This window comes from Saccopteryx bilineata, chromosome 1, assembly GCF_036850765.1.
Source record: "Saccopteryx bilineata isolate mSacBil1 chromosome 1, mSacBil1_pri_phased_curated, whole genome shotgun sequence".
Lineage (NCBI taxonomy): Eukaryota > Metazoa > Chordata > Mammalia > Chiroptera > Emballonuridae > Saccopteryx > Saccopteryx bilineata.
The window spans coordinates 396591810-396880167 of NC_089490.1; the positions used below are offsets into that span (position 1 = coordinate 396591810).

At 42.1% G+C, this 288358-nt stretch overlaps 1 protein-coding gene, 1 long non-coding RNA gene, 1 other non-coding gene and 1 pseudogene across 5 annotated transcripts; 2 read left to right on the top strand and 2 right to left on the bottom strand.

The window, feature by feature from the left end:
* Nucleotides 1-764: 764 nt before the first annotated feature.
* LOC136320894 (secretoglobin family 1D member 2-like) lies at nucleotides 765-237374 on the top strand. 3 transcript variants are annotated; one of them, XM_066254038.1, is made up of 3 exons: nucleotides 765-825; nucleotides 235514-235701; nucleotides 236832-237374. In XM_066254038.1, exons 1-3 carry the CDS (start codon nucleotides 771-773, stop codon nucleotides 236865-236867), a joined length of 279 nt encoding a protein of 92 aa, XP_066110135.1. In that variant the 5' UTR covers nucleotides 765-770; the 3' UTR covers nucleotides 236868-237374. The 3 variants fall into 3 exon arrangements, with proteins under 3 accessions (XP_066110135.1, XP_066110136.1, XP_066110134.1); XM_066254039.1 differs by lacking the exon at nucleotides 765-825 and adding an exon at nucleotides 158747-158811; XM_066254037.1 differs by lacking the exon at nucleotides 765-825 and adding an exon at nucleotides 234123-234258.
* Nucleotides 70818-75218, top strand: LOC136320893 (uncharacterized). The gene is made up of 2 exons (XR_010728383.1): nucleotides 70818-70947; nucleotides 75083-75218. It is a non-coding gene; the product is annotated as an uncharacterized lncRNA (long non-coding RNA).
* Nucleotides 145689-145793, bottom strand: LOC136321440 (U2 spliceosomal RNA; annotated as a pseudogene).
* Nucleotides 198165-198240, bottom strand: TRNAA-UGC (transfer RNA alanine (anticodon UGC)). The gene has a single exon. It is a non-coding gene; the product is annotated as a tRNA-Ala (tRNA).
* Nucleotides 237375-288358: the final 50984 nt, after the last annotated feature.

The window sequence follows — 288358 nt, forward strand, 5'->3', positions numbered from 1 at the left end:
AGAAGGTGCGATCCCCCTGACAAGTGAATCCGTCAACTAGAACAGTATAGCATGTGATTTGATTTGGGAACTGTTTTGATATTTTTTGAAACAGTATATTAGAGTGAGATGCTGTTCTGGTTTGATTTGAAATGTCATGTGATAGTTTTGATAGGTTAGATTAAGTAGAAGTCAGGAGTTGGGAGGTAGTCTTCCTCTTGTCACAGGTTTCTCTCGGGAACTCAACACCTCTGATTTCTTCACAATTTTCTCCAGCCCACTGACCTTTCTCCCTCCACTGCCAAAGGAGCCCTGGCACAGCAGGCATCATCTCACACTAAAGATGCTCCCTCACCCACCTGAGTAGTTAGTTACTTCATAGTTCTGCACACCCAGGGGTACTTGCTGACCCTCGTCTCTGTGCCCGGCACCAGGCTGACAGAGATCAGCCAACCAGAAACAGCCTGGAATTAAGGAGCCAAATCCCAGGGGCCTCCTGTCAATCACTGAGTATACATTTCTAATCCCACCATCGCTGTTGCTGTAAAGGAGATGTCAGGGTGCTAGCAATGCCTAGCGTTTTAAGTCATTTGATTCTGTTACCCAGAAGCATGGCATCATTCCTCAGGGAGGAGGTTAGTACTGGAAGCCAGGCCTGGTGACCTGCCACATCTTTTGTGGAGAGGACCAGCGAGGCTCACTGGGTGCAAATAACCTCAGGCTCCGTAGGCTGCTGAGTCCAGTCTTAGTTGCTCATTCTTGTTAAACCTGAACTCAATGCAAAGTCCACCATGAAGCCAGTGTTGTGTGTCCTGCTGGTCACTCTGGCGTTTTTCTGTTATGAGGGTGAGTATCATGTCTAATGTGAGTACCATCTGCCTGGTTAAATAATCTTATTTATTCGAGATCACTTATAATGTGTGAAAGGTGATCAAATCAGAATACAAACCCTTCCTGCTTCTTATGGACTAGCTCTCTACAGCCAGGGCTCATTGTTTCAATTCCTAGTGATCTGGAAATTTCACAGACATCACTGCAGGATCGTTTTAAGGGTTCTCCATTGGAATCCTCATCCCTCTCTGTGATCTACCTGTCAGAAAGCATAATGTAATGGAACTTGGTTGTGAGTCATGGCTTTGTCACTCAGCAGCTCTGTGACCTTGAACAAATGCTTAATCTCTCCAAGTCCCCTCTTATCCTTGCTTTTCACAGCTGCCGCCCAGAGTGGCTCTGACAGAGCAGTGAGATGCCGTGTGTCAGAGGGCAGCTCCAGGTCTCATCAGGCATTCTGTTTCCTTGGGTCTTTTAGGTGCTGGTTGAGTTCACGGCCTGTGAACTCCCGGATTCAGATTCATATGATGTGCAGGCTGGAAGGGCTTTAGCAGAGTTCTCAGTTCAGGAAGAGCCAGTGTTATCTGAATATTTGAATGATCAATCTTCCCGTGGGCTCTGAGAACCGGCAGCCCTCAGCCACTTGACATGTGCTGCTTGTTCTCTAGGCATCCAGCCAGGATTTGGAGATCTTGTGCCATCGATTGGGTGGAAACTGCTACTTTTCTGGGCTCATTCTGGCCATTCATCAAAAAAAATACTTTAGGAATGATTTGGCAATCCTTCATGCCCTCAATACTGACTCAAGCCTTTGTTTCTTTTCTTTTCTTTCTGTATTTTTTTGAAGTGAAATGTGAGGGGAGGGGCAGAGAGACAGACTCCCACATGTGCCCGACCGGGTTCCACCTGGCATGTCCACCAGGGGGTGATGCTCAGGCCCGGTGGTGCGTTGCCCTCATTACAACTGGAGCCATTCTAGTGCCTGAGGCAGAGGCCATGGAGCTGTCCTCAGCACCTGGGCCAACATTGCTCAAATGGAGCCTTGGCTGTGGGAGGAGAAGAGAGAGATAGAATGGAAAGAAGAAGGGTTGAGTAGATGGGAACATCTGATTGCCTGTGCCCGGGATGAAACCTGGGACTTCTGCATGCCTGGCCGATGCTCTACCACTGAACCAAATGACCTCAAGTCCTTTTGAGTCGTTCTCTTTCATCTGACTTTCTGAACCTCCTCTTGTTTCCCCGTGTGGCCTCTGATCTGACCCTCTCACCATCATTGCGTAGCTGCGGTCTGATTCGTTCTGATCAGAGCCTGGTAGGGCACATTCTGGACAGCAGGTGGTTGCAAAGACTTGGGGGATTGGTGAAGAATCCAGATCAGCGAAAGTGGTTACTTCAGGTCTCAGCACAATCCCAGTGGGGTTGATAGTAAGCCATAGTCCCCACCTCCCACCTTCTTTAAGGAATTCTGTACATCAGTGCAGAACACAAGAGTCATCATGACATGTGCATAATTCCAGATGTGTGAAACTCAAACAGTCTTTTTTTTCGGAACCATTTCAGCGGTTTTCATCCAATGACATAATCCTATAGCCTAATTTAGTCTCAAAGGAATGTCTTCTAAGATTAATAGATTTCCTCACTCCTCTAGTAATTTAGTCTCCTTTTCGTGACGTCTAGTAAGTTCTTACTGCCATTCAGTTGAAAGACTGACTGATAACTTTTCCTTTCTCTCCATATCAAGACTAAAGAAGGTGTCACTGTACAAACAGGCAAACCTTAAGTTTTGAAATCAAGAAAGTGTGAATTACAACAAAGCAGGAATTCTGGAAAGTCATAGGTCTGCTTTAAAAAGGATAAACCTGAACTAGGGATCAGCCAACCAGCTTTCCAGACTGAGCTCTGCGAAGCACTCTGTGATCTTGACAAAGTTACAAAGTCCAAGATTTTGCACTGTCATTGCCAGTTAGGAGGTGTGCCCATAAACTTTGCGAGGCTCTTGTACACTGGAAGGTACGGAGCCATAGGAAAAAGTGACTTTTCTTTTTCTACTCTAGCAAATGTAATAGTTAGCCCAGCAGTTCTTTCTCAAGTGAGGAGCTTACTATTGGATTCTGTCAGCACTTACCGTGAGCAACTTCAGAGATATGATGCACCTTGGGAAGCAGTCGAAGCCAAGGTGGAAGTGAAGAAGTGCTTGGATGAGATTTCTTCTGAAGACACAGTGAAAATTCTCAGATATGTGGTAATTTATTCTCCATTACATAGAGGCTGCTGCTCAGCAGCACAGCCAGGGCTGCAGTCAGGGTGCTGCTCTGGGGACACAGGGTGTGAAGGCAGCTGCCCCTCGGCTCACCTCTGATTGAGTGGCCCGTGTACACCAGCTCCATGATAACGTGACACCTGCTGAGCTGAACTAAGGCTGCACACAGCACTGGGCATGTTCCTCGTGCTCAGGTCACCTCACTGGGCACCAGGTTCCCCACAGTGTCCTGAGGAGAGGGACAACCAGGCCCACAGGGTGTGATGGGGCAGGACGGGACCCTCACCCAGTGGCACAGTCCCTGGGACTCTCACGGGAGGACTGGGAGGGAGAAGGGGACACAGCGAGAGGGAGAGAGCTGGCCCCGCGCGCTGTCAGGATGGAGGGGCAGCTGCTGGGGGCTCTGCCAGCTCTCACAGAGCCGAGGCCACCCTTGTACCTCACCCCATGTTGTCCAGCCAGGAGGCCGCGACCCTCCCTGTGTCCGCTGCAGCCCCGTGTGGAGCTGAAACTCTTCAATCATGTCCTCATGGAGAGATCACACAGATGTAAAGGTGTCTCTCAGCACGTCCACCCTGAAATTAAGTCAGGTTTCACACAAATGTCCTCACTAGCTGGATTCTCAGTGTGGGGAAGGTCGTGTACCATGTGGGGAATGTCCACTCCTGGAAGAGGGACATCTGCGAGGAGAATGGCCCATGTCCCCTCTAGTCCTGTCCCGGTCCCTCAGCCCTGTTTCCCCATTTAGTGACAAGTAAAGTCCTCATCCTGGGACTCAGAGAAAGGACACCGGGCTGCTCTGTCCAACTACTGAGCCTCCTCCTCGCTCCACTACAGACCTGCGCCCTTCTCTGGGGAGACACAGGGTTTATCTGCGGGGTGTGGACATGGTTCTCTCCTGACTCGCACGGTCTGTGCAGACTGGACCAGGACTATTGAATTCCCCACACGCACGGCTACCTGTCTGGTGCCTCCATTTCCCTTTGCTGGTTGCAGTTCCTTCCACATCTGGGTTGTGAACAACAGTCTGTGTTAACATAGCTTCTGCAGGAGCTTCATGACTGATGTTTCTTTTCTTTCTTTTGCTATTTCAGATCTGCACGGAAGATGCATGTAACAGACAGATGTAACAATCTTCCATGCCAGTTCTTTGTCGGTCAATGACGACTTGATCTTTCCTGAACAATGTGAAGGTTTCAACATCTTGCTTCAATACGTTTTTTTCCTGCACTTTGCTGCCTGTCTGTTTTATCCAACAGTGTCTGACCTTGAGTTGGGGTGGTTTTCATCGCGCAGGGGCCTGGGGGCGGCGTCAGGAGTAATTTAGGGAAACCCTGTGTCCAGGTGTCATGGTGGCCTGAGTGCCAGGGACAAAAGTGTAAAATCTGTAACCTCTGCTGAAACCACAGTGTCAGGAGGCCATGCTGGCTCTGGAACATCGAGGGGAACTTCTATCCCTGGTGCCCCCAGCTGAAGGCTGGTGACTGTCCTCGTCTGGTACCAACATCCCTCCTTTCTCTGCCCCATGAGGGGACATTGCTGTATTTTTTCTCTGTGTATGAAAATCTCCTGGTCTCTTTCCTTTACAATGTGTGAGATGACATTTAGAGGTCACCAGAAAATTCAGTATCATCTCCTTAATTCAAAATCTGTAACTTTATCACATCTACAGAGTCCTTTTTCCCACGGCACAGACATGACAGTCCCAGTCTCAGGTGTGGATCTGTTTGGGGACGGAATGAGCCTACTTGAGCTTCCCTGCCTGCTGACCCTAAGAGTCCACTGAGTGTGCCCCCTCCACAGTCTAGCCTCTCTTCGAACATCCTTTTGTACTCTGAAACACTAGAGCTCATGTGTTTCTAAATGTTTGAAGGAAGAGGATTTGTTATTAGACGTACACACGTTCTTAAATATAATTGTTATATTGTAGATACTATTCTTTCCTTTACACCCTTGCCTGGCTTGGCTTCTATAAACATTCTTGAGAAAATAGAAAATAAAAAGTAAGTGGTACCTACAATTATCAACTGTGTCCAAAACCTTTTGAATAAATGTGGTCACAGGGGGAACATGACTATGTAAATTAGTCTATATTTTTGGAATGTGTTCTTGTTCATCCACATCTGTGCTCTGTGGACACAGGGTCAGGAGCTCTTGCCACAGCCTGAGAAACGCAGCCTGGAATCGTGCGGGGAGACAAGGCCAACATCGGCGGGTCATACAGGCCTGGCCTGACCCCGTCCTGGGTCCCCTCTGTCTCCATGTCCCTGCTCACCCATATGCTGTGCTCAGCCATCCTGTCTACGTGCCACTCACTCGTCATGACATTGGGTCACAGCAATGCCTGTGGGCTCGTCCTGGTCCCTTTCCCTCTATGTTGTCCCAGCACAGGACAGCGAACAGCCTAGTCTGCAAAGCCTGTGTCCTGTCTGCTGCTCAGTGAAGCCTTCTCTGCCTCTCAGACCCTAAAATAAACCTTCATACACAGTCACAGTGTGTGCATTAAACCACACGCACTCATATACACATATTTACGCACATCGGACACATGCCCAATTAGTGATGCACAGACACACGCAGAGACACGCACAAGGAGACACACACACACACACAGACACACACACAAGCAGGCAACTATTCCTCTGTTGTCACATTATTCTTTTGTTATATAAGCATCCTGTCATTGAACGGTTTGAGTGTACATTTGGAAAAAGAAACAATATAAATAACAAATACTATCAATCAATGTTAGTGTTGCTAAAATTCTTAAGTTTTTACAAACATGGAGACCCGAATGGGCAGCCATTGTCCCGGAGGTTACAGGTTCTGTCTCACTTTGTCCTGACGAGTCTTCATGAAGGGGATATACTGTTACCACCATCGGACATGGGATAAAGAATGTCCCTCTACTGTCCTCCAGCCTGGCTCTGTGTCTTCTCAGCACCAACGAGGAAGATTTCAAAAGCTAGTGATGTGCAGGCCCCAGTCCAGGACCAACGTGAGTACCTCTGCGGGTGGAACCGTGCGGTCCCCATCCCCACCTCCCCTGCTGCGGGTGCAGCACCACGTGACTGTGGAGGCCATGACAGCCCCTGAACTGGGGAGGACAGCAAGACTGTGCATGAGCCAGAGACTCCCAGCATCCCCAGGGGGTCACCTGGAGACCTTTCCTTGGTCACTTCTCTAGCTCTGCAAAGTAGGCATGGCAGAGCCTTTATCACTATTACTGTGATAACCGTGAGAGACTAGGGTCTCAGGCAGGAAAGTGAATTCCCTGAGCTGCTGACAGGGCGGCTGGTGAGATATCTCATGATCACAAAGGCAGGGCCAGAGAGGACGTGGGAGTGAGGTTAAGGGCTACGCCCTCAGTCTGGATAATTCTAGACATGGATGGTGGTAAAATGGAGATTGAATATAACACATGCCAGTGAATTCTGCACATAATATGATTAAAAATATAAACTTTATGTTTATAATTTACTTTCTTCTTTTCCACGCAAGAGGAGGATAGTTAGAGAGAAGGACTCCAGCATGTGCCCCGACCAGGATACACACAGCACCCCAAAAGGGACTGATGCTCTGTTCACTTTGGCCATGCTCAGAACTGAGCTACTTTTAGTGCCTGAGGTAGAAGCTGCATGGAACCATCCTCAGAACCCAGGGCCAGTGCACTCAGACCAATCAAGCCATGGCTGTGAGATAGGAAGGGAGAGAGAGAAAGAGAAAGAGGGAGAGGGGTGGTGAAGCAGATGGTTGCTTCTCCTGTGTGTCCTAAGAATCAAACCTGAGACATCCACACACCAAGTTTATGCTCTACCACTGAGAAAAACCAGCAAGGGCCTATGTTTGTATATTTTAGCAAAACACAGAAGAAGATTCCACAGAATCTCGCTCTCTGTGAAGCAGCCAAAAGAGACCTGCCCATGGGAACAGGTTCTGTGTTTCAATCCCCTTGACACTCTTTCTGCATTGCAAACACCTTCTGTCAGATCACATCTCGTGTCATCTCTCTGTTTGATTTGCCACTTGGGACTTTCTTTCTTGAGGACCTCACCTATGTTTAGAAACTCTGCTTCAAACTCACAAACTGAGTTTACCAGCTACAAAGGATTGATCTGCAGAGTCTCTTGACTTTATCATTGCACCTCGAATCCTCCCTGGGACACGTGTTATCACTCTCTGCCTAGACTCTGCCCCTCAAATGTCTTTTCTCTGCACCCTCCTACTCTCTGTGACAAGTTCAATAAATCAAGCCTAAGGCACTGGTTTGTCATATGTTTACTTAGAGCAACCTTTCAGTGGCTCTCCACTCCTATAATATGGAGGACAAAGTCTCCAATCAGTATAGAGTGTATTCTTGGATGTAGGACAACAAAAACTTCACCTTAAGTGAAAATTAACGCTCTTCATTCCTCCCTTCCTTTTAATTCTACTATGTGTCTCTCAGACGGTAATGATCAATTTTCACAGATTGAGGGCATGAAAATGGAGAGAGACAGAGAGGTAACAAGTTCTTAAGAGACACATCATCTTATGAAGAGGTCAAAGTTCACTGGGCCAGACAGGGCTCTCTCACGTGGGTCATGTCATGGGTCTTTAGGAAGTGAACATTACTACAATATGTTCTTCTTTGTGGGTAACAGACATTTAAACTAAAACAAGAGCTTTGGGGAAATAATAAAAATGACAGCTAGAAAACACCATAAAGGATTTAGAAGACAAACTCTGTGCTTGTGTGTGTGTGTGTGTGTGTGTGTGTGTGTGTGAGAGAGAGAGAGAGAGAGAGAGAGAGAGAGAGAGAGAGAAAGATGAGCATGTACAAACATCAATCCAAGACTTATAATAACTAATGAAAAATTTAAATGAGAGAGACCGTGCTGGAAGTAAACTACCAAGAAATACATGAAGAAAATGCCCCCACAGCGAAGACTATGAACTGGACCAGCTCACTCATTCCCCACATCAGAACACATTTGGTGATATTTGGAAACATCACCTTAAAGGAAGGAGGTTCTTTCAAAAAGAAACACGAGGCCACCTGCCAGGATGGGGAATAAAAGTAGAATCAGCACCGACTGGAGGGCCCAGAGGAACACTGAAAGTTCAGAGGTCTGGCCTGTACCTGTGCACAGACAGAATTCTGAGGCAGTCAGCTAGCATTTCAGTATGAACATAAACACATCTCAGAAGAGCAGCAGATCTGCTGAAGTTTTATCTCCCATGAGGTATTTCTCAGAAGGTAGGGGAGAATTTGCTCTACAGAAAGGCAGCACAGTACACATAGGATATTACACAAGTGTTTATAGATGAGCTGCACAGAGGGTAAAATGATATAATTTCACACATCAACACTATGAGATGCAGTGATCCCATTTGTGGGGAGGTGGAGATGAGGTGTGTATAAGACTGGGGAATCATCTAATGCTTCTCATTGGAAGTTGTTTTTCCATTTTTTACCAATATTTTGACATCATTATTTTAAAATAAAATTTTGAAAATACAGGAATCTTTTAGACAAAAATGACAATGAAGGATGACTGAAATTTGCAAGAGTAAAATAGTATAAAAATGAGTTAAGATATGGCACATCATTGAAGGCCACATAGGGATCTATATGGCACCAAACTTAGGAGATTCTTGATGTATATTTTTGAAAGAACTAGTGAATTTTCTTAAGGAATTGATTGTCATATTAAATGACAAGAGATAAGGCAGATAAGTGAAGAATAATATGTTATATCAAGAATGAGATTCTAAAAAGACAAGATGGCTCTGGAGTAGGCAGACATACCAACACCCACCTCCCAGATCAAAAGTGCATTACAAACAAATTTTAAAAACTATCATCTGGAAAAACCAACTTTGGACTAAACTATGAGGACTATTCAAGCAGGGAACACTGAAGAAGCCACACTGAGACTGGTAGGAAAAGTGGAAACGCAGAGAGGGCTGCCCAGCTCCCCAGAGCGAACAGCAACCAGGAGAGACTCGTGTGGCAGGAAGTGAGTTTAGCAGTGAGGGGAGGGTCCAGAATCCCAGGAACAAAGCCCTAGCCTGCAGCCCCAGAGCCTAGAAGAGGTGTATGGACAGTATTTAGCTGGAATCAAGTCAGGATACTGTTTGTGAGAAAGAGACTGAATTCTCAGACCCAGGATTCTTTTTAAAGGGACCGTGCAGAAAACATCTCTCAAAACTACTCACATGGGGATCTGCGGGTAAGGGAGAGACTAGAGGACTGTAGTAGTAGGAAGAGTGTGTAATCTAAAAGTGAGTTAGAGGACACAATAAATAAAGGCATGGAAGCAGAGCAGAAAAAAGAAAAGAAACTCAAAAAGTCTGAGAAAACTCTAAGAGAGCTCTGTGACAACATGAAGAGAAATAACATCCGCATCATAGGGGTTCCTGAAGAAGAAGAGAAAGAACAAGGGATAGAGACTTTGTTCAAACATATTATAGTGGAAAACTTCCCCCAATTAAGGCAGGAATACATTTCACATGTTCAGGAAGCACAGAGAACTCCATTAAGGAGAAACCCAAAGAAATCAACACCAAGACACATCATAATTAAATTACCAAAGCTAAATGATAAAGAGAAAATATTAAAAGCTGCTAGAGAAAAAAAGACTATCACCTACAAAGGAGCCCCCATAAGGATGACTTCTGACTTCTCAACAGAAACACTTGAGGCCAGAAGGGAATGGCAAGAAATATTCAAAGTAATGCAGAACAAGAACCACTATAAAGACTGCTGTCTTAGGGACAAATGCTGATAAACTATTTCAGCAGTTCCTCCTTCTTCAAAGACTTATATGTCAACATAGAGCTCCATGTTTCATAGGACACACTCAAGCTCTCTCCATGCTCCCTGGAGCTTTAGCACAAGGAATGCCCTCCCCCCCCTTTTTTTTTAGTATTTTTTCTTTTATTTATTTATTTTTTGTGTTTTTCTGAGGATGGGGATGGGGAGGCAGTCAGACAGACTTCTGCATGCACCTGACTGAGATCCACCTGGCATGCCTACCAGGGGGGAATGCTCTGCCCATCTGGGGTGTTGGTCTGTTACAACCAGAGCCATTCTGGTGAATGGGGCAGAGGCCATGGGGCCATCCTTAGTGCCCAGGGTGGCTTTGCTCCGGTGGAGCCTTGGCTGCGGGCGGGAGGAGAGAGACGAAGAGGAAGGAGAGGGGGAGGGATGGAGAGGTAAATGGGCGCTTTTCCTGTGTGCTCTGGCCAGGAATCGAACCCGGGAATCCTGCACACCAGACCAATGACTCCGACGGGTCTACCATATCATGCTTTTTACTTAAAAAAAAAAAAATTTACATTTCTTTTGAATGCTGATGAACAGGAGACACCAAATCTTTTTTGCCTGCAAACTACTACCTTCTTTATTAGATCTAGCTAATAACACTGTTCTTTTTTCCAAACAGCTCCAGATATATGGAAAAGATTTATATAGGTGATGGGGATCCTCAAACCCCTCAGCGAGATCTTCTGAGAATGGCTTTTAAGATACCTAGAGGCAGAAAAAGCCCAATAGAGATCAGGGGAACTACCAGCTTTTAGGATACACCCTTAAAGGCTCCAATGCCCCAAAGGGGTCTCATAGGATACCATCTGGGTCCTGCTTCAATAGTGGAAAGGAAGGTCATTGAGCTAAAGCCTGCCAGGCTTACACGCCTCTGCTGTGAGGAAACAGGGACACTGGAAGGTGGGCTTCCCCCTCGCTCCTCTAAGGGAGGGTTCAGTCTCTTCCAGCCCTGCTCCAGCCACCTATGACCTAACCTTGCCCAGAAAGCTGGGGTTTGCCACTGACGGCTGAAGGTGCCCAGGGCCATCAGCCCCATCTACGACACTGTGGACGAGCCTAGGGTATTTCTTCCAAGAAGCAGGTAAACTGATCTCATTCGCACAAGGGCCACTTAACTATGTTTTGCCTGAATAGTCAGGTTTTTTATTCTTCCCTCAAAGATCTCTGTTGTGGGTGTTGATAGTCCTATTTTCTGCTGCTTTGCTTAATATATAGTGTTTCCTTTATCCCTCCTACCTCAATGCCCCACTCATATTTCAGGCTGGGACCTACTCCTAATTTAGAGCTCTCTTTCCCACTTTTGCCAGCTTATATTATGAATTTACCTTTGCCACCCAGTTTAGTGTATCCCAAGGTTCTCTTTACCAGGCCACAGTCACAGAGCTCCAGGGAAAAGCAACCTGGTCTCAACTCTCCAGGCAGAAGAGAACAGAAGCTCCATATCCACACATGCTGCAAATGGCTTTTTCCAGTCTACCTGAATCATTACCAGCTAGAAGCAGCGGTCATTGGGACTTGGACATGAGCTGCAGAGTATAGAATGGTGACAACAATTCCAGTGCCATGGGGAATTTTCCTGTTATCCTGCTCCCTGTGACAGCTCCTAACAGACTGAACTGTGGTTGGGTTGCATTTTTCGAGGATTTGGCGTGATGATGGGGCCAACTTGGACTTGGTGAACATGTTGAGGACACTGCTCTTTTGGGGATTCTTGCTGTATTGGCCAAGTGTTTGCTTAAAGGCTTTTAATCACTGTAAAAAAAATAGAGGACTGGATGAAGAAGATGGGGCACATATACACCATGGTATACTGTTCAGCTAGGAGAAATGATGACATCGGATCACTTGCAGTGGAATGGTGGAGTCTTGGTAGCATTGTGTAGGGTGAAATGGGCGAATCAGAAAAAAACAGGAACTGCAGGATTCCATACATTGGTGGGACATAGAAGCGAGAATAAGAGGCATGGACGGGAGTGTGGTGGTTATGGGGGGTGGGGGAGGGAAGGAGGGAGAGGGAAAGGGGGAGGGGTATAGAGAGAACTGGATGGAGCATGGCGGAGGACAATCTCTCTTCGGGTGATGAGTATGCAACAGAACTAAATGACAAGATAACCTGGAAATGTTTTCTTTGAATGTATGTACCCTGATTTATTGATGTCACCCCATTAAAATAAAAATTTATTCAAAAAAAAGAAAGAAATAAAAAATAATAATAAAAGGCACAGAAAGAAACATTTTGGGATACAGCCACCCTAACCCCTGGGACGAGTCATTCCCCAAATCTGAAATAAATATTTCCCTTGGAAACAGCAATACCAGCCAAAGGAAGCAGGACACCAGCCAAACAAGCTCTCCTGCGGCACTCAGAGCAGAGTCGCTTAGAAGGAGGGAGCTTTCGGGACTACAGTAGTGAGTGTTAGGGTCTGAGCTGCAGCACCCGCACCCCACGGCTTAGGGCTTGCAGAAGGGTGGTTGGCGGTGGGAGGTGGAAGAGCGGTTCTGTCAGCAAGAGCAGAAGCTGGCTGGCCACCACTGGGCCCAGATGTGAGCTTAGTCTTGCCCGGGTGGGGAGGAAGGGGCATGCAAAAGCAGTCAAGCCTAGCTGCAGGCAGCCTGCAATCCAGCCTGTGGGAGAAGGGCAGAAGCCCCGAAAGGGGTGGAGACCAGCCTTTGAGCAAGGGCGCAGGAGCACAGCCTTGCCCCGCCCCTTGAACTAAGGCTTGTGGCCTGACTTGGGAGCTGACTCCTCCCATGGGGGTGGAGCCAAAAACCCAGAACAGGCAGAGTCCCGATACTGAGTGTGGGCATGGAGCCCTGCCTGGCCTGTGGAGCCAAGGCTTACAGCTGACCCATGAGTGGGCTCTTCCTGCAAGGGCAGGGCAAAAGCCTGGAATCAGGTGGAGATCCGTAGCTGAGCAAAGGTGCTCACCACTGCACTCAGGTCTGAGCATAACGCCACCCATGGGGCCAGGGTAAATGCCAAGGCTACCAAGGCTTGTACAGCTGAGCACGTGATCACAGCCACTCCTGTGAAGGAAAGGCAGAAATCACAGCAACAACCACAGTGGGCAGGCACCGGCAATGCCCATACCCAAATGCCTTAGGCTGCAACAGTAGAGGGGGTGGTGGGCCTGCAGACAGACCATATCTAAGAAACAGAGGCCACACCCAGTGGACTCCAGTGGCCAAAACTTTTCTTTACACTGAGAAAATGAGAAGGCAAAGAAATGCAACACAAATTAATCAAGAGAAATCCCCAGAAAAGAACCTGAATGAATCAGATATAAGCAAATTACCAGATGCAGAGTTTAAAATAACAATTGTTAGGATGCTCAAGGATAATAAAACAACAAAAGATGGTCATTACAAACCCCTAAATAAAGAGATAGCAAATATAAAAAGGACATTGAAATAATAAAAAAGAATCAGTCAGAAATAACAAATACAATATCAGAAATGAAGAACACAATGGAAGGAATTAAAAGCAAGATGGATGAATCTGAGAATCAAATAAGCAAGTTAGAGGACAGTATAAATAAAGGCATGGAAGTAGAGCAGAAAAAATAAAAGAGACTCAAAAAGTCTGAGGAAACTCTAAGAGAGCTCTATGACAACATGAAGAGAAATAACATCCGCATCATAGGGGTTCCTGAAGAAGAAAAGAAAAAACAAGGGATAGAGACTTTGTTCAAGCATATCATAGCTAAAAACTTCCCTCAATCAAGGAAGAAAAACAACTCACATGTTCAAGAAACACAGAGAACTCCATTAAAGAGAAACCCAAAGAAATCCACATCAAGACACATCATAATTAAAATACCAAAGCTAAGTGATAAAGAGAAAATATTAAAAGCTGCTATATAAAAAAGACTATCACCTACAAAGGAGCCCCCATAAGGATGACTTTGACTTCTCAACAGAAACACTTGAGGCCAGAAGGGAATGGCAAGAAATATTCAAAATAATGCATAACAAGAGCCTACACCCAAGACTACTTTATCCAGCAAGGCTATCATTTAAAATTGAAGGAGAAATAAAAAGCTTTCCATACAAAAATAAACTCGAGGAATTCACTACAACCAAACCAAGGCTGCAAGAAATACTAAGGTGCCTGTTGTAAACATATCAAAGGAGAAAAAGAATTTAGCAAAAGAGGAATACAATTTTAAAGAATAAAATGGCAATAAACAATTACATATCAATAATAACCTCAAATGTAAATGGGTGAAATGATCCAATCAAAAGACATAGGGTAGCTGTGTAGATAAGAAAACAGGACCTGAGAGTGACGTCACGGAAATGGCGCCGTGAGCAGCGCGTCTGACAGCTCTCCCCTAAATCACAACAAATTTATCAACTAGAAACAGAAAAATTTATCCTCGGAGCATTCCGGAGTTCCACACAAACTGATAGCGAAAGGACTGTTATCACTTGAATCTGAGAGAAGAGGGTGTGGAGGAATCTACCACAGGGACGTTCTTTCAAACTGCAAGGAAGTGCGCCTGTGGTGAGTCAGCCCATATACTTGGGAACCGCGAGCCGCCGCGAGCGGCTGACGCGAGCCACCACCGCGAGCCGCCGCCGCGAGCAGCCGCGCACGCGCCCGGTCCGGTTGAGCACTGCTGACGTTCCCAGCGGCCCGCACACTGCGAGTGGGGGTCGCCGGCCACCGGTGCCCGGAGCGCCCCATTCGCACACGTGCCTTGGGCATTCCATGCACCCAGGGCGCCCTGCTGGCCCGCACACCCAGGGGGTTCCATTATCATGCGCCTGGTGCGGTCCAGCCGCCAGCGGCGGGGCGAGCGGGAGAGGCTTGGGAGATTCTCTTCATGGGCGGGGCACCTCACCCAGCCATTCAAGCTAACAATCAAGCGTTGGGGGAGGGGCGCGTGCAGGCAGCCTAAAATACCTTCGGAAGCACAGCTGCGACCCAATCACTGAAATTAGCTTAACCCATAAAATCTGCGCACCCTCGGTTCTAATTGATAAGATCTCTCTCAGTTCAGCGATCCAAGACAAGAGGCGTGATATTTTTTAGTGCCTCTCGCTAAAGGGGCAGGGGCAACTTCTGATTGATAGAGCCTCCATATTCAGGGATAAACGCTAACAAGAAGGACTTGGCAGATAATAAGGTCTATACTACACTAGTCGTAAGCAGAGACTAGTGCCTCTTCTTCCTGCAAAAACAGGCTACAAAGTGTGGAAAGCCTGGGTTGAGAGGTCCAACTAAATGATAGGCGCTGAACAGTCACCTTGACAACAATTGACTCCCACCCCCGCTTGATTACACTGGAGGCCCTGACTGTCAGAGCCTTTCCCAAAGCCTTGCACTGAGTGGGGATAGAGTGGGGATTTCCCAGCTCTTTGAGCCTCTTACTCCCCAGGCAGAAGCAGTTGCAGCCTTATAGCTGGATCACCAGGCTGCTAATTCAGAAAGGGGGGACTAGGAGAGAGACTCCAGGAAAGCAAACTCTCTCATCGTTGGACCCTGCAAACGCCAACAAGCCTTGACTTCCAGCAAGACTAAAGCCAATTATATGACATTGCCATAGAATCCCATCAACTGCAAATCCCTACCTAAGAGTGACACAGGGGCAGAGCCTGGGGTACAGAGTCACCGACCAGGAAGAGGGAGAGAAAAGAAAAAGGAAGAAGTTAACCTCTCAAAATCAAGAAAAACCCACAGACTTTACAACTTGATCCACTAATTTCTTTTGTTGTTGTTGTTGTTTGTTTCTTCTATATTATTGCCTTTATTTCCTCCACCTCGGTCCTTCTATTCTCTGCCCATCTTATGCTTCCCCTTTCTTGAACTACACTACCCATGAGTGTTGCATTTTATTTTTCTTCTTCATCCTCACCCTCCTTTAAGGTTATACTCCAAAACACTTAACTCTCACTCTCCTCATTTTTTTTTTGTCTTGCTTTATTTTGTTTTTTTCTCTTCCCATTTTATTTCTTCCTTCGTTTTTCTTTTTTTCTTATTTTGTCCTTTCTATTCGTTTTTTCTTTTCTCATTTTATTTTCCTCCCATATAATCCTCAATCACGAACAAATTAGTTAATTTGGGACTCAAGGCTTTTTTTTGGCTTTATTTCTCTTTTTTGCTTTTGTTTTTATTTTTTTTCTTGTTTGTTTATTTTTGTGGCATTTTGGGTCCTCCCAACCCAAGGTCTCCATTGTATTTAGTCTTCGCTCCACTTAATACAACAGATTTTTACTTATTATTTTTATTTTTTCTTCTTTATTATTCTTTTTTGGTCCATTTTTCTGGTTCCCTCTTATCCCTCTCATTATATCTCTTAGTTGACCATCACTTACAAGCAAATCATCTTATGCTTGTCTAAGATTTTCTTCCTTTTTTTTTTTTTTGCATTTAGTAGGTCCCTACTCCCTTTTTTTGCCCCTTGAACTCTTCACCCCAAATCAGGCCCTCCATTATAGGCACAATATTTCCCTGAGGAGGGGAGAGGAGGGAAAGAGAAGAGAGAAAAAAAAGGGGTAAATAATAAATTATTACTGTTTTTTTTGTGGGGTGTTTTACCTTTTTTTTTTTTTTTACTTTTTAATCTTTATTAATTCTAATTAGTGCTATCAATAAGACCACCCTCAGATGCCGAAAAGAAAGAGGAAATCGAATATTATGGATACAAAAGAAAGAGATGTAACACAAATAGATGTGGAAAAATCTATGGAGAAAAGACTTAACATATTGGAAGCCTTGGAGCTAAATGACAGAGAATTTAAAATAGAAATCTTAAAAATACTCAGAGATATACAAGAAAACACAGAAAGGCAATATAGGGAGATCAGAAAACAACTCAATGAACACAAAGAATATATTACCAAGGAAATTGAAACTATAAAAACAAATCAAACAGAAATGAAAAACTCAATTCACGAGCTGAAAAACGAGGTAACAAGCTTAGCTAACAGAACAGCCCAGATTGAAGATAGGATTAGTGAAATAGAAGACAAACAACTTGAGGCACAACAGAGAGAAGAAGAAAGAGACTCAAAAATAATAAAAAACGAGAAAGCCCTACAGGAATTGTCTGACTCCATCAGAAAGAATAACATAAGAATAATAGGTATATCAGAGGGAGAAGAGAAAGAAAATGGAATGGAGAATATACTCAAAAAAATAACAGACGAGAACTTCCCAAGCCTGTGGAAGGAACTAAAGCCTCAAATTCAAGAAGCAAACAGAACACCAAGTTTTCTTAACCCCAACAAACCCACTCCAAGGCACATCATAATAAAGATGACACAAACCAATGACAAAGAAAAAATTCTCAAGGCAGCCAGGGAAAAGAAGAGTACAACATATAAAGGAAGGCCTATTAGATTATCATCAGATTTCTCAGCAGAAACTCTACAAGCTAGAAGAGAGTGGACCCCAATATTTAAAGCCCTGAAAGAGAGGAACTTTCAGCCAAGAATACTATACCCATCAAAGCTATCCTTCAAGTATGAAGGAGATATAAAAACATTCACAAATACAGAAAAGATGAGAGAATTTATCAACAGAAAGCCCCCACTCCAGGAAATACTAAAGGGGGTTTTCCAACCAGATTCAAAGAACAAAAGGAAACAACACCACAAGTAACAGCTCCACCAAGAACACAATAAAACCAAACTTAAACTGTGACAACAAAGGAAAAAAAGGGGGGAGAGGATGGAGATTAACAGTAGCAAAGGATGATGAAGTGCAGAAATACTCATAAGATAGGGTACGACAATGAATATGGTAGGTACCCTTTTCATTACTTAATGGTAACCACCCTTAAAAAAACCACCACAAAAACACTTGACTTAAAAAAGGTAGCAACAGAGGAAAGAAGTATGGAACACAAACAAACAAAAACAAATGATAGAAAAACAAAAGAGAAGAATCAAACTAGATACAAAACTAACAGAAAGCAATTTATAAAATGGCAGTAGGGAACCCACAAGTGTCAATAATTACACTAAATGTAAATGGATTCAACTTACCAATAAAAAGACACAGAGTAGCAGAATGGATTAAAAAAGAAAATCCAACTATATGCTGCCTACAAGAAACACATCTAAGCAACAAGGATAAAAACAAATTCAAAGTGAAAGGCTGGAAAACAGTACTCCAAGCAAACAACACCCAAAAAAAAAGCAGGCGTAGCAATACTCATATCTAATAATGCTGACTACAAGACAGAAAAAGTACTCAGAGACAAAAATGGTCATTTCATAATGATTAAGGGGAAGTTGAATCAAGAAGACATAACAATCCTTAATATATATGCACCAAACCAAGGAGCACCAAAATATATAAGACAGCTACTTATTGACCTTAAAACAAAAACTAACAAAAATACAATCATACTTGGAGACCTCAATACACCGCTGACGGCTCTAGATCGGTCATCCAAACAAAGAATTAATAAAGATATAGTGGCCTTAAACGAAATACTAGAACACCTGGATATGATAGACATCTACAGGACACTTCATCCCAAAGCAACAGAGTATACATTATTCTCTAGTGTACATGGAACATTCTCAAGAATTGACCATATGTTGGGCCACAAAGACAATATCAGCAAATTTAAAAAAATTGAAATTGTACCAAGCATATTTTCTGATCATAAAGCCTTGAAACTAGAATTCAACTGCAAAAAAGAGGGGGAAAAACCCACAAAAATGTGGAAACTAAACAAAATACTTCTAAAAAATGAATGGGTCAAAGAAGAAATAAGCGCAGAAATCAAAAGATATATACAGACAAATGAAAATGAAAATACGACATATCAGAATCTCTGGGATGCAGCAAAAGCAGTAATAAGAGGAAAGTTCATATCACTTCAGGCCTATATGAACAAACAAGAGAGAGCCGAAGTAAACCACTTAACTTCACACCTTAAGGAACTAGAAAAAGAAGAACAAAGACAACCCAAAACCAGCCGAAGAAAGGAGATAATAAAAATCAGAGCAGAAATAAATGAAATAGAGAACAGAAAAACTATAGAAAAAAATCAATAAAACAAGAAGCTGGTTCTTTGAAAAGATCAACAAAATTGACAAACCCTTGGCAAGACTCACCAAGGAAAAAAGACACAGGACTCAAATAAATAAAATCCAAAATGAAAGAGGAGAGATCACCACAGACTTCATAGATATACAAAGAATTATTGTAGAATACTATGAAAAATTATATGCCACCAAATACAACAATCTAGAAGAAATGGATAAATTCCTAGAACAATACAACCTTCCTAGACTGAGTCATGAAGAAGCAGAAAGCCTAAACAGACCAATCAGCAGGGAGGAAATAGAAAAAACTATTAAAAATCTCCCCAAAAATAAAAGTCCAGGCCCAGACGGTTATACTAGTGAATTCTATCAAACATTCAAAGAAGACTTGGTTCCTATTCTAGTCAAAGTCTTCCAAAAAATTGAAGAAGAAGCAATACTTCCAAACACATTTTATGAGGCCAACATAACCCTCATACCAAAACCTGGCAAGGATGGCACAAAGAAAGAAAACTACAGACCAATATCTCTAATGAATACAGATGCTAAAATACTAAACAAAATACTGGCAAACCGAATACAACAACATATTAAAAAAATAATACATCATGATCAAGTGGGATTCATCCCAGAATCTCAAGAATGGTTCAACATACGCAAAACGGTTAACGTAATACACTATATCAACAAAACAAAGAACAAAAACCACATGATCTTATCAATAGATGCAGAAAAGGCTTTTGATAAAATACAACACAATTTTATGTTTAAGACTCTCAACAAAATGGGTATAGAAGGAAAATATCTCAACATGATAAAGGCCATATATGATAAACCATCAGCCAACATCCTATTAAACGGCATAAAACTGAGGACTTTCTACCTTAAATCAGGAACAAGACAGGGTTGTCCACTCTCTCCACTCTTATTTAACGTGGTGCTAGAAGTTCTGGCCAGAGCAATCAGACAAGACAAAGAAATAAAAGGCATCCATATCGGAAAAGAAGAAGTAAAGGTATCACTTTTTGCTGATGATATGATCCTGTACATCGAAAACCCGAAGGACTCCACAAAAAGATTATTAGAAACAATAAACCAATACAGTAAGGTCGCAGGATACAAAATTAACATACAAAAGTCCATAGCCTTTCTATATGCCAACAATGAAATATTAGAAAACGAACTCAAAAAAATAATCCCCTTCATGATTGCAACAAAAAAAATAAAATACCTAGGAATAAACATAACAAAGAATGTAAAGGACCTATATAATGAAAATTACAAAGCATTGTTAAGGGAAATCGAAAAAGATACAATGAGATGAAAAAATATTCCTTGTTCTTGGATAGGAAGAATAAATGTAATCAAAATGGCCATATTACCCAATGCAATATACAAATTTAATGCAATTCCCATCAAAATCCCTATGAGATTTTTTAAAGAAATGGAACAAAAAATCATCAGATTTATATGGAACTATAAAAAACCCCGAATAGCCAAAACAATCCTAAGGAAAAAGAATGAAGCTGGGGGCATTACAATACCTGACTTTAAACTATATTATAGGGCCACGATAATCAAAACAGCATGGTATTGGCAGAAAAATAGACACTCAGACCAATGGAACAGAATAGAAAGCCCAGAAATAAAACCACATATATATGGTCAAATAATCTTTGATAAAGGGGCCAACAACACACAATGGAGAAAAGAAAGCTTCTTCAACAAATGGTGTTGGGAAAACTGGAAAGCCACATGCAAAAGAATGAAACTCGACTACAGCCTGTCCCCGTGTACTAAAATTAATTCAAAATGGATCAAAGACCTAAATATAAGACCTGAAACAATAAAGTACATAGAAGAAGATATAGGTACTAAAATCATGGACCTGGGTTTTAAAGAACATTTTATGAACTTGACTCCAATGGCAAGAGAAGTGAAGGCAAAGATAAATGAATGGGACTACATCAGAATAAAAAGTTTTTGCTCAGCAAGAGAAACTGATATCAAAATAAACAGACAGCCAACTATATGGGAACTGATATTTTCAAACGACAGCTCAGATAAGGGCCTAATATCCAAAATTTACAAAGAACTCATAAAACTCAACAACAAACAAACAAACAATCCAATAAAAAAATGGGAAGAGGACATGAACAGACACTTCTCCCAGGAAGAGATACAAATGGCCAACAGATATATAAAAAGATGCTCAGCTTCATTAGTTATTAGAGAAATGCAAATCAAAACTACAATGAGATACCACCTCACTCCTGTTAGATTAGCTATTATCAACAAGACGGGTAATAGCAAATGTTTGAGAGGCTGTGGAGAAAAAGGAACCCTCATTCACTGTTGGTGGGACTGTAAAGTAGTACAACCATTATGGAGGAAAGTATGGTGGTTCCTCAAAAAACTGCAAATAGAACTACCTTATGACCCAGCAATCCCTCTACTGGGTATATACCCCAAAACCTCAGAAACATTGATATGTGAAGACACATGTAGCCCCATGTTCATTGCAGCACTGTTCACAGTGGCCAAGACATGGAAACAACCAAAAAGCCCTTCAATAGAAGACTGGATAAAGAAGATGTGGCACATATACACTATGGAATACTACTCAGCCATAAGAAATGATGACATCAGATCATTTACAGCAAAATGGTGGGATCTTGATAACATTTTAAGGAGTGAAATGGGTAAATCAGAAAAAAACAAGAACTACATGATTCCATACATTGGTGGAACATAAAAATGAGACTAAGAGACATGAACAAGTGTGCGGTGGTTTCCAAGGGTGGGGCGGGAGGGAGGACATGGGAGGGAGGGAGGGAGAGAGTTAGGGGGAGTGGGAGGGGCACAGAGAACTAGATGGAGGGTGACGGAGGACAATCTGACTTTGGGCGAGGGGTTTGCAACATAATTTGATGACAAAATAACCTAGACATGTTTTCTTTGAATATATGTACCCTGATTTATTAATGTCATCCCATTACCATTAATAAAAATTTATTAAAAAAAAAAAAAAAAAGAAAACAGGACCTGGGGGTCAACTTCTGATTAGCAGAGCTTTCATACTCTGGAATATACGCTAAAAAGAGGGACTTGACAGATGTTAACACCTCCTGTACTGCAGGCAATGACTAGGGCATCTTCTTCCCAGCCAAAACAGGTTACAAAGTTTGGAAAGGCTGGGGAGATTGGTCTCACAGAGGGCTAGGCATACTGAACAGGCTTGGAGGCTCATAGAAAGTCACCTTGAGAGCAATTGGCTCCCAACCCTGACTGATTTTGCTGGCAAATCTGACTGCCGAGCCTTACCCAGAGCCCTGCATTGAGTGGGGATAGAGTGGGGATTTGCCAGCTCTTTGAGCTTCTTACTCCCCAGGCAGAGGCAGCGGCAGTCTCATAGCAGGATCATCAGGCTATTAATTCAGAAATGTGAGACTGGGGAGAGGCTCCAGGTAAAGGGACTCTCTCATTGTTGGAGCCTGCAAATGCTAACAAGCCTTGACTACCAACGAGACTGAAGCCTAATATATGACATCGCCATAGAGTCTCATCAACTGCAAATCTCTACCTAAGCATGCAACAGGGGCAGAACCTGGGGTACAGAGTCACCGACCAGGAAGAGGGAGAGGAAAGAAAAAGAAAGAAGTTAACCTCTAAAAATCAAGAAAAATCCAGACTTTATAACTTGTTCCACTATTTTTTTCTTTCATCTTCTTGCCTTCATTATTATTATTTCTATTTCCTCCACCTTGATCCTTTTATTATCTGCCCATCTTATTCTGTCCTCTTCTTGAACTACATTACCCATAAGTGTTACATTTTATTTCTTTTTTTCTTTCTTACTCTTAATGAGGGTTACACTCCAAAACTCTTAACTCTCTCTTACTCCCTCTTTTTGTTTTTTTCTTTTTTCTTCTTTTCCTTTTCCCTTTTTTCTTATTTCTCCCTCTCTATTAGTTTCTTCTTTTCTCCTTTTACTTTTCCTCTCATTCAATCCTCAATCACAAACAAATTATTTAATTTGGGACTCAAGTTTTTTTTGTGTGTGGCATTTCGAGTGCTTTTTACCTTGCTTTTTAACTAATTAGCATTCCTCCCAACCCAAGCTCTCCATTTTATTTAGTTTTTCTCCACTTAATACAATACTTATTTTTTTCCTGTTTCCCTCTTATCCCTGTCATTATATCTCTTAGTCGACCACCACTTGCAAGCAAATCATTTTATACTTGACCTAAATTTTTTCTTTTTTTGCATTTTGTGGGTCCCTACTTCCTTTTTTGCCCCTTCAAAACTTCCCCCCAACACAGGCCCTTTGTTATAGGTAGTTTTTGTTCCATTTAGCATAATATAATTCACAATACATCATGATATTTTCCTAAGAAGGAGGAGAGAGGAGGGGAAGAGAGGGAAAAAAGGGGAGAAATAATAAATTATTATTATTTTTTATGTATTTTTTAATTTTTTCCATTTTTTTTACTTTTTATTTTTTATGAATTTTCATTAATGCTATTAACAAGACCACCCTTACATGCCATTAAGAAAAAGGAAATCAAATATCATGGATACAAAAGATAGAGAAGTAGCACAGATAGATGTGAAAAAATTTATGGAGAAAAAATTTAATATATTGGAAACCTTGGAGCTAAATGACAGAGAATTTAAAATAAAAATCCTAAAGATACTCAAAGATATACAAGAAAACACAGAAATAAAATTTAGAGAGCTCAGAAAACAATTCAATGAACACAAAGAATATATTACCAAGGAAATTGAAACTATAAAAACAAATCAAACAAAAATTAAAAACTCAATTCATGAACTGAAAAATGAGGTAACAAGCTTAGCTAATAGAACAGGCCAGATAGAAGGAAGGATTAGTGACATAAAGACAAGCAACTTTAGGCACAAAAGAGAAGAAGAGAGAGACTCAAAAATTTTAAAAAATGAGATAGCCCTACAGGAATTGTCTGACTCCATCAAAAAGAATAACATAAGAAAAATAGGTATATCAGAGAAAGAAGAGAGAGAAAATGGAATGGAGAATATATTCAAACAAATAATAGATGAGAACTTTCCAAGCCTGTGGAGAGAACTAAAGCCTCAAATTCTAGAAGCAAACAGAACAAGTTTTCTGAATCACAACAAACCTACTCCAAGGCACATCATAATGAAAATGGCACAAACCAATGCCAAAGAAAAAATTCTCAAGGCAGCCAAGGAAAGAAGAATACAACATATAAAGGAAGGCCCATTAGATTATTATCGGATTTCCCAACAGAAACTCTACAAGCTAGAAGAGATTGGAACCCAATATTTAAAGCCCTGAAAGAGAGGAACATTCAGCCAAGAATACTATACCCATCAAAGCTATCCTTCAAATATGAAGGAGACATAAAAACATTCACAAATACAGAGAAGATGAGGAAATTTATCATCAGAAAATGCCCACTCCAGAAAATACTAAAGTGTGTTTTCCAACCAGATTCAAAGAACAAAACAAAACAAAACCACAAGTAAAAGAACACACCAAGAACACAATAAAACCAAATTTAACTGTGACAGCAAAAGCAAAAAAACGGGAGAGGATGAAGATTAACAGTAGCAAAGGACAATGAAGTGCAGAAACACTCAAAAGATAAGGAACTACAATGAATATGGTAGGTACCCTTTTCATTACTTAATGGAAACCACCATTGGAAAAACCACCACAGAAGCACATGACTTAAAAAAGTTAGCAACAGAGGAAAGAAGTATGGAATTCAAACTAACAAAAACAAATGATAGAAAAACAAAAAAGAAGAATCAAACAAGACACAAAACTAACAGAAAGCAATTTATAAAATGGCAATAGGGAACTCACAAGTGTCAATAATTACACTAAATGTAAATCGATTCAACTTACCAATAAAGAGTCACAGAGTAGCAGAATGGATTAAAAAAGAAAATCCAACAGTATGCTGCATACAAGAAGTACATCTAAGCAACAAGGAAAAAAACAAATTCAAAGTGAAAGGCTGAAAAACAATACTCCAAGCAAATAACATCCAAAACAGAGCAGGTGTAGCAATACTCATATCTAGTAATGCTGACTACAAGATAGAAAAAGTACTCAGAGACAAAAATGGTCATTTCATAATGACTAAGGGGATACTGAATCAAGAAGACATAAGTATCCTTAATATATATCCACCAAACCAAGGAGCACCAAAATATATAAGACAGCTACTTATTGACCTAAAAACAAAAACTCACAAAAATACAATCATACTTGGAGACCTCAATACATTGCTGATGGCTTTAGATCATTCATCCAAACAGAAAATCAATGAAGATATATTGGCCTTAAACAAAACACTAGAGCACCTGGATATGATAGACATCTACAGGACACTCATCCCAAAGCGACAGAGTATACATTTTTCTCTAATGTACATGGAATATTCTCAATAATTAACCATATGTTGGGCCACAAAAACAACATCAGAAAATTCAGAAAAATAGAAGTTGTACCAAGCATATTTTCTGATCATAAAACCTTGAAACCAGAATTCAACTGTAAAAAAGGGAAAAAACCCACAAAAATGTGGAAACTAAACAACATACTTTAAAAAAATGAATGGGTCAAAGAAGAAATAAGCACAGAGATCAAAAGATATATACAGACAAATGAAAATGACAATATGACATATCAGAATCTATGGGATGCAGCAAAAGCAGTAATAAGAGGGAAGTTCATGTCACTTCAGGCCTATATGAACAAAGAAGAAAGAGCCCAAGTGAACCACTTAACTTCACACATTAAGGAACTAGAAAAAGAAGAACAAAGACAACCCAAAACCAGCCAAAGAAAGGAAATAATAAAAATCAGAGCAAAATAAATGACATAGAGAACAAAAAAACTATAGAAAAAAATAATAAAACAAGGAGCTGGTTCTTTGAAAAGATCAACAAAATTGACAAACCCTTGGCAAGGCTCACCAAGGAAAAAAGAGAATTGACTCATATGAACAAAATCCAAAATGAAAGAGGAGAAATCACCACAGACATTATAGATATACAAAGAATTATATGCCATCAAATTCAACAATCTAGAAGAAATGGATAAATTCCTAGAACAATACAATCTTCCTAGACTGAATCATGAAGAAACAAAAGCCTAAACAGACCAATTAGCAGGGAGGAAATAGAGAAAACTATTAAAAACCTCCCCAAAAACAAAAGTCCAGGCCCAGAGGGTTATACTAGTGAAGTCTATCAAACATTCAAAGAAGACTTGGTTCATATTCTACTCAAAGTCTTCCAAAAAATTGAAGAAGCAATACTTCCAAACACATTTTATGAGGCCAACATAACTTTCATACCGAAAACTGGCAAGGATGGCACAAAAACAACAATTACAGACCAATATCTCTAATGAATACAGATGCTAAAATACTGAAAAAAATACTGGCAAATCGAATACAACAACATATTAAAAAAATAATACATCATGATCAAGTGGGATTCATCCCAGAATCTCAAGAATGGTTCAAGATATATAAAACGGTTAACATAATACACCATATCAACAAAACAAGGAACAAAACACACATGATCTTATCAATAGATGCAGAAAAGGCATTCGATAAAATACAACATAACTTTATGTTTAAAATACTTAACAAAATGGGTATAGAAGGAAAATATCTCAACATGATAAAGGTCATATATAATAAACCATCAGCCAACATCATATTAAATGGCATAAAACTGAGGACTTTCCACCTTACAATAGGAACAAGACAGGGTTGTTCTCTATCTCCACTCTTATTTAACATGGTGCTAGAAGTTCTGTCCAGAGCAATCTGAAAATAGAAAGAAATAAAGGCATCCATATTAATATAGAAGTAAAGTTATCACTTTTTGCAGGTGATATGATCCTATGCATCGAAAACCCCAAAGACTCCACAGAAAGATTACTAGAAACAATAAATCAATACAGTAAGGTCACAGGATACAAAATTAACATACAAAAGTTCATAGTCTTTCTATATGCCAACTATAAAATATTAGAAAATAAACTCAAAAAAATAATTCCCTTCACGATTGCAACAACAACAACAAAATACCTAGGAATAAACATAACGAAGAATGTAAAGGACATATATAATGAAAACTACAAAGAATTGTTAAAGGAAATTGAAAAAGATACAATGAGATAAAAAATATTCCTTGTAGTTGGATAGGAAGAATAAATATAATCAAAATGGCCATATTACCCAAAGCAATTTATAAATTTAATGCAATTCCCATCCAAACTCCAATGACAACTTTTAAAGAAATGAAACAAAAAATCATCAGATTATATAGAGGTATAAAAAACCCCGAATAGCCAAAGCAATCCTAATGAAAAAGAATGAAGCTGGGGGCATTACAATACCTGACTTCAAACTATATTATAGGGCCACGACAATCAAAACAGCATGGCCCTGGCTGGTAGACTCAGTGGTAGAGCATTGGCTTGGCGTGCAGGAGTCCTGGGTTCGATTCCCAGCCAGGGCACACAGGAGAAGCGCCCATCTGCTTCTCCACCCCTCCCCTCTCCTTCCTCTCTGTCTCTCTCTTCCCCTCCCGCAGCCAAGGCTCCATTGGAACAAAGTTTGCCCGGGCACTGGGGATGGCTCTATGGCCTCTGCCTCAGGTGCTAGAATGGCTCTGGTCGCAACAGAGCAATGCCCCAGATGGGCATGCCAGGTGGATCCCAGTCAGGCGCAAGCGGGAGTCTGTCTGACTGCCTCCCCATTTCCACCTTCAGAAAAATACAAAAATACAAAAAAATAAAATAAAAATAAAATAAAACAGCATGGTATTGGCAGAAAAATAAACACTCAGACCAATGGAACAGAATAGAAAGTTCAGAAATAAAGCACATATATAAATATATGATCAAATAATTTTTGATAAAGGGACCAACAACACACAATGGAGAAAAGAAAGCCTCTTCAACAAATGGTGCTGGGAAAACTGGAAAGCCACATGCAAAAGAATGAAACTTGACTACAGCTTGTTCTCTTATATGAAAATTAATTCAAAATGGATCAAAGAACTAAATATAAGACCTGAAAAAAAAAGTACATAGAAGACATAGGTACTAAACTCATGGACCTGGGTTTTATTTATTTATTTTAATTTATTCATTTTTTAGAGAGGAGAGAGAGAGGGAGAGAAAGACTTAGAGGGAGAGAGAGGAGAGAGAGACAAGAGGGGAGGAGCTGGAAGCATCAACTCCCATATGTGCCTTGACCAGGCAAGCCCAGGGTTTTAAACTGGCGACATCAGCATTTACAGGTTGATGCTTTATCCACTGCACCACCACAGGTCAGGCTGGACATGGGTTTTAAAGAGCATTTTATGAATTTGACTCCAAAGGCAAGAGAAGTGAAGGCAAAGATAAATGAATGGGACTACATCCAGACTAAAAAGTTTTTGCTCAGCAAGAGAAACTCACAACAAAATACACAGCCAATTAAATGGGAAATGATATTTTTGAACAACAACTCAGATAAGGGCATAATATCCAAAGTATCCAGGGAACTCTTAAAACTCGACAACAAACAAACAAACAATCCAATAAAAAAATGGGAAGAGGACATGAACAGACACTTCTCCCAGGAAGAAGTACAAATGGCCAACAGATATATGAAAAGATGCTCATCTTTATTAGTTATTAGAGAAATGCAAATAAAAACTACAATGAGATACCACCTCACACCTGTTAGATTAGTTATTATCAACAAGACAGGTAATAGCAAAAGTTGGAGAGGCTGTGAAGAAAAAGGAACTCTCATTCACTATTGGTAGGAATGTAAAGTAGTACAACCATTATGGAAGAAAGAATGGTGGTTCCTCAAAAAAACTGAAAATAGGACTACCTTATGACCCAGCAATCCCTCTACTGGGTATATACCCCCAAAACTGAGAAATATTGATACATAAAGACACATGCAGCCCCATGTTCATTGCAGCATTGTTCACTTTGGCCAAGACATGGAAACAACCAAAAAACCTTTCAATATAAGACTGGATAAAGAGGATGTGGCACATATACACTATGGAATACTACTCAGCCATAAGAAATGATGACATCGGATCATTTACAAAAAAAAGGTGGGATATTAATAACATTATACGGAGTGAAATAAGTAAACCAGAAAAAAGCAAGAACTACATGATTCCATGCATTGGTGGGACAAAAATGAGACTAAGAGACATGGACAAGAGTGTGGCGGTTACCGGGGGTGGGGAAGATGATGAGGACCAGGAGTGAAAGAGAGAGAGGGGAAGGGGGAGGGGGAGGGGCACAAAGAAAACTAGATAGAGGGTGATGGAGGACAATCTGATTTTGGGTGATGGGTATGCAATATAATTGAATGGCAAGATAACCTGGACATGTTTCCTTTGAATATATGTACCCTGATTTGTAAATGTCACCCCATTAACATTAAGAAAAAATTTTTATAAATAAAAACAAAAAAGAAAACATGACCCATACATATGCTGTCTACAAGAGACATATCTTAAAACAAAAGATGCAGATAGACTGAAGATAAAAAAAATGGAAAAAAATATTGCACGCAAATGGAAATGAAAAAAAAAAAAGCTGTGGTAGCAATACTTATATCAGACAAAATGGACTTTAAAACAAAGACTATAGTTAGAGATAAAGAAGGTCACTACATAATAATAAACAGAGCAATCCAACAAGGCAGATATAACCGTTATAAATATCTATGCACCTAATATAGGAGTACCTAAATATGTAAATCAGACTTTGATGGATTTAAAGGGTGAGATCAACATCAATACTATAATAGTAGGGGATTTCAATACCACACTAACATCACTAGATACATCCTCAAGAAAGAAAATTAACAAAGAAACAGCAGACTTAAAGGACATACTAGATCAACTCGATTTAATAGATATCTTCAGAACCTTTCAACCTAAAACAGCAGAATATACATTCTTTTCTAGTGCTCATGGTACATTCTCTAGAATAGACCACATGATAGGAAACAAAAGCGGCCTCAACAAATTTAAGAAGATTGAAATCATATCGAGCACTTTCTCTGATCACAATGGCATGAAACTAGAAATCAACCACAACAGAAAAACTGAAAAATACTCAAACACTTGGAAACTAAATAGCATGTTATTAAATAATGAATGGGTAAACAATGAGATCAAAGAAGAAATTTTAAAAATTCCTACAAACAAAAAATAATGAGCATACATCAACTCAAAATTTATGGGACACAGCAAAAGCAGTTCTGAGAGGTAAGTTTATAGCATCACAGGCATACTTCAAGAAGCTAGAAAAAGCTCAAATAAACAACTTGACCCTACATCTAAAAAAAAACTAGAAAAAGAACAGCAAATAAAACCTAGAGCTAGTAAAAGAAGGAAATAATAATGATCAGAGCAGAAATAAATGACAGAGAGGCTAAAGAAAAAATACAGAGGATCAATGAAATCAGAAGCTGGTTCTTTGAAAAGTTAAACAAAATCAATGTACCTTTAACCAGACTCATCAAGAAAAAAAGAGAGAGGACTCAAATAAATAAAATTAGAAACGAGAGTGGAAAAATAACAACTGACACAACAGAAATACAAAATATTGTAAGAAAATACTATGAAGAACTGTACGCCAAAAAAAACTAGACAATCTAGATAAAATGGACAAATTTCTTGAAACTTATAATCTTCCAAAAATTAATCTGCAATAATCAGAAAACCTAAATAGACCAGTTACAACACATGTGATTGAAATCGTTATCAAAAAACTTCCAAAAAACAAAAGTCCTGGGCCTAATGGCTTCACAAGTGAATTCTAACAATTATTCAAAGTAGAACTAACTCCTATCCTTCTCAAGCTATTTCAAAAAATTCAAGAGGAAGGAAGACTTCCAAGCTCCTTTTATGAGGCAAACATAATTCTGATTCCAAAACCAGGCAAAGACAACACAAAAAAAAGACAATTATAGGTCAATATCCCTGATGAATTTACATACTAAATTCCTCAACAAAATATTAGCAAACTGGATCCAGCAATATATAAAAAAAATTATACAGTATGATCAAGTGGCATTTATTCTTGGGAGGCAAGGCTGGTACAATATTCGCAAATCAATCAATGTGATTCATCACATTAAAAAAAAGGAAGGAGAAAACCACATGATAATTTCAATACATGCAGAAAAAGCATTTGATAAAATCCAGCACCCATTGATGATCAAAACTCTCAGCAAAGTGGGAATACAGGGAACATACCTCAACATGATAAAGGCCATCTATTACAGGCCCACAGCCAGCATTATACTCAATGGGCAAAAATTAAAAGCCATCTTCTTAAGATCAGGAACAAGGAAGGGGATCCCCTTTCACCACTCTTATTCAACATAGTCCTAGCCACAGTAATCAGACAAGAAAAAGAAATAAAAGGCATTCAAATTGGAAAAGAAGTAAAACTATCATTATTTACAGATGATATGATATTGTATATAGAAAACCCTAAAGTCTCAGTCAAAACATTACTAGACCTGATAAATGAATTCAGCAAGGTGGCAAGATATAAAGTCAATACTCAGAAATCAAAGGCATTTTTATACACTACAAATGAACTGTCAGAAAGAGAAATTAAGGAATCAATTTATTTTTCCTCTGCAACCAAAAAAAGTAAAGTACCTAGGAATAAATTTAACCAGGGCGATTACAGACTTGTACTCAGAAAATTATAAAACATTGATAAAAGAAATCAGGGAAGATACAAACAAGTGGAAGCATATACCATGCTTATGGGTAGGAAGAATAAACATCATTTAAATATCTGTATTACCCAAAGCAATTTATAAATTCAATGCAATACTGATTAAAATACCAATGACTTACTTCAAAGATATAAAACACATATTCCAAAAATTTTTATAGAACCAAAAGAGAACATGAATAGCCTCAGCAATCTTTAAAAAAAAGAATAAACTGGGAGGTATCACACTTCCAGATATCAAGTTATATTATAAGGCCATTGTACTCAAAACAGCCTGGTACTGGCATAAGAACAGGCATATAGATCAATGGAACAGAACTGAGATCCCAGGAATAAACCCACACTTTTATGGACAAGTGATATTTGACAAAGGAGGTAAGAACATACATTGGAGCAGGGGTCCCCAAACTTTTTACACAGGGGGCCAGTTCACTGTCCCTCAGACCGTTGGAGGGCCGCCACATACAGGGCTCCTCTCACTGACCACCAATGAAAGAGGTGCCCCTTCCGGAAGTGGGGTGGGGGGCTGGATAAATGGCCTCAGGGGGCTGCATGCGGCCCATGGGTCGTAGTTTGAGTATGCCTGCGACAGCGTCTTCAACAAATGGTGTTGGAAAAATTGGACAGCTAATTGCAAAAAAATTGAAACTAGACCACCATCTTACCCCATCGACAAAAATAAACTCAAAATGGATAAAAGACTTAAATGTAAGCTGTAAAACCATAAGCATCTTAGAAAAAAACATAGGCAGTAAGCTCTGTGACAATTCTCGCAGCAATATACTTGCCGATTTGTCTCCAAAGGCAAGTGAAATAAAAGACGGGATAAACAAATAGGACTTTATCAAACTAAAAAGCTTCTGCACAGCTAAAGACAATAAGAACAGAATAAAAAGACAAACTACACAATGAGAGAATATATTTGACAATGCATCTGATAAGGATTTAATAACCAAAATTTATAAAGAACTTGTAAAATTCAATACCAGGAAGACAAACAATCCAATCCAAAAATGAGCAAAAGAAATGAATAGACACTTCTCCAAAGAAGACAAACTGATGGCCAATAGGCATATGAAAAAATGCTCAACATCACTAATCATTAGAGAAATGCAAATTAAAACCACAATAAGATATCACCTCACAACAGTCAGGATGGCGCTCATCAACAAAACAACACAGAATAAGTGCTGGCTAGGATGTGGAGAAATGGGAACCTGCCTGCACTGCTGGTGGGAATGCAGACTGGTGCAACCACTGTGGAAAACATCATGGAGATTCCTCAAGAAATTAAAAATCGAACTGCCTTTTGACCCAGCTATACCACTGTTAGGAATATACCCCAAGAACATCATAGCACTGTTTGAAAAGAAGAAATGCACCCCCATGTTTATGGCAGCATTGTTCACAATAGCAAAGATCTGGAAACAGCCCAAGTGTTCATCAGTGGACGAATGCATTAAAAAGCTTTGGTACATATATACTATGGAATACTACTCAGTCATAAGAAATGATGACATCAGATCATTTAAAACAACATGGATGGACCTTGATAACATTATACTGAGCGAAATAAGTAAATCAGAAAAAACAAAGAACTGTATGATTCCATATATAGGTGGGACATAAAAATGAGACTCAGAGACATGGACAAGAGTGTGGGGGTTGCAGGGTGGAGGGAGGAGAGGGAGGGGTTGGGGGAGGGTAGGGGTACGAAGAAAATCTGTTAGAAGGTGACAGAAGACAATTTGACTTTTGGCGATGGGAATGCAGCATAATCAAATGTCAAAATAACCTAGAGATGTTTTCTCTGAACATATGCACCCTGATTTACCAATGTCAGCCCATTAAAATTAATTTAAAAAAAAGAATTTGTCTCACAGCTAATTCAGGCAGTTAGAAAAATAGTATAAAGATGCTAATTCTGCTTCTCAGGCCACATTCTGCAAAAGAGGCCCCAAGCAAATTGGTGATTTGGCTCCTCTGATTTTGCCAATTGGATTTAAAAAAATAGGTCAGGAACGCCCTGAAATGGAACTAACTATACATGGGCATAAATTTAAAGGACTTTTAGATACTGGAGCTGATGTATCTGTTATTGCTAAGCTACATTGGCCTCCTTCCTGGCCCACTCCTTAGCAGCCACAGAATTACAAGGTATAGGGCAGAGTAAATCCCCTCAACAAAGTTCTAGTTTTCTACATTGGGAAGATTAAGAAGGTCATTCTGGATTTTTAAAGCCTTTTGTGCTCCCTGGATGGCCAGTTAATTTGTGGGGTAGAGATGTTTTGAAAAATAGGGGAACATTTCTTGTCAGTCCTAATGGTTTAGTCAGTACTCAGTTGCTTGATCGGGGATTTTTGCCCACTAAGGGACTATGGAAAGAACAGCAAGGAATTCTCACCCCATAGAAGTGGCACCCAATACCAGAGGTGTGGATTAGGATATCAAAATTTGGCATAGGGGTCTTGGTAGCTCCTGCTAACCCAATAATGCATTGTGCAGACCAAATTACTTGGAAATCAGATAATCTCGTATAGGTAGACCAATGCCCCTTTCTCAGGAGAAATTTAGGGCAGCTGTTCATTTGGTACAAGAGCAGCTACAGCTTGGGCACATTGAGCCATCTAATAGCCCATGGAATACACTTCCATATTTTGATCTTGTTGCCTTCTGGATAATCAAGGGGCATAGGTGAGCCTTACAGCTTATAGGTTTTGAGCTTCAAAATTATTGTTGTTCCTTTTTTCAAAGGATCAACAACAATGGCTCTGGGAAACTTCCACTAAAGGACAAATCGCTCTTGCAAATCAATGGACAACTTTATACTGAAACTCTCGACTTAAAATCAGCTCAAAGACTAGAATTATATGCCATTATCATGGCTTTTCATCATTTGCCATATTTCTCATTTAATCTTTATATAGACAGCAAATATTTACTTATGGTTGTTTCCACTATAAAGACTGCTGTCTTAGGGACAACTGCTGATGAACTATTTCAGGAGTTTTTCCTTCTTCAAAGACTTGTATGTCAACATAGAGCTCCATGTTTTATAGAACATACTCGAGCTCACTCTATGCTCCCTGGAGCTTTAGCACAAGGGAATGCCCTTGTTGATCAAGCTACCCAAAAGAAAATTATTTGGAGCAACCATGACAGATTTCTTTTATCAATGTTTTATAATTTTCCGAGTACAAGTCTGTAATCACCCTGGTTAAATTTATTCCTAGGTACTTTATTTTTTTGGTTTTCTTATGGCTTTAGGCGACCCCTGTGTTTTGGTTGTTCGACCCCTGCAGGAGTTGTGACCCACAGGTTGAGAACTGCTGAATTATACAATATCATATCATCTGCAAATAATGATAGTTTTACTTCTTCTTTTCCAATTTGGATGCCTTTTATTTTTTTTTATTGTCTGATTGCTGTGGCTAGGACTTCCAGAACTATGTTGAATAAGAGTGGTGAAAGGGGAACCCCTTCCTTGTTCCTGATCTTAAGGGGATTGCTTTTAATTTTTGCCCATTGAGTATGATGTTGGCTGTGGGACTGTCATAGATGGCCTTTGTCATGTTGAGGTATGTTCCCTGTATTCCCACTTTGCTGAGAGTTTTGATCATGAATGGGTGCTGGATTTTATCAAATGCCTTTTCTGTATCTATTGAAATTATCATGTAGTTTTTCTCCTTCCTTTTGTTTAGTGATGAAGCACATTGATTGATTTGCGAATACTGTACCAGGCTTGCCTCCCAACAATAAATTCCACTTGATCATGGTGTATAATTTTTTTTATATATTGCTGGATCCAGTTTGCTAATATTTTGTTGAGGAATTTAGTATGTAAATTCATCAGGGATATTGACCTATAATTTTCTTTCTTTGTGTTGCCTTTGCCTGGTTTTAGAATCAGAATTATGTTTGCCTCATAAAAGGAGCTTGGAAGTCTTCCTTCCTCTTGAATTTTTTGAAATAGCTTGAGAAGGACAGGAGTTAGTTCTTCTTTGAATATTTGGTAGAATTCACTTGTGAAGCCATTAGGCCCAGGACTTTTGTTTTTTGGAAGTTTTTTCATAACGGTTTCAATCACATGTGTTGTAAGTGGTCTGTTTAGGTTTTCTGATTATTCCAGATTAATTTTTGGAAGATTATACATTTCAAGAAATTTGTCCTTTTCATCTAGGTTGTCTATTTTTTTGGCGTACAGTTCTTCATAGTATTTTCTAAAAATATTTTTTATTTCTGTTGTCAGTTGTTATTTCTCCACTCTCATTTCTAATTTTATTTATTTGAGTCCTCTCTTTTTGTTTCTTGATGAGTCTGCTTAAAGGTTCATTGATCTTTTTTACCTTTTCAAGGAACCAGCTTTTGATTTCATTGATCCTCTGTATTATTTTTTTTAGCCTCTATGTCAGTTATTTCTGCTCTTATCTTTATTATTTCCTTCCTTCTACTAGCTCTGAACTTTTCTTGCTATTTTTTTTTCTAGTTTTTTTTTAGATGTTGGATCAAGTTGTTTATTTGAGCTTTTTCTAGCTTCTTGAAGTATGCCTGTAATACTATGAACTTCCCTATCAGGACTGCTTTTGATGTTTCTCATAAATATTGAGTTGATGTTTTCTCGTTATTGTCTGTTTCTAGGATATTTTAAATTTCTTCTTTGATCTCATTGTTAACCCTTGCATTATTTAATAACATGCTATTTAGTTTTCAAGTGTTTGAGTATTTTTCAGTTTTTCTGTTGTGGTTTATTTCTATTTTCATGCCATTGTGATCAGAGAGAGTGCTCGATATGATTTCAATTCCTTAAATTTATTGAGGCTGCTTTTGTGCCCTAACATGTGGTCTATTCTAGAGAATATCCCTTGAATACTTGAAAAGAATGTATATTCTGCTGCTTTAGGGTGAAAAGCTCTGAAGATATCTATTAAATCGAGTTGATCTAGTATGTCCTTTAAGTCTGCTGTTTCTTTGTTAATTTTCTTTCTTGAGGATGTATCTAGTGATGTTAGTGGGGTATTGAAATCCCCTACTTTTATAGTATTGCTGTTGATCTTGCCCTTCAAATCCATCAAAATCTGCTTTATATATATATATATAGCTGCTCATATATTAGGTGTGTAGATATTTATAATGGTTATATCTTCCTGTTGGATTGCTCTGTTTATCATTATGTAGTGACCTTCTTTATCTCTTACTATCGTCTTTGTTTTAAAGTCCGTTTTGTCTGATATAAGTATTGCTACCCCAGCTTTTTTTTATTTCCATTTGTGTGAAATATTTTTTTCCATCATTTTATTTTCATTCTATGTGCATCTTTTGTTTTAACATGTATCTCTTATAGACAGCATATGTATGGATCTTGTTTTCTTATCCACGCAGCTACCCTGTTCTTTTGATTGGATCATTTAACCCATTTACATTTGAGGTTATTATTGATATGTAATTGTTTATTGCCATTTTATTCTTTAAAACTGTATTCCTCTTTTGCTAAATTCTTTTTCTCCTTTGATATATTTACAACAGGCCCCTTAATATTTCTTGCAGCCTTGGTTTGGTTGTAGTGAATTCCTCGAGTTTATTTTTGTCTGGAAAGCTTTTTATTTCTCCTTCAATTTTAAATGATAGCCTTGCTGGATAAAGTAGTCTTGGGTGTAGGCTCTTGTTATGCATTACTTTGAATATTTCTTGCCATTTCCTTCTGGCCTCAAGTGTTTCTGTTGAGAATTCAGAAGTCATCCTTATAGGAGCTCCTTTGTAGGTGATAGTCTTTTTTTGTCTAGCAGCTTTTAATAATTTCTCTTTATCACTTGGCATTTGTATTTTAATTATGATGTGTTTTCGTGTAGATTTTTTTGGGTTTCTCTTTAATGGAATTCTCTGTGCTTCTTGAAATTGTGAGATGTTTTTCTGCCTTAATTGAGGGAAGTTTTCAGCTATGATATGTTTGAACAAAGTCTCTATCCCTTGTTATTTCTCTTCTTCTTCAGGAACCCCTATTTTGTAAATGTTATTTCTCTTTATGTTGTCACAGAGCTCTCTTAGAATTTCCTCAGACATTTTGAGTCTCTTTTCTTTTTTCTTCTCTGCTTTTGTGCCTTCATTTATCTAGTCCTCTAACTCACTGATTCGATTCTCAGCTTCATCCATCCTGCTTTTAATTTCTTCCATTGTGTTCTTCATTTCTGATATTGTATTTGTCATATATGACTGGTTCTTTTTTATTATTTCAATGTCCTTTTTTATATTTGCTATTTCTTTATTTAGGTGTTCATAATGACCATGTATTGTTGTTCTATTATCTTTAAGCATCCTAACAATTGTTATTTTAAACTCTTCATTTGGTAATTTGGTTATATCTGACTCATTCAGGTCTTTTTCTGGGGATTTCTCTTGATTCGTTTGTGTTGCATTTCTCTGCTTTCTCATTTTGTCTGTTTAAAAGAAGGTTTTGGCCACTGGAGTCCACTGGGTGTGTGCCCTGTGTTCCCTAGATATGGTCTGTCTGCAGGCCCACCACCCCCTCTGCTGTGGCTGCCTAGGGCATTTGGGTATGGGCATTGCCAGTTCCTGCCCACTGGGGCTGCTGCACTGGTTTCCGCCTCTCCTTCATGGGAGTGGCTATGATCATGTGCTCGGGTATACAAGCCTCGGTGGACTTGTCCTTTTGTCCACCTCCACGGGTGGCATTATGCTCATCCCTGAGTGCGGTTCTCCACCTGACTCCGGGCTTTCTCCCTGCTCTTGCAGGAGGATACCGCTCATGGGATGGTTGCAAGCCTTGGCTCCACAGTCAGGGTGGAACTGCATGCCCACACTCAGTAGCAGGACTTTGCCTGTTCTGGGCTTTTGGCTCCACCCCTGCAGTAGGAGCCAGCTCCCAAGCCAGCTGCCACAAGCCTCAGTTCCGTGGGTGGGGCAGGGCTGTGCTCCTGTGCCCTTGCTCAAGGGCAGGTCTATGCCTCTTCCAGGTCTTCTGACCTTCTCCTGCAGGCTGGATTGCAGGCGGCCTGCAGTTGGGCTTGACCACTTTTGCACTTCCCCTTTTTCCAGTCGGGCAAGACTGAGCTCACACCTGGACATTAGTAGTGGCCAGCTGGCTTTCGTCCTTGCCGACAGAACCATGCTTCCACGTCCCGCTGCTGCCTGCCCTCGGGGGAGCTCTCAGCTGTGTGGGTGGGGGACCTGCAGCTCAGACCCTAACACTCACTATTGTAGTCCCAAAAGCTCCCTCCTTCTAAGCAACTCTGCTCTGCATGCTGCGGGAGAGCTTGTTTGGCTGGTGTCCTGCTTGCCTTTGTTGGCATTGCTGTTTCCAGGGGAAATATTCACTTCAGATTTGGGAAGTGACTCAGCCCAGGGGTTAGGGTTGCTGTCTTCCAAAATGTTTCTTTCTGTGTCTCCTAGATTACACTCTCTTCCTTCTGCTTTGGTCCTCTCCTCTCTCCCCATCCCCTGGAGCCCCAGGTGAGTGGTTGTGAGAGAAGTTTTCTGCGCAGTCCCTTTATAAAGAATCCTGGGTCTGAATACTCAATCTCTTTCTCAGAAACAGTATCCTGATTTGTTTCCAGCTAAATTCTGTCCATATGCTTCCTCTAGGCTCTGGGACTGCAGGCTGGGGCTTTGTTCCTGGGACTGAGGACCATCCCCTCTCTGCTAAACTCACTTCCTGGCAAGCGAGTCTCTCTTGGCTGCCATTCGCTCCGGGGAGCTGGGCAGCTCTCTTTGCATTTCTGCTTTTCCTACCAGTTTCAGTGTGTTTTCTTCAGTGGTCCTTGGTTGAAGAGTCCTCTTAGTTTAGTCCAAAGTTGGTTTTTCCAGATAATGGTTTTTAAAATTAGTTTGTAATCCACTTTGGTTCTGGGAGATGGAAGTTGGTATGTCCACCTACTCCATCGCCATCTTATCTTTCCCTGAAGGACAGTACTCTTTTATGGATTCTTGCCGTATTGGCCAAGTGTCTGCTTAAAGACTTTAATCACTGTAAGAAAAAATAGAAGACTGGATAAAGAAGATGTGGCACATATATACTATGGTAAACTACTCAGCCATAAGAAATGATGCCATAGTATCATTTACAACAAAATGGTGGGATCTTGATAACATTATACAGAGTGAAATAAGTAAATCAGAAAAAACAAAGAACTGCATGATTCCATACATTGGTAGGACATAAAAATGAAACTAAGAGACATGAATAAGATTGTGGTGGTTACAGGGGCGGGGGTGGAGAGGAATGGAGGGAGTGGGGGAGGGGAGAAGGAGGGGCACAAAGAAAACTAGATAGAGGGTGACGGAGGACAATCTGTCTTTGGGTGATGGGTATACAACATAATTGAATGAAAGATAACCTGGACATGTTTTCTTTGAATATATGTACCCTGATTTATTGATGTCACCCTTTTAAAATTAATAAAAATTTGTTTATAAAAAGAAAAAATGAGATTTTACCTTAGAAATTAAAGTCCTATATACATTCAACAGAGAACAAAACCCTTGTGAGCTTGCATTCTCCTAGATTAGACTGTGAACAGGGTAGAATGAATGGATTCTGAAGGACAAAGTCAATTAGGGTGACAGAGAAGAGAAGGTGGGACCTGCAGGTGGGAGGAAAAGCCTGGCAAAGTCCTGACCTTGGAGATGAGCTCCATGAACTAGAGGTCACATGTGACCTCTCTACTGCTGTCATCGGTCAGCACAGTGGCTCCTCAATGTCCTCTTGGTGTCAAGGCACAGGGCGGTCCTTATCTTTTGCTACAAGGACAAATGCAGTCACGGATGTCTTTATGACTGGGTGTCTTGGCCGTGGCTTTAGTGCCATTTGAGATTGAGGAGTCTTTCTGAGTGGGTGTCCTGAGCAGCACAGGTTGTTTAGCAGCAAACATGGTCTTATTCATTTGAAGCCAATGGCCAGCACCCACCCCAGGGGACAGCCAAATATATCTGGGCATGAACCAATGCCCACAATGGTGGGTGCAAGGAGGGAGAACATCAGCCACAGTTAAGAATTGTGGTTCTAGCACTGGAAATATGTATTAGATCTCCATTATTCCCCTTGTAACACCCCTATGACCACAGATTCAAGCTCTGGAGTCCAATGGTTAATAAAAAAACATGGGCATTAGATGGAGGGAAATTAGTAACTGAATAGTGAAGATTTGGTGTATTAATCTAACAAGCCATATGGACTGTCACATGTATGTGTGGGTTAAATATTTAACCACACATTTTGTGGAAATATCAAGCTGTGTAAGTTTTGGTGAATGAGCCAAAGAGAAATACCAGGAGGTGACAAGTGATATTGACTCAGCTTTCAAATCCGTCTCCCTGTCCCAAGTCATTAGATGGATCCGGGTGAGATTGAATTAAGCTAATATTTATTTCCAGGTACTAGAGGGCTGAGGTGGCCCTGTGTCTGGATGTCAAGGCTCCCACTTCTTGTTTTCCTACCCTGGCCCTGCTGATGGGTGATTCCCCAATTATCTCTAAAAAAATTAAGTACGTGGAGTTAGCACCATGATTTCAGCTTGAAGTCTGGTTTTAGAGTTATGGATGAGCCTTGCCTTTTAGAGTACCTATTTTAAATGACTTAACTCCTCTTAAATAAACCCACTAATAAAACATGTTATATGCTGAGAATTCTTTGTAGAATCGCAAACTGTCTCCAAAAACAGTAATAAAACAACTAATTAGACATCCACTGTATCACAATTGCCCCCACAGTCCAGAAGAGCGCAGGTCATGCTCTCTAAAGATGAACAGGGAGGAAAGAGCCAACTGGTCAGTTTCTCATCACCAGGACACAGGTGAACACTGGAGGCATTGGGTCCCGGGAAGATGAACCCAAAGATTCGAAGCTATGATCTGACACCAGCAGTGGGTTCTCTCTTTGGTTTGTTTTTGGGAGTTAATAGTTTCAACTAAAAGGCACCCAGGCAAGGACAGTGGAGAAGACTTCACATGGAGCAAAGGCCTTGAGTAGAACACCATGGGGCCTGCACAGAAATCTACCTGGAATTCACATAGAGCTGCTGGGCAGAACTGGAATCCACTTGAGTCATAAAGTAACGGTCCATAAGGGTTAAACTAAGGAGATCAGTAGAGGTGAGATCTCTCTGATCCCACAACACCTACCTCCCCACCCATCTTTGTTACCCACTAGCTGTGTGGCTATGATCAAGTCACTTGAGTTCTTCTGTCGCATTGCCTATAGCTGGACAGAGATGATATGTCTACCTCATGGGGAGGGAGACCATACATCAGTTTGCTCAGGGGAATCAGTCTGTGCTGGTGCCGTGGCATTCCGTCCATTTAGTGACGGACCTTCTACATCAATTTCACCTACTGACATGGCCATAGCCACAGATAGATAAAATTTGAGGGTTTCTAAACCCTCTCCTTAGTTTTTACACACAGAGCACAGACTGGCTGGGTTCTGGTGGTTTTCCACGGTCTTTCCTGACCCAGTGCCAGGTGAGTCCGATGACTCGTTCCTTCATCCATGGGAGGGGTCAAGGTGGCCTCCTGGAGAATAAAAGGAGGAGTTCTGGGCACTCACCTCCAAAGTGAGATCCTTCTTTCCTGCCGCACCGCAGTGACCAGCCAGAGCCGCTGCCGGGACCATGAAGCTGCTCCCAGTCCTCGTGCTCGCTGCCCTCCCCTTTTACTGCTACGCAGGTGAGTCCGCACGGGGCGGGGCTCGGGTGGCTTGTTGTCAGGGTCGCTGTGGGAGATCTCTGCTCCCCACACCCCAGGACATCTCACTTCTCTGGGTTGTAGTTGTGTGAGTGTGTGTCTGTGTAACAAGGAAGCAGTGTGTGAGGGCTTAAAGAATACCCAGATCCTGAGTTACTGTCCGAGGACTTAGACCATTCCCCGTCATCTTTCTGAATGGATGTGCAGCTGGGATGTGGGAGAAGGACAAGCATCACGGCTGCCCAACAAGGAGTCCATGCCTCTGGGACTGAGCAGTTTTTGCATGCTTTCATCCCAGGTTCTGGCTGCACACTTGTGAGCCAGGTGATCAATCAGGCAATTGACCCTCAAGTGAGCAAGGAACAATACATAGAAAATTTCAGAGAGTTCATACCGGATGCAGAAGCAGAAAAGGCCATAGGAGAAGCGAAGCAGTGCTTTCTCAAGCAGAGTAAAGAAACTCTGACAAATGCCCAAGTGATGGTGGTAAGTTTGGTTTCTTCTTAACTGCTTTTAACCACTGGACAGAAATAGACAATGTCAAAGGTGGTTACTAATTTCTTCAAAGCTAGAGTGGTTAACTGGTGTTTTTTTTCAGTAAATTTAATTGTTAGCGAGTTTTAGTACTTTGACACCTGGAAAGCCATCCAAGCTGGTGTTGGGGAGCCTGTGCACTCTGTGGAGTCTCCAGTGAGTGATTACTAGAAATATGAGAGGGAAAAGTGTGTTTGAGCAAAGGCTTCCCTTCCCTCAGTACAGCGGTGTGCAGGGAGGGCGGTGAGGAAATGGGAGATGTTAGGTGTGGAGAGTTGCACATTAGCTGATAACAAGATCTAGGAGATTGGTTGCTCTGCTGGGTGAATATTCTTACCACAACTAGTCTGTATATTTAAAGTGCAGAGATGGGTGTGATGTGTATTTATCATGATTAAAACTTAAAAAAAAATTAACAACCTCTTCAATCGAAGATGAGGGGAACTATTTAAAAAGAAAACACTAAATCAGCCAAATCTGTAAGAGTGAACATCTGGAAAGTTTAGTAGCCTAAAAAAGGATAGGGTGCGGGCATCTGCCCATTTGCCCTAGTTCTTAACATGCAGACCATGCAGGAGTTCAAATGCATGCTGCCTTGTATTGGGGCTGAGGTACTGAAAACTGACAACACAGTGTATTTATTGGGTAAGTTCTTGAGGAAGAGGAAACATGCAGGGAAAATCAGCAAGGGATCCCCGCTGGGGAAGTGCTGGAAGCACAGGCCCCTCTGGCATCAGCAGAGGTCTCCTGAGCGGGAGGACACAGCACAGAATTCCGATGGTATGTCCACCACCAGCTCTCTGCCGCTGAGTGTGGACCAATCTGGGGATAAGATAGAGGAAATGTTTGTTTTTTAGGATTGTCCTTTGTTAGAAGAACTGACATGTAAGCGATGACTGTTTTTGTTTTCCAGGATGCAATATACAATAGTGTTTGGTGTAAGGCATATTAACTTTGCCCCAGACCTTTGGCTCAGACTACAGGGAATGATCAGAAACCGACCGACGATGAGTAGAAACCACGACTTAGCACCCTCTTCTGTCCTTTGATCTACAGACTGCAAGACAATTGTTGAAACCTCACATACATTTTCCCTTCAATAAAGCATCTACAAAGCTAACATTCTTTCTTGGTTATTGACTAACATGGGGGTTTTAGAGACACAATCACACACATGTTGCTCATGTGCGCACATGCCTGTATACAGTTCTCATCACAGAACTCATGAATGGAGGGTTGAGAATCAGAAAGGCACTCTGTCCCTCAGCATCTGCTGCCTGTCATGGACCCGGAGCATTGAAAAGCGATGCACTCTCCTCATCATCCCACCTTCCTGGTCCATCTGAGCACTGTGGGCTCCCAGGTCTTGTGGCTGTGATTGCTCAGCTTCCTGTCCAAGATCCACTGCTGTCCCCATGTCCACACCGTGCCCTACTGTCCACTCAGACTCCTCTCTGGGCACTCTCTGTCCCTTACCAGAGGTGCAGGGAGGGGACAGAGCTAGTGACAGAGGTGACTCAGGCAAAGCAGGGCTGAAACCTGTCTTGATCGGAAAATTAATGTGTGATCTCAATTTTGAATTTTACAAATATTTCATTACAATTTATTTACCCTATTATGGATATCTTTGGTCCCTCCTTCAACTGTGTGACTGTCCCTGGTCATGGCCTGCAGGGGGCAGTGTGGCCCACCCTTTCATACCCACAGTGACCAACCAGCAATGAGGTTGGAATTTCGTGGGAAAGAAGCATGGTGTGTGATTTTAAATCGGACTCAGCTTTCCTCACTGTGGCCCGTCCCCACTATCCTGACATCAGGGATGGGTGACGAACGCCCTCTGCTCACACCAACACGGGTCCCTGTCACCCAGAATGAGCCCTGACCCCTTATCAGGACAACTCAGCTCCACCAGCGCTGACTTCCACCAGCCATATCCCAAACAGGGAACAAGGCATACAATACCTTTTGCTTCCACAAAAGTGTTACAATGTTTTAAAATGATAACCAAAAGCAAATATAGTAATAGTGAATATGCACTAATGAACCTCTGAGGGTATATGCATCTTTATATTAATATCATTATAAGATAAGTCATATGAGGAAGTTCCTCCCATTTCTTCAAAACTCCTCCAGCCCATGACTCCATTAGGTCCCGGCAAAAGGACCCTTTACCGGGACCTACCCTTTACATCTTATTTGTTATATACATATGTGCATACATGTGCACACACACACAACACACTTATTAAGAATTTATGGGTCATGCTCAGTTCTGGTTCCCTGAGGCATTTACAGAAGTTTGCATTTGCTCAGATGAGCCCTGGGCCATCTGGGAGGAGCCTGTCCTCTTCAGGATGCAGTGGGCGAGTCCACAAAGAAGAAGAAGGTCCTGTTGGGGAGTCCCAAGGGGAGATAGGGCTGTAGTTGCTGGATCCCTGTTGCCTAGTCAGATCGACCAGGAGCTTGCAAGGGAGGAAAGGCCTACGGATTCTGAGCAATGGCAGCTCCGAGGAGGGATGGGACCAGCAGGCAGGGACACAGGTGAAGCCTGATTGGGTGGCCGGGATGCCCCTGCCTCCTTTCACTCTTCACTTTGCTCCCTTTGGACTCATCCAGCCTCAGCACAGTACTGATCTGCCTTGGGGGAGGGAGGGTTCATTTACATGCTCCTTTCTGTCCCAGGTGCACTTCTCATCTGATGACACAGGTAGAGGTGTCAGTCAGAGGACATTTGTCTGTGTTCCTAAGAAGAGTTGGTATGAACGATGTGGATTGTGCCAAGAACACCAGTGAGTGCCAGCAGTCCAGGCCCAGTAGAGTGCGGGCTGGGATGCTGGTGACCGGGCGGGGCAGTGCTGGCTCCAGAGAGCCCATGCCAAGGGATAGGGTGAGATCCCCAGCAGCATGTGTGTGTGAGTCACGCGTGTGTCATTGCATCTCTCTAAAACCCCCGTGTTAATCAATCACCAAGGAAGAATGTTAGATTGCAGATGGTTTATTGAAGGAACTGAAATATTTCTTTTTTCATGGTTGTTTTTATTTTGTTTCCCTCTTTCTTAATTGAGAAGCTGTTAATTAAAAGAAAATTTAATCATAGTAAATGCACATATCATAAATGTTACCCTTCTCTGCACTTTAAATGTACCTTTTAGTTGAGTTAGGAACATTCACTCGGCAGAGCAACCAATCTGGACCTTCTCGTCACCTAATGTGCAAGTCTATACCCTTAGCATCTCCCATTTTCTTACCACCCACCACCACAAGCTACATTTCTACCTTCTGTTCTTAGAGATGTTTTACTCCACAAAATGCAACAATTGTCTTTTTATGACTGGCTTATTTCTTTTATCATACTTCCTCAAGGTTTATCCATGTGGTCAGAAACCCCAGGTCTGAAGAATTTAGTGATGGACACTTATCTTTGTGCTGTGGCAATATTGCCAAATAGTTACCCGGGGACGTTGTGAATGGAACATTAGGGTAGGGAATGCCTGCTGATAAACTAAACAGTCTCTGTTATAAACAGCAGGAATAGCTCATTGTTTAACTACTGATGTGGTTTTCATCAATGACATCACCTGTGGCAGAGTCACAGCCATGGTTTCCAATTCCCACTCACGGACAGTAATTAGTTAATGGTCATGAAGTTCAGGAACTACAGGTTCTACAAATATTAGAAACAACTTATGGTACTAAATTTGAAAATGACCACAAATTTCTTGGGAGACATAAAATATCTTAGATTTACTTAAGAAGAAGAAGAAAACCTGCAAGCTTTAGATATATAAACATATGGATTTGTAATCTAAAACCTCACAAAGCATATTGTAGGCTACTTTAAAAGAATTTTGATAAGAAGTAAATATTAAAAATAAAAAACTTTTAGGATATTCAAAACTTTGATGGCTTGCTCTAACACCTGCTATAAAACATGTGCTATAATTATTTGGGCCTCTCTGTTCATATTTTTCAAGTTTAGACAGATGTCCCAAAATCCTGGAATCATTTTTCAATAATAAAATATCTGAGATATTAATGTATTTTGTAAATAATCAAGCATCTGTTTTTCACTAAATGACTCAAAAGATTGAAGATGAACACATTTCATCTATGGAAGTTAGTCTTATTGTGAATGACTCTATCCTTCAATATAAATTTTGTTTATCAAAGAAGTGCAGAATTTTTACCAGAAATATTTTCAATATATCGAACAATGGTCTGAAACAAACATCAAAGGAAATAACAGTTTTCAATGGTGTTTTTTAACTTCATTGCAAGTATATTAGACAGATATTGAATCTTGTCTGGAGTTTTTATTTAAAAAAATGCAAACATCAAAATAGGTGACAATTGCCTCTTTGAAGAAATTAGAAGACTGAATGTATATTTAAGTTCTGAAAAATTAATACAATGGGAAAATGAACACATCAAAATTGATAAAAGATGGGTGGAAATATCCAGCAATTTCAAAAATGAACATATTCCATGTGCGAATTTATTTATTCTTGTTCAATTGACATTGTGCTGCCCCGGAACTAATGCAGTAGTTTAAACAGTGTTTTCAGTTGCTAATGCCTTTTGGAGAAGTAAGAAATCGATATTGAATGTTGATACTCTAGCTGCAGCACTTGCCATAAAATTGAGTATGAAGGATATTTCTTGTTCAGATATTTCCAATATATTGATACAGGATGATACATTGACAAAAAATATTCAGTGGGAAAGTACTCATGTAGATAATATTATTTTTTCTTACAATTATTATTAAAAATCAATAGCATAATTACATATAAAATATTATATTGTAAGCATTATATTGTAAGCATAATTACAATATAAAGTATTACAAATGTTTTTATTATGCATTTGTCATATTATAGTGTATTATCGTTGCAATGAATAAAATGTTTCCTTTATTTATCATAATGTTTTCTTCAATTTATGTTTGTCCTCCTTTTCATTGTAAAAAGGTTGGTCACCTTACCAAAGGGTATGGTGGCTCCCAGCCCTGCGCTCAATTCTCTGTAGCCGCCCTTCTCCTAGAACCGGCCCCTCGCATTCACACTGCTTTGGTTGCTCAGCAACACTGGCTGACACCTGGTTTTCATACTTCAGCTTAGATTTTCCACCTGCTCTTGGAGGCAGTGTGGGTCTCATTTAAGCTGTGCAGTCGTCGGCCGGAGGGGGCGTTTGCACGCTTTCTTTACCTGGTGCTTGATGTTTTTCATAACTTTGGAATTTTCTCATGAATTATTTCTTCAAATATTTATTAACCGCTAAGTTATTTCATTTGGGCTTTCTATTATAATTATTCATACGACCTTTTAAACTGATCATGGGGTAGGTGTGGCACAATCAGGTCCACCGTGGGACTGGCACACAGGAGGAAACATCCAGGGAGATTTTCTCAGACTGAACACCCTGTAAGGTCTGCACCCCCAGGTGGCACCATTTCCAGTAGAATCTGGGGTCTCCCTGAACGCGTGCGGTCTACACTTTGTCGCTAGGGAGCACCTTAAGCTTTGTTTTGGATGCAGTGGTCAAAGTGACCCAAAACGACAGGTTCACTGGCATTGGTCCTAGTTCAGAAGAACTGACCAGCTCTGCTCTTCTTGACAAAAAGGGCTCTTCACAGTCACACCAGGTGCGTTTAATGGCTGTCTCTTCCGACTTCACACCCACGGAGCAGCAGAGGAGATTTAGGGCAACACAGGCAGATGAAGCGAAACAGAAATGACTTTGAGCCCACGGTACAGTGTGTCCATGGAGGGCACAGGTAACAGAGTGGCGGATAGAGGGAGCATTGGTGCTGGGGAAGGACGAGGGAGGAAAATGTGGAGCACGGAGCTGGGAGGAGTGAGGATGACCCCAAAGTGCCTTCTTTGCAGAGGAATGCCGCCCCTGGATTTAGCGTTCCTGCTCAGGGGAGAATCTGATAGGACACGTTGCTCAGTGTCTCACAGACATGCAATCAGTTAATTCCTGTTATTCTCTTGTAAAGATAGAAGAGTTTCCATTTACTGGCACTTAGAAAAACTCAATGACTCTCTTAAGCAGACCTAGTCCATAGACCCCCAGTTGGAAAATTGGATCCAAATTCCAAACCCAGATGTTCCTGAACAGTCCGCCTGCCTCTTCCCTGTCTGTCTTGGGAAGGCGTCAGGAAACCAGCCGTGGTGTGCTATCCACAGACCGAGTCCAACCTGGTTTTCTCCCTTAAATGGTATTGAAACCATTTCCCTGCTACAGAGATCTTTATCTCTGTCATTATATCCAATATAGGAAATTCAGATTTCTCAGTAAAGAAACAAATTTTGAAAGATGTATTAGCTTAAAAAGTAACCCATAATGAACTTCCGTTTGCCACCACAAGGTCATGACCAGACAAAGCCCCTGACCACAGTGACAATCAGCACACTGCCGAAGATGGAATTGGCAGAGCAGACTGACCATGAGTGTAATCTCTGCCCATCCTCCTTTGAAGTCCCCACTGCCACCAAAAACACCCCACACAACGATGTTCATACAACAAAAGAACAAAGCGCTGAACTCAGCAGTGTGGGGGGAAAAGAAAGAGATGAGGAGTGTGTGATGAGAAGTGTTTTCCCACAGAGAGCGGGCTGATGGGATAAAACCTACTGAGAAATGAATCCAGAGGAAGTGAGGTACAAGTGCGGGCTGGAACAAAGCCCTTCAGAGAGGGCAGATTTCTGGGCAAAGGGGGAATCGGGGTTAGGGGAGGACTTGAATAATTGTTGGAGAAACGAGTGGTATGGGCTGTGAGTAGAATTATTCCAGCAGCACCAGGCAGCTACGTCACCCTGATTCTCTGTTCCCTTAACAGGGGTCGGCAAACTCACTAGTCAACAGAGCCAAATATCAACAAAACAATGACTGAAATTTCTTTTGAGAGCCAAATTTTTTAAACTTAAACTATTTAGGTAGGTATATTCCTTATCGAGGTAGTGCCTGCATTGTGGTATTTTGTGGAAAAGCCACACTCAAGGGGCCAAAGAGACCGATGTGGTTCACGAGCTGCGGTTTGCCGACCAGAGCTTTAAGACGTGGTGTTGCACCACAGAAGACAGAAGTAAAAGGTTGAACAACCGACTTCTTTTAGGTACAATAAGTTACAGGTCAGCTGGTGACAGCAAAATTACACCACATCTGAAAATATTATTTAATGTCAATTATCAAATGAGTTGCTCTTTGGCAATGTTTCTGAAGTCTGGGTCATAGTGTCGATCACGTGCGTATTTGAAGATCCAGCGTATTTGTTCAGAGAATGTAAAACACTGGACCGTGTGTTGATATTAAACTTTTTCTCTAACTGACCTTCAGTGTGTCCCATAGTCCTGACCGTGATGGGGCCTCTCTATTCCCTTTGTGATTCTGCAAGTTATGTGTTTTCATGCATGCAATCAAGTTAGCTGTACATAGCCTTTCTAGTGTTTATCAGTTTGTGTCCAGTAAGGAAAGAGAAAACTGCCTAGGTCTGTTGAGCAGGTAGAATTTCATCCAGGAATTGGTGATAAAGGTGTTTGCAGGGCTGGAGAAGCAAGAAAGAGAATCCAAAGGCTGTCCATTGATTGCAGATGCCGGCAGTCTGTTCCCAGAAGTGGAAGAGAAAAACGACGGCTGGAGTTGCTGAGCGCACACAATTGCAGGCGAAGCTTAGGCTGCGCTGTTGGGAATGAACTGCTTGAGCAAGAACCCAGGAGCCCATACATGGCAGCCACCCCTGTGGACACAGCCTTCCTGGGCTGTGGTGAGTGTCATACACACTGCTCCTGCAACCACTGCAAGAGGTGAGGACAAGGCTGAGAATCGTCGCAGCTGTCTCTTCCCACCTTTCATTTCCATCAGGGCCTTCCACTAGAGAAGCTAACACAGAGCAGCTGAAAGGGAGTCTGAATGTGTAACTTGCAGGCCTTCAGCTGTAATGACAGAGAGATGAGTATGACAAACAGCTCTGAAATTCAGACAGTAAAGACCCAGCCTGGCCCTGTCATTGTAATTCTTTTTTTTTTTTTTTTTTTGTATTTTTATGAAGTGAGAAGCAGGGAGGCAGAAAGACAGACTACCACATGTTCCCGACTGGGATCCACCCGGCATGCCCACTAGGGCTTGATGCTCTGCCCATCTGGGGTGTTGTGCTACAACTGGAGCCATTCTAGCACCTGAGGCGGAGGCCATAGAGGCATCCTCAGTGCCCGGGCCAACTTTGCTTCAATGAAGCCTTGGCTGTTGGAAAGGAATAGAGAGATAGAAAGAAAAGAGTAGGGGAAGGGGTGGAGAAGCAGATGGGTGCTTCTACTGTGTGCCCTGACCGGGAATTGAACCCAGGACTTCCACATGCCGGGCAAATGCTCTACTGCTGAGTCAGCTGGCCACGGCTTTTATTTTTTTAATTAAATGAGAAGCAGGGAGGCAGATACAGACTCCTATATGTGCCCTGACTGGGACCTACCTGGCAAGCTTACTAGGGGGCAAAGCTCTGTCCATCTGTGCTGCTGCTTCATTGCTAGGCAACCAAACTAGTTCAGTGCCTAAAACAAAGCCATGGAGCCATCCTCAGCACCTGGAGCTAACATTGCTCGAACCATTCAAGTCATGGATGCAGGAAGGGAAGAGAGAGAGAGATGGAGGGAGAGCAGTGGAAAAGCAGATGGTTGCTTCTCCTGTGTGCCCCGACTGAGAATCAAACCCGGGACTTCCACACGACAGGCTGATGCTGTACCACTGAGCAAACTGGCCAGGGCAGGTAATTGTATTTTAGTCTTCTTATTCTCTCTCTTTCTTCCTCTTCTTTCTCCTTTTTCTTCTTCTCCTCCTTCCCCTCTTCTTCTCCTCCTTCTCTTTTTTCTTTTTCTTCTTAACTTTTGTGAGGTTGAGTCAAAATAACAACATTTGCCTGCAAGCAGGATCTTAAATGCTTCCTATAAAGACTATTCTTGTTCGTGGCCAGTTGGAGGCCATTTATCGGATCCTTACAAGAGTTATAGCAGGTGGTTTGTGGCCCACAACCTGATAAACAAATTACATTAACTTGAAAATAAATAGTCTTGAGGATGCTACACTATTAGCTCACCTTCATCCCGGTCAATCTCAGAAATCCTGAGGTTATTTGAGCTCTTTTGCTAGGGAGTTCTTCCAAAATTTATAAAATAACTCTCTTCAACCCGGTGTGAATGCCACAGGGTGACTGCTTCCAACCCCAGGCTAACAATGAGAAGAATCCTCTTGGTTTCATTCGTCATCAGTGGCACATAAATGCCACTTACCTAGGTGTTTGCAGTGGACTCAACTCCCTTGTCTGGGAGGTTCCTTAGATTAGTTGTGACTTGTTGGCCTCAGGTTTCTTGTTCACTTGCCGGGCTGACTTACAATGAGGATCACGTGCCTCAAGGATTAAACCAGTGCAGCTACTGACTGTGGGGAGGATCTGGAAGGGTTGTTAGTGCCTGGCCGTCACAGCTGTGAGGCAGTTCTCTCTGGGGATTAATGTAACGTCAGTTCCTTAGTAAAAACAGATGTGTTGAAAAGAGCCTCACCTTGATCTGGTGCTTGACTCCTGCTGAAACAGAACTTAGGATGCAGAGAATCAGTGACCCTCAAGTGTCTTCTCTCTATGGATGACAATCCCTGGGGTACCACCTGGAAATCTCATGGGCTCATGACAATGTCATCCATGCTGAGAGCCCCACAGTTATGCGAATGCAGCCGGCATGTTCACTGGGACAGTGAGAAGGCTTTCGCGAACACTAGTCCTGCTCATTGTAGTTTTCTTAGTTTTGTTTTTGTGCTGCATTTATTCATGACTCTGCCAGAGCTCTGGACTTGGGCAGGGACATAAACTTGTAATTTGATGACTAAGGCTTTGCATACTAATTAGAAATTTTGTCCCATGGTTGAAACTATTAGCCAGTTATTCTTGAGCAGAATTCCCCAGAAGAGACTGCATAACAAAGCAAATGGAGGATCTGGACAAGGTTTACAGCTGTTCTTTTAGTGCATACATTATTGCAACATTTATATAAGTTTGAAGTTATTTCTATGCACAAAGTTATAAACTGTGTTCTCAAGGCCAAATGTATGGTCATGAACAGAGCTCCTGTCTTCTTGGGAGAAGAAGGCTTGAGGACTCCCAGAGGTCATGAGCATATTTATGGGAGGTGGGATATAAAGTCCATATACAGGTGGATGAAGGGGCATGAAACTCCAGGTTGTATCTCGAATGGCCCCTGGAGTGGGTCGCCAGCATTATGAAGGTGCCGCACATGAGGAGAAATGTTATGGGATATTCAGGAGCAAAGGAAGCATCTCTGACATTATCCTGCCTTCTCCCTCCCAGGCTGTGACACAGAAAGGAGGAGTAGCCACCACAGTGCCATCGCTTCATGGCAAGAGCTGGTGAAGGAGAGGAAGCAGACACTTTGCTGCCCAATGGCCTTTCCCCGCTGTGGGCTTCCCTTTGCAGCTCACAGCCCGCAGGAGGAGGTCAGAGCCCCATCAGGGGTTCGAAGGCAGCTGGCATGTGTCCAGGGGAGCAGGAAGGTGTGGTACAGCCGCTCACACGTTTCCTTCATCAGCCTCAGGGCACAAATCGTGCAGGCTGAACCATTCACCAGGCAAGGGAAGTAGTAAGAAAACGGTGTTGAGAAGTTCATTACACAGAGTACATTGCTGTCATGGTACAGACAGGGATGCTTAGGGCTTTGGATAAAGACCTGACACTTATATTTTTGATACATCTTAAATACATGATGTAAAGTGTTATTGATAAAGCATCTCTTAATGAGCAGAAGGAGGCCCTGTTTTAGTTTTATATACCTGTGCATAATATCATCTTTGGACAGAATGTGGTAACTTTATGTTTTTTATACTTATAGGTGTAATTCTGAAAAGATTTGTCACATGAATATGCAGATGCAAAAGAATGAGTTTGTGGTAGGGATGTCACCTTAATCTTTGAATTGTTTGGGCTTTTGACTAAATACTTTGAAACTAATTTCTCACTCAAAACTTTTCAATTATTTATCAGCCATGGCTAAAGGAGTGTCTCCTTTGATTTATGAAAGCAAGGGATTAGAAACCACTTCCTATAAAAAGCATTTTAGTATCTCAAAACATTTTAATACCTTTTTTTTTGAAACCTGGTCTTTCACATGTGAGAGTCAGTGCTGAGTACGTAGTTCGGATGGGGTATGGTCAGTGTGTGTCCTGGGAATGTTGGAGCTAAAGTGATTGGGAAAATGGAGGCTGAGACGGCCGTGGGCATGGCCACACGGTGTAAATGGTAAAGTAGAGTGGATGCTACAGTCTAGAACTGATCCCTTAAAAGTTTCCATCCCCCTGGTGTGTTTACCAGTCTGAAGACCAAAGCCCCAGGGATTCCTGGGATTTTGCTTTGAGTCACTAGAGACCTTGCGTGTCCAGTATTCTCCCTGAGGAAGGAGCCCAGAGACCCCATGTGTCTGCAGTAGGTGATACCTATCTCCACCTGCCACTCACCTCTAGCTTAACTTCCATATCTGAAATCCAGGATTTTAAAGTCACAGTAACATTGATTCAGATGTGATCATAAAACAGAAAATTGAGTGATTGGGAAGCAATGATCTTATTTTACCTAAGAAGCCCTGATGAAACCAGAGCCAATTCAGAAGCATGCAGTGTTAGCTCCCAGGATAGCAAACATTCCTTGTTGGCAGAGTCTGTCTCTTTAATGTGATGTTTGACTTTGCGAATCAGGTGATTTATTCTGTTTGTCTTAGTATTTTTATTTGTCTTTTTTTAAATGACATTTATCACCAGACACTGCATTGAGCATAATCCATTCTCCTCACACAAACCCTCGAGGGTGGCACTATGATATCACCCTTGTTGTACAGATGAGGAAGTCGAGACTGAGAGGTCAGCACTGTGCTAAAGACCCCACAGGTAGAAAGTTTAGAGCCGACCTGGGACCCATTTTCTGGGCCCAAATCAGGCTCTTCCTCAGAAGAACTTGAACAACCAACTGAATAGAGTAACCCCTTGCTCCTGTGTCTCAGCAGCGTGTTTTCAAAAATATGCAGAGCAACAGCTGAATAGCATATTTTAAGTAGTTATTTTGGAGGGGGATGGGAAGGAAGGTTCAGGGGATAGATGGTGATTAATGACGATTTGACTTGGGGTGGTGAATGAAACAATATGGTGTACTGGATGATATGTTGTAGAATTGTGTCCTTGAATCCTGTACAATTTTGTTAATTAGTGTCAGCTCAATAGATTCAATAAAAAAGTACCAATTTTTAATTACATGTTTAAAACATGTAGGAATATGCAGTTGCAATAATTCCTCAATAATGTTTTACTTTTTCTTCCATTTCTCTTACTTCTTTGGTCTTGACTTGAATGTCTGTTCTTAATGGGTAAAATATCAGTGTTTAGATTTTCCTAAGTCTCTTAATGTCTGGCTCAGTAGAACTCGCATAGAACACATACTTGCTTCCATCTTAACTCCTTTGCAACATCACATGCCATGTAGTCTTCAGGGAATTCCACTGCACACTTGTGAGAGCATGAGAGTGACCTGGGAAAATAAACCTTCACATTATTATTAATGTAGTTTTGTCCTAGACTCCCTGAGTCATAGCGTCCATCACTAGTTCCTGGAATAGCTGTTGCAGGTCCATTGTTTGTGTGTGTACTGAAATCTCTCCTCTGTGTACCTATTAGATGAAGGCCAGAGAGGAGGCTTGCCTTAAAAACTTAAACAGAAGTAGTGGATTCCAGAAGCAAGTCACCACCTCAAATACAAGACACTATAATCAACATTATTACTTCAACAAATGTATGTAGTACAATCTGATGAACTTTCTTAGTAAAAATTATAAGTAAAGTAAGGATAGAAGAAAACTAATCATAACCAATAAAATCAAATTTCAAAGTCAACAGCTTATATCACTCTCAAACAATGAGTGCTGAAGGGGCTTCTATTAAAACAGGTGGAGAGTCCTGATATATCCATTAGTCAGTATGGATCTGTGAGTTTTGTCACACTAAAATCAGAAAATGAGGACGTCACGGAAATGGCGCCGTGAGAAGCGCGTCCGACAGCTCTCCCCTAAATCACAACAAATTTATCAACTAGAAACAGAAAAATTTATCCTCGGAGCATTCCGGAGTTCCACACAAACTGAAAGCAAAAGGACTGTTATCACTTGAATCTGAGAGACGAGGGTGTGGAGGAAGCTACCGCAGCGACGCTCATTCAAGCCGCCAGGGAGTGCGCCCGCAGTGAGTCAGCCCATATACTTGGGAACCGCAAGCCGCCGCAAGCGGCCGACCGCGAACCCCTGCGAACCGCCACCGCGAGCGGCCGCCACAAGCGGCCGCGCGCGCGCCCGGTCAGGTTGAGCACTGCTGATGTTCCCAGCGGCCCGCACACTGCGAGTGGGGGTCGCCGGCCACCGGTGCCCTGAGCGCCCCATTCGCGCGCGTGCCTTGGGCATTCCACGCGCCCAGGGCACCCTACTGGCCCGCACACCCAGGGGGCTCCATTATCCTGCGCCTGGTGCGGTCCAGCCGCCAGCGGCGGGGCGAGCGGGAGAGGCTTGGGAGATTCTCTTCGTGGGCGGGGCACCTCACCCAGCCATTCAAGCTAACAATCAAGCGTTGGGGGAGGGGTGCGCACAGGCAGCCTAAAATACCTTCGGAAACACAGCTGCGACCCAATCACTGAAATTAGCTTAACCCATAAAATCTGCGCACCCTCGGTTCTAATTGATAAGATCTCTCTCAGTTCAGCGATCCAAGACAAGAGGCGTGATATTTTTTAGTGCCTCTCGCTAAAGGGGCGGGGGCAACTTCTGATTGATAGAGCCTCCATATTCAGGGATAAACGCTAACAAGAAGGACTTGGCAGATAATAAGGTCTATACTACACTAGTCGTAAGCAGAGACTAGTGCCTCTTCTTCCCTGCAAAAACAGGCTGCGAAGTGTGGAAAGCCTGGGTTGAGAGGTCCAACTAAATGATAGGCGCTGAACAGTCACCTTGACAACAATTGACTCCCACCCCCGCCTGATTACACTGGAGGCCCTGACTGCCAGAGCCTTTCCCAAAGCCTTGCACTGAGTGGGGATAGAGTGGGGATTTCCCAGCTCTTTGTGCCTCTTACTCCCCAGGCAGAAGCAGTTGCAGCCTTATAGCTGGATCACCAGGCTGCTAATTCAGAAAGGGGGGACTAGGAGAGAGAATCCAGGAAAGCAAACTCTCTCATCGTTGGACCCTGCAAACGCCAACAAGCCTTTACTTCCAGCAAGACTAAAGCCAATTATATGACATTGCCATAGAATCCCATCAACTGCAAATCCCTAACTAAGAGTGACACAGGGGCAGAGCCTGGGGTACAGAGTCACCGACTAGGAAGAGAGAGAGAAAAGAAAAAGGAAGAAGTTAACCTCTCAAAATCAAGAAAAACCCACAGACTTTACAACTTGATCCACTAATTTTTTTTTGTTGTTGTTGTTGTTGTTGCTTGTTTCTTCTATCTTTTTGCCTTTATTTCCTCCACCTCGGTCCTTCTATTCTCTGCCCATCTTATGCTTCCCCTTTCTTGAACTACACTATCCATGAGTGTTGCATTTTATTTTTCTTCTTCATCCTCACCCTCCTTTAAGGTTATACTCCAAAACACTTAACTCTCACTCTCTCCTCTTTTGTTTTTTTTTTGTCTTGCTTTATTTTGTTTTTTTCTCCTCCTATTTTATTTCTTCCTTCGTTTTTCTCTTTTTCTTATTTTTTCCTTTCTATTCATTTTTTCTTTTCTCATTTTACTTTCCTCCCATATAATCCTCAATCACGAACAAATTAGTTAATTTGGGACTCAAGGCTTTTTTTTGGTTTTATTTCTCTTTTTTGCTTTTGTTTTTATTTTTTTTTCTCTTGTTTGTTTATTTTTGTGGCATTTTGGGTCCTCCCAACCCAAGGTCTCCATTGTATTTAGTCTTCGCTCCACTTAATACAACAGATTTTTACTTATTATTTTTATTTTTTCTTCTTTATTATTCTTTTTTGGTCCTTTTTTCTGATTCCCTCTTATCCCTCTCATTATATCTCTTAGTTGACCATCACTTACAAGCAAATCATCTTATGCTTGTCTAAGATTTTCTTCCTTTTTTTTTTTTTTTTTTTTTTTTGCATTTAGTAGGTCCCTACTCCCTTTTTTTGCCCCTTGAACTCTTCACCCCAAATCAGGCCCTCCATTATAGGCACGATATTTCCCTGAGGAGGGGAGAGGAGGGAAAGAGAAGAGAGAAAAAAGGGGGAAATAATAAATTATTACTGTTTTTTTTTGTGGGGTGTTTTATCCTTTTTTTTTTTTTTTTTTTCTTTTTACTCTTTATTAATTCTAATTAGTGCTATCAATAAGACCACCCTCAGATGCCGATAAGAAAGAGGAAATCGAATATTATGGATACAAAAGAAAGAGAGGTAACACAAATAGATGTGGAAAAATCTATGGAGAAAAGACTTAACATATTGGAAGCCTTGGAGCTAAATGACAGAGAATTTAAACTAGAAATCTTAAAAATACTCAGAGATATACAAGAAAACACAGAAAGGCAATATAGGGAGATCAGAAAACAACTCAATGAACACAAAGAATATATTACCAAGGAAATTGAAACTATAAAAACAAATCAAACAGAAATGAAAAACTCAATTCACGAGCTGAAAAACAAGGTAACAAGCTTAGCTAACAGAACAGCCCAGATTGAAGATAGGATAAGTGAAATAGAAGACAAACAACTTGAGGCACAACAGAGAGAAGAAGAAAGAGACTCAAGAATAATAAAAAATGAGAAAGCCCTACAGGAATTGTCTGACTCCATCAGAAAGAATAACATAAGAATAATAGGTATATCAGAGGGAGAAGAGAAAGAAAATGGAATGGAGAATATACTCAAACAAATAATAGACGAGAACTTCCCAAGCCTGTGGAAGGAACTAAAGCCTCAAATTCAAGAAGCAAACAGAACACCAAGTTTCTTAACCCCAACAAACCCACTCCAAGGCACATCATAATAAAGATGACACAAACCAATGACAAAGAAAAAATTCTCAAGGCAGCCAGGGAAAAGAAGAGTACAACATATAAAGGAAGGCCTATTAGATTATCATCAGATTTCTCAGCAGAAACTCTACAAGCTAGAAGAGAGTGGACCCCAATATTTAAAGCCCTGAAAGAGAGGAACTTTCAGCCAAGAATACTATACCCATCAAAGCTATCCTTCAAGTATGAAGGAGATATAAAAACATTCACAAATACAGAAAAGATGAGAGAATTTATCAACAGAAAGCCCCCACTCCAGGAAATACTAAGGGGGGTTTTCCAACCAGATTCAAAGAACAAAAGAAAACAACACCACAAGTAACAGCTCCACCAAGAACACAATAAAACCAAACTTAAACTGTGACAACAAAGGAAAAAAAGGGGGGAGAGGATGGAGATTAACAGTAGCAAAGGATGATGAAGTGCAGAAATACTTATAAGATAGGGTACTACAATGAATATGGTAGGTACCCTTTTCATTACTTAATGGTAACCACCCTTAAAAAAACCACCACAAAAACACTTGACTTAAAAAAGGTAGCAACAGAGGAAAGAAGTATGGAACACAAACAAACAAAAACAAATGATAGAAAAACAAAAGAGAAGAATCAAACTAGATACAAAACTAACAGAAAGCAATTTATAAAATGGCAGTAGGGAACCCACAAGTGTCAATAATTACACTAAATGTAAATAGATTTAACTTACCAATAAAAAGACACAGAGTAGCAGAATGGATTAAAAAAGAAAATCCAACTATATGCTGCCTACAAGAAACACATCTAAGCAACAAGGATAAAAACAAATTCAAAGTGAAAGGCTGGAAAACAATACTCCAAGCAAACAACACCCAAAAAAAAGCAGGCGTAGCAATACTCATATCTAATATTGCTGACTACAAGACAGAAAAAGTACTCAGAGACAAAAATGGTCATTTCATAATGATTAAGGGGAAGTTGAATCAAGAAGACATAACAATCCTTAATATATATGCACCAAACCAAGGAGCACCAAAATATATAATACAGCTACTTATTGACCTTAAAACAAAAACTAACAAAAATACAATCATACTTGGAGACCTCAATACACCGCTGACGGCTCTAGATCGGTCATCCAAACAGAGAATCAATAAAGATATAGTGGCCTTAAACGAAATACTAGAACACCTGGATATGATAGACATCTACAGGACACTTCATCCCAAAGCGACAGAGTATACATTTTTCTCTAGTGTACATGGAACATTCTCAAGAATTGACCATATGTTGGGCCACAAAGACAATATCAGCAAATTTAGAAAAATTGAAATTGTACCAAGCATATTTTCTGATCATAAAGCCTTGAAACTAGAATTCAACTGCAAAAAAGAGGGGGAAAAACCCACAAAAATGTGGAAACTAAACAACATACTTCTAAAAAATGAATGGGTCAAAGAAGAAATAAGTGCAGAAATCAAAAGATATATACAGACAAATGAAAATGAAAATACGACATATCAGAATCTCTGGGATGCAGCAAAAGCAGTAATAAGAGGAAAGTTCATATCACTTCAGGCCTATATGAACAAACAAGAGAGAGCCCAAGTAAACCACTTAACTTCACACCTTAAGGAACTAGAAAAAGAAGAACAAAGACAACCCAAAACCAGCCGAGGAAAGGAGATAATAAAAATCAGAGCAGAAATAAATGAAATAGAGAACAGAAAAACTATAGAAAAAAATCAATAAAACAAGGAGCTGGTTCTTTGAAAAGATCAACAAAATTGACAAACCCTTGGCAAGACTCACCAAGGAAAAAAGACACAGGACTCAAATAAATAAAATCCAAAATGAAAGAGGAGAGATCACCACAGACATCATAGAAATACAAAGAATTATTGTAGAATACTATGAAAAATTATATGCCACCAAATACAACAACCTAGAAGAAATGGATAAATTCCTAGAACAATACATCCTTCCTAGACTGAGTCATGAAGAAGCAGAAAGCCTAAACAGACCAATCAGCAGGGAGGAAATAGAAAAAACTATTAAAAATCTCCCCAAAAATAAAAGTCCAGGCCCAGACGGTTATACTAGTGAATTCTATCAAACATTCAAAGAAGACTTGGTTCCTATTCTACTCAAAGTCTTCCAAAAAATTGAAGAAGAAGCAATACTTCCAAACACATTTTATGAGGCCAACATAACCCTCATACCAAAACCTGGCAAGGATGGCACAAAGAAAGAAAACTACAGACCAATATCTCTAATGAATACAGATGCTAAAATACTAAACAAAATACTGGCAAACCGAATACAACAACATATTAAAAAAATAATACATCATGATCAAGTGGGATTCATCCCAGAATCTCAAGGATGGTTCAACATACGCAAAACGGTTAACGTAATACACCATATCAACAAAACAAAGAACAAAAACCACATGATCTTATCAATAGATGCAGAAAAGGCTTTTGATAAAATACAACACAATTTTATGTTTAAGACTCTCAACAAAATGGGTATAGAAGGAAAATATCTCAACATGATAAAGGCCATATATGATAAACCATCAGCCAACATCCTATTAAACGGCATAAAACTGAGGACTTTCTACCTTAAATCAGGAACAAGACAGGGTTGTCCACTCTCTCCACTCTTATTCAACGTGGTGCTAGAAGTTCTGGCCAGAGCAATCAGACAAGACAAATAAATAAAAGGCATCCATATCGGAAAAGAAGAAGTAAAGCTATCACTTTTTGCTGATGATATGATCCTATACATCGAAATCCCGAAGGACTCCACAAAAAGATTATTAGAAACAATAAACCAATACAGTAAGGTCGCAGGATACAAAATTAATATACAAAAGTCCATAGCCTTTCTATATGCCAACAATGAAATATTAGAAAACGAACTCAAAAAAATAATCCCCTTCACGATTGCAACAAAAAAAATAAAATACCTAGGAATAAACATAACAAAGAATGTAAAGGACCTATATAATGAAAATTACAAAGCATTGTTAAGGGAAATCGAAAAAGATACAATGAGATGGAAAAATATTCCTTGTTCTTGGATAGGAAGAATAAATATAATCAAAATGGCCATATTACCCAAAGCAATATACAAATTTAATGCAATTCCCATCAAAATCCCTATGAGATTTTTTAAAGAAAAGGAACAAAAAATCATCAGATTTATATGGAACTATAAAAAACCCCGAATAGCCAAAACAATCCTAAGGAAAAAGAATGAAGCTGGGGGCATTACAATACCTGACTTTAAACTATATTATAGGGCCACGATAATCAAAACAGCATGGTATTGGCAGAAAAATAGACACTTAGACCAATGGAACAGAATAGAAAGCCCAGAAATAAAACCACATATATATGGTCAAATAATCTTTGATAAAGGGGCCAACAACACACAATGGAGAAAAGAAAGCCTCTACAACAAATGGTGTTGGGAAAACTGGAAAGCCACATGCAAAAGAATGAAACTCGACTACAGCCTGTCCCCGTGTACTAAAATTAATTCAAAATGGATCAAAGACCTAAATATAAGACCTGAAACAATAAAGTACATAGAAGAAGACATAGGTACTAAAATCATGGACCTGGGTTTTAAAGAACATTTTATGAACTTGACTCCAATGGCAAGAGAAGTGAAGGCAAAGATAAATGAATGGGACTACATCAGAATTAAAAGTTTTTGCTCAGCAAGAGAAACTGATATCAAAATAAACAGACAGCCAACTATATGGGAACTGATATTTTCAAACGACAGCTCAGATAAGGGCCTAATATCCAAAATTTACAAAGAACTCATAAAACTCAACAACAAACAAACAAGCAATCCAATAAAAAAATGGGAAGAGGACATGAACAGACACTTCTCCCTGGAAGAGATACAAATGGCCAACAGATATATGAAAAGATGCTCAGCTTCATTAGTTATTAGAGAAATGCAAATCAAAACTACAATGAGATACCACCTCACCCCTGTTAGATTAGCTATTATCAACAAGACGGGTAATAGCAAATGTTGGAGAGGCTGTGGAGAAAAAGGAACCCTCATTCACTGTTGGTGGGACTGTAAAGTAGTACAACCATTATGGAGGAAAGTATGGTGGTTCCTCAAAAAACTGCAAATAGAACTACCTTATGACCCAGCAATCCCTCTACTGGGTATATACCCCAAAACCTCAGAAACATTGATACGTGAAGACACATGTAGCCCCATGTTCATTGCAGCACTGTTCACAGTGGCCAAGACATGGAAACAACCAAAAAGCCCTTCAATAGAAGACTGGATAAAGAAGATGTGGCACATATACACTATGGAATACTACTCAGCCATAAGAAATGATGACATCAGATCATTTACAGCAAAATGGTGGGATCTTGATAACATTATAAGGAGTGAAATAAGCAAATCAGAAAAAAACAAGAACTACATGATTCCATACATTGGTGGAACATAAAAATGAGACTAAGAGACATGGACAAGAGTGTGGTGGTTACCAAGGGTGGGGGGGGGAGGGAGGACATGGGATGGAGGGAGGGAGAGAGTTAGGGGGAGGGGGAGTGGCACAGAGAACTAGATAGAGGGTGACGGAGGACAATCTGACTTTGGGCGAGGGGTTTGCAACATAATTTGATGACAAAATAACCTAGACATGTTTTCTTTGAATATATGTACCCTGATTTATTAATGTCATCCCATTACCATTAATAAAAATTTATTAAAAAAAAAAAAAAAAAAAAGAAAATGAAAAGGTATAATTATTTCCAAAATGAAAAGAAGAATCTTCCATTTGTGACAATATGATTCTTTCATCAGGAGACATGAGACACGTCCACATAGCAGCACTAAGATTATTAAAATAATAAGATGTGGTTCTGACCGGTGGCTCAGCACATAGAGCATCCACCTGGCTTATGGACGTCCTCAAATTGATTCCATGTCAGAGCACATAGTGGCAGCAGTCATCTGCCTCTCTCTCTCTCCTTCTCCCCCGTCTCCCCCTCTTCCCCTCCAGCAGCCAGTGGCTGGATTGGCTCCTGCAGGCTCTGGGCACTGAGGATAGCTCTGTCAGAGTACAGTAGCCTCAGGTGCTAAAGGTTGCTCAGTACTAGCATCAACCCAAGATACGGTTGCTGGGTAGATCCTGTTCGGGGTGCATGCAGGAGTCTGTCTCACTATCTCCCCTCCTCTCACCTATAAAATAAAACAAAATAAGATAAAATAAACTAAAATAAATTTAAAAAAACATTGTAAGTGGCTGGATACATACTAAATATATAAAACAGAACAGCGTGATTATGCTCTAGGCAAATTAAAAATGGAAAAAAAGATATCTTATTTGCAAATGTGACAAATTATAAAACACTTAAGAACAAATGTAATGAGTGAAATAGTATATACAATGTCATTGGAAGACTAATAAAAAATGTCAATATTTCCAAAATTTATGTACTAATTCAATGCACTTTCAGCTTGAATCCCAGTGGAGCTTTAACGAGAACTAGATAAAGTTATTTCAAATTCATATGGAACAAAATCTATGTCTGAAAATGGCCAAGAACAGTAGGAAGAACACTGAGTGGTTACTGGCCATATCAGATATTGTGTCCTACTATATATATAAAATGCTCCTTGATCCAGTTTAGAGTTAAATTAAAAGTAGACAACTTTACTAAAGATCAAAATGCGAAGTTCCAGAATATATCCATATATATCAGAGATCTAATCTATAGCCTCATTGATGTTACAACTCAGTAGTTAAAAGAATATTTAACATTTGGTCAGACATCGCCAATAACAAACAAGAACGAAAAGAAACAAGACTTTATCTCTTATAATATACAAACTTAAAGTGTCTTCAAGATCAATATATAAGAAGTCAGGACTTTCAGTGCAATAGTTGGGGTGGAAGCCAGATTGCATGGAGATGAGAGGTGAAAGGAAGGGGACTTGTGGGACCAGTGACTGGGATGCTGTGAAGTAAACCCTCCAGGGGCTTGTGAAGCGGCCTGGCTGAGACCCTGCGGACCCATGTGGCACACCCTGGTTTCATCCTCAGAGGCCTGGATTTCTTTCTCAGCCTCATGGAGGCCATTTTTCTCACATATAGAAAAGTTAATAGCAGGTAAAAGATAATAGCGTACAACATGAGAAAGATGACGTAGTTAACACGATAAACACGTTGGCTAATGAACACACAACCTGCATTGGTCAGTACCTGTGTACTAGGCAGTGCTGGGTAAGAATATTCCTGTAAGATCTTATGTCTTACACCCAAAGAGCAGCAGGTCCACAGTGAGAGAGAGCTGGAGAAGATGCCAAAGCTACGTGTATATACACCTTACATGGTTAGCGATTAGTGAAGCCCATGTCTGCGCAGAACAGAAGACTGTAATTGTCCCCTTCACCACAATGGTTTGTTCAAGAAGCAAGTTCTTTCTGGTGAGCAAGAAATTAAGTTAAGAACAGTAAATAATCTTGAGGATCCTGAAGTGAAAATTATCTCATCAGTTTCAAGCGCCATCTCACAAGTCCTGAGGGATTTTGGCCTCTATTTCCAGGGTGTTCCTCCAGAATACACAGGCTTCCTTCAGCCTGTCCTGGGAGCCACAGTGTGATGCCTTTGTGCCCTAGGGTCAACATGTAGAATATCTGCTTATTTTCATCATTGGAAATGCCTGCTGTGTATACACTGGACTCAGACTTCCTTGTTGGGGAGGTCATTAGTGGCATTGTGACTTGCTGTCCTCAGTTTCTTGCTCACATGAAGGGCTGATGTACAAGGAGGAGCATGTGCCTCAAGCAGGGACCAGCGCACCTACCGACTGTGTGTGGGTCAGGGGGAGCTGTGAGGACGGAGCCTCAGTGCTAGAGACAGTTCTTCCACAGGATTCTTTATGGAGCTTCCTCCCCCGTAGAACACATGCACTGTAACAGAGCCTCCCCTGGGCCTGCTGACCTCGATCCCGCTGCAAAGGGGCTTAGGCTGGAAGAAGAGTCCCTGAGCTCAGTGTCTTCTACTACTGGGGGAAGAAAGTCACTGGGCACCCTCTGGAAATCTCATGGGCCCAGGACAGTGTCATGTCTGCAGAGCCCCAAGCTCCTTCGAATGCAGCCTGCAAGATCACTGTGACTTTGAGAGGGCCTTAAGCCACTTTTGGGTTGTATTTTTGTAACTTACTCAGCCTCGAATTTGCACAGAACTTGTGTCTGAACTTTCCAGAGCTCTGGGATGGGGTGGGATCATGGCTGTAATTTGATGAGTAAGACTTCGCATATCTGCTGGATTATTTGTCTCACAAGCTGAGGTTCTCAGGTTTTCTGTTTCTTTGGTTTTTTTCCTCTACAATACTCCTAGGAGACCTCAGACCAGAGCAAAAAGTAACATGTCAACAGTTGGTGGTTGAGGTAATGTGCACAGGTTTTTTTCTAATACAGGTCATTGCAACATTTCTGTCACTTTGATGGTATTTTCAAGTTTGAAGTTAAAAGTTGTGTTTCTGAGGCAAAATGCATTGTGATGAACAGGCTCCTGGGCTTCCTGGGAAGAAGGGTCAGCCATGTCGGGAGAGCACGTGATACAGCAGGTCATGGGAGTGCCCCCGATGGGGGACGGTGCAGGAGTCCATGTGCACTTGAAAGAAGGGTCCTCCATATCCAGGTCGTGTCTGCAGTGGCTCCTGCACTGATTTCAGTATTACGAAATGCACAAGTTAGGCAGTGCACACAATCAGAATCTAGTAAGAAATCTGGGCAAAAACCCAGCATTACTGATTTTATCCCATTATTAATTATTATTATAATTATTATTTTACCTATTTACCACACAAACGAAAGATTTACATCTTATAGAACAGTTAATTATGGCAAGAGTTAGTGCATAAGAAGAAGGAAACACTCTCTGCTGCCCCATGTCCCTTCCCCCCCAGGGCTTCCCTTTGCAGCTCACAACCCACAGGAGGAGGTCAGAGCCCCGTCAGGGGTCCAGGGGAGGCAGGCAGGTGTTTGTGGGAGCGGGAAGGAGCAGTGCAGCAGCTCAGACATGTCCCTGAACCCTCAGGGCATAAATTTCATGACTCACCAGTGCACAATGGTGAGGGAAGAGGTACTAACATGGCTCATGGAGTTTGTAAGGTGAGGAACATGGTGACTCGGGTACCATCAGAGATCTTGCAGCTCTGGATAAAGAGCAAACACATACTTTGAAATCAGATACTTCGTAAATGCATGAAGTATAAATATTATCGATAAATTCTTCTCTTAATGAACTAAATGAGGCTTTTTAAAAATTTAATCCATTCATAGATAATACTATTTTTCTTGTGTGTGTGTGTGTAAAAATGAGGATGTCTAGTCACAGATTTTATCCTTTGAGGGCTTAATTCTGAAAACATTTGTCACATGAATGTGCAGATGCAGAAAGGATAAGATCATGGTCTCGATGTCAATTGATCAATCATATTTCTTGGTCTATGGTCCAAAAATGTCATTGTGATCTATCACTCCAAATTATTATTATACTTAATATTAGACCTAAAGTGAAGAAGGGATCAAAATTACTTTTACAGACTTACAGCCATGGCTGAATTAGGTCCTTTTTATTTTATTTAGAGGAAGAACACAGAAACCGCTCCCTGTAAGGAAAATGGGAGTGCCGCAAAATATTGCTTATGTTTTTTATTTTGGACACTAAAGTTGTCCATGCAGAGTCAATGTTATATAGGGTCTGAGAGATGTTGTGTACCCACCAGTCTTTATCAAATGGCACCAAGATGTTTATGATGAGGAGGTGGGACGTCACAACCAGTGTCCCCAGATGACATATATACTGTAAAAGTATATGAGGTTATCACGATCCAGAGGTGAGGTCTGAAATGTGTCCATCCCCCTGCTGACCAGTTAGAGACTGAGCTAGAGGAGCCCTGGGATTTCAACAGCAGCCAAAGGACACGGGTCACCAGCGCATCCTGCTAGAGACAGGAGTTCAGAGACCCTGTGTCTTTTGATGGAGAACACCTGTCCCCACCCAACACCCTCCCATACCCTTAGCTCCAATATCCAGTAGTTAGGATAATAAAGTCCCGAGAACAGTCATGTCAATGTAATCATAAAACTACATTAAGTTATTGGAAAGCAATGATCTTATTTTACCTAAGAGAAGCCCTAATGGAACCAGAGCCAATTCAGAAGCAGGCGGTGTTGGCTCCCAGGTACACAGTTCACTCCCTGGCAGAGTCGGTGAGATTCAGTCTCATATTTGCCTTTAAGGATATGGTGATTTATTCTGTTGGACTTACTATTTATAGTTTCATAGTGTTGCATAACTGTAATAGCTGACATTTACTGCCAGATACGGGCTGAGCATTTCCCTGAATTAATATATTTATCCTAACATGGACTCTATGATATCACCCTTGTTTATAGATGGTGAATTTCAGGCAGATAGGGTCAGCAGCTTACTGATGGCAATACAGGTAGAAAGTTCTAGAGGTCAGCTTGAATCAGGTAGTCTGGTCCTAAAATTGGACTATTGCTCACAACTCAATAAATGAACACATTCTAAATTTGAAAGAACCAAACAGCACCTCAGATTCAAAACAAAGTGTGTAAGTACCCGGTTGGGATTCTGATGGGGGAGGGATTGAAACTGCAGAGAGTCTGAGAACACAGGACTTCTTTCCCTTTTCTACTGTTTCTTCAGGAACGAGGTTGGGCCATGGTGATTTTAGATCCCTTATTATATCTGTGAGTAATTTTTATAATTTTATCCTTCAAGGTGCACACGTTTCAAGTAAGTGTGAGACCTTCGTATATTTCTGTTGTTGCTAGAGTTCCGGTTGCCATGGTTTCATGGTTTCTGTTTGGTCACTCCCCTTGTGACCACCATTCTATTTTCTGTTTCTATGAATTTGACTGCTCTGATCCCACATCTATAAGAATCACACATTAATGTCTTCTTGTGACTGGCTTATGTCATGTAGTGTACTGTCCCCCACATTCAGCCATGCTGCAGCATGTGAAGAATTTCCTGCCTTACCGTGGGGATAAGGGCAATATCCCATTATCTGTGTGCTCTGACTGTTTAGCCACTCATCTGTCCATGGACATTTGGGCTGCTTTCAGCTCTTGGCCATTGTGAATTGTGCTGCGATAAAATAGGTGTGCAAGTAAGAGTTTGAGACCCTGCACGTGTACGCAGAGCTGAACTTGACACATCACACTGTAATTCTAGTTTTAATTTTTTGAGAAAACTCCAGACCTTTTCTTTAGTGGCTGTATTAATTTACATCCACGCCCAAAATGCATCCTTGACAACACTATTAATTTTATCTGTTTTATTATTCCTTATTACTATTTTTTTGGAAAGTAGCCATGTTAATTAATGGGTGTGAAAACCCCATATGACCTTGACCTGAGATGGGAAACAGAGCAGGAAAGCCTGGGGGGCACAGTGTCTAGCTGGGTCTCACCCACTCACCACCCTGCCCCCAGGGCTCCCAGAGAAGAATAGGGACCTTCCTGACTCAGCCCTTCCTGCCTCCCCAGTCACAAAGCTCCCCTCCTCCACCAGGCACTCCTGTGTTTCAAGGTAACATGGGCTCCGGTCCCTACAGGCCACCTGGCTGATGGTGTCTTCTATTCCCCTAGGCTTCTCTCAGGACTCCTCCTCCTAACTTTTCCTACTGTCACTATTGTCCCCTTCCTGAGTGGCTCTCCAGAATGCTTTTCTGTGACCCACTGCATCCTAATGCCTTCTTTAGAACGGGCCATGCCTCCCCCATGTTTCCATGGAGCATCTGGTCATGGCTGGGGACAGGCAGAGGACAGGCCCAGTGGGCACTTTTGCTGCTGTGGCTCTTATGACTGAGAAGGTGCTATTCCTCCTGACATGTGAATTTGTCAATTAGGGCAGTATAGTGTTGGATTTCATTTGAAATCTCTCTTGATATTTTATGAAACATTAGATTAGAGGAAGAAGATGGCTTGAGTTTTTTTCCCTTCCTCATTTTTCAGAAAGGGAGAGAGAGAGAGAGACAGAGAGAGAGAGTGAGAAGGGGGAGGAACAGAAAACTTCAACTCCCATATATGCTTTGACCAACTAAGCCCAGGGTTTCAAACTGGTGACCTCAGCATTCTAAATTGATGCTTTATCCACTGCGCCACCAGAGGTCAGGCAGCTTGAGTTGATTGAAAATGTCACTTGAGAGTTTTCAGTACGTTATATAAAGTAGGAAGTTAGGAGTTGGGAGGTAGTCTTCCCTTTTTCTGTGCTTTCTCTCGGGAACAGAACACCTCTGATTTCTTCACAATTGTCTCCAGCCCACTGACCTTTCTCTCTCCACTGCCAAAGGAGCCCTGGCACAGCAGGCATCATCTCACACTAAAGATGCTCCCTAACCCACCTGAGTAGTTTGTTAATTCATAGTCCTGCACACCCAGGGGTACTTGCTGACCCTCGTCTCTGTGCCCGGCACCAGGCTGACAGAGATCAGCAAACCAGACATGGCCTGGAATTAAGGAGCCACATACTGGGGGCCTCCTGTCAATCACTGAGTATACATTTCTAACCCCAACCTCAGTGTTGATACAAAGGAGATGTTGGAGTGCCAGCAATGTCTATCACTGACCAAGTCACATGGTTCTGTCACATCAAAGGATGGCATCTTCTATCAATTAGGACAGAGGGCTTGAAGCCAGGTCTCGTGACCTGCCACATCCTTTGTGGGCAAGACCAACAGGGCTCACTGGGTAAAAATAATCCCGGGCTCTGCAGGCTGCTGAGTCCAGCTCCTAATTGCTCAGTGTTCTAGAGCTGAACTGGAAGCAAAGTCCACCATGAAGCCAGTGTTGTGTGTCCTGCTCCTCACTCTGGCCTTTTGCTGCTATAAGGGTGAGTATCATCTCTAATGTGAGTACCATCAGCCGGGGTAAGTACTTTCTCTCAACTAGGTGACTTATTAGGGGAGGGGGTGAGCAGATCAGAATCCAAACCTTTCCCACTACGTATGGACTAGCGCCCAACAGCCGGGCTCATTGTATCAATCCCAATGCTCTGGAACTTTCTCAGACATCATGGCAGGGTCGTTTTACAGTTTCTTCATCAGAAGCCTCATCCCTCTCTGTGATCTACGTGTCAGAGCAGCATGATGTAATGGAACTTGGTTGTGGGTCATGACTCAGCCACTCAGCAGCGCTGTGACCTTGAAAAAATGCTTAATCTCTCCCTGTCCCCTCTTGTCCTTGCTTTTCACAGCTGCCGCCCAGAGTGGCTCTGACAGAGCAGTGAGATGCCGTGTGTCACGGGGCAGCTCCAGGTCCCATCACATGTTCTGGTCCCAGGCGTTTTTTTTTTTCCTCTTTAAGTGAGTGGAGGGGAGATAGTGAGACAGACTCCTGCAAGTGCCCCAACAGGGATCTACATGGCAATTCGAGTCTGGGGCTGATGCTCAAATCAGCCACGCTAATTTTAGCACTCTAGTCTAACTCTCAGACTAACAAGCTATCATCAGCCCTTTGGCTGACCACGAACTAATCAAGCCACTGGCAGCAGGATTGGAGGTAAAGAGAAGGGGGAGAGAAGTGGTGGAGAAAGTGATGGTCACTTCTCCTGTGTGCCCTGACCATGAATTGAATCTGGGACAGGCATATGCCAGGCCAGCGCTCTATCACGGAGACAACTGTCCAAGGATGCCAGGGTCATTTAGGTGCCACTTGAGTCCATGGATTGTGAACCCCTTGATTCAGAGTCACAGAGTGTTCCACTTGAAAGGGCTTTAGCAGAGTTCTCAGTTCAGGAAGAGCTGGTGTTGTCTGAATCTCTGATTGATCAATCTTCCCGTGGGCTCTGAGAACCGGCAGCCTTCAGCCAATTGACACGTGCTGCTCATTCTCTAGGCATCCAGCCAGGATTTGGAGACCCAGTGACATTGTTAGGTCGGCAACTGCTGCTTTTCTGGGTTTGTTCTAGGCATTTGTCGAAGAATACTTTAGTGTGTCTTCACCTCTCTACACGGACCCAAGTCCTTTTGAGTCATTCTCTTTCACCTGCCTTTCTGAACCTCCTCCTGTTTTTCCCTGTAGCCTCTAATCTGACTCTCAGCATATCTGCTTAGCTACTACTGTCTTATCCGGTCAGATCAGAGCCTGGTAGGTCACATTCTGGGCTGCAGATGGTTGCAAAGACTTGGGGGATGTGTAGAGAATCTAGACCAGAGAATGTGGTCACTTCGGGTCTCAGCACAATCCCAGTGGGGTTGGTAGTAAGCCCCAGTTCCCACCTCCCACCTTCTCTAAGGAATTCTGTACAACAGTGCAAGACACAAGAGCCATCATGACATGTGCATAATTCCAGATGTGTGAAACTCAGAGAGTACTTTTTTCAGAAGGTTTTTAGCACTCTTCATTCAATTATATAATCCTATAGTTTAACTTAGTTGCAAAGGAACATCTTTTAATGATACATTTCCTCACTCCTCTCCAGATTTAGTCGTTTTTCTCTGACCGAGGCATGGCCAACATACAGCACACAGGCTGGATTCTGCCCGCCTAATAAGTTTATGCGGCCCACAATTAAATTTTTAATATTCTTCACTACTTTAAAATCTCAGCTACTCAGAAGCAGAATCATCTTTGATTATTGGAAATTGAGATATTTAAGAAGATAGTAATATCGCAAAAAAGAATTGCGCGTGTGACTAATCTATAGTTAACTTCCAAAAATTGGTCGAATTAATTCGCGATACATCTATATTTAAAAAAAAATTCCATTATAAAGATTTACAACTTTTGTACTCATCTGTACTCGATATGAACTGTTTGACGTTTAGCGGTAATGTGAAACCCACATTCTTTTAGGCGGAGTTTGCCAGTGTGCACCGAAGGTCAAACAATTCGTTATTTTTGTGGTCAGTGTGCTGAATCAAGTGGCATTGTAGCATAGACAATAGCTGCAGTTGATGACTGAACACATGTCCAGGCTGTTTGTAAAACGAAATAATTTTTATTTGTGATATAACCCCTTGAAGCTCATTCTGTTAATTAAATACTGTTTTGATTGATTGTGATACAGATTGGATATTTATACGGTATGTAATTATATTTTTAATAAAATAGATTTTTATTAAAATAATATTGTATATTAAAATTTTTTCACTTATATTTATTCATAAACAAATTATATTGTAAAATTTTGTTTACTTAAATGATTTCTTTTTATATTTAACATTTTTTAATTTTAATATTTTGTACGGCCCAGGAAAAAAGTTTTCTTTCTAATCTAGCCCGGGAGCAAAAACTGTTGGCCATGCCTGTCTGACCTCTAGTAGCTCTGACTCTGCCACTCATTGACAGACTGATTACTAACATCTGCTTTCCCCCATATCAGGACTAAAGAAGGTGTCACTGTACTGGCAGGGAAACATTAACTTTTAATCTAGAGTGCAAATTTCAGAAAAGAAGGAGAGTCTTGGAAAGTGACGGGTGTACTTTACAGAGAATAAATCTGAACTAGGGATCAGTCAGCCTGCCTTCCAGACAGAGCTCTGCGGCCAGCTCTGGGATCTGGAGCGAGTCATTACTTCCAGGATATTGCATTGTCCTTGGCACAGTTATGAGATGAGACCATATTCCCCAGGGGTTCCAGTTTAGCTCTAAGGTCAGGAGCCATGGGAGAAAACGACTTTCCTTAATTAATTGTATTCTTTTTTCTTTTGCTCCAGCAAATGCAGTAGTGTGTTCACCACTTGTTTCAGACCTGGGGCGCTTCTTTTGGGAAACTCCCAGCAACTAACGTGCCTATCTTGAGAAATATAATGCACCTATGAAAGCATTTCAGGCTGCATTAAAATTAAAGGGCTGTATTGATCAAATGCCCGATGACAAAAGAAAGTTTATCAAGTCTTTGGTAATTTCTTTCTCCCTCTGCATAGAGGCTGCTTCTCAGCTTCACAGCCAGGGAGAAGGTCAGGGTGCTGCTCAGGGTTGGCCAAAGGTGGGTAGGCAGCAACCCCTCTGTGCACATCATACTGAGAGGCTCTGGACACAAGTCAATGATAACATGGCACCTGCTGAGCTAGACTAACACTGCACACAGTGCTGGGCATGTTCGTCCTTCTCAGGTCACCTCTCTGGGCAACAAGTTCCACACAGTGTCCTGAGGAGAAGGACAGGTGTGATGGCGCAGAGCCAGAGACGGTTGCCCCCAGCCGGACGGGCCCCTCACCCAGTGGCACAGTCCCTGGGACTCTCAAGAAAAAACTGGGAGGAACAAGGGGACACAGCGAGAGGGAGAGAGCTGGCCACCCACTCTGTAAGAACGAAGGGGACGCTGCTGGGGGCTCTGCCAGCTCTCACAGAACCAAGACTACTCCTGTACCTCACCCCACGTTTCCCGGCCACAGGGCCGCGACCCTCCCTGTGTCCTCTGCAGCCCCGTGTGGAGCTGAAACACATCAATCATGTCCTCATGGAGAGATCACACAGATGTAAAGGTGTCTCTCAGTACACCCACCCTGGAATTAACTCAGTTTTCACACAAATGTCCTCACTAGCTGGATTCTCAGTGTGGGCAAGTCCTTGTGCCATGTGGGGAATGTCCATTCCTGGAGGTGGGACATCTGCAAGGAGAACGGCCCATGTCCCCTCTAGTCCTGTCCCGGTCCCTCAGCCCTGTGTCCCCATTTAGTGACAAGTGGAGTCCTGTCCTAGGACTCAGAAAGGACACTGGGCTGCTCCGCCCAACTCATGAGCCTCCTCCTTGCTCCACTGGAGACCTGCGCCCTTCTCTGGGGACACGCAGGGTTTATCTGCGGGGTGTGGACATGGTTCTCTCCTGACTCGCACGGTCTGTGCAGACTGGACCAGGACTATTGAATTCCCCACACGCACGGCTACCTGCCTGGTGCCTCCATTTCCCTTTGCTGGTTGCAGTTTCTTCCACATCTGGGTTGTAAACTACAGTCAGTGTTAACATGGCTTCTGTGGGGGCTTCATGACTGATGTTTCTTTTCTTTGTTTTTCTATTTCAGCACATTGTATTGAAAGAATGTAACAGATAGATGTAACAAAGCTTTCATGCGAGTTCCCTGATTTTCAACCATGATCTGACCTTTCCTGGACAATATGAACGTTTTACGTCTTCCTTCAATAAATTTCTTTCCTGCACTTCGCTGCCTGTCTTGTTTTATCCGACAGTCTCTGGCTTGAGCTGGGTGGTTTCATCAGGAAGTGGCCTGTGGGCGGTGTCAGGAGTAAAGTAGGGTGACCAGCCTCCAGGGACCATGGCGACCTGAGTGCAGGGGTCCCGGCGGGAACATGGGCTCAGGGGTCATCCTGCATGACCCCACAGACTGCCCGGTCACCTGGCCCTGAGGGCGGGGCGGTTGAGGGTTAAAGCACGAGAACGTCCTGCTCCGGGTCGCGGACTGCGGAGCCTGATGACGGTCATAGGGTTCCCACTCAGCAGTATCGCTGCTACTGCGCCCTCATCGTCAGCACAAACCCTGCTCGGTCCTCACCTATCCTGGGGTCAATGCCCGGATGGCCCTCTGTGACATGATCTCTGTCCACTTCTCCACTTGTAGTGAATCTGCAGGGTTCAACCTTCACTTACTGCCGGCACTCTGCACATGCGCATTGCTCACCTCCACCCCGATACCGGTACCTCTTTCAGGGACTCCCTATAGACCCGGACACTGGCGTCCATCTCCCATGGAGACAGCTCCATTCATACCATCCACACTTACTGCAGGGGGAACATGTCAGATGAGCACAGTGTCTCCCCACCTACTCCTCTTCCATGAGGCCATTCAGGCTAATTGGCCCCCATCCAATGAGGCAGCTGACTCAGATGATGGATACATCACAGGTCATATTTGGTTTCCTGTGGCTGCCGTGACACACAGCCGCATACTTGGTGGCTTCAGTTAAATTGTTTTCTCCAGGTACAGAGCACTAAAGTCTAAAATCTGTAACCTCTGCTGAAATCACAGTGTCAGGAGGTCATGCTGGCTCTGGAACATAGCGGGAACATTTATCCCTGGTTCCTCCAGCTGAGCGCTGATAGCTCTCCTCTGGTACCCACATCCCTCCTATCTCTGCCCCATGAGGGGATATTGTCAATTTTTTTTGTCTGTTTGAAAATCTCCTTGTCCCCTTCATATAGAATATGTGGGATGGCATTTAGAGGTCCCCAGAAAATTCAGGATCATCTCCCTAGCTGAAAATCTCTGACTTTCACACATATACAAACTCCTAATTGCCATGGAGGGCACATGATATGTCCCTGTTTAGGGTGTGGGTCTGTTTGGGGCTCTTATAAGCCTACTTCAGCTCCTTTGCCTGCTGACACCTAAGAGTCCACTGAGTTCATTCCCCTCCATGGCCAGGTCGCCCTCAGACACCCTTTTCAACTTGGAAATATTAGAGGTCATGTGTTTCCGTTTCAAGTAAAAGGACTTATTAGTAGACCTACACCATTTTACCAATTATAAAGGATATAGTTATACAAACTAAGGTTCAGAAAATAGAAAAGAAGTGTTAGCTACTATTATATATTGTGTCCAAAGCTTTCCATCCAAAATGTGATCACAGGGGTAACATGTCCACTTAAATTAGTCTCTATTTTCTGGAACGCCTGCTGTGTTCATTCACATCCTGTGCCCAGCAGAAACAGGGTCACAGAGCTGTTGCCACAGCCTGAGAAACACAGCCTGGAATAACGTGGGGAGGACAAGGCCCCCCACTGGTGGGGCACACAGGCCTTGTCTGACCTGGTCCCAGTCTCCCCTCTGTCCCCATGTCACCCAGACGCTGTGTTCAGTTATCCTGTCTACATGTCATTCAGCATGTATTTCAAGTCCCTGGACACTCTCCCTGCATTGCTGACAACTCATGTCAAATCATGTGTGGTGTCAACTTTCTGTTAGATGAGCCACCTGAGATTTTCTATGTTGAAGATATCATAAATCTTTAGAAACTCATGTTCAAATGCATAAATTAGTATAACTCGGTAGAAAGAATTGATTCTGCAGAGTCTTTTGCCTTTATCTTTGAGGTTCCAGTTCTCCTTGGGACAAGTGTCATCATTCTCTGCCTAGACTCTGCCCCTCAAATGACTTTTCCCTGCATCACTCTTACTCTCATTGACAACTTCGAAATGGAAGCCCAAGGTACTGGTTTGCCAAATGGTCACTTAGAGAAAACTTTCAAGGGCTCTTCACTCCTATAAAATAAGACTCAATGTCTTCATTTTGTAATGAGTGTATTCTTGAATGGAGGATAATCAAAACTTTACCAACCTCAAAATTAACACTGTTTTCTTCTCCTTTTATTTTAATTCTATGTGTGTCATAGTTGCTAACTATCATTTCTGACATATTGAGGGCATGAAAATGGAAAGAGACAAGAATTCATTCAAGTTCTTCAGAGACACATAGTCTTATGAAGACATCAAAGTCCTTTGGGCCAGGCAGAACACTCTCTCATGGGACACGACATGGGTCTTTAGAAAGAGCAGATTACTATGATATGTTTTTCCTCAGGGTAAATAAACATTCAACATAAATCAAAACCTCTAGGAAATAATTAATATGACACCTAGATAAAGACATAAAAAATTTGGAATATAGTGTGAAAATTCTGTGTGTGTGTGTGTGAGAGAGAGAGAGATAGAGAGAGAGGGAGAGAGAGAGAGTGTGTGTAATATAAAGAACAGAAATGAGAGAGACAATAAGCATGTTAAGTCATCAATCCAAGATTTCCAAGTAATAAAAATTTAAATGAGAGGGATCATGCTGGAAGAAAATCACCAAAGAAATACATCAAAAAAATGTCCCCACAGTGGAGACTATGAACTAGAACAGCTCACTCATTCCCCACATCAGAATACATTTTGTGATGTTTGGAAACATCACTTTAAAGGAAGGAGGTTCTTTCAAAAAGAAACACTAGGTCACCTGCCAGGATGGGGAATAAAAGTAGCATCAGAACAGACTGAAGGGCATAGAGAAAAGTTCAGAGGTCTAGCCTGTACCTGTGTACAAATGGAATTCTGAGGCAGTCAACTAGCATTTCAGCATGAAAATAAACAAATCCAAGAGGAACAGCAGATCTGCTGAAGTTTTATCTCCCATGAGGTTTTTCTCAGAAGGTAGGGGAGAATTTGCTCTACAGAAAGGGCTGGATGAAGAAAGACAAGTCATGCATCCCAGTGCATGCAAGATATAACACAGGTGTATGTAAATGAGCTGCAGAGAAGGGTAAATGATATAATTTTACACATCAACATCATGAGATGCAGTGATCCCATTTGTGGGAAAGTGGAGATGGCATGGTGTGTATAAGATTGGGGATTTGAGGGGCAGAAAGATGGCGGTGGAGTAGACAGACATACCAACTTACACTTCCCAGAACCAAAGTGGATTACAACTTAATTTTAAGAACCATTATGTGGAAAAACCAACTTTGGAGTCAAATAAGAGGACTCTTTAACCAAGGATCACTGAAGAATCCACATTGAGACTGGTAGGAAAAGTGGAAATGCAGAGAGGGCTGCCCAGCTCCATGGAGCAAATGGTAGCCCGGAGAGACTCGCATGGCAGAAAGAGAGTTTAGCAGAGAAGGGAGGGTCCTGGGCCTCAGGAACAAAGCCCCAGCAAGCAGCCCCAAAGACTAGAAGACATGTATGGACAGTATTTTGTTGCAAAACAAGCCAGGATACTGTTTGTGAAAAAAGATTTTTCAGACCCAGGATTCTTCTTAAAGGGACTGCGTAGAAAACCTCTTTCACAACCATTCACCTGGGACTCTGGGGGATGGGGAGAGATGAGAGGACCAGAGTAGCAGGAAGAGAGTGTGATCTAGGAGGTACAGGAAGAAACACTTTGAGGGACAGCCATATACACCCTGGGCTGAGTCATTCCCCAAATCTAAAGTGAATATTTTCCCTGGATCCAGCAATACCAGCAAAGGGAAGTAGGACACCAGCCAAATAACCTCCCTGCAGCACTCAGAGCAGAGTTGCTTAGAAGAAGGGAGCCATCAGGAATACAGTATTGAGTGCTAGGGTCTTAGCTGCAGCGCCCCCACCCACACTGCTGAGTGCACGCCAGAGGGTGGGCTGCAGGGGATGTGGAAGCGTGGTGCTGTTGGCAGTGGCGTAAGCTTGGCTGGCCACAAATGAGGCCTGGTGTAAGCTCAGTCCCCCCAGCAGGGGCAGAATCAGTGCATGAAAGTGGACGAATCTTGCTGTGGGCTGGATGAGCAAGCGCGGTCCCACCTGCAAGCCTGTCCGCAGGGGAAAGGTGAAGGCTGGATAACTCAGAGACCTGTGGCTGATCACCAGCATTCATCCCTGTATGGCTTGTGGAGCCAGGGCTTGTGGCCTGAAATGCGAGCACAGCTCTCCCAGCAGGGGCATGGTGAAAGTTTCAGATCAAGCAGAGAACTGCAGCTGAGCATAATTATGCAGCCCTGCCCAGGGTGCTGAGATGTGCACCCATGGTGCAGTGCATAGCCCCACCTGCAGGGGCTGGGTGAAAACTAGGGCTGGCTGAGGCTTGTAGACCTGGGCATGTGAACACAGCACCTCCTATGGAGGAGAGGCAGAAACTTCAGTAACAGCAGCAGCAGGTTGGCACTGGAAATGGCCATACTTGAACACCTGAGGCAGTGGCAGAGGGAGTGGCCAGTCTGCAGACAGACCACACATAAGGGAACATAAAATTCGGTGGTCACACCCTTCTTATACACAGACAAAATAGGAAGGCAGAGAAATGCAACCCAAATGAATTAAGAGAAATTCCCAGAAGGACTTGAATGAGTCAGATATAGCCAAATTACCAGATGCAGAATTTAAAACAATGATTTTTAGGATGCTCAAAGATCTTAGAACAACAAGAGATGGACATAAGGAACACCTAAATAAAGAGATAGCAAGTACAAAAAATGACTTTAAAATAATAAAAAAGAATCAGTCAGAAATGACAAATACCATATCAGAAATGAATTCATTACAACCAAATCAATGCTGCAAGAAATATTGAGGGGCCTATTGTAAACAGATTAAAGGGGGAAAAGAATATAGCAAAAGAGGAATATATCTTTAAAGAATAAAATGGCAATAAACAACTACATATCTACAATATAATAACCTTAAATTTAAGTGGATTAACTGATCCAATCAAAAGACATAGGCTAGCTGCGTGGATAAGAAAAAAGGACCCACACATATGCTGTCTACTAGAAACACACCTTAAAACAAAAGATGCACATAGACTGAAGGTAAAAGTATAGAAAAAAATATTTCATGCAAATGAATATAAAGAAAAGCTGGGGTAGCAAAACTTATATCAGACAAAATGAACTTTAAAACGAAGGGTATAGTCAGAGATAAAGAAGGATACTACACATTGATAAAGGGAGCAATTCAACAGGAAGATATAACTATTATAATAATCTACGCACTTAATATAGGAGCACCTAAATATATAAAGTTGACTTTGATGCATATAAAGGGTGAGATCAACAGCAATACTATAATAGTAGAAAATTTCAATACCCCACTAACATCACTAGATAGAGCCTTAAGAAAAAATATTAAGAAAGAAACAGCAGATATTGAGAACACACTAGATCTAATGGATTTAATAGATATCTTCAGGACCTTTCACCCCAAAGCAGCAGAATATACATTCTTTTTATGTGCTCATGGTATATTCTCTAGCATAGACTGCATGTTACGGAGCAAAAGCAGTCTCAAGAAATTTAAGAAGATTGAAATCATATTAAGCACTTGCTCTGACCACAATGGCATGAAACTAGAAATCAACCACAACAGAGAAACTGAAAAATACTCAAACACTTGGAAACTAAATAGAAAATTATTATATAACAAATAACTTAACAATGAGATCAAAGAAGAAATTAAAAACTTTCTAGAAAAGAATGATAATGAGCATACAACAACTCAAAATTAATGGGACACAGCAAAACAGTATTGAGAGGGAAATTCATAGCTTTACAGGCATACCTTAGAAGCTACAAAAAGCTCAAATAAACAACCCTGCACCTAAATGAAATAGAAAAAGAACAGCAAGTAAAGCCCAGATGTAGTAGAAGGAAGGAAACAATAAAAATCAGAGTGGAAATAAATGACATAGAGGCTACAGAAACAATATAGAGGATCAATGAAACCAGAAGCTGGTTCTTTGAAAAGGTAAACAAGATTGATGACCTTTAACCAGACTCACCAGGCAAAAAAGAGAGAGGACTCAAATAAATAAAATTAGAAATGAGTGGAGAAATAACAACTGACACAACAGAAATACAAAGAAGTGTAAGAAAATTCTATGAAGAACATTTGCCAAAATATTAGACAACCTAGATGAAATAAACAAATTTTTTGAAACATACAATCTTTTAAAAATCAATCTGGAAGAATCAGAAAACGTAAACAGACCAATTACAACAAATGAGATTGAAACAGATATAAAAAAAATCCCAACAAACAAAAGATTTGAGCCTAATGGCTTCACAAGTGAATTCTACCAAATATTCAAAGACCTAATTCCTATTTTTCTTAAGCTATTTCAAAAAAAAAATTCAAGAGGAAGGAAGACTTCCAAGCTCCTTTTATGAGGTGAGCATAATTCTGATTCAAAAATCAGTCAAAGACAACACAAAGAAAGAAAATTATAGGCAATACCCCTGATGAATTTAGATGCTAAAATTCTAAACGAAATATTACCAAACCGAATCCAGCAATATTTGAAAAAAATTATGCACCATGATCAAGTGGGATTTATTCTGGGGAGGCAAGGCTGGTACAATATTCACAAATCAATCAATGCGATTCATCACATAAACAATAGGAAGGAGAAAAACCACATGATAATTTCAATAGATGCAGAAAAAGCATTTGATAAAATTTAGCACCAATTCATGATCAAAACTCTCAGCAAAGTGGGAATACAGGGATCATACTTCAACATGATAAAGGCCATCTATGACAAACCAACAGTCAACATCATATTCAATGGGATAAAATTAAACGCAATCTCCTTAAAATCAGGAACAAGGCATGGGTGCCCCCTTTCTCCACTCTTATTCTACACAGTCATAGAAGTTTTAGCCACAGCAATCAGACTAGAGAAAAAATAAAAGGCTTCCAATTTGGAAGAAAAGAAGTAAAACTATCATTATTTGCAGATGATATAATATTATATATAGAAAACCCTAAAATCAGTCAAAAAAGTACTGGACCTGATAAATGAAGTCAGCAAGGTGGCAGGATAAAATATTAGTACTCACAAATCAGAGGTATTTTTATATATCCAACAATGAACTGTCAGAAAGAGAAATTAAAGGCCCTGGTCGGTTGGCTCAGTGGTAGATTGTCGGCCTGGTGTGCAGGGGTTCTGGGTTCGATTCCCTGCCAGGGCACACAGGAAAAGCGCCCATCTGCTTCTCCACTCCTCCCCCTATCCTTTCTCTCCGTCTCTCTCTTCCCTTCCCACAGCAAGGCTCCATTGGATCGAGGATGACCCGGGCGCTGGGGATGGCTCCTCGGCCTCTGACCCAGCGCTGGAGTGGCTCTGGTCGCAGCAGAACAGCGCCCAGAGGGGCAGAGCATCGCCCCCTGGTGAGCAGAGCATACCCTGGTGGGCGTGCCGGGTGGGTCCCGATCGGGCACATGCGGGAGTCTGTCGGGCTGTCTCTCCCCGTTTCCGGCTTCGGAAAAATTTAAAAAAAAAAAAAAAAGAAAGAGAAATTAAGGAAACAATCCTCTTCACTACTGCAAATAAAAAAAATAAAGTACCTAGGAGTAAATTTAACCAAGGAGATTAAAGACCTGTACTCCGAAAATTATAAAACATTGATAAAAGCAATCAAGGAAAATACAAACAAGGGGAAGCATAATCCATGCTCATGGTTAGGAAGAATAAACATCACTAATATGTCTATATTACCTAAAGCAATCTATAAATTCAATGCAATACCAATTAAAATACCAATGAGATACTTCAAAGATACAGAACACATATTCCAAAAATTTATATAAAACCAAGAAAGAACACGAATAGCCTCAGCAATCTTGAAAAGGAAGAATAAAGGGGGAGATATCACACTTCTTGATATCAAGTTATACTACAAGTCCTCTGTATTCAAAACAGCTTAGTACTGGCATAAGAACAGGTATATAGATCAATGGAACCGAGCAGAGAATCCAGAAATAAACCCACACCTTTATGGACAACTGATATTAGACAAAGGAGGTAAGAGCATACAATGGAGTAAAGACAGCCTCTTTAAAAAACGGTGTTGGGAAAATTGGACAGCTACATGCAAAAAAATGAAACTAGACCACCAATTTACACCATTCACAAAAATAAACTCAAAATGGAGAAATGACTTAAATGTAAGCCGAGAAACCATAAACAACTTAGAAGCAAACATAGGCAGTAAGCTCTCAGACTTCTCTCGCAGCAATATATTTGCTAAATTATCTCCACGGGCAAGTGAAATAAAAGACAAGGTAAACAAATGGAACTATATCAAAATAAAAAGCTTTTGCATAGCTAAAGAAAATAAGAACAGAATAAAAAGACAAACTGCACAATGAGAGAACATATTTGACAATACATCTGATAAGGGGTTAATAACCAAAATTTATAAAGAAGTGCTAAAACTCAACAGCAGGGAGATAAACAATTCAATCAAAATATGGGTGAAAGAAATGAATAGACACTTCTCCAAAGAGGAAATACAGATGGCCAATAGACAGGTGAAAAAATGTTCAACATCACTAATCATTAGAGAAACGCAAATTAAAACCACAATGAGATGTCACTTCACACCATTCAGAATGGTGCTTATTAACAAAACATCACAGAATAAGTGCTGGCGAGATGTGGAGAAAAGAAATCCTCTTGCACTGCTGGTGGGAATGTAGACTGGTACAGTCATTGTATAAAACAGTATGGAGATTCCTCAAGAAATTAGAAATGGAAGTGCCTTTTGACCCAGCTATTCCACTTTTAGGAATATACCCCAAGAACATCAAAGCACTGTTTGAAAAGGAGAAATGCACCCCCATGTTTATGGCAGCATTGTTCACAATAGCGAAGATCTGGAAATATTCCAAGTGTCCCTCAGCGAACAAGTGAATTAAAAAGCAGTGGTACACATATACAATGAAGTACCATGGGGCCACAAAAAAGAAGGAAATTTTACCTTTTGCGAAAACATGGAAGGACCTGGAAACTATTTTGTTAAGTGAAATAAGCCAAGGAAAAAAGAAATATATTATGTGACCTCACTCATTTGAGGAATCCAATGAACAATGTGAAGTGAGGGACGGAATTGAGACAGAGAAGGGATGAAAGGGAGGAGAAGAAAAGAGGACAGAGGGAAAGGGGATGATAGGATGGGATAAAGCTAAAGGGAAGTGGGGAGGGCGCTATTAGAAGAAGAACAAGGGAGATGTTGACAGGAATACGGGGGATGGAGGTTGCATTAGGGGCAACACTAGAATCTATGTAAACACAATAAATTAAAATCAATAAAAAAATGATTGAGGAGTCATCTAGTGCTACTCATTGGAAGTTGTTTTTCCATTTTGAATAATTTTCTGACATGATTATTTTAAAATAAAATATTTGAAAATATAGGAAACTGTCAGACAGAAACGACAAGGAATGACAGGACTAAAATTCACAAGGACAAAATATGGCAAAAAATGAGTTAAGACATGGCACAGCATTGAAGGCCATGTAGGGATCTATGTGGCACCAAACTTACGAGATTCTTCATGTATTTTCTTGAAAGAATTAATGAATTTTCTTAGGGAATTGATTATCATATTAAATGACAAGAGATAAGATAGGAAAGTGAAGAACAGTATGTTATATCACAGGATGGGTTTCTATCGTAGAAATTAGAGACCTATCGACATTCAACAGAGAACAAAGCTCATGTGAGCTTGCATTTTCCTAGATTAGACTGTGAGCAGGGGAGGACTGAGTGGATCCTGAAGGACAAAGTCAATGAGGGTGACAGAGAGGAGAGGGTGGGGACCTCTAAAAGGGAGGACAAGCCTGGCAAGGTCCCAAACGTGGAGATGAGTTTCATGCACTAGAGGTCACATGTGACCACTCTACTGCCACCATCAGTCAACACAGCAGCTCCTCACTGTCCTCAATTTAAGGCTTCTGTGCTGCCCTCATCTTTTGTTACAAGGACGAATGCTGTCAGGGATCGCTCCATGACTGGGTGTCTCAACTGTGACTTTAGTGCCATGGAAGTTGAAGAGTTTTTTTTCTCTGAGTGGGTGCTCTAAGCACCGCAGGTTATTTAGCTTCAAAACTGGTCTCATACATGTGATGCCAATGGCCACCACCCACACCAGGGGACAGAAAAATATCTCTGGACTTGAGAAATTATTATAGAACAACTGGTGCAAAAAAAGGAGAAAATCAGCCCCAGTAGAGAATCACAGTTTTAATATTGGAAATAAGTATTATTATATCTCTCCTATTCTCATTGTAACACTCTTATGATCACAGATTCAAACTCTAGAGGACAATGGTTAGCAAGAAAACATGGGCACTAGCTGGAGGGAAAATTACGAACCGAATAGAGATTTGGTTTCGAAATCTGATGAACCATATAAACCGTCACATGTGTGTGTCAGTTAAATATTCAACCACACATTATGTAGAAGTATCAAGTTGTGTAAGTTCAAGGTTTTGATGAATGAGGCAAAAGGAATTAATTGGAGGTGACACTTGAATCTGACTCAACTTCCAAATCTAGTTCTCGGTCCCAAGTCATTAGATGGATCTGGGTGAGATTAAATCAAGCTAATGTTTATCTCCAGGGAGCAGAGAACTGAGGTGTTTCTGTCCCTGGATGTCAAGGTTCCAACTCTCACCAGGTTCATAAAGAAAGTGGTGGTGGTGTCATATTGGCAGTCTGATGTCTGGGTTTACTGTTGGGGGTGAACCTTGACTTTCTGGAGTTTCCATTTTAAATGAGGTCCTCCTTCTAAATAGACCCACTAATAAAACATGTTATATAATCAGAGAATTCTTTGTAGAATATTAAACTTTTCCAAAAAAGCAGTTATACAACAGGTAATTAGATACCCACTCTTTTACTATTGTCACACTCAGACCAGAAGAGCTCAGGTCATGCTTTCTAAGACCTGAAGAGGGAGATAAAGACATGGAGTCAGGTCCTGGTCACCAGAAGAATAGTACTCACAAGAGCCATGCAGTCTTGAGAAGTTGACCCCAAAGATTCAAGGACACAATCTGACACCAGCATGGGCTGTCTTTGGTGTGGCATTGGGAATAAATGAAGAGTTTCCAACTAAAGGCAACCAGGCATAGACAGTGGAGAAGAAGGTTTCACATGGAGCAAAGGCCTTGAGCAGAACATCGTGGGCGGTGCACAGAAATCTACCTGGAGGCCAAATAGCGCAGTTGTGCATGTCAAGGGCACAGGCATTTATCTGAGTTATGAAGTGGAGGTCCACAGGGTCAAACTAAGGAGAGCAGTAGTATTGAGAGCTCTGATCCTAGACACTGGGCTTCTTATTTGGCTCTGCCTCCCACTAGCTGTATGCCTTGGTCAAGTTACTGAAATGCACATTCATCGATTTGAAGAATCAACAATTAAAATGGCCTTATTACCCAAAGCAATATAAAACAAACTTAATGTAATCCCTATCAAAATTCCAATGTTGTTTTCTAAAGAAAAAGAAGAAAAAATCATCAGGTTTGTATGGAGTCAGAAAACAACATGAATAGCCAAACCAATCCTGAGAAAAAGGAATGAAGGCAGAGTTATGACACTGTCTATTTCAAATTTTTTAAAGAGCCATGATCATCAAAACAGCATGGTATTGGAAGAAAAACAGACAAGCAGACCCAGGAAATGGGATCCAGAGTCCAGAAATAAAACCACATATATATGGACAAATAATCTTTTACCAAAGAGCCAAAGCACACAATGGAGAAAAGAAAGCCTCTTCAATAAATGGTGCTGGGAAAATTGGATAGCCTCCTGCAAAAGAATTAAACTTGACTCGTTTTTCTCTTCACACAAAAATTAATTCAAAATGTAACAAAGACTTAACTTTAAGATCTGAAACAATAAACTACATAGAAGAAAACATAGGTACTAAACTTATGGGCCTTGGCTATAGAGAATAATTTATTAATTTGACTCCAAAAGCAAGGAAAATAAAGGCAACAATTACTGAATGTGACTATATCAAACTAAAAAGCTTCTACACAGCAAAAGAATCTGACAACAAAGGGAAAAGGCAGCCAATCAAATGGAAGATAATATTTACAAACAACAGTTCTGATAAAAAGTTAATATCCGAAATATATAAGGGACTTACATTTGTCAGCAACATATAAGCAAATAAGCCAATTAATAATGGGGAGAGGTGCTGAATAGACACTTCTCCCAAGAAGACATTCAAATGGCCAGCTGATATGTGAAAAATTGCTCATTTTTACTAGCTATTAGTGAAATGCAAATCAGAACTACAATAAAAAACCACTTCACACCTGTTACATTGGCTATTATCGAAAAGACAGATAATAACAAATGTTAGAGAGGCTATGGAGAAAAAGAGACCCTCAATCACTGATGCTAAAAATGCAAATTTGTGCAACCATTATGGAAGTAAGTACAGTATTTCCACAAAATATTAAGACTAGAACTACCAGAGGACTAAAGATGGCAGCGGAGTAGGCGGACTCACAGACGCCCAGCTCTCACCACCAAACTGGAATACAGATCAATTTAGAAAAAATCAGTATGAAAAACCAACTCTGAACTGCAAGAACAGCTCTCAAAAACCAAGGAGCAAAGAAGAAGCCACAAAAAAACCTGGTAGGGAGTGCCTGAATCTCCCCTGCTTACAGGAACGGAGGGGGGGGTGAGGCTCAGAGCCCAGAGGGGATCTCACACAGGGAAAAGAGCAGAAACTACTGCTCATAGCCACTTGCCTGGCGACCAAGGAGCGAGGTGTGTTGAAAAGACCATTTTATCTCCCAAGTGGAAAGGACAGGGAGAGGAACAGACTGTGAGGCACTAAGGAATGCAGGAAATGACCTAAAAAAGCTGACTCATCCATGCTGGAGGCGACCATAGCTGGGGGAGGGACTGAACCTTTCACAAAACAGAGCTGAATTGCTTCTGGATCAGAGATCTCCGGACATCTATCCAGCTCCAATCACTGCAAAAAGACACAGCTGAAAACAAGAAGTGGGGAGGAGGCACAGTAACTCAGGTCTCCATGGAGATCTGAGATACACCTCCCCCTACTGAAGCTGAGAAAACACCCTGCCCCCAGTGAGATTAGCTGGCTAAAGAGGCCTTCAGAGTCTCAGGTTACATCCATCACATTCCTGGATACAGTTTCAAGGAAGCCCCCTGCTGAGATCAGTAAACAAGACTATCACCTGTTAAGAAAACAAACAAATCAAGACTTCAAAGCTGCCCAAATCCAAAAGTGGATTACAGATAACAGCTGATACCAACCCAAGAAGACCTAGAAATAACACAACTGAAAACTGGAGGCAGACAACACCAAGCCTAGACTCAACCAACTCTACAAATAAAACACCCAAAACATAATGAGAAGACAAAGAAGTGCAATCCAAATGAAACCATAAGAGACACCTTCAGGAGATGAACTGAGTGATATGGATAATCAAACTTCCAGATGCAGAGTTCAAACTAATGATTGTAAGGATGCTTAGGGATCTTAGAAGAACAATGGATGTTCATTATGAACACCTAAATAAAGAAATAGTAAGTATAAAAAAGAATCAGTCGGAGATGACAAATACAATATCAGAAATAAAGACCACAATGGAAGAAATTAAAAACAGGATAGATAGAGCTGAGGATCATATCAGCGAGTTAAAGGACAACTGAATTGACGGCATGAAAGCAGAGAAGAAAAGAGAAAAGAGACTCAAAAAGTCAGAAGAAACTCTTAGAGAGCTCTGTGACAACATGAAGAGAAATAACATCCGCATCATAGGGGTTCCTGAAGAAGAAGAAAAAGAACAAGGGATAGAGACTTTGTTTAATCATATCATAGCTGAAAACTTCCCTATATTAATGCAAGAGAAACTCTCACAAGTCCAAGAAGCACAGAGAACTCCATAAAAGAGAAACCCAAAGAAACCTATACCAAGACACATCATAATTAAAATAACAAAGCTAAGTGATAAAGAGAAAATATTAAAAGCTGCAAGAGAAAAAAAGTAATCACCTACTAAGGAGCCCCCATAAGGATTACATCCGACTTCTCAACAGAAACACCTGAGGCCAGAAGGGAATGGCAAGAAATATTCAAAGTAATGCAGAACAAGAACCTACAACCAAGACTACATTATCCAGCAAGCCTACTGTTTAAAATCGCAGGAGAAATAAAAAACTTCCCAGACAAAAAACAACTTAAAGAATTCATTACAACCAAACCAATGCTGCAGGAAATGTTAAGGGGCCTGTTGTAAACAGATCAAAGTGGGAAAAGAATATAGCAAAAAAGGAATACAACTTTAAAGTAGAAAATGGCAATAAACAACTATATATCAATAATAACCTTAAATGTAAATGGATTAAATGATCCAATCAAAAGACATAGGGTAGCTGCGTGGATAAGAAAACAGGACCCATACATATTCTGTCTACAAGAGACACACCTTAGAACAAAAGACACACATAGATTGAAGGTAAAAGGATGCAAAAAAACATTTCATGCAAACGGAAATGAAAAAAAAGCTGGGTTTGCAATATTATATCAGACTAATTGGACTTTAAAACAAAGGATATAGTAAGAGATAAAGAAGGCCACTACATAATGATAAAGGGAGTAATCCAACAGGAAGATATAACTATTATAAATATCTATGCACCTAATATAGGAGCACCCAAATTTATAAAGAAGACTTTGATGGATTTAAAGGGCGAGATCAACAGCAATACTATAATAGTAGGGGATTTCAATACCCCACTAACATCACTAGATAGATCGTCAAGAAAGAAAATTAACAAAGAAACACAGACTTATTGGAAACACTAGATCAACTCGATTCAATAGATATCTTCAGAACCTTTCACCCTAAAGCAGCAGAATATACATTCTTTTCAAGTGCTCATGGTACATTCTCTAGGAGAGACCACATGTTAGGGCACAAAAGTGCTCTCAACAAATTTAAGAAGACTGAAATCATATCAAGCACTTTCTCCAATGACAACGGCATAAAACTAGAAATGAACCACAACAGAAAAGCTCAAAAATTCTCAAACACATGGAAACTAAATAGCAGGTTGTTAAATAATGAATGGATTAAGAATGAGATCAAAGAAGAAATAAAAAAATTCCTAGAAACGAATGACAATGAGCATACAACAACTCAAAATTTATGGGACACAGAGAAAGCAGTGTTGAAATGGAAGTTCATAGCACTACAGGCACACTTTCAGAAGCTAGAAAAAGCTCAAATAAACAACTTAACCCTGCATCTAAAAGAATTAGAAAAAGAACAGCAAGTAGAGCCCAAATGTAGTAGAAGGAAGGAAATAATAAAGGTCAGACCAGAAATAAATGACAAAGAAGCTAAAGAAACAATATAGAGGATCAATGAAACTAGGAGCTGGTTCTTTGAAAAGATAAACAAGATTGATGAACCTTTAACCAAGAAAAAGAGAGAGAGGACTCAAATAAATAAAATTAGAAATGAGAGAGGAGAAATAACCCCTGACACAACAGAAATACAAAATATTGTAAGAAAATACAATGAAGAATTGTATGCCAAAAAACTAGAAAACCTAGAAGAAATGGACAAATTCCTTGAAACATACAATCTTCCAAAAATCAATCTAGAAGAATCAGAAAACCTAAACAGACCAATTAAAATAGATGAGATCGAAGCAGTTATCAAAAAACTCCCAACAAAGAAAAGCCCGGGGCTCGATGGCTTCACAATGGAATTCTACCAAATATTCAAAGAAGAACTAACTCCTATCCTTCTCAAACTATTTCAAAAAATTCAAGAGGAAGGAAGACTTCCAAGCTCCTTTTATGAGGTGAGCATAATTCTGATTCCAAAACCAGGCAAAGACAACACAAAGAAAGAAAATTATAGGCCAATATCACTGATGAATATAGATGCTAAAATCCTCAACAAAATATTAGCAAACCGGATCCAACAATATATGGAAAAAATCATACACCATGATCAACTGGGATTTATTCTGGGGAGGCAAGGCTGGTACAATATTCTCAAACCAATCAATGTGATACATCACATAAACAAAAAGAAGGAGAAAAACCATATGATAATTTCAATAGATGCAGAAAAAGCATTTGATAAAATCCAGCACCCATTCATGATCAAAACTCTCAGCAAAGTGGGAATACAGGGAACACACCTCAACATGATAAAAGCCATCTATGAGAAACCCACAGCCAACATCATACTCAATAGGCAAAAATTAAAAGCAATCCTCTTAAGATCAGGAACAAGGCAGGGGTGCCCCCTTTCACCACTCTTATTTAACACGGTCCTGGAAGTCCTAGCCACAGCAATCAGACAAGAAGAAGAAATAAAAGGCATTCAAGTTGGAAAAAAAGAAGTAAAACTATCATTATTTGCAGATGATATGATATTGTATATAGAGAACCCTAAAGTCTCAGTCAAAAAACTACTAAACCTGATAAATGAATTCAGCAAAGTGGCAGGATATAAAATCAATACTCAGAAATCAGAGGCATTTTTATACACCAACAATGAACAGTCAGAAAAAGAAATTAAGGAAACAATCCCCTTCACAATTACAACCAAAAAAATAAAGTACCTAGGAGTAAACTTAACCAAGGAGACTAAAGACTTGTACTCAGAAAATTACAAAGCATTGATAAAAGAAATCACGGAAGATACAAACAAGTGAAAGCATATACCGTGCTCATGGTTAGGAAGAATAAACATCTTTAAAATGTCTATATTACCAAAAGCAATCTATAAATTCAATGCAATACCAATTAAAATACCAATGACATACTTCAAAGATATAGACCACATATTCCAAAAATTTATATGGAACCAAAAGAGAACATGAATAGCCTCAGCAATCTGAAAAAAGAAGAATAAAGTGGGAGGTATCACACTTCCTGATATCAAGTTATAGTACAAGGCCGTTATACTCAAAACAGCCTGGTACTGGCATAAGAACAGGCATAGAGATCAATGGAACAGAACAGAGAACCCAGAAATAAACCCACAGTTTTATGGACAGCTGATATTTGACAAAGGAGGTAAGGAAATACAAAGGAGTAAAGACAGCCTCTTTAACAAATGGTGTTGGGAAAATTGGACAGCTACCTGCAAAAAAATGAAACTAGAACACCAGCTTACACTATTCACAAAAATAAACTCAAAATAGATAAAAGACTTAAATGTAGGCCATGAAACCATAAGCATCTTAGAAGAAAACATAGGCAGTAAGCTCCCGAACATCTCTCAGAGCAATATATTTGCTGATTTATCTCCACAGGGAAATAAAATAAAAGACAGGATAAACAAATGGGACTATATCAAACTAAAAAGCTTTTGCACAGCTAAAAACAACAAGAACAGAATAAAAAGACAAACTACACAATGGGAGAACATATTTGACAATACGTCTGATAAGGGGTTAATAAGCAAAATTTATAAAGAACTTGTAAATCTCAACACCAGGAAGACAAAAAATCCAATCCAAAAATGGGCAAAAGAGATGAATAGACACTTCTCCAAAGAGGATATACAGATGACCAATAGGCATATGAAAAAATGCTCAACATCACTAATCATTAGAGAAATGCAAATTAAAACCACATTGAGATATCACCTCACACCAGCCAGAATGGCGCTCATCAACAAAACAACACAGAATAAGTGCTGGCGAGGATATGGAGAAAAGGGAACCCTCCTGCACTGCTGGTGGGAATGCAGACTGGTGCAGCCTCTGTGGAAAACAGTATGGAAATTCCTCAAAAAATTAAAAATCAAACTGCCTTTTGACCCAGCTATACCACTTTTAGGAATGTACCCCAAGGACACCATAGAACGGCTCCAAAAGGAGAAATGCACCCCCATGTTTGTGGCAGCATTGTTCACAATAGCAAAGATCTGGAAACAGCCCAAGTGTCCATTAGAGGATGAGTGGATTAAAAAGCTTTGGTACATATATACTATGGAATACTACTCAGCCATAAGAAATGATGACATTGGATCATTTGCAATAACATGGATGGACCTTGATAACATTATACGGAGTGAAATAAGTAAATCAGAAAAAAACTAAGAACTATATGAATCCATACATAGAAGGGACATAAAAATGAGACTCAGAGACATGAACAAGAATGTGATGGAGATAGGGGTGGGGGGGTCAGGAGAGAGGGGTTGGGGGAGGGGAGGGGCACAAAGAAAACCAGATAGAAGGTGACAGAAGACAATTTGACTTTGGGAGAGGGGTATACAGCACAATCAAATGTCAAAATAATCTAGAGATGTTTCCTCTCAACACATGTACCCTGATTTATCAATGTTACTGCGTTAAATTTAATAAATAAATTTAAAAAAATAAATCAAGAAAAAAAATAAATAAATGAAGAAAAAAAAAGACTAGAACTACCATATGATTCAGCAATCACTTTACAGGGTATCTACAAAAACAATTTTGAAAACATAGATACGAAAAGACATGTGCACCCCCATGTTCATCGCAGCATTATTCACGGTTGCCAAGACATGGACGCAACCAAAGTGTCCCTCAATAGAGGATTGAATAAAGATGTGGGACATACATACAATGAAATACTACTCAGCCATAGAAAATGATGACATAGTGACATTTACAACAACATGAGTGGACCTTGAGAACGTTATACTGAGTGAAATAAATAAATCATCAAAGCTAAGAGCTATATGACTTCACCCATAGGTGGAGTATAAAACTGAATTTCATAGACATAGATAAAAGTGAAGTGGCTAACAGGCTGAAAGAGTTGTGGAGGAGGGGACTAAAGAGATAAATCTACAATGACAAAATGATTTGACTTTGAATAATGGGTATACAACATAATCAACAGAAAATGCTGTAGAAATGTTTACCTGAAACCTAGGTAGTCTTATTAATTAGTGTCACCCCATTAAATTTATTTGAAAAAACTCAATGATTAGCTGAACTTACAGGCTCATTTTTATAGACTTTCTTTCAATACATGAATCACTAAGAATAAAAATAGCTCTCACTGAATGTTATTACTTTGTTCAGTATGGCAGTGCTCAAATAACCAACATAACAGCGTGAGTGTATCCCAGGACTTGTGAGAGCCCGAGGACAGGCCAGCTAGAACTCTCTCTCACCCTCGTGTTTCCCTCAGTGAGGACACAGGAGGTCAGGGAGGAACCTGAGTCATTCTCCTCCACAGCAGGTTGGCCTTAAAAAGGGCACACACACTGAGACCAAAGGCCATTTTTCTTTGCTGAAGATTAAGATGTGAGTCAAAGTCCATATTGGGGAGAAAAAACCTGCGACCAGTAATACAGGCATTCAAATCTCTGGATTCCTCAATTTCTGCTTGGGAAATGTAACGTTTAAATGAGTCAATACCTGACTTCAAACTCTATTATAGGGCCACGACAATCAAAACAGCATGGTATTGGCAGAAAAATAGACACTCAGACCAATGGAACAGAATAGAAAGTCCAGAAATAAAACCACATATATATAGTCAAATAATTTTTGATAAAGGGGCCAACAACACACAATGGAGAAAAGAAAGCCTGTTCAATAAATGGTGCTGGGAAAACTGGAAAGCCACATGCAAAAGAATGAAACTGGACTACAGTCTCTCTCCCTGTACAAAAATTAACTCAAAATGGATCAAAGATCTAAACATAAGACCTGAAACAATTAAGTACATAGAAGAAGACATAGGTACTCAACTCATGGACCTGGGTTTTAAAGAGCATTTTATAAATTTGACTCCAATGGCAAGAGAAGTGAAGGCAAAAATTAATGAATGGGACTACATCAGACTAAGAAGTTTTTGCTCAGCAAGAGAAACTGATAACAAAATAAACAGAAAGCCAACTAAATGGGAAATGATATTTTCAAACAACAGCTCAGATAAGGGCCTAATATCCAAAATATACAAAGAACTCATAAAACTCAACAACAAACAAACAAACAATCCAATAAAAAAATGGGAAGAGGATATGAATAGACACTTCTCCCAGGAAGAAATACAAATGGCCAACAGATATATGAAAAGATGCTCATCTTCTTTAGCTATTAGAGAAATGCAAATCAAAACGGCAATGAGATACCACCTCACACCTGTTCGATTAGCTGTTATTAGCAAGTCAGGTAATAGCAAATGTTGGAGAGGCTGTGGAGAAAAAGGAACCCTCATACACTGTTGGTGGGAATGTAAAGTAGTACAACCATTATGGAAGAAAGTATGGTGGTTCCTCAAAAAACTGCAAATAGAACTACCTTATGACCCAGCAATCCCTCTACTGGGTATATATCCCCAAAACTCAGAAACATTGATACGTAAAGACACATGCAGCCCCATGTTTATTGCAGCATTGTTCACAGTGGCCAGGACATGGAAACAACCAAAAAGCCCATCAATAGATGACTGGATAAAGAAGATGTGGCACATATACACTATGGAATACTACTCAGCCATAAGAAATGATGACATCGGAACATTTACAGCAAAATGGTGGGATCTTGATAACATGATACGAAGCGAAATAAGTAAATCAGAAAAAACCAGGAACTGTATTATTCCATATGTAGGTGGGACATAATACTGAAACTAAGAGACATTGACAAGAGTGTGGTGGTTACGGGGGGGAGGGGGGAATGGGAGAGGGATAGGGGGTGGGGAGGGGCACAAAGAAAACAAGATAGAAGGTGACAGAGGACAATCTGACTTTGGGTGGTGGGTATGCAACATAATTGAACGACAAGATAACCTGGACTTGTTATCTTTGAATATATGTATCCTGATTTATTGATGTCACCCCATTAAAAAAATAAAATTATAAAAAAAAAAAATAAAAAAAAAAAATAATAAAATAAATGAGTCTTTTGTGAGGGGAGGTATATAGTTCTTTGATACCTGAGAAAGGTCACTGTGGGCTCCGGAGAAAACATGGGGGTAAAGAAGCACACACTTGTTGCACTTGACATGGGGGCGTTTTAGCTGAGGAAGAACCTATGAAGGGTCCCGTGTCCCAGCAGACAGCAGGGCAGGCAGGGCCATACTCTGGGATCCAGGCAGGTCCTCACTAAGTACTGTTCAATGAGACAGTCTTCCCTTCCATTATTCCCTTCGCACTCGCCTTAGGATTGAAGACTCCCAAAAGTGGTCACCTGGGAGAGGGCACACACATGAGATCACAGACTTTTCTGCATTTCTGGCCTCTTCCCAAATCAATATTGTTCTTGGCATCTTAGGATCCAGCATCCAACCCAGGTGTGTGGTGGATCAGGGGAACAGAAACAGATTTTAAGCTTTTTGTACCTTGATAAGAAGCAGAAGAGAAAAAGAGGAGAAGCAGGGTTAGGGAGGAGGGAGGAAGACAGGAATGAAGAGGGAGAAAGAGTTAACTGTGATGGAGGAGGTGGAGGGATGAAAAAGATGACAGTAAAAACAGCAGCATGACACACAGGTCACTGTGTTGTCATTTCTTTATTGTTCAGCAAGCACTTCTACATCCATTTCATCTACTGATATGGCCATTGCTACAATTCCAAAAATTTTCAGTGTTTTTATTGTCCTTTGTTTCTACACACAGAGTACAGGCTGGTGTGTTCCTTCCTGGCCCAGTGCCAGGTGTATCCGGTGACTTGTTCCTTCATCCATGGGAGGAGTCAAGGTGGCCTCCTAGAAAATAAAAGGAAGAGTTCTGGGCACTCACCTCCAAAGTGAGATCCTTCTTTCCTGCCACACCGCAGTGACCAGCCAGAGCCGCTGCCGGGACCATGAAGCTGCTCCCAGTCCTCGTGCTCGCTGCCCTCCCCTTTTACTGCTACGCAGGTGAGTCCGCACGGGGCGGGGCTCGGGTGGCTTGTTGTCAGGGTCGCTGTGGGAGATCTCTGCTCCCCTCACCCCAGGACAGGGCGTCTCACTTCTCTAGTTTGTAGTTGTGTGTGTGTGTGTGTGTGTGTGTGTGTGTGTGTGTGTGTGTGTGTGTGTAACAAGGAAGCAGTGTGTGAGGGCTTAAAAAATACCCAGATCCTGAGTTACTGTCCGAGGACTCAGACCATTCCCCATTATTTTTCTGAATGGACGTGCAGCTGGGATGTGGGAGAAGGACAAGCATCACGGCTGCCCAACAAGGAGTTCATGCCTCTGTGACCAAGCAGCTTTTGCACGCTTTCATCCCAGGTTCTGGCTGCACACGTGTGAGCCAGGTGATCAATCAGGCAACTGACCCTCAAGTGAGCAAATAATAATACATAGAAAATTTTAGAGAGGTCATACCGGATGCAGAAGCAGAAAGTCCATAAGGCAAGCAAAGCAGTGCTTTCTCCAGCAGAGTGAAGGAAGTCTGACAAATGCCCAAGTGATGGTGGTAAGTTTGGTTTCTTCTTAACTGCTCTAAACGACTAGACAATAACAGGCAGACTGAAAGATGGTCGTTAATTTTTTCAAAGAAAGTGCTGCTCATGCTTTACTTTATTCCAGTGAATTTAATTGTTGGTGAGTGTAAATACTTCGACACCAAGTAAGCCAGCCTAGCTGGTGTTGGGGAGCCTGTGCACTTTGTGGAATCTCTAGTGAGTGATTACTGGAAAGGGCGGGAGGGAAAAGTGTGTTTGGGCAAAGGATTACCTACCCCCTCAGCTGAAGAGACCCCTGAGTCTCAAGAGGACCCTCACTCATGAGAGTGATGAGCAAAAGAATTCCTCTTGTTCATCAAAACAAATAGAACATGTTAAAGAACTTTCAAAAGATTCTGGAAAAGTACAATAGAGCATGATTTCTTACATCTTATTAGCACAATCTTCAATGCACTGTAAGGAACGGAAGGTTGCGAGTATAAGGGATTGATTTTCTTGAGCATTAATTACAGTTCAGTGAGTGAGAAGTGGAAACCATGGCTGTGACTCGGCTACGGGTGATGTCATTGATGAAAACCACATCAGTAGTTAAACAATGAGCTGTTCCTGCTGTTTATAGCAGAGACTGTGTAGTTATTTCCAGCAGTCATTCCCTACCCTAATGTTCCATTCACAATGTCCCCGGGTAACTATTTGGCAATATTGCCACAGCGAAAAGATAAGTGTCCCTCACTCAGGGGTTTCTGACAACATAGATGAAACGTAAAGAACTATGATTAAAAAAAAGCCAGTCACAAAGGACAGGTATTGCATTTCGTAGACCAAAGAATCTCTAGGAAACGAGGATGAAAATGGATTGCAGTGGAGGGTGTGAGGAAAGGGGAGATGTTAAGGGTCTAGAGTTGCACGTTAGCAGATGACAAGGTCCTAGAGATTGGTTGCTCTGGAGAGTGAATGCTCTTAACACGACTAAAGTATACACTCAAATACAGACAAGGATGATATTATGTCATGCATATTTACCATGATTAAAATTTTTAAAAAGTAAGAACCTCTCAAGTAAAGATGAGGGAACTTTAATAAAACCTCTAGACCAGACAAGTCCATAAGAGTGAGCATGTCCAAAGTCTTGTAGTCTCAAAAGGATAGGGTGCCGTCATCTGTCCGTTAGCCCAAGTTCTAACATGCAGGCCATGCAGAAACTCAAATTGTACATTGCCTGAATTTGGGCTGAGGAACTGAAAACTGACAACACAGAGTATTGATTAAGTTCTTGAAGAGAAAAAAACATGCAGGGAAAATCAGCAAAGGGATCCCTGCTCAAGAAAATTCTGGAAGCACAGGACCCTCTTGCGTCAGCAGAGGTCTCCTGAACGGTAGGACACAGCACAGAATTCCAATGGTACTTCCAGCACCAGCTCTCTGCCGCTGGTGTGGACCAATCCAGGGAAACAATAGAGAACATGTTTGTTTTTCAGGATAGTCCTTTGTAAGAACAATAAAATATAAGTGATGACTCTGTCTTTGTTTTCCAGGATGCAATGTACAAGAGTGTTTGGTGTAAGCCATATTAGCTTTGCACCAGACCTTTGGCTCAGACTACAGGGAATGATCAGAAACCGACTGACGATGAGTAGAAACCACGACTTAGCACCCTTTTCTGTCTTTTGATCTACAGACTGCAAGACAATTGTTGAAACCTCACATACATTTTCCCTTCAATAAAGCATCTGCAAACCTAACGTTCTTCCTTGGTAACTGACTAACACAGGGGTTTTAGAGAGACGCAATGACACACGTGTTGCTCTCTCGCACACAAGCTGCTGGGGACCTCTTCCTAACATGCTGGCAGTCTTGTATTGTTGGCATAATTCACATCATTCATACCAGCTCTTCTTAGGAACACAGACAAATGTCCTCTGACTGACTCCTCCAACCGTGTCATCAGATGAGAGGTGCACCTGGGACACTCAGGAGCACGTAAATGGTGCCCTCCCTCCCCCGAGGAAGCTCAGGGCTGTGCTAAGGCCACTGGGGCCAAAGTGGGTAAAGTGCAGACTCTGAAAAGGCAGGGGTATCCTAGCCGCCCAATCAGGACCCTGCACTCCTGTTCCTGTCCCTCCTCGGAGCTGCCATTGCTCATCATCCTTACGCTTTTCCTCCCTTGCAAGCTGGTGGCCAGTCTGACTGGGCAATGGGGATCCAGCGACTACAGCCCTATCTCCCCGTGGGACTCCACAACAGGACCTTCTCCTGCTCTGTGGACACGCCCACTGCAGCCTGAGGGGACAGGCTCCTCCCAGATGGCCCAGTGCCCATCTGAGCAAATGCAAACTTTTCCACATGCAACAGAGAACCAAAACTGAGCATGGCTCATGAGTTCTTAATAAGTGTGTGTGTGTGTGTGTGTGTGTGTGTGTGTGTGTGAAACTAATATAATATAATATAATATAAGGAGTGGGTCTGGGAAAGTGTCCTTTTGCCTGGACTTAATGGTGTCACTGGCTGAAAGTGTTTTGAAGAAGTGGGAGGGAGCTTCTCATATGATTTATTGAGTCTTTGGTATTTATAGCCATTTCTCCATAAAAACATGTTAAATAATATATCTTATAAAGGCATTGATATAAAGATGCATGTACCCACTGAGGTTCATTGGAGCATATTCATTATTACTATAGTCACTTTTGGTTAATATTTATAAAGACTTTGTAACACTTTAATGGAAACCACGGTATTGTCTGCTTGTTCCTAGATTGGGTTATGGCTGGTGGAAGTCAGCCTTGGTGGGATCTGAATTGTCCTGAGAAGGGGTCAGGGCTCATGCTGGGTGAGAGGGACCCGTGCTGGTGTGATCAGAGGGAACTCGTCACCCACCCCTGGTGTCAGGATAGTGGGGATGGGCCACAGTGAGGAGAGCTGAGTCTGAGTTAAAATCACTCACTTTGCTTCTTTCCCAGGGAATTCCAACCTCACTGCTAGTTGGTCACTGTGGGAATGAAGGGGTGGACCACACTGCCCCCTGCAGGCCATGATTAGGGACAGTCACAGAGTTGAAGGAGGGACCAAAGATATCTGTAATTAGGGTAAAAATTAGGAAATGAAATCTTTTTAAAAGTAAAAACTTGGGCCACACCTCAATGTTTAAACTAGACAGGATTCAGCCCTGCTTTGCCTGAGTCACCTCTGTCACTGGCTCTGTCCCGTCCCTGCCCCTTTGGTCAGGAATGGAGAGCTCCAGGTGAGCAGCACACGGTGTGGACATGGGGACAGCAGTGGATCTGGGAACCTGAGTAGCCACTGTCCTCGGACCTGAGAGCCCACAGAGCAGGTGGCTGTAGCCAGTGCATTAGGTGAAAAAGAAGAAGGCACCAAAAGAAAGAATTGAAACTGTATTCAGAGATGGTTGTAGAAAATCTGATAGGTGGACAAAGGGTCCTCAAACTCTACGTTGCATCTGCAATTACTTCTGGACTGGGTCCCCAGTGTTATGAAGGCACTGGGCACAGGGAGAAATGTTATGGGATATTCAGGAGCAAAAGAAGCATTTCTGCCATTTTTCTGCCTTCTCCCTCCCAGGCTGTGTCACAGAAAGGAGAAGTAGCCACCACAGTGCCACCGCTTCATGACAAGAGCTGGTGAAGGAGAGGAAGGAGACACTCTCCGCTGCCCCATGGCCTGTCCCTGCCGTGGGCTTCCCTTTGCAGCTCACAGCCCGCAGGAGGAGGTCAGAGCCCTGTCAGGGGTCCGGGGGCTGCAGGCAGGTGTCCGTGGGAGCAGGAAGGAGCGGTGCAGCCGCTCACACATTTCCTTCATCAATCTCAGGGCATGAATCTCGCAGGTTCAACCACGCACCAGGCAAGGGAAGAAGTGAGAAAACGGTGTTGAGTGTTCATAACACAGAGTACATTGCTGTCATAGTACCGATAGGGATGCTTACGGCATTAGAGAAATCTGACAGGAACATTTTTGTTTTGTTTTATATAATTTTATTAATTTTAGTTCATTGTGTGAACATGGATCCCTGTGTCTCAGTCAATATAGCACCTCCTCTTTAACCACATGGCCCCCATTGCATTCCATTGTCTCCCTTCTCCTAACTCCCTCGCTCCCTTCCCTCTGGGACATGCTGTCCTGTTATCTGTACCCATGTGTTTTGTATATATAATTTCACTAATGCCTTCACCTTCTCTGATCCCATCCCCTTATTCTCCTTCCCTCTGACAGCTCTCCCTCTGCTCTTCATGACCCCGCCTCTGCCTCTATTCCGTTCCTCAGTTCACCTTGTTCATTAGATTCCACATATAAGAAAGATCATATGATTTTTTTTCTCTCTGCCTGGCTTATTTCGCTTAGCGTAATAATCTCCAGGTCCACCCATGCCCTCACAAATGCTAAGATCTCCTTTTTTTTCAGAGCCATGTAGAATTCCATTGTGTATAAATACCACTGCTTTTTTATCCATTTGTCCACTGACGGACACTTGGGCTGTTTCCAGATCTTGGCTATTGTGAACAATGCCGCAATAAACATGGGGGCACATGTCTTCTTCTGAATCAGTGTTTTGGAATTCCTAGGATATATTCCTAGAAGTGGGATAGCTGAGTCAAAAGGAAGTTCCACCTTTAATTTCTTAAGGAAATTCCATACCATTTTCCACAGTGGCTGCACATGTCTGCATTCCCACTAGCTGTGTAGGAGGGTTCCCTTTTCTCCACACCCTCGCAAGCACTTACTGTGTGTTTATTTGTTAATGAGCACCATTTGACAGGTGTGAGTTGGTATTTCATGTGGTTTTAATTTGCACTTTTTCTGATGATTAATGATGTACATTTTTTATACCTGTATTCCTATTGGCCATATGTATGCCAATATATCTCCATGGGCAAGTGAAATAAAGGACAAAATAAACAAATGCGTTTATGTCAAACTAAAAAGATTTTTCACAGCAAAAGACATCCCACACGATGGAAGAACATATTCGCCAGTACGTCTAATAATGGGTTAATAACCAAAATATATAAAGAACTTCAAAAACTCGACACTAGGATGGTAAGCAATTTAATTTAAAAATGTGCAGCCTGACCAGGCGGTGGCGCAGTGGATAGAGCGTTGGACTGGGATGCGGAGGACGCAGGTTCGAGACCCCGAGGTCGCCAGCTTCAGCGTGGGCTCAGCTGGCTTAAGTAAAAAGCTCACCAGCTTGGACCCACGGTCGCTGTCTTGAGCAAGGGGTTATTCGGTCTTTTGTAGCCCCATGGTAAAGGCACATATGAGAAAGCAATCAATGAACAAATAAGGTGGCACAACTATGAGTTGATGCTTCTCATCTCTCCCTTTCTGTCCATCTGTCCCTGTCTGTGTCTCACTCTCTCTCCCTCCCTCTCTAACTAAAAAAAATAAATAATCAGCTATACTGTGAACCATTAATGGGAACTCCAAAATGGATCCCTTTATAAAGGAGACTTAATATATAGCATCAACAATGTACAACTCAGTCATTAAAGGATTAGTTGTCAGAGAAATATACTGCTCACAAAAATTAGGGAATATTTCAAAATGAATATGAAGTGATAAAATATCCCCAAGTTTTTGTGAGCAGTATAGTAAAATATGGTCAGACATTGCCAACAACCATCAGGAGAAAAAGAAACAAGGCTTCTAATTCTTACAATATATCAAATTTAAAGTGTCTTTAAGATTACTATGGAAGAAATCAGGACTTTCAGTGTAATATTTGGGGTGGAGCCAGATTGCATGGGGATGAGAGGTGAAAGGAAGGGGACTCGTGGGACCAGTGACTGGGATGCTGTGAAGTAAACACTCCAGGGGCTTGGGAAGCGGCCTGGCTGAGACTCTGCGGACCCATGTGGCTCCCCCTGGTTTCATCCACAGAGGCCTGGATTTCTTTCTCAGCCTCATGGAAGCCATTTTTCTGACATATAGAGAAGTTAGCAGCAAGTAAAAGATAATAGCCTACAACATGACAAAGATGACATAGTTAACATAATAAACACACCCACCAGTGAACGTATAACTTTCATTGGTCAGTACCTGTGTACCAGGCAGTATTGGGTAAGAAACATTCCTGAAAGGCCTTCGCCTATAGGTTTAATTGATTAGAACATCATCCTAAAGGACAGAGATGGCTGGTGAGGGCCATCAGGATCCACAGTGAGGGCACATACAGGAACAGATCGATGTCTTCTCTCTGTCCCTTCTTTCTCTCTCTCAAAAATCAATAAAATAAACATTTTTTTAAAAATACAAGGGGTGACATCACGGAAATGGCGCCATGAGCAGCGTGTCCGACAGATCTCCCCAAAATCACAACAAATTTATCAACTAGAAACAGAAAAATTTATCCTCGGAGCATTTCGGAGTTCCACACAAACTGAAAGTGAAAGGACTGTTATCACTCGAATCTGAGAAACGAGGGTGTAGAGGAAGCTACCGCAGGGACGTTCATTCAAGCCGCGGAGGGAGTGCACCTGAGGTGAGTCAGCCCACACTCGGGAGCAGCGAGCAGCTGCTGGCACGAGCCCAGTCCGGTTGCAGAGCGAGTACCGCCCACACTCGGGAGCCGCGGAGGGAGTGCGCCTGCGGTGAGTCGGCCCACACTCGGGAGCCGCGAGCAGCCGCCGGCGTGCTCCCAGTCCGGTTGCAGAGCGAGTACCGCCCACACTCGGGAGCGGTGAGCAGCCGCCGGCACGCGCCCGGTCCGGTTGCAGAGCGAGCACCGCTAACGTTCCCAGCGGCCCGCGCACTGCGAGTGAGAGACCCCAGCCACCGGTGCCCAGAGCACCCTATTCACGCGCGTGCCCTGGGCAATCCATGCTCCCAGAGCGCCCTACTGGCCCGCACACCCAGGGTGCCCCATTATCCTGCGCCCGGTGCGCCCCAGCCGCCAGCAGCGGGGCGAGCGGGAGAGGTGCCAAGGCAGTCTTCCCTACTTGGGAGATTCTCTCCGTGGGCGGGGCACCTCACCCACCCATTCAAGCTAACAGTCAAGCGTTGGGGGAGGGGCGCTCAGGCAGCCTGAAATACCTTCGGGAGCACAGCTGCGAACCCAATCACTGAAATTAGCTTAACCCATGAAATCTGCGCACCCACGGGTTCTAATTGATAAGATCTCTCTCAGTTCAGCGATCCAAGACAAGAGGCATGATATTTTTTAGTGCCTCTCACTAAAGGGGCGGGGGCAACTTCTGATTGATAGAGCCTCCATATTCAGGGATAAACGCTAACAAGAGGGACTTGGCAGATAATAATATCTATACTACACTAGTCGCAAGCAGAGACTAGTGCCTCTTCTTCCCAGCCAAAACAGGCTACAAAGTGTGGAAAGCCTGGGTTGAGTGGTCCAACTGAATGCTAGGCGCTGAACAGTCACCTTGACAACAATTGACTCCCACCCCTGCCTGATTACACTGGAGGCTCTGACTGCCAGAGCCTTTCCCAAAGCCTTGCGCTGAGTGGGGATAGAGTGGGAATTTCCCAGCTCTTTGAGCCTCTTACTCCCCAGGCAGAAGCAGTTGCAGCCTTACAGCTGGATCACCAGGCTGCTAATTCAGAAAGGGGGGACTAGGAGAGAGACTCCAGGAAAGCAAACTCTCTCATCGTTGGACCCTGCAAACGCCAACAAGCCTTGACTACCAGCAAGACTAAAGCCAATTATATGACATTGCCATAGAATCCCATCAACTGCAAATCCCTACCTAAGTGTGACACAGGGGCAGAGCCTGGGGTACAGAGTCACCGACCAGGAAGAGGGAGAGAAAAGAAAAAGGAAGAAGTTAACCTCTCTAAATCAAGAAAAATCCACAGACTTTACAACTTGTTCCACTAATTTTTTTTTGTTGTTGTTTGTTTCTTCTATCTTATTGCCTTTATTATTATTATTTCTATTTCCTCCACCTCAGTCCTTCTATTCTCTGCCCATCTTATGCTTCCCTTTTCTTGAACTACACTACCCATGAGTGTTACATTTTATTTCTCTTCTTCATCCTCACCCACCTTTAAGGTTATACTCCAAAACACTTAACTCTCACTCTCTCCTCTTTTGTTTTTTTTTTTTGTTTTGCTTTATTTTGTTTTTTTCTCTTCCTTTTTTTTTCTTCCTTCGTTTTTCTCTTTTTCTTATTTTTTCCTTTCTATTTGTTTTTTCTTTTCTCGTTTTACTTTCCTCCCATTTAATCCTCAATCATGAACAAATTAGTTAATTTGGGACTCAAGGGTTTTTTTTGGCTTTATTTTTCTTTTTCGCTTTTGTTTTTGTTTTTTTCTCATTTGTTTGTTTATTTTTGTGGCATTTTGGGTACTTTTTACGTTGCTTTTTAACTCACTAGCATTCCTCCCAACCCAAGGTCTCCATTGTATTTAGTCTTCGCTCCACTTAATACAACAGATTTTTTTACTTATTATTTTTATTTTTTTTTCTTCTTTATTATTCTTTTTTTTTCCTCCTTTTTTCTGGTTCCCTCTTATCCCTCTCATTATATCTCTTAGTCGACCATCACTTACAAGCAAATCATCTTATGTTTGTCTAAGATTTTCTTCCTTTTTTTTTTTTGCATTTAGTAGGTCCCTACTCCCTTTTTTTGCCCCTTGAACTCTTCACCCCAAATCAAGCCCTCCATTATAAGCAGTTTTTGTTCCATTTAGCATAATATAATTCACAGGTCATCACAATATTTCCCTGAGGAGGGAAGAGGAGGGAAAGAGAAGAAAGAAAAAAGGGGGAAATAATAAATTATTACTGTTTTTTTTTTTTGTGGGGTGTTTTACTTTTTTTTTTTTTTACTTTTTACTCTTTATTAATTCTAATTAGTGCTATCAACAAGACCACCCGAAGATGCCAATAAGAAAGAGGAAATCGAATATTATGGATACAAAAGAAAGAGAGGTAACACAAATAGATGTGGAAAAATCTATAGAGAAAAGACTTAACATATTGGAAGCCTTGGAGCTAAATGACAGAGAATTTAAAATAGAAATCTTAAAAATACTCAGAGATATACAAGAAAACACAGAAAGGCAATTTAGGGAGATCAGAAAACAACTCAATGAACCCAAAGAATATTTTACTAAGGAAATTGAAACTATAAAAACAAATCAAACAGAAATGAAAAACTCAATTCACGAGCTGAAAAACGAGGTAACAAACTTAGCTAACAGAACAGCCCAGATTGAAGATAGGATTAGTGAAATAGAAGACAAACAACTTGAGGCACAACAGAGAGAAGAAGAAAGAGACTGAAAAATAATAAAAAATGAGAAAGCCCTACAGGAATTGTCTGACTCCATCAGAAAGAATAACATAAGAATAATAGGTATATCAGAGGGAGAAGAGAAAGAAAATGGAATGGAGAATATACTCAAACAAATAATAGACGAGAACTTCCCAAGCCTGTGGAAAGAACTAAAGACTCAAATTCAAGAAGCAAAGAGAACACCGAGTTCTCTTAACCCCAACAAACCCACTCCAAGGCACATCATAATAAAGATGACACAAACCAATGACAAAGAAAAAATTCTCAAGGCAGCCAGGGAAAAGAAGAGTACAACATATAAAGGAAGGCCTATTAGATTATCATCAGAATTCTCAGCAGAAACTCTACAAGCTAGAAGAGAGTGGACCCCAATATTTAAAGCCCTGAAAGAGAGGAACTTTCAGCCAAGAATACTATACCCATCAAAGCTATCCTTCAAGTACGAAGGAGATATAAAAACATTCACAAATACAGAAAAGATGAGAGAATTTATCAGCAGAAAGCCCCCACTCCAGGAAATACTAAAGGGGGTTTTCCAACCAGATTCAAAGAACAAAAGGAAACAACACCACAAGTAACAGCTCCACCAAGAACACAATAAAACCAAACTTAAACTGTGACAACAAAGGAAAAAAAGGGGGGAGAGGATGGAGATTAACAGTAGCAAAGGATGATGAAGTGCAGAAACACTCATAAGATAGGGTACTACAATGAATATGGTAGGTACCCTTTTCATTACTCAATGGTAACCACCCTTGAAAAAACCACCACAAAAACACTTGACTTAAAAAAGGTAGCAACAGAGGAAAGAAGTATGGAACACAAACAAACAAAAACAAAAGATAGAAAAACAAAAGAGAAGAATCAAACAAGATACAAAACTAACAGAAAGCAATTTATAAAATGGCAGTAGGGAACCCACAAGTGTCAATAATTACACTAAATGTAAATGGATTAAACTTACCAATAAAAAGACACAGAGTAGCAGAATGGATTAAAAAAGAAAATCCAACTATATGCTGCCTACAAGAAACACATCTAAGCAACAAGGATAAAAACAAATTCAAAGTGAAAGGCTGGAAAACAATACTCCAAGCAAACAACACCCAAAAAAAAAAGCAGGTGTAGCAATACTCATATCTAATAATGCTGACTACAAGACAGAAAAAGTACTCAGAGACAAAAATGGTCATTTCATAATGATTAAGGGGAAGTTGAATCAAGAAGACATAACAATCCTTAATATATATGCACCAAACCAAGGAGCACCAAAATATATAAGACAGCTACTTATTGACCTTAAAACAAAAACTAACAAAAATACAATCATACTTGGAGACCTCAATACACTACTGACGGCTCTAGATCGGTCATCCAAACAGAGAATCAATAAAGATATAGTGGCCATAAATGAAATACTAGAACACCTGGATATGATAGACATCTACAGGACACTTCATCCCAAAGCAACAGAGTATACATTTTTCTCTAGTGTACATGGAACATTCTCAAGAATTGACCATATGTTGGGCCACAAAGACAATATCAGCAAATTTAGAAAAATTGAAATTGTACCAAGCATATTTTCTGATCATAAAGCCTTGAAACTAGAATTCAACTGCAAAAAAGAGGGGGAAAAACCCACAAAAATGTGGAAACTAAACAACATACTTCTAAAAAATGAATGGGTCAAAGAAGAAATATGCGCAGAGATCAAAAGATATATACAGACAAATGAAAATGAAAATACGACATATCAGAATCTCTGGGATGCAGCAAAAGCAGTAATAAGAGGAAAGTTCATATCACTTCAGGCCTATATGAACAAACAAGAGAGAGCCGAAGTAAACCACTTAACTTCACACCTTAAGGAACTAGAAAAAGAAGAACAAAGACAACCCAAAACCAGCCGAAGAAAGGAGATAATAAAAATCAGAGCAGAAATAAATGAAATAGAGAACAGAAAAACTATAGAAAAAATCAATAAAACAAGGAGCTGGTTTTTTGAAAAGATCAACAAAATTGACAAACCCTTGGCAAGACTCACCAAGGAAAAAAGGCACAGGACTCAAATAAATAAAATCCAAAATGAAAGAGGAGAGATCACCACAGACTTCATAGATATACAAAGAATTATTGTAGAATACTATGAAAAATTATATGCCACCAAATACAACAATCTAGAAGAAATGGATAAATTCCTAGAACAATACAACCTTCCTAGACTGAGTCATGAAGAAGCAGAAAGCCTAAACAGACCAATCAGCAGGGAGGAAATAGAAAAAACTATTAAAAACCTCCCCAAAAATAAAAGTCCAGGCCCTGACGGCTATACCAGCGAATTTTATCAAACATTCAAAGAAGACTTGGTTCCTATTCTACTCAAAGTCTTCCAAAAAATTGAAGAAGAAGCAATACTTCCAAACACATTTTATGAGGCCAACATAACCCTCATACCAAAACCTGGCAAGGATGGCACAAAGAAAGAAAACTACAGACCAAGATCTCTAATGAACACAGATGCTAAAATACTAAACAAAATACTGGCAAACCGAATACAACAACATATTAAAAAAATAATACATCATGATCAAGTGGGATTCATCCCAGAATCTCAAGGATGGTTCATCATACGCAAAACGGTTAACGTAATACACCATATCAACAAAACAAAGAACAAAAACCACACGATCTTATCAATAGATGCAGAAAAGGCTTTTGATAAAATACAACACAATTTTATGTTTAAGACTCTCAACAAAATGGGTATAGAAGGAAAATATCTCAACATGATAAAGGCCATATATGATAAACCATCAGCCAACATCATATTAAACGGCATAAAACTGAGGATTTTCTACCTTAAATCAGGAACAAGACAGGGTTGTCCACTCTCTCCACTCTTATTTAACGTGGTGCTAGAAGTTCTGGCCAGAGCAATCCGACAAGACAAAGAAATAAAAGGCATCCATATCAGAAAAGAAGAAGTAAAGCTATCACTTTTTGCTGATGATATGATCCTATACACCGAAAACCCGAAGGACTCCACAAAAAGATTATTAGAAACAAGAAACCAATACAGTAAGGTCCAGGATACAAAATTAACATACAAAAGTCCATAGCCTTTCTATATGCCAACAATGAAATATTAGAAAACGAACTCAAAAAAATAATCCCCTTCACGATTGCAACAAAAAAAATAAAATACCTAGGAATAAACATAACGAAGAACGTAAAGGACCTTTATAATGAAAATTACAAAGCATTGTTAAGGGAAATCAAAAAAGATACAATGAGATGGAAAAATATTCCTTGTTCTTGGATAGGAAGAATAAATATAATCAAAATGGCCACATTACCCAAAGCAATATACAAATTTAATGCAATTCCCATCAAAATTCCTATTAGATTTTTTAAAGAAATGGAAGAAAAAATCATCAGATTTATATGGAACTATAAAAAACCCCGAATAGCCAAAACAATCCTAAGGAAAAAGAATGAAGCTGGGGGCATTACAATACCTGACTTTAAACTATATTATAGGGCCATGATAATCAAAACAGCATGGTATTGGCAGAAAAATAGACACTTAGACCAATGGAACAGAATAGAAAGCCCAGAAATAAAACCACATATATATGGTCAAATAATCTTTGATAAAGGGGCCAACAACACACAATGGAGAAAAGAAAGCCTCTTCAACAAATGGTGTTGGGAAAACTGGAAAGCCACATGCAAAAGAATGAAACTCGAATACAGCCTGTCCCCGTGTACTAAAATTAATTCAAAATGGATCAAAGACCTAAATATAAGACCTGAAACAATAAAGTACATAGAAGAAGACATAGGTACTAAAATCATGGACCTGGGTTTTAAAGAACATTTTATGCACTTGACTCCAATGGCAAGAGAAGTGAAGGCTAAGATAAATGAATGGGACTACATCAGAATAAAAAGTTTTTGCTCAGCAAGAGAAACTGATATCAAAATAAACAGAAAGCCAACTAAATGGGAAATGATATTTTCAAACAACAGCTCAGATAAGGGCCTAATATCCAAAATTTACAAAGAACTCATAAAACTCAACAACAAACAAACAATCCAATAAAAAAATGGGAAGAGGACATGAACAGACACTTCTCCCAGGAAGAGATAAAAATGGCCAACAGATATATGAAAAGATGCTCAGATTCATTAGTTATTAGAGAAATGCAAATCAAAACTACAATGAGATACCACCTCACCCCTGTTAGATTAGCTATTATCAATAAGACGGGTAATAGCAAATGTTGGACAGGCTGTGGAGAAAAAGGAACCCTCATTCACTGTTGGTGGGACTGTAAAGTAGTACAACCATTATGGAGGAAAGTATGGTCGTTCCTCAAAAAACTGCAAATAGAACTACCTTATGACCCAGCAATCCCTCTACTGGGTATATACCCCAAAACCTCAGAAATATTGATACGTGAAGACACATGTAGCCCCATGTTCATTGCAGCACTGTTCACAGTGGCCAAGACATGGAAACAACCAAAAAGCCCTTCAATAGAAGACTGGATAAAGAAGATGTGGCACATATACACTATGGAATACTACTCAGCCATAAGAAATGATGACATCAGATCATTTACAGCAAAATGGTGGGAACTTGATAACATTATACGGAGTGAAATAAATAAATCAGAAAAAAACAAGAACTATATGATTTCATACATTGGTGGAACATAAAAACGAGACTAAGAGACATGGACAAGAGTGTGGTGGTTACCAAGGGGTGGGGGGAGGGAGGACATGGGAGGGAGGGAGGGAGAGTGTTAGGTAGAGGGGGAGGGGCACAGAGAACTAGATGGAGGGTGGCGGAGGACAATCTGACTTTGGGTGAGGGGTATGCAACATAATTTAATGACAAAATAACCTAGACATGTTTTCTTTGAATATATGTACCCTGATTTATTAATGTCATCCCATTACCATTAATAAAATTTATTTAAAAAAAAAAAAACAGAGAAATATTACCATAAGGTTTTCTCTCTTATGTCTTATGCCTAAAAGTCAGCATGTCCACCGTATAGAGAGTTGGAGAAAATGCTAAGGCTATATGTATGTACACCTTTCATGGTTAGTGATTAATGAGAATTAATATTAACAAGAAACACAAGATTTTAATTGTCCCCTTCACTACAAAGGTCTGTTCAAGAAGAAAAGTCTTTCTGGTGAGCAAGGAATCAAGTTAAAAACAGTAAATAACCTTGAGGATCCTGAAGTGAGAATTAGCTGGTCAGATTCCTGGGCCATCTCACAAGCCCTGAGACCTTTTGGCCTCTTTTTCCAGGGTGTTCCTCCAGAATACACAGGCTTCCTTCAGCCTGTCCTGGGAGCCACAGAATGATGCCTTTGTGCCCTAGGGTCAACGTGTAGAAAATCTGCTTATTTTCATGGTCGTAAATGCCAGCTCTGTATACAAAGGACTCAGACTTCCCTGTGGGTGAGTTCATTAGTGGCACTGTGACTTGCTGTTCTCAGTTTCTTGCTCACAGGAGGGGCTGATGTACAAGGAGGAACATGTGCCTCAAGCAGGGACCAGTGCACCTACTGACTGTGGGCAGGTCAGGAGGAGCTGTGAGGACGGGGCCTCACTGCTAGAGGCAGTTCTTCCTCAGGATTCTTTATGAAACTTCCTCCCCCGTAGAACACATGCACTGTAACAGAGCCTCCCTGGGCCTGCTGACCTCGATCCCGCTGCCAAGGGGCTTAGGCTGGAAGGAGAGTTCCTGAGCTCAGTGTCTTCTACTACTGGGGGAGGAGGTCACTGGGCGCCCCCTGGAAATGTCATGGGCCCAGGACAGTGTCATGTTTGCAGAGCCACAAGATCCTTTGAATACAGCCAGCAAGATCAGTGTGACTTTGAGAGGGCCTTAAGCCACTTTTGGGTTGTATTTTTGTAACTTTGTCCTGAATTTGCCACAGGATTTGTGTCTGAACTTTCCAGAGCTCTGGGATGGTGAGAAACCAGTATCCACGGTAACTATCACAGCCACCTGGCCCATGCAGGTTCTCATTGGATTCGGACAGTTGGTAAAGAAACAACGGAGCCAAAAACTGGTGGGCCACCATCTTTAATCCTAGCTTGCACCCAGCAGGCATGTAAAAACACACACTGGGCTCCAAAACCCCCTCATTCAGTGCTCCCAAAGCTACTGCCTTATTCGAGTTTCCTAGAATCAAGGGTTTCTAGGTCACCAGACTTATTCACCTCTGTTCCCCATCTCCTTCCTTCTCCCTGCACAAACTCTGCACTAACTGGCTTCTCAATCATCACTTCACCATCTTGGCTGCTTCTCCTGGCCTCCTCCATGTGGCCTTTCTCCACATTCCTCTCAAATGCTAATCTCAGGAACCAAGAGAGCAAGATCCCGGTCTGCCCCACTTTATAGTGTAGAAATGAAAACCTTTAATCCAATATACAAACAAGGAAGTCTCTAATACAAATTCATTTTTCTGAGGCATGATGGGATTGTACCACCCCACATCAAAAAGCGTGGGAAAGGCTTAGTCTTAAAACCAATTCCCAGGCTACAAGGATCCTGCCTGTCCACAACCCGCCCCCAACACACATTAATAACACCTGGGCGATGGGCTTTCACATGGGCAGCACCATCTTTAACAAAGTGAGCATAATATATTTTATCTGCCCAACAGTCCACTCCTATGCTCACTTTACTACTTACAATCTACATCACCAGCATCCCTGTGCAAGGAAATTAAGCACATTACACAAATTACAACATGGCAAATCATATACTTTCACAATTACAATGGTACATTTCACCAGTCTCTGAGCACTTTGCCTAAAGTGCAAAATGTCCTTGGCCTTCTTTCTAGCCATAGGAAAAGCTTCCCAGGGCAGGGGAAGGGCCTCCAGCAAAGTTGCCCTCATCCCCATTAGGGTATTTCACATTGTCTAAAATCCGTAAGTCCATCCAACAAAGGAGTCATTGCCCACTCCAGTCATAGTCTAGGAAATCAGTCTATGTACATGGGGCCTCGGCCACCCCTCTCATCCCTACCATCCTGGCAGATCTTACACTGTTCCAAAGAGGAGCACGTGGCAATGGCAGTCAGCATTTCCATCTCTGCTCCGGAGAGCATGATGGCACCCACCCCTATGTCCCAAAATCGCAGACCTACCAGGGGTATAATAGATACTCCTTGCTGCTGGGCTCTCACCTTCTGGAAAATGGAGATCGCAACTCCAACTCGATTCTCCTCATCCTCCAAAGAGGAACTGAAAACACCAGCTCCTGCCCCATGGTCTTTCCTTGCTGTGGGTTTCCCTTTGCAGCTCTCAGCCCGCAGGAGGAGGTCAGAGCCCCATCAGGGGCCCAGGGGCTGCGGGCAGGTGTCCCTGGGAGCAGGAAGGAGCGCTGCAGCCGCTCACACCTGTCCCCGAACCCTCAGGGCATAAATTTCATGACTCATCAGTACACAGTGTTGAGGGAAGAGGTACTAATATGGATAATGAAGTTTGTAAGGTGAGGGACATGGTGACTCGGGTACCATCAGAGATCTCACAGCTTTGGATAACGAGCAAAGATATACTGTGAAGTCAGATACTTCTTAAATGTATATAGTTAGATGTTACTGGTAAATACAACTGTTAATGAGCTGAGTGAGGCCTGTTTTTAATTCATCTATCCATGGATACTATTATTTTTTGGTAAAAATGAGGTCATTTTAGTCACAGATTTCATCCTTGGAGCTTTTAATTCTGAAAATACTTGTCACATGACTGCACATGTGAAAAGGATAAGTACATGGTAGTGATGTCAATTGATTAAACATAATCATTTAAAATATTGACCACAAATGTCATTGTGATCTATGACTCTAAATTATTTTCACACCTGATCTTAAGCCTATGGGTGAGAAGTGATCAAAATAAATTTTTTTTGTATTTTTCTGAAGTGAGAAGCGGGGTGGCAGACAGACTCCCACATGTGCCTGACTGAGATCTACCTGGCATACCCACCAGGGGGCAATGCTCAGCCCCTATGTGGCATTGCGTCCGTTGAAACTGGAGACATTCTAGCGCCTGAGGCAGAGGCCATAGAGCCATCGTCAGCACTGGGGCCAACTTTGCTCCAATGGAGCCTTGGCTGTAGGAGAGGAAGAGAGAGAGAAAGAAGAGGAAGGAATGGTGGAGAAGCAGATGGGCACTTCTCCTATGTGCCCTGGCCAAGAATCAAACCTGGGACTTCTACACACCAGGTCAACCCTCTACCACTGAGCAAACTGGCCAGGGCCTCAAAATAATTTTTAAGGACTAATCAGTCATGGCTGAATTAAGTCCTTCCTTATGTAATTCAAAACAAGGACACAGAACCAACTCCCTAGGAAAAATTTGGGTGCTAAAAAATATTGATTAGTTATTTATTTGGAGTGTAGAGTTTTACATGCAGTCAGGGTTACGTAGGATCTGAGAAATGATGGGCAGCTGTCTGTCTTTCTCAAATGGAACAAGGATGTTAATGACAGGGAAGGTGGGACGTGAGAACCAGTGTCACCAAATGATACATTCCTGTAAATCTATATGAGGTCATCAAGACCCAGGGGTTAGCTCTGAAATGTGTCCATCGCCACGTAGCTGCAGACCAGTTAGAGACTTGGCTAGAGGAGCCCTGGGATCTCAACAGCAGCCAGAGGACACGTGTCAGCAGCACATCCTGCTGAGGACAGGAGTTCAGAGACCCTGTGTCTTGGGATGGAGAACATCTATCCCCACCCACTAACTTCATGGACCCTTAGCTCCAATATCCAGTAGTGAGGATAATAAAGTCCCGAGAACAGTCACATCAATGCAATAAAACAGTAAATTAAGTGATTGGAAAGCAATGATTTTATTTTTCCTAGAGAAGCACCGATGGAACCAGAGCCAACTCAGAAGCAGGCGGTGTTAGATCCCAGGTAAACTGTTCTCGCCCTGGCAGAGTCTTTGAAATTAAATATGATATTTGCCCTTAAGAATAAGGTGATCTATCTGTTTGACTTACTACTTATATTTTTCATGTTATTGCATATTTGTAATAACTGAAATTTACTGCCTGATACTGTGCTGAACATTTTCCTGAATTAATATACTTAACCTAAGACAGACTCCTTGATGTCAACCTTGTGTACAGATGATAAAATTGAGGCAGAGAAGGCCGGCACATTGCAGAAGACATTACAGGTAGAAAGTTCTAGAGCTCAGCTTGAATCCAGGTTATCTGGTCCTAATATTGGACTGTCCCTCACAACAAAATAAATGAACACGTTCTTAATCTGAAAGAACCAAACAGCACCTCAGATTAAATACAAAGTGTAAAACTGCCCCATTGGGATTCTGAAGGGGGGGGGATTGAAACTGCAGAATATCTGAGAACACATGAATTCCTCACCTTTTCTACTGTTTCTTCAGAAACGAGGTTGGGCCATGGTGATTTTAGATCCCTTCTTCTATTTGTAACTTTTATGATTTTGTCCTTCAAGTTGTGCATGTTTCAAATAAGTGTGTGACCTTCAGTATATTTCTGTTGTTGCTAGAGTTCCGGTTGCCATGGTGTCATGGTTTCTGTCCCCCGTGCAGTGGTGCAGGGTTACAGGCAAGGACGGGTGGGTGTTCCCTGCCGATCCTGTGTTCAGCTTCATCGTGAACTTTAATATGATCTGACAATTTTTCTCAGTAGATTTTCTAAGATTTCTCTGACAGTATATGTAATTCATGACCAATTCATTGATTGATTTTATACAGTGTGTCCGTAAAGTCATGGTGTACTTTTGACCTGTCACAGGAAAACAACAAAACACTATAGAAATGTGAAATCTACACCAAATAAAAGAAAAACTCTCCCAGTGTCATACCTATTCAGTGCAGTTTGATGTGGGTCCATGCACAGATTTTTTAGGGCTCCTTAGGTAGCTATCCCGAATAGCCTCTACAGACCCGTCACTGACTGATGGCCTACCAGAATGGGGTTTCTCCACCAAACTGCTGGTTTCCTTCAACTGCTTATTTCACTGAGTAATGTTATTCCTGTGTGATGGCGCTTCGTTATAAACGTGCCGATATTCACGTTGCACTTTGGTCATGGACTCGAATTTAGCGAGCCACAGAACACACTGAACTTTCCTCTGTACCGTCCACATCTTTACTGGCATGGCCGTGGGCTGCTTTGCTGTATACACGGTGTTACATCATCATCTGTGCATGCACACGTGCTGCCACATCATGCTATATAACTAGTAGGTATTTCCTTTTATTTGGTGCAGATTTCACATTTCTATCATCCTTTGTTGCTCTCCTGTGACCGGTCAAAAGGGTACCATGCTTTACGGACACACTGTATTTGATGTTTTTTATTGTTTGAAGAGAATGTTTTCAACAAAAAGTTTTCCCTCTTTTTCTTTACTAATCATTATTTTCAGAGTTTTAAGTTCACAGCAAGATCAGCCAGAAAGTCCCCAGAGACACCCTGCTTCCTAAATTCCAGACACGCACAGCCTTCCCCAACTCAGCCTCACACGCTGGGTGGGACCTTTGTTCTCAGAAAGTGCAGTTGCTGCCCCTGTGGTAAGAGGATGTTTGGTTCACAGGAAACGGCCAAGCCACCCCCTAAAGTGGCTGCACCCTCTGCACTCCACCAGCAGTGAAGAAGAGTCTGTGCTCCCGTCCTGGGCAGCGCTCACTGCTGTCAGTCAGTGATCTAATTGAAAAGGAGAAGAAGATAAAAGAGTTGAACAGACAGATGAAGGAAGTAGAATGAGCATCAGATAGAGAGTTCAACTAAGGCAGAATCTGAGCTGCGAGCAGCTGAGCTGGGACTTCACTGTCACCACCTCGTCTGCATGTGACCCGTCCCCACTAGCAGACACCCCGACTGGGTAGCACTGGGTACTTTATCCTGCACATCAGTGCCTGAGCGCGACCTAGCGGCCTCCCCACTCTGCCAGTTTGAGCAAGTCTCCTACTTTCTGAAAGTTACCTGACTCAACTGTTAAGATGGGAAATGTAATAGCTTATTGATTTGTAGCAATGCTTAAATATGCTAAATTATGTTTGCACAATGACTTTAGGTAGAAATAAAAATCATTACTATTCTTTTAATTACTGCTGTTATTATCTACAGAGCTTTGCCTCCCAAAGCACCCGTATGCAGGGTGATGATGGTTGTTTGTAACTCTAATCAGTTCACAGTTACCTTGATGACTTTATTTTATTGAAAATTGTTCCCTCAGCACCAGGCCCCTTGGAACCACCTCCTATGTTCTGTTTCCATGAATCTGACTGTTCTAGAAACCTCATGTGTAAGAATCACACATTATTGTCTTGTGAATAGCTTGTCATGCAGTGTACTGTCCCCCACGTTCACCCCGGATGCAGCATGTGACAGATTTCCTGCCTTACCGTGGGGATAAGGACAATATCCCATCATCTGTGTGCTCTGACTCTGTTTACCCACTCATGCGTCCATGGACACCTGGGCTGCTTCCAGCTCTTGGCTATTGTGAATTGTGCTGCGATAAATGGGTGTGCAAGTAAGTGTTTGAGTCCCTGCACATGGACTCAGAGTTGAACTTGACCCATCACACTGTAATTCTAGTTGTAATTTTTTAGGGAACTACGGTCCTCTTTATTTCTGGCTGCACCAATTACATCTGCACAAAAATGCATCCTTGCCAACACTTGTAATTTTTTCTTATTTGTTTAATCCTTTTTATTATTTTTTGGAAATAAATAATTTAAAAAACCCCTGTGACGTTGACCTGAGATCTGAAACAGAGCAGGAAAGCCCGGGGGGCACAGTGTCCAGCTGGGTCTCTCCCACCCACCACCCGCCCCCAGGGCTCCCAGAGAAGAATAGAGACCTTCCTGACTCAGCCCTTCCTGCCTCCCCAGTCACAAACCTCCCCTCCTCCACCAGGCACTCCTGTGTTTCAGGGTAACAGGAGCCCTGTCCCTACAGGCCACCTGGCTGATGGTGTCTTGTCTTCCTCCAGGCTGTTCCCTCAGGCCCCTCCTCCTAACATTTCCTACTGTCACAATTGTCCCCTTCCTGAGTGACTCCCCAGAATGATCCTCTGTGACCACATTGCCTCCTAATGTCTTCCTCAGAACTGGCCATGCCTCCCCAGTGTTTCCATGGAGCATCTGGTCATGGCTGGAGACACGCAGAGGACAGGCCCTGTGGGCACTTGTTTGTACTGCTGGGACCCTGAGGACTCAGAAGGGGTGATCCTCCTGACAAGTGAATCCATCAATCAGGACAGTTTAGTGTTGGATGTGATTTGAAATAGCGCCATATTATTTAAACAATAGACAAAGAGTAGGAACTTGCTTTGATTTGATATAAAATGTCACTTGATAGTTTGGATATGTTACATTAAGTAGAAAGTTAGGAGTTGGGATGTAATTTTTCTCTTGTCACAGGTTTCTCTCGGGAACCCAACACCTCTGATTTCTTCTCAATTGTCTCCAGCCCACTGACCTTTCTCCTTCCACTGCCAAAGGAGCCCTGACACAGCAGGCATCATCTCACACTAAAGGTGCTCCCTAACTCACCTGAGTAGTTTGTTAATTCATAGTCCTGCACACCCAGGGGTACTTGCTGACCCTCTTTTTTGTGCCCGGTACCAGGCTGACAGAGATCAGCAAACCAGACACGGCCTGGAATTAAGGAGTCAAATCCCAGGGGCTTCCTGTCAATCACTGAATATACATTTCTAACCCCAACCTCCGTGTTGCTGTAAAGGATTTGTCAGCAATACAGTTCATTGACCAAGTCACCTGAGTCTGTGACATTCAAGCTTGGCATCATTCCTCAGAGGAACAGTGGGCTATAACCAGGTCTGGTGACCTGCCACATTCTTTGTGGGAAGAAATCTCAAAGCTTATAACCCAGGGCTCTGCAGGCTGCTGTGTCCAGCTCCTAATCCCTCAGTGTTTCTATAGCTGAACGCAAAGCAAAGTCCAGGAGAAAGCCAGTCCTGTGTTGCTGCTGGTCACTGGCCTTTTGCTGCTATGAGAGTATCATTTGTAATTGGAGTACAATTAGCTTGGGTAAGTAACCTTCTCTAAACTGGGTGATGTATTAGGAACTGGGAATGAGCAGAGTAGAATCCACACCTTTCCTGGCACTTGTGGACTAGCCCCCAGCAGTCAGGGCTCATTGTACCAATTCCTAAATACCAGCTGCCACCCAGAGTGGCTCTGACAGAGCAGTGAGATTCCGTGCGTCAGAGGGAAGCTCCAGGTCCCATCAGATGTTCTGCTTCCCAGCAGGTGCCAGTTAAGTCCACAGCCTGTGAACTCCTGGATTCAGACACATACGATGTGCAGGCGGGAAGGGCTCTAGCAGAGTTCTCAGTTCAGGAAGAGTCGGTGTTGTCTGAACCTCCGAATGATCAGTCTTCCTGTGGGCTCTGAGAAAGGGCAGCTCTAAGCCAGTCAACACATGCTGCTCATTCTCTAGGCGTCTGGCCAGGACTTGGAGACCCAGTGCCATCGCTTGGGTGACAGCTGCTACTTTTCTTGGTTTGTTCTAAGCATTTGTTGAAGAATATTTTGGTTTGACTTCATACCCTTGATATGGACCCAAGTTCTTTTGAGTCGATATCTTTCATCTGCCTTTCTGATCCTCCTCCTGTTTCTCTGTGTGGCCTCCAATCTGACCCTCTCACCATCTCTGCATAGCTGCTGTCTGATCTGGTCAGTGCAGAGCCTGGTAGGGCACGTTCTGGGCTGCAGGTGGTTGCAAAGACTTGGAGGAGGGGTAGGGAATCTAGACCAGAGAACGTGGTTACTTCGGGTCTCAGCACAATCCCAGTGGGGTCGGTAGTAAGCCCCAGTTCCCACCTCCCACCTTCTCTAAGGCATTCTGTACATCAGTGCAGAACACAAGAGCCATCATGACATGTGCATAATTCCAGATGTGTGAAACTCAGAGTACTTTTCTCAGAACATTTTTGGCAGTCTTCATCTAATGACATAATCCTATAGCCTAATTTAGTCTCAAAGGAGCATCTTCTAACATTAATAGGTTTCCTCACAGCTCTCCAGATTTAGTCCTTTTACTCTTACCTGTAGTAAGTCTGACTCTGCCATTCATTGAAAGACTGATTACTAACATCTGCTTTCCCTCCATATCAGGACTAAAGAAGGTGTCACGGTATTGGCAGGCAAACCTTAATTTTTGAAATCTAGAGTGTGAATTTCAGCAAAGCAGGAGAGTCCTGGAAAGTGGCGGGTGTAATTCACAAAGGATAAACCTGAACTAGGGGTCGGTCAACCAGCTTTCCAGACAGAGCTCTGCGGCTTGCTCTGGGATCTTGAGCGAGTCATTACTTCTAGGATTTTGCATTGTTCTGGGCACTATTAAGGAAGGGGACCATAGACTCCCAGGTGTTTCTATCAGGTTCTAAGTCAGGCACCACAGGGAAAATGTGACTTTTTTTTATATCACTTGTTTTTTCCTTCCTTCTGCTCCAGAAAATGCAGAACAGGTCTGTCCAAATGTTGTTACTGAGTTAGCAGAACTGTTTTTGCCCCCTACCTTCGTGTACAAAGCCAGTCTTCAGAAATACGATGCCCCTGCAGAAGCTATTGAGGCCAAGGTGACAGTGAAGCAATACATAGATAACATCTTGTTTTGAAAAAGACTGAGGGTCCTCGGTGCCTTGGTAATTTCTTTCTCTGTTGGCATAGAGGCTGCAGCTCAGCTGTGCAGCCAGGAGGGAGGTCAGGGTGCTGCTCTGGGGACACAGGGTGTGAAGGCAGCTGCTCCTCTGCTCACCTCTGATCCAGTGGCCTGTGCACATCAGGTCCATGATAACGTGACACCTGCTGAGCTGGACTAAGGCTGCAGACAGCACTGGGCATGTTCGTCCTTCTCAGGTCACCTCCCTGGGCACCAGGCTCCCCACAGTGTCCTAAGGAGAGGGACAGCCAGGCCCACAGGGTGTGATGGCGCAGGGACAGAGACTCTAGTCCCCAGCAGGACGGGTCCCTAGCCCAGTGTCACAGTCCCTGAGACTCTCACAAGAGGACTGGGAGGGAGAAGGAGACACAGCGAGAGGGAGAGAGCCAGCCCCGCCCTCTGTCAGGACAGAGGGGCAGCTGCTGGGGGCTCTGACAGCTCTCACAGAGCCGAGGCCACTCCTGTACCTCACCCCACGTTTCCCAGCCAGGGGGGCGCTACCCTCCCTGTGTCCTCTGCAGCCCCGTGTGGAGCTGAAACACTTCAATCATGTCCTCATGCAGAGATCACACAGATGTAAAGGTGTCTCTCAGCATGTCCGCCCTGGAATTAAGTCAGGTTTTACATAAACGTTCTCACTAGCTGGATTCTCAGTGTGGGGAAGTCCGTGTGTCGTGTGGGGAATGTCTACTCCTCGAGGCGGGACATCTCAAGGAGAATGGCCCATGTCTCATTCTGTCCCAAATCGGTACCTCAGCCCTGTGTCCCCGTTTAGTGACAAGTAGGGTCTTCGGTGCTGGGACTCAGAGAAAGGACACCGGGCTGCTCTGCCCAACTCCTGAGCCTCCTCCTCGCTCCACTGGAGACCTGCGCCCTTCTCTGGGGACACACAGGTTTTATCTGCGGGGTGTGGACATGGTTCTCTCCTGACTCGCACGGTCTGTGCAGACTGGACCAGGACTATTGAATTCCCCACACGCACGGCTACCTGCCTGGTGCCTCCATTTCCCTTTGCTGGTTGCCGTTTCTTCCACATCTGGGTTGTGAACAACAGTCTGTGTTAACATGGCTTCTGTGGGGGCTTCATGACTGATTTTTTTCTCTCTCTCTTTTTCTATTTCAGAACATTGTAGTAAAAGAATGTAACAGATAGATGTAACAAGCTTCCATGTGAGTTTTTTGTCGTTCAATGATGACCTGACCTTTCCCGGACAATGTGAAGGTTTCAACGTCTTAATTCAATAAATTTCTTTCCTGCACTTCGCTGCCTGTCTTGTTTTATCCAACAGTCTCTGGCTTGAGTTGGGTGGTTTCATCATGAAGCAGCCTGTGGGTGGTGTCAGGAATAAAGTAGGGAGATCCAGAGTCCAGAGACCAGAGCAGCTTGAGTGCAGGGGTGCCGGCTGGATCATGCGCTCAGGAGTCATCCGTTCCCGTGGCCTCGAGGTAGGGAGCGGTTGAGGGTAAAAGCAGGAGAATGTCCTGCTCCAGGGCGCAGATTGCGGAGACAGCAGTCTGACGGTGGTCACATGGTTCCCATCTAGCAGCATCGCTGCTACTGCGCCCTCACCGTCAGCACAAACCCTTCTCAGTCCTCACCTCATCCCTGGGGTCAATGCCCAGAAGGCCCCGTTTGACATGATCTCTGTCCACTTCTCCACTTGTAGTGAATCCGCACTATTTAACCTCAGTTTACTCCAGAGGTCCCCAAACTATGGCCCGCGGGCCACATGCGGCCCCCTGAGGCCATTTATCCGGCCCCCGCCGCACTTCCGGAAGGGGCACCTCTTTCATTGGTGGTCAGTGAGAGAGCACAGGATGCATCCTGTGTGCTATATGTGGTGGCGCCACAAAGCACAGCGATGCGGGACGCACGCATCAGGGCTCCGGAAGCACGTCATATCACTTGTTACGGCTAGCAGTGACAAATATGGAACCAGACACTGACCATCTCATTATCCAAAAGCAGGCCCATAGTTCCCATTGAAATACTGGTCAGTTTGTTGATTTAAATTTACCTGTTCTTTATTTTAAATATTGTATTTGTTCCTGTTTTGTTTTTTTACTTTAAAATAAGATATGTGCAGTGTGCTTAGGGATTTGTTCATAGTTTTTTTATAGTCCGGCCCTCCAAAGGTCTGAGGGACAGTGAACTGGCCCCCTGTGTAAAAAGTTTGAGGACCCCTGATTTACTCCCTCCACTGTGCACATACGCATTGCTCACCTCCTCCCCGGCTACAACTTCCTCCCGCAGGGTCTCCTTAAAGCCCTGGACACAGGGTCCATCCCCATGAGGACAGCTCCATGCTCACCATCCACACTCACTGCAGGAGGAACACGTCAGATGAGCACAGTGTCTCCCACCTACTCCTCTTCCATGAGCCCATCCAGGCTAATGGGCCCCGTCCAATGAGGCAGCTGACTCAGATGACGGATACATCACAGATCATAGTTGGCTTCCAGGGGCTGCTGTGACCCAGCCACACACTTGGTGGCTTCAGTTAAGTTCTCTTTTCCAGGTGTGGATGACAAAAGTCTAAAATCTATAACCTCTGCTGAAATAACAGTGTCAGGAGGCCATGCTGTCTCTGGAACGTCGAGGGGAACATCTATCCCTGGTGCCTCCAGACAAGGATTGATGACTGTCCTCTGGTACCAACATTCCTCCTATCTCTGCCCCATGAGGGGACATTGCCGTATTGTTTCTGTGTGCTTGATAATCTTATGGTTTTCTTCTTATAAAATATGTGGGATGGCATTTAGAGGTCACCAGAAAATTCAAGATCATCTCCCTAATTCAAAATCTATAACTTATTACATTTACAAAGTTCTTTTACCCATGGCAAAGACATGAAAAGTCTGGGGTTTGTGTGTGGATCTGTTTGGGGGCTCTTATGGGCCTACGTTAGCGTCTCTGCCTGCTGACCCTAAGAGTCTAATAGATCCTGCCCCTGCACAGCCAAGCCTCCCTCAAACACACTTTTCCAACTTTGAAACAGTGGAGGTCATGTGTTTCTAAATGTTTTAAGTAAGAGGACTTATTATTAGATCTGCACCCTTTCTCTAATAATACATTATATATTTATACAAAATATGGTGGAGAAAATGGAAGATAAGCGTTTTCTACTGTTATCAGTTGTGTCCAAAGCTTTTACAATCTATGTGATCACAGGGGGGAACATGTCTACTTAAATTAGTCTCTATTTTCTCGAATGTCTTCTGTGTTCATTTACATGCTGTGCTGCGCGGACACAGGGTCACAGAGCTCTTGCAACAGCCTGAGAAACGCAGCCTGGAATTGTGTGGGGAGGACAAGGCCCTTCACCAGCAGGGCAAACAGACCTGGCCTGACCCTGTCCCAGGCTCTCCTTCACCCCCTTGTCCCTGCTCACCCAGACGCTCTGCTCGGCCATCCTGTCTACATTCATTCACTCATCATGACGGTGGATCACAGCACTGCATGTCGGCATATCATGGTCCCTTTTCCTCTATGTTGTTCCTGCACAGAACAGCTGACAGCCTTGTCTGCAAGGACTGTGTTCCGTCCCCAGATATCAGTGAAGCCATCTCTCCCTCTCAGACCCTGAAATATTCCTTCATACACAGTCACACTGTGTGCATGAAACAACACACATTCACATACACGTTTTAACACACAGCCAGAACCATGCACACCCATACATGCGCAGACACACCCAGAGACATGCGCACGTATGCGCACACACACATTTACACACACACATGTTGACAGGCACACTTATCCCTCTCTGGTCACTTTATTCTTCTATGATATAAGAGTCCCATCAAGAGCTCTTTTGGGAACATTTGGAATAAATTATCAATATCAAAACAATAACTATCAATCATTGTTAATATTTCTAGAATGCTTAAGAGTTTACAAACATGGAGACCCCTATGGGCAGCCATTGTTTTGGAAGGTTTGTAGGTTCTGTTTCATTTCGTCCTGACGGGTCTTCAGGAAGGGAATAAACTGTTACTGTCATTGGATGTGTGTGGATGTGTGACAAAGGATGTCCCTCCACTGGCCTCCAGCCTGGCTCTGTGTCTTCTCAGCATCAACTGGGAAGATTTCTAAAGCAAGTGATGCACAGGCCCCAGTCCAGGACCAACGTGAGTACCTCTGCGGGGAAACACGTGCGGTCCCCAACCCCACCTCCCCTGCTGCGGGTGCAGCACCACGTGACTGTGGAGGCCATGACAGTCCCTGAACTGGGGAGGACAGCAAGACTGTGCATGAGCCACAGACTCCCAGCATCCCCAGGGGGTCACCTGGAGACCTTTCCTTGGCCACTTCTCTAGCTCTGCAAGGCGGGCACGGCAGGGCCTTTATCAGTGTCACTGTCATAACAGTGACAGATAGGGTCTTGGGCAGGAATGTGTCCTTCCTGAGCTGGTGACAGTGCAGGAGATGAGGTGATGCACAACCGTAAAGGCTGGGCCGGGACGGACAGGGCTGGGGAGCGAGGTTAGTTGCTAGGGCCTCTGATCGGGATGATTGTGGACGTGGATGGTGGAAAAATGGAGACCATGATGTACCCAATGCCAGTGAATTCTGCACTTAATAAAATCAAAGTGGTAAATATTATTTTTGTGTATTTTACAAAAACATAGAAAAATCATCTCAGAATGGAGCTCTCTGAGAGGCAGCCGAAAGAATCTGCCCATGGGAACAGGGTCTGTATTTCAATCCTCAGGACACTCTCTGTGCGTTGCTGACACCTCCTATCAGATCACGTCTGGTGTCAACTCTCTTTGATTTGCCTCCTGTGATTTTTTTTTTTTTTTTTTTGCCGAAGAAACCACATATGTTGACAAACTCTGATTCAAACTCACAAACTGAATCTAGCAGCTACAAAGGATTGATTTGCAGAGTCTCTTGAATTTATCTTTGAAGACTTGAATTCCTTTTGGGACAAATGTCATCACTCTCTTCCTAGAGTCTGTTCCTCAATTGTCTTCTCTCTGCACCATCCTCCTCTCTGTGACAAGTTCAATATTCCAAGCCCAAAGCAGTGGTTTCTTGTAAGTTTACTTAGAGCAACCTTTCAATGGCTCTCCACTCCTATAATATGACAGTCAGTCTCCATTCAGAAATGAGTGCATTCTTACCTGTAGGGTAACAAAATCTTTACCTTTTATAAAAATTAATACTATTCATTCTTCCCTTTCCTTTAATTTTACTATGTGTCTCCCAGATGCTAATTATCATTTCAGGCAAACTGAGTGCATTAAAATGGAGAGAGACAGCCCTGGCCGGTTGGCTCAGTGGTAGAGTGTCAGCCTGGCGTACAGAAATCCCTGGTTCGATTCCCAGCCAGGGTGCACAGGAGAGGCGCCCATCTGCTTCTCCACCCCTCCCCCTCTCCTTCCTCTCTGTCTCTCTCTTCCCTTCCTGCAGCCGAGGCTCCACTGGAGCAAAGATGGCCCTGGTGCTGGGGATGGCTCCTCGGCCTCTGCCTCAGGCGCTAGAGTGGCTCTGGTCGCAACAGAGCGACGCCCCGGAGGGGCAGAGCATCGCCCCCTGGTGGGTGTGCCGGGTGGATCCCGGTCGGGCACATGCGGGAGTTTGTCTGACTGTCTCTCCCCGTTTCCGGCTTCAGAAAAATACAGAAAAAAATAAAATAAATAAAATGAAGAGAGACAGAAAGCAAGTAAGTTCTTAAAAGACACTTAGTTTTATGAGACAGATCGAAGTTCTATGGGCCAGACAGAACTCTCTGTCATAGGACATGTCACGGGTCTTTAGAAAGTTCAGATTACTACATTTTTTCTTTGTTATGAGTATTAAGCATTCAAAGTAAAACAAAGAACTTTGGAAATATGATGAATATGACAACTAGATTAAGGCATAAATAATTTAGAAGACATAATGTGACAAAGTGTGTGTATGTGTGTACATGCATATTAAGATAAAGAACCGAAATAAGAGAAGATAAGCATGTTCAGATAAGGGTCCAAGACATCAACTTATAATTTTTTTTTTAAATGAGATAGATTGTGGTGGAAGGAAATCACCAAAGAAATACATCAAGAAAATGCTCCCACAGCGAAGACTATGAACTAGACCAGCTCACTCATTCCCCACATCAGAACACATTTTGTGATATTTGGAAACATGACCTTAAAGGAAGGAGGTTCTTTCACAAAGAAACACTAGGTCACCTGTCAGGATGGGGAATAAAAGTAGAATGAGCACCGACTGGAGGGCACAGAGGAACACTGAAAGTTCAGAGGTCTGGCCTGTACCTGTGCACACACAGAATTCTGAGGAAGTCAGCTAGCATTTCAGCATGAACATAAACACATCTCAGAAGAGCAGCACATCTGCTGAAGTTTTATCTCCCATGAGGTTTTTCTCTGAACATAGGGGAGAATTTTCTCTACAAAAATGACTCAATGAAGAAAGACAAGGCAGGCAGCCCAGTGCACACAGGATATTACACAGGTGTTTGTAGATGAGCCGCAGAGAAGGTGCAAACAGAGAGGTGCCCACGTCCCCAGCAGGAGACGCGGTGAACGCAGCTGTGGGGAGGAGGCGACAGCGTGGTGTGGATGAGGTCGCAGAGGCTTCTCGGGCTTCTCACTGGAAGTGGTTTTCAGTCTTTCCTTTTTTGAGCAATGTTTCTACATCACTATTTTATATGAAAAATTTGAAAATTACAGGAAATTGTCAGAGAGGAATGACAAGAAAGACAGCACTGAAATTCGCCAAACTATGGTCGTAATTAGTTAATAAGTGGCAAATCATCTAAGAACCGGGAGGAATCTCAGCTGCACCAAATTTAGGAGACACTTGATGTATTTTGTTGAAGGAAGAAATGAATTTTCTTAGGAATTGATTATAATATTAAATGACAAGAGATAAGTCCGGGAAGTGAAGAACAGTATGTTATATCATAGAATGAGATTCTATCATAGAAATTAAAGGCCTATAGGCATTCAACAGTGAACAAAGTCCATGTGAGCTTGCATTCTCCTAGATGAAGACTGTGAGCAGGTGAGAACTGAGTGGGTCTGAAGGACAAAGTCAATGAGGGTGACAGAAAGGAGAAGGTGGGGACCTCCAGGAGGGAGGAAAAGCCTGGCAAAGTCCCAAACTTGGAGATGAGCTGCACTCTTTAGACGTCACACGTGGCTTCTCTAAAGCCGACATTGGTCTGCACCGTGGCTCCTTACTGTCCTCTGCATGTGAGGCCACTGGGCTGTCCTCATCCTTTGCCACAAGAATGAATACTTTCAGGGAAGTCTCTGACTGGGTGTCTCGGCTGTGGCTTTAGTGTCATTGGAGTTTGAGGAGTTCATTTTTGAGTGGGTGCCGAGAACAGCACAGGTTGTTTAGCGGCAAACTTGGAGCACATATTTGATGCCAATGGCCACCACCCACCCCAGGGAACACCAAAATACTTCTAGTCATGACAAAGTCTAAACAGTGTGTGGAAGGAGGAAGAGAAACAGCCCCAGCAGGGAATCGCGGTTCAGCACTGGGAATGCGTATTAAATCTGCCCTACTTTCTTTTGTCACACTCCTAAGACCACAAATTCACACTCTGGAGGGCAATCTTTAGCAAGAAAACAGGCACATTAGCTGCAGGGAAACTAGTAACTGAATAGGGAAGATTTGCTGTATTAATCTGAGGAAGCACATGGACTGTCACTTGTGTGTGGTATGAAATATTTAACCACACATTTTGTGTAAGTTGAAGGTTTTAGTGAAAGAGTCAAAAAAGAATTAACTGAAGGTGCCATCTGATCCCGACTCAGCTTCCAAATCTGTCTCTCGGTCCCCAGTCAGTAGATGGATCAGGGTTAGATGAAATCAAATTAATGTTTACTTCTAGGGAAAAGAGGGACTTCAGTGCCCCTGTTCCTGGCTGTCAAGGCTCAACTTCTTTCTCTCCCCGCCTAGCCGTGCCAAGTGTGATTCCACAGCTCTCTCCAGGGACAGAGAAAACATGGTGTTAGCACCACGATGTCTGGCTGATGCCAGGGTTTAGTGTTGAGGTGAGCCTTGTCTTTTTAGAGTTCTTATTTTAAATGAGTGGCCCTTTCGAAAGAAACCCACCAATTAAACATGTTTTATAATCAGAGAATTTTTTTGTAGAATCTCAAACTGTCCCCCAAAAGAGCTATAAAGCAAGTAGACACCCAGTGTGTCACGACTGTCACATGCAGACCAGATAGTGCAGGTCATGCTCTCTAGGACCTGAAAAGGAAGGAAAGAGCCATGGGGCAGGTCCTGTCACCAGGAGAAAGGTGCACACAAGAGTGACAGGATCATGAGTAGGTGACCCCAGAGATTCAAGGCCACAACCCAACAGTGACATGGGGCTGTCTTTGGTGTGACATAGGGAATAAATAGTTTCAACCTAAATGCACCCAGTCAAGGACAGTGGAGAAGAAGACTTCATATGGAGCAAAGGCCTCGAGCAGAACACTGTGGGGCCAGCACAGAAATCTACCTGCAGGCCACAGACAGGGCAGCTGTGCAGGTCAAGGTCACAGGAATCCATTTGACTCACAGAGTGAAGGTCCATAGGGTCAAACTAAGTTGATGAGCAGTGTTGAGAGCTCTCTGATCCTAGACACCTGTCTCCTTACTGGGCTCTGCCTCCCACTGGCTGTGTGCCATGTTCAACTTACTGAGGTCTCCTTTTCCATTAAAATGGACAGACTTCCCATACCTCTTTCATGGGACGGACATCACACATCAGGTTGCTCAGGGGAATCCTGGTTTGTGCTGCTATCATTGCGTTCTGTCCATTTAGTGACATTTTCTACCTTCTCAAGTGCCCAGGTAGGACAGTAAGTTTCATCATCACTCTATTCACTGGTTGTTGTGATATTAAGAGAGATGGTCACAGTGTCTGTATCAAGTCAGTGCTATGGAACTGATTGCCATTCATGGTTTACTGAATCTGGAAGTAAGTAACATTGGTCATGCTTACATGGAGAGCTCCATGGGCCAGTGGCAGGTAGGATGTGTTCAGAAGCCAAGTTTTCTCAGTACAACTATTTAAGAATGAGTCAGAAAGATATCAAGTAACAACAGATTGAAATATAGCGCTTTATGTTAAACTGTGGGCCTCTCTTCTCCTCTCTGAATGTCTTAGAGGATGTAGATTATCAGCATATTTTGAAGGTCTGTCGTGGTCCCAGTTGTCCTCTGAGGTTTATGGAACAGCTGTCTTACTGTTACAAATCAATGGCTGCCGGCTGACATGCAGAGAGCTCCTACTCTGTGCCCAGCCCTGTCTGAGGACTTACACGCTGTAGCTCATTCAGCCATGAGAAGCTGAGGACTGCTTCCATTACACACAGAGACCTGGCTGTGAAAGCTCACAGCAGTCCTGGTCCAAGACATGGGAGGTGCCTGTTCTGGGAATGGCCTGAAAGCCATGATCAAAAAACATCTCTCTGCCACCAAGATGATGCCAAGATCAAGGCCTTTTCTGAAATTTCTGGTCTGGAAACAGAGCACTGTTCTGAACTGTTCGATGTTGGTGTGATCTTGGAGAAGAAAAATTTGACCTCCAAAGAACATGCCTGAGGTGATCACACAGCCCGGGAATGAGGGGCAGACTTGATTTACAGACCAAGTGAATGAAGTGCAGGGTTTCTGGTGCCCAGATACTGTGGGGCCAATTTCTATGACTAACTTACAATTAACAAAGGCGTAATAACCATCTAAATGTCAGCACTCACTTTTAAACACTTTCTTTTAATACATGAATCACTAAGGATAAAAATAGCTCTCACTGAATGTTATTACTCTGTTCAGCATGGCAGTCCTCAAATAACCAACATATCAGCGTGAGTTATCTCAGGACTTGTGAGAGCCCGAGGACAGGCCAGCTAGAACTCTCTCTCACCCCGTGTCTCCCTCAGTGAGGACACAGGAGGTCAGAGAGGAACGTGAGTCATTCTCCTCCACAGCAGGTTGGCCTTAGAAAGGGCACACACACTGAGACCAAAGGCCACTCCCCTCTGCTGGCACCGAGCTGAGGATGTGAATATGAGTCATAGTCCCTTTGGGAGGAGAAAACATCAGGCCGGTAACACAGGCATTCAAAGCTCTTGGTTTCTTCAATTTTGGCTTGGGAATGCTTGCTTTTAAATGAGTCCTTTGTGAGCCAAGAAGTAATCCTCTGATTTCTGAGCAAGGTCACCATGAACTCTGGAGTAAACACGGGGGTAAAGAAGCACACACTTGTTGCACGAGACGTGGGAGCATTTTGCTGAGGAAGAACCTGTGAAGGGTCCCGTGTTCCAGCAGACAGCAGGACAGGCAGGGCCATACTCTGGGCTCCAGGCAGGTCCTCACTGAGTCCCGTTCAATGAGACAGTCTTGCCTTCCGTTATGGTAGTGACATGATTACTACCTAGTGAGTGATTACTCACACTCGCCTTAGGATTGAAGACTGCCAACAGTGGTCTCCTGGGAGAGGGCACACAAATGAGATCACAGTCTTTTCTGCTTTCTAGTCTCTTCCCAAATCAATATTGTTCTCAATATTGCAAATTGGATCCAGTACTCAGCCCAGGTGTCTGGTGGATCAGGGGAACAGATATAGGATTTGAGCATTTTGTTCCTTGAAGAAGAAGCAGAGATAAAAAGAGGAAAAGCAGGGGTTGGCGAAGAGGGAGGAGGACAGGAATGAGGACGGAAGGAGAGTTGATGAGGATAAAGGAGGAGGTGGATGACAAGCATGACAGTAATAACAGAGCAGGACGACACATAGGTCACAATGTGTTCATTTCTTTATTGTTTAGGAAGCATTTCTATATTTGTTTCATCTACTGACATGGCCATTGTTACCCTTTTAAATTGTTAAGGGTTCTTATATCTCAGTCCCCTTTGTTTCTACACACAGAGCACAGGCTGGTGGGTTCTGGTGGATTTCCAGGGTCCTTTCCTGGCCCAGTACCAGATGTCTGGTGACTCATGCCATCATCCATGGAAGAAATCAAGGTGGCCTCCTGGAGAATAAAAGGAGGAGTTCTGGGCACTCACCTCCAAAATGATATCCTTCTTTCCTGCCCCAGCGCAGTGACCAGCCAGAGTTGCTTCCGGGACCGTGAAGCTGTTCCCAGTCCTCGTGCTCGCTGCCCTCCCCTTTTACTGCTACGCAGGTGAGTCTGCACGGGGCGGGGCTCGGGGGGCTTGTTGTCAGGGCCGCTGTGGGAGATCTCTGCTCCCCTCACCCCGGGACAGGGCACCTCACTTCTCTAGTCTGTAGTTGTGTGTGTTTTTGTGCGTGTGTGTGTGTGTGTGTGTGTGTGTGTGTGTGTGAAACAAGGAAGCAGTGTGTGAGGGCTTAAAGAATACCCAGATCCTGAGTTACTGTCCGAGGACTCAGACCATTCCCCGCCATCTTTCTGAATGGACGTGCAGCTGGGATGTGGGAGAAGGACAAGCATCACGGCTGCCCAACAAGGAGTTCATGCCTCTGTGACTGAGCAGCTTTTGCACGTCTTCATCCTAGGTGTTGCCTGTTCACTTATGGAAAATGCGCTCAGTGATTTAGCTGATATTCAAGTGAGCACGGATGAATTCCTAGAAAAATATCAACAATTCCTACAAAATGAACAGAGTATAAAGGTCATGAATAAAGTAAAGAGTTGCTTTGGGGATCATGATGAGGAAACTCTGGACAATGTCAGAGCGATGTTGGTAGGTTTAGTTTCTTTTAATGTGCTTTTAAAGAACTAAACAGGGACAAATAGAAAGTTATTATTTTTTTCAAAGGGAATGTTTCTTACATTTTATTTTATTTGAGTGAATTTTATTGTTGGTGAGTGGGAGTACTCTGATGCCAGGGAAGCCATCCAAGCTGGTGTTGGGGAGCCTGTGCACTTTGTGGAGTCTCTAGTGAGTGATTACTGGAAAGGCGAGAGGGAAAAGGGTGTTTGGGCAGAGGCTTCCCTTCCCCTCAGCTGAAGAGACTGCCGAGTCTCAAGAGGACCCTCATTCGTAAGAGTGATCAGCGGAAAAAATCTCTTTTGTTTATCAAAAGAAATAGAATATTTTAAAGAATTTTCAAAAGATTTTAAAAATTTACATTTGAGGATGATTCCTTACATATATTAATGCTATCTTCAATGTAGATGTAAGTGATGAATTTCTTGACTAGTAATTACAGTCCATGAGTAAGAAGTGGAAACCATGGCTGTGACTCCACCACGGGTGATGTCATTGATGAAAACCAAAGCAGTATTTAAACTTGATATTCTTGCTGTTTATAGCAGATACTGTTTAGTTACTTCCAGCAGGCATTCCCTACCCTAATGTTCCATTCACAATGTCCCCGGATAACTATTTGGCAATATTGCCACAGCACAAAGATAACTGTCAATCAAGAAGGGATTTCTGACAACATGGATGAACCTTGGGAAATTTTGATGAGAAAATAAATTAGTCCCAAAGAGAGAGATATTGCATTTTGCAGAGTGAAAGATCTCTAAGAAAACACTGTAAAAATATGATTTACAGTGGAAAGTGGTGGGGAAATGGGAGACAGTAATGGTCAAGAGTTGCACGTTAGTGAATGAAAAAGTCCAGGAGATTGTTTGCTCTGCAGAGTGAATGTTTTTAACACGACAAAACCGCACATTCAAATGCAGACAAGAATAATATTTCTTATGTATACTTACCATGATCATATTTTTAAAAAATTAATAACTTCTCAATTAAAGTTGAGGGAACTTTAAATAAAAACCCTGAATCAGACAAATACGTCGGAGCCCCTATATCCAAAGTTTTGTAGCCTAAAAACTATATGGTACAGGCAACCGTCCGTCCGTTTGCTCCAGTTCTAACATGGAACTCAAATTGCATGCTGCTCAGTATTTGGGCTGAGATATTGGAAACTGACAAAACAGTGTATTTCTTGGATAACTTTTTGAAGAATAGGAAACATACAGGGAAAATCAGCAAAGCGATCCCAGCTGGGGAAGTGCTGGAAGCACCAGCCCCTCTGGCATCAGCAGAGGTCTCCTGAGCGGTCGGACACAGAGCAGAATTTTGATGTTACTTCCAGCACCAGCTCTCTGCCGCTGGGTGTGGACCAATCTAGGGAAACAATAGAGGTAATGTTTGTTTTCATAATTGACTTTTGTAAGAAGAACAAAATGTAAGTGATGACTCTGTTCTTGTTTTCTAGGATTCAATATTCAACAGTGAATGGTGTAGTTCATATTAACTTTCCACCAGACCTTTGGCTCAGACTACAGGGAGTGATCAGAAACCGACTGATGATGAGTAGAACCCAGGAGTTAGCACCGTTTTCTGTCTTTTGATCTACAGACTGCAAGACAATTATTGAAACCTCACATACATTTTCCCTTCAATAAAGTATCTGTAAATCAAACGTTCTTCCTTGGTGATTGAGTAAAACGGGGTTTATAGAGAGACGCAATGTTACATGTGTGGCGGCTCTTGTACACACGCGCGCGTGCGAGCGCGCACACACACACACACACGCTGCTGGGGACTTCACCCTGCCCCTTGGCATGGGCTCTCTGGAGCCAACTCTGCCCCATCTCCAGCATCCTTGCCCACACCCTGGTAGGCCTGGCCTGCTGGCAGTCACTGTTGTTGTTGGCACAATCCGCATTGTTCATACCAGCTCTTCTCAGGAACGCAGACAAATGTCCTCTGACTGATACCTCTAACCGTGTCATCAGATGAGAGGTGCACTCGGGACACACAGGAGCACGTAAAAGATGCCCTCCCTCCCCTGAGGGAGCTCAGGGCTGTGCTGAGGCGGCTGGGGCCAAAGTGGGCAAAGTGCAGAGTCCGAGGAGGCGAGGGCATCCTGGCCGCCCAATCAGGCTCCACCTATTACTCTGCCTCCTGCTCCCATCTCTCCTCAGAGCTGTCATTGCTCAGAATCCTTAGGCCAGGGGTCGGGAATTTTTTTGGCTTTGAGAGCCATGAACGCCACATATTTTAAAATGTAATTCCGTTAGAGCCATAGAACGACCCGTGTACCTTAGGCATTATCCAATAAAAATTTGGTGTTGTCCCGGAGGACACCTGTCTTTGGCTCCAGTCTCCCGAACCATGAACATGAGCGATAGGAAAGGAATGGATTGTAATACATGAGAATGTTTTATATTTTTAACGTTATTTTTTTTTATTAAAGTTTTGTCTGCGAGCCAGATGCAGCCATCAAAAGAGCCACATCTGGCTCGCAAGCCATAGGTTTCTGACCCCTGCCTTAGGCTTTTCCTCCCTTATAAGCTGGTGGCCAGACTGACTGGGCAATGGGGATCCAGGGACTATAGCCCTATCTCCCCTTGGGACTCCCCAACAGGGCCTTCTCCTGCTCTGTGGACACGCCCACTGCAGCCAGAGGGGACAGGCTCCTCCCAGATGGCCCAGTGCCCTTCTGAGCAAATGCAAACTTCTGCACATGCTTCAGAGAACCCAAACTGAGCATGGTTCATGAGTTTTTAATGTGTGTGTGTGTATGTGTGTGTAATAAGTGAAATGTTATGGGTGGATCTGGGTAAACGGTCCTTTTCCATGGATCTAAAGACCAGAAGTGTTTTGAAGAAATGGGAGGAGTTCCTCATATGATTTATTGATTCTTAGGTACCTGTGTCCACTTCTCCGTAAAAACATGATATAAAGATGCATGAACTCTATAGAGATTCATTGGTGCATATTTATTATTACTATGGTCACTTCTGTTTAATATTTTTAAAGACATTGCAACTCTATTATGGGACCAAAAAGTATTGTCTGCCTCGTTCCCTGTTTGGGTTATGGCTGGTGGAAGTCAGGCCTGGCGGGAGCTGAGTTGTCCTGAGAAGGGGTCAGGGCTTTTGCTGGGTGAGAAGGACCCATGCTGGCGTGGGCAGAGGGTGCTCGTCACCACCCCTGGTGTCAGGATTGTGGGGACAGGCCACAGTGAGGAGAGCTGAGACCAAGTTAAAATCACTCACTCAGCTTCTTTCCCAGGAAATTCCCACGTCACTGCGGGTTGGTCAGTGTGGGAATGAAAGGGTGGACCACACTGCCCCCTGCAGGGCCATGACCTGGGTCAGTCACACAGTTGAAGAAAGGACCAAAAATATCCGTAAATAAATTTGTAATAAAATATTTTTAGAATTTAAAATTGAAGCCACACACCAATTTTTGAATCAAGACAGGGTTCAGCCCTGCTTTGCCTGGGTCACCTCTGTCACTGGCTCTATGCCCCTCCCTGCACCTTGGGTCAGGGACAGAGAGCGTGCAGAGAGGAGCCTGCCCGTGGTGAACAGGGTGCTGTGTAGACATGGGGACAGCTGTGGATACAGGAATCTGAGCAGTCGCTGCCCCAGGACCTAAGAGCCCACAGAGCAGGTGTTGTAGCCAGTTCGTTAGGTGAAAAAGAAAAAGGCACCAAAAGGAAGAATTGAAACTCTATTCAGAGATGGTTGTAGATAATCTGATGGTGGATAAAGGTTCCCCAAACTCTAGGTTGCATCCCCAATGGCCTCTGGACTGGATTCCCAGCGTTAGGAAGACACTGCACACAGGGAGAAACGTTATGGGATATTCAGGAGCAAAGGAAGCATCTCTGACATTTTTCTGCCTTCTCCCTCCCAGGCTGTGTCACAGAAAGGAGAAGTAGCCACCACAGTGCCATCGCTTCATGGCAAGGGTTGGTGAACGAGAGGAAGTAGACAGTCTCCGCTGCCCCATGGCCTTTCGCTGCCTTGGGCTTCCCTTTGCATCTCACAGCCCGCAGGAGGAGGTCAGAGCCCTGTCAGGGGTCCGGGGGCTGCGAGCAGGTATTTGTGGGAGCAGGAAGGAGTGGTGCAGTCTCTCACAGGTTTCCTTCATCAGCCTCAGGGCACGAATCTCGTAGGTTCAACCATGCATCAGGCAAGGGAAGAATGGAGAAGACGGCGTTGAGAAGTTCATAACACAGAGTACATTGCTGTCATGGTACTGGTAAGGATGCTTACGACTTTGAATAAAGACCTGACAGGAACATTTTTGATACATCTTAAATACATGATGTAAGATGCTATTGGTAAATGCATCTCTTAATGAGCAGAAGAGGCCCTGCTTTAATTTTATAGAACCGTGCATAATATCATTTTTAGACAAAATGTGGTAATGGTGTTTATGCTTTTCATCTTCATAGATGTGATTCTGAAAATATTTGTCTCAAGTATGTGCAAAGACAAAAATAATGAGTTTGTGCTAGTGATGTCATCTGAGTCTTTGAATTGTTTGGCTCTTGACTAAACATTGTGTCTCTATAATTTGTCCCTCAAAATTATTTTCAATTATTTATTAGCCATGGCTAAATGTGGATTTCCTTTTGATAAAAGCACTTCCTATAGTACATAGGGACATTTTATGTCCACAAAATGCTTCAAAACATTTTTTTGAAGCGTTGTATTTCTTACGGGAGAGTCAGTGCTGAGTATGAGGTTCGGATGGGGACAGTCAGTCTGTGTCGTGGGAATGCTGAAGCAGGACTGATTGGGACACTGGAGGCAGAGACAGAGTGGGCACGGCCACACGCATGTAAATGGTAAAGTAGACTGAATGCCACGATCTAGAAGTGATTCCTTAAATGTTTCCATCCCCCTGGTGTGTGTTTACAGTCCGAAGACCAAAGCCCTAGGAAATTCCTGGGATTTCCTGAGTCAATAGGGACGCTGTGTGCCCAGCGCATCTGCCTGAAAAGACATCCAGAGACCCCGTGTGTCTGCATTAGGTAATACCTATCCCCACCCGCCACCCGCCTTTACCCTTAGTTTCAATATTCTGTATTCAGGATTGTAAAATTGCAGTAACAGTGACTTAGATATGATCATAAAATAGTAAAACGGGTGATTGCAACATAATGACTTTACTTTCACTGATAGAAATCCCAATGGAACCAGACCCAAATTCAGAAGCACACTGAGTTCGCACCCAGGATAGCAAACATTCCTTGTTGGGAGAGTCTGTCACCTAACTATGATATTTGACTTTTTGAATCAGGTGATTTATTGTTTGACTTAGTATTTATATTTGTTTCTTTTTATTTATTTTTAAAACGGTATTTACCACCAGCCTCTGTGTTGAGCATTTTCATGGCACTATGATACCCCCTTATTGTATAGATGAGGAAACTGAGACTGAGAGGTCAGCACTGTGCTGATGACCCCAGTAATAGAAACCTTTAGAGCTGACCTGGGACCCATTAGTCTGGGCCCAAAGTCAGGCTCCTCCACACTAATCAAGAACTATAAATGGGCTAATTCTGAGGAATCCTGACTTTGTTTTTAAATTCAAAACAGAGTACAAGCTATGCTGTCAGAAGTCAGCGGGGAGTACACAGAACTTGTAGAACTATTTGAGAAGAGTCAACATCTTTAAATTTATAGGAATTTCCTTCAAGAACAAGGTGTGTGCCTCTGTTTTAGATTGCTTTTCCCATCTGTGCGTCGTTTCATGATTTTCCCTGAAAACAGTGCACATTTCTGAAGGTATAGTTGTATAGTTCAGATTGTGCCTGCTCGTACTGTGCCTGCTGCCAAATGACCTCACAGTCTGCATGATGTCATGTGATAGCACAGCTGGTTTATAGAAAAGGTATCAATGTTAGTACGTTGAACATGTGGCATGTGTTTGGCTAGTGCTGTGAATTCTATCAGTTTCAGTATATTATCTTACAATGTTAATTCATTTAATATATTTTTTTCTTGTTTGAAGAAAATATTTTTTACATTATCCTTCTTTCATTAGTAGACTTATTATTTTCTTTAAAGCGGTTTAGGTTCACAGAGAAATTGAACAGAAAGTGCAGAGTTTCCACATACGTCCTACTCACAATCCATCTACACCCCCACCACCCTGGGACATGTGTTACAGTCCATGAACCTATCCTGTCCTGACACATTATTATCACCTTAAGCCCATAATGTTCAATAGAGTTCACACTTGTGTTGTAGAATTGTGTCTGTGCAACCCACATAATTTGTTAACCAGCATCACCCCAGTAAATTCAATAAAATGTGGCTGTTTTAAACTGCATTTTTAAAACACATAGGCATGTGCAGTGTGCAGCAATTCTTCAATCCTGGTTTACTCTCTCTTCAATTTCTCTTACTTCTTTGATCTTTACTCAAATGTCTGTTCTTAGTGGGTGGAGTATCAGTGTTTGGGTCTTCCCACGTCTCTTAATGTCTGGCTCAGTAGAAGTCAGATGGAACACACATTTGCTTCAATCTTAACTCCTTTGCAACATCACATGCCATGTAGTCTTCAGAAAATTCCACTGTCTTGTGAGAGCATGAGAGTGACCTGGGAAAATAAACCTCCACATTATGATTAATGTAGTTTTGTCCTAGACTCCCTGAATCATAGTGTTCCATCACCAGTCCCCAAAATTGCTGTGGAATGTCTTTGTTTGTGTGTAGTAAAATTTCTCCTCTGTGTACCAATTAGATGAAGGCCACGAGGAGACTTGCCTTCATAACCTAAATAGGAGATTTCAGAAACAAGGGTCTATTCAGCTACAATCAACTATATCAACATTGTTATCTCAACAAATGTATGTACTACAATCTGATAAACTTTCTTAGTAAAACTTCTAAGTAAGAGCCTGGGCTGGTTGGCTCAGTGGTAGAGCGTCAGCCTGTCATGTGGAAATCCCAGGTTTGATTTCCAGCCAGGGCACACAGGAGAAACTTCCATCTGCTTCTCTACCCCTCCATCTTTCCCTTCTCTTTCTCTCTCTTACACTCCTGAAGCCATGGCTCGAATGCTTAGAGCAAGTTGACTCTGGTAGTTGAGGATGGCTCCATGGCCTGCCTCAGGCACTAACATTGCTTGGTTGCAGAGCAGTGGAGCAGCAGCCTCAAATGGACAGATCATTGCCTGGCAGGGGGTTTGCCAGGTGGATCCTGGTTTGAGTCCATGCAAGAGCCTGTCTGTCTGCTTCCCCACCTCCCACTTAATATAAACAATTCTAAGTAAAATAGAAGAAAACTTTTAGAACCAAAAAAATCAATTTTCAAAGTCAACTGCAAACATCACTCTAAAGAATGAGTGCTAAAGCTAATTATATTAAAATATAGGGAAAATGCCTGTTATATCCATTATTTATTATTTGTCAGTATGAATCTGTGAGTTGTAAGTGTCACACTAAAATAACAAAATGAAAGAATCTTAACTATTTCCAAAGATATGATGAAAAAACTTTCATTTGCAGACAATATGACTCTTTCATCCGGAGACATGAGACGTACTCACAGAGCACCACTCAGAGAAATAAAATACTAGGATGAGATGCATGCAAGTGGCTGGATATATGCTAAATATATATATAAGAATACAACAGCTTGGGCATGCTACAAACAACAGTGAGAATTAAAAATGGATTAAAGATGTCTCATTTATAAGCGTGACAAATTATAAAACACATAAAAACAAATGTAATGAGTGAGGTAGTGTATACTGTGTTTCTGGAAGGCAAATTACAAAAATATTAATATTTCCAAAATTTATACACAAAATTATTGTAGTATTTTCATCCTGAATCCCATTGGAGCTTCATCAGAGACTGGATAAAATTATTTTAAAATTCCAAGGGAACAATCTATGTTTGAAAATAGCCAAGATATTAGGAAGAACAATGAATAGATACTTGCTATAACAGATAAAAAATTACTAAAAAAATAATTCTTCTTGATCCAGATGAGTTAGAGTAGAAATGGACAACAGCCTGACCAGGTAGTAGCGCAATGGATAGAACATTGTCCTAAGACTATGAGGACCCAAGTTCAAAACCCTGAGGGTGCATGCTTGAGCATGGGCTCATAAACATGACCCCATGGTCGCTGGTTTGAGCTTGAAGGTCACTGGATTAAACCCTAAAGCTGTTGACTTGAAACCAATGTCACTGGTTTGAGCAAGGGGTCACTGAATCAGCTGGAGTCTCCCAGTCAAACATAAGAGAAAACAATCAATGAACAACTAAGGTGCTACAACTATGAGTTGATGCTTCTAATTTCTCTCCCTTCCTGACTGTCTGTCTGTCTCTCTTTCTCACTAAAGAAGAAAAAAAAAAGATAACCATACTAAGGACCATTAGAGAGCTCTAAAATGAATATATATATATATATATATATATATATATATATATGACTTAAATTATAGCATCAACTTTACAATTCAGTCATTAAAGGATTACTTATGTTTTGGTCAGATATTGCCAATAACCATTAGGAAAATAAAAAAAGACTTCTACTTCATACAATATACCAAATTTAAATTGGCTTCAAGATTAATATGTAAGAAGTCAGGACTTTCAGTATAATAGTTGGGGTGGAAGCAAAATTGCATGGGGACGAGAGGTAAAAGGAAGGGGACTCGTGGGACCAGTGACTGGGATGCTGTGAAATAAACACTCCAGGGGCTTGGGAAGCGGCCTGGCTGAGATCCTGCGGACCCATGTGGCACACCCTGGTGTCATCCACAGAGGGCTGGATTTCTTTCTCAGCCTCATGGAGGCCATTTTCCTGACCAAAAAAAACCAAAAAAACAAACAAAAAAAACCCAGTATCAGGTAAAAGATAACTTACAGCATGAAAAATATGACTTAATTACTATAATAAATAGAGATCAACTAATGAATATATAACCTATATTGGTCAGTACCTGTGTATTAAACAGTGCTGGGCAAGAAATATTCCTGTAAGGCCCTGGCCAGATAGCTCCTTTGTTTAGAGCAGTGGTAGTCAACCTGGTCCCTACCGCCCACTAGTGGGTGTTCCAGCTTTCATGGTGGGCAGTAGCGGAGCAACTAAAGTATAAATAAAAAGCTAAATTTAACTATAGTAAGTTGTTTTATAAAGATTTATTCTGCCAAACAGTGAAAATCTGACATAAAGTACTTGGTAAGTAATTATTATTATATGCTTTAACGTGCTGTAACTCTGCTTTATAAAGTTTATAAAGTAAAGTTACTTACCTACTTTATAAATCAACATTACTATGGAACCAGTGGGCAGTTAGAAAATTTTACTACTAACAGAGATACAAAAGTGGGTGGTAGGTATAAAAATGTTTACTATCCCTGGTTTAGAGCATTGACCTGAATCAAAAAGTTGACAAGTCTATCCCCACTCAGCACTCATACAGGAACAGATAGATGTCCTATCTCTCCTGATCCTGTCCTCCCTCTCTAAAAAAAAAAAAATTAAATACAAGAGAAATATTCCTGTGAGATCTTATGTCACATGTCTTACACCAAAGAACAGTAGGTCATAAATGATAGTAATCTAGAGAAGATGCTAAGACTATGTGTCTGTACACCTAGATAGTTAGTGATTACATAGGACTGATATCAGCATGGAACAAAAGGATTTAATTGTCCCCTTCCGAACAAAAGCCTGTTTAAGAAAAAAGGACTTTCTGGTGAATAAGGAATCAAGTTAAGAACAGTAAATAACCTTGAGGATCCTGAAGTGAGAATTAGCTGGTCAGATTCCTGGGCCATCTCACAAGCCCTGAGGCCTTTTGACCTCTTTTTCCAGGGTGTTCCTCAAGAATACACAGGCTTCCTTCAGCCTGTCCTGGGAGCCACAGTGTGAAGCCTTTGTGCCCTAGGGTCAACGCTTAGAAAATCTGCTTATTTTCATGGTTGTAAATGCCAACTGTGTATACACAGGACTCAAACTTCCCTGTTGGGGAGGTCATTAGTGGCACTGTGACTTGCTGTCCTCAAGTTTCTTACTCACATGAGGGGCTGACATACAAGGAGGAGCATGTGCCTCAAGCAGGGACCAGCGCACCTACTGACTGTGGGCGGGTCAGGAGGAGCTGTGAGGACAGGGCCTCAATGCTAGAGGCAGTTCTTCCTCGGGATTCTTTATGGAACTTCCTCCCCCCTAGAACACATGCACTGTAACAGAGCCTCCCTGGGCCTGCTGACCTCGATCCCGCTACAAAGGGCTTAGCTCCTGAGCTCAGTGTCTTCTACTACTGGGGAAGGAAGTCACTGGGCACCTCCTGGAAATCTCATGGGCCCAGGACCATGTCATGTCTGCAAAGCCCCAAGCTCCTTTGAAAGCAGCCTGCAAGATTACTCTGACTTTGAGAGGGTTTTAAGCCACTTTTGGGTTTTATTTTTGTAATCTATTCAGTAGTGAAATTGCCACTGATCTTGGGTCTGAACTTTCCAGAGCTCTGGGATGGGGTGGGATCATGGCTGTAATTTGATGAGTAAGACTTCGCATATCTGCTGGATGATTTGTCTCACAAGCTGAGGTTCTCAGGTTTTGTTTTTTTAACTAGAATGCCCCAAAGAGACCTCACATTGGAGCAAAAGAAGCAACACATCAATAATGGGTGGTCTGGGTAATGTGCACAGGCCTTTTTCTAATAGAGATCATTGCAACTTCTCTGTCATTTTGATGTTATTTTCAAGTTTGAAGTTAAAAATTATTTCCTGAGGCAAAATGTATTGTGATGAACATGTTCCTGGCCTTTCTGGGAAGAAGGGTCAGCCATGTGAGGAGAGCATGTGATACAGCAGGTCACGGAAGTGCCCCCGATGGGGGACGGTGCAGGAGTTCATGTGCACTTGAAAGAAGGGTCCTCCACCTCCAGGTCATGTCTGCAATGGCTCCTGGACTGAATACCAGCATTATGACATGTTCAGGTTAGGCAGTGCACACAATGAGAATCTAATATGGAATTTATGCAAAAATTAAGCATTCCTAATTTTTTTCCATTATTATTATTACTTTTTATCTATGTACTACACAGAGTACAATTAAGTCATGGCAAGAGCTGGAGTATGAGAGGAAGGAGACACTCTCAGCTGCCCCATGGGCTTTCCCTAGCCCGGGCTTACCTTTGGAGCTCACAGCCCGCAGGAGGAGGTCAGAGCCCCGTCAGGAGTCCAGGGGCTGCGGGCAGGAGTCTGTGGGAGCAGGAAGGAGCGGTACACCTGTCACACATGTTCCTGATGCCTCAGAGCCAGTGGTGGGATTCAAATAACTTAACAACTGGTTCTCTGTCCTAATGACTGAAGTATAAAAAAGGATATACTGAAAGTAGTTTATTATTTCATGCACTTAATATTTAAATAATAATAAAACAAGTTCATAAAAGTAGATTATAAGAAAGTTTTAAAATAATAAAAAAATATTAAATAACATCTGACAAAAAACAATAAAACTGTTATTTAAGATATTTTTGTATTGTTTCTTGATTGGCATCAATCAGCACTTGCAATTTTTTAACTTTTAAATGAGCATCATCAGCTGTGTGATTTGTCCTTAACCATTTTTTTACTGTACGTGTAGAATCCCCTTTCTTTATCTGTGGACGGAATGAACATTACTACGGGCGCTTCCAATATGCTGTTGTGCAGATGAATGTTAAAAAACAGTAAAGAATGTAAAGTTGTGATTTGTACATTGGGCAGCTGTCCAGGTTCCCACCTTAGAGAGAACCCTGATTACAAGTGCCACTTTACCAAGCGGTTCACCAAACTCAACGAAAGATTAGGTATTGGTTCTACCGAACCTGTGAGAGCTGGCTGAATCCCACAACCGCTCAGGGCATAAATTTCATGACTCATCAGTGCACAATGGCAAGGGAAGAGGTACGAACATGGCTTATGGAGTTTGTAAGGTGACGGACATGGTGAGTTGGGCACCAGCTGAGATCTTGTAGCTTTGGGTAAATATCAAATATATTTCGTTCAGTTTATTTATTTTATATTTTTAATTTTTAAATTTTATTTAGAAAATAAACATGGTGACATTGATCAATAAGAGTACATAGGTGTTATGTAAACATTTGTATAGCATTTGAACTGTTGATTATGTTGTATCCTCATCACCCAAAATCAAATATTTATTGTCACCTTATATTTGCTCCTCATTATACTCTTTACCCCACTCCTCCCCCCACTAACTCCCTCATATCCCCTTTCTTTTTGTAACCACTTCATTTTTATTCATGTCCATGAGTCTCAGTTTTGTTAAACTGATAAGAACAGATACTACACTTGATCTTAGCCAAAAGGCCGAGAAGCGATGATGAGTCTCAGTTTTATATGCCACCTATGTGTGAAATCACACAGTTGTTAGCTTTTTAGATTTACTTATATCACTCAGTATAATGTTTTCAAGATACATCCATGTTGTCATAAATGTCACTGTCATCATTTCTTATGGCTGAGCAGTATTCCATTGTATATATGTACCAGTTCTTCTTTCCTGTACCTTCTTTAAATTTTATAATTTTATTTAGACAATTAATTTTAACGGGGTGACACTGACCAACTAGAGTACATAGATTTAGAGAAAACATCTCCAGATCATTTTGACATTCGATTATGTTGTATACCAATCACCCAAAGTCAAATTGTCCTCTGTCACCTTTTATTAGATGTTCTTTGTGCCCCTCCCCTCCCCCATTACCTCCCTCTTCTCCCTTCCCCTCTCCCTGTGTCCACTGTACTCTTATCTATGTCCATGAGTCTCAATATTGTGTCCCACCTATATATGGAATCATACTTTTCTTAGTTTTTTCTGATTTACTTATTTCACTCAGTATAATGTTATCAAGGTCCATCTATGTTGTCAGAAATGGCCCTATGTCATCATTTCTTATGGCTGAGCAGTATTCCATAGTATATATGTACTACCTCTTCTTTTTTCAATATTGTGATGAAGGGCTTCTTGATTGTTTTCATGTCTTGGCCACTGTGAACAATGCTGCAATGAACATAAGGCTGCATGTATCTTTATGTACCAATGTTTTTGAGTTTTGGGGGTATATACCCAGTAGAGGAATTGCTGGGTCATTTGGTAGTTCTATTCTTAATTTTTTGAGGAACCACCATACTTTCTTCCTTAAAGGTTGAACTACTTTACATTCCCAGCAACAGTGAATGAGGATTCCTTTTTCTCCACAGCCTCTCCAGCACTTCTTATTATTTGTCTTGTTGATACAAGCTAATGTAAGAGGTGTGAGGTGGTATCTCGTAGTTTTAATTTGCATTTCTCTAATAGCTAGTGAAGATGAGCATCTTTTCATATATCTTTTGGCCATTTGTATTTCTTCTTGGGAGAAGTGTTTGTTCATGACCTCTTCCATTTTTTTTATTGGATTGTTTGTTTGTTGTAAAGTTTTATGAGTTTCTTGTATATTTTGGATATTAGGCCCTTATCTGAGCTCTTGTTTGAAAATATCATCTCACCTTAGTTGGCTGTCTGTTTGTTTTCTTGTCAGTTTCTCTTGCTGTGCAAAAGTTTCTTAGTCTGATGTAGTCCATTCATTTATCTTTGCCTTCACTTCCCTTGCCTTTGGAGTCAAATTCATAAAATGCTCTTTATGGCCAAGGACTATGAGTTTAGTACCTATGTTTTCTTCTGTGTAATTTATTGTTTCAGATCTTACATTGCAGTCTTTGATCCATTTTGAATGAGTTTTGTGAAAGGAGACAAATTGTAGTCGAGTTTCATTCTTTTGCACGTGGCTTTCCAGTTTTCCCAGCACCATTTACTGAAGAGGCTTTCTTTTCTCCATTGTATGTTCTTGGCCCCTTTATCAAAAATTATTTGACTATATATATGTGGTTTTATTTCTGGAATTTCTATTCTGTTCCATTGGTCTGAGTGTCTATTTTTCTGCCAATACCATGCTGTTTTGATTGTCATGGCCCTATAATAGAGTTTGAAGTCAGTTATTGTAATGCCCCCAGCTTCATTTTTTCTTTTCCCCTTAGGATTACTTTGACTGTTCAGGGTTTTTTTATTTTTCTTTTTATCTTCAGGGGTTTTTATGCTTCCATATAAACCTGATGATATTTTTGTTTCTTTTCTTTTAAAAATAATATTGGAATTTTGATGGGAATAGCATTAAATTTGTATATTGCTTTGGGTAATATGGTCATTTTAACTATTTTTATTCTTCCTATTTAAGAATAGAAAATATTTTTCCATTTCATTGTCTCTTTTTTTTTTTTTTTTTTTTTTTTTTTTTTTTTACGGGGACAGAGAGAGAGAGTCAGAGAGAGGGACAGGTAGGGACAGACTGATAGGAACAAAGAGAGATGAGAAACATCAATCATCAGTTCCTTGTTGCAACACCCTAGTTGTTCACCGACCGCCATTTAATATAATGTTAGCTGATGGTTTGTTATAAATGGCCTTTATTAGGTTGAGATATTTTTCTTGTATACCTATTTTGTTGAGTATTTTAAAGATAAGATGATGTTGTATTTTATCGAATGCTTTTTCTGCATATATTGATAGGATATTATGGCTTTTGTTCTTTGTTTTGTATATTATGTTAATTGTTTTTTAGGTATGCTGAACCATCCTTGTTATTCTGGGATAAATCTCACTTGATTATGGTGAATTATTTTTTTAATGTTTATTTGACTTGCTAGTATTTTTTTTAAGATTTTTGCATCTGTATTCATTACAGATATTTCTCTATAATTTTCTTTTTTTGTGTTGTGTTTGCCAGGTTATGGTATGAGGGTTATGTTGGCTTTATGAAATGTGTTTGGAAGTATTGTTTCTTCTCCAATTTTTTAGAAGACTTTGAGTAGAATAAAAACCAAATCTTCTTTGAATGTTTGATAGAATTCACTAGTATAGCCATCTGGCCCTGAACTTATATTTTTTGAAGTTTTTGATAGTTATTTCTATTACCTCCTCGCTTATGGGTCTATTTAGACTTTCTACTTCTTCATGATTCAGTCTAGGAAAATTGTATTGTTCTACGAATTTATCCATTTTTTCTAGATTGTTAAATTTGGTGCTTATAGTTTTTCATAGTATTCTATGATAACTCTTTGTTTATCTATGATATCTGTGGTGATTTCTTTTCTTTCGTTTTGGATTTTGTTTATATGAGTCCTTTCTCTTTTTTTCCTTAGTGAGTGTTGCCAAGGTTTTGTCTATTTTGTTGATCTTTTCAAAGATCTAGCTCCTTGTTTTACTGATTTTTTCTATAGTTTTTCTTTTCTCTATTTCATTTATTTCTGCTCTGATTTTTATTATTTCCTTTTTTTTTTCTGCTGGTTTTGGGTTGCCTTTGTTCTTCTTTTTTCTAGTTCCTTAAGATGCGATGTTAAATTGTTTACTTGGGCTTTTTTTTTGTTTGTACATATATCAGCCTGTAGTGATACAAACTTACCTCTTATTACTGCTTTTGCTGTATCCCAGAGATTCTGATATATCATGTTGTCATTTTCACTTGTCTGTATAAATCTTTTGATGTCTGCTTTTATTTGGTTTTTGATCCACTCATTTTTTCAAAGTATAGTATTTAATTTCAATATTTTTGTGGGTTTGTTTACTTCTTTTTTGAAGTTGAATTCTAGTTTCAAAGTTTAAGGTCAGAGAATTTTCTTTATATAATTTCAATCTTTCTGAAATAGTTGATGTTAGTTTTGTGGCCCAACACATGGTCAGTTCTTGAGAATGTTCCATGTACACTGAAGAAAAATGTATACTTTGGCATTTTGGGATGAAATGTCCTGTAGATGTCCATCATATCCAATTGTTCTAATGTTTTGTTTAAGGCCAATATTACTTTATTGATTTTCTGTTTGGATGAATGATCTAGAGCTGTCAGTGGTGTATTGAGGTCTCCAAGTATGATTGTATTTTTGTCAGTTTTTATTTTTAGATCAGTTAGTCTTATATACTTTGGTGCTACTTGGTTTGGTTCATATATGTTAAGAAGTGTTATGTCTTTTTGATTCATTTTCCCCTTTATCATTATGAAATGATCATCTTTGTCTCTGATTACCTTTTTGTCTTATATTCAGCACTGTTAGATATGAATATTGCTACACCTGCTTTACTTTGGATATTATTTGCTTGGAGAATCGTTTTCCAACCATAGACTTTGAACCTGTTTTTATCCTTATAGCTTAGATGTGTTTCTTGAAGGCAGCATACAGTTGATTTTTTTTATCCACTCTGCTACTCTGTCTTTTTATTGGTGAGTTCAATCCATTTACATTTAATGTAATTTTTGACCCTTGAGTGTTTCCTATTGTCATTTTATATATTGCTTTCTGATAGCTCTGTTTTTTGTTTGATTCTTCTTTTTGTTCTTCTGTCATTTGCTTTTATTTGATTGTATTCCATACTTCTTTCCTCTGTTTCTTCCTATTTTAAGCCATGTATTTCAGTAGTGGTATTTTCAGGGGTGGTTACCATTAGGCAATTAAAAGGATATATATCATATTCATTGTAGTCCATTTTGTCATGAGTGCCTCTGCACTCCATCCTCCTTTGCTACTGCTAATTGTTGTCTTCTCCCCTTTTCTCTTTTTATTGTCAGAGATTATTCTTATTTTTACTGTGATCTTATTGAAGCTTTTACTTGTGACTTTGTTTTATTTTGTTCTTTGTATCTGGTCAAATAACCTCCTTAATATTTTCTGAAGTGAGTGTTTTCTGGTGATAAATTCCCTCATGTTTTTTATATCTGTGAATGTTTTTATTTCCCTTTCATATTTAAAGGATAGGTTTGATGAATATAGTATTCTTGGCTGGAAGTTCCTATCTTTCAGTACTTTGAATATTGGGGTCCACTCTCTTCTGGCTTTTAGAGTTTCTGCTGAGAAATCTGATGATAGCCTAATGGGCCATCCTATATATGTTGTACTCTTCTTTTCCCTGGCTACCATGAGTAATTTTTCTTTGTCATTGATTTGTGAAAATTTCATTAGGATGTGCCTTGGAGTAGGTTTGTTTGGGTTAAGGTAACTCAGTGTTCTGTTTGCTTTTTGGATTCAAGGCTCTAATTTGTTTCACAGGCTTGAGAAGTTCTCATCAATTATTTATTTGAATATGTTCTCCATTCTTTTTCTCTCTCTAGTCTTTCTGATATACCCATTATTCTTATGTTGCTCTTTCTGATAGAGTCAGACAATTCTTGTATGGTTTTCCATTTTTTAAAAAAAAATTTGTGAGTCTCTCTCCTCTTCTCTCTGTAGTATCTGTAACTTACTGTTTTCTATGTCACTAATACTCTCCTCTATCTGACCTGTTCTATTAGCTAAGCTTGTTACCTTGTTTTTCAGTTCATGTATTAAGTTTTTTTTATCTCTGTTTGGTTCCTTTTTATAGTTTCAATTTCCTTGGTAATTTATTCTTTTAGTTCATTACATTGTTTTTTGAGCTCTCTAAATTGCTTTTCAGAGTGTTTTTATATTTGAGTATTTTTAGGACTTCAATTTTAAATTCCCTGTAATTTTACCCAAGTTTTCCATATAATTGAAATTATTTTCTAGAGATTTTTTTATCATCTATCTGAGCTATCTATCTGTCTTTTGTATCCATGATATTTGATTTCTTTTTCCTTAGTGGCATTTGAGAGTGGTGTTGTTAATAACAGTAGTAGGAGGTAATTAAAAGCAAAATAAAAAAGGAAAAGATACAGTAATAAAATGAAAATTTTGTAATTATAAGTGGAACAAAAACTACAGAGAACACAGAACAGGAACTTAGGAAAAATGACTAAAAATAGAAAAAATGAAGTAAAAAAAAGCATTATGCACACAAAAAATATGAGTACAAAATATAATAATTTGATAATAAAGAATGATTTGATGAGAGGAAAAAAAAGAGAAAGGAGAAGAAATGGGAAGTGGGAAGAAAGAGAAAAAAATGGAGGAACAAAAAAAGAAAACCCAAAATAATCTCCCAAACAAACAAACAAAAAATATTTCTGAAATGAAACCCTCACAAAAAACAAGAATGAAAAATATAACAAGTATGGATAATAAAGTTTAAAATGAAAAGAAAAAAAAGAAAAAAGAAAAAAGGTAAAGGAAAGGAGAAAAAAATGACCAAAATGACAAAAAAACTTATAAAAATGTAATTTTTTCCCGGTTTTGAGAAGTAACTGTTTCATTTTGGGGGGAAGGTGGTGCTGTACTACAATTTTTTTTCTGTGGGGCTTTTGGGCAGAAATCTGCTGATATTTCCCTGGGGCAATGACGTAGGCTGAGTCTCAGTCCCTTTTGTAGGTAGGGCTTGTTAGGGCTTTGCAATTTTCTTACTCTAGCAATGTCAGTCTCAGTTTTCCAGGTGCCGTTCCCCACATCTCTTCCACCAGAGCTAGCAGCCTGGAGACTTAGCTGTGCGGCCTGCCTCAGCCACTGTCTGCAGAGCAAGAGTGTCTATGTGCAGCCAGGTCCTTCCTCCAGTACCGCTCAAAGCACAATTCTGGCCATCATTGAGAGCCACTAGCAAAAGCAAGTAGGGCAGGGTGCAGATCCCTGATCAAGTGCTTTTCTGCCTCCACAGGCAATATTCTATGAGCCGGCAGGCAGGTCTAGCATGCTTCAATGCATCACACATCTAATCTCCACGCCTTTCTTCCTCTTACGCTGTTTGGTAGCCCACAGTCAGCCATGTGTGTGTCCAGTTCCCAGAACTCCAGCAATGCACACGAATGCCTGCATCTGTCCACACAGGCCCCCAGCGCTTGTGCTCTTAGAGCCAGGAATGCACAGAGATGCTAGTATCAGTCCACACAGGCACCCATCATGGGCAATCTCAGGCTAAAGCTTTTGACCCATGCGCATGCCCCATGCTGATGATTGTGGAGCCAGGAATCTTCAAGGATGCTGGCAATTCCCCACGAGGGTGCCTAGTGCTGGTAATCTCAGACTAAGCACTCCAGCCTGCATGCCCAGTGACAGTGATGTTAGGTAGAGCCTATTGCACAAGGCAGTGATGGTGAATCCAGGAATGCTCACAGATGCTGGACATGGCCCACATAGGCACCCTCCACTGGTAATTTTAGGTGGAGCCCACTGCCCGTGCATGCTCAGTGTCCATGATTTCAGGCAGAGCTGGTGTGTTCTTTCTTTTGTATGAGCACCTACCCTAACTCAGCTCCTTCCTCTCTATCTCAGTCTCTCTATTTCTCTCAGATCCAAACAAAAGCACTCCTTCCTCAGATCAGTGATGAAAGTGAAATGCCCCATTCTCCATCTTATTTCCTTTAGAGTTGATTATATATTCAGCCACATTTTCACCCAATTGTACCTTTGTCTTGTGTGTGTATATTTCAGGTGCTCCAGAGATTTTTTCTCTGTCTTTAGTTGTTGAAAGTGTTGATATTTCTAGAAGAGGGATCGGGAGTAGCCCTCATGGCACTATTACACTGATGTCACTCCCAAACACATATTTTGAAATCTCATGCTTTTTAAATGTATGTAGTAAGATGTTGTGATAAACATATCTCTCAATGAGTTGAATGAGGCCTGATTCTGATTCAATCTATCCATGGATAGTATTTCTTTTTTTATTAAAATGAGGTTTCATTTTTAGACATTTTAATTCTGAAAACAGTTGTCACATGAATGTGCAGATTCAGAAAGTATAAGTTCATGATATTGATGTCAATTGACTAAAAGTATTTCTTTAAAGTATTGGCCAAAAATGTCATTGTGATCAATTATTCCAAATTGTTTTTACACTTAATCTTAACCTAGGGGTGAGAAGTGACCAAAATCATTTTTACTGACTTATTAGATATGGCTAAATGAGGTCCTTCCTTATGTTGTTCAAGCAAGGATGCCAGAAACTAGTATCCATAAGAAAAATGTGTATGCCATAAAATATTGTTTAATTGTGTTTTTTTTGAGGCTAGAGTTTTATGTGTAGAGTCAGTGTTATGTAGGATCTGACAGATGACGTGTACAGCATTTCTCTTGATGAAATGGAAAAAGGATGTTTATGACAGGGAGGTAGGAAATGTAAGATGTCCAATCATCCTCCTTTAGGAAGGACAGTCCTTCTTTTGTTAGTTGTGTCATCACTCAAAGAGTGTCCTCCTACTTGTCCTCCTTTTACATATTCGAAGACTAATCTGTAAATGTCCGTATTTGATTGATGCGTTGTCGATCCATTGCGTGTAATGTGACGTATTTGTATTTGACGTGAAAATTCCTGAATGATCAGTATAGTGTGGCAAATGAGATTATGAGACATATGTGCTCTGCACAAAAGACCTGGAAAGAACCTATAATATACCAAGCTGCAAGTGGCTTTGTGTACTTTTTATGGAAACACAATATGGCACAAACAACATTGTAGACTCACAATTATTTTTTTTCAGTGAAATATCAATCCTAAGAAGGTAAGCACAAGTCATGTTTTATTAATTCATTATTTAATAATTTCCAAATGCGTAGAATTTTATATACAAATATGTTCCCAAAATTTGAGTTTTAAAGTGAAAATCTAACACAAATCAAATCTATTTAATATTAATAATACATTTTGATTAAATAGTTGCATAACACATACTTTTTAAATTAGATAATGATAAATACACATGAATATCACTCCAAATTAGTGGTTTTGTTTGATATTTAGTTTTATTAAATGAGTACTTTTTTCTTACAATTATTATTAAAAATTAATAGGTATGTAAGCATAATAACAATATAAAATATTACAAATGTTTTTATTATGCATTTATCATTTTATAGTGCATTATTGTTGCAATGAATAAAATGTTTCTTTTATTTATGATATTATTTTCTTCAATTAATTTTGTTCTCTTTTTCATTGTAAAAAAGTTTGTCACCTCAGGAAATGACAAGTGTCATCAGAAGACAGAAATTGTGAAACTATATACGAAGTCATCACAACCCAGAGGTGAGGCCTGAAATGTGTCCATGTAGCAGGAAATGACCACAAGGGGAGGATAACAGACACCCAGACAACTACATAGAGGAAGAAAAATTTATTAGTAGCCAGTACACGCATAGGGTTAATAGCACCAAAGCATGAACTCCCCAAAATTAGTTTTTTCTGAGTCTAATATCCCTTTACAGCTTTAGTTTTCATGTGACAAGTGCCTGATCTTTGACTTCTTCGTCTGCAGACCTACATGACTTTTGTGTCTCTGGGGGTGGGGAGTGGGGAGAGAGGGTAGGAGAGGAGGTTAGCCTGTCGGTCCTTGACTATGCACATATCCCATTCTTCTTGCTGGTGCTGCAAGTTTATTTCAGGGAACTGATAAAAGGGGTTACAGTTATGATTTTTTACTTTTCAGACTGTCTCAGTCAACACTTCCTCCCTCATTACGAAACCCAGAGGTCACTGACTTGAGCATAAGATCACAGATATTGCAGACCCCCCTTTCCTGCATTCTTCTGGTTTCTCCCCTCTCATCCATTGCCACTTAACCTGCTACCCAGTTAGAGACTGAGCTAGAGAAGCCTTAGGATTTCAACAGCAGCCAAAAGACACGTGTCAGCAGTGCATCCCGCTGAGGACAGGAGTTCAGAGATCCTGTGTTTTGGGATGGAGAATATCTATCCCCACCCACTAACTTCATGGACCCTGATTTCCAATATCCAGAGATTAGCATAATAAAGTCCCAAGAGCGGTCACATCAATGTAATCATAAATCAGTAAATTAAGTGATTGGAAAACAATGATCTTTTTTCCCTAGAGAAGCCCCAATGGAACCAGAGCCAATTCAGAAGCAGGCGGTGTTAGCTCCCAGGTAAACTGTTCCCTCCCTGGCAGAATCGGTGAGATTCAGTCTCATATTTGCCCTTAAGGATAAGGTGATTTATCTGTTTGAGTTATTACTTATAGTTTCATATTGTTGCATAATTTTAATAGCTGACATTTACTGCCAGATACAATGCTGAGCATTTCCTTGAATTAATATATTTATCCTAACACAGACTCCATGATGTTACCCTTGTTTACAGATGATGAAATTCAGGCAGAGAGAGGCAGCATCTTGTTGAAGACTCTACAGGTAGAAAGGTCCAGAGCTCAGCTTTAATCCAGGTAGTCTGGTCCTAAAATTGGACTCTTCTTCACAACTCAATAAGGTAACGTTATAAATTTGAAAGAACCAAACAGCAGTTCACAGTTCAATACCAAGTGTAAAACTGCCCGATTGGGATTCTGAAGGGGGGAGGGATTGAAACTGCAGAATATCTGAGAACACATGACTTCCTCACCTTTTCTACTGTTTCTTCAGGAACAAGGTGTGAGCCTTGGTATTTCTATATCCCTTGTTCTATCTGTGAGTAACTTTTATAATTTTGTCCTTCAAGGTGTGCATGTTTCAGTAAGTGTGTGACCTTCAGTACATTTCTGTTGCTGCTAGAGTTCCGGTTGCCACGGTGTCATGGTTTCTGTCAGCCACGCAGTGGTGCAGGGTTACAGGCAAGGACAGGTGGGTGTTCCCTGCCGATCCTGTGTTTAGCTATATCGTGAACTTGCATCTGTTCTGACATTTTTTCTCAGAAGATTATCTAAGATTTTTTTTGGACGGTAGATTGACTATATCTGTATCATGATAAATTCATTGATTAATTTTATATTTGACGTTCCCTCTTGTTTGAAGAGAATGTTTTCAACAAACTTTTGTCATCTCTTTTTTTTAATTAGTCTTTATTTTCAGAGGAGTTTTAAGTTCACAGCAATATTGAGCAGAAAGTACCCAGACATCCCATGTGCCCTGATTTCCAGACACGCACAGCCTTCCCCAGCTCAGCATCACACGCCGGTGGGACCTTTGCTCTCAGAAAGTGCAGGTGCTGGGCTGTGTGGTACGAGGACGTTTGTTCACAGGGAATGGCCAAGCTGTCCCCAAAGTGGCTGCACCCTCTGCACTCCACCAGCAGTGAAGAAGAGTCTGTGCTCCCGTCCTGGGCAGCGCTCACTGCTGTCAGTCAGTGATCTAATTGAAAAGGAGAAGAAGATAAAAGAGTTGAACAGACAGATGAAGGAACTAGAATGAGCATCAACTAGAGAGTTTGACTGAGGCAGAACCTGAGCTGTGAGCAGCTGAGCTGGGACTTCACTGTCCTCACCTCATCTGCATGCGACCGGTCCCCACTAGCAGACACCCCGACTGGGTAGCACTGGGTACTTTATCCTGCACATCAGTGCCTGAGCGCGACCTAGCGGCCTCCCCACTCTGCCAGTTTGAGCAAGTCTCCTACTTTCTGAAAGTTAGCTCACTCAATTGTTAAGCTTGGAAGTGTAATAGCTTATTGATTAGTAGTGATGCTTAAATATGCTAAATTATGTTTGCACATTATCTGACCATACTTAGCATTAAAAATCATTACTATTCTTTTAATTACTGCTGTTATTATCTATAGAGCTTTGCCTCCCAAAGTCCCATATGCAGGGTGACGATGGTTGTTTGCAGCTCTAATCAGTTCACAGTTACCTTGATGACTTTCTTTTACTGGAAATTGTTCCCTCAGCACCAGGCCCCTGGGAACCACCCTTCTATGTTCTGTTTCCATGAATCTGACTGCTCTAGGAACCTCATGAGTAGGAATCCCACATTACTGTCTTCTTGTGACTGGCTTATGTCATGCAGTGTACTGTCCCCTACGTTCACCCCGATGCAGCATGTGATGGATTTCCTGCCTTACCGTGGGGATAAGGGCAATATCCCATTATCTGTGTGCTCTGACTCTGTTTATCCACTCATCCTTCCATGGACACCTGGGCTGCTTCCAGCTCTTGGCCATTGTGAATTGTGCTGTGATAAATTGGTGTGCAAGTAAGGGTTTGAGACCCGGCACGTGTACTCAGAGCTGAATTTGACCCATCACTTTGTAATTCTATTATTAATTTTTTAGGGAACTCCAGGCCCTTTCTTTATTGGCTGTACCAATTACATTTGCACAAAATACATCTTTGCCAACATGTGTAATATTTTCTTATTTGATAATTTTTACAATTTTTGGAAATAAATAATTTAAAAAGCCCATGTTACATTGACCTGAGATCTGAAACAGAGCAGGAAAGCCCAAGGGCACAGTGTTTTCCTGGGTCTCACTGACCCACCTGCCCGCCCCCAGGGCTCCCAGAGAAGAATGGGGACCCTCCTGACTGAGCCCTTCCTGCCTCCCCAGTCACAAAGCTCCCCTCCTCCACCAGGCACTCCTGTGTTTCAGGGTAACAGGAGCCCTGTCCCTACAGGCCACCGGGCTGATGGTGTCTTGTCTTCCTGCAGGCTGTTCCCTCAGGCCCCTCCTCCTACCATTTCCTACTGTCACAATTGTCCCCTTCCTGAGTGACTCCCCAGAATGATCCTTTCTGACCACACTGCCTTCTAATGTCTTCCTCAGAACTGGCCATGCCTCCCCCGTGTTTCCATGGAGCATCTGGTCATGGCTGGGGACAGGCAGAGGACGGGCCCTGTGGGCACTTGTCCTGCTGGGGTCGTTAGGACTCAGAAGGTGTGATATCCCTAACCGAAAAGTGGTTCCATCAAGTAGGACAGTCTAACATTGGAATTGATTTGAAATCTTTCGATATTTTTTAAACAATAGATAAGAGAAGAAACTTTCTTTGATTTGATAATTAATGTCATTTGATAGTCTCGATATGTTATATTAAGTAGAAGTTAGGAGTGGTGTCATAATCTTCCTCTTGTCACAGGTTTCTCTCAGGAACCAAACACCTCTGATTTCTTCACAATTGTCTGCAGCCCACTGACCTTTCTCCCTCAACTGCCAAAGGAGCCCTGGCACAGCAGGCATCATCTCACACTAAAGATGCTCCCTAACCCACCTGAGTAGTTTGTTAATTCATAGTCCTGCACACCCAGGGTTACTTGCTGACCCTCATCTCTGTGCTCAGAACCGGGCTGACAGAGATCAGCAAACCAGACACGGCCTGGTATTAAGGAGCCAAATCCCAGGGGCTTCCCGTCAATCACTGAGTATACATTTCTATCCCCAACCTTGGTGTTGCTGCAAAGGAGATGTCACGGTGCCAGCAATGCCGATCGTTGAGCAAGTCCCTTGAGTCTGTAACATTGAAGCATGGCTTCATTCCTCAGAGTGGATGTTAGGGCAGGAAGCTGGCACAGCCTGGTGACTTGCCACATCCTTTGTGGGCAGGATGAGCAAGGCTCACTAGGTACAAATAAACCCGGGCTCTGCAGGCCACTGAGTCCAGATCCTAATTACTCAGTGTTTTCTGAAGCTGAATGCAAAGCAAAGTCCACCATGAAGCCAGTCCTGTCTGTCCTGCTGCTCACTCTGGCCTTTTGCTGCTATGAGGGTGAGTATCATTTGTAATTAAAGTACAAGTAGCTCCGGGAAGTAACCTTCTCTAAAGTAGGTGACTTATTAAGGGCAGTGCATGAGTAGATCAGAATCCACACCTTCTCCACCACATGTGGTCTAGTTCCCAGCCGTCAGGGCTCATTGCATCAATTCCTAATGATCTGGAACTTTCTCAGACATAATGGCAGGCTCGTTTTAAGGGTTCTCCATCGGAAGCCTCATCCCTATTTGTGGTCTCCGTGTCAGAGCAGCATGATGTAATGAAACCTGGTTGTGAGTCATGTCTCTGCCACTCAGCAGCGCTGTGACCTTGAACAAATGCTTATTCTCTCCAAGTCCCCTGTTGTCCCTGCTTTTCTCAGCTGCCGCCCAGAGTGGCTCTGACAGAGCAGTGAGATGCCGTGTGTCAGAGGGCAGCTCCAGGTCCCGAATGACGTTCTGCTTCCCTGGGTCTTTTAGATGCCGGTTGAGTCCACGTCCCATTTGTTTATCACCCCAGGGAACGCCAGAATAATTCTGGACATGACAAAGTCTACAACAGTGGGTGGAAGGAGGAAGAGAAACAGCCCCAGCAGAGAATCGCGGTTCAGCACTGGGAATACATATTAAATCTGCCCTATTTCCTTTTGTCACACTCCTAAGACCACAGATTCACACTCTGGAGGGCAATCTTTAGCAAGAAAACAGGCACATTAGCTGCAGGGAAACTAGTAACTGAATAGAGAAGATTTGCTGTATTAATCTGAGGAAGCACATGGACTGTCACTTGTGTGTGGTATGAAATATTTAACCACACATTTTGTAGAAATATCAAATTGTATAAGTTCAAGGTTTTGGTGAATGAGCCAAAAAGAATTAACTGGAGGTGCTACCTGATCCCGACTCAGCTTCCAAATCTGTCTCTCGGTCCCCAGTCAGTAGATGGATCAGGGTTAGATGAAATCAAAGTAATGTTTACTTCTAGGGAACAGAAGGACTGAGATGTCCCCATCCCTGGCTGTCAAGGCTCAACTTCTTTCTCTCCTCGCCTAGCTGTGCCAAGTGTGATCCCACAGTTCTCTCCAGGGACAGAGAAAACATGGTGTTAGACCACGATTTCTGGCTGATGCCGGGGTTTAGTGTTGAGGTGAGCCTTGTCTATTTACAGTTTTTATTTTAAACGAGTCTCACTTTCAAAAGAAACCCACCAATGAAACATGTTTTATAATCAGAGAATTCTTTGTAGAATCTCAAACTGTTCCCCAAAAGAGTTATAAAGCAAGTAGATACCCAGTGTATCACGACTGTCACATGCTGACCAGATAACGTAGGTCATGCTCTCTAGGGGCTGAACAGGGAGGAACGAGTTATGAGATCAAGTCCTCATCACCAGGATAAAGGTGCACACAAGAGTCACAGGGTCATGAGTAGGTGACCCCAGAGATTGAAGGCCACAATTTGACAGTGACACTGGGCTGTCTTTGGTGTGACATAGGGAATAAATATTTTCAACCTAAAGGCACCCAGTCAAGGACAGTGGAGAAGAAGACTTCATGTGGAGCAAAGGCCTCCAGCAGAACACTCTGGGGCCAGCACAGAAATCTTTCTAAAGGCCACAGATAGGACAGCTGTGCAGGTCAAGGTCACAGGAATCCATTTGACTCATAGTGTGGAGGTCCATAGGGTCAAACTTAGTGGATGGGCACTGTTGAGAGTTCTCTGATCCTAGACACCTACCTCCTTACCTGGCTCTGCCTCTTACTGGCTGTGTGCCATGGTCAATTTACTGAGGTCTCTTTTTCCATTAAGCTGGATAAACGTCCCATACCTCCCTCATGGGGGGGACATCACACATCAGGTTGCTCAGGGGAATCCTGGTTTGTGCCGCTGTCCTTGCGTTCTGTCCATTTAGTGACTTTTTCTACCTTCTCAAGTGCCCCACGTAGGACAGTAAGTTTCATCATCACTCTACTCACTGGTTGTTGTGAAGATTAAGAGAGGTGGTCACAGTGTCTGTATGGAGTCAGTATTATAGAACTATTTGCCATTCATGTTTTACTGAATCTGGAAATAAGTAACACTGGTCGGGTTAGACATGGAGAGCTCGATGGGCCAGTGGCAGGTAGAATGTGTTCAGAAGCCAAGTTTTCTCAGTACAACTATTTAAGAATGAGTCAGAAAGATATCAAATAAGAACAGATTGAAATATAGCGCTTTATGTTAAACTGTGGGCCTCTCTTCTTCTCTATGAGTATGATCGTCTCTAGATGTCTTAGAGAATGTAGATTAGGAGCATATTTTGAAGGTCTGGTGTAGTCCCAGCCATCCTCTGAGGTTTAAGGAACAGCTGTTTCACTGTTATAAATCAAGCACTTATTATTGTTATTGTTTAGCATGCACTTCTACATTCATTTCATCTACTAACATGGGCGTTGTTACACTTTTAAATTTTTTAGGGTTCTTATATCTCTGCCTCCTTTGTTTCTACACACAGAGCACAGGCTGGTGGGTTCTAGAGGATTTTCACGATCCTTTCCTAATCCGGTGCCAGGTGTGTCTGGTGAATCGTTCTTTCATCCATGGGAGGAGTCAAGGTGGCCTCTTGGAGAATAAAAGGAGGAGTTCTGGGCATTCACCTCCAAAGTGAGATCCTTCTTTCCTGCCACACCGCAGTGACGAGCCAGAGCTGCTGCCGAGACCATGAAGCTGCTCCCAGTCCTCGTGCTCGCTGCCCTCCCCTTTTACTGCTACGCAGGTGAGTCCGCACGCACGGGGCGGGGCTCAGGGGGCTTGTTGTCAGGGCCGCTGTGAGAGATCTCTGCTCCCCTCACCCCAGGACAGAGCAGCTCACTTCTCTAGTTTATAGATGTGTGTGTGTGTGCATGTGTGTTTGTATAACAAGGAAGCAGATATGTGAGGACTTAAAGAATACCCAGATCCTGAGTTACTGTCCGAGGACTCAGACCCTTCCTCGTCATCTTTCTGAATGGACGTGCAGCTGGGATGTGGGAGAAGGACAAGCATCACGGCTGCCCAACACGGAGTTCATGCCTCTGTGACTGAGCAGCTTTTGCATGCGTTCATCCTAGGTGTTGGCTGTGCAGTTCTGGAAAACGCGCTCAGTGATTTAACTAATATTCAAGTGAGCACAGATCAGTTCCTCGAAAAATATCAACAATTCCTACAAAATGAACAAAGTGTAAAGGTCATGAATAAAGTAAAGAGTTGCTTTGGGAATCATGATGTGGAAACTCTGGACAATGTCAGAGCGATGTTGGTAAGTTTGGTTTCTTCTTTCTGCTTTTAAAGAACTGAACAGGGACAAACAGGAAGTTAGTTATTTTTTTCAAAGGGAATGTTTCTTACATTTTATTTATTTATTTATTTATTTATTTTGGGTTTTTTTTTTCCCAGAGACAGTGAATCAGAGATAGGGATAGACAGGGACAGACAGACAGGAACGGAGAGAGATGAGAAGCATCAGTCATTAGTTTTCATTGCGCGTTGCGACACCTTAGTTGTTCATTGATTGCCATCTCATATGTGCCTTGACCGCGGGCCTTCAGCAGACTGTGTAGCCCCTTGCTGGAGCCAGTGACCTTGGGTTCAAGCTGGTGGACTTTTGCTCAAACCAGATGATCCTGCGCTCAATCTGGTGACCTCGGGGTCTTCAACCTGGGTCCTCTGCATCCCAGTCCGACGCTCTATCCACTGCACCACCGCCTGATCAGGCTCTTACATTTTATTTTATTTTAGTGAATTTTATTGTTGGTGAGTGTGAATACTCTGACACCAGGAAAGCCATCCAAGCTGGTGTTGGGGAGCCTGTGCACTTTGTGGAGTGTCTAGTGAGTGATTACTGGAAAGGGGAGAGGGAAAAGTGTGTTTGGGCAAAGGCTTACCTTTCCCTCAGCTGAAGAGACCCCAAGTCTCAAGAGAAACCTCATTTGTAAGAGTAACGAGCTGAAAAAATCTTTTTTGTTAATCAAAACAAATAGAATATATATTTTTTTGTATTATTCTGAAGCTGGGAACAGGGAGGCAGTCAGACAGACTCCCGCATGCGCCGACCGGGATCCACCCGGCATGCCCATCAGGGGGCAATGCTCTGCCCATCCGGGGTGTTGCTCTGTTGTGACCAGAGCCACTCTAGTGTCTGGGGCAGAGGCCAAGGAACCATCCCCAGCGCCCGGGCCATCTTTTGCTCCAATGGATCCTCGGCTGTGGGAGGAGAAGAGAGAGACAGAGAGGAAGGAGAGGGGGAGGGGTGGAGAAGCAGATGGGGGCCTCTCCTGTGTGCCCTGGCCGGGAATTGAACCTGGGACTTCCACACGCCAGGCCGACACTCTACCACCGAGCCAACCAGCCAGGGCCACAAATAGAATATTTTAAAGAATTTTCAAAAGATTCAAGAAATTTATATTTGAGGATGATTCCTTACATACATTAACTGTATCTTCTGCACCCCAGTCCAACACTCCATCTATTGCGCCACTGCTTGGTCTGGCTTAACGCTATCTTCAATGTAGGTGTAAGTGTTTGAATTTCTTGACTAGTAATTACAGTCCATGAGTGAGAAGTAGAAACCATGGCTTTGACTCCGCCACGGTGATGTCTTTAATGAAAACCAAAGCGGTAGTTAAACAATGAGCTAGTCCTGCTGTTTATAACAGAGACTGTTTAGTTACTTCCAGCAGTCATTCCCTACCCTAATGTTCCATTCACAATGTCCCCGGGTAACTATTTGGCAATATTGCCACAGCACAAAGATAACTGTCAATCAAGGAGGGATTGCTGACAACATGGATGAACCTTGGGAAATTTTGATGAGAAAATAAATTAGTTCCAAAGAGAGAGATTTTGCATTTTTCAGAGTAAAAAATCTCTAAGAAAACACTGTAAAAATATGATTTGCAGTGGAGAGTGGTGGGGAAATGGGAGACGGTAATGGTCAAGAGTTGCACGTTAGCGAATGAAAAAGTCCAGGAGATTGTTTGCTCTGCAGAGTGAATGTTTTTAACACGACAAAACCGCACATTCAAATGCAGACAAGAATAATATTTCTTATGTATACTTACCATGATCATATTTTTAAAAAATTAATAACTTCTCAATTAAAGTTGAGGGAACTTTAAATAAAAACCCTGAATCAGACAAATACGTCGGAGCCCCTATATCCAAAGTTTTGTAGCCTAAAAACTATATGGTACAGGCAACCGTCCGTCCGTTTGCTCCAGTTCTAACATGGAACTCAAATTGCATGCTGCTCAGTATTTGGGCTGAGATATTGGAAACTGACAAAACAGTGTATTTCTTGGATAACGTTTCAAAGAAGAGGAAACATACAGGGAAAATCAGCAAAGGGAGCCCCGCTGGGGAAGTGCTGGAAGCACCGGCCCCTCTGGCATCAGCAGAGGTCTCCTGAGCGGGAGGACACAGAGCAGAATTTTGATGTTACTTCCAGCACCAGCTCTCTGCTGCTGGGTGTGGACCAATCCAGGGAAACAATAGAGGTAATGTTTGTTTTCATGATTGACTTTTGTAAGAAGAACAAAAAGTAAGTGATGACTCTGTTCTTGTTTTCTAGAATTCAATATTCAACAGTGAATGGTGTAGTTCATATTAACTTTCCACCAGATCTTTGGCTCAAACTACAGGGAATGATCAGAAACCGACGGATGATGGGTAGAAACCAAAAGTTAGCATAGCACTCTTTTCTGGTTTTTGATCTATAGACTGCAAGACAATTGTTGAAACCTCACATACATTTTTTCCTTCAATAAAGTATCTGCAAACCAAACATTCTTCCTTTGTGATTGAGTAAAACCGGGTTTATAGAGACACACAATGACACATGCGTGGCTGTCGAGCACACACTCACGCACGTGCACACACACACACACACACACACACACACACACACGCTGCTGGGGACCTCACCCTGCCCCTTGGCACGGGCTCTCTGGAGCCAGCTCTGCTCCCCCGCATCTCTAGCATCCTTGCCCGCACTCTGGTAGGCCTGGCCCGCGGGCAATCACTGGTGTTGTCGGCACAATCCACATCGTTCATACCAGCTCTTCTTAGGAACACAGACAAATGTCCTCTGACTGACACCTCCAACCGTGTCATCAGATGAGAGGTGCACCTGGGACACTCAGGATAACGTAAACCAGGGGTCCCCAAACTTTTTACACAGGGGGCCAGTTCACTGTCCCTCAGACTGTTGGAGGGCCGGACTATTAAAAAAAACTATGAACAAATTCCTATGCACACTGCACATATCTTATTTTAAAGTAAAAAAACAAAACAGGAACAAATACAATATTTAAAATAAAGAACAAGTAAATTTAAATCAACAAACTGACCAGTATTTCAATGGGAACTATGCTCCTCTCACTGAACACCAATGAAAGAGGTGCCCCTTCCAGAAGTGTGGCAGGGGTCGGATAAATGGCCTCAGGGGGCCGCATGTGGCCCGAGGGCTATAGTTTGGGGACCCCTGATGTAAACAGATGCCCTCCCTCCTCTGAGGCAGCTCAGGGCTGTGATGAGGCCACTGGGGCCAAAGGGGGCAAAGTGCAGAGTCCGAGGAGGCAGGGGCATCCCGGCCGCCCAATCAGGCTTCACCTGTGACTCTGCCTCCTGCTCCAGTCCCTCCTCGGAGCTGCCATTGCTCAGAATCTTTAGGCCAGGGGTTGGGAACTTTTTTGGCTGAGAGAGCCATGTACGCCACATATTTTAAAATATAATTCCATTAGAGCCATAGAACGACCCGTGTACCTTAGGGATTATCCAATAAAAATTTGGTGTTGTCCGAGAGGACAGCTGTCATTGGCTCCAGCCTCCTGAACCATGAACGTGAGAGGTAGGAAATGAATGGATTGTAATATATGAGAATGTTTTATATTTTTAATGATATTATTATTTTTTATTAAATATTTGCGAGCCAGATGCAGCCATCAAAAGAGCCACATCTGGCTCGTGAGCGACAGGTTTCTGACCCCTGCCTTAGGCCTTTCTGCTCTTGCAAGCCGGTGGCAGGTCTGACTGGGCAATGGGGATCCAGCGACTACAGCCCTATCTCCCGTTGGGACTCCCCAACAGGGCCTTCTCCTGCTCTGTGGACACGCCCACTGCAGACCAAAGGGGACAGGATCCCCCAGATGGCCCAGTGCCCATCTGAGCAAATGGAAAATTCTGTACATGCCTCAGAGAACCCAGACTGAGCATGGTTCATGAGTTCTTAATGAGTTTGTGTGTGTGTGCGTGCATGTGTAATAAGTGAAATGTTATGGGTGGAATTTGGGAAAGGGTCCTTTTGCCTGGACCTAATGGTGTCACCGGCAGGAGGTGTTTTGAAGAAATGGGAGGAGTTCCACATAGGATTAAATGAGTCTTAGGTCTCGTGGCCACTTCTCCATAAAAACATGATGTAAAGATGCATAAACCCCACAGAGGTTCATTGGTGCATATTCATTATTATTATAGTCACTTTTGCTTAATATTTTTAAAAACATTGAAACAGTTCTGTGGGAACAAAAGATATTGTCTGCCTCGTTCTTTGTTTGGATTATGGCTAGTGGAAGTCGGCCCTGGCGGAAGCTGAGTTCACCAAAGAAGGAGTCAGGTCTCATGCTGGCTGAGAAGGACCCATTCTGGTGTGAGCAGAGAACACTCATCATCCACCCCTGGTGTCAGTAAAATCACTCGCTTTGCTTCTCTCCCAGGGAATTCCATCCTCACTGCTTGTTCGTCACTGTGGGATTGAAAGGGTGGACAACACAGCCCCCCTGCACGGCCATGACCTGGGACAGTCACACAGTTGAAGGAAAGACCAAAAATATCCGCAATTAAAGTAAATCAATTTGTAATACACTATTTTTAGATTTTCAAACTGAGGCCACACACCAATCTTTGAATCAAGACAGGATTCAGCCCTTCTTTGCTGGAGTACCTCTTTCAGTGGCTCTGCCCCCTTCCCTCCACCTCTGGTCACGGACAGAGAGCGTCCAGAGAGAAGCCTGCCTGTGGTGAACAGGGAGTGGTGGGGACACGAGGTCAGCAGTAAATCCAGACACCTGAATAGCTACTTCCTCTGAACCTCAGAGCCCAAAGTGCAGGTGGTTGTAGCCAATGCATTATGTGAAAAAGAAAAATGCGCTCAAAAAGAATTAAAGGTATATTTAGAGATGGTTGTAGAAAATCTGATAGGTGGACGAACTCTAAGTTGCATCCCCAATGGCCCCTGGACTGGGTCCCCAGTGTTATGAAGGCACCGTGCACAGGGATATTCAGGAGCAAAGGAAGCATCTCTGACATTTTTCTGCCTTCTCCCTCCCAGGCTGTGTCACAGAAAGGAGAATCAGCCACCACAGTGCCATCGCTTCATGGCAAGAACTGGTGAATGAGAGGAAGGAGACACTCTCCGCTGCCCCATGGCCTTTCCTCTGAGCGGGCTTCCCTTTGCAGCTCACAGCCCGCAGGAGGAGGTCAGAGCCCCATCAGGGATTGTGGGGCTGCAGGCAGGTGTCCGTAGGAGCAGGAAAGAGTGGTATAGCCTCTCACGTTTTCTTTTTCTTTCTTTTTTTTTTTCGTATTTTTCTGAAGCTGGAAACGGGGAGGCAGTCAGACAGACTCCCACATGCGCCCGACCGGGATCCACACAGCATGCCCACCAGGGGGCGATGCTCTACCCATCTGGGGCGTCGCTCTGTTGCGACCAGAGCCACTCTAACGCCTGAGGCAGAGGCCATGGAGCCATCCCCAGCGCCCGGGCCATCTTTGCTCTAATGGAGCCCCTGCTGTGGGAGGGGAAGAGAGAGACAGAAAGGAAGGAGAGGGGGAGGGGTGGAGAAGCAGATGGGCGCCTCTCCTGTGTGCCCTGGCCGGGAATCGAACCCAGGACTTCTTCACGCCAGGGCGATACTCTACCACTGAGCCAACCAGCCAGGGCCTCTCACGTTTTCTTCATCAGCCTCAGGACACAAATCTCGCGGATTCAACCACGCACCAGTCAAGGGAAGAAAGTGAGATAACGGTGTTGAAAAGTTCATAACACAGAGTACATTGCTGTCATGGTACCTGTACGGATGCTTAGGACTTAGATAAAGATCTAACAAGAACATTTTGAAACATGTTAATTACATGATGTGAGATGCTACTGATAAATGCATCTCTTAACGAGCAGAAGGAGACCCTGCTTTAATTTTATATACTTGTGCATAATATCATTTTTAGACAACATGTGGTAATTTTCTTTATGTTTTTCATCTTCATAGATGTGATTCTAAAAAGATTTGTCGCAGGTATGTGCAGATGCAAAAATAATGAGTTTGTGTTAGTAATGTCACCTGAGTCTTTGAATTGTTTTGGCTATTAACTAAATACTGTGTCAATAAAATTTGTTACTTTAAATAATTTTAAGTTATTTATTAGTCATGGCTAAACGTGCTTCTCCTTTTTATTATAGCACTTCCTATAGGAAACAATTTATGTACACAAAATGCTTTAAATCATTTTTTTGAAGCCTGATGGTTCTTATGGGAGAGTCAGAGCTGAGTATGTGGTTCAGATGGGGGACGGTCCGTCCATGTCCTGGGAATGTTGGAGCAGGAATGATTGGGACACGGGAGGCAGAGACGGAGTGGGCATGGCCACATGCGTGTACATGGTACAGTAGACTGGATGCTACATCTAGAAGTGATCCCTTAAAAGTTTTCACCTCCCTGGTGTGTGTTTACAGTCCGAAGACCAAAGTCATAGAAAATTCCTGGGATTTCGCCGAGTTAAGAGGGTTGCTGTGTGCTCAGCGCATCTCCCTGAGGAAGGAGTCCAGAGACCCCGTGTGTTTGCCGTAGGTAATACCTATCACCATCTGCCACCTGCCTCTTCCCTTAGTTTCAATATCTGGTATTCAGGATTATAAAATCACAGTAACAGTGATTCAGATATGATTATAAAATCGTGAATTGAGAGATCGCAAGGTAATGACATTAATTTTCACTGATAGAGATCCCTATGGAACCAGGGCCAAATTTGGAAGCACACTGTGTTAGCACCCAGGGTAGTAACATTCCTTGTTGGCAGAGTCTGTTTGTTTAATCTGATGTTTGACTTTGTGAATCAGGTGATTTCTTCTGTTTGATTTAGTATTTATGTTTGTTTCTTTTCCTTTATTTTTTTAATGGTATTCACCACCAGACACTATGTTGAGCATTCTTCCTATATTGATCCGTTTATCCTCACACAAATCCTTTGAGGACGGCACTATGATACACCCTTACTGTACAGATGAGAAAACTGAGACTGAGAAGTCAGCACTGTGCTGAAGACCCGCAGGTAGAAGGTTTTAGAGCTGACCTGTGACCCATTAGTCTGGGCCCAAAGTCAGGCTCCTCCACACTAATCAATAAATAAAAATGGGCTAAGTCTGAGGCATCTAGAGTTTATTTTTAAACTCAAAACAGAGTACAAGCTATGTTGTCAGAAGTCTTGTGGGGAGTACACAAAACTTGTAGAATTATGTGACAATAGTCGACATCTTTAAATTTATAAGAATTTCCTTAAAGAACAAGGTGTGTACCTCTGTTTATTTAAACTGCCCTTCCCATCTGTGAGTAAAGTTTCATGAGTTTTCCTAAAAACAGTGCACATATATGAAGGTATTGTTCAGAATGTTCCTGCTCGTACTGTGCTTGATGCCAAATGACCTCATAGTCCCCACGATGTCATGTGATGGCCGCAGCTGGTTTATATGAAAGGAATCGATGTTTGTACGCTGAGCATGTGTTTGGCTAATGCTGTGAATTCTGTCAGTTTCAGTAGTGTTTTAGTATATTATATTATAGTTTTAATTTATTTTATATATCTTTTCCTTGTTTGAAGAAATTATTTTTTACATTATCCTTCTTTCATTAATAGACTTATTATTTTCTTTAGAGTAGTTTAGATTCACAGAGAAATTGAACAGAAAATGCAGATGTCCTACTCATATGTCCTACTCACAAACCATCTACTAAGGTCACCAATCGTCCTCTTTTAGGGAGGACAGTCCTTCTTTAGTAGGTTCCGTCCTCCCTTGAAAAGTGTCCTCCTCCATGTCCTCTTTTTTGATATTGGAAGACTAATTTGTAAATGTTCATATTTGATGGATGCAGAGTCGATCCATTTCATGTGATGTGACGTATTTGTATTTGACATGATGATTCGTCAAGGATCAGTACAGTGTGGTGAGACACGATTATGAGACGCATGCGCTCCGCATGGGAGAACTTGAGAGAGCACCATGTTCCAAGTGTACAAGTGGCTTTGTGTACGTCTTCCTGAAACACAACATGGCACATACGACAATGTAGACTCATGATTATTTCTTTCTCAGGTGAATATTCAATCATAGACAGGTAAGCACAATTCACGTTTTATTAACTCACTATCTATTTAATAAATTCCAATTACATATAATTTTATTTTTTTTTCTTTTTCTTTTTTTTTTTTTTTGTATTTTTCTGAAGCTGGAAACGGGGAGAGATAGTCAGACAGAGTCCCGCATGCGCCCGACCGAGATCCACCCGGCACGCCCACCAGGGGCGAAGCTCTGCCCACCAGGGGGCGATGCTCTGCCCCTCCAGGGCGTCGCTCTGCGGCGACAAGAGCCACTCTAGCGCCTGGGACAGAGGCCAAGTAGCCATCCCCAGTGCCTGGGCCATCTTTGCTCCAATGGAGCCTTGGCTGCGGGAGGGGAAGAGAGAGACAGAGAGGAAGGAGGGGGGGTGTAGAAGCAAATGGGCGCTTCTCCTATGTGCCCTGGCCGGGAATCGAACCCGGGTCCCCTGCACGCCAGGCCGACGCTCTACCGCTGAGCCAACCGGCCAGGGCCTACATATAATTTTATATACAAATATTTTCTCGTGTTTAAAGTGGAAATTTAACCTCAAAACATATATATATATATTTCTCTGAGGCTGGAAACGGGGAGGCAGTCAGACAGACTCCTGCATGCGCCTGACCGGGATCCACCCGGCATGCCCATCAGGGGGTGATGCTCTGCCCATCCGGGGTGTCACTCTGTTGCGACCAGAGCCAGTCTAGCGCCTGGGGCAGAGGCCAAGGAGCCATCCCCAGCGCCCAGGCCATCTTTTCCTCCAATGGAGCCTCGGCTGCGGGAGGGGAAGAGAGAGACAGAGAGGAAGGAGAGGGGGAGGGGCGCCTCTCCTGTGTGCCCTGGCCGGGAATAGAACCCGGGACTTCCGCACACCAGGCTGACGCTCTACCACTGAGCCAACAGGCCAGGGCCTCAAAACATATTTATTAGTAACATATAAAGCTGATGTTTTTTAATTAGAAAATGATAAATACACCCGAATATCATTCTAAATTAGTGGTTTTGTTTGATGTTTAGATTTACTGAATGAGTACTTTTTTCTTAAAATTATTAAAAATTAATAGGCATGTAAGCTTAATTACAATGTAAAATATTAAAAATGTTTTATTATGTATTTGTCATATTATACTGTATTATTGTTGAAATAAAAAATGTTTTTTTTTATTTATGATATTATTTTCTTCAATTTATTTTGTCATCCTTTTCATTGTAAAGAAGTTGGTCACCGTACATCTACAGCCCCCACCAGCCTGGGACATATGTTACAGTGGATGAACCTATACTGACACATCATCATCACCCAAGGCCCATAGTTTACATCAGGCTTCACACTTGTGTTGTAGAATTGTGTTGTGAAACCTGCATAATTTGTTAACCAGCATCACTCCATTAAATTCAATAAAAAGTGGTTGTTGTTAATTCCATTTTTAAAACACATAAGCATGTGCATTGTGCAGCAAATCTTCAAATTGGATTTACTCTCTCTTCAATTTCTCTTACTTCTTTGGTCTTTACTCAAATGTCTGTTCTTAGTGGGTGGAGTATCAGTGTTTGGGTCTTCCCAAGTCTCCTTATGTCTGGCTCAGTAGAATTCAGATGGAACACATATTTGCTTCCATCTTAACTCCTTTGCAACATCACATGCCATGTAGTCTTCGGAAAATTCCACTGTCTTGTGAGAGCATGAGAGTGACCTGGGAAAATAAACCTTCACGTTATTATTAATGTAGTTTTGTCCTAGACTCCCTGAGTCATAGCGTCCCATTAGCAGTCCTCAGAACGGCTGTGGAATGTCAGCTGTGTGTGTGTAGTGAAATTTCTCCTCTGTGTATCAATTAGATGAAGGCCATGAGGAGACTTGCCTTTATACCTTAAATATTGGATTCTAGAAGCAAGTGTCTACTTCAACTACAAAAACTACCTCAACTTTGTTATCTTAACAAATGTATGTAGTACAATCTGATAAAATTTCTTACTAAAAATTCTAAGTAAGAGCCTGGGCTGGTTGGCTCAGTTGGTAGAGCATCAGCTTGTCATGTGGAAATCCCAGGTTTGGTTCTTCGTCAGGGCACACAGGAGAAAATTCCATCTCCTTTTCTACCCCTCTAACCTCTCCCTTCTCTCTCTGCCTCTTACAATCCTGAAGCCATGAAAAAATGCTTAAGGCAAGTTGACTCTAGTAGTTAAGGATGGCTCCATGGCCTGCCTCAGGCACTAAAATTGCTTGGTTGCTGACCAGTGGAGCAGCAGCCCCAAATGGACAGAGCATTGCCTGGTATGGGGTTTGCCAGGTGGATCTTGGTTTCGATGCATGCAGGAGCCTGTCTGTCTGCTTCCCCACCTCCTACTCAATATATAAAATTCTAAGTAAGGATAGAAGAAAACTGTTTAGAACCAAGAAAATCAATTTTCAAAGTGAACTGTAAACATCACTCTAAAAGAGTGAGTGCTAAAGCTAATTATATTAAAATATGGGGAAAATGTCTAATAGGTCCATTGTTTGTCAGTATGGATTTGTGAGTTTTAAGTGTCACACTAAAATAAGAAATTTAAAGAATCTTAACTATTTCCAAAGATAAGGTGAAAAACTTTTAACTGCAGACAATATGAATGTTTCTTCAGGAGACATGAGACATGCTCACAGAGCACCACCAAGAGAAATAAAATAATAGGATGAGATGCATGTAAGTGGCTGGATATATGCTAAGTACATAAATATACAGAAGCTTGTGCATGCTACAAACAATAATGAGATTTAAAAATGGAATAAAGATGTCTCATTTATAAGTGTGACAAATTATAAACACAAAAACAAATCTAAAGATTGAGGTATATATACCATGTTTTTGGAAGACAACTTACAAAAACATAAATATTTCCAAAATTTATACACAAAATCATTGTGGTATTTTCATCCTGAATCCCATTGGAGCTTTATCAGAAACTGGATTGAATTATTTAAAAATTTTTAGGGAACAATTTATGTTTGAAAATGGCCAAGATATTTGAAACATCACTGAGTAGTAACTTGCTGTATCAGATATTAAAACTTACTTAAAAAAATTGTCCTTGATCCAGATGAATAGGAGTAGAAATGGACAACAGCCTGACCAGGCAGCTGTGCAGTGGATAGAGCATTGGACTAAGAAGATGAGGAACCAGGTTCAGAACCCTGAGGGCGCCTGCTTGAGCACAGGCTGCTGACATGACCCCATGGTTGCTGGCTTCAGCCCAAGGTCACTGACTTGAACCAGGAAGTTGTTGGCTTGAAGCCAAAGTCACTGGTTTGAGCAAGAGGTTACTGAATCAGCTGGAGCCCCCTGGTCAAAGCACATATGAGAAAGCAATCAATGAACAACTAAGCTGCCACAACTATGAGTTGATGCTTCTCATCTCTATCCCTTCCTGACTGTCTGTCTGTGTCTCTCCCTAAACAAAAATAAAAAATAGACAACTATACTGTATATCATTAGAGAGCTCTAAAATGAATCTATATATATAGGGGTCTTAATGTATAGCATCAACGTTACAATTTAGTTATTAAAGAACTATTTATGTTTTGCTCAGACATCGCTAATAAGCATTGAAAAAATAAAAAGATTTCTATCTCTCACAATATAAAAAATTTAAAGTGTTTTTAAGATTAATATGTAAGAATTCATGAATTTCAGTATAATAGTTGGGGTGGAAGCCAGATTGCATGGGGATGAGAGGTGAAAGGAAGGGGACTCGTGGGACCAGTGACTGGGATGCTGTGAAGTAAACACTCCAGGGGCTTGGGAAGCGGCCTGGCTGAGACCCTGCGGAACCATGTGGCACCCCCTGGTTTCATCCACAGAGGCCTGGATTTTTTTCTCAGCCTCGTGGAGGCCATTTTATTCACCTATACAATAGTTAATAACAAGTAAAAGATAATAGCCTACAACATGACAAAGATGACTTAATTTGCATAATCAACACATCTATCAAGGAACATATAAACTTTATTGGTCAGTGCCTGTGTACTAGGCAGTTCTGGATAAGAAATATATTTGTAAGGCCCTGACCAGACAGGTTGGTTGACTAAAGCATTGTCCTGAAGCACAGAGGTTGCTGGTTCTATTCCTGGTCAGGGCACAGAACAGAAACAAGATGGTATCCTGTTTCTCTCTCTCCATCCCTTTCTTTCTGTATAAAATCTATAAAATAAACATTTCTTTAAAAACAAGAGTTATAGTCCTGTAAGATCTTATGTTTTATGTTTAAACCTAAGGAACAGCAGATTCAAAATTATAGAAATTTGGAGACAATGTTAAGGTTACCTGTGTATACACCTAGATGGTTAGTGATTACATAGGACTGATATCAGCATAGAATAAAAGACTTTACTTTCCCCTTCACTACAAAAGTCTGTTCAAGAAGAAAGGTCTTTCTGGTGAGCAAAAAATCAAGTTAAGAACAGTAAATAATCTTGAGGATCCTGACATGAGAATTAGCTGGTCAGTTTCCTGGGCCATCTCACAAGCCCTGAGGCCTTATGGCCTCTATTTCCAGGGTGTTCCTCCAGAATACACAGGCTTCCTTCAGCCTGTCCTGGGAGCCACAGTGTGATGCCTTTGTGCCCTAGGGTCAACACTTAGAAAATTCGCTTATTTTTTGTTAATGACAGCTCTGTGTGCACAGGACTCAGACTTCCCTGTTGGGGAGGTCATTAGTGGCATTGTGACTTGCTGTCCTCAGTTTCTTGCTCACAGGAGGGGCTGACATACAAGGAGGAGCATGTGCCTCAAGCAGGGACCAGCGCACCTACTGACTGTGGGCGGGTCAGGAGGAGCTGTGAGGACAGGGCCTCAATGCTAGAGGCAGTTCTTCCTCGGGATTCTTTATGGAACTTCCTCCCCCGTAGAACACATGCACTGTAACAGAGCCTCCCTGGGTCTGTTGACCTTGATCCTGCTGTAAAGGGTCTTAGGCTGGAAGGAGAGTCCCTGAGCTCAGTGTCTTCTACTACTGGGGGAAGGAATTCACTGGGCACCCCCTGGAAATCTCATCAGCCCAGGACAGTGTCATGTCTGCAGAGCCCCAAGCTCCTCTAAATGCAGCCTGCAAGATCACTGTGACTTTGAGAGGACCTTAAGTCATTTTTGAGTTGTATTTTCATAACTTACTCAGTCCTGAATTTGCTACTGTACTTGGATCTGACCTTCCAGGGGTCTCTGATGGGGTGCATGCATGGCTGTAATTTGATGAGTAAGACTTTGCATCTTATCAAAATGCACTTGATCACCATGTTCACTTTCTTCGACCTTAGAAGAAATAAAACCATTGAAAACTAGAACAGGGAGTGTCTCACAGTGTGGGATAGGTCGTATTACTGAAGGAATATTAGGATTTGTGATCATATGCTGTTTTTTCTTGCTGATGCCTTTTGTATGGATCAGACAGAAATGACAGTCACTGCTGTCGTCCTTAGGTTCACACCAAACCATGAAAATACCAAAAGGCATTCCTTTGTGTTTTCATTTTGTCCAGTCACGAAGCATTTTCTCACAATTATGACACACAATATGAGGAGCCCAATTCTTGTCTTGATCGCCAAGGAGAACTTGAAAATAGGCAATATATGCACATGTCATAAATGATGAAATATTGTGCCTTTGACGTTGAAGTGTGTAACAGCCACATATATAACAGAAGGTCTCAGGACTATAGTTACATTTACGCCTACTTGAAGAAGCCATGATTCAATCTTAAAACAGAATAAGAGGGTGTTTTTATCAGATAATAATTTTTTACATTTAACAACAAGTACAATTATGTAAGAATGATGTTTGTAAAACATTAATTGCCTTGTGGTTATGTTCAATCCAAGAGTCCTTGCCCTTGAACTCCAATTTAAAAACCAATGCATGCTATCAACTCTAACAAAAATAAATTAAAATTGAATAAAAACTGGAACATGCACCAAAAAAAAAAAGATTTCAGATTTGGAATCAGCAATGCAGATATATATAGAAACAGTTCTAAAACGTCATGTAACAGAGAATAAAAAATTAATTTTTACCCCAGTGTAATTTTTTTTCACTATTATTATTACCTCTTATTTATGTACAACTCAGAGCTCAATTAAATCATGGCAAGAGTAGTGAACAAGAAGAAGAAAATCTTCGGTGGTCCACAGTCCTTTCCCTGCCGCGGGCTTTCCTCTGCAGCTCACAGCCCGCAGGAGGAGGTCAGAGCCCCGTCAGGGGTCCAGGGGCTGCGGGCAGGTGTCCGTGGGAGCGGGAAGGAAGGGTGCAGCCTCTCACAGGTGTCCCTGATGCCTCAGGGCCAGTGGTGGGATTCAAATAATTTAACAGCTGGTTCTCTGTCCTAATGACTGTTTTAAGTACAAAAAAGGATATACTGAAAGTAGTTTATTATTCCATGCATTTAATGCTTAAACAAGAATAAAAAAGGAGCAAAAGACTAGATTATAAGAAAGTGTTTTAAAATATTAATGAGAAAGTATTAAATAACATTTGACAAAAAACAATAAAACTGTTATATAAGATATTTTTGTATTGCTTCTTGATTGACATCCGCACTTGCCACTTTTTAACTTTTAAATGAGCATCATTGGTTGTGTGATTTATCCTTAACCATCTTCTTACTGTACGGGTAGAATCCCATTTCTTTACCTATGGACGGAATGAACATTACTAAGGGCGCTTAGAATACGTTGTTGTGGAAATGATGTTAAAAACAGTTAAGAAATGTAAATTTGTGATTTGCACATTGGGCAGTTGTTCAGGTGCCCAACTTAGAGTGAACCCTGATTACAAGTGTCATTTAAACAACCAGTTTGCCAAACTCAACAAAAAATTAGGTATTGGTTCTACTGAACCTGTGAGAGCCGGCTGAATCCCACAACTGCTCAGGGCATAAATTTCATGACTCATCAGTGCACAATGGCGAGGGAAGTGATACTAACATGGCTCATGAAGTTTGTAAGGTGATGGACATGGTGAGTTGGGCACCAGCTGCAATGTTGCTGCTTCGGATAAATATCAAACATATATTTTGAAATTTCATGCTTCTTAAATGTATGTAGTAAGATGTTCTGATAAACAGAATATCTCTTAAGGAGCTGAATGAGGCCTGATGCCGATGTCATGGTTTCTGTCCCCCGTGTGCTGGTGCAGGGTTACAGGCAAGGACGGGTGGGTGTTCTCCGTCGATCCTGTGTTCAGCTGTATCGTGAACTTTTATCTGTTCTGAGAGTTTTTCTCAGTAGATTACCTAAGATTTCTCTGACAGTAGATTGACTATATCTGTATCATGATAAATTAATGGATTTTATATTTGATGTTCCCCTCTTGTTTGAAGAGAATGTTTTCAACAAAGTGTTTGCCATTTTTTTTATTAGTCTTTATTTATTTATTTTTTTTAATTTTATAATTTTATTTTTTTAATGGGGTGACATCAATAAATCAGGATACATATATTCAAAGATAACAAGTCCAGGTTATCTTGTCGTTCAATTATGTTGCATACCCACCACCCCAAAGTCAGATTGTCCTCTGTCACCTTCTATCTTGTTTTCTTTGTGCCCCTCCCACCCCCTATCCCTCTCCCATTCCCCCCTCCCCCCCGTAACCACCACACTCTTATCAATGTCTCTTAGTTTCACTATTATGTCCCACCTACGTATGGAATAATACAGTTCCTGTTTTTTTCTGATTTACTTATTTCGCTTTGTATCATGTTATCAAGATCCCACCATTTTGCTGTAAATGTTCCGATGTCATCATTTCTTATGGCTGAGTAGTATTCCATAGTGTATATGTGCCACATCTTCTTTATCCAGTCATCTATTGATGGGCTTTTTGGTTGTTTCCATGTCCTGGCCACTGTGAACAATGCTGCAATAAACATGGGGCTGCATGTGTCTTTACGTATCAATGTTTCTGAGTTTTGGGGATATATACCCAGTAGAGGGATTGCTGGGTCATAAGATAGTTCTATTTTCAGTTTTTTGAGGAACCACCATACTTTCTTCCATAATGGTTGTACTACTTTACATTCCCACCAACAGTGGATGAGGGTTCCTTTTTCTCCACAGCCTCTCCAACATTTGCTATTACCTGACTTGCTAATAACAGCTAATCGAACAGGTGTGAGGTGGTATCTCATTGCCGTTTTGATTTGCATTTCTCTAATAGCTAAAGAAGATGAGCATCTTTTCATATATCTGTTGGCCATTTGTATTTCTTCCTGGGAGAAGTGTCTATTCATATCCTCTTCCCATTTTTTATTGGATTGTTTGTTTGTTTGTTGTTGAGTTTTATGAGTTCTTTGTATATTTTGGATATTAGGCCCTTATCTGAGCTGTTGTTTGAAAATATCATTTCCCATTTAGTTGGCTTTCTGTTTATTTTGTTATCAGTTTCCCTTGCTGAGCAAAAACTTCTTAGTCTGATGTAGTCCCATTCATTAATTTTTGCCTTCACTTCTCTTGCCATTGGAGTCAAATTCATAAAATGCTCTTTAAAATATTAGTCTTTATTTTAAGAGCAGTTTTAAGTTCACAGTAAATTAAGCAGAAATTACCCTGAGACTCCACGTACCCTGATTTCAGACACACACAGCCTTCCCAGCTCAGCGTCACACGCCGGGTGGGACATTTGTTCTCAGAAAGGGCGGTTGTTTGGCCATGTGGTAAGAGGACTATTAGTTCTCAAAAAATGGCCAAGCCGTCCCCAAAGTGGCCTCACCCTCTGCATTCCACCAGCAGTGAAGAAGAGCCTGTGCTCCCGTCCTGGGCAGCACTCAATGCTGTCAGTCAGTGATCTAATTGAAAAGGAGAAGATAAAAGAGTTGAACAGACAGATGAAGGAAGTAGAATGAGCATCAACTAGAGGGTTCAACTGAGGCAGAACCTGAGCTGAGAGCAGCTGAGCTGGGACTTCACTGTCCTCACCTCATCTGCATGTGACCCGTCCCCACTAGCAGACACCCCGACTGGGTAGCACTGGGTACTTTATCCTGCACATCAGTGCCTGAGCGCGACCTAGCAGCCTCCCAACTCTGCCAGTTTGAGCAAGTCTCCTACTTTCTGAAAGTTAGTACACTCAACTGTTAAGATGGGAAATGTAATAGCTTATTGATTAGTAGCGATGCTTAAATATGCTAAATTATGTTTGCACATTATCTGACCATACTTAGCATTAAAAATCATTAGTATTCTTTTAATTACTGCTGCTATCTATAGAGCTTTGCCTCCCAAAGACTCGTTTTCAGGGTGAGGATGGTTGTTTGCAGCTCTAATCAGTTCACAGTTACCTTGATGATTTTATCTTAATGAAAATTGATCCCTCATCATAGGCACCTTGGAAGCACCCTTTTATGTTCTGTTTCCATGACTCTGACTGCTCTAGGAACCTCACCTGTAGGAATCCCACATTACTGTCTTCTTGTGACTGGCTTATGTCATGCAGTGTACTGTCCCCCACGTTCACCCAGATGCAGCATGTGATGGACTTCCTGCCTTACCATGTGGATAAGGGCAATATCCCAATATCCGTGTGCTCTGACTCTGTTTATCCACTCATTCGTCCATGGGCACCTGGGCTGCTTCTAGCTCTTGGCATTGTGAATTGCACCATGATTAATGGGTGTCCAAGTAACTGAGTCCCTGCAAGTGTACTCAGAGCTAAGCTTGACCCATCACTTTGTAATTCTATTATTAATTTTTTAGGGAACTTCAGGCCCTTTCTTTATTAGATGTACCAATTACATCTGCACAAAATACATTCTTTCCAACACTTGTAATTTTTTTTGTGTGTATGTATTTTTCTGAAGCTGGAAACGGGGAGGCAGTCAGACAGACTCCGTATGCGCCTGTCCAGGATCCACCCGGCATGCCCACCAGGGGGCGGTGCTCTGCCCATCTGGGGCAACCAGAGCCATTCTAGCACCTGAGGCAGAGGCCATGGAGCCATCCTCAGCACCCGTGCCAACTTTGTTCTAATGGAGTCTTGGCTGCGGGAGGGGAAAAGAGAGACAGAGAGGAAGGAGAGGGGGAGGGGTGGAGAAGCAAATGGGTGCCTCTCCTGTGTTCCCTGGCTGGGAATTAAACCCAGGACTCCTGCATGCCAGGCGATGCTCTACCACTGATTCAACTGGCTAGGGCTATATTTTTTTATTTAATACTTTTAATTAATTTTTGAAAATAAATAATTTAAAAAGCCGTGTTACATTGACCTGAGATCTGAAACAGAGCAGGAAAACCCAAGGGCACAGTGTTTACCTGGGTCTCACCGACCCACCTGCCCGCCCCCAGGGCTCCCAGAGAAGAATGGGGACCCTCCTGACTCGGCCTGTCCTGTATCCCCAGTCACAAAGCTCCCCTCCTGCACCAGGCACTCCTGTGTTTCAGGGAGACATGGGCTCCTGTCCCTACAGGCCACCTGGCTGATGGTGTCTTGTCTTTACCGAGGCTGTTCCCTCAGGACCCCTTATCCTAACTTTTCCTACTGTCACAATTGTCCCCTTCCTGAGTGGCTCCCAGAATACTCCTCTGTGACCCATTGCATCCTAATGTCTTCCTCAGAACTGGCCATGCCTCCCCCATGTTTCCATGGAGCATCTGGTCATGGCTGGGGACAGGCAGAGGACGGGCCCTGTGGGCACTTGTACCGCTGGGATCGTTAAGACTCAGAAGGGGTGATCCCCCTAACTGACAAGTGGATCCGTCAATTAGGACAGTCTAGCATTGGAATTGATTTGAAATCTCTCGATATTTTTTAAACAATAGATAAAAGTAGGAACTTTCTTTGATTTGATATAAAATGTCAGTTGATAATTTTGATACGTTAGATTAAGTAGAAGTTAGGAGTGGGCTTGTAATCTTCCTCTTGTCACAGGTTTCTCTCGGGAACCAAACACCTCTGATTTCTTCACATTTGTCAGCAGCCACTGACCTTTCTCACTCAATAGCCAAAGGAGCCCTGGCACAGCAGGCATCATCTCACACTAAAGATACTCCCTAACCCACCTGAGTAGTTTGTTAATTCATAGTCCTGCACACCCAGGGATACTTGCTGACCCTCGTCTCTGTGCCCAGCACCAGGCTGACAGAGATCAGCAAACCAGACACGGCCTGGAATAGGGAGCCACATCCCTAGCAGGCTCGTTTTAAGGGTTCTCCATCGGAAGCCTCATCCCTGTCTGTGGTCTACGTGTCAGAGCAGCATGATGTAATGGACCTTACTTGGGAGTCATGACTCTGCCACTCAGCAGCGCTGTGACCTTGAAAAAATGCTTAATCTCTTCAAGTTTCCACTTGTCCTTGCTTTTCATAGCTGTCGCCCAGATTGGCTCTGACAGAGCAGTGAGATGACGTGTGTCAGAAGGCAGCTCCAGGTCCTGTCAGATGTTCTGCTTCCTTAGGTCTTTTAGGTGCTGGTCGAGTCCATGGCCTATGAACTCCTAAAATCAGACTCATACAATGTTGAAGCAGGAAGGGCTGTAGCAGAGTTCTCAGTTCAGGAAGAGCCAGTGTTGTCTGAATCTCTGAATGATCTATCTTCCCATAGGCTCTGAGAACCAGCAGCCCTCAGCCAGTTGGCACATTCTGCTTGTTCTCTAGGCACTCGGCCAGGATTTGAGACCCCAGTGCCATCATTAAGGCGGCAACTGCTACTTTTCTGGGCTCATTCTGGGCATTAATCCAGCACTTTGGTGTGACTTCACTCCCTGGGCACTGACCCTTATTTTCTCCTATTTTCTTGAGTCATTTTCTTTCATCTGCCTTTTGGAACCTCCTGCTTTTTCTCCATGTGGCTTCCAATCTGACCCTCTCACCATCTCTGCGTAGCTGCTGTCTGATCCGGTGTGATCACAGCCTGGTAGGGCACGTTCTGGGCAGCAGGTGGTGACAAAGGCTTGGGAGAGGGGTGGAGGATCTAGACCAGCAAAAGTGTTTACTTCCAGTCTCCGCACAATCCCAGTGGGGTCGGTAGTAAGCCCCAGTTCCCACCTCCCACCTTCTCTAAGAATTCCGTACATCAGTGCAGAACACAAGAGCCATCATGACTTGTACATAATTTCAGATGTGTGAAACTCATAGAGTCCTTTCCTCAGAATCTTTTTGGCAGTCTTCATCCAATTACATAATCCTATAGCCTAATTTAGTCTCAAAAGAGCATCTTCTAACATTAATAGATTTTCTCACTCATCTCCAGATTTAGTCTCCTTTCTTTACTTTTGTTCAGTTTTGACTGCCATTCATTTGAAAGACTCATTACTAACACCTCTTTTACCCTCATATCAGGAGTAAAAAAGATTTCACTGTACTGGCAGGCAAAACTTAATTTTTGAAATCTAGAGAGTTGAATTTCAGCAAATCAGGGAAGTTTTAGAATGTGGCGGGTGTAATTCACAAAGGATAAACCTGAACTAGGGATTGGTCAACCAGCTTTCCAGACTGAGCTCTGCGGCTTGCTCTGGGATCTTGAGCGAATCATTACTTCCAGGATTTTGCATTGTTCTGGGCACTATTAAGGAATGTGACCATAGACTCCCAGGTGTTTCTGTCTGGTGCTAAGGTCAGGCACCACAGGAAAAATGTGAGTTTTTTACATGACTTGTTATTTTTTTCCTTGTGCTCCAGCAAATGCAGGAGAGGTCTGTCCAAATGTTGTAAGTGATGTAGCAGGACAGTTTCTGCACCCGCCTTCATCTAAAACTCAGTCTTCAGAACTACGATGCCCCTGCAGAAGCTGTTGAGGCCAAGTTGACAGAAAAGCAAGACATAGATAACATCTCACTTTGGAACAGATTGAGGGTTCTCGGCGCTTTAGTAATCTCTATCTTCATTGTCATAGTGGCTGCCACACAGGAGCACAACCAGGAGGGAGGTCAGAATGCTGCTCTAGGGGACACAGGGTGTGAAGGCAGCTGCCCCATTGCTCACCTCTGATCGAGTGGCCCGTGCACACCAGGTCCATGATAACGTGACACCTGCTGAGCTGGACTAAGGCTGCACACAGCACTGGGCATGTTCGTCCTTCTCAGGTCACCTCCCTGGGCACCAGGTTCCCCACAGTGTCCTGAGGAGAGGGACAGCCAGGGCCATAGGGTGTCATGGGGCAGGGCCAGAGACTGTTTCCCCAACAGGATGGGCCCCTCACCCAGTGGCACAGTCCCTGGGACTCTCACAGGAGGACTGGGAGGGAGAAGGGGACACAGTGAGAGGGAGAGAGCCTGCCCCGTCCTCTGTCAGGATGGAAAGGCGGCTGCTGGGGGCACCGCCAGCTCTCACAGAGCCGAGGCCACCCCTGTACCTCACCCCACATTTCCCAGCCAGGGGGCCGCGACCCTCCCTGTGTCCTCTGCAGCCCCGTGTGGAGCTGAAACACTTCAATCATGTCCTCATGGAGAGATCACACTGATGTAAAGGTGTCTCTCACCACGTCCACCCTGGAATTAAGTCAGATTCACACAAATGTCCTCACTAGCTGGATTCTCAGTGTGGGGAAGTCCATGTGCTGTGTGGGGAATGTCCACTCCTGGAGGCGGGACATCTGTAGGCAGAATGGACCAGGTCCCCTCCCACCCCATCCTGGTCCCTCAGCCCTGTGTCCCCTTTTAGTGACAAGTGGAGTCTTCGGTGCTGGGACTCAGAGAAAGGACACCGGGCTGCTCTGCCCAACTCCTGAGCCTCCTCCTCGCTCCACTGGAGACCTGCGCCCTTCTCTGGGGACACGCAGGGTTTATCTGCGGGGTGTGGACATGGTTCTCTCCTGACTCGCACGGTCTGTGCAGACTGGACCAGGACTATTGAATTCCCCACACGCACGGCTACCTGCCTGGTGCCTCCATTCCCTTTGCTGGTTGCAGTTTCTTCCACATCTGGGTTGTGAACAATAGTCTGCGTTAACATGTCATCTCCAAGGGCAGCATGACTTACGTCCCTTTTTCTTTTTTCTATGTCAGAACATTGTAGTGAAAGAATGTAGCAGATACATATTAACAGTCTTTCATATGAGTTCCCTGTTGTTCAATGATGACTTGATCTCTCCCGGACAATGTGAAGGTTTCAACGTCTTGCTTCAATAAATTTCTTCCCTGCACTTTTCTTCCTGTCTTGTTTTATCCAACAGTCTCTGGCTTGAGTTTGGTGGTTTCATCATGAAGCGGCCTGTGGGTGGTGTCAGGAGTAAAGTACGGAGACCAGCGTCCAGGGTCCAGGGAGGCCTGAGTGCAGGGGTCCTGGCGGGAATATGGGCTCAGGAGCCTTCCTGCATAACGCCACAGACTGACTGGTCACTTGGCCCCGAGGGTGGGGCGATTGAGTATAAAAGCATAAGAAAGCGCTTCTCTGGAGCGTGGACGGCAGAGACCGCAGCCTGATGGCGGTCACATGGTTCCCACCAGCAGCATCTTTGCTACTGCACCCACATCGTCAGCACAAACCTTGCTCGGTTTTCATCCCACCCTGGGGTCAATGCCCGGATGGCCCCATGTGACATGATCTTTGTCCACTTTTCCACTTGTAGTGAATCTGCAGGGTTCAAACTTCATTTACTCCCTGCACTCTGCACATGCGCATTGCTCACCTCAACCTCGGCTACGGCGTCGTCCTTCAGGGTCTCCCTATAACCACTGACACGGGTATCCATCTCCCATGTGGACAGCTCCACGCACACCATCCACACTCACTGCAGGAGGAACACGTCAGATGAGCACAGTGTCTCCCCACCTACTCCTCTTCCATGAGCGCATCCAGGCTAATGGGCCCCGTCCAATGAGGCAGCTGACTCAGATGAGGACAGATCATAGCTGGTATCCAGGGGCTGCTGTGACACACGGCAACACTCTTGGTGGCTTCAATTAAGTTCTTTTCTTCAGGTGCAGATGACAAATTTTAAAATCTGTAACCTCTGCTGAAATCTCAGTGTCAGGAGGCCATGCTGGCTCTGGAACATCGAAGGGAACATCTATCTCTGTGCCTCCAGCCCAGGGCTGATGGCTGGTCTCGTCTGGTACCCACATTCCTCCTATCTCTACCCCATGATGGGACATTGCTGTATTGTTCTCTGTGTTTGAAAATGTGCCTGTCTCCTTCATATGGAATATTTGGGATGCCATTTAATGGTCACCAGAAAATTCAGGATAATTTTCCTAACTCAAAATCTAAATTTATCACATCTACAAAGTCTTTTTCTCATGAGAGAGACATGACAGGTCCGGGTTTAGGGTCTGGATCTGATTGGGGCCGTTACGAGCCTACTTCAGCCCCTGTGCCTGCTGACTCTAAGAGTTTACCTAGCTCTGCCCACTCCAAGACCAAGCCTCCCTCCAACATCCTTTTGCAACTTTGAATCAGGAGAGGTCATGTGTTTCTAAATGTTTTAAGTAAGAGGACTTATTATTAGACCTACACCCCTTCTCTAGTAATAAACTATATATTTATACAAAATGTGGTGGAGAAAATGGAAAATAAGTGTTAGCCTCTATTATCTATTGTATCTAAAGCTTTTATAGGAAATGTGATCACAGGGGAACATGTCCACGTAAATTAGTCTTCATTTTCTGGAACGCATTCTGTGTTTATCCACACCCTGTGCTCGGCGGACACAGGGTCATGGTGATCTTGTCACAGTCTGAGAAATGCAGCCTGCAATCGTGCGGGGAGGACAAGGCCCTCCACCAGCAGTACACAAAGGCCTGGTCTGACCCTGTCCCGGACTGCCCTCTGCCCCCATGTCCCTGCTCACCCAGAAGCTGTGCTCAGCCATCCTGTCTACGTGCCATTCTCTCGTGCATAATGTTGGGTCACAGCACTGCACGTCGTTTTGTCGTGGTCCCTTCCCTCTATGTTGTCCATGCACAGGACAGCTGACAGCCTTGTCTGCAAGGTCCGTGTCCTATCTCCTGCTCGGTGAAGCAATCTGTGCCTCTCACACCCTAAAATAAATCTTCATACAAAGTCACACTGTGTACACTAAACTGCGCATACACACAAACACATTTTAACACATACCCAGACCATGCAGAATTATACAAGCACAGAGATACCTAGAGACATGAATAAGGGGAAACACACACACACACACAGAGGCAGCCATACTCATCCCTCTGTTGTCACTGTATTCCTTTGTGATATGAGTCCTATGACAGAGCTCTTTTGGGAACATTTAGAATAAATTAACAATATCAATAACAAACACTGTCAATCATTGTTAATATTTCTAGAATGCTTAAGAGTTTACAAACATGGAGACACCTATGAGCAGCCATTGTCTTGGAATTTTACAAGTCATGTCTCACTTTGTCCTGATGGGTCTCCACAAGCCAAAAGACTGTTACTGCCGTTGGATGTGTGACCAAGGATGTCCCTCCACTGGCCTCCAGCCTGGCTCTGTGTCTTCTCAGCATCAACGGGGAAGATTTCAAAAGCAAGTGATGCGCAGGCCCCAATCCAGGACCAACGTGAGTACCTCTGCGGGTGGAACCGTGTGGTCCCCATCCCCACCTCCCCTGCTGCGGGTGCAGCACCACTTGACTACGGACACCTCCCCATGACAGCCCCTGAACTGGGGAGGACAGCCAGACTGTGCATGAGCCAGAGACTCCCAGCATCCCCAGGGGGTCACCTGGAGACCTTTCCTTGGCCACTTCTCTAGCTCTGTAAGGTGGGCACGGCAGGGCTTTTACCGGTATTACTGTAATAACAGTGACAGATAGAATGTGACAGACATAATGTGACAAAGTGTGTGTATGTGTGTACATGCATATGTAAGATAAAGAACAGAAATAAGAGAGGAAAGATAAGCATGGTCAGAGAAGGATTTAATGGGCCAACTTATAAAAAAAAATTTAAATAAGAGAGATTTTGCTGAAAGAAAATCACCAAGAATTACATAAAGAAAAAGCCCCCACAGCAAAGACTACGAACTGGAACAGCTCACTCATTCCCCACATCAGAACACATTTTGTGACATTGGGAAACATCACCTTAAAGGAAGGAGGTTCTTTCAAAAAGAAACACTAGGTCACCTTCCAGGATGGGGAATAAAAGTAGAATCAGCCCTGACCGGAGGGCACAGAGGAACACTGAAAGTTCAGAGGTCTGGCCTGTACCTGTGCACAGACAGAATTCTGAGGCAGTCAGCTAGCATTTCAGCATGAACATAAACACATCTCAGAAGAGCAGCACATCTGCTGAAGTTTTATCTCCCATGAGGTTTTACTCAGAAGGTAGGGGAGAATTTTCTCTACAGAAAGGACTGGATGAAGATAGACAAGGCAGGCAGCCCAGTGCACACAGGATATAACACAGGAGTTCGTAGATGAGCCGCAGAGAAGGTGCAAACAGAGAGGTGCTCACGTTCCCAGCAGGAGACGCGGTGAACGCAGCTGTGGGGAGGAGGCGACAGCGTGGTGTGGATGAGGTCGCAGAGGCTTCTCGGGCTTCTCACTGGAAGTGGTTTTCAGTCTTTCCTTTTTTTTTAAATTTGTTTTTATTTATTCATTTTAGAGAGGAGAGGGAGAGACAGAGAGAGAGAGAAGGGGGGAGGAGCTGGAAGCATCAACTCCCATATGTGCCTTGACCAGGCAAGCCCAGGGTTTCGAACTGGTGACCTCAGCATTCCAGGTCAACACTTTATCCACTGCGCCACCACAGGTCAGGCAATCTTTCCTTTTTTGAGCAATGTTTCTACATCACTATTTTCATATAAAAATTTGAAATTTACAGAAAATTATCAGAGAGGTATGAGAGGAAAGGACAGCATTGAAATTCATAAGACAAAATATGGTTGAAATAAGTTAATAAGTGGCAAATCCGCGAAGGCCACATAGGAATCTCAGCTGCACCAAACTTAGGAGACACTTGATGTATTTTGTTGAAAGAATGAAGAAATTTTCTTAAGGAATTGATTGTCATATTAAATGACAGGAGATAAGGCCAGGAAGTGAAGAACAGTATGTTATATCATAGAATGAGATTCTACTTAGAAATTAAAGGCCGATAGACATTCCACAGAGAACAAAGCCCATGTGAGCTGTCATTCTCCTAGATTAGACTGTGAACGGGTGAGGACTGAGTGGGTCCTGAAGGACAAAGTCAATGAGGGTGACAGAGAGGAGAAGATGGGGACATCCAGGAGGGAGGACAAGCCTGGCAAAGTCTCAACATTCGAGATGACCTCCATGCACTGGAGGTCACATGTGACCACTCTTCTGCCACCATTGGTCAGCACGGCAGCACCTCACTATCCTTTGGGTGTGAGGCCACCAGTCTGTCCCCATCTTTTGCCAGAAGGACGAATGCTGTCAGGGATGTCTCTATGACTGTGTGTCTCGGCCGTGGCTTTAGTGTCATTGGAGGTTCAGAATTGCTTTGTTGAATGGTTGCCCTGAGCAGTGCACATTGTTTAGCAACAAATGTGGTCTCACCCTTTTGATACCAATGGTCTACCACTCACCCTTTGGGACACCAAAATACTTCTGGTCATGACAAAGTCTACAACAGTGTGTGGAAGGAGGAAGAGAAACAGCTCCAGCAGAGAATCGCGGTTCAGCACTGGGAATACTTATTAAATCTGCCCTATTTCCTTTTGTCACACTCCTAAGACCACAGATTCACACTCTGGATGGCAATGGTTAGCAAGAAAACAGGCACATTAGCTGTAGGGAAACTAGTAACTGAATAGAGAAGATTTGCTGTATTAATCTGAGGAAGCACATGGACTGTCACTTGTGTGTGGTATGAAATATTTAAGCACATATTTTATAGAAATATCAAATTGTGTAAGTTGAAGGTTTTGGTGAACGAGCCAAAAAGAATTAAGTGGGGGTGCCACCTGATCCCGACTCAGCTTCCAAATCTGTCTCTCAGTCCCCAGTCAGTAGACGGATCAGGGTTAGATGAAATCAAAGTAATGTTTACTTCTAGGGAACAGACGGACTGCGATGTCCCCGTCCCTGGCTGTCAAGACTCAACTTCTTTCTCTCCCCACCTAGCCGTGCCAAGTGTGGTTCCACAGCTCTCTCCAGGGACAGAGAGAACATGGTGTTAGCACCACGATGTCTGGCTGATGTCGGTGTTTAGTGTTGAGGTGAGCTTTGCCTTTTTAGAATTCTTATTTTAAATGAGTTTCCCTTTCGAAAGAAATCCCTCAATGAAACATGTTTTATAACCAGAGAATTCTTTGTAGAATTGCAAACTGTCCCCCAAAAGAGTTTAAAGGAAGTAGACACCCAGTGTATCATGACTGTCACACACACACACCAGATAGCACAGGTCATGCTCACTAGGAGCTGAACAGGGAAGAAAGTGCCATGGGGTCAGGTCCTGTCACCAGGAGAAAGGTACACACTAGAGTCACGGGGTCATTGGAAGGTGACCTCATGGATTCAAGGCCACAATCTGACAATGACATGGGGCTGCCTTTGGTGTGGCATAGAGAATAAATACCTAAAGGCACCCAAGTAGGGACAGTAGAGAAGATTTCATGTGGAGCAAAGGCATCGAGTGGAGTACCATGTGGCCTGCACAAATATCCACCTGGAGACCATATAGGGCAGCTGTGCAGGTCAAGGTCACAGCAAGCAATTTGACTCATAGCGTGGAGATACATAGGGTCAAACTTAGTGGATGGGCAGTGTTGAGAGCTCTCTGATCCTAGACACCTTCCTCCTTACCTGGCTCTGCCTCCCACTGGCTGTGTGCCATGGTCAACCTACTGAGGTCTCTTTTTCCATTAAACTGGATAGATGTCCCATACCTCCTTCATGAGAGGGACATCACACATCAGGTTGCTCAGGGGAATCCTGGTTTGTGCCGCTGTCCTTGCATTCTGTCCATTTAGTGACCTCTTCTACCTTCTCAAGTGCCCCAAGTAGGACAGTAAGTTTCATCATCACTCTACTCACTGGTTGTTGTGAAGATCAAGAGAGGTGGTCACAGTGTCTGTATGGAGTCAGTGCTATGGAACTGTTTGCCATTCATGTTTTACTGAATCTGGAAGTAGGTAACACAGTTGGGGGCTAGACATGGAGAGCTCCATGGGCCAGTGGCAGGTAGCATGTGTTCAGAAGCCAAGTTTTCTCTGTAAAACTATTTAAGAATGAGTCAGAAAAATATCAAGTAACAATAGATCAAAATATAGTGTTTTATGTTATATTATGGGGCCTCTTTTCACCTTTCTAAACATGACCACTTCTGGATGTCTTAGGATGTAGATTAGCAGCTTATTTTGTGCATCTGTGTTGGTCCAAGTTGTCCTCAAAATTTTACTGAACAACCCTCTCACTGTTACAAATCAATGGCTGCCACTGACATGCAGAGAGCTCCTACTCTGTGCCCAGCCCTGTCTGAGGACTTACACGCTGTAGCTCATTCAGCCTCATGACAAGCCGAGGACTGTTCCCATTATACAGAGACCCGGCTGTGAAATCTCCCAGCTGTCCTGGTCCAAGTCATGGGAGGCGCCTGGTCTAGGAATGGCCTGGAAACCGTGATCACCAAACATCTCTCTGCCACCAAGACAGCTCTAGGATCAGGGCCTTTCCTGAGGTTTTGGTCTGTAAATGCGCACCATTCTCAACTGTTTGATGTTGGTGTGATGTTGAGAAGAAGAGCTTTATCTCCAAAGATCATGCCTGAGGTGATCACACAGCCTGGACATAAGGAGCAGACTTGATTTACAGACCGAGTGAACAAAGTGCAGGGTTTCTGGTGCCCAGAATCTGTGGGGCCGATTTCTATGACTAACTTACAATTAAGAAAAGGTCAACGAACATCTAATGGTCACAACTCATTTCTATAGGTTTTGTTTCAATACATGGATCACTAAGAATAAAAATAGCTCTCACTGAATGTTATTACTCTGTTCAGCATGGCAGTCCTCAAATAACCAACATATCAGCGTGAGTTATCTCAGGACTTGTGAGAGCCCAAGGACAGGCCAGCTAGAACTCTCTCTCACCCTCGTGTCTCCCTCAGTGAGGACACAGGAGGTCAGGGAGGAACCTGAGTCATTCTCCTCCACAGCAGGTTGGTCTTAGAAAGTGCATGCACACTTAGACCAAAGGCTACTTCCCTCCAATGGTACCAAGCTCAAGTTGTGATTATGAGTCAAAGTCCATATTGGGGAGAAAAAAACATCAGGCCAGTAATAGATACGTTCAAACATTTTGGTTTCATCTGTTTCAGCTTGGGAACGCTTACTTTTAAATAAGTCCTTTGTGTGAGACAAGGTGTTGTTCTCTGATATTTGAGAATGGTCACCACGGGGTCTAGAGAAAACACGGGGGTAAAGAAGCACACACTTGTTGCACATGATGTGGGAGCATTTTGCTGAGTAAGAACCTGTGAAGGGTCCCGTGTCCCAGCAGACAGCAGGGCAGGCAGGGCCATACTCTGGGCTCCAGGTAGGTCATCACTGAGTCTAATTCAACGAGACAGTCTTCCCTTCTGTTACGGTGGTCTCGCACTCGCCTTAGGATTGAAGACTGCCAACAGTGTTACCTGGGAGAGGGCACACACATGAGATCACAGCCTTTTCTGCTTTCTAGTCTCTTCCCAAATCATTATTGTTCTGGAAAACTTACAACTCAGCACCCAGCCCAGGTGTCTGGTGAAACAGGGGAACAGAAACCGATTTTGAGCACTTTTTAACTTGTTGAAGATTCAGAGGAGAAAAAATAGGAGAAACAGGAGTTGGAAGAGGGAGGAGGACAGGGCGGGGGATGAAGGAGGAGGAGGGATGACAAAAATAACAGTAATAACACATAAGGACAACACACAGGTCACAGTGTTGTCATTTCTTTATTGTCTAGCAAGTACTTCTACATCCATTTCATCTACTGACATGGCCATTGCTACAGTTTTCACTTTCACGGTTCTTATATCTCTGTCTTCTTTGTTTCTACACACAGAGCACAGGCTGGTGGGTTCTGGTGGATTGCCATGGTCCTTTCCTGGGACAGTGGCAGTTGTGTCCGGTGACTCATTCCTTTATCCATGGAGGGGTCAAGGTGGCCTCCTAGAGAATAAAAGGAGGATTTCTGGGCACTCACCTCCAAAGTGAGATCCTTCTTTCCTGCCACACCACAGTGACCAGGCAGAGCCGCTGCCGGGACCATGAAGCTGCTCCCAGTCCTCGTGCTCGCTGCCCTCCCCTTTTACTGCTACGCAGGTGAGTCCGCACGGGGCGGGGCTCGGGGGGCTTGTTGTCATGGTTGTTGTGAAAATCTCCTGTTCTCCACACCTGAGGACAGAGCATCTCACTTCTGTAGTTTATAAGTGTGTGTGTGTGTGTGTGTGTGTGTGTGTGTGTGTGTGTGTGTGTGTGAAATTAGAAGCAGATATTTGAGGGCTTAAAGAATACCCAGATACTGAATTACTATCCGAGGACTCAGATCATTCCCCGCCATCTTTTTTTTTTTTCTTTTTTTTTTCATTTTTCCGAAGCTGGAAACGGGGAGGCAGTAAGACAGACTCCCGCATGCACCCGACTGGGATCCACCCGGCATGCCCACCAGGGGGCGATGTTCTGCCAATTTGGGGCGTTGCTCTGTTGCAACCAGAGCCATTCTAGCGCCTGAGGCAGAGGCCACAGAGTCTTCCCCAGCGCCTGGGCCATCTTTGCTCCAATGGAGCCTCAGCAGCGGGAGGGAAAGAGAGAGACAGAGAGGAAGGAGAGGGGGAGGAGTGGAGAAGCAAATGGGCGCTTCTCTTGTGTGCCCTGCCGGGAATCAAACCTGGGCCTCCTGCACGCCAGGCCGATGCTCTACCACTGAGCCAATCGGCCAGGGCCACCGCCATCTTTCTGAATGGACGTGCAGCTGGGATGTGGGAGAAGGACAAGCATCACGGCTGCCCAACAAGGAGTTCATGCCTCTGTGACTGAGCAGCTTTTGCACGCTTCCATCCTAGGTGTTGTCTATGCAGTTCTGGAAAACACGCTCAGTGATTTAACTGATATTCAAGTGAGCACGGATGAATTCCTAGAAAAATATCAACAATTCTTACAAAATGAAGAGAGTGTAGAGGTCACGAATAAAAGATTCTTTGGGGCATAGGATGAGAAAACTCTGGACAATATCAGATTGATATTGGTAAGTTTGGTTTCTTATTATTTGCTTTTAAATCACTTGGACAGGGACAAGCAGGAAGTTACTGTATTTATCGCTCCATAAGATGCATCTGACCATAGACACACCTCGGGTTTTTAAGGAGGAAAATAAGAAAAAAAAATATTCTGAATCAAATGTTGTGTTAAAACATTTAATGAAATTCCATACTTTTTGTTCCTTAAGAAGCAAGAGAATTTTCCTGTCCACTTTTGCAGGAATAAAGGCATCTTATGGAGTAAAAAATAAAGTAGTTATTATTTTTTTCGAGGGAGTGTTTCTTATGCTTTATTTTATTTCAGTGAATTTTATTGTTGGTGAGTGGGAGTACTCTGACACCAGGAAAGCCATCCAAGCTGGTATTGGGGAGCCTGTGCACTTTGTGGAGTCTCTAGTGAGTGATCACTGAAAAGGCGAGAGGGAAAAGGGGGTTTGGGCAAAGGCTTACCTTCCCCTCAGCTGAAGAGACCCCGAGTCTCAAGAGGACCCTCACTTGTAAAAGTGATCAGCAGAAAATAATTTCTTTTGTTTATCAAAACAAATAGTAGAACATTTTAAAGAATTTTCAAAAGAGTCGAGAAATTTATATTTGAGGATGATTCCTTATACTGTATATATTAGTTAACACTATCTTCAATATAGGTGTAAGTGATTGAATTTCTTGACTATTAATTATAGTTCGTGAGTGAGAAGTGGAGACCTTGGCTCTGATATGGCCACGGGTGATGTCATTGATGAAAACCAAATCATTAGTTAAACAATGAGCTAGTCCTGCTGTTTATGACAGAGACTGTGTAGTTATTTCCAGCAGTCATTCCCTACCCTAATGTTCCATTCACAATGTCCCAGGGTAACTACTTGGCAATATTGCTACAACACAATGATAACTAACTGTCAATCACTAAGGGATTTCTGACAATGTTAGATGAACTTGGGGAATTTTGATAAAAAAATAATTTAGTCCCAAAGAGAGAGATATTGCATTTTAAAAATGTAATTAATTAATTATTTTTAATTTATAATTTTACTTTGTGTTTACATAGATTCAAGTGTCCCATCGAATATATCTCCACGCACCCCCTTATTCCCCCTCGGCCCCCCCATGCCCCCTCCCCCCAATGCCTTCCCCCCTTCCCTCCAGGATTTGCTGTCCTGCTTTCTATAATGCTGTATTATGTATGTATAATTTCATTAATCTTTCCCTTCTCTGATCCCATCTTCTCTTCTACTTTCCCTCTGACTGCTGCCCTCTGGTCCCTTTGACCCCACCTCTGACTGTTCCACTCCTCAGTTCCCATTGTTCATTGGATTCCTCACATGAGTGAGAATATATGGTATTTTTCTTTCTCTGCCTGGCTTATTTTACCTAGCATTATAGTTTCCAGGTCCATCCAAGATTTCGTGAAAGGTAAGATTTTCTTCTTTCTCATGGCCGCATAGTATTTTATTGTGTATTTGTACCACTGCTTTTTAATCCACTTGTCCACTGATGGACACTTGGGCTGTTTCCAGATATTGGCTATTGTGAACAATGCTGCAATAAACATGGGGGTGTATTTCTTCTTTTGAATCAGTGATTTGGTATTTATAGGATATATTCCTAAAAGTGAGATTGCTGGGTCAAAGAGCAGTTCCATTTTTAATTTTTTGAGGAATCTCCATATTGTTTTCAACAGTGGCTGCACCAGTCTTCATTCCCACCAGCAGTGCAGGAGGGTTCCCTTTTCTCCACATCCTCTCCAGCACTTATTATGTGTTGTTTTGTTAATAAGCGCCATTCTAACTGGTGTGAGGTGATATCTCATTGTGGTTTTAATTTGCATTTCTCTAATGATTAGTGATATTGAACATTTTTTCATCTATTGGCCATCTGAATGTCTTTTTTGGAGAAGTGTCTATTTATTTCTTTTGCCCATATTTTTATTAAATTGTTTATCTTCCTGGTGTTGAGTTTTACAAGTTCTTTATAAATTTTGTTTATTACTCCCTTATCAGATATAATGGCAAATATATTCTCCCATTGTGTGAGTTTTCTTTTTCTTTTGTTAATGGTGTCTTTTGCTGTGCAAAAGCATTTTCATTTTATATAGTCCCATTTGTTCATCCTGTTTTTTTATGACTTGCCTGTGGAGAGAAATCAGCAAAAATATTGCTACGAGAGATTTTGGTGAATTTACTGCCTATGTTTTCCTCCAAGATGTTCATGATTTTGTGACTTACATTTAAGTCTTTTATCCATTTTGATATTCCTTTTGTAAATGCTGTAAATTGGTGATCCAGTTTCATTTTTTTGCAAGGACCTGTACAATTTTTCCAACATTATTTGTTAAAGAGATCGTCTTTATTCCATTGTATGCTCTTTCCTTCTTTGTCAAATATCAATTGTCTATATTGGTGTGGATTTATTTCTGGGTTCTCTGTTCTGTTTCATTGATCTATATGCCTGTTCTTTTTTTTTTTTTTTTTTTTGTATTTTTCTGAAGCTGGAAATGGGGAGAGACAGTCAGACAGACTCCCGCATGCGCCCGACCGGGATCCACCGGGCATGCCCACCAGGGGACGACGCTCTGTCCACCAGGAGGCGATACTCTGACCCTCCGGGGCGTCGCTCTGTTGCGACCAGAGCCACTCTAGAGCCTGGGGCAGAGGCCAAGGAGCCATCCCCAGTGCCCGGGCCATCTTTGCTCCAATGGAGCCTCGCTGCGGGAGGGGAAGAGAGAGACAGAGAGGAAGGAGAGGGGGAGGGGTGGAGAAGCAGATGGGCACTTCTCCTGTGTGCCCTGGCCGGGAATCGAACCCGGGACCTCTGCACGCCAGGCCGACGCTCTACCACTGAGCCAACCGGCCAGGGCATATGCCTGTTCTTATGTCAGTACCAGGCTGTTTTGAGTATGATTGCCTTGTAGTATGACTTGATAACAAGAAGTGTGATACCCCCTATTTTATTCTTCTTTTTCAGGATTGCTGAGGCTGTTTGTGTTCTTTTTTTGTTCCATATAAATTTTTGGAATATTTGTTCTATATCTTTACAGTATGCCATTGGTATTTTAATAGTTATTGCATTAAATTTATAAATTGTTTTGGGTAATATATACATTTAAATGATGTTTATTCTTCCTACCCATGAGCACGGTATATGCTTCCACTTGTTTGTATCTTTCTTGATTTTCTTTAACAATGTTTATAATTTTCTGAGTACAAGTCTTTAACCTCTTTGGTTAAATTTACTCCTAGGTACTTTATTTTTTTAGTTACAATAGTGAAAGAGATTGTTTTCTTAATTTTTTTTCAGACAGTTTATTGTTGGTGTATGAAAATGCCATTGGTTTCTGAATATTGATTTTATATCCTGCAACTTCCTGAATTTATTTATCAGGTCCAGTAGTTTTTTGACTGAGACTTTAAGGTTTTCTATGTACAGTATCATATCTTTGGCAAGTAATGATAGTTTTACCTCTTCCAATTTGTATGCCTCTATCCCTTCTTTTTGTCTTATTGCTGTGGCTAGCACTTCCAGAATTATGTTGAATAAGAGTGGTGAAAGGGGGCACCACTGCCTCGTTCCTGATCTTAAGGGGATTTTTTAAAATTTTTGCCCATTGATTATAATGTTGACCTTGGGTTTGACATAGATGGCCTTTATCATGTTGAGGTATGATCACTGTATCTTCACTTTGCTGAGAGTTATGATCATAAATGGGTGCTGAATTTTATCCAATGCTTTTTCTCCATCTATTGATATTATCATGTGATTTTTATTTTTTCTTTTGTTTTTATGTAGAATCACATTGATTGATTTGCAGATATTGTACCAGCCTTGTCTCCTTAGAGTAAATCCCACCTGATCATGCTGTATAATTTTTTCATATATTGCTGGATCCAGTTTGCTAATATTTGGTTCAAAATTTTAGCAACTAAGTTCATCAGAGATACTGGTCTATAGTTTTCTTTCTTTGTGTTATCTTTGCCTGGTTTTGAAATTAGTATAATGCTTGCCTCATAAAAGGAATTTGGAAGTCTTCACTTCTCTTGAATTTTTTGAAGTAGCTTGAGAAGGATAGCAGTTAGATCTTTGAATATTTGGTGAAATTCCCCTGTGAAGCCTTCTTGCCCAGGGCTTTTGTTTGTTGGGAGTTTTTTGATAACTGTTTCAAGCTCATTCAATGAAATTGGTCTGTTTAGGTTTTTTGATTCTTCTACATTGATTTTTGAAAGAGTATATGTTTTGAGTAATTTGTCCATTTCATCTAGGTTGTCTAATTTTTTTGGCATACAATTCTTCATAATATATTCTTACAATCATTTGGATATCTGCTGTGTTGGTTGTTACTTCTCCTCTCTCATTTCTAATTTTATTTACTTGAGTCCTCTCTCTCTCTCTCTCTCTCTCTCTCTCTCTCTCTCTTTTGGTGAGCCTGTTTAAATGTTCATCAATTTTGTTTACCTTTTCAAAGAACCAGCTCTTGGTTACATTAATCCTCTGTATTTTTTTTTTTTTTTAGCCTCTATGTCATTTATTTCCACTCCAGTCTTTATTATTTCCTTCCTTCTACTTCCTCTGGGTTTTACTTGCTGTTCTTTTTCTAATTTTTTTTTTTGTATTTTTCTGAAGCTGGAAACGGGGAGAGACAGTCAGACTCCCGCATGCGCCAGACCGGGATCCACCCGGCACGCCCACCAGGGGCGACACTCTGCCCATCCGCAGCGTTGCTCTGTTGAGACCAGAGCCACTCTAGCACCTGAGGCAGAGGCCATGGAGCCATCCCCAGCACCTGGGCCATCTTTGCTCCAATGGAGCCTCGGCTGCGGAGGGGAAGAGACAGAGACAGAGAGGAAGAAGAGGGAGAGGGGTGTAGAAGTAGATGGGCGCCTCTCCTGTGTGCCCTGGCCGGGAATCGAACCTGGGACTTCTGCACGCAAGGCCGATGCTCTACCACTGAGCCAACTGGCCAGGGCCTCTATTTCTAATTTTTTTAGATGAAGGGTAAAATTGTTTATTTGAGCTTTTTCTAGCTTCTTTTTTTAAAATCATTTTTAATTAAATTTAATGCAGTTATATTGATAAATCAGAATACATATGTTGAGAGAAAACATCTCCAGATTATTTTGACATTTGATTATGCTGTATACCTCTCACCCAAAGTCAAATTGTCTTCTGTCACCTTCTATCTGGTTTTCTTTGTGCCCCTCCCCTCCCCTACCCCTTCTCTCCTTCCTTGCCCCCTCCCCCCACCCCCCACCTCCAATACCATCACATTCTTGTTCATGTCTCAAGTCCCTTTTTTATGTCCCACCTATGTATGGATTCATATAGTTCTTAGTTTTTTCTGATTTCCTTATTTCACTCCGTATAATGTTATCAAGGTTCATCCATGTTATTGTAAATGATCCGATGTCATCATTTTTTATGGCTGAGTAGTATTCCATAGTATATATGTACCAAAGCTTTTTAATCCACTCATCCTCTGATGGACACTTGGGCTGTTTCCAGATCTTGGCTATTGTGAACAATGCTGCCACAAGCAAGAGGGTGCATTTCTCCTTTTGGAGCAGTTCTATGGTGTTCTTGGGGTATATTCCTAAAAGTGGAATAGCTGGGTCAAAAGGCAGTTTGATTTTCAATTTTTTGAGGAATCTCCATACTGTTTTCCACAGTGGCTGCACCAGTCTGCATCCCCACCAGCAGTGCAGGAGGGTTCCCTTTTCTTCACATCCTCTCCAGCACTTATTCTGTGTTGTTTTGTTGAAGAGCGCCATTCTGACTGGTGTGAGGTGATATCTCAGTTTTAATTTTCATTTCTCTAATGATTAGTGATGTTGAGCATTTTTTCATATACCTATTGGCCATCTGTATGTCCTCTTTGGAGAAGTGTCTATTCATTTCTTTTGCCCATTTTTGGATTGGATTGTTTGTCTTCCTGGTGTTGAGATTTACAAGTTTTTTAATAAATTTTGGTTATTAACCCTTTATCAGACATATTATTGAATATCTTCTCCCATTGTGTAGTTTGTCTTTTCATTCTGTTCTTATTGTCTTTAACTGTGCAAAAGCTTTTTAGTTTGATATAGTCCCATTTGTTTATCCTGCCTTTTATTTCACTTCCCCGTGGAGATAAATCAGCAAATATATTGCTCTGAGAGATGTCGGAGAGCTTAATACCTATGTTTTCTTCTAAGATGCTTATGGTTTCACGGCCTACATTTAAGTCTTTTATCCATTTTGAGTTTATTTTTGTGAATGGTGTAAGTTGGTGGTCTAGTTTCATTTTTTTGCAGGTAGCTGTCCAATTTTTGCAACACCATTTGTTAAAGAGGCTGTCTTTACTCTATTGTATTTCCTTACCTCCTTTGTCAAATATCAGTTGTTCATAGAGCTGTGGGTTTATTTTTGGGTATTCTGTTCTGTTCTATTGATATATAAGCCTGTCTTATGCCATTACCAGGCTGTTTTGAGTACAATGGCCTTGTAGTATAACTTGATATCAGGAAGTATGATATCTCCCATTTTCTTCTTCTTTTTTAAGATTGTTGAGGCTATTAGTGTTCTTTTTGGTTCCATATAAATTTTTGGAATATGTGATCTATATCTTTGAAATATGTCATTGGTATTGCATTGAATTTATAAATTGCTTTCGGTAATATAGACATTTTAATGATGTTTATTCTTCCTAACCATGAGCAAGGTATATGCTTCCACTTGTTTGTATCTTCCTTGATTTCTTTTATCAATGCTTTATAATTTTCTGAGTACAAGTCTTTAGTCTCCTTGGTTTAATTTACTCCTGGGTACTTTATTTTTTGGTTGTAATAGTAAAGGGGATTGTTTCCTTAATTTCTATTTCTGACTGTTCATTGTTGGCATATAAAAATACCTCTGATTTCTGAGTATTAATTTTATATCCTGCCACTTTGCTGAATTTATTTATCAGGTCCAGTAGTTTTTGACTGATACTTTAGGATTTTCTATATACAATATTATATCATCTGCAAATAATGATAGTATTACTTCTTCTTTTCCAACATGAATGTCTTTCATTTCTTTTTCTTGTCTTATTACTGTGGCTAGGACTTCCAGGACTATGTTGAATAAGAATGGTGAAAGGGAGCACCCCTGCCTTGTTTCTGATCTTAGGGGGATTGCTTTAATTTTGTCCATTGAGTATGATGTCAGCTGTAGGTTTCTCATAGATGACTTTTATCATGTTGAGGTATGTTCCCTGTATTCCCACTTTGCTGAGAGTTTTGACCATGAACAGGTGCTGGATTTTATCAAATACTTTTTCTGCATCTATTGAAATTATCATGTGGTTTTTCTCCTTTCTTTTGTTTATGTGATGAATCACATTGATTGATTTACAAATATTGTACCAGCCTTGCTCCCCAGAATAAATCTCACTTGATCATGGTGTATGATTTTTTGCATATATTGTTTGATCCAATTTGCTAATATTTTGCTGAGGATTTTAGCATCTATTTTCATCAGAGATATTGGCCTATAATTTTCTTTCTTTGGGTTGTCTTTGCCTGGTTTTGGAATCAGGATTATGCTCACCTCATAAAAGGAGCTTGGCAGTCTTCCTTCCTCTTGAATTTTTTAAAATAGCTTGAGAAGGATAGGAGTTAGTTCTTTGAATATTTGTTAGAACTAAGTTGTGAAGCCATCAGGCCCTGGACTTTTCTTTGTTGGGAGTTTTTGATAACTATTTTGATATCATTTGGTGTAATCGGTTTGTTTAGGTTTTCTGATTCTTTCATATTGATTTTTGGAAGATTGTATGTTTCAAGGAATGTGCCCATTTCATCTAGGTTGTCTAGTGTTTAGATATAATGTTATTCATAGTACTTTCTTACAATATTCTGTATTTCTGTAGTGTCAGTTGTTATTTCTCCACTCTCATTTCTAATTTTGTTTATTTGAGTCCTCTCTTTCTCTTGTTGAGACTAGTTAAAGATTTATCGATCTAGTTTACCTTTTTAAGGAACCAGCTCCTAGTTTCGTTGATCCTCTGTATTGTTTCTTTAGCCTCTATGTCATATATTTCTGCTCTGATCTTTATTATTTCCTTCCTTCTACTAGCTCTGGGCTTTCCTTGCTGTTCTTTTTCTAGTTCTTTTAGATGGAGGGTTAAGTTGTTTATTTGACCTTTTTCTAGTTTCTTAAGGTGTGCCTGTAGTGCTATGAACTTCCCTCTCAGTACTGCTTTTGCTGTGTCCCACAAATTTTGAGTTGTATGCTCATTGTTATTCGTTTCTAGGAATTTTTTTATTTTTTCTTTGATCTCATTGTTTACCCATTCATTATTTAACAACCTGCTATTTAGTTTCCATGTGTTTGAGAATTTTTTTACCTTTTCTGTTGTGATTCATTTCTAGTTTCATGCCATTGTGATCAGAGAAAGTGCTTGATATTATTTCAATCTTCTTAAATTTGTTGAGACCACTTTTGTGCCCTAATATGTGGTCTATCCTAGAGAATATACCATGAGCACTTGAAAAGAATATATCAAGAGCACTTGAGTATATTCTGCTGCTTTAGGGTGAAAGGTTCTGAAGATATCTATTAAATCAAGTTGAAATAATGTGTCCTTTAAGTCTGCTGTTTCTTTGTTAATTTTCTTTCTTGAGAATCTCTCTAGTGATGTTAGTGGAGTATTGAAATCCCCTACTATTATAGTATTGCTGCTGATCTCGTCCTTTTAATCCATCAAAATCTGCTTTATATATTTAGGTGCTCCTATATTAGATGCATAGATATTTTTAATACTTATATCTTCCTGTTGGATTGATCCCTTTATCATTATGTAGTGGCCTTCTTCATTTCTTACTATATCCTTTGTTTTAAAGTCCATTTTGTCTGATATAAGTATTGCTATCCCAGCTTTTTTTCCATTTCCACTTGCATGAAATGTTTTTTTCCATCCTTTTACCTTCAATCTATGTGCATCTTTTGTTTTCAGGTGTGTCTCTTGTAGACAGCATATGTACGGGTCCTGTTTTCTTATCCATGCAGCTACCCTATGTCTTTTGTTTGGATCATTTAATCCATTTACATTTAAGGTTATTATTGATATATAGTTGTTTATTGCCATTTTATTTTTTAAAGCTGTATTTCTTTTTTGCTATATTCTTTTCCTACTTTGATGTGTTTACACCAGACCTCTTAACATTTCCTACAGCATTGGTTTGGTTGTAATGAATTCCTTGAGTTGTTTTTTGTCTCGGAAGCTTTTTATTTCTCCTTTGATTTTAAATGATAGTCTTGCTGGTAAAGTAGTCTTGGTTGTAGGTTCTTGTTCTGCATTACTTTGAATATTTCTTGCCATTCCCTTCTGGTCTCAAGTATTTCTGTTGAGAAGTCAGATGTCATTCTTATGGGGGCTCCTTTGTAGGTGATAACTTTTTTTTCTCTAGCAGCTTTTAATATTTTCTCTTTATCACTTAGCTTTGGTATTTTAATTATGATGTGTGTTGGTGTAGGTTTCTTTGAGTTTCTCTTTAATGGAGTTCTCTGTGCTTCTTGAACTTGTGAGAGTTTCTCCTGCATTTATTTAGGGAAGTTTTCAGCTATGATATAATTGAACAAAGTCTCTATCCCTTGTTCTTTCTCTTCTTCTTCAGGAACCCCTATGATGAGGATGTTATTTCTCTTCATGTTGTCACAGAGCTCTCTAAGAGTTTCCTCAGACTTTTTGAGTCTCTTTTCTTTTTTCTTCTCTGCTTTCTTGCCTTCATTGAAGTTGTCCTCCAACTTGCTGATTTGATCCTGAGCTCTATCCATCCTGTTTTTAATTCCTTCCATTGTTGTCTTCATTTTTGATATTGTATTTTTCATCTCCAACTAATTCTTTTTTAATATTTCAGTATCCTTTTTTATACTTGCTATTTCTTTATTTAGGTGTTCATAATGACCATCCATTGTTGTTCTATGATCTCTAAGCATTTTTACAATCATTATTTTGAACTCCGCATCTGGAAGTTTGATTATTTCCATATCACTCAGTTCATCTCCTGAAGGTTTCATTTGGCTTGTACTTCTTTGTCTTCTCATTGTGTTTTGTTTATAGAGTTGGTTGAGTCTAGGCTTGGTGTTGTCTGCCTCCAGTTTTCAGTTGTGTTATTTCTAGGTCTTCTTGAGTTGGTATCAGCTATTATTTGTAACCCCCTTTAGGATTTGGACAGCTTTGAAGTCTTGATTTATTTGTTTTCTTAACAGGTGATAGTCTTGTTTACTGATCTGAGCAGGAGGCTTCCTTGAAACTGTATCCAGGAATGAGGTGGGTGTAACTCTGAAGGCTCTCCCACCAACTAATTTCTCTGGGGGCAGGGTGTTTTCTCAACTTCAGTAGGGGGAGGTGTATCTCAGATCTTCATGGAGATCTGAGTTACTGTGCCTCCTCCCCACTTCTTGTTTTCAGCTGTGTCTTGTTGCGCTGATTGGAGCTGGAAGGATGTCTGGAGATATGTGATCCGGAAGCAATTCAGACTTCTGTTTTGTGGAAGAATCAGTCCTTCCCCCAGTTATGGCTGCCTCCAGCACGGATGAGTCAGCTTTTTAGGTTGTCTTCTGCATTCCTTTCCCCCTCACAGTCTGTCCCTCTCTCTCCTTTTCACTTGGGAGATAAGCTGGTCCTTTCAACACACCTCGCTCCCTGGTCACCAGGCAAGTGGCTGTGAGCAGTATTTTTTGCTCTTTTCCCTGGAATGAGAGCCCCTCTGGGCTCTCTGCCTCCCCCACCCCTCCATTTTTGTAAGCAGGGGAGATTCAGGCACTGCCTATCAGGTTTGTTGTGGCTTCTTCTTTGCTCCTTGGTTTTTTAAGAGCTGTTCTTGTAGTCCAGAGTTGGTTTTTCATGCTGATTTTTTCTAAAGTGATTTGTGTTTCAGTTTGGTGGTGAGAGCTGGGCGTCTGTGCGTTTGCTTACTCTGCTGCCATCTTTGGTTGTACCTCTAGCTTCTTAATGTGTGGCTGTATTGCTATGAACTTCCTTCTCAGGACTGCTTTAGCTGTGTCCCATAAATTTTCAGTTGTTATATGTTCATTTTCATTTGTTTCAAAAAATAATATTTTTTATTTCTTTCTTGATCTCATTGTTAACCCATTCCTTATTTAATAACATGTTACTTAGTTATTAAAGTTTCCAAGTGTTTGAGTGTTTTTTAGTTTTTCTATTGTAGTTGATATCTAGTTTTACTCCATTGTGATCCGAGAACATGCTTGATATGATTTCAATCTTCTTAAATGTGTTGAGGCTCATTTTGTGTCCTAGCATGTGGTGTATCCTAGAGAATGTACCATGAGAACTTGAAAAGAATGTATATTCTGCTGTTTTAGGGAGAAAGGTTCTGAAGATATCTATTAAATCAAGTTGATCTAGTGCAGGGGTAGTCAAACTTTTTATACCTTCTGCCCACTTTTGTATCTCTGTTAGTAGTAAAATTTTCTAAACGCCCAGCAATTCCACAGTAATGGTGATTTATATAATAGGGAAGTAACTTTATAAAATTTAAAAAGCAGAGTTACAGCAAGTAAAGCATATAATAAAAATTACTTACCAAGTACTTTATGTCGGATTTTGGCTAAGTTTGGCAGAATAAATCTTTTTAAAACAAATTACTAGGGTTAAATCTATCTTTTTATTTATACTTTGGTGCTCTGCTACTGCCCACCATGAAAGCTGGAATGCCCACTAGGGGGCAGTAGGGACCAGGTTGACTACCACTGATCTAGTGTGTTCTTTAAGTCTGCTTTTTCCTTGTTCATTTTCTTTCTTGAGGGTCTCTCCAGTGAGTGTGGAGTGTTACAATTCCCTACTATTACAGTATTGCTGTTGATCTTGCCCTTTATGCTCATCAACATCTGCTTTATATAGATATTTAGGTGCTTCTATATTAGGTGCATAAATATTTACAATGGTTATATCTTCTTTTTGGATTGCTCCCTTTATCATTATGTAGTGACTTTCTTTATTCCTTACTAAAGTCTTTGTTTTAAAGTCTATTTTGTCTGATATAAGTATTGCTACCCCAGCTTTTTTCATTCCCATTTGCATAAAATAATTTTTTCATCGCTTTGCTTTCAGTCTATGTGTATTTTTTGTTTTAAGGTGTGTCTCTTGTAAACAGCATATGTATGGGTCCTGTTTTCTTATCCATGCAGCTACCCTATGTCTTTTGATTGGAGCATTTAATCTATTTACATTTAAGGTTATTATTGATATGTAGTTGTTTATTACTATTTTATTCTTTAAATCTACATTCCTCTTTTACTAGATTTTTTCGTCCTTTTTCTCTGTTTACATCAGGCCCCTTAACATTTCTTGTAGTATTGGTTCGGTTGTAATGAATTACTTGAGTTGTTTTTGGTTTTTGTTGTTGTTTTTTTGTTTGTTTGTTTGTTTTGTCTGGGAAGCTTTTAATTTCTCCTTCAAGTTTAAATGATAGCCTTGCTGTATAGAGAAGTCTTAATTTAAGGCTCTTGTTTTGCATTACTTTGAATATTTCTTGCCATTCTCTTCTGGCCTCTAATGTTTCTGTTAAGAAGTCAGATGTCATCCTTATGAGAGTTCCTCTGTAGGTAATAAACTGCGTTTCTCTTACAGCTTTTAGTATTCTTTCTTTATCTCTTAATGTTTGTATTTTAATTATGATGTGCCTTGGTGGTGTTTTTTGGGGGGGTTCATCCTTAATGGAACTCTCTGTGCTTCTTGAACTTGTATGTATGACTTTTTCCTTCTTATATTTAAGGAAGTTTTCAGCTGTGATTTTTTTTCAATCAGATTCTCTATTCCATGTTCGTTTTTCTTCAGGAACCCCTATGATGCAGATGTTATTTCTCTTCATGTTGTCACAGAACTGTTGTAGAGTTCCTCAGACTTTTTATTTATTTATTTATTTATTTTTTACTGAAGCTGGAAACGGGGAGAGACAGTCAGACAGACTCCCGCATGCACCCAACTGGGATCCAGCCGGTACGCCCACCAGGGGCGATGCTCTGCCCACCAGGAGATGATGCTCTGCCCCTCCGGAGCATAGCTCTGCCGTGACCAGAGCCACTCTAGTGCCTGGGGCAGAGGCCAAGGAGCCATCCCCAGCGCCCGGGCCATCTTTGCTCCAATGGAACCTTGGCTGCAGGAGGGGAAGAGAGAGACAGAGAGGAAGGAGAGGAGGAGGGGTGGAGAAGCAGATGGGCGCTTCTCCTATATGCCCTGGCCGGGAAATGAACCCAGGTCCCCCACATGCCAGGCCGACGCTCTACCGCTGAGCCAACCAGCCAGGGCCAAGTTCCTAAGACTTTTTAAGCCTCTTTCTTTTGCTTCTCTGCTTCCATGCTTTTGTTTATCTTGTCCTCTAACTCACTGATTCAATCCTCAGCTTAATTCATCCTGCTTTTAATTTCTTCCAGTGTGGTTTTTATTTTTGATATTGTATTTGTAATTTTTACTAATTCCTTTTTATTATTTCAATGTCCTTTTTTATACTTGCTATCTCTTTATTTAGATGATGGTTATGTCCATCCATTGTTGCTCTAAATATTTCAGCATTTTTTTTTGTATTTTTCTGAAGTTGGAAACGGAGAGCCAGTCAGACAGACTCCAGCATGCACCCAACCGGGATCCACCTGGCACGCCCACCACAGGGCAATGCTTTGCCTATCTGGGGTGTCATTCTGTTGCAAACAGAGTCATTCTAGTGCCTGAGACAGAGGCCACAGAGCCATCCTCAGTGCCTGGATCCAACTTTGCTCCAATGGAGCCTTGGCTGCGGAAGGGGAAGAGAGACAGAGAGGAAGGTGAGGGAGAAGGGTAGAGAAGCAGATGGGCACCTCTCCTGTGTGCCCTGGTGAGAATCAAACCCAAGACTCCTGCATGCCGGGCCAACGCTCTACCACTGAGCAAACCGGCCAGGGCCGATCTCTGAGCATTTTAACAATCATTATTTTAAACTCTGCATCCTGTAATTTGGTTATTTCTGTCTTGTTCAATCTTTTTTTCTGGAGATTTCTTTTGATATATTTGGGATGCATTTCTCTGCCATCCCATTTTGTCTGTGTATAAGAAGGTTGTGGCCCCAGGAGTCTGATGGTTGTGGCCTCTGTGTACCCTAGGTGTGATCTGTCTACAGGCCGCCAACCCTTCTCCACAGCCTCTGGCATTTGTGCAGTGGCCCACCTGGTGGTCAATGAGATTTTTACCTCATCTCAGCGGGTGGGACCCTGTTCACGTGCCTGGGCTGCAGGTCTTAGCTGGACTCCTGCCTCTGATCTGCACCCACAGGTGGAACTGTGTTTTTGCATCCAGGCTACAAGCCTTGTCCAGCCCCCAACCTTCGCCTTGCCACCACAAGCAGGACTACGCTTGCACACCGGGGCCGCAAGACTCGGTCCCATGGGTGGGGCTGCGTGCCTGTGCCCAGCTGCAGGTCTTAGCCCATTCCCCAGCTTTTGCCTTTCTTATGCAGACAAGACTGCAAATGGGACCGCTCTTTTTTGACTTGCCCACAACCGCAGACTGCTTCTCTGCACCCCTTCCGCCATTGCATCCCCCTTCAATCTTCACCCCCACCAGGTGGGACTGTCCTCACGCTGGGCCTCAGTTGCAGCCACCTGGGCTTCTGCCTCTGTGAACAAGAGTTTGCTCATGCCTGGAGCCACAGACACAGCCAATGGCTGGCTTGAACCCCTGCCAGTGGGACTGCAGTTTTGCCTCCCACTGACACTCTCCCTTCAGTGAACACTCAGTAGTGTAGGGGTGGCAATGCAGCTCAGACCTTAGCACTCAATACTGTATCCCTGATGGCTCCATGCTTCTAGGTGATTCTTTGCTCTGACTGCAGAAGGAAAGCTAATCTTTGGCTGGTCACTTGCTTCCCTTTGTTGGTTTCAGGAAAATATTCACTTTAGATTTGGGGAGTGCCTCAGCCCAGGGTTTAGGGTGCTGCCCCTCAAAGTGTTTCTCTCTGTGCCACCTACATTACACTCTCTTCTTGCTATTCCAGTCCTCTCAGCTCTCCCCATCACCCAGAATCCAGGTGAGTGGTTGTGAAGGAGGTTTTCAGTGCAGATCCTTTAAGATAAATCTTGGATCTGAGAAATCTGTCTCTTTCTTGCAAACTGTATCCTGTCTTGTTTCACAGCTAAATACTGTCTGTATGCCTCTTCTAGGATCTGCGGCTGCAAGCTGGGGCTTTGTTCCTGGGGCCCAGGACCATCCCCTCTGTGCTAAAGTCACGTCCTGCCATGCGAGTCTCTCCAGGCTGCTGGTCACTACCGGGAGCTGGGCAGCTCTCTCTGCATGTCATCAGATGAGGGGTGCACCCGGGACACACAGAAGCATGTAAGTGAGCCCTCCCTACTTGAGGCAGCTGAGGGCTGTGCTGAGGCCATTGGGGCCAAAGTGAGCAAAGTGCAGTGTCTAAGGAGGCGGGGGCATCCCAGCCACCTAATCAGGCTTCACTTGTGACCCTGCACTCGTGCTCCTGTTTCTCCTCGGAGCTGCCATTGCTCAGAATCCTGAGGCCTTTCTACCGTTGTGAGTCATGGCCAATCTGACTGGGCAATGGGGATCCAGCGACTACAGCCCTATTTCCTCTTGGGACTCCCCAACAGGGTCTTCTCCTGCTTCGTGGTCACGCCCACTGCAGACCAAAGGGGACAAGCTCCTCCCAGATGGCCCAGTGCCCATCTGAGCAAATGCAAACTTGTACACTTGTGTCAGAGAACCAAAACTGAGCATGGCCCATGATTCTTAATAAGTGTGTGTGTGTGTGTGTGTGTGTGTGTGGGCACGAGCAATTAATAAGTGAAGTGTTATGGGTGGAATTTGGAAAGAGTCCTTTTGCCTGGACCTAATGATGTCACTGGCAAGAGGAGTTTTGATGAAATGGGAGAAGTTCCTCCTATGATTAATTGAGTCTTTGATATTTGTTGCCACTTCTCCATAAAAGCATGATGTAAAGATGCATAAACCCCACAGAGGTTCATTAGTGCATATTCATTATTACTGTAGTCACTTTTGCTTAATATATTTAAAGACATTGAAACAGTTCTGTGGGAACAAAAGATACTGTCTGCCTGTTTTCTGTTTGGATTATGGCTGGTGGAAGTCGGCCCTGGCGGGTGCTGAGTTATCCTGACAGGGTGTCAGGCCTCATGCTGGGTGTGAAGGATCCATTCTGGTGTGAATAGAGGGCACTCATCATCCACCCCTGCTGTCATTAAAATCACTCCCTTTGCTTCTCTCCCAGGTAATTCCATCCTCACTGTTTGTTCGTCACTGTGGGAATGAAAGGGTGGACCACACAGCCCCCTCCAGGGCCGTGACCAGGGACAGTCACACAGTTGAAGAAAGGACCAAAAATATTTGTATTAAAGTAAAATCACTTTGTAATACACTATTTTTAGATTTCAAAACTGAGGCCACACACCAATCTTTCAATCAAGACAGGAATCAGCCCTTCTTTGCTGGAGTCAACTCTGTCACTGGTTCTGTCCCCTCCCTCCACCTCTGGTCAGGGACAGAGAGCACCCAGAGAGGAGCCTGCCTGTGGTGAACAGGGAGTGGTGGGGACACGAGGACAGCAGTTAATTCAGGCACCTGAGGAGCTACTTCTTCTGAACCTGAGAGCCCACAGTGCAGGTGGTTGTAGCCAGTACATTATGTGAAAAAGAAAATGAGCTCAAAAAGAAGAATTAAAGCTACATTCAGAGATGGTTGTAGAAAATCTAATAGGTAGATGAACTCTAAGGTGCATCCCCAATGGCCCCTGGACTGGGTCCCCAGCATTATGAAGGCACCGTGTACAGGGATATTCAGGAGCAAAGGAAGCATCTCTGCCATTTTTCTGCCTTCTCCCTCCCAGGCTGTGTCACAGAAAGGAGAAGTAGCCACCACAGTGCCATCGCTTCATGACAAGAGCTGGTGAAGGAGAGGGAGGAGCCACTCTCCACTACCCCATGGCCTTTCCCCGTCGTGGGCTTCACTTTGCAGCTCACGGCCCGCAGGAGGAGGTCAGAGCCCTTTCAGGGGTCCCGGTGTTGTGGGCAGGTGTCCGTGGGAGTGGGAAGGAGCAGTGCAGCCTCTCACACGTTTCCTTCATCACCCTCAGGACACGAACCTCAGAGGTTCAAGCACACACCAGGCAAGGGAAAAAGTGATAAAACGGTGTTGAGAAGTTCATAACACAGAGTACATTGCTGTCATGGTACCGGTAGGGATGCCTAGGACTTTGTTAAAGACCTGACAGAAACATTTTTGAAACATGTTAAATACATGATGTGAGATGCTATTGATAAATGCATCTCTTAACGAGCAGAAGGAGGCCCTGCTTTAATTATATATACTTGTGCATAATATCATCTTTTTTTTTTATAATTTTATTTTTTTAATGGGGTGACATCAATAAATCAGGATACATATATTCAAAGATAACAAGTCCAGGTTATCTTGTTGTTCAATTATGTTGCATACCCACCACCCAAAGTCAGATTGTCCTCCGTCACCCTCTATCTTGTTCTCTCTGTGCCCCTCCCCCTGCCCCTTTCTCTCTCCCATTCCCCCCTCCCCCCGGAACCACCACACTCTTATCAATGTCTCTTAGTTTCAGTACTATGTCCCACCTACGTATGGAATAATACAGTTCCTGTTTTTTTCTGATTTACTTATTTCGCTTCGTATCATGTTATCAAGATCCCACCATTTTGCTGTAAATGTTCCGATGTCATCATTTCTTATGGCTGAGTAGTATTCCATAGTGTATATGTGCCACATCTTCTTTATCCAGTCATCTATTGATGGGCTTTTTGGTTGTTTCCATGTCCTGGCCACTGTGAACAATGCTGCAATAAACATGGGGCTGCATGTGTCTTTACGTATCAATGTTTCTGAGTTTTGGGGATATATACCCAGTAGAGGGATTGCTGGGTCATAAGGTAGTTCTATTTTCAGTTTTTTGAGGAACCACCATACTTTCTTCCATAATGGTTGTACTACTTTACATTCCCACCAACAGTGGATGAGGGTTCCTTTTTCTCCACAGCCTCTCCAACATTTGCTATTACCTGACTTGCTAATAACAGCTAATCGAACAGGTGTGAGGTAGTATCTCATTGCCGTTTTGATTTGCATTTCTCTAATAGCTAAAGAAGATGAGCATCTTTTCATATATCTGTTGGCCATTTGTATTTCTTCCTGGGAGAAGTGTCTATTCATATCCTCTTCCCATTTTTTTATTGGATTGTTTGTTTGTTTGTTGTTGAGTTTTATGAGTTCTTTGTATATTTTGGATATTAAGCCCTAATCTGAGCTGTTGTTTGAAAATATCATTTCCCATTTAGTTGGCTTTCTGTTTATTTTGTTATCAGTTTCTCTTGCTGAGCAAAAACTTCTTAGTCTGATGTAGTCCCATTCATTAATTTTTGCCTTCACTTCTCTTGCCATTGGAGTCAAATTCATAAAATGCTCTTTAAAACCCAGGTCCATGAGTTGAGTACCTATGTCTTCTTCTATGTACTTAATTGTTTCAGGTCTTATGTTTAGATCTTTGATCCATTTTGAGTTAATTTTTGTACAGGGGGAGAGACTGTAGTCCAGTTTCATTCTTTTGCATGTGGCTTTCCAGTTTTCCCAGCACCATTTATTGAAGAGGCTTTCTTTTCTCCATTGTGTGTTGTTGGCCCCTTTATCAAAAATTATTTGACTATATATATGTGGTTTTATTTCTGGACTTTCTATTCTGTTCCATTGGTCTCAGTGTCTATTTTTCTGCCAATACCATGCTGTTTTGATTGTCATGGCCCTATAATAGAGTTTGAAGTCAGGTATTGTTATGCCCCCAGCTTCATTCTTTTTCTTTAGGATTGCTTTGGCTATTCGGGGTTTTTTATAGTTCCATATAAATCTGATGATTTTTTGCTCCATTTCTTTAAAAAATGTCATTGGAAGTTTGATGGGAATTGCATTAAATTTGTATATTGCTTTGGGTAATATAGCCATCTTGATTATATTTATTCTTCCTAGCCAAGAACAAGGTATATTCTTCCATCTCATTATATCTTTTTCAATTTCCCTTAACAATGGTTTATAGTTTTCATTATATAAGTCCTTTACATTCTTTGTTATGTTTATTCCTAGGTATTTTATTTTTTTTGTTGCAATCGTGAAGGGGATTATTCTTTTGAGTTCCTTCCCAGTTGTTTCATTGTTGGCATATAGAAAGGCTATTGACTTCTGTATGTTAATTTTGTATCCTGCGACCTTACTGTATTGGCTTATTGTTTCTAGTAGTCTTTTTGTGGATTCTTTGGGGTTTTCGATGTATAGGATCATATCATCAGCAAAAAGTGATACCTTTACTTCTTCTTTTCCTATATGGATGCCTTTTATTTCTTTGTCTTGTCTGATTGCTCTGGCTAGAACCTCTAGTACCACATTAAATAAGAGTGGAGAGAGTGGACAACCCTGTCTTGTTCCTGATTTAAGGGGGAAAGCCTTCAGTTTAGTGCCATTTAATATGATGTTAGCTGATGGTTTATCATATATGGCCTTTATCATGTTGAGATATTTTCCTTCTATACCTATTTTGTTGAGAGTCTTAAACATAAAATTGTGTTGTATTTTATCAAAAGCCTTTTCTGCATCTATTGATAAGATCATGTGGTTTTTGTTCTTTGTTTCGTTGATATGGTGTATTACGTTAACCGTTTTACGTATGTTGAACCATCCTTGAGATTCTGGGATGAATCCCACTTGATCATGATGTATTATTTTTTTAATATGTTGTTGTATTCGATTTGCTAGTATTTTGTTTAGTATTTTAGCATCTGTATTCATTAGAGATATTGGTCTGTAGTTTTCTTTTTTTGTGCCATCCTTGCCTGGTTTTGGGATGAGGGTTATGTTGGCCTCATAAAATGTGTTTGGAAGTATTGCTTCTTCTTCAATTTTTTGGAAGACTTTGAGTAGAATAGGAACCAAGTCTTCTTTGAATGTTTGATAAAATTCGCTGGTATAGCCGTCAGGGCCTGGACTTTTATTTTTGGGGAGGTTTTTAATGGTTTTTTTCTATTTCTTCTCTACTGATAGGTCTGTTTAGGCTTTCTGCTTCTTCTTGACTCAGTCTAGGAAGGTTGTATTGTTCTAGGAATTTATCCATTTCTTCTAGGTTGTTGAATTTAGTGGCATAAAGTTTTTCATAGTATTCTACAATAATTCTTTGTATATCTACGGTGTCCGTGGTGATTTCTCCTCTTTCATTTTGGATTTTGTTTATATGAGTTCTTTCTCTTTTTTCCTTGGTAAGTCTTGCCAAGGGTTTGTCAATTTTGTTGATCTTTTCAAAGAACCAGCTCCTTGTTCTATTAATTTTTTCTATAGTTTTTCTGTTCTCTAATTTATTTATTTCTGCTCTGATTTTTATTATCTCCTTTCTTCGGCTGGTTTTGGGTTGTCTTTGTTCTTCTTTTTCTAGTTCCTTAAGGTGAGAAGTTAAGTGGTTCACTTGGGCTCTCTCTTGTTTGTTCATATATGCCTGAAGCGATATGAACTTCCCTCTTATCACTGCTTTTGCTGCATCCCATAGATTCTGATATGTCGTATTGTCATTTTCATTAGTCTGTATATATCTTTTGATCTCTGCACTTATTTCTTCTTTGACCCATTCATTTTTTAAAAGTATGTTGTTTAGTTTCCACATTTTTGTGGGATTTTTTTCCTCTTTTTTGCTGTTGAATTCTAGTTTCAAGGCTTTATGATCAGAAAATATGCTTGGTACAACTTCAATTTTTCTGAATTTTCTGATGTTGTTTTTGTGGCCCAACATATGGTCAATTCTTGAGAATGATCCATGTACACTGGAGAAAAATGTATACTCAGTCACTTTGGGATGAAATGTCCTGTAGATGTCTATCATATCCAGGTGCTCTAGTGTTTTGTTTAAGGCCACTATGTCTTTGTTGATTCTCTGTTTCGATGACCGATCTAGAGCCGTCAGCGGTGTATTGAGGTCTCCAAGTATGATTGTATTTTTGTCAGTTTTTGTTTTAAGATCAATAAGTAGCTGTCTTATATATTTTGGTGCTCCTTGGTTTGGTGCATATATATTAAGAATTGTTATGTCTTCTTGATTCAGTGTCCCCTTAGCCATTATGAAATGGCCATTTTTGTCTCTGAGTACTTTTCCTGTCTTGTAGTCAGCATTATCCGATATGAGTATTGCTACACCTGCTTTTTTTTGGATGTTATTTGCTTGGAGTATTGTTTTCCAGCCTTTCACTTTGAATTTGTTTTTATCCTTGTTACTTAGATGAGTTTCCTGTAGGCAGCATACAGTTGCATTTTCTTTTTTAATCCATTCTGCTACTCTTGCCTTTTTATTGGTGAGTTTAATCCGGTTACATTTAGTGTAATTATTGATACTTGTGAGTTCCCTATTGCCATTTTATATCTTGCTTTCTGTTAGTTTTGTGTCTTGTTTGATCTTTCTCTTTTGTTTTTCTATCTTTTGTTTTTATTTGGTTGTATTCCATACATCTTTCCTCTGTTGCTATCTTTTTTATCTCATGTGCTTCTGTGGTGGTTTTTTCAATGGTGGTTACCTTTGAGTAATGAAAAGGGTCCCTACCCTGTTCATTGTAGCGAACTATTTTGTGAGTACTTTTGCACTCCATCGTCCTTTGCTACTGTTAATCTCCATCTTCTCTCCCTCTTTCTTTTTGTTGTTGTCACAGTTTAAATTTGGTTTTATTGTGTTCTTCTTGGAGCTTTTACTTGTGGCTCTGTTTTTTTTTGTTCTTTGTATCTGATTGGAGAACCCCCTTTAGTAATTCCTGGAGTGGGGGTTTTCTCATGATAAATTCCCTCATCTTTTCTGTATCAGTGAATGTTTTTATTTCTCCTTCGTATTTGAAGGATAGCTTTGATGGGTATAGTATTCGTGGCTGAAAGTTCCTCTCTTTCAGGACTTTAAATATTGGGGTCTACTCTCTTCTAGCTTGTAGAGTTTCTGCTGAGAAATCTGATGATAATCTAATGGGCCTTCCTTTATATGTTGTATTCTTCTTTTCCCTGGCTGCCTTGAGAATTTTTTCTTTGCTGTTGGTTTGTGTCAATTTCATTATGATATGCCTTGGAGTAGGTTTGTTGGGGTTAAGAAAACTCGGAGTTCTGTTTGCTTCTTGAACTTGAGGCTTTAGTTCTTTCCACAGGCTTGGGAAGTTCTCATCTATTATTTGTTTGAGTAGGTTCTCCATTCCATTTTCTCTCTCTTCTCCCTCTGATATACCTATTATTCTTATGTTATTCTTTTTGATGGAGTCAGATAATTCTTGTAGGGCTATCTCATTTTTTTTAATTTTTGAGTTTCTTTCTTCTCTCTGTTGTGCCTCAAGTTGCTTGTCTTCTATTTCACTAATCCTCTCTTTTATCTGACCTGTTCTATTAGCTAAGCTTGTTATTTCGTTTTTCAGCTCGTGAATTGAGTTTTTAATCTCTGTTTGATTTGTTTTTATAGTTTCAATTTCCTTGGACATATATTCTTTGTGTTCATTGAGTTGTTTTCTGAGCTCCCTAAATTGCCTTTCTGTGTTTTCTTGTATATCTCGGAGGATTTTTAGTATTTCTATCTTGAATTCTCTGTCATTTAGCTCCAAGGTTTCCAATATATTAAATTTTTTCTCCATAGATTTTTCCTCATCTAGCTGTGTTACCTCTCTTTCTTTTGTATCCATGATATTCGATTTTCTCTTCCTTAATGGCATCTGAGGGTGGTTTTGTTGATAGTATTAATGAGATTTAATAAAGAATAAAAAGTTAAAAAAAATAAAAATAAAAAAATAAAAAATCGAGAAGAGTTGTTTTTTTTAAAAAAAAAATTAATAATGAAATAAAGAAAAATAAAATAAAAATTAAAAAAAAGGAAATTATTCCCCCCCTCCTTTTTTCCTCTCCTCTCCTCTCCCCTCTTTTTTGAGAAAATCTTGTGGTGGACTGTGAATTATAACAAACAATGCCTGTGATGGAGGGCCTGAATTGGGGAAAAGTAATGAAGGGGCAAAAAAAAAAAAAAAAAAGAAAAAAAAAAAAAGGAAAGAAAAAAGAAAAAAAAAGAGCGTATGGATCCACAAAAAGCAAATAAGGAAAAAATTTGGGTCAAGAATGAAATGATTTGCTTTTAGGTGTTGGTTGTCTAAGAGTTATGATGAGAGGAATAAGAGGAAAACGGAAAAATGGGGGGACAAATTAAAAAATTACTATTGTATTTAGTGGAACAAGAACTAGATAATATGGAGAGCCAGGGATGAGAGCACTGCTAGTGAGTTAAAAAGGTGAAGTAAAAACCCCCCAAAATGCCACAAACATAGGTTTGAGTCCCAGATAAGATAATTTGTTTGTTATTGAGGTTTGAATGAGAGGAGATGTAAAGGAGAAAGGAAGAAACTAATATAGAGGGAGAAAAGAAAGAGAGAGAGAGAAAAAAAGAGGTAACCACTAAAAGAAGAAAAAAGAAAGGAGAGAGAGAGAGAGAGTTAAGGGTTTTGGAGTGCAACCCTCATAGAGAGAAAGGAAGAGAAGAGAAAAGATAATGGGAGATGTAACACTTATGGGTAGTGTAGTTCAAGGAGAGGAGAGAGTAAGACCGGTAGAGAGTTAATCGGCCAAATTGGAGGAGGAAAAAAAAGTATCAAGAATGAAGATAAGAGAAACAAAGGAACAAATATAATAAAATGGGATAGGTTATAAAGTCTGCAGATTATTCTTGATTTTGAGGGGTTATCTTCTTGCTTTTTCTTTTCTCTCCCTCTTCCTGGTCGGTGACTCTGTACCCCGGGTTCTGCCCCTTTGGCACGCTCAGGTAGAGGTTTGCAGTTGATAAGTCTCTATGGCAATGTCATGTATTGTGCTTTAGTCTCGTTGGCAGTCGAAGCTCAATAGCATTTATAGGCTGCGACAGTGAGAGAGTCCGTGTTCCTGGAGCCTTTCTCCTAGTCTTTCCTTTCTTAATTAGTAGCCTGATAATCCAGCTATGGGGTTGCTGCTGCCTCTGCCTGGATAGTAAGAGGCTCAAAGAGCTGGCAACTCCCCACTCTATTTCCACTCAGCACAGGGCTCTGGGTAAGGCTCAGTCAGTCAGAGCTGCTAGCATAATCAGGCGGGCTTTCTGCCCACTCAAAGACCTCTGGCTCTGCCACTCTGTCCGGTAACACAAGCGGGCGCCCACTTCTGGGGCGCTTGGAGGAAACTCTCACTCACTGTCTGCGACCAGGATATCCGGCCAGCAGTCTCATGCTCTGAGTGAAACCCCCAACCGCAGGGAAAAGTTGTAGCGTTGGAATTGAGTCTCACTTCGTCCCCGTGCGCGGCTTTTGCAAGGTGCTGGGGCGGCTCGAGATTCCGCTTTGGCCCACACAAAGGCCCCTGACTCTGCCCCTCTGTGCGATAACACGGGCGCGCACTGCCGAGGCACTCGGAGGAATTGCTCACTCCTTATCTGCGTGCGCAAACCAGGATATGAGGCCGGCCGCGGTTCCCTCTGAGTGAAACACCCTCCAGCACGGAAAATCTCCACCGTTGGAATTAGTTCTCACTCCCTCCCGTGCGTGGCTTTCCCAGGAAGAAATTCTCGCCCACTAACTGCGCACCGACCAGGAGACCGGGTATAATGGCCGCTCTGCTTTTCTTTCTTTGTTTGGGTTTGGCGCAAGTGTTAGCTTGTATTGCCCGGGTTGCCACAGGATCAGTTTTTCCTCGGCTTGGATCTTCGTGCCACAGCCTGGTTCAGCCGTTTGTGCTGTGGCCTGGATCTATTCACCCCCTTTGCCCGCCTCAGTTTCTATATTCACAGTTACCAGAGAAAGCCGCCCTGTTTAGGTTAGTGAGGAAGGAGGAGCATTTCTTACTCCCTATTTCCTTCGGGGTTTGGTTATATATTTAGCCAATTTTTCACTGAATCATACCTTTGGGTGTATTGCAAAGCATCTGGAAGCTCCAAGTATAGGTTTTTCTGTTTCTGGTTGAAGATCTTGTTGAGTTTTGGGGGAGATTTATCGGTATCGCTTCCTACCCCGCCATTACTCTGACGTCCAAAAAGAATCCGCATAATATCATCTTTAGACAACATGTGGTAATTTTCTTTCTGTTTTTCATCTTCATAGATGTGATTCTAAAAAGATGTATCACAGGTATATGCAGATGCAAAAATAATGAGTTTGTGTTAGTGATGTCACCTGAGTCTTTGAATGGTTTTGGCTATTAACTAAATACTATGTCACTATAATTTGTCAGTGAAAATTATTTTATTTACTAGTCATGGCTAAACGTGCGTCTCCTTTTTATTAAAGCACTTCCTATAGGAAACACTTTATGTCCACAAAATGCTTCAAATCATTCTTTTGAAGCCTGGTGGTTCTTAGGGAAGAGTCAGTGCTGAGTATGTGGTTCGGATGGGGGACGGTCCGTCCATGTCCTGGGAATGTTGGAGCAGGACTGATTGGGACACGGGAGACAGAGACAGAGTGGGCACGGCCACATGCGTATACATGGTACAGTAGACTGGATGCTACAATCTAGATGTGATCCCTTAAACATTTTTACCTCCCTGGTGTGTATTTACCAGTCTGAAGACCAAAACCCTATGGAATTCCTGGGATTTCGCCCTGAGACACGAGGGATGCTGTGTGCTCAGTGCATCTCCCTGAGGAAGGAGTCCAGAGACCCCGTGTGTCTGTGGTAGGTAATACTTATACCTCACCCGCCACCTGCTTCTTTCCTTAGTTTCAATATCTGGTATTTTGAATTTTAAAAATCACACAGTAACAGTGATTCAGATGTGATTATAAAATCGTGAATTGAGAGATCGCAAGTAATGACCTTAATTTTCACTGCTAGAGATCCCTATGGAACCAGGGCCAAATTCGGAAGCACACTGTGTTAGCACCCAGGATAGAAAACATTCCTTGTTGGCAGAATCTGTTTGTTTAATCTGATGTTTGACTTTGTGAATCAGGTGATTTCTTCTGTTTGACTTAGTATTTACAATTGTTTCTTTTCATTTTTTAATGGTATTCACCACCAGACACTATGTTGAGCATTCTTCCTATATTGATCCATTTATCCTCACACAAATCCTTTGAGGTCGGCACTATGATACACCCTTACTGTACAGATGAGACAACTGAGACTGAGAGGTCAGCACTGTGCTGAAGACCCCACAGGTGGAAGGTTTTAGAGCTGACCTGTGACCCACTAGTCTGGGCCCAAAGTCAGGCTCCTCCACACTAATCAAGAAATAAAAATGGGCTAATTCTGAGACATCTAGAGTTTATTTTTAAATTCACAACAGAGTACAAGCTATGCTGTCAGAAGTCTTGTCGGGAGTACACATAACTCATAGAATTATGTGAGGATAGTCGACATCTTTAAATTTATAGGAATTTCTTTAAAGAAAAAGGTGTGTACCTCTGTTTATTTAGACTGCCCTTCCCATCTGTGAGTAAAGTTTCATGATTTTTCCTGAAAACAGTACACATATATGAAGGTATTGTTCAGAATGCTCATGCTTATACTCTGCCCGATGCCAAATGACCTCATAGTCCCTACCATGTCATGTGATGGCCGCAGCTGGTTTATATGAAAGGAATCGATGTTTGTACGCTGAGCATGTGCTTGGCTAACACTGTGAATTCTATCAGTTTCAATAGTGTTTTAGTATATTATATTATAGTTTTAATTTATTTTATATATCTTTTCTTTGTTTGAAGAAAATATTTTTTACATTCTTTTTCTTTCATTAATAGACATTATTTTCTTTAGAGTAGTTTAGATTCACAGAGAAATTGAACAGAAAATGCAGACTTTGCACATATGTCCTATTCACAAACCATCTACTAAGGTCACCAATCATCCTCCTTTAGGGAGGATAGTCCTTCCTTTGTAAGTTCCATCCTCCCTTGAAAAGTGTCCTCCTCCATGTCCACCTTTTTGATATTAGAAGACTAATCTGTAAACGTTCGTATTTGATGGATGCAGAGTTGATCCATTGTGTGTGATGTGACATATTTGTATTTGACATGACGATTCGTCAAGGATCAGTACAGTGTGGTGAGACACGATTATGAGACGCATGCGCTCCGCACGGGAGAACTTGAGAGAGCACCATGTACCGAGCATGCAAGTGGCTTTGTGTAGTCTTCCTGAAACACAACATGGCACATACGACATTGAAGACTCATGATTATTTCTTTCTCAAGTGAATATTCAATCATAGACTAGTAAGCACAATTCACGTTTTATTAATTCATTATCTATTTAATAAATTCCAAACATATATAATTTTATATACACGTATTTTCTCATGTTTTAAAGTGGAAATTTAACCTCAAATTATATCTATTAGTAACACATTTTGATTAAATAGTTGCATAAAGCAGTTTTTAATTAGAAAATGATAAATACACCTGAACATCACTCCAAATTGGTAGTTTTGTTAGATGTTTAGTTTTATTAAATGAGTACTTTTTTCTTACAATTATTATTAAAAATTAATAGGCATGTAAAATATTACAAATGTTTTTATTATGCATTTGTCATATTATAATGTATTATTGTTGAAATGAATAAGATGGTTTTTTTATTTATGATATTATTTTTGTCAATTTATTTTTGTCCTCCTTTTCATTGTAAAGAAGTTGGTCACCTTACATCTACAGCCCCCACCAGCCTGGGACATATGTTACAGTGGATGAACCTATACTGACACATCATCATCACCCAAAGCCCATAGTTTACATCAGGCTTCACACTTGTGTTATAGAATTGTGTTGTGAAACCTGCATAATTTGTTAATCAGCATCACTCTAATAAATTCAATAAAAAGTGATTGTTTTTAATTCCATTTTTAAAACACATAAGCATGTGCAGCGAGCAGCAATTCTTAAAACTGGATTTACTCTCTCTTCTATTTCTCGTACTTCTTTCATTTTCCTTGAAAGTCTATCTAGTGGGTAGAGTATCAGTGTTTGAGTCTTCCCACGTCTCTTAATGTCTGGCTCAGTAGAAGTCAGATGAACACATATTTGCTTCCATCTTAACTCCTTTGCAACACCACATGCCACGTAGTCTTCAGAAAATTCCACTGTCTTGTGAGAGCATGAGAGTGACCTGGGAAAATAAACCTTTTATTCTAGATGCCCTGAATCAAAATGTCCCATTATCAGTCCTCAGAATGGCTGTGGAATGTCAACTGTGTGTATGTAGTGAAATTTCTCCTCTGTGTATCAATTAGATGAAGGCCATGAGGAGACTTGCCTTTATAACTTAAATAGTGGATTTCAGAAACAAGTGTCTACTTCAACTACAAAATGTATCTCAACTTCATTATCTTAACATATGTATGTAGTACAATCTAATAAAATTTCTTATTAAAAATTCTAAGTAAGAGCCTGGGCTGGTTTGTTCAGTGGTAGAGCATCAGCTGGTCATGTGGAAATCCCAGGTTTGGTTCTTTGTCAGGGCACAAAGGAGAAGCTTCCGTCTGCTTCTCTACCCCTCCATCACTCCTTTCTCTCTCTCCCTCTTACACTCCTGAAGTCATGCTTCAAATGCTTAGAGCAAGTTGACTCTGGTAGTTGAGGATGGCTCCATGGCCTGCCTCAGGCACTAACATTGCTTGGCTGCAGAGCAGTGGAGCAGCAGCCCCAAATGGACAGAGCACTGCCTGGTAGGAGGTATGCCAGGTGGATCTTGGTTTGGGTGCATGCAGGAGCCTGTCTGTCTGCTTCCCCACTCCCACTTAATATAAACAATTCTAGGTAGGGATAGAATAAAACTATTTAGAACCAAGCAAATCAATTTTCAAAGTGAACTGCAAACATCACTCTAAATGCATGAGTGCTAAAGCTAATTATATTAAAATAAGGGGAAAATGCCTGATAAGTCCATTGTTTGTCAGTATGGATTTGTGAGTTTTAAGTGTCACACTAAAATAAGAAATTTAAAGAATCTTAACTATTTCCAAAGATTAGGTGAAAAATTTTTAATTGCAGATAATATGAATATTTCATCAGGAGACATGAGACGTGCTCACAGAGCACCACCAAGAGAAATAAAATACTAGGATGAGATGCATGTAAGTGGCTGGATATATGCTAAATACATAAAAATACAGAAGCTTGAGCATGCCACAAACAATAGTGAGAATTAAAAATGGAATAGAGATGTCTCATTTATAAGTGTGACAAATTATAAAACACATAAAAACAAATCTAATGAGTGAGGTAGTATATACCATGTTTTTGGAAGACAACTTACAAAATCATAAATATTTCCAAAATTTATACACAAAAGCATTGTAATATTTTTATCCTGAATCCCATTGGAGCTTTATCAGAAACTGAAAAAAATCATTTAAATATTTTTGAGAACAAGCTATGTTTGAAAATGGCCAAGATATTAGAAACAGCACTGTACTCAGTGTTGTATCTAACTTGCTGTATCAGATATTAAGACTTACTAAAAAAATGTCCTTGATCCAGATGAATAGGAGTAGAAATGGACAACAGCCTGACCAGGCAGCTGTGCAGTGGATAGAGCATTGGACTAAGAAGATGAGGAACCAGGTTCAGAACCCTGAGGGCGCCTGCTTGAGCACAGGCTCATAGACATGACCCCATGGTTGCTGGCTTGAGCCCAAGGTCACTGACTTGAACCAGAAAGTTGCTGGCTTGAAGCCAAAGTCACTGGTTTGAGCAAGAGGTTACTGAATCAGCTGGAGCCCCCTGGTCAAAGGACATATGAGAAAGCAATCAATAAACAACTAAGCTGCCACAACTATAAATTGATGCTTCTCATCTCTCTCCCTTCCTGACTGTCTTTCTGTGTCTCTGCCTAAAGAAGAAAAAAATAGACAACTATACTGTGGACCATTAGAAAGCTTTAAAATGAATATATATATATATATATATATATATATATATATATGGGTCTTAATGTATAGCATCAGCGTTACAATTTAGTCATTAAAGAACTATTTATGTTTTGGTCAGACATGGCTAATAACCATATGGAAAATAAAAAGATTTCTACCTCTTACAATATACAATATTTAAAGTGTCTTTAAGATTACTATGGAAGAAATCAGGACTTTCAGTATAATAGTTGGGGTGGAAGCCAGATTGCATGGGGACGAGAGGTGAAAGGAAGGGGACTCGTGGGACCAGTGACTGGGATGCTGTAAAGTAAACACTCCAGGGGCTTGTGAAGCGGCCTGGCTGAGACCCTGTGGACCCATGTGGCACCCCCTGGTTTCATCCACAGAGGCCTGGATTTCTTTCTCAGCCTCATGGAGACCATTTTCCTGACCTATACAACAGTTAATAACAAGTAAAAATAATAGCCTACAACATGACAAAGATGAATTAATTTGCATAATGAACACGTCTGTCTTGGAATATATAAACTTCATTGGTTAGTGCCTGTGTACTAGGCAATTCTGGGTAAGAAATATTTCTGTAAGGTTCTGACCAGACAAGTCGGTTGACTAAGGCATCGTCCTGAAGCACAGAGGTTGCTGGTTCTATTCCTGGTCAGGGCACAGAACAGAAACAGGCTGATGTCCTGTCTCTCTCTCCCCCCTCCCTTTCCTTTCTGTGTAAAATAAATAAACATTTCTTTAAAAATAAGAGTTATAGTTCCATAAGATCTTATGTCTTATGTTTAAACCTAAGGAACAGCAGGTACAAAATGATAGAAATTTGGAGACAATGTTAAGGTTACCTGTGTATACACCTAGATGGTTAGTGATTACATGGGACTGATATCAGCATGAAACAAAAGACTTTAATTGTCCCCTTCACTACAAAAGTCTGTTCAAGAAGAAAGGTCTTTCTGGTGAGCAAGGAATCAAGTTAAGAACAGTAAATAACCTTGAGGATCCTGAAGTGAGAATTAGCTGGTCAGTTTCCTGGGCCATCTCACAAGCCCTGAGGCCTTTTGGCCTCTTTTTCCAGGGTGTTCCTCCAGAATACACAGGCTTCCTTCAGCCTGTCCTGGGAGCCACAGCATGATGCTTTTTTGCCCTAGGGTCAATGCATAGAAAATTCGCATTACTTTTTTAAATGACAGTTGTGTGTACACAGGACTCAGACTTCCCTGTTGGGGAGGTCATTAGTGGCATTGTGACTTGCTGTCCTCAAGTTTCTTGCTCACAGGAGGGGCTGATGTACAAGGAGGAGCATGTGCCTCAAGCAGGGATAGAGCACCTACCGATTGTTGCTGTGTCAGGAGGAGCTGTGAGGACGGGGCCTCACTGCTAGAGGCAGTTCTTCCTGGGGATTCTTTATGGAACTTCCTCCCCAGTAGAACACATGCACTGTAACAGAGCCTTCCTGGGCTGCTGACCTCGATCCCGCTGCAAAGGGGCTTAGGCTGGAAGGAGAGACCCTGAGCTCAGTGTCTTCTACTACTGGGGGAAGGAAGTCACTGGGCACCCCCTGGAAATCTCATGGGCCCAAGACAGTGTCATGTCTGCAGAGCCCCAAGCTCCTCTGAATGCAGCCTGCAAGATCACTGTGACTTTGAGAGGGCCTTAAGCCATTTTGCTGTTGTATTTTTTTAACTTACTCAGCCCTGAAATTGCCACAGGACTTGGATCTGAACTTTCCGGAATTTGGAATGGGGTGGGATGCATGCCTGTAATTTGATGAATAAGACTTCACATATCTGCTGACCTCTCACTGGAGTAAAAAGAGTAACATGTTAATGGTTGGTAGTTCAGGTACTGAGCACAGGTGTTTTTCTAATACAGATCACTGCAACATTTCTGTCACTTTGATGCTATTTTTAAGTTCAAAGTTAAATGTTGTGCTTCTGAAGTAAAACGTATTGTGATGACCAGGTTTCTGACCTTCCTGGGAAGAAAAGTCAGCCCTGCGGTGAGAGCACGTGATACAGTGGGTCACAGGAGTGGCCTTTATGGGGGACAGTGCAGGAGTCCATATACACTTGAAAGAAGTGTCCTCCCCATCCAGGTTATGTCTGCAATGGCTCCTGGACTGATATCAGCATGATGAAATGCACAAGTCAGGCAGTGCACACAATGAGAATCTAGGGAGAAATCTGGGCAAAACTGTAGCATTCTTAACACTGGGGAACAAAATTTTTGTTACATCCACAAAAACACTTGTTCTTACCTAATTCAAGTATGTTGATCTCAAATATGAACATGAGTTTTATTCCGTAAGCTACAGTTTTTTGCAATTTAAGATTTTAGGTTTTAATCTTATTATAAAATTTTCAACATTTAGTTTAACATCATGAAGGAGAATGTCTTTTTGGGCATCATCTTTGTGAAACTATAATAATTTATATGATGCAGTAAATACATTAATGCACTAAAAGATATGATTGCATCAGAATTTGTTCACAATTTTGAAATAGAACATATTAAAACACTTATTTTAATTATAAAATTTGCGCAAAACTTATTTAAATTCTATTCAAGCAAATATTTGCGTTTGTAGCTCTTACGTTTGTGTACTTGTTGAGGACAATCTCGTTTGATGCTCCAGCAGTAGTTTGCTGATCACTAACAACTCTAAGATTTTCGGGAATTTTGTCAAGGTGACTGTTCAGGAAGTGAATCTTAATGCTCAAGTTTCATCCAATGTAGCAGAAAGCCCACAGCATTCTTTGAACCAGAAGTACATAGTTTTCTGCCTTTGTGTTGCCATGAAAGTTCTTTGTAACTGCCACAAAACCCTGAAATGCTGCTTTCTCCTCCTTATTCATCTTCCTGGCAAATTCCTCATCACATATGAGGGTTCAATTTTGAGGTCCATTGAATACACCTGCTTATATGTTCTTGAAAGACAAAACAGGAAAAGCAGAAATAATATGTTGAAAGCATTTACTTTCTTTATTCAAAGCCTGAACAAACTGCTTAATCAAGCCAAGTTTGATGTGAAGTGGGGGGGAAATGATCCTGTCTCAATTAACTACAGGTTCATTCACAATATTTTGCATCCCTCCCCAGAGCTTCACATTTCGGCCACTCCTTCGGTGTCCAGTGTTTCTCCCGAGCTTGGCTATCCCACAAATACAGAAAGCAAGGATACTTCGTGAAAACTCTCTGTTGCCTAGCAGGAAATTTATCAGTTTAAGATCCACAGAAATGATCCAGTTATACTCCTCATACTTCAGACAGTCAAGGAAAATTTTTATGTTATTATAATCTCCTCGCAGGTGAGTTGAATAACCAATTGGAACCGCTGCATAAAAATTACTGTTGTGTAGGAGAACACATTTCAGACTCCATTTAGAACTGTCAAGAAATAGCCGCCATTCTGTTGGACTGTAAGTGGTAACACTTAGCTGGCTGAGAAGACTACCAATATCATGACAGTAAAAAAAGTGTTTGTCTCTGGAAAAAAAAGACCACAAAAATTTGTTCATGCTTCCTGAAATGGGATACTTTAGCTGACCAGTGAAGTACATTCTTTTCTTGAAGCCTGGAGGCTAATAACTCAGCTGCTTTCTTTGATAGGCCCAAATCTCTTACTAAGTCATTCAATTTTGGTTGGATAACCTGCTGAGGGGTTAATGACTGCTTGGCTTCAGAAAAAGATCCTTCATATTCTACAACCATTTCCTCATGCATCTAATCAAAATACACATAATCACCATGTTCACTTTCTTCATCCTTACAAGAAATAAAACCATTGAAAACTGGAACAGGGTGTGTCTCAGAGTGTGGGATTGGTCGTATTGCTGAAGAAATATTAGGATATGTGATCATATGCCATTTTTTCTTGCCGATGCCCTTTGTATGGATCAGACAGAAATGACAGTCACTGCTGTGGTCCTTAGGTTCACACCAAACCATGGGAATACCAAAAGGCATTCCTTTGCATTTTCATTTTGTCTAGTCATGAAGCATTTTCTCACATGACACACAATATGAGGAGCCCAATTCTTGTCTTGATCGCCAAGGAGAACTTGAAAATAGGCAAAATATGCAAAGGTCACAAATGATAAAATATTGCTCCTTTGACGTTGAAGTGAGTAACAGCCACATATATAACAGAAGGTGTCAGGGCTATTCTTACATTTACGCCTACTTGAAGAAACCATGATTCAATTTTAATACAAAATAAGAGGGTGTTTTTTTATCAGATAATAATTCTTTACATTTAAACACAACTATAATTTTGTAAAAGTGATGTTTGTAAAACATTAATGGCATTGTGGTTCTGTTCAGTCCAAGAGTAGTTGCCCTTTAACTCCAATATAAAAACCAATGTATGCCATTAACTGTAACAAAAATAAATTAAAATTGCATAAAAACTAGAGCATGCACCAAAAAACTGATTTTAGATTTTGAATCAGCAATGCAGAAATATATTGAAACAGTTCTAAAACCTCATGCAACAGAAAATAAAAAAAAATTGTTCCTCAGTGTAATTTTTTCACTATTATTATTACCTCTTATCTATGTACAACTCAGAGCACAATTAAGTCATGGCACGAGTTAGTGAACAAGAAGAAGAAAATCTTCGATGGCCTACAGTCCTTTCCCTGCCGCAGGCTTCCCTCTGCAGCTCACAGCCCGCAGGAGGAGGTCAGAGCCAGGTCAGGGGTCCAGGGGCTGCAGGCAGGTGTCCGTGGGAGCTGGAAGGAAGGGTGCAGCCACTCACAGGTGTCCCTGATGCCTCAGGGCCAGTGGTGGGATGCAAATAATTTAACTGGTTCTCTCCTAAGGACTGTTTTAAGTACAAAAAAATATACTGAAAATAGCTTATTATTTCATGCATTTAATACTTAAATAAGAATTTTAAAAATCACAAAACTAGATCATAAGAACGTGTTTTAAAATATTAATGAGAAAATATTAAATAACATCTGACAAAAAAACAATAAAACTGTTAAGATATTTTTGTATTGCTTCTTGATTAGCATCAATCAGCACATGGAATTTTTTAATTTTAAATGAGCATCATTGGCTGTGTGATTTGTCCTTAACCATCTTCTCACTGTAGGAGTAGAATTCCACTTCTTTACCTATGGGCAGAATGAACATTACTATGGGTGCTTAGAATACGCTGTTGTGCAGATGAATGTTAAAAAACAGTAAAGACTATAAATTTGTGATTTGCACATTGGCAGCTGCCCAGGTACCCACCTAAGAGAGGACCCTGATTACAAGTGTCATTTTACCAAGTGGTTCACCAAACTCAATGAAAGATTAGGTATTTGTTCTACCAAACTTGAGAGAGCCCACTGAATCCCACAACTGCTCAGGACATAAATTTCATGACTCATCAGTGCACAATTGCAAGGGAAGAGATACTAACATGGATTATGGAGTTTGTAAGGTGACAGAGTTGGTGACTTGGGCACCAGCTAAGATCTTGCTGCTTTGGATAAATACCAAACATATAATGTCTACCAGAAAGTTCTGTCTGTTTCTATCACAACAAGTTTTGACAGGTAAGCTCATGTTTATTTGACGCATGTGTGCCTCTCTAGTTTTATCACTTAATGTATACCTACTGATGTAGCAAATTAACTAAAACAAAGTTGATTCATTTTAGTCTTATGTGTGAAGCGATAGTGTACCCATGGCTACTGATAAAGTTCATTTACACCACTGTAATTTTTATGAATTTCAACAAGGAAGAAATGCTACAGAAGCATGTCTGTCGCATCCACCATATTCTCCAGACTTAGCACCCTCCAACTATCACTTGTTTTTGTCCTTACAAAATTTTTTAAAGAACAAAATATTCAAAAATGAAGAAGATATCAAACAAGCACTGGTTCAATTTTTCACATCAAATGATAAAACATTTTTCAAAAATGGGATATAAAAATTGCCCTCACGCTGGTAAGAAATCATTAATAATAATGGCAATTATATTATTTAATAAAGTTTATTGATGGTAAGAAAAATTTGTATTTTGTTTTATTCCAAAAACGGACAGAACTTTCTGTTAGACATTATATATTTTGAAATCTCATGCTTCTTAAATGTATGTAGTAAGATGTTGTGATAAACATATGTCTTAATGAGATGAATGAGGCTTGATGCTGATTTAATCTATCCATGGATAGTATTATTTTTTGATTAAAATGTAGCATTTTAGTCACAAGTTTTATTCTTAGATGTCTTTATTCTGAAAACAGTTGTCACATGAATGTGCAGATGCAGAAAGGATAAGGTTGTGGTAGTGACATCAAGCGATTAAAAGTATTTCTTTGGAGTATTGGCCAAAAATGTAATTGTATTCAATCATTCCAAATTGTTTTTACATTTGATCTTAGCCTATGGCTAAAAAGTGATCAAAATCATTTTTAGTGACTTATTAGACGTGGTGAATAAGGTCCTTTCTTATGTTGTTCAAGCAAGGACACCAGGAACCAGTCTCCATAGGAAAAATGTGTGTGCACAAAATATTGCCTTGTTGTTGGTTTGGATTTTTTTGGAGGCTAGAGTAGTATGTGCAGAGTCAGTGTTAACTAGGAACAGACAGATGATGTGTACAGCATCTCTCTTGGTCAAATGGAACAGAATGTTTATGACAGGGAGGTAGGACATGACAGCAAGTGTCACCAGAATATACAGAAATTGTGAAACTATATACGAGGTCATCACGACCCAGAGGTGAGGCCTGAAATGTGTCCCTGTAGCAGGAAATGGCCGCAAGGGGAGGATAACAGACACCCAGACAACTACATAGAGGAAGAACAATTTATTAGTAGCTGGGGGAGCATGGGGGGTTAGTAGCACCAAAGCATGAACTCCCCAATATTAGTTATTTAGAGTCTAATATCCTTTATAACTTTAGTTTTTCATGTGAAAAGTGCCTGATTTCTTTGACTTCATTGTTTGCAGACTGACATGATTTTTGTGTCTCTAGGAGGGGAGAGGGTAAGCGAGGAGGTTAGCCTGTCTGTCCTTGACTACTCACATATCAAATTCCTCTTGCTGGTGCTCCAAATTCATTTCAGGGAACTGATAAAAAAAAAGGTTATAGCTATGAGTTGTTACTTTTCAGACTTTCTCAGTCAACCCTTCCTCCCTCAGTCTGAAACCCAGAGGTCACTGACTTGAGCATAAGATCACAGACATTGCAGGACCCCTCTCCTGCATTCTTCTCGTTTCTCCCCTCTCAACAAATGCCACATACCTGCTAACCAGTTAGAGACTGAGCTAGGAGAGCCCTGCGATTGCAACAGCAGCAAAAGGACATGTGTCACCAGCACATTCTGCTGAGGACAGGAGTTCAGAGACCCTGTGTTTTGGGATGGAGAATATCTATCCCCACCCACTAACTTCATGGGCCCTGAGCTCCAATATCCAGTAGTGAGGATAATAAAGTCCCGAGAACCTTCACATCCATGGGATCATAAAACAGTAAATGAAGTGATTGGAAAGCAATGATCTTATTTTCCCTAGAGAAGCCCTGATGGAACCAGAGCCAATTCAGAAGCAGGCGGTGTTAGCTCCCAGGTAAACAGTTCCCACCTGGCAGAGTTGGTGAGATTCAGTCTGATATTGCCCTTAAGGATAAGGTGATTTTTCTGTTTGACTTATTACTTATAGTTTCATATTGTTGTATAATTGTAACAGCTGACATTTACTGCCAGATACGGTGCTGAGCATTTCCCTGAATAATATTTATCCTAACACAGACTCCATGATATCACCCTTGTTTACAGATGATGAAATTGAGACAGAGAGGGTCAGCATCTTGCTGATGGCAATACAGGTAGAAAGTTCCAGAGCTCAGCTTGGATCCAGGTAGTCTGGTTCTAAAATTAGAGTCTTCTTCACAACTCAATAAGGTAACACGTTCTAAATTTCAAAGAACCAAACAGCTGTTCACAATTCAAAGTCAAGTGTAAAACTCCCCATTGGGATTCTGAAGGGGGAGGGATTGAAACTGCAGAGTGTCTGAGAATACAGGACTTCTTTACATTTTCTACCGTTTCTTCAGGAACACTGTGTGAGCCTTGGTGTTTTTAGATCCCTTTTTGTATCTGTATACTTTAGGATTTTATCCTTCAAGGTTTCCATGTTCAAGCGTGTGGCCTCAAGTGTGTGTACATTTCTGTTGTTGCTAGAGTTCCGGTTGCCATGGTGTCGTGGTTTCTGTCCGCCACGCGGTGGTGCAGGGTTACAGGCAAGGACGGGTGTTCCCTGCCGATCCTGTGTTCAGCTATATCGTGAACTTTCATTCATTCTGACAGTTTTTTCTGAGGCTTATCTAAGATTTCTCTGATAGTTAATCACATCCATGTATTGTGACCAGTTCATCAATTCATTCTTTATCTTATGTTTCCATTTATTTGAAAAGATTGTTTTTAACAAAATGTTTCCCTTTTTTAGTTTTTATTTTCAAGCAGTTTAAAGTTAACATCAGTATTGAGCAGAAAGTACCGAGACATCCCATGTACCCTTATGTCCAGACGCGCACAGCCTTCCCCAGCTCAGCGTCACACACCTGGTGGGACCTTTGTTCTCAGAAAGTGCAGTTGCTGGACTGTGTGGTAAGAGGACGTTTAGTTCTCAGGATAACAGCACCCTCAAAGTGGCTGCACCCTCTGCGTTCCACCAGCAGTGAAGAAGAGTCTGTGCTCCCGTCCTGGGCAGCGCTCACTGCTGTCAGTCAGTGATCTAATTGAAAAGGAGAAGAAGATAAAAGAGTTGAACAGACAGATGAAGGAACTAGAATGAGCATCAGCTATAGAGTTCAACTGAGGCAGAACCTGAGCTGCGAGCAGCTGAGCTGGGACTTCACTGTCACCACCTCGTCTGCATGTGACCCGTCCCCACTAGCAGACACCCCGACTGGGTAGCACTGGGTACTTTATCCTGCACATCAGTGCCTGAGCGCGACCTAGCGGCCTCCCCACTCTGCCAGTTTGAGCAAGTCTCCTACTTTCTGAAAGTTACCTGACTCAACTGTTAAGATGGGAAATGTAATAGCTTATTGATTTGTAGCAATGCTTAAATATGATAAATTATGTTTGCACATTGACTTTAAGTAGAAATAAAAAACATTACTATTCCTTTAATTACTGCAGTTATTATCAACAAAGCTTTGTCTCCCAAAGGACTCCTATACAGTGTAATGATGGTTGTTTGCAGCTCTAATCAGTTCACAGTTACCTTGATGACGTTATTTTACTGAAAATTGTTCCCGCACCACCGGTCCCTTGGAATCACCTTTCTATGTTCTGTTTCCATGAATCAGACTGTTCTAGAAACCTCATGAGTAGGAATCACTCATTACTGTGTTCTTGTGACTGCTTACGTCATGTAGTGTACTGTCCCCCAAGTTCACCCCGATGCAGCATCTGATGGATTTCCTGCCTTACCATGGGGATAAGAGCAATACCCCAATATCTGTGTGCTCTGACTCTGGTTACCCATTCATCTGTCCATGGACACCTGGGCTGCTTCCAGCTCTTGGCCATTGTGAATTGTGCTGCGATAAATGGGTGTGCAGGTAAGTGTTTGAGACCCTGCACGTGTACTCAGAGCTGAGCTTGACCCATCACACTGTATTTCTAGTTTTAATTTTTTGAGAGAATTCTAGACCCTTTTTTAGTGGCTTCACCATAATGTATCTATGTCAATATTCATATTTTTTGTTTGTTTATTCCTTTTATTGTTTTTTGGAATTAAGTTATTTTAAAAATTCTAACTGACACTGACCTGAGATCTGAAACAGAGCAGGAAAGCCCGGGGGGCACAGTGTCCAGCTGGGTCTCTCTCACCCACCACCCACCCCCAGGGCTCCCAGAGAAGAATGGGGACCCCCCTGACTTAGCCCGACCTGCCTCCCCAGTCACAAAGCCTCCCCTCCTCCACCAGGCCCTGCTGTGTTTCAGGGTGACACGAGCTTCTGGCTGACAGTGTCTTGTCTTCCTCTAGGCTGTTCCCTTGGGACCCCTCCTCCTAACATTTCCTACTGTCACAATTGTCCCCTTCCTGAGTGGCTCCCCAGAAGGCCTTTCGGTAACCTGCTGCATCCTAATGTCTTCTTCAGAACTGGCCATGCCTCTTCCCATGTTTCTATGGAGCCTCCAGTCATGGCTGGGGACAGACAGAGGACGGGCGCTGTGGGCACTTGTACTGCTGGGAATCTGATGACCCAGAAGATGTGATCCCCCTAACTGACAAGTAAATCCATCAATTAGAGGAGTATAGCATGTGATTTGATATGGAAAATTGTTTTGATATTTTTTGAAACACTACATTAGAGTGAGATGCTGTTCTGATTTGATTTCAAATATCACTTGATAATTTGAATATGTCAGATTAAGTAGAAGTTAGGAGTTGGGAGGTAATCTTCCTCTTGTAACAAGTTTGTCTTGGGAAACCAACATCTCTGATTTCTTCACATTGTCAGCAGCCCACTGACCTTTCTCCCTCCACTGCCAAAGGAGCCCTGGCACAGCAGGCATCATCTCACACTAAAAATGTTCCTAACCCACCTGAGTAGTTTGTTAATTCATAGTCCTGCACACCCAGGGGTACTTGCTGACCCTCGTCTCTGTGCCCGGCACCAGGCTGACAGAGATCAGCAAAACAGACACGGCCTGGAATAAAGGAGCCGAATCCTGGGGGCCTCCTGTCAGTCACTGAGTATACATTTCTATCCCCACCCTCACTGTTGCTGAAAAGGAGATGTCAAGGTGCCAGCAATGCCTAGTGTTTTAAGTCATTTGATTCTGTGACACAAAAGCATGGCATCATTCCTCAGGGAGGAAGTTAGTGCTGGAAGCCAGGCCTGGTGACCTGCCACACCCTTTGTGGGCAGGACCAGCGAGGCTCACTGGGTACAAATAACCTCAGGCTCTGCAGGCTGCTGAGTCCAGTCTTAGTTGCTCATTCTTGTTAAAGCTGAACTCACAGCAAAGTCCACCATGAGGCCAGTGTTGTGTGTCCTGCTGGTCACTCTGGCGTTTTCCCGTTATGAGGGTGAGTTCATGTCTAATGTGAGTACCATTGGCCTGGTTAAGTAATCTTCTTTATACGAGGTGACTTATTTTGGGTGGGAGGTGAGCAGATCAGAATCCAAAACCTTCCTGCCTCTTGTGAACTAGCTCTCTACAACCAGGGCTCATTGTTTCAATTCCTAATGATCTGGAATTTCTCAGACATCATGGCAGGCTCGTTTTAAGGGTTCTCCATCAGAAGCCTGATCCCTGTCTGTGGTCTACCTGTCAGAGCAGCACGATGTCATGATGTAATGGACCTTCCTTGTGAGTCATGGCTTTCTCACTCAGCAGCGCTGTGACCTTGAACAAATGTGTAATCTCTCCAAGTCCCCTCTTGTCAAGTCCTTTTGAGTAGTTCTCTTTCACCTGCCTTTCTGAACCTCCTCCTGTTTTGCCGTGTAGCCTCTGATCTGACCCTCTCACCATCTCCGCATAGCTACTGTCTTATCCGGTCAGATCAGAGCCCGGTAGGTCACATTCTGGGCTGCAGACGATTGCAAAGACTTGGGGGAGGTGTAGAGAATCTAGACCGGAGAACGTGGTCACTTCGGGTCTCAGCACAATCCCAGTGGGGTCAGTAGTAAGCCCCAGTTCCCACCTCCCACCTTCTCTAAGAATTCCGTACATCAGTGCAGAACGCAAGAGCCATCCTCACATGTGCATAATTCCAGATGTGTAAAACTCAGAGAGCCATTTTTTTTCCAGAACAGTTTCAGCTGTTTTCATCCAATGACATAATCCTATAGCCTAATTTAGTCTCAAAGGTGCGTCTTCTAACATTAGTAGATTTCCTCACTCCTCTGCAGATTTAGTCTCCTTTCTCTGACCTCTAGTAAGTTCTGACTGCCATTCAGTTGAAAGACTGACTGATAACTTCTCCTTTCTCCTCGTTTCAAGACTAAAGAAGGTGTCACTGTACGGACAGGCAAACCTTAAGTACTGAAATCTAGAAAGTGTAAATTTCAACAAAGCAGGAAATCTGGAAAGTCGCAGGTGTACTTTCCAAAGGATAAACCTGAACTAGGGATCGGCCAACCAGCTTTCCAGACTGAGCTCTGTGAAGTGCTCTGTGATCTTGACAAGGTCACAACGTCCAGGATTTTGCACTGTCATTGCCAGTTAGGAGGTGTGCCCATAAACCCTGTGAGGCTCTTGTACACTGTAAGGTACGGAGCCATAGGAAAAAGTGACTTTTCTTACATTGATTTTGTTTGTTTGTTTTTCTTCTACTCTAGCAAGTGTACTAGTCTGCCCAGCAGTTCTTTCTCAAATCAGGAGCTTACTTTTGGATCCTGTCGGTATTTACCGTGAGGAACTTGAGAGATACGATGCACCTCCGGAAGCTGTCCAGGCCAACGTGGATATAAAGAAGTGCTTGGATAAGCTTTCTCGTGATGACAGAGGGAAAACTCTCAGATATGTGGTAATTTATTCTCCATTACATAGAGACTAATTCTCAGCAGCACAGCCAGGGCCGCGGTCAGGGTCCTTCTCTGGGGACACAGGGTATGAAGCAGCTGCCCCTCTGCTCACCTCTGATCGAGTGGCCCGTGCACACCAGCTCCATGATAATATGACACCTGCTGAGCTGGACTAAGGCTGCACACAGCCCTGGGCATGTTCGTCCTTCTCAGGTCACCTCCCTGGGCACCAGGTTCCCCACAGTGTCCTGAGGAGAGGGACAGCCAGGCCCACAGGGTGTGATGGGGCAGGGCCAGAGACTGTTCCCCCAGCAGGACGGTCCCCTCACCCAGTGGCACAGTCCCTGGGACTCTCACGGGATGACTGGGAGGGAGAAGGGGACACAATGAGAGGGAGAGAGCCGGCCCCACCCTCTGTCAGGACAGAGGGGCAGCTGCTGGGGGCTCTGCCAGCTCTCACAGAGCCGAGGCCACTCCTGTACGTCACCCCACGTTTATCAACCAGGGGGCCGCGACCCTCCCTGTGTCCTCTGCAGCCCCGTGTGGAGCTGAAACACTTCAATCATGTCCTCATGGAGAGATCACACAGATGTAAAGGTGTCTCTCAGCACGTCCGCCCTGGAATTAAGTCAGGTTTCAAATGTCCTCACTAGCTGGATTCTCAGAGTGGGGAAGTCTGTGTGTCATGTGGGGAATGTCCACTCCTGCAGGTGGGACATCTGCAGGCAGAATGACCCATGGACCCACCATGCAGACCTGACCTCTCAGCCCTGTGTCCCCATTTAGTGACAAGTGGAGTCCTCATCCTGGGACTCAGAGAAAGGACACCGGGCTGCTCTGCCCAACTCCTGAGCCTCCTCCTCGCTCCACTAGAGACCTGTGCCCTTCTCTGGGGACACGCAGGGTTTATCTGCGGGGTGTGGACATGGTTCTCTCCTGACTCGCACGGTCTGTGCAGACTGGACCAGGACTATTGAATTCCCCACACGCACGGCTACTTGCCTGGTGCCTCCATTTCCCTTTGCTGGTTGCAGTTTCTTCCACATCTGGGTTGTGAACAACAGTCTGTGTTAACATGGCTTCTGCAGAGGCTTCATGACTGATGTTTCTTTTCTTTCTTTCTCTACTTCAGATCAACTCGCAAGATGCATGTAACAGACAGGTTTAACAATCTTCCATGCAAGTTCTTTGTCGTTCAATGATGACCTGATCTTTCCCGGACAATGTGAAGGTTTCAACGTCTTGCTTCAATAAATTTCTTTCCTGCATTTCGCTGCCTGTCTTGTTTTATCCAACAGTCTCTGACCTTGAGTTGGGGTGGTTTTCATCACGCAGGGGCCTGGGGGTGGCGTCAAGAGTAATGTAGGGAAACCCTGTGTCCAGGTGTCATGGTGGCCTGAGTGCCAGGGACAAAAGTGTAAAATCTGTAACCTCTGCTGAAATCAGTGTCAGGAGGCCATGCTGGCTCTGGAACATCGAGGGGATCATCTATCCCTGGTGCCTCCAGCTGAAGGCTGGTGGCTGTCCTCGTCTGGTACCAATATCCCTCCTTTCTCTGCCCCATGAGGGGACATTACTGTATTTTTTCTCTGTGTATGAAAATCTCCTGGTCTCTTTCACAATGTGTGGGATGACATTTAGAGGTTACCAGAAAATTCAGTATCATCTCCTTAATAAAAATCTGTAACTTTATCACATCTACAGAGTCTTTTTTCCCACGGCACAGACATGACAGTCCCAGTCTCAGGTGTGGATCTGTTTGGGGACGGAATGAGCCTGCTTGAGCTTCTCTGCCTGCTGACCCTAAGAGTCCACTGAGGGTGCCCCCTCCACGGTCTAGCCTCTCTTCGAACATCCTTTCGTACTCTGAAACACTAGAGCTCATGTGTTTCTAACTCTTTGAAGGAAGAGGATTTGTTATTAGACATACACATTCTTTAAGTATAATTGGTATATTGTACACACTATTCTTTCCTTTGCACCCCTGCCTGGCCCGGCTTCTATAAACATTCTTGAGTAAATTGAAAATAAAAAGTAAGTGGTACCTACAATTATCAACTGTGTCCAAAACCTTTCAAATAAATGTGGTCACAGGGGGATCATGTCCATGTAAATTAGTCTGTATTTTCTGGAACATCTTCCTGTTCATCCACATCTGTGCTCTGTGGACACAGGGTCAGGAGCTCTCGCCACAGCCTGAGAAACACAGCCTGGAATCGTGCGGGGAGACAAGGGCCCCATCGGCGGGTCATAGAGGCCTGGCCTGACCCCGTCCTGGGTCCCCTTTGTCCCCATGTCCCTGCTCACCCATATGCTGTGCTCAGCCATGCTGTCTACGTGCCATTCACTCGTCATGACGTTGGGTCACAGCAATGCCCGTGGGCTCGTCCTGGTCCCTTTCCCTCTATGTTGTCCCAGCACAGGACAGCGAACAGCCTAGTCTGCAAAGCCTGTGTCCCGTCCCCTGCTCGGAGAAGCCTTCTCTGCCTCTCAGACCCTAAAATAAACCTTCATACACAGTCACAGTGTGTGCATTAAACCACACGCACTCATATACACATATTTACGCACATCGGACACATGCCCAATTAGTTATGCACAGACACACCAGAGACACACACAAGGAGACACACACACACATACACACACACACACACAGAGACACACAAGCAGGCAACTATCCCTCTGTTGTCATGTTATTCTTTTGTGATATAAGAGTCCTGTCACTGAGAAGTTTGGGCGTACATTTGAGAAAAAGTAACAATATAAAGAACAAATACTATCAATCAATGTTAATGTTGCTAAAATGCTTAAGAGTTTACAAACATGGAGACCCGAATGGGCAGCCATTGTCCTGGAAAGTTACAGGTTCTGTCTCACTTTGTCCTGAAGGGTCTTCAGGAAGGGCATAGACTGTTCCCACTGTCGGACGTGGGACAAAGAATGTCCCACCACTGGCCTCCAGCCTGGCTCTGTGTCTTCTCAGCCTCAACTATGAGGATTTTAAAAGCAAGTGATGCGCAGGCCCCAGTCCAGGACCAACCTGAGTACCTCTGCGGGTGGAACTGTGCGGCCCCCATCCCCACCTCCCCTGCTGCGGGTGCAGCACCACGTGACTGTGGAGGCCATGACAGCCCCTGAACTGGGGAGGACAGCCAGACTGTGCATGAGCCAGAGACTCCCAGCATCCCCAGGGGGTCACCTGGAGACCTTTCCTTGGTCACTTCTCTAGCTCTGCAAGGTGGGCATGGCAGGGCCTTTATCGGTATTAATGTGATAACAGTGACAGATAGGGTCTCGGGCAGGAACGTGTCTTCCCTGAGCTGCTGACAGGGCGGCAGGTGAGATATCTCATGATCACAAAGGCTTGGCCAGAGGGGACAGGGGAGTGAGGTTAATGGCTCGACCCTCGGTCCAGATAATTCTGGATAAGGATGGCGGTAAAATGGAGACTGGATATAACACATGCCAGTGAATTCTGCATATAATGTCATTAAAATTGTAATTTTATGTTTGAAACTTATTTTCTTCTTTTCCAAGCAAGAGGAGGGGAGATAGAGAGACAGACTCCTGCATGTGCCCCAACCAGGATACACACAGCACCCCAAAAGGGGCTGATGCTCTGTTCACTTTGGCCATGCTCAAAACTGAGCTACTTTTAGTGCCTGAGGTAGAAGCTGCATGGAACCATCCTCAGAACCCAGGACCACTGCACTTAAACCCATCAAGCCATGGTTGTGAGATAGGAAGAGGGAGAGAGAAAGAGAGAGACAGAGGGGGAGGGGTGGTGAAGCAGATGGTTGCTTCTCCTGTGTGCCCTAAGAATCAAACCTGGGTCATCAACACTCCAAGTGCATGTTCTACCACTGAACAAACCGGCAAGGGCCTATGTTTGTATATTTTACCAAAACACAGAAGAAGATTGCACAGAATCTCGCTCTCTGAGAGGCAGCGGAAAGAAACCTGCCCATGGGAACAGGTTCTGTATTTCAACCCTCAGGACACTCTCCCTGCATTGCAGACACCTCCTGTCAGATCACGTCTGGTGTCAACTCTCTGTTTGTTTTGCCTCCTAAACTTTCGTTCTTGAGGACCCCACCTATGTTTAGAAACTCTGCTTCAAATTCACAAACTGAGTTTACCAGCTACAGAGGATAGATCTGCAGAGTCTCTTGACTTTATCATTGCACCTCGAATCCTCCCTGGGACACGTGTTATCACTCTCTGCCTAGACTCTGCCCCTCAAATGTCTTTTATCTACACCCTCCTACTCTTTGTGGCAAGTCCAATAAACCAAGCTGAAGGCACTGGTTTGTCATATGTTTACTTAGAGCAACCTTTCAGTGGCTCTCCACTCCTATAATATGGAGGACAAAGTCTTCAATCAGTATAGAGTGTATTGTTGGATGTAGGAGAACAAAAACTTCACCTTAATCAAAATTAACGCTCTTCACTACTCCCTTTCTTTTAATTCTACTATGGGTGTCCCAGGTGCTAACTATCGATTTTGATAGATTGAGGGAATGAAAATGGAATGAGACAGAGAGCTAACATGTTCTTAAAAGACACATAATCTTATGAAGAGATCACAGTTCTTGGACCAGACAGGGCTCTCTCACGTGGGACATGTCATGGGTCTTTAGAAAGTGAAGATTACTACAATATGTTCTTCCTTGTGAGTAACAGACATTTAAACTAAAACAAGAACTTTGGGAAAATAATATATATGACACCTAGACAACACCATAAAGGATCTAGAAGTCAAACTCTGTGCTTGTGTGTGTGCGTGTGTGTGTGTGTGTGTGTGTGTGTGTGTAATAGAACAGAAATAAGAGAGGAAAGATGAGCATGTCCAAACATTAATCCAAGAGTTGCAACTAATACAAATTTTAAGTGACAGAGGTCTTGCTGGAAGAAAACTACCAAGAAATATATCAAGAAAATGCCCCCACAGTAAAGACTATAAACTGGACCAGCTCACTCATTCCCCACATCAGAACACATTTTGTGATGTTTGCAAACAAACGTCATCTTAAAGGAAGGAGGTTCCTTCAAAAGAAACACTAGGTCACCTGATAGGATGGGGAATAAAAGTAGAATCAGCACTGACTGGAGGGCACAGAGGAACACTGAAAGTTCAGAGGTCTGGCCTGTACCTGTGCACACACAGAATTCTGAGGCAGTCAGCTACCATTTCAGCATGAACATAAACACATCTCAGAAGAGCAGCAGATCTGCTGAAGTTTTATCTCCCATGAGGTTTTTCTCAGAAGGAAGGGGAAGAATTTGCTCTACAGAAATTGCTCTTCATCCATTTCTACTGGATGAAGAAAGACAAGGCAGGCAGCCCAGTGCACACAGGATATAACACAGGTGTTTGTAGATGAGCCGCAGAGAAGGGTAAAATGATATAATTTCACACATCAACACCATGAGATGCAGTGATCCCATTTGTGGGGAGGTGGAGATGGCATGGTGTGTATAAGACTGGGCAGTCATCTAGTGCTTCTCATGAAAAGTTTTTCTATTTTTGAACAATTTTCTGAGATCATCATTTTAAAATAAAAAATTTGAAAATATAAGAAACTGTCAGAAAGAAATGACAACGAAGGACGACTGAAATTTGCAAGAACAAAATATGGTAGAAATGAGTTAAGATGTGGCACATCATTGAAGGCCACATAGGGATCTATGTGGCACCAAACTTAGGAGATTCTTGATGTATTTTGTTGAAAGTACTAGTGAATTTTCTGAAGGAATTGATTGTCATATTAAATGACAAGAGATAAGGCAGGGAAGTGAAGAATAATATGTTATATCAAGAATGAGACTCTACCTTAGAAATTAAAGGCCTATAGACATTCAACAGAGAATAAAGCCCATGTGAGCTCGCATTCTCCTAGACTAGACTGTGAGCAGGGGAGGTCTGAGTGGATCCTGAAGGACAATGTCAATGAGGGTGACAGAGAGAAGAAGTTGGGGACCTGCAGGTGGGAGGGCAAGCCTGGCAAAGTCCTGATCTTGGAGTTGAGCTCCATGAACCGGAGGTCACACGTGACGACTCTACTGCCGCCATTGGTCAGCACGGCGGCTCCTCACTGTCCTCTGGGTGTAAGGCCACAGGCCTGTCCTCATCTTTTGCCATAAGGACAAATGTAGTCAGGGATGTTTCTATGACTGGGTGTCTTGGCCGTGACTTTAGTGTCATTGGAGGTTGAGGAGTTCTTTTCTGAGTAGGTGCCTTGAGTAGCTCAGGTTGTTTAGCAGCGAACATGGTCTTATCCATTTGACACCAATGGCCACTACCCATCCCAGGGGACAGCAAAATATCACTGGCCATGAACCAATGCCCAAAAAGGTGGGTGCAAGGAGGGAGAACATCAGCCAAAGTAGAGAATCTTGGTTCTAGCACTGGAAATATGTATTAGATCTCCCTTATTCCCCTTGTAACACCCCTATGACCACAGATTCAAGTTCTGGAGTCCAATGGTTAATAAGAAAACATGGGAAGTAGCTGGTGGAAATTAGTAACAGAATAGAGAAGATTTGGTGCATTAATCTAACAAGCCATATGGACTGTCACATGTATGTGCGGATTAAATATGTAACCACAGATCTTGTAAAATATCAAGCTGTGTAAATTTTGGTGAATGAGCCAAAGAGAAATACCGGGAGGCGACAAGTGATATTGACTCAGCTTCCAAATCCGGCTCCCTGTCCCAAGTCATTAGATGGATCCGAGTGAGATTGAATCAAGCTAATATTTATTTCCAGGGAACAGAGCGCTGAGGTGGCCCCGCCCCTGGATGTCAAGGCTCTCACTTCCTGTTTTCCTACCCTGGCCCTGCTGATGGGTGACCCCCCCAGTTATCTCTAAGAAAATAAAGTGTGTGGTGTTAGCACCATGATGTCAACTTGATGTCTGGGTTTAGAGTTGGGGATGAGCCTTGCCTTTTAGAGTCTCTATTTTAAATGAATTAACTTCTTTTAAATACACCCACTAATAAATCATGTTATATACTCAGAGAAATCTTTGTAGAATTGTAAACTGTCTCCAAAGACAGTAATAAAATGACTAATTAGACACCCACTGTATCCCAATTCTCACCCACAGTCCAGAAGAGCACAGGTCATGCTCTCTAGAAGATGAACAGGGAGGAAACAGCCATGAGGTCAGGTCCTCATCACCAGGACACAGGTGAACACTGGAGCCATTGGGTCCCGGGAAGGTGAACCCAAAGATTCAAGGCCATGATCTGACACCAGCAGTGGATTCTTTTTTTGGTGTGTTATTGGGAGTAAATAGTTTCAACTAAAAGGCCCCCAGGCAGGGACAGTGGAGATGACTTCGCATGGAGCAAAGGCCTTGAGTAGAACACCATGGGGCCTGCACAGAAATCTACCTGGAGGTCACATAGAGCTGCTGTGCAGATCAAGGTTACTGGAATCCACTTGACTCATAAAGTAAAGTCCATAAGGGTTAAACTAAGGAGGTCAGTAGAGTTGAGAGCTCTCTTTTCCACAACACCTACCTCCCCACCCATCTCTGCTACTCCCTAGCTGTGTGGCTATGATCAAGTCACTTGAGTTCTTCTGTCGCATTGCCTATAGCTGGACAGAGATGATATGTCTACCTCATGGGGAGGGAGACCACATATCAGTTTGCTCAGGGGAATCAGTCTGTGCTGCTGCTGTGACATTCCGTCTATTTAGTGACGGACCTTCTACATCAATTTCATCTACTGAGATGGCCATTGCTACAGATAGAAAAAATTTGAAGGTTTCTGCAACTCTGTCTCCTTGGTTTCTACACACAAAGAACAGACTGGCTGTGTTCTGGTGGATTTCCCCAATCCTTTCCTGGGGTCAATGCCAGGTGTGTCTGGTGACTCGTTCCTTCATCCATGGGAGAAATCAAGGTGGCCTTCTTGAGAATAAAAGGAGGAGATCTGGGCACTCACCTCCAAAGTGAGATCCTTCTTTCTTGCCACACCACAGTGACCAGCCAGAGCCGCTGCCGGGACCATGAAGCTGCTCCCAGTCCTCGTGCTCGCTGTCCTCCCCTTTTACTGCTACGCAGGTGAGTCCGCACGGGGCGGGGCTCGGGGGGCTTGTTGTCAGGGCCGCTGTGGGAGATCTCTGCTCCCCTCACCCCAGGACAGGGCGTCTCACTTCTCTAGTTTATAGGTGTGTGTGTGTGTGTGTGTGTGTGTGTGTGTGTGTGTGTGTAACAAGGAAGCAGTGTGTGAGGGCTTAAAGAATACCCAGATCCTGAGTTACTGTCCAAGGATTCAGACCATTCCCCGTCATCTTTCTGAATGGACGTGCAGCTGGGATGTGGGAGAAGGACAAGCATCACGGCTGCCCAACAAGGAGTTCATGCCTCTGTGACTGAGCAGCTTTTGCATGCTTTCATCCCAGGTTCTGGCTGCACACTTGTGAGCCAGGTGATCAGTCAGGCAAAGGACACTGAAGTGAGCAAGGATCAATACATAGAAAATTTCAGAGAGTTCATACCAGATGCAGAAGCAGAAGAGGCCATACATAAGACAAGCAAAGCAGTGCTTTCTTCAGTAGAGTAAAGAAACTCTGACAAATGCCCAAGTGATGGTGGTAAGTTAAGATTCTTCTTAACTGCTTTTACACCAGTTGACAGAAACAGACAATGTCAAAGTTGGTTACTAATTTCTTCAAAGCTAGTGTTGTTCACAGTTTATTTTATTTCAGTGAATTTTTTTTCTTTTTTTTTTCTTGTTATTTTTTCGAAGCTAGAAATGGGGAGAGACAGTCAGACAGACTCCCACATGCGCCCGACCGGGATCCACCCGGCAGGTGACCTAGTGTTTCTTCTTGAAAGAACCTCCTTCCTATAAGGTGATGTTTCCAAACGTCACAAAATGTGTTCTGAAGTGGGGAATGAGTGAGCTGTTCTAGTTCATAGTCTTTACTGTGGGGGCATTTTTTTGATGTACTTCTTTGGTGATTTCCTTCCAGCATGATTTCTCTCATTTAAATTTTTATTAGTTGGATATCTTGGATTGATGTCTTAACATGCTTATCGTCTCTCTCATTTCTGTTCTTTATATTACTCACACACACACTCTCTCTCTCTCTCTCTCTCTCTCACACACACACACACACACACAGAATTTTCACACTATATTCCAAATCCTTTATGGCTTTATCTACGTTTCATATTAATTATTTCCCAGAGGTTTTGATTTATGTTGAATGTTTATTAACCCTGAGGAAAAACATATCATAGTAATCTGCTCTTTCTAAAGACCCATGACGTGTCCCATGAGAGACTGGCCCAGAGGACTTTGATCTCTTCATAAGACTATTTGTCTCTTAAGAACTTGCATGAATTCTTGTCTCTCTCCATTTTCATGCCCTCAATATGTCAGAATGATTGTTAGCATCTATGACACACATAGAATTAAAATAAAAGGAGATGGAAAAAGTGTCAATTTTGATGTTGGTAAAGTTTTGACTATCCTCCATTCAAGAATACACTCATTACTTAATGAAGACATTGAGTTTTATTTTATAGGAGTGGAGAGCCCTTGAAAGTTTGCTATAAGTGACCATTTGGCAAACCAGTGCCTTGGGCTTGCATTTTAAAGTTGTCAACGAGAGTAGGAGGAATGCAGAGAAAAGACATTTGAGGGGCAGAGTCCAGGCAGAGAATGATGACACTTGTCCCAAGGAGAACTGGAACCTCAAAGATAAAGACAAAAGACTGCAGAATCCATTCTTTCTACCGAGTTATACTAATTTATGCATTTGAACATGAGTTTCTAAGGATTTATGATATCTTCAACATAGAAAATCTCAGGAGGCAAATCTAACAGAAAGTTGACACCACACGTGATTTGACATGAGGTGTCAGCACTGCAGGGAGAGTGTCCAGGGAGTTGAAATACATGTTGAATGACATATAGACAGGATAACTGAGCACAGCATCTGGGTGACATGGAGACGGAGGGGAGACCGAGACAGGGTCAGACCAGGCCTATGTGCCCCACCAGTGAGGGGCCTTGTCCTCCCCATGTTATTCCAGGCTGTGTTTCTCAGGCTGTGGCAAGAGCTCTGTGACCCTGTTTCTGCTGGGCACAGGATGTGAATGAACACAGAAGGCGTTCCAGAAAATAGAGACTAATTTAAGTGGACATGTTCCCCCTGTGATCACATTTACTGTAGGGAAAGCTTTGGACACAATAGATAATAGTAGCTAACACTTATTTTCTATTTTCTGAAACACAGTTTGTATAACTATATCCTCTATAATTGGCAAAAGGGTGTAGGTCTAGTAATAAGTCCTCTTACTTGAAACAGAAACATATGACCTCTAATATTTCCAAGTTGAAAAGGGTGTCTGAGGGTGACCTGTGTCCATGGAAGGGGATGAACTTAGTGGACTCTTAGGTGTCAGCAGGCAGAGGAGCTGAAGTAGGCTTATAAGAGCCCCAAACAGACCCTCACCCTAAACAGGGACATATCATGTGCCCTCCATGGCAACCAGGAGTTTGTACATGTGTTCAAGTCAGAGATTTTGAGCTAGGGAGATGATCCTGCATTTTCTGGTGACCTCTAAATGCCATCTCACATATTCTATATGAAGGGAACAAGGAGATTTTCAAACAGACAGAAAACAATTGACAATGTCCCTCATGGGGCAGAGATAGGAGAGATGTGGTTACCAGAGGACAGCCATCAGCCCTCAGCTGGAGGCACTGGGGATAGATGTTCCTGCGAGTTTCCAGAACCAGCATGGGCTCCTGACACTGTGATTTCAGCAGAGGTTACAGATTTTAGAGTTTTGTCATCCGCACATGGAAAAGAGAACTTAACTGAAGCTACCAAGTGTGTTGCCGTGTGTTATAGCAGCCACTGGAGACCAATCCCAATCTGTGATGTATCCATCATCTGAGTCAGCTGCCTCATTGGATGGGGGCCTATTAGCCTGGATGGGCTCATGGAAGAGGAGTAGGTGGGGAGACACTGTGCTCATCTGACGTGTTTTCCCTGAAGTAAATGTGGATGGTGTGTGTGGAGCAGTCCACATGGGGATGGACGCCCGTGTCTGGGGCTATAGGGAGACCCTAAGGGAGGAAGTGGTAGCGAGGGTGGTGGTGTGCAATGCACATGTGCAGAGTGCAGGGAGTTAAGCAAAGGTTGAACCCTGCAGATTCACTATAAGTGGAGAAGTGCACAGAGATCATGTCACACCGGGCCATCTGAACACGATGCTGCTAGGTGGGAACCATGTGACTGCCGTCATGCTGCGCTCTCCGTAGTCCGCGCCCCGGAGCAAGACTTCTCATGCTTTTACCCTCGGGGCCATGTGACCAGGCAGTCTGTGGGGTCACGCAGGAAGGCACCTGAGCCTGTGTTCCCGCCAGGACCCCTGCACTCAGGCCGCCATGGTACCTGGACGCTGGTCTCCCTACTTTACTCCTGACACCACCCAAATGCCGCTTCATGATGAAACCACCCAACTCAAGCCAGAGAATGCTGGATAAAACAAGACAGGCAGCAAAGTGCAGGATAGAAATTTATTGAAGCAAGATGTTGAAACCTTCACATTATCTAGGAAAGATGAGGTCATGGTTGAACAACAGGGAACTGGCATGGAAGATTGTTACATCTATCAGTTACATTCTTTCACTACAATGTTCTGAAATAGAAAAAGAAAGAAAAAAAAACATCAGTCATTAAGCCCCCACAGAAACCATGTTACACAGAGTGTGTCCACAACCCAGATGTGGAAGAAACTGCAATGAGCAAAGGGAAATGGAGGCACCAGGCAGGTAGCCGTGCGTGTGGGGAATTCAATAGTCCTGGTCCAGTCTGCACAGACCGTGCGAGTCAGGAGAGAACCATGTCCACACCCCGCAGATAAACCCTGTGTGTCCCCAGAGAAGGGTGCAGGTCTCTAGTGGAGTGAGGAGGAGGCTCAGGAGTTGGGAAGAGCTGCCTGGTGTCCTTTCTCTGAGTCCCAGGACAGGACTCCACTTGTCACTAAACAGGGACACAAGGCTGAAGGTCCAGGACAGGATGAGAGGGGATGTGGGCCATTCTTTTTGCAGATGTCCCGCCTCGAGGAGTAGGCATTCTCTACATGACACATGGACTTCCCCACACTGAGAATCCAGCTAGTGAGGACATTTGTGTGAAACCTGTGTTAATTCCAGGATGGATGTGCTGAGAGATACCTTTACATTGTGTGATCTCTCCATGAGGACATGATTGAAATGTTTCAGGTCCATATGGGGCTGTAGAGGACACAGGGAGTGTCCCGGCTCTATGGCCGGGAAACGTGGGGTGAGGTACAGGAGTGGCCTCAGCTCAGTGTGAGCTGGCAGAGCCCCCATCATCGTCCCCTCTGTCCTGACAGAGGGCAGGGCCAGCTCTCTTTCTCTCGCTGTGTCCCCTTCTCCCTCCCAGTTCTTTCATAAGAGTACTAGAGACTGTGCCAATGAGTGAGGGGCCCATCTTGCTGGGGGCAACCGTCTCTGGCCCTGTGCCATCACACCCTGTGGGCCTGGCTGTCCTTCTCATCAAGACACCGTGGGGAACCTGGTGCCCAGAGACGTGACCATGAGAAGGACAAACAAGCCCAGCACTGTGTGCAGTCTTAGTCTAGCTCAGCAGGTGCCATGTTATCATTGACACTTGTCCAGAGCCTCTCAGTGTGATGTGCACAGAGGGGTTGCTGCCTACCCACCTTTGGCCAACCCTGAACAGCAGCACCCTGACCTCCCCCATAGCTCTGAAGCTGAGAAGCAGCCTCTATGCAGAGGGAGAAAGAAATTATCAGACTCAATAAATTTCATTCTTTTGTCATCGGGCATTTAATCAATGCAGCCCTTTAATTTTAGCATAGCCTGGATTGCTTGTGTAGGTGGATTATATTTCTCAAGATTGGCACAATAGTTGCTGGGCGTTTCCCAAAAGAAACGCCTCAGGTCGGAAACAAGTCCTGAACACACTGCTGCATTTGCTGGAGCAAAAGAAAAAGGAATACAATTAATTAAGGAAAGTCGCTTTCTCCCATGGCTCCTGAGCTTAGAACTAAACTGGAACCATGGTCACGTCTCATAACTGTGTCAAGGAAAATGCAATATCCTGGAAGTAATGATTCACTCAAGATCCCAGAGCTGGCCTGACCAGGCAGTGGCGCAGTGGATAGAGTGTTGAACTGGGATGCGAGGACTCAGGTTTGAGACCCCAAAGTCACCAGTTTGAGTGCGGGCTCACCTGGTTCAAGCAAAAGCTCACCAGCTTGGACGCAAGGTCTCTGGCTCGAGCAAGGGGTTACTCGGTCTGCTGAAGGCCCACAGTCAAGGCACATATGAGAAATCAATCAATGAACAACTAACGTGTCACAATGAAAAACTGATGATTGACACTTCTCATTTATCTTCATTTCTGTCTGTCTGTCCCTATCCATCCTTTTCTCTGACTCTCTCTCTGTAAAAAAAAAAAAAAAAAAAAAAAAAAAAGATCCCAGAGCTGGCCGCAGAGCTCTGTCTGGAGAGCGGATTGACTGATCCCTAGTTCAGATTTATTCTCTGTAAAGTACACCCACCACTTTCCAAGACTCTCTTTTCTGAAATTTACAATCTAGATTTAAAAATTAAGGTTTCCCTGCCAATACAGTGACCCCTTCTTTAGTCCTGATATGGGGGGGAAAGCAGATGTTAGTAATCAGTCTGTCAATGAGTGGCAGAGTCAGAGCTACTAGAGGTCAGACAGGCATGGCCAACAGTTTTGACCCTGGGCCAGATTAGAAAAAACTTTTTTCATGGGCCATATGAAATATTAAAATTAAAAATGTTAAATATAAAAACAAAACTTTTAAGTAAACAAAATTTTATTATATAATTTGTTTATCAATAAATATAAGTGAAAAAATTTTAATATACAATATTATTTTAATAAAAATATATTTTAATAAAAATATAATTACATACCGTATAAATATCCAATCTGTATCGCAATCAATTGAAACAATATTTAATTAATAGAATGAGCTTGAAGGGGTTATATCACAAATAAAATAATTATTTTGTTTTACAAACAGCCTGGACACATTTTCAGTCATCAACTGCAGCTATTGTTTATGCTACAATGCACAGTGACCACAAAAATAACAAATTGTTTGACCTTCGGTGTGCACTGGCAAACTCCGCCTAAAAGAATTTGGGTTTCACATCACTGCTAAATATCAAACAGTTCATATTGAGTACAGACAAGTACAAAAGTTGTAAATCTTTATAATGGAATTTTTAAAAAAAATAAAGAAGTATCGTGAATCCATTCAACCAATTATTAGAAGTTAACCCTACATTAGTCAAAAGAACAATTCTTTTTTGTGATATCACTATCTTCTTAAATATCTCGATTTCTAATAATCAAAGATGATTCTGCTTCTAAGTAGCTGAGATTTTGAAGTTGCAAAGAATATTAAAAATTTAATTGCGGGCTGCTTAAACGCATTGCACGGGCAGAATTTGGCCTGTGTGCTGTATGTTGGCCATGCCTCGGTCAGAGAAAAAAGACTAAATGTATTGTTAAAAGTTGTTCCTTTGCAATTAAATTAAACTATAGGATTATATCATTGAATGAAGACTGCAAAAAAAACTTCTGAAAAAAGTGCTCTACAAGTTTCACACATCTGGAATTATGTACATGTCATGATGGTTCTTGCGTCCTGCACTAACGTATAGAATTCCTTAGAGAAGGTGGAAGGTGGAAACTGGGGCTTACTACCGACCCCACTGGGATTGTGCTGAGACCCGAAGTGACCACATTCTCTGGTCTAGATTCTCCACATCTCCCCCAAGTCTTTGCAACCATTTGCAGCCCAGAATGTGCCCGACCAGGCTCTGATCTGACCGGATCCGACAGCAGCTACACAGAGATGGTGAGAAGGTCAGATCACAGGCTACAAGGAAAAACAGGAGGAGGTTCAGAAAGGCAGGTGAAAGAGAATGACACAAAAGGACTTGGGTCCGTGTCGAGAGGTGAAGACACACTAAAGTATTCTTCGACAAATGCCTAGAACAAACCCAGAAAAGCAGCAGTTGCCGACCTAACAATGTCACTGGGTCTCCAAATCCTGGCTGGATGCCTAGAGAATGAGCAGCACGTGTCAATTGGCTGAGGGCTGCCGGTTCTCAGAGCCCACGGGAAGATTGATCAATCAGAGATTCAGACAACACTGGCTCTTCTGAACTGAACACTCTGCTAAAGCCCTTTCAAGTGGAACACTCTGTGACTCTGAATCAAGGGGTTCACAATCCATGGACTCAAGTGGCACCTAAATGACCTTGGCATCCTTGGAAAGTTGTCTCAGCGATTGAGCGCTGGCCTGGCGTATGCCTGTCCCAGATTCGATTCATGAACAGGGCACACAGGAGAAGTGACCATCAGCTTCTCCATCGTTCCCTCTCCCCCATCTCTTTTTCTCCCATCCTGCTGCTTCTGGCTTGATTAGTTCATGGTCAGCCACAGTGCTGATGATAGCTTCTCAGTCTAAGAGCTAAACTCGAGTGCTAAAATTAGCGTGGCTGATTTGAGCATCAGCCCCACACTCAGATTACCATGTAGATCTCGGTAGAGGCACTTGCAGGAGTCTATCTCACTATCTCCCCTCCACTCACTTAAAGAAGAAAAAAAAAGACCCTGGAAAGCAGAACATGTCATGGGACCTGGCGCTGCCCTCTGACACACGGCATCTCACTGCTCTGTCAGAGCCACTCTGGGCGGCAGCTGTGAAAAGCAAGGACAAGAGGGGACTTGGAGAGATTAAGCATTTGTTCAAGGTCCAGCGCTGCTGAATGGCAAAGCCATGACCCACAACCAAGTTCCATTACATCATGCTGCTCTGACACGTAGTCCACAGACAAGAATGAGGCTTTCGATGGAGAACCCTTAAAACGATCCTGCCATGTTTTCTGATAAAGTTCCAAAGCACTGGGATTGACACAATGAGTCCGGCTGTTGGGCGCTAGTCCATACGTAGTGGGAAAGGTTTGGATTCTGATATGCTCACACCTTCCTCTAATAAGTAACCAAGTTGAGAGAAAGTACTTACCCGGGCTGATGGTACTCACATTAGATATGATACTCACCCTCATAGCAGCAAAAGGCCAGAGTGACCAGCAGGACACACAACACTGGCTTCATGGTGGACTTTGCTTTGTGTTCAACTCTAGAACACTGAGCAATTAGGAGCTGGACTCAGCAGCCTGCAGAGCCCGGGGTTATTTGTACCCAGTGAACCTTGTTGGTTTTGCCCACATAGGATGTGGCAGGTCACCAGGCCTGGCTTCAAGCCCTCTGTCCTAATTGATAGAAGATGCCATTCTTTGATGTGACAGAACCAAGTGACTTGGTCGATGATAGATATTGCTGGCACCCCGCCATCTCCTTTGCAGCAACATTGAGGTTGGGGTTAGAAATGTATACTCAGTGATTGTCAGAAGTCCCCTGAGATTTGGCTCCTTAATTCCAGGCCGTGTCTGGTTTGCTGATCTCTGTCAGCCTGGTGCCGGGCACAGGACGAGGGTCAGCAAGTACCCCTGGGTGTGCAGGACTATGAATTAACTAACTACTCAGGTGGGTTAAGGAGCATCTTTAGTGTGAGATGATGCCTGCTGTGCCAGGGCTCCTTTGGCAGTGCAGGGAGAAAGGTCAGTGGGCTGGAGACAATTGTGAAGAAATCAGAGGTGTTCAGTTCCCGAGAGAAAGCGCAGACAAAGGGAAGACTACCTCCCAACTCCTAACTTCCTACTTTATATGACGTACTGAAAACTCTCAAGTGACATTTTCAATCAACTTAAGCTGCCTGACCTCTGGTGGTGCAGTGGATAAAGCATCGATTTAGAATGCTGAAGTCACCAGTTCAAAACCCTGGGCTTGGTTGGTCAAAGCACATATGGGAGTTGAAGTTTTCTGTTCCTCCCTCTTCTCTCTCTTTCTCTCTCTCTCTCAAAAATGAATGGGGGAAAAATCACAAGCCAACTTCTTACTCTAATCTTATGTTTCATAAAATATTAAGAGATTTCAAATGAAATCCAACACTATACTGTCCTAATTGACAATTTCACATGTCAGGAGGAATAGCACCTTCTCAGTCATCAGGGCCCCAGCAATACAAGTGCCCACAGGGCCTGTCCTCTGCCTGTCCCCAGCCATGACCAGATGCTCCATGGAAACACGGGGAGGCATGGCCAGTTTTGAGGAAGGCATTAGGATGCAGTGGGTCATAGAGGAGCATTCTGGAGAGCCACTCAGGAAGGGGACAATTGTGACAGTAGGAAAAGTTAGGAGGAGGGGTCCTGAGAGAAGCCTAGGGGAATAGAAGACACCATCAGCCAGGTGGCCTGTCAGACCGGAGCCCATGTTACCTTGAAACACAGGAGTGCCTGGTGGAGGAGAGGCTTTGTGACTGGGGAGGCAGGAAGGGCTGAGTCAGGAAGGTCCCTATTCTTCTCTGGGAGCCCTGGGGGCGGGTGGTGAGTGGGTGAGACCAAGCTGGACACTGTGCCTTTGGGCTTTCCTGCTCTGTTTCCCATCTCAGGTCAAGGTCATATGGGGTTTTCACATCCATTAACATGGCTACTTTCCAAAAATCTAATAACGAGGAATAAAAAAAGAGAAAATATTAATAGTATTGTCAAGGATACATTTTGGGCACAGATGTAAATTACTACAACCACTAAAGAAAAGGTCTGGAGTTCCCTCAAAAAATTAAAACTAAAATTACAGAGTGATGGGTCAAGTTCAGCTCTGCATACACGTGCAGGGTCTCAAACACTTACTTGCACACCTATTTTATCGCAGCACAATTCACAATGGCCAAGAGCTGAAAGCAGCCCAAATGTCCATGAACGGATGAGTGGGTAAACAGAGTCAGAGCTCACAGATAATGGGATATTGCCCTTATCCCCACGTTAAGGCAGAAAATCCGTCACATGCTGCAATAGGAGTGATCGTGGGGGACAGTACATTACGAGACATAAGCCAGTCATAAGAAGACATTAATGTGTGATTCTTATAAATGTGTGATCAGAGCAGTCAAATTCATAGAAACAGAAAATAGAATGGTGGTCAAAGAAGTGTGACCAAACAGAAACCATGACACCATGGCAACCGGAACTCTAGCAACAACAGAAATATACTGAAGGTCACACACTTACTTGAAACGTGTGCACCTTGAAGGATAAAATCATAAAATTTACTCCCAGACACAACAAGGGATCTAAAATCACCATGGCCCAACCTCGTTCCTGAAGAAGCAGTAGAAAAGGGAAAGAAGTCCTGTATTCTCAGACTCTCTGCAGTTTCAATCCCTCCCCCTTCAGAATCCCAACCCGACACTTTTACACTTTGTATTGAATCTGAGGTGCTGTTTGGTTCTTTCAAATTTAAAACGTGTTCATTTATTCAGTTGTGAGGAACAGTCCAATTTTAGGACCAGACTACCTGATTCAAGCTGACCTCTAGAACTTTCTACCTGTATTGCCATCAGCAAGGTGCTGACCCTCTCTGCCTGAATTTCACCATCTATAAACAAGGGTGATATCATAGAGTCCATGTTAGGATAAATATATTAATTCAGGGAAATGCTCAGACCATATCTGGCAGTAAATGTCAGCTATTATAGTTATGCAACATTATGAAACTATAAGTAGTAAGTCCAACAGAATAAATCACCTTATCCTTAAGGGCAAATATCAGACTGAATCTCACAGACTCTGCCAGGGAGGGAAGTGCTTACCTGGGAGCCAACACCGCCTGCTTCTGAATTGGCTCTGGATATATCAGGGCTTCTTTTAGGTAAAATAAGATCATTGCTTTCCAATCACTTAATTTATTGTTTTATTGCATTGATGTGACTGTTCTCAGGACTTTATTATCCTCACTACTGGATATTGGAGCTGAGGGTACGGGAGGGTGTTGGGTGAGGACAGGTGTTCTCCATCCCAAGACACAGAGTCTCTGAACTCCTGTCCTCAGCAGGATGTGCTGGTGACCTGTGTCCTCTGGCTGCTGTTGAAATCCTAGGGCTCCTCTAGCTCAGTCTCTTACTGGCCAGCAGGGGGATGGACACATTTCAGGCCTCACCCCTGGATTGTGATAACCTCATATAGTTTTACAGTGTATATATCATCTGGGGACACTGGTTGTCATGTCCCACCTCCTCATCATAAACATCTTGGTTCCATTTGATAAAGACCGATGGCTACACAACATCTGTCAGACCCTATATAACATTGACTCTGCGTGGACAACTTTAGTGTCCAAAATAAAAAACGTAAGCAATATTTTGTGGCACACTCATTTTCCTTACAGAGAGCAGTTTCTATGTTCTTGCTTTGAATAAAATTAAAAGGACAAAATTCAGCATGGCTTTAAGTCTTTAAAAGTAATTTTGATCACTTCTTCACTTTAGGCCTAATATTAAGTATAATAAAAATTTGCAGTGATAGATCACAATGACACTTTTGTACAATAGTCTAAGAATATGCTTAATCGATTGACATCGCTACCATGAACTTATCCTTTCTGCATCTGCAGATTCATGTGACATATGTTTTCAGAATTAAGTCCTCAAAGATAAAATTCATGACTAGACAACTTTATTTTTACACACACACACACACAGACACACACACACACAAGAAAAATAGTATTATATATGATGGATTAAATTTTTAAAAAACCTCATTTAGTTCATTAAGAGAAGTATTTAGTGATAATATTTTACTTAATGTATTTACGAAGTATCTGATTTCAAAGTATGTGTTTGCTCTTTATCCAGAGCTGCAAGATCTCTGATGGTACCCGAGTCACCATGTCCCTCACCTTACAAACCTCGTGAGCCATGTTAGTACCTCTTCCCTCACCATTGTGCCCTGGTGAGTCATGAAATTTATGCCCTGAGGGTTCGGGGACATGTGAGAGCTGCTGCACTGCTCCGTCCAGCTCCCACAGACACCTGCCTGCTCCTCTGGACCCCTGACGGGGCTCTGACATCCTCCTGCTGGCTGTGAACTGCAAAGGGAAGTCCTGGGTGGGGAAAGGCCATGGGGCAGCGGAGAGTGTTTTCTTCTTCTTGTGCACTAACTTTATTGTTCTATAAGGTGTAAATCTCTCGTTTGCGTTGCAAATAGGTAAAATAATAATTATAATAATAATTAATAATGGGATAAAATCAGTAATGCTGGGTTTTTGCCCAGATTTCTTACTAGATTCTCATTGTGTGCACTGCCTAACTAGTGCATTTCATAATGCTGAAATCTGTCCAGGAGCCACTGCAGACATGACCTGGAGGTGGAGGACCCTTCTTTCAAGTGTACATGGACTCCTGCACCGTCCCTCACCGGGGGCACTCCATGACCCACTGTATCACGGGCTCTCCCCACATGGCTGACCCTTCTTCCCAGGAAGGCCAGGAGCATGTTCATCACAATGCATTTTGCCTCAGAAACACAATTTTTAATTTCAAACTTGAAAATAACATCAAAGTCACAGAAATATTGCAATGATCTGTATTAGAAAAACACCTGTGTACATTACCTCAACCACCAACCATTGACATGTTACTCTTTTTGCTCCAGTGTGGGGTCTCTTTAGGGTATTCTAGTAAAAAAAAAATAAATTAATTAAAAAAAAAACAAAAACCTGAGAACCTCAGCTTGTGAGACAAATCATCCAGCAGATATGCGAAGTCTTACTCATCAAATTACAGCCATGATCCCACCCCATCCCAGAATTTCAGAAAGTTCAGACCCAAGTCCTGTGGCAAATTCATGGCTGAGTAAGTTACAAAAATAAAACAGCTAAATGGCTTAAGGCCCTCTCAAAGTCACAGTGATCTTGCAGGCTGCATTCGAAGGAGCTTGGGGCTCTGCAGACATGACACTGTCCTGGGCCCATGAGATTTGAGGGAGTGCCCAATGACTTCCTTCCCCCAGTAGTAGAAGACACTGAGCTCAGGGACTCTCCTTCCAGCCTAAGCCCCTTTGCAGCGGGATCGAGGTCAGCAGGCCCAGGGAGGCTCTGTTACAGTGCATGTGTTCTACGGGGAGGAAGTTCCATAAAGAATCCCGAGGAAGAACTGCCTCTAGCAGTGAGGCCCCATCCTCACAGCTCCTCCTGACCCATCCACAGTCAGTAGGTACGCTGTTCTCTGCTTGAGGCACATGCTCCTCCTTGTACATCAGCCATTCCTGTGAGCAAGAAACTTGAGGACAGCAAGTCACAATGCCACTAATGACCTCCCCAACAGGGAAGTCTGAGTCCTGTGTATACAAAGCTGGCATTTACAACGATGAAAATAAAAGAATTTTCTACACGTAGAACCTAGAGCACAAAGGCATCACACTGTGGCTCCCAGGATGGGCTGAAGGAAGCCTGTGTATTCTGGAGGAACACCCTGGAAAAAGAGGTCAAAAGGCCTCAGGGCTTGTGAGATGGCCCAGGAAACGGACCAGCTAATTCTCACTTCAGTATTCTCAAGATTATTTACTGTTGTTAACTTAGTTTCTTGCTCACTAAAAATAACTTGCTTCTTGAACAAACCATTGTAGTGAAGGGGACAATTACAGTCTTCTGTTCTGTGTAGATATGGGCTTCACTAATCGCTAACCATGTAAGGTGTATATACACGTAGCTTTGGCATCTTCTCCAGCTCTCTCTCACTGTGGACCTGCTGCTCTTTGGGTGTAAGACATAAGATCTTACAAAAATATTCTTACCCAGCACTGCCTAGTACACAGGTACTGACCAATGCAGGTTATGTGTTCATTAGCCAAGATGTTTATTATGTTAACTATGTCATCTTTGTCATGTGGTAGGTTATTATCATTTTACCTGCTATTAACTTTTCTATAGATGAGAAAAATGGCCTCCATGAGGCTGAGAAAGAAATCCAGGCCTCTGTGGATGAAACCAGGGTGTGCCACATGGGTCCGCAGGGTCTCAGCCAGGCCGCTTCCCAAGCCCCTGGAGTGTTTACTTCACAGCATCCCAGTCACTGGTCCCACGAGTCCCCTTCCTTTCACCTCTCGTCCCCATGCAATCTGGCTTCCACCCCAACTATTATACTGAAAGTCCTAACTTCTAACATACTAATCTTGAAGACACTTTAAGTTTGTATATTATAAGAGATAAAGTCTTCTTTTTTTTTCCTTCTTGTTTGTTATTGGCAATGTCTGACCAAATGATAAATATTCCTTTAACTACTGAGTTGTAACATCAATGAGGCTATAGATTAGATCTCCGAGACATATATATATATATATATATATATATATATATATATATATATGAATCTATTTTGGAACTCCCTATTGTGATCTTTAGTAAAGTTGTCTACTTTTAATTCAACTCTAAACTGGATCAAGGAGAATTACATATTTAGTAAGATACAATATCTGATATGGTCAGTAACCACTCAGTGTTCTGCCTACTGTTCTTGGCCATTTTCACACAGAGATAGTTGTTACATATGAATTTGAAATAATTTTATCTAGTTCCTGTTAAAACTCCACTGGGATTAAAGCTGAAAGTGCATTGAATTAGTATATAAATTTTGGAAATATTGACATTTTTTTTAGTCTACCAATAATATTGTATATACTAATTCACTCATTAGATTTGTTAAGTGATTTATAATTCATCATATTTGCAAATAAGATATCTTTTTTCCATTTTTAATTTGCCTCGAGCATGATCAAGCTGTTCTGTTTTATATATTTAGTATGTATCCGGCCACTTACAATCCTTTATTTTACTTTATTTTATTTTATTTTATTTTATTTTATAGCTGAGAGGAGGGGAGATAGTGAGACAGACTCCTGAATGGACCCTGAACAGGATCTACCCAGCATCTATCATGGGTTGATGCTAATAGTGAGAAATCTTTAGCACCTGAGGCTATTATAATCTGACAGAGCTATCCTTAGTGTCCAGGGCCATGCAGGAAGCAATGCAGCCACTGGCTGCTGGAGGGGAAGAGGGAGAGAAGGGGGAGAAGGAGGGAGAGAGAAGCAAATGAATGCTTCCACTATGTGCTCTGACATGGACTCAATTTGGGGATGTCCATAAGCCAGGTGAATACTCCCGCATGAGCCCGACCGGGATCCACCCAGCATGCCCACCAGGGGGCGAAACTCTGCCCACCAGGGGGCAATGCTCTGCCCCTCTGGGACATCGCTCTGTTGTGACCAGAGCCATTCTAGCGCCTGGGGCAGAGGCCAAGGAGCCATCCCCAGTGCCTGGGCCATCTTTGCTCCAATGGAGCCTTGCTGTGGGAGGGGAAGAGAGAGACAGAGAGGAAAGAGAGTGGGAGGGGTGGAGAAGCAGATGGGCACTTCTCCTGTGTGCCCTGGCCAGGAATTGAACCTGGGACCCCTGCACGCCAGGCCGATACTCTACCACTGAACCAACCGGCCAGGGCCACATCTTATTATTTTAATACTCTTAGTGCTGCTATGTGGACATGTCTCATGTCTCCTGATGAAAGAATCATATTGTCTGCAAATGGAAGATTCTTCATCTCTTCTTTGGAAATAATTATACCTTTTTTGTTTTCTTATTTTAGTGTGACAGAACTCACAGATCCATATTGACTAATGGATATATCAGGCATTCTCAACCTGTTTTAATGGAAGCACCTTTAGCACTCATTGTTTGAGAGTGATATAAGCTGTTAACTTTGAAATTTGATTTTATTGATTATGATTAGTTTTCTTCTATCCTTACTTTACTTATAATTTTTACTAAGAAAGTTCATCAGATTTTACTACACACATTTATTTGTTGAAGTAATAATGTTGATTATAGTGTCTTGTATTTGAGGTGGAAACTTGCTTCTGGAATCCACTACTTATGTTTAAGTTTTTAAGGCAAGTCTTCTCTCTGGCCTTCATCTAATAGGTACACAGAGGAGAAATTTCAGTACACACACAAACAATGGACCTGCTACAGCTATTCCAGGAACTGGTGATGGACGCTATGACTCAGGGAGTCTAGGACAAAACTACATTAATAATAATGTGAAGGTTTATTTTCCCAGGTCACTCTCATTCTCTCATCAGTGTGCAGTCTTCTTCCTGAAGTCTACATGGCATGTGATGTTGCAAAGAAGTTAGGATGAAAACAAATATGTGTTCTATGCGAGTTCTACTGAGCCAGACATTAAGAGACTTGAAGAGTCTAAACACTGATTCTTTACCAACTAAGAACAGACATTTAATTCAAGACCAAAGAAGTAAGAGAAATAAAAGAAAGAGTAAAACATTATTGAGGAATTATTGCAACTGCATACTCTTATGTGTTTTAAAAATGTAATTAAAAATTGGTACTTTTTATTGAATCTATTGGGCTGACACTGATTAACAAATTATGCAGGTTTCAGGAACATAATTCTACAACATATCATCAAGTACACTATATTGTTTCATTCACCACCCCACGTCAAGTTGTCATTAATCACCATTTATCCCCTGAAACCTTCCTTCCCATCCCCCTCCAAAATAACTACTAAAAATATGCTATTCAGCTGTTGCTCTGCATATTTTTGAAAACACACTGCTGAGACACAGGATCAAGTGCTTACTCTTTTCAGTTTGGTTGTGCAAGTTCTTCTGAGGAAAAGCCTGATTTGGGGCCCCGAAAATGGGTCCCAGGTTGACTCTAAAGCTTTCTACCTGTGTGGTCTTCAGCACAGTGCTGACCTCTCACTCTCGGTTTCCTTATCTGTACAGCAAGGGTGATATCATAGTGCCATCCTCGAGGAATTGTGTGAGGAGAATTGATTATGCTCAATGCAGTGTCTAGTGATAAATGTTATTTAAAAAAAAAGAAACAAGAGAGACTTGAAGATGGCAGTGGAGTAGGCAGATGCACAGACACCCAGCTCTCACCACCAAACTGGAATACATATCAATTGAGGAAAAATCAGCATGAGAAACCAACTCTGGCTTACAAGAACAGCTCTTAAAAACCAAGGAGCAAAGAAGAAGCCACAACAAACCTGGTGGGGAGCACGTGAATCTCCTCTGCTTACAGGAACGGGGGGGGGGGGGAATGAGGCTGAGAGCCCAGAGGGGATCTCACCCCAGGGAAAAGAATAGAAAATACTGCTCACAGCCACTTGCCTGGCGACTAGGGAGCGAGGTGTGTTGAAAAGACCAGCTTATCTCCAAAGTGGAATGGAAAGAGAGAGGGACAGAATGTGAGGGGCTAAGGAATGCAGGAAATGATCTAAAAAAAGCTAATTCATCCGTGCTGGAGGTGGCCATAGCTGGATGAGGGACTGATCCTTCTCCACAAAATGGTACTGAATTGGTTCCAGATCAGAGATCTCCAGACATCTCTCCAGGTCCAATCAGCGCAACAAGACACAGCTGAAAACAAGAAGTGGGGAGGAGGGGCAGTAACTCAGGTCTCCATGGAGTTCTGATATACACCTCCCTCTACTGAAGCTCAGAAAACACCCTGCCCCCAGAGAGATTAGTTGGTGAAAGAGGCCTTCAGAGTCTCAGGTTACACCCACCTCATTCCTGGATACAGTTTCAAGGAAGCCCCCTGCTGAGATCAGTAAACAAGACTATCACCTGTTAAGAAAACAAGTAAGTCAAGACTTCAAAGCTACCCAAATCCTAAAGTGGATTACAAATAATAGCTGATACCAACCCAAGAAGACCTAGAAATAACACAACTGAAAACTGGAGGCAGACAACACCAAGCCTAGACTCAACCAACTCTACAAACAAAACACAAACAATGAGAAGACAAAAAAGTGCAATCCAAATGAAACCTTCAGGAGATGAACTGAGTGATATGGAAATAATCAAACTTCCAGATGCAGAGTTCAAAATAAAGATTTTAAGGATGCTTAGGGATATTAGAACAACAATGGATGGTCATTATGAACACCTAAATAAAGAAATAGAAAGTATAAAAAAGAATCAGTTTGTGATGACAAATACAATATCAGAAATAAAGACCACAATGGAAGGGATTAAAAACAGGATAGATAGAGCTGAGGATCGAATCAGCGAGTTGGTGGACAACTGGAATGAAGGCATGAAACCAGAGAAGAAAAAAGAAAAGAGACTCAAAAAGTCTGAGGAAACTCTTAGAGAGCTCTGTGACAACACGAAGAGAAATAACATCTGCATCATAGGTGTTCCTGAAGAAGAAGAAAAAGAACAAGGGATAGAGACTTTGTTCAATCATATCATAGCTGAAAACTTCCCTAAATTAAAGCAGGAGAAACGTTAACAAGTTCAAGAAGCACAGAGAATTCCATTAAAGAGAAACCCAAAGAAACTTACACAAAGACACATCATAATTAAAATACCAAAGCTAAGCAATAAAGAGAAAATATTAAAAGCTGTGAGAGAAAAAAAATCTATCACCTACAAAGGAGCCCCCATAAGGATGACATCCGACTTCTCAACAGAAACACTTTAGGCCAGAAGGGAATGGCAAGAAATATTCAAAGTAATGTAGAACAAGAACCTACAACCAAGACTACTTTATCCAGCAAGGCTATCATTTAAAATCAAAGAAGAAATAAAAAGCTTCCCAGACAAAAAACAACTCAAGGAATTCATTACAACTAAACCAATGCTGCAGGAAATGTTAAGGGACCAGTTGTAAGCAGATCAAAGTGGGAAAAATATAGCAAAAAAAGGAATACAGCTTTAAAGAGTAAAATGGCAATAAACAACTACATATCAATAATAACCTTAAATGTAAATGGATTAAATGACCCAATCAAAAGACATAAGGTAGCTGCATGGATAAGAAAACAGGACCCGTACATATGCTGTCTACAAGAGACACACCTTAAAACAAAAGATACACATAGATTGAAGGTAAAAGGATGGAAAAAACATTTCATGAAAATGGAAATGAAAAAAAAAAGCTGGGGTAGCAATACTTATATCAGACAAATTGGACTTTAAAACAAAGGATATAGTAAGAGATAAAGAAGGCCACTACATAATGATAAAGGGAGTAATCCAACAGGGAGATATTATAAATATCTATGCACCTAATAGAAGAGCACCTAAATATATAAAGCAGACTTTGATGGATTTAAAGGGCGAGATCAACAGCAATACTATAATAGTAGGGGATTTCAATACCCCACTAACATCACTAGATAGATCCTCAGGAAAGAAAATTAACAAAGAAACAGCAGACTTATTGGACACACTAGATAAACTCAATTTAATAGATATCTTCAGAACCCTTCACCCTAAAGGAGCAGAATATACATTCTTTTCAAGTGCTCATGGTACATTCTCTAGGATAGACCACATGTTAGGGCACAAAAGTGGTCTCAACAAATTTAAGAAGATTGAAATCACATCAAGCACTTTCTCCAATCACAAAGGCCTAAAACCAGAAATGAACCACAACAGAAAAGCACAAAAATTCTCAAACACATCGAAACTAAATAGCAGGTTGTTAAATAACAAATGGATTAAGAATGAGATCAAAGAAGAAATAAAAAAAATTCCTAGAAACAAATAACAATGAGCATACAACAACTCAAAATTTATGGGACACAGCTAAAGCAGTACTGAGAGGGGAGTTCATAGCACTACAGGCACATTTTAAGAAGCTAGAGAAAGCTCAAATAAACAACCTAACCCTGCATCTTAAAGAACTAGAAAAAGAACAGCAAGTAAAGCCCAAATGTAGTACAAGGAAGGAAATAATAAAGATCAGAGCAGAAGTAAATGACATAGAGGCTAAAGAAACAATATAGGATCAATGAAACTAGGAGCTGCTTCTTTGAAAAGGTAAACAAGACTGATGAACCTTTAAAAAGAATCACAAAGAAAAAGAGTGAGAGGACTCAAATAAATAAAATTAGAAATGAGAGTGGAGAAATAACAACTGACACAACAGAAATACAAAATATTGTAAGAAAATACTATGAAGAACTGTACGCCAAAAAACTAGACAACCTAGATGAAATGGAAAAATTACTTGAAACATACAATCTTCCAAAAATCAATATGGAAGAATCAGAAAACCTAAACAGACTGATTACACCAAATGAGATCGAAACATTATCAAAAAACTCCCAACAAAGAAAAGTCCAGGGCCCGATGGCTTCACAACGGAATTCTACCAAATATTCAAAGAAGAACTAACTCCTATCCTTCTCAAATTATTTCAAAAATTCAAGAGGAAGGAAGACTTCCAAGCTCCTTTTATGAGGCGAGCATAATTCTGATTCCAAAACCAGACAAAGACAACACAAAGAAAGAAAATTATAGGCCAATATCTCTGATGGATATAGATGCTAAAATCCTCAACAAAATATTAGCAAATCAGATCCAACAATTTATGGAAAAAATCATACACCATGATCAAGTGGGATTTATTCTGGGGAGGCAAGATTGGTACAATATTCATAAATCAATCAATGTGATTCATCACATAAAGAAAAAGAAGGAGAAAAACCACATGATAATTTTAATAGATGCAGAAAAAGCATTTGATAAAATCCAGCACCCATTCATCATCAAAACTCTCAGCAAAGTGGGAATACAGGGAACATACCTCAACATGATAAAAGCCATCTATGAGAAACTCACAGCCAACATCATACTCAATGGGCAAAAATTAAAAGCCATCTCCTTAAGATCAGGAACAAGGCAGGGGTGCCCCTTTCACCACTCTTATTCAATGTAGTCCTGAAAGACCTAGCCACAGCAATCAGACAAGAAAAAGAAATAAAAGGCTTCCAAATTGGAAAAGAAGTAAAATTTCATTATTTGCAAATGATATGATATTGTATATAGAAAACCCTAAAGTCTCAGTCGAAAAACTACTGGACCTGATAAATGAATTCAGCAAAGTGACAGGATATAAAATAAATATTCAGAAATCAGAGGCATTTTTATACACCAACAATGAACATTGAGAAATAGAAATTAAGGAATCAATCCCCTTCACAATTACAACCAAAAAAATAAAGTACCTAGGAGTAAACTTAACCAAGGAGACTAAACACTTGTACTTGGAAAATTACAAAGCATTGATAAAAGAAATCAAGGAAGATACAAACAAGTGGAAGCATATAGCACGCTCATGGTTAAGAAGAATAAACATCATTAAAATGTCTATATTACCCAAAGCAATCTATAAATTCAACGCAATACCAATTAAAATACCCATGACATACTTCAAACATATAGATCACATATTACAAAAATTTATATGGAACCAAAAAAGAACACAAATAGCCTCAGCAATCTTAAAAAAGAAGAATAAAGTGGGAGGTATCACACTTCCTGATATCAAGTTATACTACAAGGCCATTGTACTCAAAACAGCCTGGTACTGGCATAAGAATAGGCATATACAATAGATCAATGGAACAGAACAGAGAACCCAGAAATAAACCCACAGCTCTATGGACTACTGATATTTGACAAAGAAGGTATGGAAATATAATGGAGTAAAGACAGCCTCTTTAACAAATAGTGTTGGGAAAACTGGACAGCTACCTGCAAAAAAAGGAAACTAGATCACCAGCTTACATGACTCACAAAAAATAAACTCAAAATGGATAAAAGACTTAAATGTAGGCCATGAAACCAAAACCATCTTAGAAGAAAACTTAGGCAGTAAGCTCTCTGATATCTCTCGCAGCAATATATTTGCTGATTTATCTCCATGGGGAAGTGAAATAAAAGATAGGATAAAAAATGGGAATATATCAAACTAAAAAGCTTTTGCACAGCTAAAGACAATAAGAACAGAATAAAAAAGACAAACTATATAATGGGAGAAGTTATTTGACAATATGTCTGATAAGGGGTTAGTAACCAAAATTTATAAAAAAAACTTGTAAATCTCAATACCAGGAAGACAAACAATCCAATCAAAAAATGGGAAAAAGAAATGAATAGACACTTTTTCAAAGAGGACATACAGATGGCCAATAGGAATATGAAAAAATGCTCAACATCACTAATCATTAGAAAAATGCAAAATAAAACCACAATGAGATATCACCTCACACCAGCCAGAATGGCGCTCATCAACAAAACAACACAGAGTAAGTGCTGGCGCAGATGTGGAGAAAAGGGAACCCTCCTGCACTGCTGGTGGGAATGCAGACTGGTGCAACCTCTGTGGAAAACAGTATGGAGATTCCTCAAAAAATTGAAAATCAAACTGTCTTTTTACCCAGCTATCCCACTTTTAGGAATATACCCCAAGAACACCATAGAATGTCTCCAAAAGGAGAAAATGGACCCCCTTGTTTGTGGCAGCATTGTTCACAATAGCAAAGATCTGGAAACAGCCCAAGTGTCCGTCAGAGGACGAGTGGATTAAAAAGCTTTGGTACATATATACTATGGAGTACTACTCAGCCATAAGAAATGATGACATCGGATCATTTACAATAACATGGATGGACCTTGATAACATTATACAGAGTGAAATAAATAAATGAGAAAAAACTAAGAACTATATATGAATCCATACATAGATGAAACATAAAAATGAGACTCAGAGACATGAACAAGAATGTGATGGCAATGGGGTGGGGACTGGGGGGAGGGGGGATGGGACGAAGAAGGAGAGAGGGGGTGGGGGAGGGGAAGGGCACAAAGAAAACCAGATAGAAGGTGACAGAAGACAATTTGACTTTGGGTGAGGGGTATACAGCACAATCAAATGTCAAAATAATCTGGAGATGTTTTCTCTCAACCTATGTATCCTGATTTATCAATTTCACTGCATTAAATTTAATAATAAAAAAAGAAACAAATATAAATACTAAGTCAAACAGAATAAATCACCTGATTCGCAAAGTCAAACATCCCGTTAAACGGAGAGACTCTGCCAACAAGGAATGTTTGCTATCCTGGGAGCTAACACTGCGTGCTTATGAATTGGCTCTGGTTCCATCAGGGCTTCTTAGGTAAAATAAGATCATTGCTTTCCAATCACTCAATTTTCTGTTTTATGATCACATCCGAATCACTGTTACTGTGATTTTAAAATCCTGGATATCAGATATTGAAATTAAGGGTAGAGGTGAGTGGCAGGTGGGGATAGGTATCACCTACTGCAGATACACGGGGTCTCTGGACTCCTTCCTCAGAGAGGAGCACTGGACACGCAAGGTCCCTTGTGACTCAAAGCAAAATTCCAGAAATTCCCTAGGGCTTTGGTCTTCAGACTGGTAAACACACCAGGGGGATGGAAACTTTTAAGGGATCACTTCTAGATTGTAGCATCCACTCTACTTTACCATTTACGCATGTCTGGCCGTGCCCACGGCCATCTCTGCCTCCATTTTCCCAATCACTTTAGCTCCAACATTCCCAGGACACACACTGACCATCCCCCATCCGAACTACGTACTCAGCACTGACTCTCACATGTGAAACACCAGGTTTCAAAAAAAAAGGTATTGAAACGTTTTGAGGTACTAAAATGTTTTCTTGGGGTTTTTTTTTTTGAAAACCCCCCCACAAACTATGGCATTTTATTTCAGAGACTTTGCTTACATTTGTACAATATAGTACATAACCGTTAGTTGTTTGCAGATCCTAATATATACTTTATAGCTTTTATTCTATAAGCTTTTCTTCAATATTTTGCTGTCAACAAATCTTTATAGTCCTGTACAAATTTGAGTAACTTGAAACCATTTTCAACAAAATTAATTACTGTACACACACACTACAAGACTGAAAATGCTTTTCTTAGAAAAGTTGAATGTAAAGGATTCTGACACGTTAGCATCTATAACAAAACGCTTCGAAATTCTCACATGTCGTATTGCCAGAAAACAAAACATACCAGCCCCATTCAAAAAAAGTACACAGAACTACAATTAAAACAGTAAAACAGTCTGTATAATAAAGTACTGTGTATTAACAGTGCCAGATATTAAGTAGCTTGAATGAACACATCCGCAATATACAAATGTCTTACAAAGGTGTAGAATTAAATACAAGTGCCAAACAAACAGAGATTGGAATCATACAACGTAAAGTCAATACAAGTGAAAAGAATTCAGCATTCATTTTGGATTTTATATAAAGCATTTAATTTTATAGGTCTACTACCCGATTAGCTATTTATATTTAAAATAATAACCATCCTTTTGAGACAGTTTATATCAACAACCTTGAATCATACTAATACAGTTTACTTGTTCCTGAAGTCCTCTTGTTGTAGCTCATAATAAAATAAGCAATACAAATGAATTATCTGTATTTAAGGAAAAGAAACATTTATAAGAAAACACAAAAATATAACTGTTATAATTCATTATGAATAAATATACACTTTGAACTGGCTATGTACAATCTTTATACATTGTTTAAGATTTAGTACAGTTTATTAGCCATTTTCTTTTTTCACACAATGTATTATATCAAAATTAATAAAAATACTGATTTATAGAAAAATGGCAAAGTACAGTAGATCCATTCCAATTTGAAGGGGTATGAAAAGCCACTGCAAGACCTTTCAGCCTAATTCAAACCTGTAAACATGTTCAGTCTATTTTAAAGAGAATCTTTAATGTTTGGTTACCAGGATTGATGTCAGATATCCTGTTAACTGCAGGTTTTGAATTTGTTACATGTGCCTGACTTATACAATTAAAGCCACCCTATGGTGACTCTCTTTAAAAAAACAATTAGTTTGTACAAATGAAAATAGGTTCATATTTTTTCATAAATAAATGGAAAAATATCAAATGTTCCAGCTTTAACAAAATATAAGGGAATACATATACAGTAAGTTATCTTACCATGTTCTGGCCCACCCAATAACTATGCTTACTGTATTGTCTCTACAGGCAGTGAAAAGCCTTCGTTAGCCACAGTGGAAGGCCTTCAAGTTACCAGACACACATTCCCGGATGAGTTGGAAACAATTATTGCTTGAGGAAAGGCAGTTTATTGTAGTTTTTCTTCATAAAAAAGTGCACTTAAGTGCCAAGTCAACTTGTCAAGAAACAATTTTTAAATATAAAATAGTGCTTTGTCTGATATTTTTTGTGCCACTGTGCAGTATAAAAAAGACATGGCCTTCAATAGCCATTAAGTGCAAAGTGCTTTAGCAAGTCCTGCTGTCACCTGCACTCAACTGACATTCCATTTTGTGAGGCGCTGGACATTGACGGTTCAGCTAAAGTTAACATAACAGCAGTTGTTACGGAGCTGGCTGAAGGTGAAGAAGAGGACGAGGATGTAGCAGCACTTCCTTCTTCAAACGTTTTCTCCTCCGATCAACGGAAGCTACTTCAGATTTTAATGACAGATAATGTTTTCTAATTTCTTGTAGTTTTTCTTGAAGAATTGTGATGTGTTCAGCACTTGTCGTATTTTCAAGGTCCAACATCTGAAAGCTCCATTACTGAGGCTGCAGCTTCCCCACCACACCCTGCCCCAGAGGAGGGCCTGGCAGAGGGGACACTGCAGACGGTGGCTGAGGAGGAGAGCTGCTCACCCCGCGCTGCGCTAGAAACACCACCGCCCGTCTGTGCCCATAGTCAGCCCACTGAGGAGAAACCCGTGGAAGTCAGTGACAAAAAAGTTGAATTTCCAAGTAGTGGCAGTAATTCAGTGCTAAACACCCCCCCCCACTACCCCGGAATCGCCTTCCTCTGTCACTGTCACAGAAGCCAGTCAGCAGCGGTCTTGTGTATCAGAAGCGCTGGCCCCAAACCAAGAAGAGGTCTGGAGTATCAAGAGTGAAACTGGCCCTGGCCGGTTGGCTCAGCGGTAGAGCGTCGGCTTAGCGTGCAGAGGACCCGGGTTCGATTCCCGGCCAGGGCACACAGGAGAAGCGCCCATTTGCTTCTCCACCCCTCCGCCACGCTTTCCTCTGTCTCTCTCTTCCCCTCCCGCAGCCAAGGCTCCATTGGAGCAAAGATGGCCCGGGCGCTGGGGATGGCTCCTTGGCCTCTGCCCCAGGCGCTAGAGTGGCTCTGGTCGCAACATGGCGACGCCCAGGATGGGCAGAGCATCGCCCCCTGGTGGGCAGAGCGTTGCCCCTGGTGGGCGTGCCGGGTGGATCCCGGTCGGGCGCATGCGGGAGTCTGTCTGACTGTCTCTCCCTGTTTCCAGCTTCAGAAAAAAAATGAAAGAAAAAAAAAAAAAAGAGTGAAACTGATAGCACAATTGAGGTGGATAGAGTTGCAGGGGAGCTGCAGGACTTGCAGTCTGCGGGGAACAGCTTGCCCGCAGGCTGCGACGCCAGCGTGAGCTCCAGCAGGAGTGCTCAGCCAGAGCCGGAGCACCCCGAGAAAGCCTGTACAGGTCAGAAAAGAGGGAAAGAAGCTCAAGGAGGAGTAAATTCATCAAAAAACCAGAAACGAGGTCCTGGCCGGTTGGTTCAGTGGTAGAGCGTCGGCCTGGCGTGCAGAAGTCCCGGGTTCGATTCCCGGCCAGGTCACACAGGAGAGGTGCCCATTTGCTTCTCCACCCCTCCCCCTCTCCTTCTTCTTTGTCTCTCTCTTCACCTTCTGCAGCTGAGGCTCCATTGGAGCAAAAGATGGCCCGGGCGCTGGGGATGGATCCATGGCCTCTGCCCCAGGCGCTAGAGTGGCTCTGGTCAGAACAGAGCGACTTCCCAGATGGGCAGAGCATCGCCCCCTGGTGGGCATGCCGGGTGGATCCCGGTCGGGCACATGCAGGAGTCTGTCTGACTGCCTCCCCATTTCCAGCTTCAGAAAAAAAAAAAAAAAAAAGAAAAGAAAAAAAAGAAACGAAGCCATAAAGCAACAGTGGTGAACAACAAAAAGAAAGGGAAAGGCACAAACAGTAGTGACAGTGAAGAACTTTCTGGTGGTGAAAGCGTAACTGAGACTCAACCAGTCAAATCAATTTCCCCTGGATGAAGTCTCATAGTACCAAGTCTCCCGCAAGGACTCAGTCTCCAGGGAAATGTGGAAAGAGTGATGATAAGGATCCCGATCTCAAGAAACCCAGTAATCGATTACCCAAAGTCTACAATGTTCTTTATAGGAAGTGGTTTCTAACCCCTTGCTTTTATAAATCAAAGGAGACACTCCTTTAGCCATGGCTGATAAATAATTGAAAAGTTTTGAGTGAGAAATTACAGTGACAAAGTATTTAGTCAAAAGCCCAAACAATTCAAAGATTAAGGTGACATCCCTACCACAAACTCATTCTTTTGCATCTGCATATTCATGTGACAAATCTTTTCAGAATTATACCTATAAGAAACATAAAGTTACCACATTCTGTCCAAAAATGATATTATGCACAGGTATATAAAACTAAAGCAGGGCCTCCTTCTGCTCATTAAGAGATGCTTTATCAATAACACTTTACATCATGTATTTAAGTATATCAAAAATATAAGTGTCAGGTCTTTATCCAAAGCCCTAAGCATCCCTACAGGTACCATAACAGTAATGTACTCTGTGTAATGACCTTCTCAACACCGTTTTCTTACTACTCCCCTTGCCTGGTGAATGGTTCAGCCTGCATGATTTGTGCCCTGAGGCTGATGAAGGAAACGTGTGAGCGGCTGTACCACACCTTCCTGCTGCCCTGGACACAATGCCTTCAAACCCCTGACAGGGCTCTGACCTCCTCCCACGGGCTGTAAGATACAAAGGAAAGCCCACGGCGGGGAAAGGCCATGGGGCAGCAAAGTGTCTGCTTCCTCTCGTTCACCAGCTCTTGCCATGAAGCGATGGCACTGTGGTGGCTACTTCTCCTTTCTGTGACACAGCCTGGGAGGGAGAAGGCAGAATAATGTCAGAGATGCTTCCTTTGCTCCTGAATATCCCATAATGTTTCTCTTCATGTGCGGCACCTTCATAACGCTGGGGACCCAGTCCAGGGGCCCTTCAAGATGCAACCTGGAGTTTCATGCCCCTTCGTCCACCTGTATATGGACTTTACACCCCACCTCCCATGAATGCGCTCATGACCTCTGGAGTCCTCAAGCCTTCTTCTCCCAAGAAGACAGGAGCTGTGTTCATGACCATACATTTGGCCTTGAGAACACAGCTTATAACTTTGTGCATAGAAATAACTTCAAACTTATAGAAATAATGTATACACTAAAAGAACACCTGTAAATCTTTTCCAGATCCTCCATTTACTTTGTTATGCAGTCTCTTCTGGGAAATTCTGCTCAAGAATAACTGGACATGCCCTGGCCGGTTGGCTCAGCGGTAGAGTGTCAGCCTGGCGTTCAGGAGTCCCGTGTTCGATTCCCGGCCAGGGCACACAGGAGAGGTGCCCATCTGCTTCTCCACCCCTCCCCCTCTCCTTCCTCTCTGTCTCTCTCTTCCCCTCCCGCAGCCGGGGCTCCATTGGAGCAAAGATGGCCCGGGCGCTGGGGATGGTTCTGTCACCTCTGCCTCAGGCGCTAGAATGGCTCTGGATGCAACAGAGCGATACCCCAGAGGGGCAGAGCATCGTCCCCTGGTGGGCATGCTGGGTGGATCCCGGTCGGGCGCATGCGGGAGCCTGTCTGACTGCCTCCCCATTTCCAGCTTCGGAAAAATGAAAAAAAAAAAAAAAAAGAATAACTGGACAATAGTTTCAACCATGGGACAAAATTTCCAATTAGTATGCAAAGCCTTAGTCATCAAATTACAACTTTATATCCATGCTCAAGTCCAGAGCTCTGGCATAGTCATGAACAAATACAGCACAAAAACAAAACTAAGAAAACTACAATGAGCAGGACTAGTGTTCGCGAAACCTTCTCACTGTCCCAGTGAACATGCCGGCTGCATTCGCATAACTGTGGGGCTCTCAGCACGGATGACATTGTCATGAGCCCATGAGATTTCCAGGTGGTACCCCAGGGATTGTCATCCACAGGAAGAAGACACTTGAGGTCAGTGATTCTCTGCATCCTAAGTTCTGTTTCAGCAGGAGTCAAGCACCAGATCAAGGTGAGGCTATTGTCAACGCATGTGTTCTTCCCGAGGAACTGACGTTACATAAATCCCCAGAGAGAACTGCCTCACAGCTGTGACGGCCAGGCACTAACAACTCTTCCTGATCCTCCCCACAGTCAGTAGCTGCGCTGGTTTATCCTTGAGGCACGTGGTCCTCATTGTAAGTCAGCCCCGCAAGTGAACAAGAAACCTGTGGCCAACAAGTCACAACCCATCTAAGGAACCTCCCAGACAAGGGAGTTGAGTTCACTGCAAACACCTAGGTAAGTGGAATTTATGTGCCACTGACGACGAATGAAAACAAAAGGATTATTCTCGTTGCTAGCCCAGTGTTGGAGGCAGTCGCCCTGAGCCATACACACCGGGTTGAAGAGAGTTGTTTTATAAATTTTGGAAGAACTCCCTGGCAAAAGAGGTCAAATAACCTCAGGATTTCTGAGATTGACAGGGATAAATGTGAGCTAATAATGTAGCACCCTCAAGACTATTTATTTTCAAGTTAATGTAATTTGTTTATCAGGTTGTGGGCCACAAATTACCTGCTATAACTCTTTAAGGATCTGATAAATAGCCTCCAACTGGCCACGAACAAGAATAGTCTTTATAGGAAGCATTTAAGATCCTGCTTGCAGGCATATGTGTTGTTTTGACTCAACCTCATAAAAGTTAAGACGAAAAAGAAAAAGAAGGAGGAGGAGAAGAAGAAAAAGGAGAAAGAAGAGGAAGAAAGAGAGAGAATAAGAAGACTAAATTACAATGACTTGCCCTGGCCAGTTGGCCCAGTGGTACAGCATCAGCCTGGAGTATGGAAGTCCCAGGTTTGATTCCCAGTCAGGGCACACAGGAGAAGCAACCATCTGCTTTTCCACTGCTCTCCCTCCATCTCTCTCTCTCTTTCCTTCCTGCATCCATGACTTGAATGGTCGAGCAAAGTTAGCTCCAGGTGCTGAGGATGGCTCCATGGCTTTGTTTTAGGCACTAAAGTACTTTGGTTGCCGAACAATGGAGCAGCAGCACAAGTGGACAGATCATTGCCCCCTAGTAGGCTTACCAGGTGGGTCCCAGTTAGGGCACATGTGAGAGTCTGTCTCTGCCTCCCTGATTCTCATTTAATAAAAAAAAAAAAAAAAAAGCAAAGCCCTGGTCAGCTGCCTCAGCAGTAGAGCATTGGCCCGGCATGTGGAAGTCCCGGGTTCAATTCCCGGTCAGGGCACACAGTAGAAGCATCCTTCTGCTTCTCCACCCCTTCCCCCCACTCTTTTCTTTCTATCTCTCTATTTCCTTCCAACAGGCAAGGCTCCATAGAAGCAAAGTTGGCCCGGGCACTGAGGATGCCTCCATGGTCTCCGCCTCAGGTGCTAGAATGGCTCCAGTTGCAGTGAAGCAACAACCCAGATGGGCAGAGCATCATGCCCTAGTGGGCATGCCGGGTGGATCCCAGTCGGGAACATGTGGGAGTCTGTCTTTCTGACTCTCTGCTTCTCACTTCATAAAAATACAAAAAGAAAAAAAAAGGAATTACAACGACAGGGCCAGGCTGGGTCTTTACTGTCTGAGTCTCAGAGCTGTTTGTCATACTCATCTCTCTGTCATTACAGCTGAAGGCCTGCGAGTTACACATTCAGACTCCCTTCCAGCTGCTCTCTTTTAGCTTCTCTAGTGGAAGGCCCTGATGGAAATGAAAGGTGGGAAGAGACAGCTGTGATGATTCTCAGCCTTGTCCTCACCTCTTGCAGTGGTTGCAGGAGCAGTGTGTATGACACTCACCACAGCCCAGGAAGGCTGTGTCCACAGGGGTGGCTGCCATGTATGGGCTCCTGGGTTCTTGCTCAACCAGTTCATTCCCAACAGCGCAGCCTAAGCTTCACCTGCAGTTGTGCGCGCTCAGCAACTCCAGCCGTCGTTTTTCTCTTCCTCTTCTGGGAACAGTCTGCCGGCATCTGCAATCAATGGACAGCCTTTGGATGCTCTTTCTTGCTTCTCCAACCCTGCAAACACCTTTATCACCAATTTCTGGATGAAATTCTACCTGCTCAACAGACCCAGGCAGTTTTCTCTTTCCTTACTGGACACAAACTGATAAACACTAGGAAGGCTATGTACAGCTAACTTGATTGCATGCACGAAAACGCATAACCTGCAGAATCACAAGGGGAATAGAGAGGCCCCATCACGATCAGGACTATGGGCCACACTGAAGGTCAGTTAGAGAAAAAGTTTAATATCAACACACAGTCCAGTGTATTACATTCTCTGAACAAATACACTGGATCTTCAAACGCACATGATCGACACTATGACCCAGACTTCAGAAACATTGCTAAAGAGCAGGTCATTGATAATTGACATTAAATAATATTTTCAGATGTGGTATAATTTTGCTGTCACCAGCTGACCTGTAACTTATTTTACCTAAAAGAAGTCGGTTGTACAGCCTTTTACTTCTGTCTTCTGTGGTGAAACACCACGTCTTAAATCTCTGGTCGGCAAACCGCAGCTTGGGAGCCACATAGGTCTCTTTGGCCCCTTGAGTGTGACTCTTCCACAAAATACTACGTGTGGGCACTACCTCAATAAGGAATGTACCTACCTAAATAGTTTAAGTTTAAAAAATTTGGCTCTCAAAAGAAATTTCAGTCTTTGTATTGTTGATATTTGGCTTTGTTGACTAGTGAGTTTGCCGACCCCTGTTAAGGGAACAGAGAGAATTGGGGTGACGTAGCTGCCTGGTGCTGCTGGAGTACTTCTACTCACACCCCATGCCACTCGCTTCTCCAACAATTATTCAAGTCCTCCCCTAACCTCGATTCCCCCTTTGCCCAGAAATCTGCCCTCTCTGAAGGGCTTTGTTCCAGCCCGCACTTGTACCTCACTTCCTCTGGATTCAGTTCTCAGTAGGTTTTATCCCATCTGCTTGCTCTCTGTCGGAAAACACTTCTCATCACTTTCTTTTCCCCCCCCCACACTGCTGAGTTCAGCGCTCTGTTCTTTTGTTGTATGAACATCATTGTGTGGGGTGTTTTTGGTGGCAGTGGGGACTTCAAAGGAGGATGGGCAGAGATTACACTCATGGTCAGTCTGTTCTGCCAATTCCGTCTTCGGCAGTGTGCTGATTGTCACTGTGGTCAAGGGCTTTGGCTGGTCATGACCTTGTGGTGGCAAATGGAAGATTCTTATGAGTTACTTTTTAAGCTAATACATCTCGTTTAGAAATTTGTTTCTTTACTGAGAAACCTGAATTTCCTATATTGGATAGAATGACAGAGATAAAGATCTCTGTAGCAGGGAATTGGTTTCAATACCATTTAAGGGAGAAAGCCAGGTTGGACTCGGTCTGTGGATAGCACACCACGACTGGTTTCCTGACGCCTTCGCAAGACAGATAGGGAAGAGGCAGGCAGACTCTTCAGGAACATCTGGATTTGGATTGTGGATCCAATTTTCCAACTGAGGGTCTATGGACTAGGTCTGCTTAAGAGAGTCATTGAGTTTTTCTAAGTGCCAGTAAATGGAAACTCTTCTTTATTTACAAGAGAATAACAGGAATTAACTGATCGCATATCTGTGAGACACTGAGCAACGTGTCCTATCAGATTCTCCCCTGAACAGGAACGCTAAATCCAGGGGCCGGCATTCCTCTGCAAAGAAGGTACTTTGGGGTCATCCTCACTCCTCCCAGCTCCGTGCTCCACATTTTCCTCCCTCGTCCTTCCCCAGCACCAGTGCTCCCTCTATCCGCCACTCTGTTACCTGTGCCCTCCGTGGGCTCAAAGTCGTTTTTGTTTCACTTCATCTGCCTATGTTGCCCTAAATCTCCTCTGCTGCTCCGTGGGTGTGCAGTCAGAAGACACAGAGCCATTACACACCTGGCATGAGTGGGAAGAGCCCTCTTTTGTCAAGAAGAGCAGAGCTGGTCAGTTCTTCTAAAGTAGGACTAATGCCAGTTGAACCTGTCGTTTTGAGTCACTTTGACCACTGCATCCAAAACAAAGCATAAGGTGCCCCCTAGCCACAAAGGGTAGACTGCACGCGTTCAGAGAGACCCAGATTCTACCGGAAATGGTGCCACCTGGGGGTGCAGACCTTACAGCCTTTTCAGTCTGAGAAAATCTCCGTGAATGTTTCCTCCTGTGTGCCAGTCCCATGGTGGACCTGATTGTGCCACAACGTCCCCATGATCACTTAAAAAGGTCGTATGAATAATTAGAAAGCACAAAGGAAATAACTTAGCGGTTAATAAATATTTGAAGAAATGATTCATGAGAAATTTCCAAAGTTATGAAAAACATCAAGTGCCAGGTAGAGAAGCCGTGCAAAAAAAGTCCCTTCCAGCCGAGGACGGCACAGCTTGAATGAGACCGACACTGCTTCCAAGTGCAGGTGGAAAATCTAAGCTGAAGTATGAAAACCAGGTGTCTGCCAGTGTTGCTGAGCAACCAAAGCAGTGTGGATGCGAGGGGGCGGGGTTCTAGGAGAAGGGCGGCTACAGAGAAGTGAGTGCAGGGCTTGGAGCCACTTTACCCTTTGGTAAGGTGACCAACCTTTTTACAATGAAAAGGAGTACAAACATAAATTGAAGAAAACAATACGCTATATAAAAGAAACATTTTATTCATTGCAACGATAATACAGTATAATATGACAAATGCATAATAAAAACATTTGTAATACTTTATATTGTAATTATACTTACAATATAATGCTTACAATATAATATTTTATATGTAATTATGTTACTGATTTTTAATAATAATTGTAAGAAAAATAATATTATCTACATGAGTACTTTTCCACTGAATGAATATTTTTTGTCAATATATCATCCTGTAACAATATATTGGAAATATCTGAACAAGAAATATTCTTCATACTGAATTTTACGGCAAGTGCTGCAGCTAGAATATTAATATTCAATCTTGATTTCTCACTTGTCCAAAAATCATTAGCAACTGAAAACACTCTTTCAACTACTGCATTAGTTCCAGGGCAGCACAATGTAAATTGAACAAGAATAAATAAATTTGAACATGGAATATGTTCATTTTTTAAATTGCTGGATATTTCCACCCATTTTTATCAATTTTGATGTGTTCATTTTCCCATTGTATTAATTTTTCAGAATTTAAATATACATTCAGTCTCCTAATTTCTTCAAAGAGACAATTGCCATCTATTTTGATGTTTGCATTTCTTTAGATAAAAACTCAAGACAAGATTTAATATCTGTCCAATATACTTGCAATGAAGTAAAAAAACACCATTGAAAATTGTTATTTCCTGTGATGTTTGTTTCAGACCATTCTTCAATATATTGAAAACATGTCTGGTAAAAATTCTGCGCTTCTCTGGTAAACAAAATTTATATTGAAGGATAGAGTCATTCACAATAAGACTAACTTCCATAGATGAAATGTGTCCACCTTCAAGCTTTGGAATCATTTTGTGATAAACAGATGCTTGACTTATGTACAAAATACAGTAATATCTCAGATATTTTATTATTAAAAAATGATTCCAAGATTTTGGGACATCTGTCTAAACTTTAAAAATATGAACAGTGAGGCCCAAATAATTATAGAACATGTTTTATACCAGGTGTTAGAGCAAGCCATCAAAGTTTTGAATATCCTAAAAGTTTTTTGTATTCAATATATACTTATTATCAAAATTGTTTTAAGAAAACCTACAATATGCTTTGTGAGGTTTTAAATTACAAATCCATATTTTTATATATCTAAAGCTTGCAGGTGTTCTTCTTAAATAAATCTAAGATATTTTATATCTCTCAAGAAATTTGTGCTCATTTCATTTAAATTTTCAAATTTATTACCATAAGTTGTTCCTAATATTTGTAGAACCTGTAGTTCCTGAACTTCCTGACCATTTATTAATTACTGTCCTTGAGTGGGAAGTAGAAACCATGGCTGTGACTCCACCACGGGTGATGTCATTGATGAAAACCACATCAGTAGTTAAACAATGAGCTATTCCTGCTGTTTATAACAGAGACTGTGTAGTTTATCAGCAGGCATTCCCTACGCTAATGTTCCATTCACAATGTCCCTGGGTAACTATTTGGCAATATTGCCACAGCACAAAGATAAGTGTCCATCACTAAATTCTTCAGACCCGGGGTTTCTGACCACATGGATAAACCTTGAGGAAGTATGATAAGAGAAATAAGCCAGTCATAAAAATACAATTGTTGTATTTTGTAGAGTAAAACATCTCTAAGAACAGAAGGTAGAAATGTAGCTTGTGGTGGTGGGTGGTAAGAAAATGGGAGATGCTAAGGGTATAGACTTGCACATTAGGTGACGAGAAGGTCCAGATTGGTTGCTCTGCCGAGTGAATGTTCCTAACTTGACTAAAAGGTACATTTAAAGTGCAGAGAAGGGTAACATTTATGTTATGTGCATTTACCATGATTAAATTTTCTTTTAATTAACAGCCTCTCAATTTTGAATGAGGGAAACAAAATAAAAACAACCATGATAAAAGAAATATTTCCATTCCTTCAATAAACCATCTGCAAACCTAACATTCTTCCTTGGTGATTGACTAACACAGGGGTTTCAGAGCAATGCAATGACACACGTGCTTCTCTCTCTCTCTCTCTCTCTCTCTCTCTCGCACGCACACACACACACACACACACACACACACACACACACTGCTGGGGATCTCACCCTGCCCCTTGGCACGGGCTCTCTGGAGCCAGCTCTGCCCCGCCCCGTCACCAGCATCCCAGCCCGCACTCTACTGGGCCTGGACTTCTGGCACTCACTGGTGTTCTCAGCACAATCCAAATCGTTCATACCAACTCTTCTTAGGAACACAAACTAACGTCCTCTGACTGACACCTCCAACTGTGTCATCAGATGAGAAGTGCACCTGGGACACACAGGAGCATGTAGATGAGCCCTCCCTCCTCTGAGGCAGCTCATGGCTGTGCTCAGGCTGGATGAGGCCAACGTGAGCAAAGTGCACAGTCAGAGGAGACGGGGGCATCCCGGCCGCCCAATCAGGCTTCACCTGTGACCCTGCCTCCTGCTCCCGTCCCTCCTCGGAGCTGCCATTGCTCAAAATCCTTAGGCCTTCCCTCCCTTGCGAACCCCTGGCCGATCTGACTGGGTAATGGGGACTCCAGTGACTGCAGCCCTATCTCCCCTTGGGAGTCCCCAACAGAATCTTCTCCTCTATGAACACGCCCACTGCAGCCTGAAGAGGACAGGTTCCTCCCAGGTGGCCCAGGGCTCATCTGAGCAAATGCAAACTACTGTAAATGCGTCAAAGAACCAGAACTGGGCATGGCCCATGAGTTCTTAATAAGTGTGTTTGTGTGTGTGCACATGTATGTACATACGTATATAACAAATAAAATGTAAAGGGTAGGTCCAGGTAAAAAGTCCTTTTGCCGGGACCTAATGGTGTTACTGGCTGGAGGTGTTTTGAAGAAATGAGAAGAACTTCCTCCTATGACTTATTCAGTCTTTGGTACTTGTGGCCTCTTCTTCGTAAAAACATGTTAAATAACATATCTTATAAAGGCATTGATATAAAGATGTATATATCCACAGAGTTCATTGGTGCATATTTATTATTACTATATTCACTTTTGGTTAACATTTTAAAAGACATTGTAACACTTTTTTGGGACCAAATGGTACTGTCTGCCTCGTTCCCTGTTTGGAATATGGCTGGTAAAATTCAGCCCTGGCGAGAGCTGAGTTATCTTAAAAAGAGATCAGGACTCAGGCTGGGTGAGAGGGACCTGTGCTGGTGTGAGCAGAGGGCGCTCATCACCCACCCCTGGTGTCAGGATAGTGGAGACGGGCCACAGTGAGGAGAGCTGAGTCCGAGTTAAAATCACTCACTTTGCTTCTTTCCCAGCGAACTCCAATCTCACTGCTGGTTGGTCACTGTGGGAATGAAAGGGTGGACCACACTGCAGGGCCATGACCAGGGACAGTCACACAGTTGAAACAGGGACCAAAGATATCCATAATAGGGTAAATAAATTGTAATGAAATATTCTTAAAATTCAAAATTGAGGTCACATTAATATTCCAATCAAGACCGAATTCAGCCCTGCTTTACCTGAGTCACATCTGTCACTGGCTCTGTCCCCTCTCTGCACCTCTGGTCAGGGACATATAGCACCCATAGAGGAGTCTCAGTGGTCAGCAAGGCACAGTGTGGACATGGGGACAGCAGTGGATCCGGGACAGGAAGCTGAGCAGATGCAGCCACAAGACCTGGGAGCCCACAGTGCTCAGATGGACTCAGGAAGGTGGGTTGATGAGGAGAGAGCATCGCTTTTCAATGCACCGGGTCCATGACAGGCAGCAGATGCTGAGGGACAGAGTGCCTTTCTGATTCTAAACCCTCCATTCATGAGTTCTGTGATGAGAACTGTGTACAGGCGTGTGTGCACATGAGCAACATGTGTGTGATTGTGTCTCTAAAACCCCCGTGTTAGTCAATCACCAGGGAAGAATGTTAGACTTGTAGATGCTTTATTGAAGGGAAAATGTATATGAGGTTTCAACAATTGTCTTGCAGTCTGTAGATCAAAAGACAGAAGAGGGTGCTAAGTCATGGTTTCTACTCATTGTCAGTCGGTTTCTGATCATTCCCTGTAGTCTGAGCCAAAGGTCTGGTGCAAAGTTAATATGGCTTACACCAAACACTATTGTATATTGCATCCTGGAAAACAAAAACAGCCATCGCTTACATGTCAGTTCTTCTACAAAGGACAATCCTGAAAAACAAACATTTTTCCTCTATCTTATCCCCAGATTGGTCCACACCCAGCGGCAGAGAGCTGGTGGTGGACATATCATCGGAATTCTGTGCTGTGTCCTCCTGCTCAGGAGACCTCTGCTGATGCCAGAGGGGCCGGTGCTTCCAGCACTTCCCCAGCAGGGATCCCTTTGCTGATTTTCCCTGCATGTTTCCTCTTCTTCAAGAACTTACCCAATAAGTACACTGTGTTGTCAGTTTTCAGTACCTCAGCCCAAATACAAGGCAGCATGCAGTTTGAGTTTCTGCATGGCCTGCATGTTAAGAACTAGGGCAAATGGACAGATGCCCACACCCTATCCTTTTTTAGGCTAGTAAACTTTCCAGATGTTCACTCTTACAGATTTGTCTGATTTAGTGTTTTCTTTTTAAATAGTTCCCCTCATTTTTGATTGATGAGCTTGTTAATATTATTTAAGTTTCAATCATGATAAATACACATAACGCCCATCTCTGCACTTTACAGACTAGTTGTGGTAAGAGTATTCAACCAGCAGAGCAACCAATCTCCTAGACCTTTTGATCAGCTAATGTGCAACTCTCCACACCTAACATCTCCCACTTCCTCACCGCCCTCCCCTGCACACCACTGTACTGAGGGGAAGGTAAACCTTTGCCCAATCACCCTTTTCCCTCCGGCATTTCCAGTAATCACTCATTACAGATTCCACAAAGTGCACAGGCTCCCCAACACCAGCTTGGATGGCTTTCCAGGTGTCAAAGTAGTAAAACTCGCTAACAATTAAATTCACTGAAATAAAATAAACTGTGAACAACTGTAGCTTTGAAGAAATTAGTAACCATCTTTGAAATTGTCTATTTCTGTCCAGTGGTTAAAAGCAGTTAAGAGGAAACCAAACTTACTATCATCACTTGGGAATTTTTCAAAGTTTCTTCATTCTGCTCGAGAAAGCACTGCTTCGCTTGTCTTATGGCATTTTCTGCTTCTGCATCCCATATGTACTCTCTGAAATTTTCTATGTATTGATCGTTGTTAACTTCAGGGTCAATTACCTCTTTGATCAACTGGCTCAAACGTGTGCAGCCAAGACCTGGGATGAAAGCATGCAAAAGCTGCTCAGTCACAGAGGCATGAACTCCTTGTTGGGCAGCCGTGATGCTTGTCCTTCTCCCACATCCCAGCTGCACGTCCATTCAGAAAGATGATGGGGAATGGTCTGAGTCCTCGGACAGTAACTCAGGATCTGGGTATTCTTTAAGCCCTCACACACTGCTTCCTTGTTACACACACACACACACAGGCACACACACACACACACACCTACAAACTAGAGAAGTGAGGCGCCCTGTCCTGGGGTGAGGGGAGCAGAAATCTCCCACAGCGGCCCTGACAACAAGCCCCCCAAGCCCCGCCCGGAGCGGACTCACCCGCATAGCAGTAAAAGGGGAGGGCAGCGAGCACTAGGACTGGGAGCAGCTTCATGGTTCTGGGAGCGGCTCTGGCTGGTCACTGTGGTGTGACAGGAAAGAAAGATCTCACATTGGAGGTGAGGGCCCAGATCTCCTCCTTTTATTCTCCAGGAGGCCACCTTGACTCCTCCCATGGATGAAGGAACAAGTCACCTGACACACCTGGCACTGGGCCAGGAAAGGACGTGGAAATCCACCAGAACCCACTAGCTTGTGCTCTGTGTATAGAAACCAAGGAGACAGAGTTTTGAAAGCCTCAAACTTTTTATATCTGTAGCAATGGCCATGTCAGTAGATGACATTGATGTAGAAGGTCTGTCACTAAATGGATGGAATGCCAAGGCAGCAGCACAGACTGACTCCCCTGAGCAAACTGATGTGTGGTCTCTCTCCCATGAGGTAGACATATCATCTCTGTCCAGCTATATATACACAATGCTACAAAAGAACTCAAGTGACTTGATCATAGCCACACAGCTAGTGGGTAGCAGAGATGGGTAGGGAGTTAGGTGTTGTGGGATCAGAGAGATCTCCACTCTACTGATCTCCTTAGTTTAATCTTTATGAACCTTTACTTTATAACTCAAGTAAATTCCTGTATCCTTGATCTGCCCAGCAGCTCTATGTGACCTCCAGGTAGATTTCTGTGCAGGCCTCACGGTGTTCTACTCAAGGCCTTTGCTCCATGTGAAGTCTTCTCCACTCTCCCTGCCTGGGTGCCTTTTAGTTGAAACTATTAACTCCCAATAACACACCAAAAAAAGAATCCACTGCTGGTGTCAGATCATGGCCTTGAATCTTTGGGTTCACCTTCCCGGGATTCAATGGCTCCAGTGTTCACCTGTGTCCTGGTGACGAGGACCTGACCTCATGGCTCTTTCCTCCCTGTTCATCTCCTAGAGAGCATGACCTGCGCTCTTCTGGACTGTGGGTGACAATTGGGATACAGTGGGTGTCTAATTAGTTGTTTTATTACTGTTTTTGGAGAGAGCTTGCGATTCTACTAAGAATTCTCTGAGTATATAACATGATTTATTAGTAGGTTTATTTAAAAGGAGTTAAATCATTTTAAAATAGGGACTCTAAAAGACAAAGCTCATTCCCAACTCTAAACCCAGACATCAAGTTGACATCATGGTGCTAACACCACGTACTTTATTTTCTTAGAGATAACTGGGGATCACCCATCAGCAGGGCCAGGGTGAGAAAACAAGAAGTGGGAGCCTTGACATCCAGGCACAGGGCCACCTCAACCCTCTGTTCCCTGGAAATAAATATTTGCTTGATTCAATCTCACTCGGATCCATCTAATGACTTGGGACAGGGAGCCCGATTTGGAAGCAGAGTCAATATCACTTGTCACCTCCTGGTATTTCTCTTTGGCTCATTCACCAAAACTTACACAGCTTGATATTTCTATAAGATGGGTGGCTAAATATTTAATTTGCACACACAGGTGACAGTCTATATGGCTTGTTAGATTAGTAAACCAAATCTTCTCTATTCAGTTACTACTTTCCCTCCAGCTACTGCCCATGTTTTCTTATTAACCATTGGACTCCAGAACTTGAATCTGTGGTCATAGGGGTGTTACAATGGGAATAAGGGAGATCTAATACATATTTCCAGTGCTAGAACCACCATTCTCTACTATGGCTGATTTTCTCCCTTCTTGCACCCACCATTGTGGGCATTGGTCCATAACCAGAGATATATTGCTGTCCCCTGGGGTGGGTGGTAGCCATTGGCATCAAATGGATAAGACCATGTTTGCTGCTAAACAACCTGTACTGCTCAGGGCACCCACTCAGAAAATACTCCTCAAACTCCAATGGCACTAAAGCCACGGCCAAGATACCCAGTCATAGAGAAATCTGTGACTGCATTTGTCCTTGTAACAAAAGAGGAGGACTGCCCTGTGTTTTCACACCAAGAGGACAGTGAGGAGCTGTGCTGACTGATGGTGGCAGTAGAGAGGTCACGTGTGACCTCTAGTGAATGGAGCTCATCTCCAAGGTCAGGACTTTGCCAGGCTTGTCCTCCCACCTGCAGGTCCCTACATTCTCCTCTCTGTCACCCTCATTGACTTTGTCCTTCAGCATCCAGTCCATCCTCCCCTGCTCACAGTCTTCATCAAGAAGAATGCAAGCTCACAAAGGTTTTGTTCTCTGTTGAATGTCTATAGGCCTTTAATTTCTAAGGTAGAATCTCAATCTTTTTTTAATAAATAAATTTTTATTAATTTTAATGGGGTTACATCAATAAATCAGGGTACATATATTCAAAGAAAATATGTCCAGGTTATCTTGTCATTCAATTATGTTGCATACCCATCACCCAAATTCAAATTGTACTCCATAACCTTCTATCTAGTTTTTTTTGTGCCCTTCCCCCTCCCCCTCTCCCTCCTTCCCTCCCCACCAAAAGACACACTTTTCCATGTCTTTTACTCTCATTTTTATGTCCCACCAATGTATGGAATCATGCAGTTCTTGTTTTTTTCTGATTTACTTATTTTATTTCATATAATGTTATCAAGATCCCACCATTTTGTTGTATATGAGCCGATGTCATAATTTCTTATGGCTGAGTAGTTTACCATAGTGTATATGTGCCACATCTTCCTTATCCAGTTATCTATTTTTTTTCAGTGATTAAAGCCTTTAAGCAGACTCTTGGCAAATACAGCAAGAATATATAAAAGAGTAGTGTCCTTCAAGGAGAGACAAGATGGCGATGGAGTAGACAGACATACCAACTTCCACCTCCCAGAAACAAAGTGGATTACAAAATAATTTTAAGAACCATCATCTGGAAAAACCAACTTTGGACTAAATTAAGAGGACTCTTCAACCAAGGAACACTGAAGAAGGCACACTGAGACTGGTAGGAAAAGCAGAAATGCAAAGAGGGCTGCCCAGCTCCCTGGAGCGAACGAGAACCAGGAGAGACTTGTGTTGTGGGAAGTGAGTTTAGCAGAGAGGGGAGGGTCCTGAGTCCTAGGAACAAAGCCCCAGCCTGCAGCCCCAGAGCCTAGAAGAGGCATATGGACAGTATTTAGCTGGAAACAAGACAGGATACTGTTTGTGAGAAAGAGACTGATTTCTCAGACCCAGGATTCTTCATAAAGGGACCGCGCAGAAAACCTCTCTCACAACCACTCACCTGGGGAATTGGGGGACAGGGAGAGAGGAGAGGACTGGAGCAACAGGAAGAGAGTGTAATCTAGGAGGCACAGGGAGAAACATTTTGGGAGATATCCACCCCAACCCCTAGAAACAGCAATACCAGCAAAGGGAAGCAGGACATCAGCCAAACTAGCTCTCCCATGGCACTCAGAGCAGAGTCGCTTAGAAAGAGGGAGTTTTGGGGACTATCATAGTGAGTGGTAGGATTTGAGCTGCAGCACCCGCACCACACAGCTGAGAGCTCGCCCGAGGGTGGACGGCAATGGGACGTGGAAGCGCAGTTCTGGGTTTGGTCAGCAAGAGCGGAAGCCAGCTGGCCACCACTGAGGCCCAGATGTGAGGGAGGAGGGGACGTGCAAAAGTAGTCAAGCCCAGCTGCAGGCAGCCTGCAATCCAGCCTGCTGGAGAAGGACGAGAACACCAGATGGGGCACGGAGACCTAACCTGGAGCAAGGGCGCAGGAGCACAGCCCTGCCCCACCCACAGAACCAAGGCTTGTGGCCTGACTTGGTAGCTGGCTCCTCCTGCAGGGGTGGAGCCAAAAGCCCAGAACAGGCAGAGTTCCAATACTGAGCGTGGGCATACATTCCCGCCCGGCCTATGGAGCCAAGGCTTACAGCCATCCCACAAGCAGGCTCCTCCTGCAAGGGCAGGACGAAAGCCCGGAATCAGGTGGAAAATCACAGCAGAACAAAGATGCTAACCCCTGCCCTCATGGTTGAGCATAACGCCAATGGCAGTGGCAGGGCAAAGGCCAAGTCCACTGAGGCTTGTATACCCGAGCACATAATCACAGCCACTTTGGTGAAGGAGAGGCGGAAACCACAACAGCCTGAGTGGACAGGCACTGGCAATGCCCATACCCAAATGCCCTAGGCAGCAATAGCAGAGGAGGTGCTGGGCCTGCAGACAGACCACACCTAGGGAACACGGGACACACCCAGTGGACTCCAGTGGCCAAAAACTTTTTTTACACAGACAAAATGAGAAAGAGAAATGAGACACAAATGAATCAAGAGAAATCACCAGAAAAGGACCTGAATTCATCAGATATAACCAAATTACCAGATGCGGAGTTAAAAATAACAATTGTTAGGATGCTCAAAGATATTAGAACAACAATAGATAGTCATTATGAACACCTAAATAAAGAGATAGCAAATATAAAAAAACACATTAAAATAATAAAAAGAATCAGTAAGAAATGACAAATATAATATCAGAAATGAAGAACACAATGGAAAAAATTAAAAGCATGAAGTTGAGAATCGTATCAGTGATTTAGAGGACAAGATAAATGAAGGCAAAAAAGCAGAGCAGAAAAAGAAAAGAGACTCAAAAGTCTGAGGAAACTCTAAGAGAGCTCTGTGTCAACATGAAGAGAAATAACATCCGCATTATAGGGGTTCCTGAAGAAGAAGAGAAAGAACAAGGGATAGAGACTTTGTTCAAGCATATCATAGCTGAAAACTTCCCTCAATTAAGGCAGAAAAACATCTCACAAGTTCAAGAAGCACAGAGAACTCCATTAAAGGGAAATCCAAAGAAATCTATACAAAGACACATCATAATTAAAATACCAAAGATAAGTAATTAAGAGAAAGCATTAAAAGCTGCTAGAGAAAAAAAGACTATCATCTACAAAGGAGCTCCCATAGGATGACTTCTGACTTCTCAACAAAAACACTAGAGGCCAGAAGAGAATGGCAAGAAATATTCAAAGTAATGCAAAACAAGAGCCTACAACCAAGACTTCTTTATCTAGCAAGGCTATCATTTAAAATTGAAGAAGAAATAAAAAGCTTTCCAGACAAAAATAAACTCGAGAAATTCACTAAAACCAAACCAAGGCTGCAAGAAATACTAAGGGGCCTGTTGTAAACAGATCAAAGGAGAAATAGAATTTAGCAAAACAGGAATACAGTTTTATAGAATAAAATGGCAATAAACAATTACATATCAATAATAACCTTAAATGTAAGTGGATTAAATGATCTGATCAAAAGACACAGGGTAGCTACGTGGATAAGAAAACAGGACCCATACATATGATGTCCACAAGAGAAACATCTTAAAACAAAAGATGCACGTAGACTGAAAATAAAATTATGGAAAAAATATTTCATGCAAATAGAAATGAAAAAAAAAACTGAGGTAGCAATACTTATATCAGACAAAATGGACTTTGAAACAAGGGCTATAGTAAGAGATAAAGAAGGTCACTACATAATGATAAAGGAAGAATTCAACAAA

What these genes read in the sequence shown, in the direction of transcription:
- LOC136320894 (XM_066254038.1), top strand. Translation starts at nt 771, where the DNA reads ATGAAGCCAGTGTTGTGTGTCCTGCTGGTCACTCTGGCGTTTTTCTGT. An exon ending in GGCGTTTTTCTGTTATGAGG is followed by an intron (nt 826 to 235,513) that starts GTGAGTATCATG and finishes CTTCTACTCTAG; the next exon opens with CAAGTGTACTAGTCTGCCCA. An exon ending in GGAAAACTCTCAGATATGTG is followed by an intron (nt 235,702 to 236,831) that starts GTAATTTATTCT and finishes TCTCTACTTCAG; the next exon opens with ATCAACTCGCAAGATGCATG.